This window comes from Aquila chrysaetos, chromosome 10 (assembly GCF_900496995.4).
Source record: "Aquila chrysaetos chrysaetos chromosome 10, bAquChr1.4, whole genome shotgun sequence".
Classification (NCBI taxonomy): Eukaryota; Metazoa; Chordata; class Aves; order Accipitriformes; family Accipitridae; genus Aquila; species Aquila chrysaetos.
The window spans coordinates 30,842,215-31,110,805 of NC_044013.1; the positions used below are offsets into that span (position 1 = coordinate 30,842,215).

Below are 268,591 nucleotides of genomic sequence, written 5' to 3' on the forward strand. Positions count from 1 at the left end.
GGGCATAATGCATGCAACAGGGGGCCTGAAAGCAGGCTGTGCAGGAGGAGGGAAGGAAGCCCAAAACTGCTGGCTGTTGGGCACCCACACCCTGCGCGGGCTCCAAGGGGACTCCATGCAGGCTGTGGCAGTGATGCTTCTGGAGCCCAGGCAGGCTTAACAGAGCTACATGAGGTTGGGTCAGTCTGTTAATCCTCTGCGGGCTATTTTTTCCTGAAAAGCCCTGAATTTGTGGGGACCTGACTTTGCCAACATAGAAATACACCATTTCCTTTTTACACTGCGGGATTGCTGTGCCTTTCTCATGGCACCCCAGGGACCTCCCTGTGCCTTTCTGTGCATCCCAGGGCCTCCCAGGACTGGCAGCAGGCAGCCAATGGCCTCTCCTTGGGCACTGCCAACCCTGAGGAGCAGCAGGGTCTCCCAATGGGCAGGGGAGGATCAGGCAACTTTGCGCATGCTGATTCCTGCCTGGGGGCTCCAAGCACCGACCTAGAAAGCATCTCTGCACCCACCTCTCCCATTGACATGGCCAGAAAAGCTCTTTCCCCTGGTCCCCCCACTGATGGGCCAGCAGGGCTGGGGAGAGGGTAGTTGGGCTGCAAGTAGAAAGAAAGGCTGGGTGAGAGGCCAAGCCCCTGCTGTGCCATGCCCCTTGCCACGTCCGATGCCCCAGTGCAGGGCTGAAGGCTGCACAGCCTCAGCACCGACTGTTGGTCTCTCCGAGATGAAGGAAGCTGCGGCACGGCCAGGAGCCAGCCCTCCGGTTCGCCAGGAGAAAGCCTGGTGCAGGAGACCAAGTGATGATCTCCGGTGGGCTGAGGTGAGCCTCAGGGTACAGCCCCACTGGTTAGGCCCAGCGGCACCAGGTCATGGCCTTTGGTTGTGGATGACACTAGCAAGGTGTAACTCCACAGGCCCAGGGGCCTTGCCACCCCCTCCCACCATCCACAGCATTCTATGGCAAGTAAATTAAAGGCATTACTTTAAAAAAGCAAGGCTGAGCAATCAAAGGCATTACTTTAAAAAAGCAATGCTGAGCAACTCGGCCCGCATTGCCCAGGAGCTACCCCCAGCAGTGCGTGTACCTCTCCACCAGCTATGTAGCTGCCTTTAATCTGCATCTGAAGCATCCCACCACCTGCCACATTGACACCACAGGTTGACTCCTATGGCATGGCTTACTTGAGGACAGTGCCCAGCCAGAGCTCTGTCACCTTCTGCAAACTGCAGAGAAACAGAATCACACCGCTGCTACAAGTCCTTGGGACAGGCAGGGCTGACTAAATACTTCTGCTCTGGGTGGGGAGTCACAGAGACAGGACAAAGCTTCATGGGGGAGGATTGCAACTGCAGAAGTTACAGCTTCCTCTCTCCTGTGAGAGAGGTGGCATCTTTGCCTTTGCTTTCTTTTTTCCTCTCTTAAGGGAAACAAAAGTCCTTCCAGTTGCTACATGTGGAAAAGGGGCATCTGCGCAGCAATGGTCCTGTGTTGCACCACCCTCAAGAAGCAGGCTGTGTGTGTAGGTGGGGCTGCAGCGTGGGATGTTCACAAGGGGAAACCCTGCTCAAACCTCTCCTCCCATTTCTCCCGAAGAGACCAGCTCCCTCTTTACCAACCAGGTACACTTGGAAATCTCAGAGCCTTTGCCATGCTCTGCGCCCAGTTGGGCCCAGGCCTAGCCTACAGTACACATGCACCCTCTCTTCATTGTACTGCAGCAGCTGTCCCAGATGTAGCAGTCACAAGGAGGTGAAGTTGGCAGAAAGCTTGCGCAGCCCTGGAGCTATCTTTTGGAGGCATTTTCTTCCCAATGGCTCGGGACTTAGTGAATGTGCTCTCCCTCAGAGACGGGTCATGTTAATGCCAAGCTGAGGGCACAGGTGGTGGGCGCAAGAGTTACACGGGAACTGCCAGTGAGGGTAAGTCAGGCTGTAGCCCTCATTCCTGCTGACGGTACACTGCTCTGCCTGCAGGGCCCACGCTCCTGCTGGACAGCTGACCTCAGGAAAGCCCAAACCTCTGGGATTATGTTTGCCTCTCAAGTTGCAAAGCATCTTCCTTGCAGAAGCAGAAGATATCAGGCTGATTCTTCTGCCTCCACCACTCCCAGATTGCCCCTTTCCCCTGCTGGTGCCTGCCTGCTGCTGTACTGATGCACCCAGCAACACCTGCAGCAGCTATAGGCAATGGTCACCATCTTCCTTTTGTTGAAGCTTGGCTTTCTGGTGACCAGTGTTTCTGTCTAACAGCTTAGGGTTTAGTTGGCTCCGTGCCCCCAGCAAATAACAAACCACCCAGAGAAGTCAGGAGTGTGGGCCTGCCCCTTGAACTAGACTGCCCTGGACATGACCAGGAGCTCTGCTGATGTCCAGGTAAGCAAGAAGACCCAGGAAGGCCATGGCCAAAGAGGTTCAAGCCCTGGCAGGATGTCCATTGTGAAGGGAACACTGGTTTCATGGTTGGGATGGTCTCTGTGCAGTCCAGGGTACTTTTGGGACGTCACCTCTGAGCTACTGTGGCTGCCCTGTCCTCACTGCAGCTCCCCTCAGCAGAGCCCAGCTCGCCCTAGGCTGCTACTGAGCAGGTGCGTAAGGCACAGAGGCTTGGCTGTGCTGTTGGCCTCTTTTGGGATCTTTCTTTTGGGGCTGGCAGCAACTTCGCATGCTAATTCCCAAAGGTACTTTATCTCTCCCATACTCCTGCCAGGCTCACTTGGCTGATGGGGATGCCATGGGTCTGTGGCCAGTGGGCTGGGTGCCCCATGGGGGTGCAGAGGTCTTTGGGAGCACCAAGACACCTTGCTGCCTCTTCCTCAGTGTCCTCCTGCAGCAGACGTGAGCTGTGCTTCAAAATGTCCTGCAGGCTGGGACCATGCAAGGGAGCAGTGGTTGGTTGGTGGGGTTTTGCGAACAGTCACGTCCCAAGCAGAAGAGGCGTGCGTTGAAAGTGGGTAAGGGGAAAGGCCCCTGAAAAGCTGAGGCTGGGTGACCAAGAATGGTAAGGATGCGATTTTTTCCCCAGGGGAGTATATCAGCTCCTGAGGTTTTGGGCAGGTCCCAGTTCATAAAGGAAGAGTTTCTCTGGGACTCAACTGAGTGCACGCTGCCCAGATGCCTGCGTGCAGCTGATGAGGCAGGGGTGGTACAAAGAAGGACATCTCCCTTTGCGAAAGGAAGCCATTTATTACAGAAAAGCAGAAAGCTGATACAATTGTACAAGAGTCACAGTGAAATAGCTTCTTTTTTTTTCTTTTTCTGGGCAAATACGACATTATCATATCACCATTTATTAAGCTTTTTAAAAGCTAGTATTAGAGTAAGCAGTAATAGGAACTATGTTACTAGACAAACATTGGCAAAGCTCTGGCAACAGTTGGCATCTGTGACAGAAAGAAAAGATGTAATTATGTGGTAGATTCTCAACAGGTTTTTGCACAATCAGAGTCTGAAGAACCATACTGCTTATGTCAAATTTGACACGACAGTAAGAATCGGGCTGTCAGCATGCACACTATATTGCAGCAGCTTGTTGACATCAGTACTTCAATAGTCCCAGTTAGAATGAGGAAATCTTGGTGACCCACTGCAGTTTCTAAACATCTTGAGTGGGTACAAATGTGAGCAGCTACCAAAAGAGAGGAGCACAAGGGAGAAGCCTCAGGTGAGGGACCTCAACAGGCTGGAGAAATGGGCCACCAGGAACATCATGAAGTTCAACAAGGAAAATTGCAAAGTCCTCCCCCTGGGGAGGAACAACCCCAGGCACCAGTATATGCTGGGGACTGACCGACTGGGAAGCAGCTCTGCAGAGAAGGCTGCTGAGGATACTGGTGGAGAACAAGTTGAACTTGAGCTAGCAATGTGCCCTTGCCGCAAAAAAGGACTACTGATGTCCTGGGGCGCATTAGGAGGACTGTTGCCAGCGGGTCGAGGGAGGTGATCCTTCCCCTCTGCTCAGTATTGGTGAGGCCACACCTGGAGCACTGTGCCTAGTTCTGGGCTCCCCAGCACGAGAGACACATGGACATACTGGAGAGGGTACAACAGACAGCCATGAAGATGATTAAGGGACTGGAGCATCTCTCCCATGAAGAAAGGCTGAGAGAGCTGGGACTGCTCAGCCTGGAGAAGGGGAGGCTCAGGCAGGACCTCATCAATGTGTATCAATAACCAAAGGGAGGGTGCAAAGAGGATGGAGACAGGCTCTTTCCAGTGGTTCCCAGTGCAGGACCAGAGGCAATGGGCACAATCTGAAACATGGTAGGTTCCCTCAGAGCATCAGAAAGCAGTTTTTTACTGTGAGGATGACAGAGTGCTGGCAGAGGCTGCCCAGGGAGGTTATGGAGTCTCCATCCATGGAGATATTCAAAAGCCATCTGGACATGGTCCTGGGCAGCCTAGGTGTCCCTGCTCGAGCAGGGAGTTGGATGACATGACCTCCAGAGGTCACTTCCAGCCTCAAGCTTACTGTGATCCTGCGCTGCCTCCTTCTCCAAGAAGCACATTCTTGCTACCCCCTCATGCCAGCACTCACACTTTGGTAGCTGCATGACAAGGTGAAGCTTACCTAAGCTAAAGACTAATTTGCCAAAAAAACCCCAAGTTTCCAACTGTTGCACACCTGAGCTTGCTTACGAGACGTTTCGGACTGTACTCCTGGGGACAGAACTGCCTCCATGGGCAGAAACCTGCATTTAAGATGATTCAATGTGTCCGCAAAAACACAGCCCCATTTGCAGCAGAGGTGAAGACAGTCACCACAACTCCCAAAAGCAAGCTGTGGTTCTACCTTTTTGGATGAGAAAAGAGATGATTTGGCTGAAAATTCACAAAAATCTCCCCACCATTGAAAAAAAGCAGTGTTTTGACCATTTGCACCAGCACCAGCAGGGATGTAAACAAGAATGGCCCCTGTTGTGTTTCCAACCAGTGGTTCCACTCTGGTAGTGCTGAAACAACTCAGAATATGCAATCAGCTTAAAGAGCAGAGGAATTGAAAGTACAAGTCTCCAAACTGTTCTATGATTTATCCAAGTAGTTTGTAATTGTTGACTTCCTTCTGCAATTGCCATTTTCAGCAATTTGTTCTCTCCAGGTGGTGATGTCCTTTAATTAAAATCAATTTTATGACATCCTACAGGTGTACACATGATGAAATATATATATATATGAAACTGCCTAATTTTTTTTTTTTTGGCATAGACTACAGAAAGGGCATAAAAAAAAATCTTAAGGCTGCCCTATAATATCACTGAACAAAAAATGAGCAAAGCATTCTAGTGTCCATAGGCCCAGGTAAGAGTAAACCATCATCTAAAGATGTCTCTCTTAAGAAGGTCTTTTCTCTGTGATACAGCAAATGGAGTTTGGTGTTGGTTCTGGACACCACACAGAGCAAAAGATTGAGAGATATCTCCTTTTGTGCAGGGACAGGGTGGATGCCAAACACAATTCTCCTTTCTAGGCCTGAGAAGCATCAGATGCTGTCAAGAACATCAATAAGATGTCAATGACATCTTCTAAAACGTTCTCTGCTAGCCCCAAGACGAACCTCACCCTGCATTTCCTTATTTGTCTTTTTAGCTCCAGTTCCAGTATCTGACTGAACACCCGGGCTGCATGCTGTGTACTGCACAGGATTGTGATATCTTTGATGGGATAGCCTTGCTGGATGTAGCTGTTGCACTGCCTGGTCACATACTCTGCCATTTCAAATGTTCCCATACTTTTTTTTATTATGTAGTCACCTGACAAAGAATGGGCATATTCAGCCTGTTTAAACAACTATTCCAGCACCTCATAGGGCATATCTGTGTTACGTTCTTGGAGGATTTCCTCCATGAGATTAAACATGACATTGTACATTTGCTTGGCATTACAGACCACTTTGGTCAACCATTCCTGAGGATATAGTTCTGAAAACTTAAGACCACAACCGTATGGGTGAGTAGACTGGAAGAAATCCAGGAAGACCCAGAAAATGCCACTTTTTTTCTTGACTAGCTCCTGGGCACATTGGTGCCAGTTTTCTTCAGGATGAAAATTCTGAGCTTCATCAACTACAATGTGTTTCACTTCTGGGAAGTCCCCATTTAAGAAGGCAACACGTGTCACAGACCGGCAGATGTCATTTCAAAAAAAAAAAAGAAACCAAAACTCCCCAAAACCATATGGTAAATAAAAAGAAGATGCAAGCAGACAAATCCATATTGACTGCCTCCATTTCTCAATGAGTTCTTGCTTGGAGGGCTATTGCTGCTCACTGTCTAAAAATGCAAATCTTCCTATTTATCTCAGCTGCAGCATGCTCTACCATTTTCCCAGTGGAAACATTTATTCCAGTGGATTGGCTGTGCGCAGGCATTGCTGCACAGCCTGCGCAGCCCCCACCAGCTGGCCTTGGCTCTACCCTAGGGGGAGGCTCGGGCCCACCCTTCCTCCATGGGGACCCCGTGGCAAGGCTCCCCAGGGGTGTCCCTCTGCCTTGCTCTCCCCAGCCCAGGGAAGGCAGTGTGGTGCCCGAGCTCCCGTGGGAAGGATGGGTACCCTTTTCTCCCCAGGATGAGCAGGGACTGGCAGCACTTCTGCCTGCCGGGGCCAGGACCTGCTGTTTGGGCACTGCTGGGCCTGAGCTGGGCTGCGACTCCCTGATGCAAGGTGCCTTGTCCAGCGTGGTGGCCTTGCTGACCTGTCCATGCTGACACAAGTGGAAACACAGCGAGAACAGGACTGGGGAACTGCTCTGCCTGAAATCCTCTACCAAAAGGGCAGCAGTTTCCGTTCTCCTTGCCTAGGTGGCCCAGGTCCAAGAGCCAGCTCCTAACACAGCTGCACAAGAGCTTGCATCAGGCCCAGCACAGGCAGTGTGGAGACAGAGAAAGGCAGGTGGGTAGTTTTGGTGTCAGCATCAGCTGTGATAGCCTGTGAAACTAAGGCCATCCTCTTTTGAAGGTCTAACACCATCCAGCAATCACTGAACACGAGATTCTCCCTGCAGTCAGTGAACGCTGGATCTGGGCCAGAGCTTGGCTCAATAATACTTCCAATATAAACACCTTTATTGGGATGATTATTGTGTGTTTGTGTCAGCCAAAGTTATATATTTGGCAAACAGATATAAAATCAGCATGGTTTGTGCTGTATGTACAGAAGATGGAATGAAAGAAAAAAGAGGAAATACACATTACTGCTTACCCCACAAACTTCTTCAAGGCTTGATTTTCACAAATGTAGAGTATCTCTTTTGTGGGACAGTGAAAAATGTTTCTTATTCTCTCAATGATCTTCAAAGCCACGATTGTTTTCCCTGTTCCAGGAAGACCAAGGACAAACTGCTCCTTGGCTTTGTGCAGGTTCTTGGAGAGCAGCTCATACTGTTTGAGAGTGAGAAGGTTGAAAATCTCACAGCCAAGATGGTCACTTAAGTAGGACTTAAAGCACAGCACAACAATCACAAGTGCATGCAGGAATGCGGGGGTGTCCCTGGAGGTGAGGATGTAATTCTCTGGGTACAAGCTGCCATAACCACATGGGTTTTTTTGGTTCTCTTGCTGGAAAATGTCATCCTCTGCAACTTCCATCTGGTTCTCTGTGCCATTCAGGTGCAGTATTTGGGGAATCACACACACTTTTGAAGCATTCTGCTTTAATGCATAAGCAGTTTCTCTTGAGTTTTCAGACTCAGCAGAAGAGGCGTCCTTGACTACGGTATACAATACTGGCTACACATTTTCAGCTACTAAGAGAGCATCACACACAACATCCTGTTTTCTCCACAATCCAATGTCAAGAGCCCAACTCCTTGAACATATCAGTACCCCCTTGTTAAGTGGATGGATTTGTTTTTTTCATTAAATCCTCTAATCCAGGATACTCTGAGAATAGGTCGGTGCAGATGGTTTCTGGCTTCCATTTGATTTCACTAGAACCCACTAGAAAAAAGAAAAAATGAGAAAAACAAAATACAGCAAATAATTTACTCAACACTCCAGTTACTGGAGGAATATATTATACCATGAGGTCATCAAAGTAAATGATTTAGTGTGAGTAAAAACTTCAGCATTCCCATGATACCTGGTGGTAAATCTGTAAGGATTTTTTAAATGAATAAAAGAGATATAAACTCCATGCTTCAGGCATGCCTGACTTTTAAATGGAATAAGAAAAAGTCTCTTTGGAGGGATCTGCCTCCTTTCTATCTCCCTTCTCATTATTTAGGTAAGTATTCCTCTGACCTCTGATATTGTGCCACAGTGAGAGACTGGTGGTGGAACCAGATGGAGCAGCCCACTTGCAGCATCTCCTACACTCCTGACTGGTTAAACACAATGCATAAAACAAGGAAAAAGGCACCTAGGAGCATCATCAGTCTCCTGATGTATAGATACACATTCCTATTAAACAGAGGGGAATACAAGAAGATACTTCTCATCCCAATGCTAAACTTGGTGCTCCTCCAAAATAACAAGTAACAGTGATTTTAAAAAATACTAACACAAATCATCTCTTAACTTTACAGGTTAAAATTACAGCTATGCACATTCATAACACACAGACAAACCTCAAGGGCAAGCATACATTTACACTGACTGTGTCACAGCCTTCCATTTAAAAAACACATTCTCATCAAGAAACAGTAAATGAATATCCTTGTACCAAAACACTATTAACCAATCAGGAAATCAATCATCTGAGAGTAATCCTGAAAACAGATGTGAAAAGATAGCAAAATTACAAAAATTAATCAGAAAAATTAGCAATTAATACATACATCCATAGGTCAGAATTTGGAAAAAAAAATAATCCACAGACTATGTTTAATGAGAAAGTATCTGTTTGCTAGTGATTGGAGCGGTTCTGATACTGCACAAGAACCTGGAATGCCAGGTCTCTCCCATGTGTCTCAGAGCTTGACCTAAAGCCATAGCCCTGCTCTGCAGGAACATTATAGGATTTACATTGCCCTTGGCTACTTCTATTCCCTTGTCTTTCAGGGCTTGGTATGTGGGAGTATCTGTTGCTCAGCAACCACCGCTGCTTTTATAGGTGAAGTGTTTCTGAAATAATCAGTCTTCACCTAAAAAATAAAAGCACAACAAGGTTCTCCACCCCTGCATGGTAAGAGCTAAGCTTTACTTCTTATGTGTCCCAGCCTGAAGTTCCCCTGTAGCAGTGAGTAGGGCAGCAGAATTAACTTATTGGGTGAGATAAATGTCTAAGCCGATCAGACACCTGACACCCAAATACTTGGTGCTTAGCCCTGCAGACCAGCAATACAGCACTGCTAGTACCAAGCCATAGGGAGTGTACTGAGTTTGCAAGGCCTCAGGTCTGGGGCTTGTCTGGTTGCTTTGTCTGAATTTTTGTTGACCTGTTTGGAGCTTTGTTTTTACTTGTTTGCCTGTAATAGCATTTTTTCTGATAACCAGGTGGCTGTGGATAACAACCATCAATTTATACAGGTATTCTGCACAGGATGAAATCCTTCTGCCTGTAACATGATGATGCAGAGTGCAGAAATACAGGTCTGGTAGGACAGCAGAGGTCTTGAGATGTGGGATACAGGATGCAGGGCTGAATTCAGGTGTTGGCCAGTGAGAGACAGAGCACAGGAGATCCCAAGGCCAGAAACAGCTCTCAGATGGTCAGATAAAGAAATGCAGCTCCAGAGCTGAGCAAAACTGGTTTTAAGGGTAACAGAGAACAAGCATCTAACTTCTGTGAAACACGCCATGTTTACTAAACTCCAATGAAGCAGTGAACTTGCAGACCAGTGAAGAAAGAACAAGGTGTAAAACTGCATTAGCAAACCTACAGCATGTGACCCCAAGTGGATCCAGAAGTAGGAGACAGAAACCATCAGCATCAACTACATACTCCTGATGAAAGAACTGGGGATGCTGACAACTCACCCTAACAACCCCTAGCAGACTGGAGCCATCAACAGCAGGATCCTGAGTGACGGTGGAAGGCTGAGTGTAATGCCAGGAACAGTGGTGGATACTAGGAAATGTGCAGGTAACTTTATTATTATTACTTTTTTCACAGTGGTATTCATTTATTGTCTTTTTCTTTCTTTATCTGTAATAACTAGACCTTCACTAATGATAATTCTTTGATTAGACTACTTAGATTTCAGCTATGCTAGAAATAAATTATTCTCTCTCTTTTTTGTCCATAACAAGACTTTTGAGCATAACAGAGGGAAGACAGTGCTCAAACCCCTGGGACACTAGGTATATTCTCAGCAGTTGTGTACATTAGGGATTATACTTGGTGACAAAAATGGGAGAAGAGATCAAAACACCTGAAAAATCAGAGAAATCAACATTCTTGGAGCAGCTGCATCTTTGAAATATCCTAACAGTTGTTTGCCTAAAAGCTTGTATTTATATCATGTTACCTTCCTAGAAGTTCTGTCAAATACAATCTTAAATTCAAAAAAATATCCAGAAAAAATGGCTTACCTGGGTAGAGGCATTCTCGGAGTTCAGATGCACACTGGAGACCAGCTTTTGAATAAACTGGCTTGATAAGAGGAGGACCATTTGCCAAGCTGAGCACATTCTCAAATTTATCAGCCAGATCTGAAAGATCTTGGAGGAAGAAAGAAGTATGTTATACCCATCAAAATCCTTCCATATGAACTTTTAAAACCCAGCACTAAAAAGTAAGTAAAATGATAAATTTAAAACCTCCCCTCTCAATCCTCCTCAAGAAAATGCTGCCTACGTAGTTAAGAATGGCAGTATTCTGTCAAATCAACAGGATCTTGATTTGCTATAGAAGAGGGAGGGCTCACAGCATAGATGGCTTTACAGTTCAAAGGTTAGATCTAGACCCCATGTGGGATGAGTTTGTTGGGACCCTGGTGCACAGGTGAAAGACACCTGATGTGCCAGTTCAGCACTCCAGCATGCTACAGGAACCACCTACGTGTACCACGAGCCACTTCAGTAGATGCACATCTCCAAAAGCCCTTGCTGTTGTTCCCTTCCTATCAACATCAAAATAAAGTTCCCCTCCTATCAACATCAGCCTCTCTGTCTTTTGTGTGACTGTGTCCTTTGAAGAGACCAGACATTCCAGCTCTAAGTGCAGACCAGGGCCACAGGAGAGGTTTCACACAAGGCCAGAGCCACCTGGCATGCCAGCGTTCCGCTGGTCCAGGAGGTCCCCTTCGACTAGTATATGCCTTGCTCATGCGGTCACTGCCATGGGTACACACTCGAGGGAAATCTGTGTTACAGGGAACCTGTAGGAAAGGAGGGTTAGTTTCACCTTAAGAGTGAAAAACTCTTATTCAAATCTGTGGTGAGAATAAACTCTCTAGGACTCTCTCAGACATGTCTCGTGGGGTGATGAAACAAAATGCAGGACATAGCTTTTTTAGGGGAAGGATTTCACAATGAAGAGGGACAACGTGCCTTAAAACAAGCAAAGCCTTGCACCCCTGCTCCTTTAAAACAGCCTTTAACAACGATGGAGCCACACCAGGTGTGCAAAGTGACGTTTCGGTAGATATCTGAAATGTGTGTGAGCCTTGGAAAGGGGAAGTGGTTAGCAGCCTGATGAATACTGAGCATTGCTTGCTGAGCTGCAGATTTGAAAGATTTTCCTCAACCTCAGGCTGATCTCTGAAGAGACGACTGACCAGGTTTTAGTAGCTATCCTAGTGTGGCTGACTTCATTACAGATGTTATTAGTACTTGATAAGGGGAAGGAGAGGAAAAGTTGCAGGTCAGTTTGACACCACCATTACAGCTAAAATGATTATTTTACTTTAGTGCTGGCATACAACTTGTGCCAGGATGCTGGATCTACGCAGATCAAACTCGGGCATGGAGGTTAAACGTTGCTAGTGCATCAAGTGCTGCAGATTTCACTCCATGGGGATCAGTACCAGTAAGGCCTTTTTTATTTTTCAAAATAAACCCCTTTTAGGCACCTAAAGGGGCCAGATTTCCACCAGGCCACCACTCCCTCCTAAGCATCTTAACAGACAAAGCCAGCTTCAAAAGTTTTCTGCAATTCTCATTAAGAGTAATAGAAGCTCCTGGGCGATTTTGAATGTTTCCACTTCATTTAGGGGCATATGGGATCCCTTGGAAGGCTTATTCTAGTTGGGAGTGCTTCAAAAAGTCCTCCTGAACCAGTTCAGAGAGTAATGATTCACAGAACAGTTCGCCGTTGGAGGCCAGTATGGCCAGACCATACCCCCAGTGCCTGTGACTGTGCCATGAGCCAAAGGCCCTCTTCTAGGTTTGGTGAGAGCACAGGGCAAAAGAAGTTGGTCTTTCCTCCTGAAAGTTTACTAACCAAAGCAGAAATGAAGTTGGTGCTAAGGTAAATGCAGATATTTACCTGGGTCTGCAGCTGTCATGAGCTCCGTCCATTTCCTGACGCTCAGTCTTTTGATCACGTCACCCGTCACCATCCAGGATTCAGGGTTATCATAGAAAACAGCTCAGCAAAATGGTTCAACTCACACAGCACATACATAGCCCTGCAAGCCTTCTGCTTTGTCATAAACGCTCAGGATGTAAGTCTTAAAATGCATGCCAGCCTGAGAGCCGCAGAAGTGATGGACGGGCATTGAGCCCATGGTATCAGCTACTGTTTTTTCTAAAGCTTTTTTCCCCACTTTACTATGGCTTCCAATGATTTTACTGCTGTCATTCACTCCAAAAAATAAATAACCACCCTGAGTGTTTGCAAAGGCAGAGACATAATTTGGAATGGTTTTTCAGATGTATTCCAAGATATTCTCTGTAGAGAAGTTCTCAAATTCAATATGTGTTGTCTCTGTGAAATCCAGGACCTCCCCAACAATCAGTTTGTCTCTCTTTAAAAACCTGGCAGTGGCATCTTGGATGTTGCGCTCCTCGGTGTTCAGAGGGGTCTCCTTTGCTCCCCCATCAAAATTCAGCAGAGCTTTCTCAGCGCTTGGCCCATTCTCATCATGGCGCTTGGCACAGCTTTCCTTCCTCCTCAGAAATCCAGCAGCATCACTTGAAGTCATAGGGACAACCGAAGTGAAAGACCTGCGGGACAAACCAGTGCTCAGGCTACAGATACGCGGCTTTGTGGCTGCACTTCTATGCTCTGGACCTCCACAGTTCCATGTTTTAACAAAAAGCAGCAAGTGACTCTGCTGCTGCATCCACGTGAAGTATTCGCAGGTCTCGGTGCTGTCCATGCACCCCCTGAGGCTCTGCTCAATGTCCAGACCAATGCCGTGCTCCTGAAAGCAGTAGTTCTTGTCTTCGCTCTCCATCCTCACTACTCCTCCTCCTGAATTCAGCAATGCACACACTGCTATAGAAAGCTCCTTTCGTTGCCTTTTCTGATTGTGAGAGGTCTTCTTTCTGGATCTCTCTCCTAAAACTATTTTCCCAATATCTACCACCACAACGGGATAGTTCGTTTTCAAGTTAATCAGCAGCTGCCCTTCTTGTCTGGCCATCCTGCTCCTGAAATGATAAATTATTAAAAACACCTCACGATTGATTATACACGGCAGTGTGACAAAGGAAACCATACGCCTTTGGCTTAGGCTTACACGCTAGATTTAATAAACTGGAAAATAAAAATCATTACTTGCAACACACAAGCAAATCAAAGACAGGCTATTGCAAAGACACCCACAGACGTCATGTTAAGTAAGCTAATTTATTGGGCTCTTTTGCATATCGGGCTCTAACAGTCACCCTGAAGCTACGTACAAGCCATACCCCAGATATCTCGGGCAGGCAGCCGCGGGCCGTTTACAGGAGCAGTTCCGACCGACCCCCCATCGCGGAGACGCCGCCGCCCTGGGTCCCCCCCGCCCGGGGCCGGCAGAGCCGAGGAGCCCGGCGAGACCCCGCGCTGCAGGCAGAGCGCTCCGGGGGGGGCTGGGACCGGCTGACCGCCCGCCGCCCGCAGGGCTGCAGAGCGGAGCATGCGCCCGCCCGGGAACTGCGCGGCCAGGCCGGGGAGTGCCCCGCTCGACAGGGCCGTCGCAAATGGCGGCGGGGCTATCCCCAGACTCCTCTGCCCACGCCGGGCTGGTCCCGCCGCCAGCAACCGGCCCCGGCAGCGGCCCCGCCGGGCTCGGGGCTCGGTGCCCGGTGCCGCGCTCCGCCTCCCCCCGCGCGTTCCCGGACAGCGCTGGGCACCGGCCGAGGGGACGGCGGGCCCGGGACGGTCGAGGCAGTGAGGTGTTGTGGAGAATGGGCCCGGGCCCGGGCCCGGGCCCGGGCTTGGCCCTGCGTTCCTGGCGGGGACGCGGGCGCCGGGCCGGGGGAGCCAGGGGAGGCGAGTCCCGGCGCCGCGCGGCTCTTCCCGCCGCTCCCGCCCGCTGCGAACCCCCCGCCAGCGGCCCGGCCCCGCCCCGCAGACACCGGGCGCTGTATTTCAAATAGTTTTAATTTTAAAAATATTCTATTCAGTGCTAAAATAACTTTCCACTTCCGCGCGCAGCCGCGCCTTCGGCTTCGCCAGGCTCGATCACAGACTCGGCGGGACATGCAGTGGCGGCGGGGGAGGCCGGGGGCTGGCGGCAGGAGAACGGGGCTGGAGGGGGCGGGGACTGCCTGGGAGGGGGAAGGAGATATGGGGGCACCCTGCCGCATCCTTCCCCGTCCCGGGGACGGGGGGGGGTACCTCGGCCGGGCGCAGGGGTTCTCCCGGCTCTCGGGGGGCCGGGGCAGCCGCGAGGGGAGCAGGCTGCAGACCCTGCCGGGATGGGGGTCTACCCCGCGGGGGCTTCGCCAGCACCCGGCGGCAGATCAGGGGCAGGCCGGCGGCACCTGCCCTCCACGGGGGGGGGGCGCTCCCGGCTCTCCGAACACCAATGGCTTGAACTAGCAGCTTATTGCACAGCGTCCCAGCGGATCCCTGCCGCGGCTGGGCAGGACTCGGCCTCTCCCCACCTCCCACCTCCTTGCCGGCGCTCTCAAGGGAAGGAGCGGACAGATCACTTCGCAGGTGGAAGGCGGCTCTCCCGGGAGGGCGGGCAGGCGGGCCCGAAGCAGGCAAACGGCCTCTGCCAGTGCCCCGGGGGCCAGGAAGAGCAGGGAGTCCCCGCAGACAACCCCCCCCCCCCGCGCAGGTAGACAGACGGCCCACCCGCCCGCCAGAGACCCCCATGCTACAGAACAGGTCAGCAGGGAGAGAGGGAGCCAATAAATAGAGGCAAAATTTGCAGGTTCTGGTGGCAGCCCCATCCGCCCCGGGGGAGCGCAGGCTACCTTGGCCGGGGCTGGCGGGAGGCTCCTGCCCCAGAGAGCAGGGCAGGGCAGGGCAGCTAGATGGCGAGTGGTGGGAGCGCCCGTCCCTGGGGAAGGGGTGGGCTGGAGGGAAGCACCCCGTCCTCCAGGGGAGGGCGGGCGGCTCTGCGAGGGGCTGGCGAAGGCGCTCTCCCTGGGGACGGGCAGGCTAGCTCTCCGAGGCCGTGTGGCACACAGAGTTCTGATCGGCACAAAATCTCTTCAGAGGCGGCGCACCAGAGTCCTCCTCCTCTTCAGTTACCTGCAAGAGCCGGAGGTAGAGGTCACAGGCAGTGACGGGAGCTCAGTGTGCCCACCAAGCCACGTGGACCTAGACAAGGCTATGTCACTGTGGGGACACCCCAGGCTTTCATCTGTGAGGAAGCCCCAGGGCACCAGGAGTGAGAATCCACTTCAGCCCTGGAGTTGACTAGAACTGCTGCTTTACTCCACCTCTACATCCTTTCTTCACACTTTTAACACCTGAACTGAACCAGGGGACAGCTCAGGAAGCCGGAAGGTTTGGGGAGCTCCTGGAGGGCACTTTGGGACTGCAGAGCAAGTCCATCTCTCCAGATGTTTCTGCTACAGGGGGCAGCAACGAGGGTGAAAGGGCCAAGCTGGCTCCATGCACGTTTAGTCATGGTTTCAATGCCCCTTCCCTTACCTGAGTCTCAAGGGGCACTGGCTCTTCCTTTGTGAGAGTGGGAGGCTCGTCTGCAACTTCTGAGGAAGGCAGGGAGGGCTCTGGGGAGAACACAAGGGTTAACAAAACTGCTCACCCGGGAGCACGGGGGTACCCAGCTCAGTGCTGAGCCAGGAGAAGAGACCTCCAGCGGAAGACAAGTCTCCGCTGCCCTGTCCACTTCCAGGAGTGCCTCAGTCACCCACCAAACAAGCAACGGCTCTGGCAGGGCCTTCCCCAGGCCCAGCCATCCACCTTCTCCCTTCCCAGCCCAGCACCCCAGCACCCACCTTCCAGTGTCTCCTGCCCCAGGGTGGGTGGCTGCGAGTCGTCCGTGCGGAAGTCAGACGTGTGGGCAGGACTCATGGACTCGCTCTGCTGGGGACTGGGGCTGGAGTTGGGGCTGCTGTCCACCTTGAGCTGGTAGACATCTGACAGGGAGCTCTGGTTGCTGTTCTCATCTGCAGAAACAGCACCTAGTGAAGAAGAGCACCTTGACCCAGGGGCACAGGCAGCCGAGGGCAGCACTGAGAGCCAGGGTCTTAGGGAGAAGGAAGAGCAGAGTCAGAGGCAGTCCAGGTAAAGGGGATTCACCGTCACTGATCAACTTAAGTGCTGCCAGGCATGGGACTCCCCGCCGGGACACAGCTGGCATCAGATACACCCCACAGGAGCAGGGGTGCTTCTGCCCAGGGAATGAGTCTGAGCAGACAGAGAGTGACCCTGGGCTATTCAGAAAGAATGAGCAGAACGCACAGGGGTAATACAAAGCGCTGTGCCACCAAATTGTATGTCTGCAGCTTGCGAGGGCCCCAGGCATTCAAGGGCAGGAGACCTCTTGCCTGTGTACCAGGCTTTTGTCCTCTTCCGTTTGCGGGGCAGCAATCTGACAGCAGCACCAACGCTCAGCACCTGCCTCTAGACAGGGAGGCAATCCCGGCACACATCTTTTCCCGGTAAAGTGGTCCCAAACTGCAGACCTGCAATGCTAACCTTCTCACCGCATCTACTGGAAGTGCCAACACAGTCCCCAATTTTCCTTGGCTGCACCAAGAGCTGAAAGGAGAGGCTGGGGACAGGCATATGCTCTGCTCCAGCAGCGAGCCCATGTGCTGCCTAAGCCTTGCTTGACTCCACAGAGCCCGGCCTGCCTGTGGCTGGCTGAGGTGCTCCGGGACCAAGAGCAAGGTCAAGGAGATCCTCTGCCCTTTCATCCTAAGGTCCATACAGATTACTGCTGGAAGCAGCAGGCTCAGCTGCAGGCAGCTACTGGCCTCTCCCCAGCAGGGACCACAAAGTGGGAATGGACCCCCCACTCCTCCAGTTCCCCATGAAGCTTGCTACAGGAGGATCCCAGAAACAGACAATTAAGATTCTTTCTGACAGCAAAAATGAACAGTTTCAGCAGGGACAGTCCAGAATTGGATCAGCACAACCCTGCACTGAAGAGGCATGCTGCTCTTCCCAATACACGCAGCATACATAAGCCAGCAACATCCCAGCTTCTATAAGGCCTTGAAGTCTTTCCCCAGCTTGAAGGGGGCTCAGCCAGACTCACCTTGGAACTCCAGGAGAAGAGAGGAGTTGGCAGAGGTGTCAGCTGGGAAGCCATTGGGTTCTCGGGCAGTGCTGCTACTTGATTTGGATTTCTCTTTCTTAAGAAGAAAAGGAAAAGCAGAAATACAAGGTTAGAGGAGCCCACCACTGGCAAGAGAATGCAGAGGTGCACAAACTGCTCCAGAGAAGCCACTCCCCTTTCTCTCTCCCAGCAGCCCAGAGGGGTGTGCTCATGCAGGCCTTTTCCCTTTCCTTATTGGGCACTTTTCTAACTGAGAGGCAAAACTTCAGCTGTGAAGGCCTTAGAATCAGGAGTAAAAGAGGAAATTGACCCCTGTCTAGGAGTACCACCAAATAAAAACAAGTCCTCCAGGGATTAAGGCAAAAAGGATCACAGGCAGCGAAAGGGGATCATCCAAGAGCGTGTGAGGTCAGGGTGCAAGGGAGAAAAACGGTACGGATCCACCAGCACGGCTGCATTGCTGCAGGGCAACAGCAGATGGAGGTCAGTGGGAGACGTTACAGTCCAGGCTGCACTGAAGCACAACCCCCGGGCAGAGGCCCGACCCCGCTGCAGAGGCCAGGGGAAGAAGCAGCAGGGAGCCCCAGGGCCTCTCCCCTGCAGAGCGACTGAGGCGAGCTGCTCAGCCGGGGCTGGGGGCGGCAGCTCCCGGCTCGGCTCCGGCCCCCCACTGCGGAGTAGCGGGCCGTAGCCGGGGCGGCCCTGAGGAGAAGGGCCCGGCCCCGCGCGGTACCCACCTCCTTGCTGTCCGCCACCGGCACCCACTTGAATATCCGCAGGGAAGTGTCGCCCACCGTCACCCACTTCTTCTCCCTGCGCGGACACAGCCGTTAACGGCGCCGGGCCTCTCTTCCCCCCCCCCCCCCCACACAACCCCACCCCCCCCCCCCCCCCCCCCCCCCCCCCCCAAGGAGCCGAGGCCGGGAGAAGCCGGGCCCGGGGCTACCCTGGCAACAAGCCCCGCCCGCAAGGCTCCGATTGGCCCGGGGTAACGCCAATCCAAAGCACCGCTGCAGCCCGCCCCTTCACCCTGCCATCCTCGCCGTGATTGGTCGGGCTGCCCGCCGATCACCGGCGCTTCCGGTCCCCTCCGCACCGCCAAGCAGACGGAGTGAGCTAATTGGCTGCTGCCTCGCTATCTCCGCCCACTACCCGACGCAGCACGCTGATTGGATACTCGCCACCGGAGCACCTCCACCGGCACCCGTGTGGTGCGGTGATTGGCTGTACGCCGGGCAGGCCCCACCCCCCCCCGCAGCCCCGCCTCTCACCATCTGCGGACACGCTCGATGGCCGCCATCACTTTTTTGATGTCATCCTTGGCGCGGCTGCGGGTCTCGGCGCGCACCGAGCGGCCCGACATGGCGCCCGCAGCCCCGGCAGCCGCGGCTCCGCAGCACCCGCCGCCTCTCTCCGCGCATGCGCGCGCCCCGCCCCGCCCCCGCCCTGCGCGTCCTGCGTCACCGCGCTCGCCACGCCCGGAGGAAGGACGCGGGGGGGGGGGGGGGGAGACAGAGAGTGACGGCACGTACTGCGCCTGCGCCGCTCGCCCCGCCCTCCTGCGGGTAAGGAAGTGGTGCAGAGCCGGCACCGCCATCTTATGTTGGGTCAAGTCCCGCCCAGCGCTGAGCACGACCCGGAGGTCTCTAGTCCGCGTCGTGCTCATGGCGGTCGTACATGACCTGAACTCCCCGACCCGGGCGGAAAGAGCCCTGCAAGCAGCAGCATTAAAGCGCTGCCTGCTTCCATGCACCAGAAAGCCCACCGTTTAGCATCGCAGATTGAGCTGGGGCAGCTCGTCTGCAAAAAAACCCAAACAAACCACACACCAAAACCCCCTTTTCTAAGCCCAGAAAAGCACACTGGCCCCATCTGAGCAATCACTCCCACGGGATAGCGATGAGACAGCAGGCGGGGACAAGCCCTTGGAAGAGAACGACACAACAGCATTACCCCTCCGTTGTCCCCCACCTTCCCCAAGCAGACACAGCGCCCAGCTCTCCGTTGCCACAGTCAGAAAGCAAGCAAGGAAGGCCCTGGGCATGCAGTCTGCATGCTCTTTTATTACAAGTTGTTCAGTGTTATTAAAAAAAATAATCCCCAAAGGCAGAACACAGCTGCCTGCGACCGCAGAGAGCCGGGACGTGCCACAGCGGGGGAAGGATTAGTGATTCTTGCCATAGATTGCAGCCAGCGCTTTGCGGGCACTGGAGATCTGCTGCTCCAGCCTCTCTCGGGTGGCTTTGCTCCCAGTTTTTTTCAGCATGGTCTCCATCTCCTCCACCACTGCCCGATGACCAGCAGTGTTGTGGAAGACGCGGATGGCCCGGTCCCCACACGACACCAGGTAGCGGCTGTTGGTGTCAAAAGCCAAGTCTGTTATGCACTGTCCGTGCACAGCGAGGAAGCGCTCCTCCTCCTCTCCTCTTCTCGTGTTGTACACAACAATGTCTGTGCCGCTAGAGATGGCGACGACACGAGCATCAGGGGACAGGGTGATTCGACAAGGCTCCATCACCTCACACTTCCCCGTCAGAAGCAGGTATGGATCCTGTTGCTTCTTATATTCCACATCTGTGTCCCAGAACTTCCATGTCCCATCCTTCGAAACAGTCGCCATCCTGCAGCCAGGAGACAGAGCACAGGCGAGTGCAAGGAAATCGGGCAGCACCTCTTCCCCTGCCACGCCTGTGAACGAGGAATCCTTTGTGGACAGAGAGCTCTTTTGGGAAGTACAAATCTGTACACACATACAGTCCTTGTCCTCTTTGCAGAGCAGGGATGGCAGTCACCCCCAGGAGGAAATCCATAGGGAATACGCAGGTGGCACAAGCCAGTCAGGGTTTTGCTGCCCTGGGCTCCCAGGAGAGCATGCATGGCAGTGTTCCCCACACTGCACAGGGGTGCAGCCCCCCTGCGCAGGCTGCTGGCATACACTGGAAGGCGCGAGCTCACGTGGCCTGAGGGCAAGCCAGAGTGTACTGCTTCAGGCAGCGGGTAACACCCACTTACCTCCTTGAGTCATTAGAGAAGGAGAAGGAATGTATGCCAGCGGTGTGACCTTTCAACTCAAAAGCCCTGGCCACCTCCCGGAAGTCTCCGTTCTTGCCAAAACACACCTCCCACACCTTCACATCAGGGGTAAAGCCACAGGATGCCACAAACCTGGGTGAACAAACAAGCAGAAACACAGGGCATCTGTTACAGAGAACCTACTCCAGCTGGGCCGCGGGGCCAGCCCTACAGAGCTCTCCTCTGGCCGCCCGAGCAAGGCAGAGGCCAGGGGCAGCCCTCCCGGGCAGAGCAGCACCTAAGACAGGGCTCTGTGAAGGCAAAGCCATCCAGACTCCTATGTTTGAATCTTTGCTTTGTCAGCTGAAGAAGTTTCCACTTTTCACTGAAGCCAGGCTGGTAAAGGGAAGGCCACCAAGGACCAGAACAACTTAGGAATGAGAAACTTGTAGGCCAAAGCAAAAAAAACTAAATGCTTTTCATCCCCAAACCCACTGAGCTTGGAGCATGGCAAGTCTTCCTGCAGCCACAAGTTAAGAGACAGAGTGGGGAACAAGATTTTCCTGATAAACCCAGTAACAAAGATTTTAATTTTATAATTAACCTTTAAAAGGTAACAAACAAGTTAGAAATGCTGTTTGCTTTTCATATGCTGCTTGTGTTGTCCCACCTCTGCAATCTGAGGCCAACGCTGTTCTCCTCAGCTCTTCAGGAGATGGTTAATAGGAACAGCAGTGCTGAGGCACAACGGCAACCCACTGAGTGTCTGAGACTACACAGGTGAGAGTCAGCGCTCCTGGAGGGGCTGCTCTCGGGGGCCGGAATCCCTTTTTAAAATGTGGAACCCTCAGAAGATTGCATTAAAATAACAGTTAATTACTGATGGTCTGAACTGATGACGTCCTCTGGGAAGGAGCAAGGTTCCTGTTGGCTCCTGTGGCTTCCCACTCTGCAGCAGGAGCAGCCTGGAATACCTCACGCCTCTCACCTCCCGCAGGGCGACACCGTGGCGTAGGCATTGTTCATCTGGTTAGTGTTAATGCTGGCCAGGACTTCACCCTTTGGGCTCCATATCAGGATGGTAGTGTCACTGGAAGCTGTCATAATAAACTTTCCTGGGGGAAAAAGACAAAGATCAGGAGACGTCCCAGGCCTAACGCTGCCACAGACTTATCAAAGGCCTAGGACAGTCCCTAAGCAGGGCAACCTCTCCCTGAACCCAGACAGTGAAGAAAACCAAATGCAGCACCAAAATTCAAGGAGTGTCAATCTCCCGGGACAAAGCAAAGAGCAGTATCAGAAGACTTGGCTCCTGGTTATGCCTTAATGCACCCTTGGCTTCAGCAGCCATCAGTGGGCGCTCAGAGACCAGGCATGCTTCTCACCCCAGCACCCTTCAGACCCCACTTGCAGAGCTCAGCACTAAGCTGGTACCACAGGAGTAACGCAGCAGACTCGGTCGTCCCCAGATGATTAAAACACAACTCGAGGTATCTGTAGCTTTCAAGTCTCAGATGGTGGCAGGTTGCTGACTACAAGTCACACTACTATTAACCATGATTACTGGTTGTGTCAGCATTTTGGACTCCTGCTTGTTTCCGCTTGCAATGCTTTCCCCTTTTCCATGTCAGCCCAGACAGGGAGTTCCCTGTTTACCTTTCAGCTACTTGTTACAGGTTTCAGTTTTCACTTTCACAGCTGAACAAAGGTCTCGGTTAACATTTTCTCTGCTCTCCTGTTAGAGAGGTGAACTCACATCCACCCACTTCCAACTGCCCACTGTCACACACCTGAAGCATTAATCCATCAAGCCCTCACCACTAACACATCCCCCCAGCCTCTGTTCTAGAAGACCCCAGAAGTCCAAGATAGACCACATTAACTCACTAGAGAGATTTTTGACTGGTTAAAGAGAGACGAGTGGGCCAGAGAACAGCGATCCTCTCAATATTGAGACCAGACCTCTTTGCAACAGCGTCCCTGAAAATGTAAATTGAGAGACTGTGCATATTGGGGAGCTAGTTCTGTGCTTACAAGAATATAATCTGTCTGAAAATGACATCTTTCAGTTCACTCAGCAGTAAACAAAGGCTAAAAAGTGACACCTAAGAGACTACAGAGAATCAAGTACCAGTGCAGAAATGGGCCTTGAGAATGCCCAAAACTCCAACACTTTCAACCCAGCAGCTCTTACTTTTCAAGAAAATCAAAGCCGATCTCAAGATTCAACAAGTGAGCAGCTCATTTCCATACCTGTCTCTGCAATTCCTATGTTAATGACAGGAGCCTTGTGCTTCTTTGGGAAGTCCCCTGAAGTTGCAGTGAAGGTGAAGCTGCCATCATCCTTCTTAGTCATTTTATAGACACGAATAGTCTCGCCATTCGCCAGCCAAACGATGAATGCCCTGTGGAAGAACAGACGCTCTGAACTGTTAAGAAACTGCCTACCTCAGCTTAGCCTAGCGACAACAGGTAAACTAATAGGTCATTCAGTGGCACCTGGGGAAAGGGATACACTGGCAGATCAACAGCTGTATGCTTTACAACAGCACTAGGTTCTCTCCCTGTGTTAGCTCAACTGCAGTGCTGAATGGAAAAGAACAGAATTTATTACTCCATATCTGGAAACGAGATCCCTTCCTCTCTCTTAAAAGAGGCCACTTCACAAAGTGCCAAGGCATGCTTTTCCACCAACCTTCCCAGCCAGCAAGAGCTCTCTCCCCAGTCCCCAGAGTGGCTCAGCAACTCAACCCTGCTGCAGGGCCTGCTGACAAAGACCTTAACAAGCACCCTCCACAGGCACAGCAAGCTGGGCACTGGGATATTTGCCCTGAGAACCACGTTAGTGGTACCATTAAGACCCCGTGAAGGATGTCGCCTCCGTGCAGCCCAGAGGACACATCACTGACCCCAACTGAGGCTTGTGCTGTGTGACCAGCAGCTCTGTCCACAGGACGTCCTGGTGCCTATACGACCCAACCAGTCCCTGGGCTGGGGGTGGGTGAGGTGTGGTGGGGCCTGGCCCTACCGTGAGTCGGGGCTGAGGCGGACAAGCTCGGCGTGGTCCAGCCCCACATTGGCACGCAGGCAGCGGTGCTCGCGCGCCGTGAAGTCCCGGGTGCTCCACAGTCGGATCGTGCGGTCGTCAGCGCACGACGCCAGGTACTTGCCGCTGCTGCTGAAGTCCAGGCAGGAGACGGAGCCGCTGTGGCCCTATGGAGAGAGCGCAGTCACAGCGGGGAGGAGGAGGCGGAGTAGGAGAAGGCGGGGGGGGGGCGGCCCTGGCGCGGCAGGAGGCGCCGGGCCCGGCGGCATTACCGGCACCGGGGCACACACGGTACCTTAAGAGCGGCGACCAGCAGCCGGTGGGCGAAGCTGTGCTGCTGCGGTTTGTCCCGCCGGGCCCGCGCCGGCAGCTTCGCCTTGCGGTGCTCCTCCGGCCTGGCGGCGGTGTCGCCGTTCGCCCTGGGGCCTGCGGGGAGCGGAGGCTCAGCTCAGCTCAGCTCGGCTCGGCTCGGCTCAGCTGCACGCCGCCCGGCCCGGCCGGCCCCAGTCCCCCCACCCCCGCCGTACCCGCGGTACTCACCGTCCGGTGGGGCGGCGGGCAGGCCCCGCGGGGCGGCGCGGCGCAGCGCGGCCGCCAGCAGCAGCAGGATGAGGAGGAGGGCGAGGGCGCCCGGCAGCACCGACCCGCCGAGCGCCGCCGCCTCCATCTTCCCGCCACCGCCACCTCAGCGGGGCGGCGCCGACCGCCTCCCCCTCCCCGCCCGGCGGGAACCCGGCGCGAACCCGGCGCGACCCGGCGCGCATGCGCGCCAGTGGGGGCACGCACCGCTCCACGCTGCTCCCCCTGCGAGCTCGGCGCAGGGCGGCCCCTGGCGGCGGGGGATGGCACTGCCCCGCTGCGGGCCTGCCCTCACCCTCACCCTGCCCTTACCCTGCCCTCACCCTGCGGCCTTCTGCCTCCCCCAGCCCTGCCCCAGAGGGACCCGTGGCAGGAAGAACTACGCTGTGGCCCGTAGGCAGAGTGAGTCCTTTATCAGGCAGCGGGGCTGGGCCCCACTGCCCAGCAGCTCCCCCAGCCCAGGCCTCCTGGCCGAGGGCGGACGGGGTCCGGCACTGTGCCAGACACTCCAGGGTCTGGCAGGTCCTGGGGCGCAGGACCGGGGGATGGCAGCGACCCCCGCCTCTGCACAGGCAGGGACTCCCCAAGCCGGTGCCCGTGGAAGCAGGACCCCCATGGCCCTGGGGCTGCCACCAGCCAGCACTGCCCCCTTGCTCGTGCAGCCTGGCCGTGGGTGGCCCTGCCGGGGCCTCCTCGCTGTCATTGGCGGGCGCTTGTCCGGCAGCAGCAAGGGTCGTGGCAGGGCTGGGAAAGCCCCTCCGGGGGCAGCTAGGAGGAGCCACCGCCGTGGCCCATCTCCGCCACTGCCCGCGTTGCCTGCTCGGGGATGCAGGCCGGGTCGCTGAGGATGGAGGTCGAAATGCTCAGCTGGCGGAGGGAGCTCAGGACGGCTGCGGGGAGACGTGGGACATGTCAGCTGCCCCCTGTGCCTTGGGGGCTGGAAGGAGCCTGGGTTAACCCATCCTGGGGAAGATGGCTCTTCCCTTCCCTGCTCCAGCCCCTGGAACAGCACGACAGCTCCCTGCCACAGCCCCCAGCAAAAGGGCGAAGGGAAGCCCACCCTGGGAGGGTCTGGGGAGGGTCGAGCCCTGCCCAGCCAGGGCACGGGATTTCGGTTTCGCGCAGCAGCAGCCAGCTCAGCTGGAGCGTGGGTGTGAAAGGAGTGTGGAAAAGGACCAAGCATGCAACCCCAGGACGTCCTGTGGGTGCTTCCCTCCTGTGTGGCAGAAGCGTGGTGCAGCACCAGCCCCACTGCCCCCCCAGGACGCCTCCGTCCTTTTCCCCTCTGCTTTTCCATCAGTCCATGCCAGTGGGCCAGCCTGGCTTCTTTAAGGTGCCACGGACAGGAGCAGGGCCACCTACTTGGCCGAAGCACTGGGAGGGAGCAGTGCTGGTCCAGCCATGCAAGAGATGTCTGGGTGAGGCTCTCCATGCTGGCTGTGGAGACCATGCCGTTGAAAGACTCGAAGAGGGGCCGGATGATGATACTGAACTGATGGGAGCAGAGGAGTTAAGGACCAGCCTTGCTAAGACCATGGTTTTCCACCTGCCAGGTGTGGACAGCACCCTCCTACAGGCAGCAGGACAAACCTCCCTGCCTGGCCATGGAACAAACCTGCTGGGTGCCTTCCTCAGCACAGCACCACACTGGGCACCAGCCCGTACTGCTGGGGTGATGGGGACCTGAGTGTCACCCAGGGCAGGCAGTGGGAGAGCTGCATAACCCCTGTCATGACTGGGCTGCCAGAAATGGTTGATTAGACACCGGACAACTCTTCCAGAGCAGATCAAGGAGCCAGCTAGTGAAGCGTCCTCTGAAGTGCCCAGGAGCAGCGCACGACACCAGTGTGTCCAGTGTGCTTCCCTGGTGCTCCCAGCCTGCAGAGACCACTGCTGGCGACTGGCGATTTTGTGCATATAGTAATCCACCGCAGGTACCTCCACCACGAGCATGTCCTGGAGCCCGTGTCGGCTTTAGTACACACAGTGTCCTGTGGAAGGAGCTCCACAGCGCTCCCCAACTCTGCATCAGGAGCCACCCTTGCCTTGCCTGGACTGCCTGCACTGGATTGGACTGTGGGCAGCAATGCCTGCCCATCCCTCTGCCACTTGGGGTTTTGTAGACCTCATAGTCTCTGCAAGCTTAATGGTCCCAGTGTGTTTAATCCCTGCTCACAGAGAAGCAGGTCCAGCGCTTTGACCTCCCGTTCCCTGGCCCTTGGTCCCCTCCATCCTTTCCACCATGTGGAGCCCAGACTTGTGTCTCAGGCATGGGCACACCTGGGTTTCCAGGTTGTGCCATGCGGCCACCAAGACCAAGCCATCATGTCACCAGCTTTGTGTCCAGACCTTTCCTAATCCCTAGTTGATGGCTGCTGCCTCTCAAGAGCCAGTTCCCATGTCACCAGGAGCTCGTCCCTGCATGAGCTCAGCTCCACCAGTGACTTCTTCTACCCAAAGACCAACCATTTACTCCTACTCTGTTTGCTCCCTTGTAACAGAAGCTTCTCCTAACCACAGCATCTTGGCGTGTTCTCACCATGTGCCCTTGGCTGGGAAACATCTCCCCATGGTCTCCAGAGCCTCTCGAGCTGGAGGGGCCCCACAGACCCAGGAGCAGTGGGTTAACCAGAGGACCCAGTGTTTGGTGGAGGGGTCAGAGCAAGCAGCGGGCACTGGCCCCAAAGGATACGATCCAGAACTTCCAGTTCTGCAGCGTGGAGGAGCGGACATACTCGTTGAACATGCTGCGCATCTGATCGAAGCGCTGGCGTGTGATGGGCACCCCCGTGGCTGGCAGCTGCTCCTGGCACAGGCTGTGTGGCACAAGCAGTGCTGTGGATCTGTGTTCAGGAGGCTGGGAGCCACTGGGGCCACCCCATGGGGAGAGGCTCTGGCAGGACCTCAACTCTCAGCAAGGGTGGGCAGGCAGTGTCCCCCTCCCAGGGCAGCTGTGAGGCATGGCCCCATGCTCTGGTCCCACACAGCATTGCCTTTTGAACATCATCCCTCCCCCAAACAGGGTTTGAGAGGGGACAGAGTCAGATGCAGGTCCTGGGAGGTGCTCAGGAGACCTGCTGTGTCCTGCTGCCTCCCCAGCGCTGCCACTTGCCCTGCCTGGCTACCCTGATGCAGGCAGTGGCTCCCTCCTGCCTCCCCCAGCCAAGCCCCCCTTACTTGATGGAGCTGTTCAGCTCCTCGATCTGCTCCCGCAGCCGCTGTGCCTCGTCCTGCAGGGCCGCCCGCTCCTGCTGCAGCTTGCAAATGTACTCAGCTGTCTTCTGCAAGGTGGTGGCCTTGCTGACCTGTGGGGCCGCAGGGTGAGACGGTGAAGGGAGCCCCTGGGTGGGCAGGGCGAGGGGCACCCGGCACTTTGTGCAGTGGGGCTGGCAGTGCGAGGTGCCATGTTCCCCACTGCCGAGCCTTGGCAGCTTCTGCCACAGGCTCCAGAGCCCAGACCACCCTGGCACAACTGCACTGCATGGGTCTCCATGTGCCTGGTGTGGGCTCGCAGCCTCGTGCCCCATAGACTGGGGCACAGGGCAGGAGCCCTGTGCGCTGGGGCAGACCAGGGACGCAGCGTCCCCAGGTGACACACCATGTCCCTGTGTGCCTGTGGCTGCCCGGTCCACACAGCCCTGGGCGCTCACCTTGATGCTGGGCTGGGCGCTCAGCGTGCTCACCAGGCTGTGCAGCGTGTTGAAGCCCAGCTTGATGTTGAAGCGTCTCTTCTGCTCGGCAGAGATGTGTGTGATGCGGCGGCTCTCCATCTGTGGGTAAGTGCTGTCAGGCACCTCCTGGCAGCAGGAACAGCCCTTCGCCACCAGCCCCATCAGGATGGGCTTGCCCAAAGGTTGCAGCTAGGTGGGGGGGAGTTTGGGGGGCAGCAGGAAGGGGGGGTGCATATGGAGATAGTGCCCCCCATAGCAAAGGCAGTGCTTGCTCCTGCTGTACCTTGCTGGACTCAGGCCTGCCCCGACAGGACACAGGGTGATGCAGGGAGATGCCAGTGCCCAGCCCTACAGTGGATCCTGGGGAAGCCTGGCCATGCTTGGGCCAGTCGCTGCCTGGAAAAGGAAAGGTGATGCTCTGGGGAGAGGGGCAGCAGCAGCAGCAGCCCCTCGTGATGGGCTGACACCAAGGTCCCAAGCTGGGACAGGCAGAGAGGAGCAGCCTGCAGCGCTACCTCAGCCCCAGGGCAGCCACCCTGCTCAGCTGACAGGGATGCTCCGGTCCAGCGTCCGACCACATCTTACCACTTTGTCTTATCCCAAATCCCACTCATTTTACAACTGCTCAGAAATGGGAGCATATGGGACGTGACATTTTAAATTCCCGGCGTTTCTTGGGGTGGAAATATCCAGGAGAGAGTCCCGAGGGCAGCAAGGCTGCGGTCTGCAGCACCAAAGTGAAACTGGGAACGACATCAGAGCCTGGTTTCCAGCTGCCACTCTGGTTTCTGCGGGTGAAAGCAAGGTGCTTCCCACTCGAAAACCAAGCTCCAGGTTTTCAAAACCACAGTTCAACATTTTGCTCCTTTTTGTCTTTTCCTGTTTCTACTTTTGCCCCTGTAGAAGGAGGCAGGTGAAGGGGCTGTGTCCTCCCCCGCGGAAGGAAATAATCCCTGCTCAGCTGGATATATGTAAATAGCTGGGATTGAAGTCGAAATGCAACATTCCCACAATGTTTGGTCCAAGCTACCTGCAGGAAATGTGGTATCCTGTGGAGCTCCTTGGGGTGCCCCAGACTCACTGCAAGCCGACGTGGGGGACAGCTGCTCCACCTTGGGGACTAGCAGTGGGCCCGGCTGGGTGCCCGCCTGTGGGACCGGCACCGGCACCGCTTGGGAAGGGCTGGAGCCAGCAGCCAGTCCTGGGCTCGCTTGGGCCATTCTGGAGAGGAAGGTGGCAGGGACTTCGGGGGCAGCGCTCTGCTGCTGGGAGAAGGCAGAGGGAAGTGGGAGGTTGGGGGGCCAGCCCCCCATGCACACCAGGGACCAGGCCTTCCCCTTTGGTCAGTCGGTGCCTGGGCACTGAGAGCCGAACACCCGCAAGGGGACCAGGGAGGGAGGATGTGCAGCCCCATCCCACCATCTGCAGGGGCAGCCCCAGCCCCATTCCCCCAGGGCACCATCGCCAGGAAAGAGGCCCTGCAGGTGGGATGTTTCCCACATCTGCCCTGTTTCTTTTACAGGAGAAAACACTCAGGTGACTCCTGCCTCCCTGGCACCCCAGCCACATGCCCCCTCCTTCTCCCCGTGCCTGTCCAGACCCATACTGCAAAAGGTGACCCCACAGAGCCCCATCTCCCCATCTCTACCCCTGCCCCAGCAACCAGGAGAGGGCAATTCCCAACCTGGGGAGTAGGTGAGTGCTTACCAGAGAGACAGGGGATGTGGGCATGAATGCTGCACCCATCGGGTATGGGGCATCCAGGGCCAGCTCCTGCTTGGCTGCAAGAGGGCAGGGAGCAGAAGGGCACTGCTGCATGAGGGTGTTGGGGCTCAGGTGACCTTTCCTGCCCCACGGGACAGCCAGCCCCAAGCACTGGCATTGGTGCAGCCCCTTCCCTGCCTGTCTACCCCACAGAAGGGTGAAGCAGCCCCTGGAGAGAGGTGCCTTTGCTCTCCACAGCAGGGGTGTCCTTGGGAGCCTTAGTGCAGGCAGGGACACCCAGCCCCTCCCCAGACAAGCACACGGCTGGACTTGACAGCCTCAGTGGGACCTGTCCCATCGTATGCACTGGCAGCAGGTCGGGCAGGACACTGGTGACCCCTCAGCCCATCCGTGCCAACAGGGCCACGGAGACCAGGCTGGGGACACAGGGAGTATGCAGCGGTGCCCGTGGCCAAGCCGTGGGGCCAGCTGGGCCCCATCTCCCTCCCAAGCTGTTGGAGCTGGGGGGAGCTCCCCGGGCATGGCTTCACCCCTGGGTTTGGTGCTGCCCTGCCATGGGGACAGCCAGGTGCCCTGCCCAGCATCCCCAGCGTCCCAGCTCCGGGGAGAAAGCAGGATTCCCCTTCTGATCCCCCCCACAGCATCCCCCCTACCACCGGCTTGCCCCTGCATCCCCCCCGCCACCCCCCAGCCCCATTACCTGTGGTCAGCAGCTGGCTCAGGCAGGGGCTGGGCACAGCCAGGTGGGACGGCGCGGGGGGTCCCGGCATCCTCTTTGCCTTTGTGCCACTGGGCTTTGCCTTCGGCCGCCCACCCCCGCCCTGGGGCAGCCCCTTGGGTGGGGCAAACCTGGGGTCGCCCAGCAGGGTGGGGGGCAGGACCTGGGGGGCGGACGGGCCGGGGTACCCCAGGGGCACCATGCCTGTGGCATAACCCAGCCCTGGGGCATGGGCGGCAAAGCAGGGTGCCGAGAGTGGGGAGGCGGGGTGGGCCAGGAACGAGGGGCCAGGAGAGCTGGTGTAGGGGAACTTGGAGCGGGGGGCTAAGGCGGGGGAGAATGGGGGGTCCGGGCCCAGCAGCGGCGCCCCGGGGGATGGGATGGGGGGGGGCGTAGTGGGGTCCTGGTGGCTCCAGGTCAAGGCACTTGCCAGGGAGGCCATACTGCAGCAGGGGCTTGTGTCGGAGCTGGGGGCTGAGGCTGCCGGGCGCCGTGGCGGGGGGCTCAGGAGGCAGGGGGGCCGAGGGGAGCTCGGGGCCCAGGAAGGCACCTTGGAGGCCAAGCTGGGAGGCACCACTGGGCTGCGGGAGACACAGGAGGGTCAGGGGGGATGCCTGGGGCACTGGCAGCCACAGGCCACAGGCCAGGATCCTGCTTACCTGGAGGAGGGTGCTGGGCAGGAGCGGGGCCTCGGGGCTTACAGGCAGCCCCCGAGCACCCATCAGGGACCCCCCGCCGCTGAACAGGGGCTCAGCCATGGGCACAAAGCAGGGCGGCTCCTGGTAGCCCGGTTGCGTCTGTGATGGCAGTGGCCGGTGGCTGGTGAAGATATCTGCAGGGCCAAGTGGAGACAGAATGATGGGCATAAGGGGACCTTCCCAGAGAGGGGATGACAAGCCCCCGGGCACACTGGGTGGAGCCGTACTCTGTTACTGGCACTGCTGGGGACTTGCCAGTCCCACCTTCACCTTGCTGGGCTGGGGCAGCTCTGGGCTCTGCCAGCAGATTTGGCCCCTGCGTTGTTAAACACTGGAGTATGGAGGGAAGAGGCAGCCCACACGCTGGGGGCCAGCCTTGCCACATGCGTGGGGACAGGAAAACCTGCCTGGGGTGCCACCCAAGGGTGGGGACACCATGCCCCACACCCAGCTGCGTGCCGCATGCTCCAGTGCCAGGGCTGCTCCCAGGGGTGTGCATGACTGTACTGCTCCTCCTGAACCAGCCCCAGGCTGGGGCAGGAACCACAACACCCAGGCTGTGGGCCAGCCACAGTGATGGGGCTTGGAGGAGCGTATCACAGCATCCCCAAGTCGTGGGGGACGGTCCCCTGGAGTTGTGGCGAGTGCTTGCCTCCCCACCCCAGCGCTGCCATGTGCACAGCCTGTGGCTAACCACATCCCATGGCCTTCCTGAAGCCGAGCCCCGTGACCCTGCCACGACTCCCTCTCGCTTCCTCTCCCTTTCCCACAGCCCTGCTCCTTCCACAGGCCCAGACGCCATGGCGCAAACGGCTGGCCTGACACTTTGGGCAGCCGCCTCCCCAGTGAAACAAGCTCCCTCAGCACATCAGCCCCACACACGCCTCTGCTCGGTGCTGGTGCTGCCGCTGCCTGTGCCTGTGCTGGCTTGGGCATCGCCACTGGGAGGGTTTTCCCTGGAGAGGATGACTGTGGGGTGGGGATGGGGCTGCTGGATGCTTCCCTGTAGAATGGAGCAGGAGCGCTGGCTAGGTTTGCAGGCAGCTGACCGACAGCCCCTGGCACAGGCTCTGTGCCCAAGCAGCCAGCCCAGGACACCGGTCCCCTCTGGGGAGCACCCAGCCATGCTCCTAACCCCTTGGCTCGTGAGCATCACTGCCTCCATGCCCCATGCTGCTGCCGGCAGAGCCTGGCTGCCCAGCGTGTGCAGCCATGCCCCAGGCACTGTCAGGGCTGCAATGACTGCTCTCCCTCCAGGCTGTGGCACAGGCTCCAGCACCTGGGGTGGCCTGGCTAGAACCTGCAAAGGCCTGAGACACTTCTGAGTCTACACCAGAGGAGCAAACATACTAGCAGAGTGGGATGCCATGGGGCTGATCATGGTGACGATTCCAGCAGTGCCATGTGCTGCCAGCCAAGAGTAACACCAGTGCAAGATGGGGCAGTGCCACTGCTCAGCTGCCCCACTCAGCCCTCAGACTGCCCCTTCCCCCTACCAAGGACACAGTGAATGCCTGGGAGCATGGCAGAGCCACCCCTGCCCCTCCATGGGCCGGCACTCAGTGTGGGCCACAGTGCTGCCAGGCAGGGTCTCAGCCTCCCCAGGGCACAGCACCCAGCTCCACGCTGCTCCCAGCCCTCCGCTGTACCCACACTAGGCTGTGCCCTGCCACCACACTGAAGCTCTGTGGGTATTTATAGGCATTTCTAGTGCCCAGCTCTGCAGATTCAATTCCTCTTGTGCCTCTCGCTGTGCTGCAGGGATGGAAGGTGGCTGGCTGCCTCTGGGAGCCCTGTACTCCCTTTCTCCTGCTCCTTCCCCACCCCACAGCTCTTGCCAATGCTTCTCTCCATCATCGCATCACCCTGACCTGCTCCCAGGCAGTGCAGCATGGCCAGGGCATGTCACTGTCCAAGGAAGAAGACCCCATGCGGTTAGCACACCACACCTTTGGCATCCCGTTCAAACCTGGGGCTGCTCTCCAATGGGATTGGAGCTACAGAGCCCATTCCCAAACCAAGGACCCTACAGCATTGGCCCCAGGCTCTGGGAAAGCCCTGCAGCACGGCAGGGCGATGTCACCCCATGGGACAGCCAGCCCAGCCCCCAGCGCCCCAGTGCCCGGCACAGGTCCTACCTGGAGCACGGTGCCAGCAGGGCATGGGGCCAGGCTGCTCCCTCGCCTCTGCCATCAGGACTTCTCCATCCACCCCACACCACGCTCTGGCACCCGCTGCGGACATGAGGTGCTTCCTCATTTGGGGATTGGTTTCCACGCAATGACTGACAGGCGCTGAGCTCTGCCACAGCCACCAGACACGGTGACAGCCCTGTGACCCTGCAGGAGCCCTGCGCCAACCATTGTGGTGCCCACCCCACACGCCTGCACTGCGGTGCTCTGCATGAGGCTCCTGGGGGGATCCCTGCTCCCGAGCCACGAAAAGCCATCGCATGCCCTGCTAGAAAAGTAGCCTTGGGGACACAATTGGCTTGGCTGGCACCCACAGCTCTGGCACCCAGCACCCAGCGTTCTCTCCCCATCTCCTCTCCCCAGTCCTCCCATGGCCCCATGGGCACACACCCCCAGTGCTGCCCATCGCATGGTATGTGCACACCTGTGCTGCTCCTACACCTGTGCCCCGCACACCCTCACGTGCACCTGCATCCCGCCAGCATACACATCACTCACACACAGTGCTTGGCTGTTGTGGGACTGTCACCTCTCGTCATCAGGGCTAACTGCTCGGCACAGCATCCCAGGAAATGCCACATCTGGGACAAAACTCCCACCCACAAGTCTCTGAGCACCCTGCAGGGTGCTGCCCTGCTCCAGGGCTCACAAGCCTCTCTCCAGCCGTGCTGAGCAGCCCACACCTGGGCAGACAACGAGCCACAGCTGGGATGCCATCCCTGACCCCAGCTGGCCTTGGGACCCTCCCCAGGCCCAGCAGTCCCCCCATGCAGAGCTGCTGGGCATGGGCAGAACAGGAAGGAATGCTTTCCTGGATGTAGCGGCTTGCAGTAAGACCCATCCCATTCCCAGGCAGCACCCTGGACCAAATGCAGGCCTTTTCCCCAGGAAAAAAAAGACAACTTGGCTGCCCATAGAAATATATTGGTACAGTTGGGCACTGCCGTGCCCTTTGCCATGTCCTGCTCAGCACGAGGCCATGGCATGAACAGCAGCTGGGCCCACAAAGAGAGGTGCTCAGGCTGCTGCTGTGACACCATTGTGGAGAGGTGCTCCTTGAAAGGGGTTGGTGCAGCTTTCCAGCACCATGTGGGACCTCTTGGTGGAAGGGACACTTGTCAAGTCTCAAATTTGACCCACTTGGAGCTGTCCCACCTCCCAGCGCCTGATGCCCACATGGGGCACCTGGGGACAGGAGGCAAAGGGCCAGCAGTGAGGACAGACACTCTTCCCAGCACATCTCACCCTGATGGGACCTCTGGAGGGAATGAGCCAAGAAGGGATGGCAAGAGACTTCCCACCCCATCCATCCCTGGGTCATGCCACCACTTGCCCTGGCACATCAGAGTGCCCCAGCCTGCTCCCCACCAGCATCTGGTCTTGCATCACCCTGCAGCCATATGGTGCAAGCACCCTTGTTTCCTCCTGCTGAAGGAAGTGGAGACCAGCTGTGGAGCTCACAGGGTGCTCACAGAAGCGCAGAGGAGTCTAGAGAAGCTGGTGCTGCCCAAGGCCACCAGCTACCAGGAGGGCTGCAGCCACCAACACACACCAGCTCCCACCCTGCAAAGTGTGCCCAGGCCACCGGCTCTGGCATGTTCAAGGGCAGAGCTGGTCCCTGGTGCAGTGTGCACCAGTGATGCCTTGCCCTGGAATATGGGGACAGTGCACAGCTGGGATCAGCACATGTCCCAGCTGACTCCACGGCACTCATGGACACTTATGGCTCAGATCCTGCATGGCAGTGCTGGTGGCAGCCCTATGGGAGGAGGCTGCCATTGCCCACTTCCCAGAGTTCTCCTCGGCCGCCCCCTTGCCCCACCTGGACGCCAGTGCCACATTTGTCTCTGGGCCAGCCTGGAAGGGACAGTGACTTGTCCCCAGGGGATGTAGCACAGCCCAGCACAGGGTCTCAGCTCCAAGCCAGCCCCATGGGCTACTCAGCCTGGGGCTGGCCAGGCAGTGGGGTGAGGAGAGGGATGCAGCAGCAGAGAACCTGCTCTGGAGGGTTCCTCTTTCTTGTGGGGGGACAATTGTCCTTCCTCTGTCTGCATCCAAAATGAGGTGGTTTGGCACTCCTGGAAAGACCCTATGTTTGTAGAAATCCCCTCCCACAGCTCCTGGCCAGGCCCTTCCTGACCTGCTGTGGCTCTGCCCTGGGTACAGGCAGGCATGCCAAGCCCCTGCCCCGCAGACTGCCACAACACCCTGGTCCATGCATGCTGCTTTTTCCATGCCAGTCAATGTCTGGTGCTTTCTGGCTGCCCCAGCAGTTCCTGCTGCTGCCTGGCCAGCCCTCTGAACCACCCATTTTGGGCTGCCATGGGGTGCAGACCATGCTGGGCTCTGTGGGATGTGGTACCACATCTCGGCTGGCTCTTACCTGAGATCTCCATATCATCCAGGCTGGGCTGCAGGGGTGCCAAGTCCGGCTGTATCATGTCAGCATTCCCAACATATGCTGGAAGAGGGCAGAGCTGCAACATCAGGCCCCAGCCACTGCAACCCCAAGACCCTCCCATGAGGCTTCCTCCCACCACTGCCCTCACACCTGCCTGGCTGCCACCCCTCCATGGCACCCTGCATTGCTGCCCACTGCGTCACTGCACCCTGCCCTGCAGCCATGCGTGGGCAGCAAAATGGGTGCCCACTCTGTGGAGACCCAGGGCCATCCTGTTCCACCACCCTGCCCGCCAGCACCTCTGGGACCTCATCCAGTGCCCAAGAACCCCAGGGAAATGCTGATCCTTGGCACAGGACTTGTCTGGTGCTGCAAGAGCTCCAGGGACCTGGCCAGGCAGGGACACCAAAGAGTGGCCATGGAAGGCAGGACCTGCCCACTGCTTACCCAGGACTGGCAGCCCTGCCCTGGGGTCTGGTGCAAGGTCCTTCACGGGGCTAGTGCTCCCTGGGCAGCTCAGCCCATCCCACCTGGGGCAGCCCAGGCTGGTCCGTAGGGAGCCACCAGAGGAGGGGTTGCTCCCGCCCTGCCCAAATGGAGTGAGAGCTCTGTTTGGGCAGGGAGGGAGCAGGGCCTCCTCCAGTGGCTCCCTGATCTGTTTGGGCAGGGCAGGAGCATCCTCTCCTTGTGCCCCAGCAGGATGGATGCCGGGGATCCTGTCTGCCCAAAGGACACAGGCAGCAGCTCTCAGGGGCTAAGCCAAGAGGCAGCAAGATGCTACAGTGCGTGCTGCCCACCTGGACCTCCTCCTCCACATCCTGCTAGAGCATGGTCTGAGGATGACACCTACCATCCTCGGGAAGTGCCTGGTGGGTGCTGGGTGTCTGTGTCATGGTGAAGAGGGTGTCAGAGATATCCGAGAGGAAGGTGTCCAAGTCGAAGTGCTGCCTACCCCCTGGCTCCTCTTCCTCATCCCCAAGCAGCATGGGCACCACGTTGCAGAAGAGCTGGTTGCACCATTTTTCTGTTGGCCTCCAGACATCCTCATCCTGTGTGAGATGGAGCAAAGGAGCCAGGGGGGGCACCTCTTTTGGGTAGGGTCCATGCCTGGCTCCCCAGCTGCTCTCCCTGGCAGCTCCCATGATCTCCACAGCGTTTATCACTCCAAAGCTTCACACCTGGCACATTGGTGCTTCCAGAAGGGTGAATCCGGCATCCCAAGTGCTTGGCATCCCATCCCATTGGGCTCATCACACCCTGGGTCTTTCATCCCCCCTTCTCCCAAGCTGCCCAGCACAGGGGTCCACACTGCATCCCCCTTCCCCCCCCTTGCCACTCTTCCCCAGCGAACTCACCCGCTTTGGACTGGAGAGCTCTCCCTCCCGGGTGGACTTTCGGAGCTGGAAGGAGAAGACAGCCTGTTGTCACCCCCCCCCCAGCCAGGGCGGGCATGGTGCAGGGCAGAGCCAAGGGCAGGGCAGAGGGGGGCAGTGCTCAGGAGGGGGTTCCGTGTGGCTGCCATGAGTTCACATCTGCCTTTACTCTACAGTGTCTGGGCTGAGCAGCTGCCGCAGCACTGGGACCAGTGGTGTGTGGAAGTGCGAGGCTGCCAGCACTCAGCCTGCCTGTGTCAACTCCGGCCTTTATCCGTCCCAAGCAAGTGGCCTGGGGAGCAGGCTGGACCATGCTCCACCCTGTGTGGTGGGCAGCCAAGGTCGTGGTGCCAGCATGCCTGAGAGTGGGCACTCAGAGCGACCCAGAGCCACCCGGCCTGCCTGGCAGCACGTGGTGCTGGGATGAGACATGGCCAGCAAATTCCAGCCCAGCTGGAGCACTGTGGGTGAGCCATGGCTCTGCTTGACCCATCCCAACACGTGTTGTGGGTATGCTGCCAAACCCAGCCCTGGATCATGCACCAGGCAGGGCACAGTCAGCCCAGCTCGGGCTGCCGGAGCACACTGCAGCACCAAGGGCAACTGGCGATGGGGGTCCCCACTGAGGTCCCCTGCACCAGCACCATGGCAGCAGCCAGCATCCCGCTGCCATGCTGGCAAGAGCGTGCCATATCGCGCTCCCAGTCAGCCACAGCTCCATGTTGGGCATGCTGATGTCCTGTCCCACTGCTGGCACCACTTCAGTACAGGGAACAGCATGGGCCAAGCCACTCACCCGCTTCTTGTAGTAGATCCTCCACTTGTGGTACTCCCTCATCACCACCTCAATGCGGCGTTTCCAGTAGTTGCCCTCCAGCACGACAGCCTGGAGGGGGGCAGGGCAGGGGGTCATGGCTGAGCCCCCCAGTCCCAGCACCCCACAGCCAGGGCTGGTTTCCTTGTGCCACATCAGAAATACCTTTCCCAGCTATGAAATACAACAAGCTCTGCCCTCTGCATGTCCCTAGCTCCCCCCTCTGCCACCCAGACCTGCTCCTGGCTGAGAGAGCTGCAAGGGACAATGCCCTACCTCTGGTTTTCGGTGCTCATCAGCCTCTGACCCCTCCAGCGGGGTGATGAAGCCACACACAGGGTTCTTCCTCCGCTCCACATCTGCACAGGGGAAAACACAGATGGCTTTACCCATGGCTCTATCCCTGTGTTCAGGAGGGTGCCCTTGCACCCATACATCACTGTCCCAGTGCCAGCCCCGTCCCACCCAGCATCACCTGGCACTCAGCAGACAGAGCGGGTTCTGGCCTCGTACTCACACTGGATGTACCACGCTCTCCAGATAGCGTTGTTGAGACGAATTTTGTCCCGGCAAAGCAGACGCAGCCCCTTGAAATTCTTCCACTTTGGAGACACCAGCTTCCCACTAAAACACCAAGCAAAGGAGAGGCTGAGAGGCACCGTCCCAGAGCCCTCCCAGTTCATGATCTCCCAGGGGGCCATCTCTCGAGAGATGCCTGGGGCCACCAGCCTTGTGGCAATTCTAGAGCAGGCACAGCCATGTGGGTCCGCTGGAGGCTGCTTGCCAAGCACCCATAGGAGCACCCTGAGCTCCTGTTCACCCTGAGAGCAGCACAGACCTAAACTGTGAGCTTCATAGACCCACACGAGGCTTCTTAAGCCCCTGGGATTAAAGCACAGCACATGGAGGAATTGATTCATTGAGGCTTGAACCCCAGTTCTGAGGAGGGACCCCGCTGCCCCCGACCAGGACAGCTGCATCCTGCCCTGGGGGATGGGAAGGGAAGTCTCCCACCCAGGTGAGACACATGTGTTGCTCATCGCAGCATTTGGGCAGCAATTTCTGACCCTCCTTTTAATGCCAGGCAAGGCTTGGAAACACTACCTTCAGCTGGGGCCAGACACAGGCAGCGGGGCAGGCAGGGGCAGCCATCTATGTGGGTCTGGGAAGGCAGGACAACAAGCTGGAGGACGTTAAGGGACGCTTGCCTGTGCCCCAAGACAGGCAGAGAGTGGGACCAGCCCTGCCCTCAGCCCAGCACTGCCCTGGGCTCTTCTCCGCACCCATCCCTGTAAACCTGCACCCTACGCCCCAGCCCCCAGCCTAAGCTGGGCTCCCTCCTTCCTGTTTCCCAGCTCCCAGCAGCAACCATGTTTGTACTGCAGCTCGTTGTGGTGGTGATGATGGCCCTAATGGGGCCTGCAGTGCGGGCAGCCACATTTCAGCAATTGTCTTGTTTCCTTCCAGCCAAGGGACATGACCCCCTTGCATGCACCAACCAGGAAGGTCCTGAGGGTCCTGCTGCCCCAGGAGCTCCATGGAGGAGGCTGGAGTGCCTCTGCCTTACTTTGGGGTCCTTTTCACCTCTCCCTGTGAGCGCAGCAGCTGCCCCGGCTCTCCCATCCACCAGGGCATGGCTTTGGGGCAATGCCGGCTGCACGGAGGGGCCCTTTGAGAGCAGGCTGGAGGCTGCATGGCATCCCTCCCTGGGAAGCCCATGGCCCTCCCCAGCCAAGAGTTTGTCCCTTAAAGTTCTTGGTGCTGCTTTGGGTCCCATTTATCCTCGGCACATGCAGGGAGGAGGAAAGGTAGCGGCTGGGCTGGGTGTAGGGATGCTGTATCCCCTCATTGCCAGCATCTCCTCAGGTACACCCCAAGGTGCCATCAGGCCATGTCCCTGAGGAGGCTGCTGGGGATGAGAGCAGTGCCCAGCTAATACTTTAAGAAGACACACACTTGTTCATTCAAGCTTGTGAAACCTTGGACAAAGACTCTGGCCAATTCTGCATTAACCTGCCTTGAAATCTACCTCCCGCTGCACAGCATAGCACAGCATGGCAAGTGGGGCTCCCTCCCTCAGTGGCTGTGCTGGCTCGGCTCAGAGTTTGGCTTGGAGCTCCGTGCAGCCCAGCGGGCAGGTGGCTTGTTGCAGACAGGGTGCTGTCCTCGACGTTAGAGCCAGGCAGCCCAACCAGTCAGCAGTGCAAGGCAGAGAGACCACGGTGCTGGTCCTGCAAGGCTCTGTGGCCAGAGAGAGCGTGCAGGGGCAGAGGGGAGAGAAGAGTGCTACTGTCCCATCTCACTGTGGGGGACAAGGATCAGCGACCCCTCCGACTCCAGAGCGTGATGCAGGGATGTGTCTGGGAGCGGGTGCTCCCACCTGCAGGGGTGGACAGGTATGGTCTCCCCAGGGAGTCCCAGCCCGACCCACTGCCCTAGGGACTGGGGAAGGACTCGTGTCCCCATGGCTCCAGCCCACAGAGAGTTAAGGACTTGGCTAAGCACTGGCCACTCTGCTATCACCAGGATTTTGAACTTTCCCCAGCGGCAAAAGGCAAACAGAGCAGTGGTGCCAACCAGAGGAGCCAATGGAAGGGATGGGTTTCCTGGGCACATGGCCAGATCCTGCTGGTCAAGGCTACCCAGCCGCAGTACTCACCGGTGCCCCCCACCCTGACAGCCAGCTTAAAGGAGCAGCCTGAGCCCGAGGGCCACAGCCCCAGACGGGCACCTCAGCCATGCACAAGGCTGGTGGGGCCGTGGCCTGGAGGCAGAGGCAACATGCCTTTGGGCTTTGACATTAACCGCTTTTTTCCTCCATTAACAATCCTGTCAGTTTGGGGGCTTATCAGGCTGATCTTTGTTCCCTTGTTTGCCTTGAAAATGACCCCACCCTTCCCTGAAATTATCTCCCCAGGGAGATGGATGCAAATCCCATGCTGAGCCGCGATAAAGGTTTGGGATGCCCCAAACTTGAGGTCCTGCTGCCCCATGCTGCTGGAGAAATGGTGACACAGACCCCAGAACTGGCTAAGGGGTTTCTGTGGGATGGGGTGAGGTGGGAGCAGGGCTCAGCCTGAGACCAAACCCAGTGTGGGTCAGCACCAACTCTGTTTCAGCCAGTTGCACCTCATTTGCTCTGTGATTCATTTAGTCCATCCAGAAGTTTAAGGTCTTGTGGTCCTTGCTTTCATGGCATAATGAATGTTTCGCTCTCCATCAACAGCAAGAGGAGGAGGGAGGAATGATCTGGTGAGATGCAGGGCTGCACAAAGAGAAGCAGGCAGCAGCAGGAGGGGAACAGCTAAGCTGAGGGTCCTCTGGCAGGTACAAGCCTGCTCGGTGTTTCGAAGTGTAGCAGGAGCAGGATCCCCTGTGGGGCTCTCAGAGCCCCCCTTGTGCTCCCTGGGCTGCTGGGACACAGCTTGGCCCTGGGCTGGCTGAAAGAGGACAGCCTTTCCTGGGAGACCTAAAAGCTCACGTCAGATTTCTTATAAATCTTGCTAGCAAAGTCATGTTTTTTCTTGAGGTTTTTTTTTTTTAAATCTAAAGTCTGACAAAGAAAGTTAATTATCTAACCACAATTTTCCTGCAAAGTGTCCCCAAGCAAAAAATGACTGTGTCCAAATCCGACTTCAAATCTCTACTATCTAAATGAGCTTTTTTCTTTACCACGTTGCACTGATGAAAAGGCTGCTGTGCCAGCTTGGCCGCTCACCGTGCTGCCTCCTGAGGGAGTGAGCTCTGCCCTGGACGGCACTGCAGCCTGCACGGGTGCATCTGGGGTAATTCGAGGGCTGTGTTGTTAATAGACTGTACTGGGGATTAGATAGGGACCTCCTCTGTGTGTTTACTCGCAGATAGGAATGCCTCTGCCCTTACAGCTCTGCCTCTCGGGCAGCCATTTTCCTCTGTGCAAAGGAAGCATGAAGTGCCCCAGATGAGAAAGGCAGGCATTTATATCTTTTTGCAAATAGTTGTCTGAGAAGCTGGACAGCTGCAAGCCAAGCTAGGTACATGTCCACAACCAGTTATTTTGGGGATCTCTGGAGGTATGACCCCACTGTGCATCAGTGTGGGAACAGGCTTGCACACCAGCCCAACTCCTCTGCACACTGCTTAGACAGGATCAGCCCCAAATCCTTGGGAAATGACAGAGAAAAGGCATGCAGCTCCCTGCCACTAATGACAGCACAACCACACTGCAATGTGGATGGGTTTAGCCCGAGCACGAGCCTTTCCCCTCACCAGACCCACTATTGCCCATCATGCAGATAACTTGTAGCAGAAGCTGCCCAGCCCACCACAAAGCCCCAATGGGATCTGCCAAGCCAGGACTGCTGTTGGCACCAAGCTCTGCTTCCCTCACCTCCCACTTCCTTCCAGCCAGGGCACAGGTAGTGCCCAGACCATCTTAGGTCTGGACGAGACCAAAGCCTCATCAAATGGTGGAGGTGGACCCAGCAATCGCAGGATGTTGCCACATCAGTGCAAGCCGCTTCCAGCCAGCCTGAGCTAGTGCACAGGGCTGCGGGCAAATGCTGTAGTGAGGAAACTGAGGTGAGCGATTTGCCAGGCGGGCAAAGCAAAGTGCAGGCTAATCCTCAGAGGAGGAAACAGGGAGAGGGCAGCTCAGCTTGTGCATCACTCGGGTCTCTGCCTGGTGCTTTCTGCCCTGTGCATGAGTGTTTAAGACACTGTGAATTAGAGAATCAATTAGAGAATACGGCAAAGATATAGCAGCAATTCCCCTTCTAGGAAAGCCTCAGGGCCTGCTATCAGCTTGCCATGAGGATGAATTAGTAGGGAATCAGGATGCAAGGATGTAATTGAAGCCTGCCTTTTTTTAAATCACAAGAAGGGCAGAGTTAATACTCCACATCACTTACCAGTCTGATGTCCCTACCTGCTAAATCTCCCCTCTTGGTATTTGCAAGCGAGAAGAGGAGGTTAATCTACATCGCACTCTGGGAACAGCTACAGGAGGCTTCTTCTGAAGCACAGGATAGACTTGTGCAAGATAAGATCACAAGTGGCTGCAGTTTGCAGTTCCTATCTGCACCCAGTTTTTCTCCCTTCAGGAGGACAGTCCCTCAGGTCAGTCACCCAATGATTCCCTGCAATGGGTCACAGAAAGGTGTGTGAGCCCAGGAGACCTGCAAGGCGGGACACTGGGGAGTCACACTGCGGTGATGAGGAGAAAGAGCTTGCTCAGCTGGGAAGATTGTGCTAAGGCCAAAGTGTGAACGGTTCCTGAAGGAGCTCAGCTCCACACATTCAGCTTTTTGGGGAAATGTGGAGGGGCCAAGTGTGTTGCAGGGAAGTCCACCTACAGGAGAAACAACAGTCTAAGGAAGGGATTCAATAAATGCAGCACATTGCAGGAGAATAAGGAGTGGAAGAGAATCATTAAGTCTTTGGCAGGAGAGCTGCTGCAAGTGTCCCTGAAAATGGGTACAAAGGGCCTGGGAACAGCTTCATCCCAGCACCAGGAGGAGGATGTCGGTGGGCAGAGTTGCCTCTCTTTGAGGGATCTGAAGAAAAAAGTTACTGCTAGAAGCAAGCCTTGATGTAGAGAGAGCACTTCTTTCCCAGTGAGGCACTGATGCACAGTCCAGCCCATTGGGGGGTAATAGGTCAGATCCTCCGGGCGATTGCTCAAGCTGAGGCAGGACTGCCATAAACACCTGTAAAATGCCACAGAGGAATGCTGGAGAGGGGAGGAATTACAGTACTCAAATGACTGTTCAGCTACAGCCATTGAAAAAATGATACTGTTTAGAGAGAGTTTAGTGCCTTTGAAATGGTGTAAGCCAGGACAGGGAGGGATGGGTGGCTGCAACACTCACAGCTCAGCCAGCAGGTCAGGAGAAGTGATAGTTCCCCTCTACCCAGCACTGCAAAGGCCAAGGCTGGATATTGTGTCCAGATTGGTTCCCCCGATAAAAGAGGGAGTTTCACAAACTGGAGTGGTCCTGGAGGAGGACGTTAAGGTGGTCGGGGACTAATGTACATGACAAAAGAGGAGGGTGAGTGATGGGTTTGTTCAGCTTGAAGAAGAGAAGGTGAAGGGAGGATCTACGTACTGCCTTCAACTACCCAAAGGAGGCTATAGAGGAGATGGAGCCAGACACTTCTCAGACATGCACCGAGAAAGGACAAGAGGCAACGGACACATGCTGGAACAAAGGAAACTCCAATTAAAGCCATGGACAGAACTCTTCCCTGTGAGAGTGGTGCAGCCCTGGGACAGGGTGGATAGGTGGTTGGCTCACCATCCTTGGTCTCCATCCATCAGAGTGATGGCCCTGAGCAACATGATCTGGCTTTGGAGTTAGCCCTGCCTTGCACAGGGGTTGGACTATGAACTCCAGAGGTGCCTCCCAACTGATACCTTTCTGCAGTTTCCACTTTGTTAGGGAGTTAGTCTACAACATAATTGTGGATGCACTCCTGAAGACTGGAGGACATTTGGCTGGCCACTCCAGCTGAGGCTGTGCTGCACCAACACCCCTTCTGAGGAAACTGGCTGGGAGGGAGGGTGTGAAATGGCAGATGATGCAGAGAAGTATCAAGTCAGATAAAAGTAAGAGTAGAGGTGTGCCAAGTATCTTTAAATTCCATTTCCCCCTCCAATACCTTCCTTCAACTATTGCTTACAAGTCTGTCAAAAATGTATTAACAAAGCTGCCATGGGTTTCCAAAGGGAGAAGAGAAATGCCTGAACAGAAGCTAGCCAGAGAGTGGTCAGCTCTAGAGCCAGAGTCCAATTCCCACCTGCGGAGAGTCATCTCCAGCACTGCATCACAGGTCCAGGTTCACCTGAACCCAATCTCTGATCAATGCTTATCATCCTGTTTGTAGGGTGCTGGCAAGCTGCAGAGCATGACAGCTGAGGGGTGGAGGGGGAGAGCATCTAAGGATGAAAGGAACTCCAAGAGAAAAGAACCAAGCATGAAGTTTGGAGAATATCCAATGTCAACGTTTTCCTGGTTGGGTCCCATGGCCTGCAGCTACCCTGGCCCTACAGCAGACCAAGAACTGCTCCCTATGTGTGCTGAGCAAGACCTAGTCTTGCACCAAGGCAGCCAGGAGACATCCAGGGTGGCCATCAGTAGTGGCACTAATGCTTTGTAGCTGATGTGGATCCTCCTCACTGAGGGCTGCTGTCCAACTGCAGTTAGGGTTTGCCATGGTGTTGGGCTTGGGGCTCATGTGTGCATTATCATGCTCAGTGCAGGAGGGAAACAAGGCCCTGAAAGAGTCCAAGGCGTAGAGAGATCTGGAGTGATGGAGCCCTGTCTCCAGCGTAATGACCAACCCTGGGTGACATAGAGCTGCTGTGCTCTGCTCCAACTGCCAAAGCGCTTGCACCCTTTCCCCACTGCCTGGGGAGCACCAGAGCTCAGGGGCACACAGAGGCTGTGGTGCATCTCAAGAGTCAAGAGCTTGAGCACGCTGGGGTGGAGCAGTGTCTGTTCCTCCAGCCCCAAGCTGCAAGGATCAGAGTATGGCAAGCATGGGGCTGGGACAGCAAAAGAGAGTGAGGCCATCAATGCCTCAGTGTCCCCTGTGCATGGCAGTCAGGGGTGACTTACTTGCCTGACCAGGAAGCATGACCCTCAGCTGGGTCACCCCACACTGAAGCTCAGTGTGGTCCTGCGGAGTGCCAGCTTCACCAGCACCTTGGAGGAGAACTGTGCCGCATCAGCTGTGAGGAAACCATGCGATCTGGGATGTGGCGATGGGCCAAATGTACACAGCTATGTGGCAACTAGTACCCTTGGAGTGCTGTCCCAGTCCCTGGTGTCACTGGGGGTGCTCTGGCAGTGACCACATATTCCATCACCTTGAGCACTCAAGGACTTTAAGGCATACCTGAGAGGTCAGCAACTGAATGAGACCTTGCGTGGAACAAGGCAATGGGCAATTCTTCATGGCTGTTTTGCTGAGGTTTTGTTTTCATGTGGCATCAGTAGGACATCGTCATTCCAGGTTTGCGCCTGGACACTTTGGAAAAGCTCTGCAAGCAGTTTTGTACTGATGCCAGTACAGCAAGTCACCCTGATACCATGCTTGAGAGAACTCAAAACCCTGGGGCCTTGGCAAAAGAGGAGAGTTGCCTCCAAGAATGTGGACCAAGGCACTAAGAGACATGCAGGCTCTCCTGTTCTCACCGAGGAGCTGTGGGTCTCTAGCGTCCTGGACTTGGGTGATTTGTGTGGCTGGGGGAACGATGCAGTTAGCCATCTGATTTTGCAGGAGAGAAGCAGGGAAGCTTTCAGGAGGCCCTGGACAAAGCCCCGTGCAGCCATCCAGCCCCTAGTGGTGCTGCATGTCCTGGAATAACCTCAGGACATGTGGGCAGAGTCAAGGACAGGAAAGCAGGACTCCTGCTCTGGCCTGGATTGCCAAAAACTGAGTGCTGGCTGCCCACAGGGTTATTACTGCTTTACAGATTGTTCAGGGTCTGGTCAAAAGCGTGCTACAGCTGGATGCAATGACTCCAGAACTCATGGGAAGATGGAGGAGGGTTAAGACACCTGTGAAGAGAGGAGGAACTTTTCATCTGGCTCTATGGCCAGCAACCAGCATCAGTTCTTTCTCCCTGAAACCTCCCAGGATGGCAGTTTTTGAGCATATTGCCCATCACAACCCAATGGAGAAGAGGAGGATGTCTGTTGGCAGCAAGTTCCTGGATGGGCAGTAGGGCTCAGACAGCCTCATACCTTCAAAGAGCTGGGGGGGGTTCTGAGACGCGTGCCAGGGAGAGGGCTCTGGGACTCACCTGTACTCCAGGCTCATGCACTCGAAGAGCCGGGTGAGGGTCGGGTCAATGCTCCAGGGATCAGCCAGCTCAGGCTCGGTGCGGTGGTGGCGCCGGCGGGGCAGTGAGTCGCTGTGTGGGGACGACACCATGAAGTGGCCACTGTGGATGACCTGGGAGGGGTTCTGCGCCCCAGCATCAGGTGCTGTGCCACCCACAGCCATGTCCTCGGAGTCCGAGTCGGAGTCGGAGACGGGGCATGGCCCAACCGGGGGCTCTGGGAAGGGACCCGGGAGCCCCCCCTGAGCTCCTGCCATCACCCAGCGCCTGCTGGGGAGCCCTTATCAGCCTGCCCCAGCGCTGTGGTTCACATCCTGGTTGTGCCAGAGCCCTATGGGTGCTGTGTTAGCGTCGAGCACATGCCATTGGGCTCCCCAGCACAGGACACCCACACCACACCTCCTCCTTGGCGCCACTTGCCCCACCCTGGACCACGCTGTCTCCTCCACGCTCCAAGGTTCAGCTTTCAGTTTGCCGGGGCAGCTCGCTGTCAGCCCTGTTTATATTGGTGGTGGCTGATCCCGCCCATGGTGCACCATCAGCCAGGCCACAGCACCCTGCCACCAGCCATGGGAGCTTCAGCTCCACTCCGCTGTCCTGCTCTTGCAACACACCTGACAGCCCTGGCTTTTATTTCCCCTGCAAACCCGGGGAGGAGCAGCTGTGGGTCCCCTGTCCTCCCCCTTCACCAGGGGCCACGGGTTTGCTGGCAGTCGGCTCTGTTTACCCCGGGTTAATCACTGCTCCCGGCATGCTGGCAGGGAGAGGAGCAGGCGGTATTTACCTAGTGCCTCTGGCCTAATGTATCTCCCTGCACTTCCAAGGAAACAAATACAGATTAAGGGACACAAACAGGCAAAATTATAGCAACGGGCACCCAGCTCAGCACAAAGCACACCAAGTCACTGAGCCATGCATCAAGCTGAGAAACAGCCCAGGCAAAAGCCTGCTCCGAGGTGTGACCCAGCAGGAGAGGCGATGCAAACGCCGAATGCAAGAGAGGACAACGATGAGCTCAGGCATGGTGGGATTTATACAACTTGCAGTCATGCAGTCCTTAAACTGGATTACATTCACCTTCGAGGTGTCCTGAGAGATGCAGGCAGGCAGGGCTTGATGCACCAGCCCCCTCCCCATCTCTTGCCAGGGCTTAGCATGTGCCATGCCAGCCAGACCTCTGTCACAAGCATCTCCTCACTAACCAGAGCCACAGAGGGACAAAGTGGATATAATTTCAGGCTTAAATCGCTTTTTTCTCTCTAGTTTCTGGCCTTTTTTTCCCCAGCTCCACAGCCTGGCACAAGCACACATGCCTGGAGAGCACCTAGGCGCAGCTTTTAGGCACCTCTGATGAAAACATGGGATAAACAGTGGCATAAAGCTAACATAGATGGCCGCAGGCATCTGAACTTTAATCCAGCTTGCAGGTGGAGCAGAGCACTCTCCGAAGCACACAGGTGGGTCCTGCAGGTGTTCCGGAGGAGTGAGCAGCCGTCCAGGGTATTTTTCAGACCTGGAGGAATATGCACAAATAGCTGTTTTGCATAGTTTTCACACCGATTGGTGCAAACCTCACTTAGGAACTATTTCTTCGTTTTTCAGCCACATTTGCATTGCTCTGTGGCTCTCTTTTCCTCCTCTGTGATTCATTATAACCATGTCAGCCTGTCCCAAGCTGCCCGTCAAGATGCTGAAGAGAGAAGCAATTTTAAAAGTACTGTCTGCAGACATTTTAAAGCAATAATGGGAATGTATGTCTCCTGGGAAACTAAGAATTAGGCAAGCCACAAGAGAAACAAAGATATTGGAGATAGGCAGGCTTTCTGGGAGTGCTCCTCTGTACAGGGCCACGCTGCACAAAAGGGAATTTCCAGGTTTTTGCCCAGGAGCATTTGCCATCTGTTCACCAGCTGCAGGCAGACTTCGGTCCTCTGGGACAACATATGTCTGAGGGAAGCAGAGAAATACACCAGTGAGGCTTTTAGGGACATCATAACTCCCTCATCTCCAGTCCAGCAGCTCTTGTGCTGCAGAGGAGGGAAATCTCATGGGCAAAGGGCACCCAGCCTGGGGGAAGTGGTGACAGATCCCACAGAGGAACCTTCCCCAGCAGACAGTGGACCGAGCAGGGGTCCCACACAGGAACAGGCAGGCTGCAGTGCTGAGGGATTTTGTAACTGTCTGCTTGGATCCTAAAGTGCGTGATGCCAGCTACAGCCATATGGATGCAACACAGTCTTGGAGAGAGTGCACCAAGGGAGTTTTGGTGCTGAGTGCAATGCAAGGTGGGTGTCCCAAAACATGCACTGTCACTTGGGAGGTTAGAGATCAATTCTCCAAAATGATCCCAGCACCGTGCACAGAGGCAGAGGGAAACAGCCCCTGTGTCTGGGAGGAGAATGGTGTTGGGACAGAGAGGTCAGATTTATTAGTAGCTGAAGAAACTGGGAGTCGATGGGAATCTGCACAAGCATGGGTATCTCCATTTGACCCAGACATAGCTGGTATACTAGTGTGTGCATTCACAACAGAGATGGATGGGGATGGGTTGGACTCAAACCTGAAGGGTATTCAACAGATGCAGAGGAGCACACAGCTCCCAGCTTAGTCCCTCAAGATAGGGATCCTTTCAAGTCCTAAAAATTCAAAATCCTAAAAAAAAAGAACTAGAACTGAAAGTGCTAGCATTGCTACCAGGAATAAGGTAGAGAGAAGAAATATGTTGTGAAAGCTTTATTATCAACCAAGCAGCAAAGTTGGTGCCCTGAATATGTCATGTTCAGAGAGACCAGAGAAACTGTATGGGTAGAAACAGTGGGAAACATCCACTTAGAACTTGTTAAAAGGAGGTCAAAAGGAGCAGGCAAAAGGGTAAAATGCAGGGAAGGCATTTACAGACACTGTGGTGAAGGTTTGGAATAAATATAATCAACTTAACCGCAGCCAGACATTGAGAGGGTCAAAAGAGCCAGCAGGGACACCAAACAGAGCAGATGAGACTTTTGATTGCCATTCAGAAGGTGGAAATCACATTCAAAGAACAAGAAAAATAGAAAGCATTATGAATTTCAGCAAGTGGAATGTAAAACCACAAAAGGCGGGCCAAAAGTAATTTTACTGTGCAATTTGAGAAAGCCAAAAACTAATATTAAAACCTCATTCACAGCTGTCAGAAGTGGAAAGTCTGCCAGAGCATCTGTAGGCTCTGTAGAAGATGCACCAGGGATGCTGAGGGCAAGGAGAGCAGAGGGAGGAGCACTGCATGAGTTCCCTGTGGTGCTGGTGGTGGGGACCCTGCTGTGCCACGGGAGCAATGGTGCAAAGCGTTTCCACCTCCAAGCCCTTGTGGGTTTGATGGCAGGAATTAAAATTGAGAAGTCAGCACAAAGAAGCCGCAGACCTCATCATCCATCAGATGAATAGTTCCAGACCTCCAGGACCAGAGACCGTCACCTGGGAGCCCTCGCCAAACTCCACCAGGATATTTCTGATCTGCTGACAGCATGCTGTGAGCTGTTACTTGCCTACCAAGGCAATGGAGGTGGCACAGATGGTGTCCATTTTTTAAAGGTTCAGTCACTCATCTAAGGATCTCCAGATTTAGAGGTCTCATTTCTGCACCTAGCAAAGTGGTAGAAATTGTAATAAACATGGAATTCATGGGAACTCATGGATAAATACAATAACTTGAGAAAGACTCAATACAGCTTTTTAGAGGAAAGTCATGGCTCAGAAATCTGTTGCAGTTGTTGGAAGGAGATGTGGACAACAGTGATCCGATTGATATAATGTAATCCAAAAGAAGCCTTTAAGATCTATCATAGAGTTTTCAAAGACACTGAGCTATAACTGATCAATAGCTTGCAAAGCTGGGAAGCAAAGATAAGACTAATTGGTAAATTTTCACAATCGCCTATTGGATGCTACAAGTATTGTACTGGGGCTGGATTTTTCAGCATATTCATAAGTGATGGAGAAAAGGCAGTAAATAGCACGGTGACAATGTTTTCTGGTGGAGAAAATAGTTCAGAACAGTCATATCTAAAGGTGGCTGCAGAAAGCAGCAGAAGGATGTCAGGCTGCAGAGTGAGTGGGTGATAAAGTGGCAAATGAAATTCAATGTTGATAAGTATAAAGTGAAGTACATCCCTAACTGTATGCAGTGGTGGACTCTAAATTAGCTATTACTGTTCAAGAGGCCAGTCTGAGGGTAACTGTAGGCAATTCAATTGAAAACATCAGCTAAAGGTTCAGGAGCAATCAAAAAGTAAAAAGGCTTTAGAAATGGCAAGGAAAGGAATGGGCTTTCAGCAGAAAACATCACTTGCCACTGTATAAACCAGAGGGTGCTCACGGCTGTGTACAGTTTTGGTGCCTGGCTTAGAAAAGATGTAGAAGAACTGGAAAAGTCACAGAGGTGAGGAAACTGGGTGATCAGAGGTGGGAATAGCATCCCTGCAGGAAAAGGCTGAATAGATCAAGACTGCCCATGTTAGAAAAGAGATGAAAGCAGATGAAATTCCTGTAGGTAGGTTCCATCCCAGACACCAAATGGCAGCCAACAGAGAGGACTGGATCAATGCTAAAGGATTGGACTGCAGGATGGTGGCACATGAAACATGGATGCATTCCAACCAGCAGTGCCTGCAGTGTTTCTTGCTTTGCAGGGGTGGGTGAAGGAGACTATACCATGCTGGTGGTCTTGCCAGATTTCCCATGGGGTCACTGGCTCTTCTTTATCATGGCAGTTGAAAAATGGAGGAAGAGACTGAAATCTCTTGTCATGGGCTCATGGTACCCACTTCTGTCTGGAACAGAGGCTCTTCTTCACCAGGAGCTGGCATGGCCATCTGTCGTGGCTTAACCCCAGCCAGCAAATAAGCACCATGCAGCCGCTCACTCACTTCCCCCCCCCACCCAGTGGGAATGGGGGAGAGAATTGGAAAAAAAAGTAAAACTTGTGGGTTGAGATAAGAAAAGTTTAATAGAACAGAAAAGAAGAAACTAATAATGATAATAATAACAATACTAAAATGCCACTAATAATACAAGGATAGGAATATACAAGTGATGCACAATGCAATTGCTCACCACCCACTGACCGATGCCCAGTTAGTTCCCGAGCAGCAATTCCCCCCAGCCTCACTCCTCCAGTTTATATACTAGGCATGACATCCCATGGTATGGAATACCCCTTTGGCCAGTTTGGGTCAGGTGTTCTGGCTGTGTCCCCTCCCAACTCCTTGTGCCCCTCCCTCCAGCCTTTTGCTGGCTGGGCATGGGAAGCTGAAAAATCCTTGACTTAGTGTAAACACTACTTAGCAACAACTGAAAACATCAGTGTGTTATCAACATTCTTCTCATACTGAATCCAAGACTTATCACTATACCAGCTACTAGAAAGAAAATTAACTCTATCCCACCTGAAACCAGGACACCGTCCCTTAATTTCTAGGGACACCCAAGCCCTCCTCAGTGCTGCTGCGTGAGGCCACAGGTGGTGGCAGGAGAGAAATACTAACAAAGGTGGTGTTGAGATGCAGCCGCACCTCGGAGGCTGAGGAGTCCTAAGTGATGGAAAGTTCCAGTGTCACGATGGTATGGTCATCTGCAGTCTTGCTGCAAAAACATTTGTTTGGGAAGGCTGGATCTTCAGACTGCTGCAGCAGAAACCACACACTCCCCAAACAGCTCAGAACCAGATACGGTGTACCTGTTGCTGCCTGTTTCTAAGGATTTCAGAGCTCAATTAGTAGATGTTGGAGGAGGTTGAAGAAGGAGGTACTGGTGCAGTTTTGCCACCCAGCCTGCAGCCTGTTCACTTGGTGCTGTGTTACAGGGGTCAGATTTAAGGCTTTAATCTTATGACACACTCCAAAGTCACTGAAGGGTCTAGGTGCCAAGGCAAGCTCTCCTCTGGCGTGGCCAAGTACCAGGTACATGAGAAGGTCACCTCACATGATCTTTGCACATCACCAGAAAGGGCTCCAGGGACAGCTTGGGAAACACATGGCTATAGGGTCCAGATAAAGCACAGCATTCCTCCTAGAAACATAGAGCTTGTAATTACGAGCAGTGGAAGTGAAATGTGGCCTTAATGAGAACTAGCAGGCAAAGGAGAACAGCTTTGTCAGCATCATGGTGGGTTTTGCTCTTAAAATGTGAAAATGCATGACTCACCATGGGGATCTGGCCCTGTTTCTGTCTCCAACTGCTGCTGGAAGTGCTCCCTCCTCTGCAAGCAAGGCCAGCTGGGGAGGACTGCCACTTGTCATAGTCTGTGGCAGTCCCATTTGTGGCAGTGCTGCCATATCATGCCTACAGTGCATCACTTCTCTGCTTCCTCTGCCTATAAGATGGGGCCAGCCTTTGCTTGCCCTGAGCATGTATGTGCCCATGGAGCTGTATTTATCGATCTGGGCAGGATTTGACTAGGCTGCTGTAAAATGAAGGAGAAAGACAACCCACAAAAGGAAAATTTAGGAACTGGAAACAGCTCTCTGTTCCACAGCAGGCAGGTGCAAAGAAATCCAAGCAGCCACTTCAGCCACTGCAGGAGGCTGGGTATTCCCACAAGCCCACGATGAGGAGACCCCAGGGATGGAGTCCTTGTGTGCAAGAGCACTATGGCAGATGCAGGCGGACACATGGCATGAGACATCTGCATCACATCGTGCTGTGCCTCCCTCTGCTCGGCCGGGTGCCAAGAGCCGATCTTCACACAGACATCACCTGATGTGGCCTTGGGAGGAACCAGGGCCAAGGGTGCACTTGCAGGGAGGGGAAGTACCGAGTGGAAGTGGGTCAGATCACAAGGTAATGGCTAAGGGAAAGTAGTAAAAGCTTTTGGGGGAAGGTAGAATATCAGTTTCTTCTCCAAAAGAGATGGTGGCATCCCATATAATTAAATCCTTCGGAAAAGGTTTGGAAACCCTGCTTCAGAGAGAGCTGACTGTATTCCCTCTGCCTGGAAAGAAATTTTCTGCTGTATATCCATGCAATGAGATTCTTGGTGCTTTCTTCCTCAGATGGCCTTGCTCACACTCTCCCGTGTGTACAGCCTGTGCTGATGGGCTCCCAGCACTCCTTGCAGCAGTAGGACAGAGCAATGAACATGGAAGAGAAAATTGCAGCCTGCAGCTAGACTCCTTAGGCAATATTTCTGGGCTCTCCTTCACACTGGAAGCTGCCTGGCAAACCCTGGGGTGACAGCACCCTCTGGAGACCAGGACAAATGAAAGCAATGAGACTCCACATTTCTCAAATCACTTCTTTTCACGTTGCCTTTGCATTTTAAGTGCATTTCATGATGGTGATCGGTGCTATCTTGCTTGCCCAGAAGGAGGACCCTGCTGAAGACGGCTAGCTTGCCACACCATGTCTCAGTTACTATGGGACAAGCTGGCTGGGCCTCTCCAGAGAGAGCAGAAGAGACCTTAGAATCATAGAATCATTTAGGTTGGAAAAGACCTTCAAGATCATCGAGTCCAACCGTCAACCATGCCCACTAAACCTTGTCCTTAAGTATCCCATCCACTCACTTTTTTAATACCTCCAGGGATGGTGACTCAACCACTTCCCTGGGCAGCCCATTCCAATGTTTGACAACCCTCTCAGTAAAAAAATTTTTTCTGATATCCAATCTAAACCTCCCTTGCCACAACTTGAGGCCATTTCCTCTTGTCCTATCTCCGACCACCTGACAGAAGAGACCAACACCTACCTCACTACAACCCCCTTTCAGATAGTTGTAGAGAGCTAGAAGGTCTCCCCTCAGCCTCCTCTTTTTCTAGACTAAACAGCCCCAGTTCCCTCAGCCGCTCCTCATAAGACTTGTGCTCCAGGCCCCTCACCAACTTGGTTGCCCTTCTCTGAACACGCTCCAGCAACTCAATGTCCTTCCTGTAGTGAGGGGCCCAAAACTGAACACAGTACTTGAGGTGCGGCATCACCAGTGCTGAATACAGGGCACACAGCAACCTAGAGTTTGTAGAAAAAGCAAGGTATCACTTGACAAAAGTCACACTGTTTAGAGATAACATGAGGACATGGCACAAAAAGGACTTTTCTGCATCTAGCTAAGGAGACTCACCACGAGGATGGAATACCCGGCGGTATTCTCCTTCCCGATGTGGAAGGGGATCCTGCTGATGGGAACACAGTGCAGGTGGATGTTGCTGCCTTTCTGCTACCTTCCACCATATCAGCGGTGCACAGCAGGTACACATCCATCGGGTCCTGGAGGGGAGGGCATTAGCAGAGGGGCATTTTAATCACACGTCTCCAAACCTCTCTTAAGGCAAGAGTGTTAGCCAGAAAAAGAATTCTAAATGCAACAAGAAATTCCCAAGTTTGACAGCTGAGAAGATTTTATTTAGTTATTATCATCTCCTACATTGAGTATAGTCTTCGTTCTGAGCTGGCAGCTGCCTCCTCTTGCCTGTCATGCACCTCATGACTCACTGCAAAGGGGGCTTGAACAGGAGGTGGTAGGAGGCAGGGAGAGAAATAAAAGGCAGACATGCAGATCCAGTAAAACCATAGTGTGAAAAAATCTTACAGAAACATAACAAGGTAATAAAAGATTTGTTTCCACCAATTTTTATTTGCTAGCCTATCTTTCTCCATTTATGAGGAAGGCAGCTCTCATCACACTGAGCCAAAGACACTCTCAAATTCACATGCCGTTGTAGGCATTTTTAGTACATTAGTACCACAGTGGCTGGAAGCTGAAATGGATGGCATCTGCTGACATGCTACGTCCCTCAAAGAAAGGAGCATATTGATCCTTTCAAGAAAAATGTAAAGCCATGATTTTTTGTGGGAAATGTTGTTTTGCATTGGTGGGCTGATGATCAATGACGGAATTGGTGTGTCCATAAGCTTGACCCTGGCAGAGATGATAGATCCTGCTTGAAGACTTCTGCATTTTCTGAGCTGTAATGTTGAGTCCTGATGTAAATCAATGCAAATGTTGGTCTGTTCACTTATCTGCTGATACCTCATACCAGAGCTCTTCTGAGCCCTTCCCATGCTCCCTCACTTTGCTCAGATCTGAGTCTATCCTTCACAAACGTGACCTCTCACGTACAGTCTTAAAATCCCTAAAGACATAAAATATCTCACATATATCACCTTTCCTGGGATGTGTTAGTTATACAGAAACTGTGCTAAGCCTGCAGCCTTTCTTTGTTAAGCCTGACTGTGTTAACCCTGCAGCTTTTTGTGTGCTTCAGCTCTTGGAAAGACCAGGCAGTGTTTTGGGTGTGCTGTTAGAAAGTCCAGGCACAGGAACAAGGGATCATGCAGACATTTTTGAGGGCAGGCTGCTTCCCTTGCTCACCTTGGGCTTGAGGACTTCCAGGTCACATCCTCCTGCCAGGGGAACATTAGGGCACCAATGGACTCATCCTGCTTCCCATCTCTGCAGGTCGTGAGCGTGGAATTGACCCTGTGATAGGCAAAGGGAGTGCAGCAGTGCCTGCCTGCAAACCATGACACTGGCTGATACGGCAGCAAAATCCCCTGCCTGTGAGGAGCAGTCCTGCAGATGCCAGAGGGATGGACTGAAGGAGCCAGGAGGTCTTTTCACAAGGCAATTTTATGGCACTTTGAAATCTCTTTAAAGTTTCAAAACAGCAAAGGCAGGATGGTGCCTTCCCTCCATGCTGTCATCTCTTGGAAGTCATCATGGCCCTGGCTCAGGAGATGGACTCCCCATGGCGCTTAGGGATGTGAGTTGCACGGACAACAAAACCTAAAACTCACTATTGCTGAGAAAAGTGAAAACGTTTTGACATTTCCTATGCTTACACAAAACTATTGTGAGGCAGAAGTCTGCATGCAGTGTTTCAAGTTTTATTTATGCATTGCTTTTGCCCTGCAGTCCCAAATGCCTGTCCCACAGGAAAGCTGAGCTTCAGTGGTGGAAACCTTCTAGCACATTAACCTCTGTGAGCACTTCAAAGATTTGAAATAGACTGTTACAATTAATACAGTTTTTTGAATACAGATTTATTTGAATATTTAACAACTATTAAGCCTGAAATGTAGAAGGTACAGAGTGGGAATTTAACTGTGCACATTAATATCTTGAGCAAGATCTTCAGCAAGTGAAAATTAGGTAGTTTGCCTGAAGTTAGGGATGTACACTAACTTACAAAGCCATACATGTCCACTGGGTTGGCTGTTTCACATTTTATATGAAGCACACTACAGATCTGGAAACTCCAGATTTTGCAAGAGACTGTTCTGATTATTAACATAATTAAAATGATCTGACTCTGAACAAAAGGATAAAGGCACAGTTGAGGAGTAGAGGGAATCTACAGGAGAGAGAAGAAGTGGGAAATGCCTTATTTTCTTCAGTAGGTAGGATATGGCCAACCTCAACAAAGACCCTCTAGGACACCGGGTTTGGCCGTGACATGTTTTGCCTTTTTCCACCTCTTTGCAGAGACAGAGTTAGCCTCAGGTTGGACAGAAAGGAAATGAAAATGCAACTAGCAGTAGGAAGCTGGTTTGATGAAGATGGCAGAAGCTTTGCAGTTCCCATTACACAGGCTGCCCCATGTTATGGCCCCCTTGACATTCAGCCGTACAGAGTACCACCACCCGCCACCGTAGCTGGAGGCACAGTTCCCACTGTAAGTGTCCTGATTCAGATCTTTAGCAGAGAACTTCATGTTGTCGTGCACAGTGGAAGCACTGTTTGTGGTCATGGCGTCCCCTGCCAACCCAGAGTACGTTCCCAGCCTCAGCCGGTAGCCGTGGGACTCATCTTCCAGGCTGAAGAGGTTGTAGTCTGCAAACTTGGTGTTGTTTGCAGCATCCCAGATGACAAACCTGACCTGGTAGAGCTTCTGTCTGGAGATCTGATGGATGTACTCAGTGCCCAGCCAGTACTTGGTGTGCAGTTTCCCAAAGCCATACTTGTAGGTGCTCCAGGACTCAGCCCAGGTGATCTCTGTGCTCTGCCGGTTCCTCTGGATGACCATCCAGCCCCTGCCCGTCACATTCATTTCACAGTACACCACGATGGGCTGCAGCCCTGTGGGCTGGATGATGTAGATGCCACTGGGGCTGCCAGCGGAGACCTCACTGCAGTCCTTGGGCCAACCTGGGGCAGGAGAGAGGGTGATTTAACAAGACCCTGTGCAACAAGTCCGAGGGGCAGCCCATAGTCCTCCCGTGGCTGGTTCTGCAAGACCAAGACATTAATGAGACCTGGATTGCCTGAGGAGCACAGATCATGCAAATGTCATCCTCACCTGAGCACACAATGCCTGCGTCCTCGCTGTTCCTGCAGTTGTGCTCTCCCCAAGCCTGCAGCGAGCACTCAGTGAAGAGCTTCTCCTCCCCATTGCAGTTAACGTTGTCCAGCCAGATAGTCCCAGATTCACTCCCAAAATAAGCATTGCCTGGGGCTGATACTGCCTTTCCGCAGCCAAGCTGCCTACACACCAGAGGCATCTCTCATGTCCTAGCTGTCATCACACACCGTTCCCCATTCATTGCGGTACCAAACCTCCACCCGTCCGGAGCAATTTTTGGAGCCATTCACTAGCTGGAGCTGACCTGGAATATGGGAAACAACAGTAGAGAGGAGATTTGGAAATGGGGGGACGACACCAAAGAAAGCTGGAGCCCAGATCAGGAGGTACTTTCTGGCTCAAGAAGTAGAGTCTAGGCAGTAAGATGTAAGGCCTTTACACCTCTGATCCTGCTCCTGGCCAGGGAAGGAGCCTTTGTCTTCTAAAGTCTCCATTTCCAACTATTTTTGGTGTGTTGTGGCCCCAGAGACTGGGCACAGGTTTGCCATGTGTTCCCTCAGCCATGTGGACATCAGCTGTCCTCTTCCACCACTGCAGGAGCTGTGTTTCACCCTCCTGGGATGGTGAGTACCCCAGGAGCAAGGCTGAGGGTGAGACAGGGAATGGTGCAGTCTGGTGAAGTACCCTCAGACAAGGGTATTTCAGAGGAGAAGAACACTTTTCTAGTTCTTAGCCATGGGACAAGTGAAATAGCTGGAGATGCTGGTGGCAGGAGAACCCTTCCTTTCTTCTGCATCCTTCTCACTGACTGTCCCTACCATCCTCCAGCGTGGCAGGGGATGTGTGGGGAGGGACAGCCTTGGCTTCAGGAGGGGATCAGAGCAAACCCTCTGCACTTCTCCACACCTACATGTGAGCAGAAAGGCCTGTGACTGCAAGGTCCTGTGTCTGCACCCACCTGATGTTTGAGGAAGGGCAGGCGACTTGTGCTGGGGCATGTATCTGTCTTGAGGGATGCTGGGGCTTTGCTGACACCTCGGGGGAGCACCAGGTTGGAAGATGCCCTGCCCGACAGCCTGCTCTGGTGTGGTCCTAGCTGTGTCCTGCTGGCACAGATGGAGACCTTCCATGTACCTACCATTCACTAATGTGTTCAGAGCAGACACGGTGTTACTTGAGACAGATTGATTGAAGAGGGACAGGCTTTGGATGCTCCTAGTGAGATGTGGGGCAGGCAGGGCCAACACACAGGCAAGGAGCAGGAGGGGAGCACCCTGGACAGCTGGAGGAGGAAGGGACAAGATGAGAGTCAAAGAGAGCATCACACGGTCAGAGTAAAACATGCAATGGGGAACGAGCTGCAGTGAGGTGAAACAGCTGCAAGTAACCCCAAACCTGCGAGGATGGCACAGTGTTGCCTTTCTGACAGAACTTTGTAGCCGGGCTCCTTCTTGTCCCCAAGCTTCATGCCAGAGACCAAGCTGCCCAGGAAATTTGGGGAGCAAAATCAAGCAATCACAAGAGACTTCTTTGCAGATCAGAAGAAACATGACCAAAGTGTTTATCTTTAAGCACAAATTTTAACAGAAACCTTGTGGAATATTTTCTGCCCCTCCAGCTCACTAAACAGCTAGATGGTATTTCTTCACTTTCTGCTACACTCTGGAAAATCCAAATAAAATACCAAAGTTGTACTAAAAAATAATAATATTATTCAACTTAATTATAATAATAGTTATCCTGAGATTAAAATCTGAACGTTCTTTTAAAGATGGCACCACAGCTGCACCTCTGGGGGGTTACAGCAGTGTTAGACTGGGAAACATATGGAAAGGACGACTTTTCCAATGGTGCCTCTGTTTTGGATACCCCACAATGATGGACCCTTGATAGCAGTTGGAAGCCTACGCTCTTCATACATCAGTAAATTCAATCTTACGTTTTTAACGCATTTACACTTAGATTTATGACTGCTGGGCTAGAACTAAAGCGCGGTCACTATCTGCTAGACATGAACCCATCCTGTCTTCTGAACCTGTCCCTGCTCTGCCGGGACAGAGGGGTACTCCAAGGAGATGAGTTGCTGTCATGTTTTAATTTGTTCAACACCTTCTCTGTCCCCACTGACCCATTTGCATGGGGAAAGGCCACTCTGACCTTCCCTCCATAGGTTTTGCCCTCCTGCTCCTAAGCACAGTTTTTATTTCAGCAGCCTGGGTGGACCCTGTTTGCAGACACGTGCCCTCACTCTGCCTGGATGCTGAGCCTCGCTGAAGCTCTTCCCGATGCGCTCGCAGCAATGCGAGTTGTGGAAAGCCCTTGTCCCTCCAGCCAGAGCAGTGCGGTCACTGGTTCTGCAGGACAGCCACCAGGTTTGCACCCCTTGAGTATGACCCAGGGCTGGCCTGACCCTCCTCTGCTCCCTGCTCTCAGGGACAGAGCAGCACGCAGGTTCCCTCTTCCCCCAGGTGACCCCTCCTGAGCTCTCCTCTGCCCTGACGCTGCCCAGGGGAGCTGCTGGGCTGAGGGCAGACCCAGGGACTCCCACGACCCTCTCAAGCCTTCTCCCTTGCCCTGGGAGAAGCAGCACGGACCTTGAGTCTGCCCTGCTTTGTGCCCTGTGTCATCTCCTGTCTCTGCAGTAAGTCCTCCATCCATGGAAGCAAATGGATGGCTCTGCCAGGGAGGAGGTTCTCAACAACCCCCTCCACCAGCACTGCTTCTGGAGGTCCAGGGGCCCAGGAACCCACCCTGCCCTGCTCCCCCATGCTCCCACTCACCCATGCCGACTCCATGAGGACACTTGCAAGTCCAGAAAGTTACTGTAGATATGCTTTGAGTCATGATATTTATAGCTGCGCTGTGCCAGGGGAGTAGTGGAGCTGATACTGCTGCTGCTAGTCCCATCCACTTCTTGTCCCAGGGTGTGTTAATGAGCTGTCAGCAATAGGGCTGTAACCCTATCCCCTCACCAGGGATGTTCATCTGCTCTGATAAGAGCCCTTATCAGAACCTGAATAAATAATGCCCAGGGGCGGAAAAGGCATTCATGCACTTCCCATGTGTCAAGCAGGGCTTTTCCTGGATATGCCACCAACCGGTGTTTGGAGACATTTGCTGAGCTCCTCACACAGCTGAGCAGGATCTGGTGTCCCTCCTGCTGGATCCCTGCCAAGGTGGACAGGAGCTGGATGCAGCAAACCAGCGCTGTGGAATACCCCAGGGATGTCCCTGCTTTCTTCTGGAGAAAACACACTGTGTGGATCAATAGCGGTCATAGGTGCAAAGCACAGTGGTGGCAACATCCAGCTTATCATGTCTGGGGCTCATGTCAGGAGCAGAGCTAAAGGGACTGGACCAGTTGAAACAAGAGACTATTTCTGTCTGAATCTCGGATGAAAGCAGGTATCACTCCAGGGAGCACCTGGTGCTGGGAAAATCTCCTGCCTCTTCCAACTGAAAGTGCAGAAGTTGTGTGGTTCACAGCATGTCCTCTGCACAGGGCAGACACATGCCGCCAGCCATCACCGTGCAAGGCCCCTGCTATCTACAGTACAACCTATGGTGACAAATGCCACCTTTTTCCCAAGTGAGCTTTGAGCTATGGTTGCAAAAAAATACTGAAAAAAACATTTTCCTAAGTCTCACATTTGAAAAATGACTGAATAATATCAGCAGCTGCAGAAATCTCATCCACTGAGAGAACTAGAGTTTCAGGACAGAAAGAGCTTTCCCCAGCAAGGCTGGGATGACTGTGAAGGTGAAACACAAGTTGCATTGCTTGCATGGAGAAGTGCAGGTTACCCCAAGATACTTCCAGAGTTACCCTTGGGCACTAACTTGCAGCTTATCCATTGGAATAGAGCAAACAGGGAGGTAAACAGGATTTCAAAAAAAAAAATTAGTAAGTGAATCAAGAAAGTAAGAGATTTTTTTCCCCATGTACTCTGCCTGTTACATGATGTTTCAAAAACATTTTCCCTCACAACTCATTTCTGCAGAGATGTGATGCTTGGGCCATTACCTTGGGAGGGATGGGATGTTACCCCATTCCCAGCATTTCTGTTCAATGACATATCCATGTAAATGCGACAAGTCAGCCAGAACTGCAGCCATTGGGATGGCCACAAAGCCATGCCAAGCTCAGAGGAGTCCTATCTGAGAAGTCGGGAGTTTCTACCTGTGAAGTTGGGTACCACCAAGCAGATGATGTTTTTTCACAGCTCTGAACAGATAGACACCATGGACCCAGGACCGTCAAACACTGCTGGGGTGGACCCGCACTTGCAGACCTCCCCTGCACCTCCTGACTGCAGAACCCGCCCAGATGAGGCTGAAGCAGTGTCGTGGCAGTGCGGAGCTGCCCTGATGCTGATAAAAAGCACCCCCAACAGCCACAGCCCCCCCCGACCCTCCCAGGGTACAGGCCTGGAGCAGGGGCAGCCTTGGGCAGCGAGCAGGCAAGAGGCAGCTCCCACCACTGCAGGGATGCCCTCATGTCAGCATGGGCTTATTAACAGCCGCTGCCTGCTACTAGCAAGCTGTTCTCCACCAGTTTTATGGACATTTGTTACTAAGCAGATATTTCTACCTCCCCCTCCTTAACTTTTTCCTTATTGGCCTCTGGAGCATCTGCAAGATGAGAAAAGTTTGTCTCGCAGCTGTGAGGTATGAATGGTGCTTTCTTTTCCCAGAATAAATTTCAAAGCACATCCTGAGTAAAGAAAACACTAATATCTATGCTGTCATGTACCTGTGCACACACATAAAATTTTACTGCAATGAATGTGTTACTTTCGGTGCCTATTTCCATCATTATAACCTAGAATTAAGTTTGTGTAAAGCAAATATTAATGTGTTGGGAGGGTTGAACTCAAAGATCTAATATGTGGATGAGGGAAAGGCTGTGGATGTTGTTTACCTGCACTTTAGTAAAGCCTTTGACACCACCTCCCACAGCATTCTCCTGGAGAAACTGGCTGCTCATGGCTTGGACAGGTGTACTGTTTACTGGGTAAAAAACTGGCTGGATGGCCGAGCCCAGAGAGTTGTGGTGAATGGAGTCAAGTCCAGTTGGTGGCGGGTCACAAGCAGTGCTCCCCAGGGCTCAGTATTGGGGCCAGTTCTGTTTTATATCTTTATCAATGATCTGGACTAGGGGATCGAGTGCACCCTCAGTAAGTTTGTGGATGACACCAAGTTGGACAGGAGTGTTGATCTGCTCGAGGGTAGGAAGGCTCTACAGAGGGATCTGGACAGGCTGGATCAATGGGCCGAGGCCAGTTGTATGAGGTTCAACAAGGCCAAGTGCCAGGTCCTGCCCTTCGGTCACAACAACCCCATGCAATGCTACAGGGTTGGAGGAGAGTGGCTGGAAAGCTGCCTGGTGGAAAAGGACCTAGGGGTGCTGGTCAACAGCCAGCTGAATATGAGCCAGCAGTGTGCCCAGCCGGCAACTAAGCATCATGCAACCACTGACTCACTTCCCCCCCACCCAGTGGGATGGGGGAGAGAATCAGGAAAAAAAAGTAAAACTTGTGCGCTGAGATAAGAACAGAAAGGAAGAAACTAATAATGATAATGATAACAATAGAAGAAGAAGAAGAAGAATAAAATAAAAGAATTGGAAAATACAAAACAATGGATGCACAATGCAGTTGCTCACCACTCGCTGACCGATGCCCAGTTAGTTCCCAAGTAGAAATTCCCCTCAGCACCACTCCCCCTAGTTAATATACTAGGTGTGATGTCACATGGCATGGAATACCCCTTTGGCCAGTTTGGGTCAGGTGTTCTGGCTGTGTCCCCTCCCAACTCCTTGTGCCCCTCCAGCCTTCTTGCTGGCTGGGCATGAGAAACTGAAAAAATCCTTGACTTAGTATAAACACTACTTGGCAACAACAGAAAACGTCATTGTGTTATCAACATCCTTCTCATACTGAATCCAAAACATAACACTATACCAGCTACTAGACAGAAAATTAACTCTATCCCAGCTGAAACCAGGACAATGGCCAAGAAGGCCAATGGCATCCTGGCCTGTATCAGAAATAGTGTGGCCAGCAGGACTAGGGCAGTGACCGTCCCTCTGTACTCAGCACTGGTGAGGCTGCACCTCAAATACTGTGTTCAGTTTTGGGCCCCTTACTACAAGAAGGACATTGAGGTGCTGGAGCATGTCCAAAGAAGAGCAACGAAGCTGGTGAAGGGTCTAGAGCACAAGTCTTATGAGGACCGACTGCGGGAACTGGGGTTGTTTGGTCCAGAGAAAAGGAGGCTGAGGGGAGACCTTATCACTCTCTACAACTACCTGAAAGCAGGTTGTAGTGAGGTGGGGGGGTCAGTCTCTTCTCCCAAGTAACAAGTGATAGGACAAGAGGAAACGGCCTCAAGTTGTGCCAGGGAAGGTTTAGACTGGATATTAAGAAAAATTTCTTCACCAAAAGGGTTGTCAAGTGTTGGAATAGGCTGCCCAGGGAAGTGGTTGAGGCACCATCCGTGGAGGTATTTAAAAGACATGCACACATCTTTTAAGATGTGTGGCACTTAGGGACATGGCTTAGTGGAGGACTTGGCAGTGTTAGGTTAACAGTCAGAGTCAATGATCTTAAAGGTCTTTTCCAACCTAAATGATTCTATGATTCTATATCGTCCGAATATGGGCAAGAAAGAAATTCTTCTAACAACTGATACACTCTATCTCCATGTTCACTGGGGGAAAGGGGCCTTGGGTTCCCATCTCATTGATGGTTTAAGCCTCATCATGTGAACAAGGCTCCTGCAGCTCATCCCACCCCTCCTGGCTGTGACTGTGGTGCTCTGCAGGGAGGGAAGAGGCACCCAGAGATGATCAGGGTATGCCACGGGGATCAATGCTGACACCCACCTGGCAGAAAACCCCACCCTGCAGCCCCAGTGGCAGCTGGGGACAGGAGTGGGCAGAGAGACCTTGTGCGAGGTGCTCCTGCTCTGAAAGAGACAGAAACATCTCACGGTTGTCAGCAGGCAGAGCCCCTTCCCCATGGCTGTCTGTGGCCAGGGGACCTCCAGGGCTGGTGTCTCATTCCCCTGGGAACCCAGCATGGCACCTTCCCGTGTCTGGGTAGCTCCTCTCTCCCCTTCAGAGCATGTCTTCTGCTTCCCTGTGAGCCCAAAGGACAACATGAGACACAGCAGGTACAATATAACTACGTCACCTACCTGCAACATCCCGATTTCATCCTAAATTCTCTCAAGACACAATGTGACCACTGACTGGCACAGGAGTGAAAACAGATATGCATAAGCACTGGACCGGTGTGTAAACTTGTCATTGAGGAAGAAATTACTTAAAAAGGAGGGATTTAATGGCTAGCAAGCATGGACCAAGAAATATAATCCTCTGAATGGCTTCATGGCTGCTGGCCAGCAGCAGACGTGTTGTACAGCGATGCCATCTGCTGACTCCAGCCACCGGCAAGCTGAAACCTGGGAGCCCGCCCTGCAAACAGCTGCAGCGGGTTCAGGGATGGAGAGGCATGCTGCTCATTACGTTTTATCTTCCAAAACCTGGACTTTATTGCCACAGATGAACTGATTAGCAAGCTAAGAATGAAATTAAGTGCTTTTATGGTGGTACCTCTGCACTGTTAATTTAAACCACTGTGATGATTTAACACTTGATCTTCCCTCACGGGGAAGGAGATTCCCTGATCTGTCACGTGGACTCTGCATCCATGAAGTTTCAGCTGAGGGAATGGCTGGGATTGTCAGGAGCCACCTTGCAGGTAGGGCAGGTCATTGCTGATCTCATCACCACTTTGTGCACTGCAAGTACTGCAAGTCCTCAGAGAAAACGGGCTTGAGGAGTTCACAGTGTGTAGACACAGATATCATGGACAGTCTTTAGCAGAGACAAGTTTGAACATGGCTTTTGAAACATAGCATTGGCACTGGACTGAGTGTGACAAGAGCTGTTCAGGGGAATTTTATTGGAGTTAAAATTTAAAATGTTAGTCAAATTCTCTAATAATAACCCTTTTTCTCCCTTATTCATATCCATATGTAACAGCTGTGCTGAGCTTTGGTACCTTCCCGGTGTCCTCAACACCTGCACATCAGCCGTGCTCTCCCCACACGGGGACAAGCCATCCCCTTGGCCAGGTTCGTGAGCTTTGCCCCTCGGCACAGCATGCACAAGGTCGCTACAGGGAGACAGGTTCACAGGGACGAAACACAAGGACATTTGAGTTTGCCAGCATTATTGGTAAAATCCAGCTCTCCAGACGAATCCTTCGTATTCCAAACCCAAGGATGGAAGAAATAAGATGATACAGATGTCTTCATATCATCCCAGGGCCATCCTCCAAAGAGGCACTTCTAACACCCTTTTACTTTCAAGCCAGTGAATTTTCAGATGCACTCACAGTATGTGTAGCCCCTCAGCTATGTGGATGCCAGGTTTTATCAGTTCAGCAGAACATCATTTGCTTTACAGTGCTACAACACTATTACAGCATCCTCTTCCCTCTGCCCGTGGATATGAAATATTTTGAGGTCAAGGCTACTTGTCTCATGAAATACCTTCCCAGGTGTTAGGCAGCAAAGCAAGTTTTCTTTCTATCCTGTCCTAATAATTTGGCTATGGCTACAGGCTTGGCTGGGCTCGGCCAAGGAATTACTGCCCTGTCCTGGTTCCCGCATGTCAGGAGCCTGCAGGTCCCCTCCGAGCCAGCCCTTGCCTCAGGATGGTTTCAGCAGCACCATGGTCCAACCCCATGGTCCTGCAGTGGCGAGAGGTGGTGGGTGGGCAGGACACCATGCCAGAAGGAGGCACGGTGTCCATTGTCTGGGGTCACCAAGCCTCCCCAAAAGGGAAAACTGATTAAACACCAGCTTGACATTGTCTCCTCTTGGCCAATGCTGAGTGCTACAATGAGAGCTGTGTGACTTGGCCCTAGGATGGGTGTCTCCTCGCTCCTCTCAATTCCCTGGTCATGGAAACACAGTGCATATGGAGGAGCTTCTCTGCCCACTCCCCAGCCTATAAAAAATACTTCTTTTAGGCCAGAGCAATTTCTTACCAAGTAGGGATCAGCAGAGAGAGGGGAGAAGACCCTTATCTCAGAGACCCTTGGGTGCCAAAGGAAAGGTGCTATGGTCAGGTGCAAAGGCCACCTCCAGGAGCAGAGGTGGCCACAGCTCCCTACTTCTTGTCCACATGAGTACAAAAGAGGCCCCAGCACCTGCAGGATGCCCCACAGCTGTGACTGACCCGAAGACAGCATTTCCCCTTGGCAACACCCAGCTGTGAGCAGATATTTCCTGGCCAGGAATTTGGGAGGGCTGGGGGTTGAACTGTTGAGCAGGGTTTGGCTGTTGCACGCTTCTGCGGTGCGGCTGCCTGTGCTGTGGTGCCAGCCCTGAGCCCTTGGCTCAGGTGCTACTGAAGTCTCGTAATGGGGCTGGCATTATTGGCTCTGATAGTGAAACAGCGACTGAAGATATGTTAAGTATGTATATTTGTGTCTGGGATGGCCATCTACCTCAGTGTCCCTCAAAACAGTACCTGAGGACTGGCACTTTGGTGTACCAGGGACAGTGCTACCCGCAGCGCACACCTGTTCAGAGGGAAGGCTGCTGACAGCCCCTCCTGTGTGAGCAAGACCTCCAGCCCAAAAACATGCTCCAGGCTCGCAGGTATGGAGTAAAGCCGGAGCCTTTTGGTCCAGTTCAACAGCTTGCTGATGTTGGAAAGAAACTGGAGTCCAGCTGGTTTAACTTCAGGCTGGAGCCAGAAATGGAGGGGTGACACTGGCACGCCTTGGGGATGCCTTGCCGCTAGCAGCAAAGAGAAAGAGTATCTGTAGGTGTCTCCGTGGGATCTGCTATGAGCCAGGAGCCAGGCAGCGCTCAGTGCCACACTGGGAGAGGGTCAGTGATGCTGATGCTGTTTGGGGACATCCCCTGACAGCCCTGTGTGAAATGTGGCACATGATGGGGTTGGGGTTTTCCCACAGTTGGACCCCTGTGAGCTTATCAGGTGCTGCTCTGCCCACACCACCAGGATCCTGCCTGCCCGGCAGGGACATGGACATCATCTCACCACCAGGCAGGTGGCTGTCTCCATTGGAAGTGATTGACTGAAATCAGTCAGGGAATACTGTGACAGAAAGTTTAGCACAGTCTCCTTGGAATATATCAAAGCAGTGTCAGTCATCTAATGGGATAAGTAACGTAAGCTGTGTTGCACAAAGAGGAGCGCTAATGGGATATCACTTTATGCAGGAGACAGTTTGATGTATCTGGGCCACTGCTAACTAAATCCTCCCTGAAGTCCCCTCTTTGTGGCTCTTCTAGCTTCAGGATTAATCAGCTCTCTCCTTTTTATCTGAAAGACATGAGGCCATTGGCTGCCTGCAGCTCTGAATGCGAAGCACAGTGGGAGCCCATGTTACCCTCCAGGGAGCATTGGTGGGGACAGCACAGTAGCGGCCTCAGCCACCTGCCCAGGGGCTGTGTCCTGCTCACAGGTCCTGCTTTATTTATGGTGGCTCCTGCCTGCACGATGCCCAGGGAGCCGGTGCTGAGCCTGGCATTGTGTTGTCCAGTGGGCACTGGGGTGGAGGGCAAGTCCTGATTTTGGTTCCTGACAGCTACCTGGGGTGCAGGGGAGAAGCACATCATGACCAACACGGCCAAAGTCGCATTTAGGATGATAACTCAGGCTCGTCCTGACTTTGGAGCACTTGGGGCAGGGTTGACTTCTGCTAGTCCATGAATCCTCCCCAAAACCAGAAGTCTTCCTTGCAGAGAGTCACAGGGCAGGGGAAAGGAGGAGGAAAAAAAAGACTCACAGAAAAGGACTGAAATGCCCTTCTGAAGGAAACCCACAGCTGGGATAACAGGCCAAGTGGCCCCAGAAGTTCCCAAATGTCCTCTAATTTTGTGTAGATGAGGCATGAACCAGAGAAAGACACCCCTTTTTACACCAGTGCACAGTTAAGCAAAGCCCTGCACAGAGACAAGCTCTGAGAGCAGCTGCAGGACTTTTCAGCAGCAGAGCAGATTGGGTCCTTGCAATCCCCCTTACTCCTGGGCCTGCATCTCATTCCATCAAACCCCCATTTCAGCAAGGTGCAACACCCATTTGCAAGACCAAGACTCACTGTCCAGCAGGGGTTTCTGCTGCAGCCTGCACCTTTTGGTGCAAGCATTGAGGGCTCCAGTGTTCACAGGCTCCGAGCTGGGCCAGGGTCCTCAGGCCAAGCTGCAGTCACCCAGAAAAATGATGGCAGCAGAGCGAGCACCAGCCTTGCTGCCAGAGGGCCATGGTGCTGCCACCAGCCCGGAAGAGCAGGATGGGGTAACTGGGAGGTCTGAAGGGTCATGGGAGGGATGGGGAAGCTGACTGAGGAACATCATTGCTGAGGGTGTAGGAATACAAGAGGAAATAGTTTTCAAGCGCAGATCCCAAGAAGAGCCGATAGATCAGCAGGATGCTGTGTCCAGGGATCCTGTGTAACTAAAGGTCCATCAAGGGAGGGTGTCAGTGACCCAAAGAAGGACTTTGCAAACCAGCTGGTCAAATGTCTCCAAGTCAAAGCATGTGTTTGGAAGCTGCCGGGAACATCACCGGTGTGGCATCTCCCCAGGTACCCTCAGGCCAGGCAAGCCAGGGTGTGAGTCCCTGCTCTGCGCTGCCTGGCTGTGAGCCGGACCTGCGGCACGACCAGCCCGGCGAGACCCACGTGTTACCTTTCCCACTGCTTGCTGGCTCCTTGGTCCTCTGGGTCACCAGCTCCTCAAATTCACTCTCCAAACACGCATGTTCCAGACTTGTAAATCTTCTGCTTTTGTCTCTGAAGAGAGAAAATCTGATAACATCCCCAGAGACACAGCTTTATCTTCTCCCTGTATTCAACTCATTTTCTCAGATAAATCCCCTTAGTTCCACCAGGGTTTAACAGGAGTGGAAGGCTGTTTCAAAAGAGTCCAAACACTTCTGTTTTCTATACGTACATCTTTCAGCTTTAAACAGCCTTTTTAAGTGCCAGTGCTTCTTAAACAGCCTTCAGCCTGAGACAGCCATCAAAGGAAGAACTGGCTGGTCAGGAGAGCAGGCTGCCTTCTCCTCTGAAGTTTGCAAAAGAATCATGAGGTAACAAATTAATTCCCCAACTAATGTGAATCCTTCATGCTGAAAGGGTTTTCTACAGCATCCAGTCTGAGGAGGTTTTTGGGTGTGCATTTGTACATGGATTTATTTCCCTGTTCATACTGAGATGGCATCTGGCAGCTATGATGTAAAGGCACCGGTCTTCTACATTCACAAACATTTGAAAAGAAGCTCTTAGGGTTGCAAAAGTTTGAAGAACAACAAAGTTCTCCATCCTTAAGTAGAAAAGTGACCCAGAAATAACGGTATTATATAACCATAAACATTTGCAAAGTTTAAAGAATAAAGACTACAAAGCATCTACTAAAGAACAGAATTGCAATAGGGGGATTTTTAGAACTGCTTATGTGATTTTAAAGAGAAAAGGGATGAAGAGGCTTCATTTCCCAAAGGAGTTTATGGCTCTGCAACATGACTGGAACCATCATTTTTTGGAGTGCTGAGCAGAGCATTGTGAGAGCACTTTCCACTACAAAGTTCTGTTTCTACTCTAAAAATAACCCCAAGAAGTTTCCTTTCTTGCTTTGAAGGTCAGACCTTTCTCTAGCTGGCTTCTCATGCCCAGGAATCTTCTCATTGGAGAAGATGCACTTTTTGGTTGACTCTTCTTGGGCCCAGCTGTCTCAATATTTAGAAGCTCTATTTGCAGTGTATTTGTGATCTGAAGTCTCTTTGCAGGTGCTCCGTGCAGCACCACATCACTAACACCAACACTGATGACTGTCTTTCTAGGACAACAATAAAGGGAAGAAGAATTTTGAAGCTCCAGCCCAGGACGGGCACCTAGGAGGTGAGGCACATCAGGTTGTGCCCAAGGAGGTGGCTTTGACTGACGTGTTTGTTGTTTGTCCCTGGTTGAAAGAGAACTGAGACGGGTTCAGCGATGGATTTCCTTGACAGGTTCAACGTTTTGCTTAGCAAATAGATTATTTGCCATCATCCCAAGTGTAAAAGTAATTTTAAGTGCCTCCTGATCTGTAATGGCAAAGACAAATTTGCAGTAACCCAGAATTAGATCCCAAGTTGTTGCTGGTTATCTCCAGCAGCCTCTGTGAAGGACTATGCATCGACGATGGCTCCTAGCACCTCCCAGCAAGTGTGCCTGTTGCTCAGCTCTGCTGTTCCTCCTTTGAGCAGAAAAATGCCCCACTGAGAATGTCACCTCTCACAGACCAAAGGGCAAGAAAGGTGAACAAGTGCAGGACAGGAGATGGAGAGAGGGCACAGCCCCTGAGCTGCGCTGGAAAGGGGCTGGAGAGCCCCAGGCAGGACAAGTGTGACTCGGAGATGCTGGTGAAGGTGAGGGAAGATGAGGACTAAGAGGAAGGATGACAGCAGCTGAGAGCTGTGAGTGGGGAGCAGGGGGACAGATGGAGCTCCTGGTAGGGGCAGGGCTTGGCATTGATTATGGTTCCCATCACACATGCCCTGCTTGAATGCTAAAGGCACCAGCCATGGCTTCATGTGGGAAGAGGCAGCCAATGGCTGGGCTCCATTACAGTGAGCTCAATCCTTGCAAGGATGCTTTCATCTGACTGTGATTAAAGCCTTCAAACCTAGAAAAGCTGAAGCTGCAATGGACCCTGCATCTCCAGGTCATCTGTGGTGATAACTCCTTGACAGTGACACCATCCCATTGCTGAGGTTTGCACCATTAATAAGTACCCAGGAACACTTGCCTGCTGAGCACAGACTGTCCTCATTGCTCATGGCTCACCACCCCAGTTTTGGTATCTCACAGAATAGGACAGACCATCAGTCTCTGCAAATGTAGCCTTCTCCTTCCCCAACAGAGCCAAACGTACAGCTTATGACTTGGGTTTCCTTGCAAGCCTCAAAACAGCTCTTCAGGAAATCTCTAGTGCCGTCTGGGGACTGGTTGCACACATTGTCCAAATGCAGGACTGCCATCTCCTGGGCAGCTGGGAAACTTGGTATGCAACAGCCCCAAAAAAACATCCCAGAATAACTCGGAAACCACGTGTCTGAGAAGCCTCTGCAATGGCAGGTACTGCCAATGAAGTTAAACCCAACCTTTGGGTACTTCAAAAGCAGCTGGAGTACCAGCTCCAGGGTCAATTAACAAACAGCTTTGTGGCCAGCATGTATTTAACCCGTGCACTAAGCAGAGCACAATTCCCACCACTGAGTAATGCGGTTTTGCTCTAATGCAAAACTTAGCAGGCCATTGTGTACTGGAAGTCCCTGGAGAGCCACCTGGGCCTGAATAGACACCCTTCACCATCTCACAGCACCTTTGGTGCAGTTTCTTGCAAACCCTTTCCCAGCCTGAAAAACAAATGGGCGAAAACAGACCTTCACCAGATGGTCCTGCACCGATGCCAGAGGGTCACTGTGCCTTGGAGCCCAAAGGTTTGCCACAGAGGAACATGCACATGGCCCCACGCTGGACACAGGGGAGACAGGAGGCTCACCCTCCCATCCCTCCCCGTGAGTCCTGCCTCCCTCGGCCCCTGCCCTGCCTCCGGCTCCCCTGGGGCTGCTCTCTGCCCAAGCACTGGCCTCATGCCTGCTGGCCCCCCTGCCTGCATGCTGTCACTCCCCAGGGCTGGACCCCTCATGCAACCCCACAGGGTCTGAGCCTGCAGCGGGGCTGTGCTCGCTCACTGCTGCCTTTTGGCTAAGCACCTCCTCCCCAAACTATACTGCTCCCCAGATCTGTGCCTGCCCCCCAAAATCCCAAATCCCTCCTCTTTTCATTACACTCCAGTTTTCTCTCTCCTCCCCACCTTACCCTGCAGCTCAGAGAGGCAGGCATAAGCTATGGGAAATTTCAGCCCAAGCAGTTTAAGGTCTGACAAAATGACATGTAATGAAGCCAAGCTTTATGGGAAACACCACGCAATCCTTTTTCACTGGCTGTGAGCTGCCTGTGCTTTGAAAATAACTCCTATAGCACCTTACAGAAGTAATGGGAATCCTCAACAGCCATTCTTAAACTCACCACTAGATTTATGGCATTAAATCACCGTTCTGGTAGCAGCAGTAAATAAGAACAAGTGTGACATAATAAAGCTTTAGATACCTCAGCATTAATTTTATGGTCTATATATGTGTGAAGAAATTAGAGGAAGATGCTTACTTGGAATAGAAAAACTATGGAGCCATTGGCAGTGCTCCCAGGGAATCACTGCGGACAGCCAGGTGCTCCCCACCACACATGTTTGCTTGGTGTCGTAGGACGACAGCAGGAAGCTGGGTAGCCTGGTGGGTCCTGCCCCTGCCCACACACCAGGCAGGGTGGGCACGGGCATGTTTGGCAGCACCATGGCAGGATATAGGAACTGCCTGAGAAATGAGGGTCAAGGAAGGGCATTTGTTGCAATAAAGCCAAGCAGAGTATGCACTGTAAGAGCAGACAAGGAGGCTCTCATCATGTGGACGAACTTGGAGGTGACCAGGCTGAGACTAAGCCAAGCGCAGCAGAACACCGATGTGCCTTTTCATGTAGGAAGGGCAAGGCCAAATTTAGTTCAAACGTAGAAGCCAGGTTAAAGGTATCAAGTAGGAATGCAGTGGAAAGAGAGAGGAAGACTGTGTCTAGCAGCCGTCTACAGACTGTCAGAGAAGCCAGTTAAATACCCACACTGTGACTGCTTTTCTCCTATTAAGTGACCCTGTGAAGTCATTTCTTGCTGCACAACATGGCACTTGCACAGGAAAATAACATGAGATGAGCTTTGTGCTCCTCAGCACCCATGGCCAAGTGAAGTCCGGCAGTCATTCATACACCCTGGCTCTCTCCAGCACCTTGGAAGAATCATCCAGGGTGCAGCTGATTTCTGTTATCAGGAAAATATCTTCTCTCTCTGATTTCTGTTATTGGGAAAATATCTTCTCCCCTCTATAAGCATTCTGTTGGATCCATACAATGCACCATGTGGAGAGAGGGGTGCATTTGTAGCTGCATCCATTGGTAGGCACTCTTATTCTGTTAATTAACTTTATCCTTATGTTACAGTATTACCACTATCTCCTGCTTGTTAAACAATCATTTAAAATGCTGTAGAAAATACAGTTGATTTCTGTATGCCAACAGACACTGTTCTGTGCATTAACTGATGTGTTACAGGGATACTCAAAGCACAAACCTCTCTGTTCCCAAGATTACAAACACCTTAAACAAATAAATGCCCTGTGAAGTTAAATGCTTTTATTGCTCTGCCAGCAGAAATGATGTGATCCTTCTTCTATTAAAGAAATCTGGTAAATACATGATAATAATCTGGTAATTACATCTACAATCTGGCAAATATTAAATGCAAGATCCAGATACTCTCAAGTCTGCTACAGAAATGCATGACACCATTGGCTCTGTCATTCAGGAGCAGAGCTGGTTCCAGTTTATATGTCCACTCATGCCAAAACCCCCAGGGCAAACAGCACCCGGTGCAAGTGGGTAACGCAAGTGTACGTGTGGCTTGCAGACAGCAAGTGGAAAAGACCAAGGAGCAGAGGGACAGCAGCTGGAAGAGTGACATGGACAAGAAGTGGACTTCAGAGTGGATTGTAGCTCCCAGAGCTGGAGACAGGACAGAAACCTGAGCTTTGCCTTGGGACACCTCTTATGAGATGTTCTAACTTATATTGAAATAAATGATATTTCTTAATAAACTTCAACCACATTTTGGGACAGCTTCAGGATTTAAATTATATGTAATTTATACATAAAAGGGATCACTGAGGACCAAAAGTGACTGGAAAAGCCATGAAAATATCGAAATCAGCCAAGTCCTCTTCCTGTTTCTCAACAAGAGATATTTTCCACAGAGACATGAAGACTTGTCAAACACAAAAGCTGCATATTTATATTTAAGCAGTGATAAAGTTTTCGGTGTTATACATATTTGTAGGAACATAAAATTGCCATCTTCTGATATTTTGGGTTACAGCTGAGGCCTGGGGACACAGCATGAGAAAAGAGATGGGAAAACTAAATGAGGGAGTACCCACAGCAGTTTAAAACAGTAGTATGTCTGATTAATCATCTTCTGCATTACACCCAGGGCAGTTAGCAGTGAGTTGCATATACTCTAGGGTGCTTTCATAGTGTTAAAGTGATGGCAAAAGGCCTTTGTGTCCCTGAGAACAGGGCTATAAGTGAGCACCACGGAAGAGATCTCCATCAAACCGAAATGGGTTTTAGTTCATTCAGTCCAAAGGGAGAGTGCAAACTTTAATTAACTCAATAGCTGTCAAGAGCTTGGAGACCTGCAGATCAATAGCGCTGGCTGCAAAACTGCAGAGCACCAGCAGTACAAGCCAGCCCTGCCACGCTGAAGACTGGCGGGGAGCAAGAAGAGCTGGGTAAGAAATTACCCTGCCCTCCTGGTGATGTTTCAGGGGAGCTCCTCACCACATCCATGAAAAAATGCCAGAGCTCAGAAGAAGCACCAGCCCGAGCTGCCCAGTGTGTGATGGGTGCTAGCCACTTCCAGCCAGCACTGAGCTGCACCACGGAGTTTGGGAATAGGAAGGGAAATGCAGTGAGCTCGGGGGGGCTGTAGGGCATCTCTCCTGGGAAGTGATAGTACAAACGGCACAAACCCTGCCTTTTTCCACATGCACAGTCAAGCTTTAGCTATGGCAGGGTTGTAGCAAAGTGCAATTCCTGCCATGCAACAGTCAGTACCTCCCAAAGCCCTGAGCCTCTGGCAGCAGAAAACCAGCAATGCAGGGATGTTACTCAGGGAGGACAGCAGAACAAGCCTACTCAGGGTCCACAGGAGTGGAGAACCAGAATGCAAGTCACTGACAACCCTAAATATGCTTCTGCATATCAAGCCCTGCTACCTCTCCCTGCTAGCTTGTAGGTGACGTAGCTGAGCTGGTGTAAAGTTATCTCTGACCAAGGGAGGAGAACCCACATCACCCAGTAGGTACCACTTTCTACAGTAAGGCACACGGATTCTTAGCACACCAAAATGCGGGCCTTTTCAGGATATACCTTCACTATGGGCTTTGTGACCCTCAGATGACAAATCCTGTGTGGGTGCACAACATGTAATGCTCAACTGTCTTAACTCACAATCATTGTCCCAAATCCTGGATTCCCTTCCCTGTCCTCCTCGGGAGCAGGACTGTCGGGACTGCCAGTGGCCCACTGGCCTCCTTGCTGCCAAAGGACACATCTTGGATAGATCTTCCTTCCCTTCTTTCTAACACAACTTAGGGCACACCGAACAAAAAGTAAAGTAAAAATGCCATGACAGGCAGAGAAGTCCTCCCAGGTTAGATGATGCAAAAACTGAAGCAGTAACTGGAGATGTAGGTCTGTCTCTACATGCATAATGATCTGCTCTTGGATTTTGCAGGTGTTTAGGGGCACTTCTGCATGAAATATGAACCTGTCACAGTGCTTTGTTTCCCATGTGGCCCTCCTGCCCATGACCAAAAAGCAAAACGTTTGGCTTTTGTCAGGCCAAGAATGGCAATCTGGTGCCATTTCGATGGTACCAGTCCTCAGCAGACCATGCTGTTTCAAGCCCCCAGGCATAGCTGCTTCCCACCACAGACACCCAGGGCTGCACTGAGGACAAGATGACTTTTTCTTCACCTTCAGACTTCATGCCCTTCGTTTGCCTATGGGATCTTCTCAACTCTCATTTCCAAACCCATCTTCTTCCTGTGCCAAGCCTCTTGCCAGGACAGGCAGGCTGAGCCACGAGAGGTCTTGAAAGAAGTGAAGTATAGCCACAAAACTCCTGCTGCCCTGGAAGACATAATCATGCAGCCCGGAAGAGAGGCAGAAGCCTGGAGGCTAGTGCAGAGCCTGCTTCAGGGTGTCCTCTCTCAGCAGCCCTGGGAAAGGAGCAAAGAGAGTAGTGAGCAGGTCTTGCCAGAGAAGGTAGGTGTGAGGAAGGTGGATCTAGAGGTGGAGATCTTTGCTCCTGGCCAGCCTCAGGGGAAATTGGCCATCGTGAAAGCTGTGTGGCAAGTATTGGAAGTGCTAAAGCAGAAGCATCCAGGTGAGAAGGATAGGAAGGGTTGGAAGACCCCAATGCATCTAGGGGGTGCAGTGGAGTATGGGATCATGAGGGGGTAACTGGGGGAAGAGAAGGGAAGATGGGCACGAGAAGGCAGTCCAATACCACTCTATTGCTGGGTCTTTTGCGCAGCCTGAAGGCAGAGGGTGTATATATATTACTAATAAAGGGCACTTTCCTTCTCAACTCATTGCCTGGCCCCTTCAAACATAAAACCAGCTGAACTAAATCAGATCAAAGGTCTATTTAGCCCAGCATCATCTCTGTGATAGCGGCCCTGAGTCTCTAGAGAAGCACAAGAACAGGGCAATGAGATGTTATCGTTTCCATGAGAACTTTTGAGCCTCAGAATACCTTCAGCTGAGGGATTCTCTGGGCTGGATATGGTTTCTGTCCTCCCTTGCCAGCTATTAAACCAGTAGGAATGGTTTCTTGGCTATCACGGGCTTTCCTTTGTGCTGGGAAGCACACAACATCACTTATAGAAGCTCATAAATAGCAACGCATCTCCCAAGCCCCTGAGCTACTGACTCACTTTGAGATGCTGCCTTGGAGGGACAGGATTCAGGTGATAGGGTCCTTCTCCTTCCTTGAAGAGGCTGCCTGGATTCCATCATTACCAGGCTAGAGTGGGGGTGGCTGGCAAAGATCCTCTTGCTCTTCAGGGCTCCGTTTGACTAACTGCAAATTGCTGTCTGTAGCAGTACCGCAGCATGAGCAGCAGCACTGCACCAAAGATTTTGGGGCCGCAAAGGCAAGGGGGAAGGTGCAGCAGCAAAGTCTGCTGTTACCTGGGGACCTGGAACCTGTAGGGTGTGAACTTTCAGCTGCACCAGCTCCCATATCCCTGGGTTGATGCGGCAGGATTTCCCCTGAGCACCAGGCTCCTGGCTCTGGTATGCGAAAGGTTTTCTGCCACTACAGCTGATTTTAGAAGCAGCGGTGGAATTGCTGAGGTTATGGACAGGTAGGAGGCTCCTGATTCTCCCTGCTGTGAGAACAGGAGTGAGTCTTTGTCCGAAGAGTCACAGGTACCAAACATCATCCTAGAGGACAGTCTGAGTTTTGTATACTTGCAAACTGCTTCGGCTAGGCATGTGAAAGGACTTCAAATGGAAAAGGAAAATTCTTGATTACTAAGAATCATTTTACTAAGAAAAATTTTGAAAGAAATGGATGTTTCAGTAGGTAACTCAAATATGGAAAAAGAACAACGGCAAGCTCTGCTCGTGCCTTGGATTCAGGGACGTGAAGAAGTTGAAGAAGGTCACTTTGCAGAGTGCAAGAACAATACAGAAGAGTTGTCACTGTGATTTCATATGGGAATAAAATGCAATTTCAAAGCTTTTGGGAGTGTGTGAGGAGCTAAAACACCTGCTACGCATACCCTGCAGAGTACACACAGGAAACAGTGTATCTTCATTTTGGCTGAGGAAGTGGGGAGCTGGCACTGTGGGGATGAGGAGCAGTACAACTGTCTTACAGCTACAGAAACCAGGAAGGCCCTTTGCAATGCAGCAAGACAGCTGAGGGCACTCTTGCAGCTAGAAGGTTGCAAAAAACGTCACAGGCTCTTAGAGATGTGGTAACATCTACCAACACAAGGGTTTTGTAGCTTGTTTGAGGGGATATCAGTTCCTTGAACCCCGCACAGATGCCATCCACCACTTTAGGCATATTGTACAGTTCTGTACAAGGTGGTGTTGTCCTTGAAAAGGAGGGGATGTTTGGCCTGATGGCCTTATGAAAGTTGCAATTGCTCTCAGAAAGGAAATGGCGCCAGAACAAACTTTACTGCTTGAGCTGAGGGGCTGAGCACTGACAGACGCACACCCAGGAGATGTGTTTGTGAATCAGCAGGGCGCAGCCCTTCAGCACACTGCACTTCCTTTTCTACTTGAAAGTGTGTGTTGCAGGGCACAGTGTCATTTGTTCAGCACAGAGGAAGAAGCTCAGCCTCCAGCAGACGGTGCTCTAGAAGTCTGCAGTGCGGTTAGTCAAGGCCCCAGGCTGGGCCAGAGCGCAGAAGTCTACAGAGGGAAATGTCTGGAATAGATACGCATATTTATTAGGTTTTTTCTGCCAGCTGGAATGTGAAGTGTTGGAGATAAACATTCATCTACTGAAAAACTGGCTGAAATGGAAACCAGCTTCCAGTTAGAAACTAGGCTTTGCAGGCTGAGAGCATCATTCACCAGCGCTCTCACTCCCAGCAGTCTTGCAGGGTCACTACCAAACAAAACAGGAAAGCCAGAACCAAAGTCAGTCTTAGAGCAGGCGCTATGTAGAAACACCCTCCTAAATCCGTTCAGCCTGTGTGCTGCTGGAGTGAGATCACATTGGAGCGCTGGCTCACCATGTTACATAAACTGAAGAGATAAGGGTGCTGACGTTTTAAAACCAGTGTTAACTGCACCCCTCCAGCAGCATGGATGCACTGGCAAGCGGACATGCTCTTGTGTGGCCATGCTCTGTGTACACCTGACATAGGACTTCGACTGTCACTGAGTGATCGACCCCCTTTACACCAGAAGAGAGAGCATCTGCTCACAGCTGAGCCATGCGTTTGCCCTGTGTGTCACATCTGCTCACTCTTCCTGAGGAAAGAACTCGTCTTTCTAGTAACCTGCTGGGAAATGAAGACTTCAGAAGTGAAAATCATGCAAGAAGGGAATGCCTCTATTGGTCTGAAAGACAGGGATATGGAGTCTGTCCCTGGGTCATTTAGGATAAATGGAAAAGAGCAAGCTCTTTTTAGGTCTCGGGATTCACTTATTTTTCTCTCTGCTCAGCTTTAGCTTTTTTAAAGCAATTGGCAGTGTTAAGAAGCAGGTGCTTTGTCTCCAGGGAAATCCCTGAGAGCTACCAGGCTTCTGCCAGATCAGCCTAAAGGTCAGTAACACCTCACACTCTGCACAGAGCTGTCCTCAGGCAGAACACTTGTCAGCCCCTGTTCTACAGTCCAGGAGCAAGTCATAGAGAGAAAACACAGCACCCATCAGAGGCAAAACCACTTCTTGTGCACCGAGGGAGGAGGTGCGGCAGAGGCAGCCGTGGTGCAGCAGCTACAGCAGCAGGAAGGAAGCCAGCTGACAGCAGGACGAGGCAGAGATGATAGCCACGAGCCAGGGCTGCGGCACTGGCTGGCTGCACTTGGCAGGTGACTGCAGCAAGAAGAACCGCACAGAGACCCAGAAGGATGGTGTTGAATTATTTTGGCTGAAATATACAACTTATCTATGATTGGTGTTCAATGGTGTAAACTCTGGATTTAAGTGTGGATAGCTAGGGTCACCTAGGGAGGGATTTTCATATTCTCTGACCATACCTAAATGCTGCAACATTTGGCAAACTTCCAGCTCCCGTTTTAGTTTCCTCCTGTCAGGTTGGCTCCTTGCTCCTCTGAACCACCCTCTGCACCCAGCCCCGCCTGACCTCATCGCTCTTGGGCCTGGTGGCAAGAACAGGACTCGAGATGGGAACAGCAGTACCACATGTGCTGTCTTATGGAAACACTGCATCCAACACAACTCGTGCTTGTATTTGGCTTGTTAATGGCCACATCACATTAATGGCCCCTAGCTGTGCCGTCATCCCACAAAGGCACCCAGACTTTCTTCCTCCTGTTATTTCCAGCTAAGGAACTTTCAGCTTAGAAGTTCCTTCAGCACAGGAATTTGTACTCTGCACTGTTTTGTTTCTTCTGAATGAAATTCCCCCGATCGTCCTGTACCTGACCCTTCTCTGTACTTGCAGCCTCTCCCAACCTTGTACGCTGCCTGATAAATTAAGAGAATTAAGTTGTTCCCTAAAACCAATTCCTTGTGAACCTTTCTCCACCGTGATTCCCCTTCCATTGAACTGTCATCTTCTATTTAGTGAAGCCCTTACCTACCTCATCATTTGCACATACTGCTCTGAAAGTCAAGTAACTTTTCAAAACAGCCAGATTAACTTTCAACAAAGCAGCATCACACTTCACCGCATTTTTCATGCATTTTCCCTGTCCCTCCCATGTGCTTAGGAGAAAGGGGCTTGACTAGTCACCAAGCCAGTGAGACCAAGACTTTGTTGGCCAGAGGTGGAGAGGTTCCATGCTTCAGGGACTGGTAAAGCTCCAGCTGCTAGTGAATTTCCAGGGAGCAGGTACATCTCCCTGTGCTTTCATGGATGGCTGCCACTGGGGACACAGGCTCTCTTCAGTGCTGGATGAAGCCTTTGGGATAAGCCAGTAACTAACTCCTATGTTGATGTTTTATGCAGTTATTTTTTTTCAGTGGCAATTTGAAACGGGAGGATATAACGTTTATACTCTGGGTTGTACAAAGGCTGTACGCAGCTCTAACTAGTTTGCCAAAGCTGCTGCTTTTCATCCTTAAGCAGCCGCAGCACAGCTATACAAAACAGACCTATTCCTCAGCGCCATGAAGCAGCAGCGATCCAGGATCACTAGAATATACATCTTTAATGCACAAATCTGCTTTCCTAATCACCCAGAAAAGGGTCAGAGGGAGCACTGCTGGGCTTGTAGTTTTGCTGTGACTGCTTTTGGCAGGCAGTGCTTGAGCTGCTGCCTCTCTGATCCCTCATAAACACTGATGATAGAAAAACTCTACACACCCCGTTTCTTACAACCAAAAAAACCCCACAAAAAAACCTGAAAACCACAACTCTCAACTTTTTGTCTTTCCTCCTTTCACAGGAGCAGCACCCACGAGGTGCCCGCGCGCCTCTCCCCGGAGAGAGGTGCCCCGAACCGCCTCCACGCCGGTCCCTCGGAGCACCGGGGCCTTCCCCGGCCTGTCACCGCCGCCGCGGGGCCGCGACCCGGAGCCGAGCCAGCTGGCGCGGCGCCGCCGAGTGCCGGGGCCACGCAACGCCGGCTGCACAAACGAACCGGACCGGACCGGAGCGGACCGGCGACACCGGCCGCTCCGCCCTGAGGCCGCGGCCTCCCTCCTCACCCACACCAGGGCCAAGCCGCCGCTTCGCCGAGCCGCGGAGCGGAGGGACCGGCCCACCGGGGAAGCCCAAAGCTAAGGGGCTGATCCAGTGGAGCCCGAGCCGGGCCCGCGCTTCCCGAGGGGCCGCGGCCACCACACAGGCGCAGGACCCCCACGGTCCCATAATGCCCCACGCTCCCCTGTGCCTTTAAGAGGTGGTGGGCGGCACGAGCCGACGGCGGAGGACAAAGCCTAGCGCGCGGTACCGCCGCGGTACCCGGATGGGGGGGCGGGAGCGCGCTCCGATTGGCCGGTGCGGAGAGGGAGGCGGGCGGGCGGGCGGATAACGGGGACACAAAATGGAGTCGCGCTCTCTGCGACTTACATAACGCGACCTCTCACCTCGCGCGCGGTGCAAAGTAGCTTGCTGCGCCGGCAGGCGGGGCGAGGCGGCGCGACTGGCGGGCCACGCGGCCAATCCGAAGCCGGCAGCGCCGGCGACGCGCCAGTAGGCTCCCAGGGCCGCAGCGGCGGGGGCGGTCCCTGAGGGGCGGGAGGCAAGTTTGGGTGCACGCGGCGAGGCTCGGCCTGCCGCCCGCCCGGGAGGGGGAGGGGAATCTCCCGCCATTTTTCAATCGTCCCGCCCGGGTCCCGCTGCTGCCGCCGCGCGGATCCGCCGGCTCCGGCCGGGACCCCGCCTCGTCTCGCCATGGCGCCGCTGCTGGGCCGCAAGCCCTTCCCGCTGGCCAAGCCGCTGCCGCCGGGGGAGCCGGGGGAGCGGTTCGTCATCCCCCACACGCAGGAGGCCTTCCGCACCCGCGAGTATCCTCTTGGCCCGGGGGCGCGGGGGGGACGGGGACGGGGCGGCGGGGAGGGCTCCGGCGCCGCCGCTGTCACCAGCCGTGGCGGCCGCCCGCGGGCCTTGCGGTCTCGCCGCTGCTGGGCGCGGAACTGGCCTCCACGGCGGCCCCGGCCCTCCCGGGGGGTGGCCGGGGCCCGGCCCAGCGCGGGGCGGCGGCGGGGCAGAACAAAGCGGCAGCGGGGCGGGGAGCGGGGCCGTCCGGCTCCTCCGGCGGCGGTTCCTGGCGGGAAGGGCCCGGCCCGTGAGGGGAGCCCGGCCCGGCCGGCGGGCGGTCGTTCCCCGCCAAGTTTCTGATCCGGTGTTTGACGCAGTTCCAGGCGGATGGAAGGCGAGGCGGGGGGAGCGGGGACAGCAGCTCCGCGGGGCCGGAGCGCTCTGAGGCGGCGCGGCCGTGGAGAGAAACTAACGGGGAAAGGGAGCCGGGAGCTGGCTGCGTGTTCAACAGATACTGGTGGGTAGGGGTTGATGAATGTAATTAGCGCAGCGGCAGTTCTCGAGAGGGGTTTGCAGTACAAATTCGAGGTGTGTATCCCGGGCATGAGGGGTGGCATTGACACTAGAGACTCCCACAGGGAGGAGAATAAAATAGTGGCAGAAGCAGCTCACCTGCGGAGAACCCAGGTTTTCGTGCTGAATGTATCTTCTTCTGGGCTGCTTTAGCGTGAAAAACATTTTTTTTTTTTTTTTTAAAATGATTCCACGTGAGTCAGCGTGTGACAGTTCTTGAGCAGCTGGAAGTGGACATGGGCAAGGCAGCAAACTGTCACAGCCAATGTGCAGGCACGAAGGCAGAGTTACTGTTCAGGTCCCCAGCAGGACTGGAGGGGCAGGTCTTCTGCGCTGTAACCTGTGAACTGCTACTTCAGGAGGCTGGTTTGTTGTTTGTGTTATAAGGATCAAAATCTGAGGAATTGAGGAGTGAAGGAAGGACTGGAAGTGAGACAGAAATGCATGAATACAGGAACATATCTCAGAAATCTTGGTGATGCAGAAGACAAAGGGACTCCAGAACTTATACAGACCTGTGTAGTGGAGAGTGTCTTGTTACTTCAGTGTGAAGAACAGCCAATGAAAGCCCCTAGGAAGGATTAGGTAGCTTTTGAAGAGGAAATGCATATCTGGGTGCAGATAGGCATTGCTAATGCATTCAGCCCAATAAAATGAGACTGGGTAGAGTGTTAGATACTTACTTTTTAACAGTGTTTTCAATTAAAGCATTCAGTCTGTGACTCGAAAACCTGCTATTGTGGTGTGTGCAAACTGAAAGTAGCTCAGTCATCCATCTGACCAGGCAGAGACCTGTTCTTTCTCTTTCCCTGTGAGGAACGATCAGTGATCAAAAAGACAGAGTCTAAGCCTAATTACTGCTTTTGTAAAAGAAGATGTGGCTTTAAGGTTCATCTGCCTTTTAGGAACAGCACAGAGGAGTTATGGGGCACCTTCTGAGAGCACCAGTCTATCGGTATGGCTCTTGTGGATCTGTGAGTAGATGGAGGACATGTTTCTGCAGACACTTGGGTGGTATTAACATTAAGGAAAAAAAAGAGATGGTTTCTCATCCTCAGAGGGGATGGCATTAGCTGCAGGGTCAGAAGGAAAGAGGAAACCAATGCAAGCACTGAGGTTCTAGAGAGATGCTCTTCTCTTGAAGAAAGTACTTCATGGGGTGTCGTGGGAGTCAGCCTAGCACGTTCTAGAAAGTTCATCTTGGCAGATAGACGTCATGAAGCTAAAAAGAGAAACTAAGTCATGTTGGGTTTCTATCTTGCTTTGTTGACCATGTATAATATAAGCTAGGCAAAAAGTGGAACAGAAAATTGCAAATGAGTCAGTAAGTTGAAGGGAGGTGTTACCTAAGGAAGACTTGGAGGGGGCTTTTTTTGGTCACTTCTGTTTATCCTGGATAGCACAGAGGAATGGCTTTTGTGGATGGGAACAGCCTGCAGAGGGGCTGTGTCAAGAAGTACCTGAGTCCTCACCCAGAGCAGCGCTTGGTGTCATTTATGCTGAGGCCTGGCAGAACATGGTCTCCAGAACTTTTCTTTTTCCACCTTGAAAAGCTGTTGATCAGCTCTTCCCCTAAAGGGTGTACAGGTTCTTGTACTGCACAGCTACAAATGAGGTATTTGAAAGACATAAAAAGTTCTTAAGACTCTTCTGTTTTGGTGTTTTGTTTTTTTCTTTTTTGTTAGGGTTTGCAGCTGTAGATTGGGTTGAACAAAAAATGGAGATTGGGGTATTGTATATGAGGAGAGATGTCTGGCTTATGGACATGTGTTAAGAAAATGTCCAGCACCAGTGGACAGGTGGTCAGGGTGGTCATCAGAGCTCACTCAGGTGTTTATTTGGGTCTGATACTTCTTTGTAGCTTTATGTGGCTTCCTTTGGCTGCCAAATCCCCTGAAAACCTTTTAGGAGAAACCATGCTGTGTAGAGCCCATTGCTCCTGGCAAAGCCTTCGGCTTCTGGTGTCTGACGCAGGAGTGAGCCTTGCTAATTGTGGGGATGGGAGGGATGGCTGGGCAGTCGGAGAGAGACTCGTCCTTGCAGGAGCTCTGTAGGATCTGCTCTCAGATATGTGGGGTGTCAGGCAAATGCTTCACGTGTGGTATGGTCTTGTCTGGTTTATGTCACCTGTGCACCTGGTCTGTGGCACATGTACTGAGCATTTGATGTCTGCCAAACACTGAATTTGTTCCCTGGTGAGCAGGTCATCTCTTCTGTTAGCACGTGGGACTGCTGCAGTGTGTGTTCTGCTATACAGGCAGCTGTTCGGATAACCGCACTGCCAGCTCAAGAGAGATGCTTGGTTCAGAGAGCTAACCAGCCTGGACTGGTGAGGACTATTCCAGCCAAAGCTTTCCTTCAGCCATCAGTGTACAGTTTAGGGAAGTTATGTTGCTTTCCTCTCCAGAAAGCTTGCTCTCTGTCTTTAGTTAGTGTTTTTGTATGGTAAGCAGAACATAATTCTCATATGAACATGAGGAATTGGGCTGCGTTTGGCATGCAAGTTAAAGGCTGTCATTCACATCTTCACATGTGACATCAGCCAGTTAAACTGGCAGCAGTTAAAGATGGCAGCACCAAAGCAGGGTTGTGTCATGCTCTGCAGTTCTAGGAGAACTTTGCCACCCACCCAGGAAGTAAAGTCTTAAAAATGTACCGACCTTCCTGGTAAGTTTGCCTTCTTAGCTAATACAAGTAAAAACAATTAAGATATTCTAAAGCTATTTTGGAGTTGATAGTCATTTCTGGGAGAGCATCAATAACCCAGGAAGAAGTAGACTTTGTATCTGCTCAATAGTCGCCTTGCGCAGTGGTTAGCTTGTTTATTTTAAACATTTTTCTTTAAAAGCGTCCCTTGTTTTTACTGTGACTTTGTTTTCTGCCTTTCAATGTCAAGTGATCTTCAGTGTGATGCAAACAGATGTGATGTATTAACTGTTACACAGTGGGTAGTCAGTTAATTTAACATGTGTGTTATTCATGGCTTTGGGGGGAATGTTCACAAGTAGCTGGTGTCCAGGGTTTTTTATTTATTATTGTGTTGGGAATTTGTGGGAATGACAGCTCCAACTGTGTAGAGAGGTGTGTTTGTAATGACATACCAGTAAGCCCTCACTTGTAGTCCTAAATCAGACCTGCTGAACAGTCTGATATTTCTTGGGTTTGTTTCCAATCTGAGTGGAAAGGACAAATAGCATATGTGTAGTGGAAAGTTTGAGCTATAGTAAACTGCAAAAACATCCTCCTGCCTTTTGGCTTTGTGCTGGCCCCAGGATTTTAAAGCAGAACCTGGCTTTGGAGCTTATGGCAGAGCACAAAGGCAGTGTGGGCGTGAGTCTTGAGTGCTCGTTAAGGAATCTGTCCAGGGGTCAGTGTTAGATGAGCTGACCAGCTGTAGGTGGAATTAAATTGCATTTGAGAGGCAAGGCTGAGCTGGACAGGGAAATTGCTATACCTGCTGGTTTTAAATTCGGTGTTGATCTGAAAAATATGTGTCCTGTTATGGTACGATTAAGCCTGTTCTCATAGGTGTTTATAAGGAAGGGAAAATTCTTAGGGAAAATTCTCATGGATCTTCCTGTTAATATGGGAAATGGTGTTAGGAAAAAAACGTATCTTTAAATCATTTTTCAATGGAGATCAGCATTTATTTGCTATCCTTGCTGGAAGGAAAGGAATCTCCTCACAGGTCTAGAGAGAAGAAAGTTGATGAATGTAGGAGGGGAGTAGACCATAACTTTATTTCCCAGCCATATCTCAAATATTTGTTTATAGTTAGACTGCTGAAGGTTTATTAAGGCAATGTCCTGAACTCTTAAGAAGTGTGTCTTTCCTTTAGCACTCGTGTTATGGCAGCTGCGAATCCTTCATATCTAGGTGGTGTCCATGGATGCGCAGAAGGAAAGCCTAGGGGGAGAGTGAAGATGGGGTTGCTGAATGAAGCTAAGACCGCTGTTGCTTGTATGTTTAGGCTCCTGTCTACTGCAAGGATTTAATTTGCTTTTAACTGTTCTTTTTGTGGGAAAGACATAGGAAGGAGTAGTAGTATGGTTGCAATTTAGTCATTTTTAAAGTGGTTAATTGCTGTAAATACGAGGAGGACTCCTGATTTCTTGTTTGATTTTTTAAAATTATTTTATTTTCCTCCTAGCTCAGTATCACTACAAAAATTTGTTAAAATCACACTTCTGGTCTGGTTGGTGGTGCTGTGCAGATGAGTTCCTCTGTAAGCTGTGGTTACTCCTTGCCACTGCCCCACCGCAGGCATGACACTTCTTGCCCCTGCCCTGTAGCACCTCTCGTTTCTATGGAAACTTAAGCATCTTTGAAACCTCAGGGAGGGGTGTGAATTGGCCAAAGGGCTCAAAACTTAGTGGGGTGATGACTTGTCAGATCGCTGGTCATCCACTGAAGAGCAGGAGACTCCACAAGCAGGGAAAGGTGAGGAACCGCAGGATTTCTCCTTGGTTTTAAGACCTGCTCCAGGCAGCGGGAATACTGTCAGCAGTGGCAGCCTCCTCTGGAGGTGGCTCTGTTCCTGGCTTGTATTCTTGCATAGCACCAGTTGCTGTGGCTGCAAGATACCTGTATATCAACATCCACAGTGCAGCTTCTGTACCTTGTTGTGCTTTACCTTGGGGCTGTGAAGAAATGTCCAAGAAAATTGGCTTTGTTGGAGTTGTAATTTGGCTTATTAATAGGAATCTTTAAAAAAAAAAAAAAAAGTAATAACAATAAAACACAAATAGGTTAGTTGCACTAAAATTTTCTTGAAAGACAAAGTGTATGCAGGATATGATGGGCGATTTGCTGTGGCTGGTGGCTCTGCCTTCGCAGGAGCGTGGAGCAATCTGCTTGTTCCCACAGAGACTCTCATAATTAGCGCTTGTGCTGCAGCAGGCTGAGCCACTGTAGTTGTTACAAGTATGCTTTGTACTCTGTGCTTGCTTTTCTACTGGAGAGCATGCTGCAGGAGAAGGGAAGGATGCTTTTCTTGCCTCTCTTATAATTTCTCCACTTAAGTTACCATCGGTAAGTATATGGCAACTTAAGCAGGCTGCCACAGGGTAAATTGGTGTGGATTTACACTGTGCTAGCTTTTCTGATAATTGTGCCTGTACATGTTCTATCCATAGAAAGTATGAAGTAGCTTATATCTGTTTACACTGACAGTTAATTACCACTTAGGTGGGATGGGTAGAGCACAGCCACAGATGTTTACAACAGAGTAGCTAATGCTGTAATTCATAATGCTGTCTGCACCACGGTGACTTGCCTGTGCACCCGTTAATCCTAACAGCCAGAATAACTTAACCTTGAGGCTGGTTGTGGTACGGGAAGCAGGTGATGGTGGTGGTGAGGAAGATCCTCATGTTGTGCTGATGCAGGAGGGCTGCTTTTGTTGGAAGCCAGAGGAAAGGTGACCTTTCTAGTGATTTTTTGTTTCAAAGCTTTGGGGTTTTTTCCCCAAAAGATTGGGGGTACTGGGTAGACTGGTAATTTGCATCTAGATTTTGTAACACCACCCTAAGGCATTAGTAGTAGTAGTTCCCCAACAGTTACTGTCAGGCATTTAGTGGCAGTCCGTGCCATGTCTCCGGCACGTGCCTGTGATGATGTTTGTGCTGTTTTCTAGTGAATCAGACCGGAAAAGCTGAAAAGCAACTTAGCAATGCCAGAACTTAGCAATGCCACGAAACTCAGCTGTATGTATTCCCCCTGTGCAGTTCAGCTGAACTGATGGTGGTGTGGCACCTTCTGTATGCCAGTGCCAAACTGGATGGGCATTTCAGCTGCAGAAAGCTCCAGTGCATCCTGGTCTGAAAACCTATTGGATTTAATGCAGCATCTCCATGGTAGACATAGGGTCAAATTGTACTGTAGTGATCTTCAGCCTTTGTGCACTTCAACAGTAAGGGTTTAATTGAATTTGATTGTCTTGTGCTACTGTGATTATGCTCTCCACTGCATAAATCCTGTTTTCCTGAGCTGCCACTTCTACAGAGAGTATGAAGCACGTTTAGAGAGGTACAGCGAACGAATATGGACATGCAAAAGCACAGGAAGCAGCCAGCTGACGCACAAAGAGGCTTGGGAGGAGGAGCAGGAAGTTGCTGAGCTGTAAGTACCAGTGAAGAAATTGGTATGTGTCTATCTTTAGGCATTGGGGCAGAAGAGTGGACTTGGGAATGATATGTGATTGCTAGTTTCTGAGGTGAGGTAACCAGCTTTTTACTGGCTGTAAGCAGATCTGGGGATTCTGGAGTTGAAAGCAAATTAAATCCAAATTTGATGCCATCACTAATGGAGTTGAGTAATGTACTTATTTAGTGCTGTATCTTGGTATATTTGAACCAAAATAGTTCAGCATATGATACTTAGCTTATTTTGAAGTCCCTTGAGTAATGGGAGTTTTTCGGGGAGGGGGGGGGAATAAATCTTGGAGGAGCTAAAGTAAAAATACAGTAAAAGAGGTCATTGAAGTGTTTCACATCAGCCAGGTCCACAGCTGTAATTATTTTTTCCAGATCTGCATTAGAATCAGTCGTTGTACTACATAAAAAAATTACTTTGGAGTGAGATTTTAGGGATCTGCTCTACTTGAAACAATAAAGAACAAAGGGAAACCAGCAAGAGTCATTACTCTGTTCAGACCACCAGTGTTCCTCTGGGCTGCTATGTCCCTGACTCCCCCTCTAGCACACAGCACAGGCCCTGAATCCTTGGTTGAGGTTCAGCGTGATGCTTGCCATAGAAGTGAATTTTCTGTAAAGGTGCAAGTCCTTGGCTCAACCAACATATATGACTGACTTTGTGATTACCAAATTGTAGGATTTATGCCAAACAAATGGCATGTGTTTCCGTTCCGTGAATTGATGACTTGGACTTCTGTGACTTCTTTTTCCTGTGTTAACTGGGGAGATTGTCAGCAGTACTACCTAAGAGGTGAAATTTTCTGCTGCCCCTCTTTCACGAAGAATGCACATTTCTGATTCATTGGCAAAAGAGTTAATAGCCTTAGCCTAAGGAGAAATTCCCCATCGTTTGAGGTTAATCACATCCTTAAAGGCAACAAATAAGAAACCTATTTGGCAATAGTCCTGATTTCTGTGAGGGTTGAAGTACTGCTGTCTTCAGTCTTTCATCCCTAGTGTTCTTGTTTTGAGAGGAGGATGCAGAGCCAGCTTGATAAACTTATAATCCTGAGTCAAAAACCACTGGTCTAGTGTCACTTACTTTTGGTTAACAATGTTGGATTGGTTGGCCACTTCTGAAAACATTAAGAAATGTAAATGAAATGTAAATGGAAGCTTTCTCAATAACAAATTTAGCTATAGTCTCTTTAAATGTGGGGGAAAAAAGACTCTGTGAAATGAGATTTTGGGCTTGTCTCTTTGAAATGGGATTAAAAGCTTCCCAGGTGGTTTGCTGGCTGCTTTAATACCTGACACTAGTCTGAATAAAAAAAAAAGTTCATTTAGGCAGTTTGCTGAAGGGATAAATTTGTTCGTGGCAGCTGTAGAAGAGCAAACATGGCTGAAGATTGTCAGCAATGGGTCCCTGAGTCTGCGAAGCTAAAAGGGTTTTGGAAAAATGGAGTATTTTCTTCCTCCTTACAGTAACTTGAAACAGACTTTACTTTTTAGCCAGAAAGCTTTATGCAATATATTGCTTAGTACTCCTATCAGTTAACTGACCTGATCTTTTAGAAAGGAAATCGGTCAAGTAAATTTGTAACAGTCCTTCCTCTTCTTTGAATGAGAAAGTTTGAAGATCATGATGTGGTGGAACACATAAAATATTTTTCTCTGGAAAGATAATTTGATTGTGTAAGCCTGCCTCTATCTTCTTCACTGTGTTAGCAGTCTGTTTAGGAAGAAAGAAATGCTAAATGTTCATCAGCATTGAGTTATTGTTGGAAGCAAAAACTTTAAAGTAACAAGCCCCAGAATAATGGTATATATTTAACATCTAATAGAGAGGCAGTAATAACCAGCAAGAAAGGGTTCACGGTCAGTGCTGCTCTTCCAGAATGCTTTATGGTGCTCCTTCTGGGAAGGACAAGTACAATTTGTATTGTTATGCCAATTAATGCTTTGGGAGGGTGCTGGGGGAAGCGCACCAAAAAGCTCTTGGATGTTTGCATGCTAATGTGGCATCTGCCTCAAACGTTGTCCTGGCTGTTAGTGTTCCCGGAATTGTGAAATGGGAGGCTACTTTGCATTTTGGCTTTTATTCCCTGAATAATGAAAACTTCTTATGTTCTTGCTCAGCTTGAAGGAGGAGTTCCCCACCTGGTATGAGAAACTGGTACTGGAAATAGTCCACCACAACACTGTATCTTTGGAGAAGTTGGTGGATGCAGCTTGGCTGGAGATCATGACCAAATTTGCAGTGGGAGAAGAGTGTGACTTTGAGGTAAGGATCTGGTTTGCATTTTGTCCCAGAGCTAATTTTGGATATCTAAAGGCAGGAGATGAGAAGAATATGTTAGCCACTTACATTATCAGAAAGATGGTCAGAATTTCTTTTCTGTAGAATCCCAGTGGCAACACCTGCTTTTGAATGCAAAATGGTTCCATAAGCAGATGCATGTGGATGACCCATACTGATGGCAAGAGAAAAATGACTGATCGGGGAGGGGAGGGGGGAATACAGATATATTTGTTATACTGCTTAAATATATGATGGCCTGTGTGTATATTTAAGTATATATAAAAATACGTTTTAATTAAAATAAGTTAAAAATTACAATCTGCTGTAGTCTTTTCACCTACCACGTTCCCAGAAGGAGTAGTAGTCTTAAACTAATGTAGCTTGAAGTCAACTGCTTACAAATCTCTAACGATGCTCTAACGATTAGAAAATTCCCTTCAAAACTGGGAATAATGGGGAAAATTCAAACTTGTTAAAAATAACAGAAAGTTATAAAATGTTCTCTGTTAGCAACCTGTTTAGGACGTATTCTCTCAACTGGGGCTGCTGAGAGAAGAACATGCTTGTGCCTTGTACACACACTCTTTCCTTAGGCTGAGAAAGCAGCATTATTAAACACTGGAAAAACTTGTGGGTTGGCAGTTCTCTCTTAGCAATTTGTACAGAACTTCCAGGTAGGAGTAGTAGAAAGAAATCCTGTAATTGTTTCATGAGAGGGATCATGGGCTTCTCTCAAGGAGGATATCAATTAGGTGTTTTGCCAAATTATGGTTTGCCAAATTAGGTCATCTTAGCTGCTTTTTTTTCTTCCTTGTAATGTTAAAGCTCATTAGCTCATGTGTCTTGCTTAGGTTCAGTTTTCATCAATATTTCTGTGCAGGTTGGTAAGGAGAAAATGTTGCCTGTGAAAGTTGTGAAAATACATCCCCTGGAGAAGGTTGATGAAGAGGCTTCAGAAAAGAAATCGGATGGAGCCTGTGATTCCCCATCCAGTGACAAGGAGAACTCCAGCCAGGCAGCCCAGGACAACCAGAAGGAAGCTATCCTGAAGGAGGATGACAGCAGGAGGGAAAGTATGAGTAAGTAGTAAGACAGCATGCCAGTAGATAGCACCTGGAAGTGAGTATTTGAATTTATGTACATCTTGGGCCTGGGCTGTGAACGTTATATGTGATGTTTAAACAGTGTTATGTAATGAAAATCCTGAAACTGTTATTGTTAGTGGTGCAGCTTTGGTGACATCAGTGCTGTTGGCTTTCAACTGTTCTTGCCTGTTTTAAAGCAGAAAATGTGCTGTCATTCTAAGGTGTAATACTGAAAGCTATACATGAAATGTATAAGCTTTGAAAGTGTAACAAGTGTATTTAAAAAAAGGGGGGGTGGGGGAAGGGGAACAGAAAAGGTTTATGCAGAATCATAAAGTTCTGCTGTGATGTTCATCCTCAGAACGAACATCTCTAGTTTTAAAGCCTGTTCTGCAGTCATTCTCTCTCATGTCCCCAGCTGACATTAAAAATGAGGTTTTTTTTTTATTTTGGTTTATCCCCTTTACAATTTTCAAATGCTGAGACAAAATTCATGCAGAAAAATGCATATTAATTTTTTTCTAAGGTTTCAAAATAAAGCATGCTTTGAAACATTGTTTGCCTCTTTCATATCTGTTCCTCCTTGCTGCAGAACTAAACAGTGGATGTCCAAGGCTTTTCTTGACTGAGAAGGTACTGTTGAAAGAGGAAAAAAAAAAAAAAAATAGTTTCATGTCCTGTGTAACTTCTTAAAAATGGAATTATAAGATTCTTTAAAAGATATTTCAAAAAGTGTTTTAAAACAAAAAACCAAAAACAAACAACCCCACAGCATAGCTCTAATCTGGATAGCTTAATTTTAAATGCACATAAATGTAGTAAAATTCACATTTGTAAATAGCCACTCCAAAACCTGGGGAAGGTGTATATAACCTCCTCTAATACGGAGAAGAGGAAACTCAGAAAACAGCCCACTAACAGCAAAGTCAGGAGTGGAAAGCAAGTTCTACCAAGCTGTAGTCCCAAGCTTAATAATTGTGAATTGTTTCTGATTGGTACCGGAAAAAGTTATGAGCTGTTTTGATTTCATTGCAGTGCTCTGTATAACCAGAAAGGGGAAAAAAAAAAAAAAAAGTGTTGCAGAAACAGTCTGGCCTTATACTCATCCTTTGAAACAGTAATAGTGCTTGGAGAGGGACTAATGGATGCTTTTTTTAAAAATTTTTTTTTTTTTTGAGTGGTAGTTCTCTCAAGCTACCTCGTAAAAAGCATAGGAAGTAGCTTTTACTTTAAAAATGCTCATTGCCCAAATTTACAGCAGTATTTTGGGGCTTGGGTGTTTAGAAAAGTCTACCATGATATTTTGTTCAGTGGTGTGCAGTATCCTAACCAGCTGTGTTCAGCTGTGCTCTTACTGACACTGCCAGTATAGTGCTCAGAGATTGGAAGAATACTGCAGGAATGGGGATTCCTGAGTCTTTTTCAGTCTCTGACTCGGCTGATTATCTGGCTTTTGTTTAGTTGCCTCTATAAACTGGGACTGTCCTACCCTTTCTGTAAAAGATGAACTTCAACATGTTCAAATCAGGGATGCTAGCAGAGTCATAACGTAATCAGTAAAAGCAGTAAGCACTCATTCTTTTTAACTCTTCTCCTTGTGCATATGCATTTATTAAAAGGATATTTTATTGCTAATGATTTTATATTCTGCGTTATAATAGAACATGAGTTCACAGTAAACTCATTACTGAATCTATATTCCAGAGTCCATTAAAAGAACTACATACCATTTGTTACATTTATACAACATACTACAGAAGTAGTAAAGACTTGCTTTCATTTAGTGGGTTCAGGCCCTGAATTGCACCTGCAGGAGGCTGTGTGCAGTAACGGGAGGTATCTAGCCACAGTTACTTTGACTTTTTCATTCTAATAATTTGCATACTTGACCACTAGTAAGATGGGTTGAGGTCACTACACAAGAGTGGGCATTTAGAAGCAATAACAGGCTCTGCATAACTGTGTGATGTAAGAGCTGTATCTTTCTGTGCACACACGAGGGGGCAGAGTTAACCTTAGCATTTTTACTAATACTTAGGTCAAACTTGCTGATTTTGCTGAAGGAAAAAAGGGGCAGAGAAAGAGAGCTTCAGTCTCTGTTTAGGAGTCTACTGTGCTTCAGAAGCTATAAATAAGGCTTTATACCAGCTTTATTGCATCATATGTGCAGTCTGAAGTGGCTTTGTATTTTTAGTTGCTTACAGAGTGAACTCTGGAAAGTCTGCAGAAGTGAGAGGAAAGGCTAGTTTTTCCTGAAAATGGATGGTGGACTAAAGGCAGGTTCTGCAGCTTGAGCTGTACTTGGACCTGATAATGCTTTGGAAAATCCAAAATAAGTGGTGAATACAAGGAGACAACAGCATATGGATCCTTTAAGAGGTTCCAGTAGTGTAGTGAATGTAAGTTTTATTACAGTACAGTACAACAACAAATGAAGTATGCTTTTTGTAAAATAACTTTAGGCAGGAATGTACAGTGATTTCTTCTTCCCCATCCCCAGCATCCAGGTGCTGTTAGATGGAATCCAATGTAGTCATTCCTGGTTTTAGAATCTAGAAAGTAAATCGCAAAAGGAGAGGTCACTTACAGGCCTCTTGCAGAAGCAGCAACGTAACAGAGTCCTTCAAAGTCAGAGCCAGGACTAAGCAACACATTGTTCTTTCTTTATATATAAACTTGCTATGTGTGTTATGCACATCCAGCAAAGATAACGTTCAGCCGCTTAAAATACACTGATCTCTGAAAGCAGATCTTTTACAGAGCTTGAAGTGTCTTGTATGCGACTTCCATTGTGCTGTTGAGCAGAAAAACATAGTTCAGTATTTGTGAACTTACCAAGATTTTTTTTAATACAAATGTTGAACCAAAGCAGGCAAAAGTTATGTCTCAGCCTGACTTGTGGTGAGAGGATTAGTCTGCTTTCACACGTACTACCACTGTTACGAAATTCAGGGGGTTTTATTTTTAAGGAAAACTTCTATAATGAGTGATGCTTGGAGCAGAGGATTCTACATTGCATTATCTGAAATGTAGCACTAATGTGGGAAGTAGCTGCACATTTATGTATATGGTGCAGTGAGCCTGTAGCATCTGTGATCTGTTCCCTAACCAAGGTGACTGATTTGGAAGGCAGGGGGGCAGAACTTGGCTTTATGCCATGTAAGGTATAATGCTGCTGAAGCTTAAATGCTATAGGGCTTACAATGTGACAATGATATATATCTATATTTAAAAGTCTGACTTAGGTCTAGTATCTACTTGTATTCTGCATATACTTAGTAGATAATTATTCTCATCTATCATGCTTGCTTTAGTGCTTTCTTTGAGTCATAGCCACAGACATAAAAACATTTGGGGATCGCTTTCTTCAGTAAGCTTGGATTTTGTCTTAGATGATTAACATTTGCATCCTGAATATAGAAATAATAGATTCAACACCAGCTGGCAAGAAGATGTGATGCCTTTGTACTCTTTCAGTTACATCTCTTTTGAGAGTAAAAAGACTGGTTGTATAAGTATGCTTAAAATCTCCAGCTAAACTAGCCCATAGACATAGGGCTTGTAACTATAAAACGCTTAATGGCCACCAAAGTTAAATTATTTAAAAAGTTACTTTAAATTAAAGTCAGTAATTCCTGCAGTAGAATTATTTCAAATATGGCATGGCAGAGACAGCTAGGGCTCTTGGCAGGAGCTCCCTAAGCAGGTTACTGGCTAGGTTATGAAACCTGTCCCCCCTTCATGAATTTTACAGACATTTTCTCCCTTTGCACAGGTAGTTGCAGCTTACCATCTGTAGAGAAATGGGTTTAAGTACTGCAAGTGGTCCTTTATACTCCTTGAAGATAGGTGTTACCTCCTACTTCAGAGCTATTTAGGCACTCCATTCCCAACCTGCATCTTCAGGATATTTCTAAAACCTGATTTGGGATTTTATCCTGATGTTCTAGTTTAACCAAACACCATATAGATAGCAAGGCGTGGGGTGCCCAGTCCAGCAATGACCTGGATTCTTTAACTTTTTTTTTTTTTTTTTTTTGGACTCTTAATACTAAGACACTTAATGTCTTACCTTGTTTTATTAGACGATCGAGCACGTAGGTCTCCTCGGAAGCTTCCCACTTCTTTGAAGAAGGAAGAAAGGAAGTGGGTTCCACCTAAATTCCTGCCACACAAATATGATGTCAAGCTGAAAGATGAAGATAAGGTGAGTTGTCCATTTGAATTCTTTCTATTATAACATGAATATGCAAGTTTAATTAAATAATCACTATTGGTGTGTCTATACAGCCCAATGTAGTACTTTATGCCGGGGTCATGGTATTGGAAGCAGGATGGCTGTAGCTGTCTGTGAGGCTGGCTAGCCTGGCTGTTATATAATTGGGTTTTGTGCATGGAGACACCTGACAATTCCCTGGTACCACACGCTGAGTCACAGTGCTATGGTAGCTTTAGAGTGGTTGCTGTTAACTGGTTAATCTCAGGTCAGGCAGTTAATGAAACTTGGTCAGAGGTAGACTAGTTAAATCATGAGCGGCAGTTTCTGCTTTTGTTCTAACTGAGCTTCTCTGATAGTCGTAGGTAGCTATGCTTCGAGAAGCTCTGTGTAGCTGCAGCTGCTGCGTGCTTTTTGTCATCTCTTTGCTAATTTGATGAGAGAGGCAGTGCTGACCTCAATTTAATGACTACCCCTTGCAGAGTTACTCCTCTGGTCTCAGGAAAAAAAACAAAATAAACATTAATATGTAAAAGCTTTTAAGTTGGTAGTAAGCAAAAGCTGGAGGAAGGTCAGAGATGAAGTAGTGGGCTTTGGCAAGAAATCTGCAACATAAACTAACCTTTTTTACTTTTTTGGCTAACTGAATCTCCTGCCAATCTCTATTGTGCATCTTGGGTCTGCAAGTTCTGTTTGGTTTGTTTTGAGTCTTTGCAAGAGAGCTTTGAAAGAGTGAAGAGTTTGTGGGCATGAAGCAGTACAATTGTCCTTGCTCCTTTTAGCCATATGGTATGTATTTATAATGTGGTTAGAAGTTAAATGTTAACAGTTTGTCTGTTTGTTATCTCCAAGATCATCAGCAACGTACCAGCAGATAGCTTAGTCCGTACAGAGCGTCCTCCCAACAAGGAGATCCTGAGGTACTTCATCCGTCACAACGCGCTACGGGCCGGCACATGTGAGAATGCCCCGTGGGTAGTGGAGGATGAGTTAGTGAAGAAATACTCTCTCCCCAGTAAATTTAGTGACTTCTTGCTTGACCCACATAAGGTAAGAATTCCTAAAAGTACCTCCTTTGCTTTCTCACCCATTCCCCACCCTTAAACAGTCTTGGTAGAGACTTCAGTGTGCCAGTTGGATTTTGGTGCTCCCAAGCTTACATCAACTTAGAGAGATGCAGAGCAGGAAGGCCCACTCTTTTGAAGATTGACGCTTTGAGAGGTGACACAGCTTGAATGTCTGAAACAGTGGTCTGCTTTGAAAATTTGAGGCGTAACTGCCTTTTCTTGATTTTTCCAATAGTTTGTATTACTTGTCTACAAGTAGAGACATGATTTCCTGGTGTAAGACAAATGGAAGAGCTATAGTCCTTGCCTGGTAACATCAGTTATTGGGCCTTTTTCATGGTTACAATGCAAGAGTTGGATGTTGTATTGGCTTTGTGTGGCAAGGTTTTGGTAGTGGGGGGGTTACAGGGGTGGCTTCTGTAAGAAGTTGCTGGAAGCTTTCCCTGTGTCCGACAGAGCCAATACCAGCCGGCTCTGAGACGGACCCGCCGCCGGCCAAGGCCGAGCCAATCAGCGATACCGGTAACGCCTCTGTGATAACATTTTTAAGATGGAAAAAGGTTGGGACAGACAGAAACGGCAGCTGGAGAGAGGAGTGAGAACATGTAAGAGAAACAACCCTGCAGACACCAAGGTCAGTGAAGAAGGAGGGGGAGGAGATGCTCCAGGCGCCGGAGCAGAGATTCCCCTGCAGCCCGTGATGAAGACCATGGTGAGGCAGGCTGTCCCCCTGCAGTCCATGGAGGTCCACGGTGGAGCAGATATCCACCTGCAGCCCATGGAGGACCCCACACCGGAGCAGGTGGGTGCCCGAAGGAGGCTGTGACCCTGTGGGAAGCCTGCGCTGGAGCAGGCTCCTGGCAGGACCTGCGGATCTGTGGAGAGGAGCCCACGGAGCAGGTTTTCTGGCAGGACTTGTGACCCCGTGGGGGACCCACACTGGAGCAGTGTGCTCCTGAAGGACTGCACGCCGTGGAAAGGGCCCATGCTGGAGCAGTTCGTGAAGAACTGCAGCCCGTGGGAAGGACCCATGTTGGAGAAGTTCGTGGAGGACTGTCTCCCGTGGGAGGGACGCAACGCTGGAGCAGGGGAAGAGTGTGATGAGTCCTGCCCCTGAGGAGGATGAAGTGGCAGAAAATAACATGTGATGAACTGACCGTAAACCTCATTCCCCGTCCCCCTGTGCCGCTGGGGGGGGTTGGTAGAGAATCCAGGAGTGAAGTTGTGCCCGGGAAGAAGGGAGGGGTGGAGGGAAGGTGTTCTGAGATTTGGTTTTATTTCTCATTACCCTACTCTGGTTGATTTGTAATAAATTGAGTTAATTTTCCCCAAGCTGAGTCTGTTTTGCCCGTGATGGTAATTGGTGAGTGATCTCTCCTGTCCTTACCTTGACCCACAAGCTCTTTGTTATATTTTCTTTCTCCTGTCCAGCTGAGGAGGGGGAGTGATAGAATGGCTTTGGTGGGCACTTGGCGTCCAGCCAGGGTCAACCCACCACAGATGTGTTTGACTTCATGATTCTTGGTTCTTGTATGGTGCTTGATTGAGTGATGGCAGATACCACAAATTTTGTACTGAATACTCTGAGTAGCAGGGATGGGGTTTTTTTTTTTCCCAGCCCTTTGTAATGACCAGCCAAATATACTGGTAACTGAGTAAATGTCATATCATGAAATCTGCTGGTTTAAAATTCATCTTTGGATGTAGAAAGCACTATTTTGTTCATTTAATAAACTCGCTTTTTTCATGGACTCCGTCTTTGTCAAGCATTGTTCTAAAACTAGAAGAGAAATATTTGCTATATCCCTTTTTCCTCAATAGGAGGAGAACACCTCATTCTAGCAAGCTTCTATGGACTTTTCTGAACACTTTTAAATTTGCTTAAAGGGAAAAATAAATTCTTCATATTTGAGCTGTGTTTATCCTTGCTGTAGTATTTGGGATCACTGCCTTAAGAGAAATTAAAGTATTTGCTGGTGGTGTACAAACTCTTTTATTCAGCGGATTGATGGATGGAGATGTACCCTTAGTATAAGAAAAAATACAAAACTGTAAAATCTTCGGTTTGACTTACAGAAGTCCTTAGCTTTATGTTTAGGGGTGACACTTTCCGTAGCGTGTTTCCCACTTGGCATAGAGATTGAATTTATATTGAGTTTTTTTTTTAATTTTGAGAAGTGCATGCAGAATTTATTAATCCAGAATTAGTGTTCTGACAAAATAATTTTGTATAAGTGACAGTTGGACATACAGTATAAGTTGTAGATCTAATATTTGTGAATTTGTAATTATCATGATTTGTATCTTTGCTGGATGCTTTTGGCTTAGGTAATTCTCTTCAGCAAATATTTCAACACAATTTTTGTAGAATAAAGTTATGCAGGCACTGGATTTGGTGTTTGTGCAATCTTCAGTAAAAATTTCTCTAATGGGCTAATGAGGGCTCTTTAAACTAAAGTCTTCAAGAGTGAACATCCATGAGCCGGAAAATCTGAATATTCCTATGGTAGTCTTAAATTGATCACATTTGTGTATGTCTGTTCTTAAATAAATGCTTCTTAGATGCTTGCACCTTTTGCTGTGCTTACCACTGTGGAATTTTTTATTGCTAAGGAATCTCAAATTTTCAGCCCCTGTTTTCTGGTCATTTTATCCATAACCTAAAGGTTATATCCTTGTATTTTATTTTTCACTTCTTGAAATATATCAATATTCTGGGTGCATCCTGAAACTGAATTTGAGATGCTGACGTAATCCTGAAATCAGTCTCTCTTTGGCTCTGGGTTAAACTGTTCTGTGCTTAAAGTATGCTGTCATGTAGGTTATTTCAGCAGGTTAAAAACAGTCAGATATTCAGTCATGTTACTTCAGAATTGAATCCTGTCTCACGTTCATTCTAGATACTTTCAGGCAATTCAGAAACCAGTCTCTAAACTCCTGTCACCCATCACTTCTGTGCTCCTTCAGTTTTCCTCTGGGTGGTGTGCTGGGTGGGGTCCAGGACTGAACCCTACATGACTCAGTAAGAAATCTCTGAGCAGAGGAATAGTTTTTGAAATTAATGTCAATATTTTGCAGGCAAACCACCTTCCCACAACCTTTTAAGTAGAAACAAAATGGTTTTATGTAATGTATGAAACATTTAAAATTCGTAGTGTTTCATTTTATAAAGTTAAATGTGAACTTTCTGGAATGAGCTAATGACTTCATAACCAACACAGTGACTGTAGTGCAGAATATTGAAAGCTGTTGCAGAAGCCTGTCACCCTTAACATATTGAGTACTCCTTGTTCACTGGAAAAAATACATTAAAAATAAACATAGGCAAAAATAATTGACAGAAAAGGATCTATATAACCTTTATTTACTTTTAAATATTAATATAAAATCATTCTTTCTTTAATTTCAGTATATGACTCTCAACCCCTCAACCAAGAGGAAGAGCTCTCAATCACCTGACAGAAAGCCTTCTAAGAAATCCAAAGCTGATGGATCATCCCTGGGCCAGCCGCTGAGCCCTACTCTGTGGTGCCATGTGCATTTAGAGAAATCTATTATTGGCTCTCCACTGAAGGTGAAAAACTCTAAGAATTCAAAATGTCCTAAAGAGGAGCTGGAAGAGGTAATGAAAATCGTGTCACCTGCTAAACTTGGTTCTAACTTTCACATTCCAAAGAGGAGCCGACTGGGAAAGGGCAGCAACAAATCCTTAGACAAAAAGCAGAGAGGCAAAAGGGTTCTGAACGGGCAGAAATCATCAGGGAAATCAAAGTCTCCTAGGAAAGGCTTGAAGACCCCCAAGATGAAAATGAAACAAATGACACTACTGGACATGGCTAAAGGTACCACTAAGGTGTCCAGGGCTCCCAGGAATTCTGGAGGCACCCCTAGGTCTTCCAGCAAACCCCAGAAACATCTGCCTCCTGCAGCACTCCATCTCATTGCTTATTACAAAGAAAACAAAGACCGGGAAGACAAAAAAAGTGCTCTTTCCTGTATCATCTCCAAAACAGCTAGGTTACTCTCAAATGAGGATCGTGCCCGTCTCCCTGAGGATTTGCGAGGGTTAGTACAGAAACGCTATGAGCTTCTAGAGCACAGGAAGAAATGGGCCACCATGACAGAGGAGCAGCGAAAGGAGTACATGAAGAAGAAAAGGGAGAAGCTGAAAGAGAAACTGAAGGAGAAAGCAAAGGAGCGGAAGGAGAAGGAGATGAAGGAAAAACTGGAAAAACAGAAAAGATATGAGGACCAAGATCTTAAAGGGAAAACCTTGCCTACTTTTAAACTGGTTGATACTCCAGAAGGACTTCCTAATACACTCTTTGGGGATGTTGCTATGGTGGTGGAGTTCCTGAGCTGTTACTCAGGGTTATTGATGCCAGATGCTCAATATCCCATTACGGCAGTTTCCCTGATGGAAGCACTTTGCGCAGAAAAGGGAGGCTTCCTTTATTTGAACCGAGTACTGGTCATTCTCTTGCAGACCCTGCTGCAAGATGAAATTGCTGAAGATTATGCTGAGCTAGGAATGAAGCTTTCTGAAATACCACTTACTTTGCATTCTGCTTCTGAGTTGGTTCGCCTATGCCTACGCAAGTCAGATGTGCAGGAGGAAAGTGAGGTCTCGGATAATGTAGATGAAGGCAAGGATTTGGCAGCTTTTGAGGATAATGAAGTACAAGATGAGTTTTTGGAGAAACTGGAGACATCGGAGTTCTTTGAGTTGACTCCCGAAGAGAAATTACAGATACTTGGAGCACTGTGCCACCGGATTCTAATGACGTACTCGGTGCAGGACCATGTGGAGGCAAAGCAGCAGACGTCGGCTGAGCTCTGGAAGGAGCGCCTAGCTATCTTGAAGGAAGAAAATGACAAGAAAAGAGCAGAGAAACAGAAGCGAAAAGAAATGGTGGCCAAAAACAAGGAGAATGGGAAAGATGAGAATATGATGGGAAGAAATGAAAAGAAAAAAAACGAGATGATGAAAATAGAGCACCGGGTAGAAATAGAAGCTGATGATATGATAAGTGCTGTGAAGAGCAGGCGCCTTCTTGCCATCCAAGCCAAGAAAGAGAGGGAGCAACAAGAAATACAAATGAGAGGTAAGAAAAATACAAGGAGGGTAGAACATTTGTGTGTTGTGGAGTAGAGGGGAATAAGTTACTGGCAAAATTGACAGCCTGTTTTCAAAAGCATTACTTGGTTTTAAGGGATTTACTCACTGGAGAAGTGTAATTCAGCTGCTATGGTTCCTATGGCAGCTCAAAATCTGGAATGTTAAGAAAAAGCAATAAATGCTTCTGGATTTTTATCTGTGGGCATCTTTTGTTCAGTACCTTTCTAATCCTGTCAGGCCCAGGAAGGTTGGAGAACAGAAAATCTGTTTTGGGGACAGAAAACAAACAAAAAACCTTGTCTGCCTTCAAACATCTTCTGGCTCTTAGGTACAGAGGAGATATTTCCCGCCTAAAAGCTAGTTCCTACAGCTGCTGCTGGCCTTGCTGCCATGTGCATTGTCAGGTTGATGCTAGGAGCCCTTCTCCCAGATAAGGACTTAGGCAATAAATTTCAGTTTACAGTTTCTCACTCTAAAGAATTAGTTATGGAGTTGTATAAATATAAACTGCTCAAACCTTTATAAGTCACGAGTTACAGTAACAAACTTTGTATGCCTCTGTGTAGGTAGTGCATTTTGCGAAGGAGTATGGAATATGAAGAGCAAAATACTTTGGAATTGCACTTCAGGGATTTTTTTGGTTGTAAATGTGGGTACTGGGCAGGTGGAAGTGGACAGCATAGCTCATCTAGGTTGTTATTTCCTGTCTGAAACAGTTGAGGGACAAGCATCCCGCATGGAGCCTGGCTTACGTGCCATAGCTGGAATCTGGGATTATCTGTTCTAGGAGACCAAGAATAGGTAAATAACATGGAATACCCTGAGGCTCCTAAGGAAGTAGACTGGATACAACCATGCCTCCTATTGAAAGTAAATAGACTTTTCAGATCTTCTGTTAACAACTGTGAGTCTCAGAAGTATCAATAAACTGCTGAAGATCTGGAGTGCTGTCCTAATTCTCCAGAAAAACAAAATACCAAATATCTAACATGCTGTAGCTGAATGGCCTCTTGGCCCCAATTCTTGTAGCATTCCAGTTGTTTGACAGCAACTTCACGTTCATGATAAAATTTTACTGCAAAAGTAAATACAGTTTGGACACTGCTCCTTGGGATACTTCTTCTTGTTCTCACTTTATAGTTTGTACTAGTTATATATGAAGAAGAGCAATATTACATTGATGAGAATAATTTGGCTTGCGTGTTGAGGAAGTTTGATTCATTCTTTTGGACTTCACAAGGAAAACTAGGTCTCTGGCAGGGAAGGAAGGATTAAGCCTTACTGCTCAAAGTAAGGTTTGAATTCGTATTGCTTCCTTTCCACATAACAAACCCCAACATTTCAGGCATCCAGGGCTTCTTTTACCTGTTAAGCAGTTGCTACCAGACAAAAAGGTACCCTCAACATACCAAAGATCTTGGTTAATGTTGATGGTGCAGTAGTTAGGGCTGTAGGGTTAGCAGCTCGGACCTAATCTGTTCTGGACTTCAGACTTGGAGGCTGGTGTGGTTTAGTATGTGAAAAATAGTTCTGGATGACCACAATGAGAACTGCATCAGTGTGTTCCTGCCATCACATAGGCCTTCTGGGGGCTTTTTCAGCCTACTGGCTTTCACACCACTTCAGTTGCATATGCTTTTAATAATGTTAGTATCTCTGGGGGAAGTAAAAGAGTAGTTGCTGACAAAACACCTATTGTACAGTGATTCAATATTCATATATATGAACCACTGCGCAATAGGTGTTTTGTCAGCAACTATTCTTTTACATATATATAGATAAAGATCTCAGTCAGAGGTTTCTTTTTTGCTGCTCTGGTAACATCTGTAACACTGGGAGCACTAACCTTTTTCAAGTTAAACCTATCAAGGTTGCAGCCAGTGCTACCAAGCTAGTCTCAGCTCAAAAAAGAACCCAGTGTAAGAAAGCATAAATGTATTTTTCTGTTCTTTCTTGACTTCAAAAGAAGTCAATACAGAACTCCCCGTTGAGAGAACATGATTAATATCTGTATTTTCTTGATAGTAAGAGTCAAGTCATTTCATTTCCATGTTACTGCAGCGCTTACTAATTGTTCTTTGCCTGATCCCTCCATGAAGCAATAGCTCCCACACAGTCTGTTGGAGGAGAATGGGGAGCTGGAAGCTTATACAGCTAACAAAGCCTGCTAGAGAGGAAAGTACTAACTGAGACTAGCATGCCATCACAATTGAAGATGAGATGGGGGGAGGAACCCTTTAGTATGGTGTCTTCGTTCTCATTTTGTTTGAACAGTTTCAGCATATGACTAAATTTAAGTTTCTGTTCTTTCCTTGCCTCTTCCTTAGTCTGGCACTTGATGGTACCTGCTGCACCTGGTCTTTACAGTTGCACAGAAAAAAATACCTGTCTCATGAGTGCCCACAATATCCCATGTCGTAAGCATTGAAGAGTGTGCTGGCAGTGTGGCTTGTTTTGGTTGGAGTCTTGGCTTTTGAGGGGAGGGTACTGAGGAGGAGAGTGAAGTGTGCCTTGTGCTAGCATCAGGTGACAGCAGCAAGTCTTGAGAAGGTGTTAGGGAGAGAAATTCTGGGGGAATCGTATCACCTCTGTCTCCTTCTAGTGGAAGGTGAGAACAGTACTTCCTGTAATATGGGTCTCCTGATGTGGTTTGCAAGATTCGTATTTAGGTCATGTGAAGCATTTGGTGCTGTGAGAGTGGCTATTGCTAGTTGTTCTGATTTCAATACTTTGACAGAGGGAGAGGTCATAAGGTTTAGGGAGGAGTTGGTATTTACAGATATATGGGTGCAGGTGCTTGTGTCTGGCAGGTATGGATTAACAGGACAATTTTGCCATGCTGCAATGAATGTAAATTGGTATGCTGTTACTATATTATTATATAAAAGCTGGTATATCGAGTTGGTGTAACAAATGCAAAGGTATGTTTTTCAGTATGTCTCCTCTAATCAGTCAGGATTGATTACATTTGGCAGGACTTCAGAGACTTACCAGGTATTTACTAATCAACTGTTATCAAACCTATCTTTATACAGAAGACAGCTGCAAGATGAAGAATAGGTTAGTAGCCCTGGGAAAAGTCCTAGCAAAAAGTTAGCTTTCTCCCTGGGACAGCAGCCAACATATGATATCTATATGCTCACTTTTACCTGCCCCAGTCCACCTCACCCCTTCCATATGGTCTCATTACATCTGCTTCAAACCCTGCTTTGTGATGTAAAGATAAGTCTTCATTTCTTCATCCTTTTTATTTTTTTCCTCAAGTTTTCTCCGGACACAAAAGAATGTTGCCCATAGCCTTTTGTGAAAGTCATGAAGGGGTGATGTTTTTGTTAGACTGAGGTCAGTCTCTGAAGAGTCAGTGTGACTCATTTTCATGTTTTGTTCCTTTTTGTTCAGGCAGTTCTTGGTGGAAGTACACCTATTCTTCAGAGATGGGCAAAAGTGTAGAGACTCTTGAACCATCATGAGGAGCATAAATCCTGTTGACCTTAATGTTTGGTCTTGTGGCAGAAGCTGCCTTCCTTCTTGCTCCTTACCTAGACATGTGAAATGACATGTTTTGTTCTGTAAGGCTCTTGCCAGGGACCCTGTGATGCCAGGATTTAGGCCACTACATATTTTTCTTCCCTTCTTTTTTTGTCAACAGCAATGGATATTGAGAGCTACTGAAATTCCAATACTTCTGTCATGAGTGGGAAACCTGAGGGTTCTATTTTAATGCTTTTCCACATCATAGCATATATGGGAAAGCATGAGGTGTTACGAGATGTGACTTGGTCACTGTTGTGAGACAGTTGTGCCTGGAAGAGGTCTCTGTTGTGCCAGATCTGGTTTTTTGGTAGGTAAGGTTGTGGGGAGAGTGTTCCTCACAGCTGCAGTTGTGGAAATGCAGGTGTCTATTAGCCACGCTGACCTCTGTAGTGTCACAGCTGGACCGCTCCCAACACTTGAGCTGGCCATAGCAGAAGTCCTTGTCATATACTGTGCTGTAGCTAAAGATCTTTGACCCTGTTGTTATATGGGACTGCACAGCAATGGATATCACTTTGTTGGTCTAGAATGAGAAATAATAATGAGGACTAATTCCTCCAGACAATTTTTATCCAGACTTTCCTCTTACCTCAGCCCAGTTCATCCTTATGCCTTGACTTAATTCTTGAGTTTTTTCTAGAATAGTGGGTGTAAAGTAAGTTGAAGGGTGGGTGGCTGTGCTAAAAGAATATTAACCAAAGTCACCAATAAATATTTTTTTTTTACCCCCATGATGTAGTAAAATAAAAGAGAATGTTGATGCCTGGATACAATAAAAGAAATCTAATACTTCTCTGTGCTAATTCCAACAGTGAGAATGGAGAAAGAAGCAGAGGAAGAAAGAATCCGAAAGCATAAAGCTGCAGCTGAGAAAACTTTCCAGGATGGAATTGCCAAAGCAAAGCTGGTGATGCGCAGGACCCCAGTCGGCACCGATCGTAATCATAACAGGTAGGAAAGGAAATGATCCTGAGCTGCTAGCTCTCCCCTCTTGAGAGGAGCTTTATCAGATAGCGGTCCCCAAGAAATGATTGATATGGAGGATGTTGAGAGGACTTCCTGTCAACTGAACTGTGGAGGAGTGCCGAAGTGAGTTTTTTGTGTATATAGAGTGTAATGGCCTTCACTGGTTTACATGGCCAGCTTTTTGAGGCCTTCTTGTGGAGGTCAGGATCCACTAGCCTGTAGAGCTTCAAGTGCTTGCATCAGTGCTCAAGAACCTAATTACCAGCTGCTTTTTTTTTTTTTTTTTATGTTTGTTGCACAGGAATGCGCTTAGAATGGATTCTAATAAAAGCTTTTCATGTTTCTCAGCTGTGCCAATTTAAAGATATACATGCATTCAGTTTTTATTGAGTCAAGCACACAGCTGCTTCTTCCCTCTATGCAAATAGAAGTGGATGTGTGTAACTAGCCAAAAAGAGGAGACAGGTACCTGTTAACATACATGTTTTCTACAGGTATTGGCTGTTTTCGGATGAGGTTCCTGGCTTGTTCATTGAGAAAGGCTGGGTACATGATAGTATAGACTACAGATTCATCCTTCCCCATCAGAAAAAAGAAGATTTTAAAAAGGACTACAGCTCAGGAGGTATGATTAGCCTGCTTCTCTGTGGGTATTTCCTTTGTTGCTGTCTGACTGTTAGAATGGATTTGTGAATGTGAGGGAGAACTGTCTAGTCGGAGTGTTTTCATGGGGTACTCTGATTTAAGCCGCCTTTAAACTCCAGAAGCCTGCACACAGGAGAGTCCGATGCTCATGATGATCTTCCTGCTGCTGCAGGTCTTGAGACTGCCTGCAATGTGCCACATAAGGACTGTGGGACACAATCACCTCTCTCTTAAAAGCAGTGAGGTTGATGTCAATTGTGGACTAATCCCTCTGGTTTACTCTGAACGTGCTCAGTTGCAGTGTGCTAGACTTCTTGGACAAGTAGTCAGTTGTGTGTTGCAGAGAGTGAGGGTATCCATCACAATGCTAACGTTCCACCAGTGGCAAGACTCCCAGATTAACCTGTGAAATAGTATCAAGCAGAACAGTCTTATAGATACCTATAGCTTTGCTGATTGAGGCCATTTTGGCAAGCAGCCCTCTTACTGAACGTGCAGGTGAGGTCCAAGGACTAGCTGAAGTTCTAGTGCTTCCTCTGTAATTTTGCCTGGCTGACAAGGAGCCTTGCAAGCAGAACTTGGACATGCACAAAAACCCGTCTGTGGGGAGGGAAACTTAACACTTCTGTGTGGAAATAGGTCTTGGTACAGAAGAGTGTGTTATGATCTGACTCCAGTTGCAGTTTCAGTCCTGATCATTTCTTGCTTTTGAAACATCATAGGCTGGCATTGAGTCCATCTACAGCAATACTGCATGTGAGGGGCTATATTGAGTTAAATCAGAGAGCCCTCACTTGGTGGTATTTTGTCTTGGACAATGGGCAGAGTAGACATCTGTAGAAGAATGAAACGGGGCAAACCTACAATGAGATACTTCATCCAGCATGTAACTTTCCAGCCATCTGTGTCTTGGTGTCTTGTTGAGCTGCAGGTAGTATCATTAGTGGCCCTCGATGGGTATATTTTCTTATGTGAACTTTTTCAAATATTGACCAGCCATGTTCCTGTACACCAGCTTGCTTCCAGCTGCATTAATTTCTCAACAGCTGCCTGTGTATTTGCCCAGCTAGTGTGCAAGATTTCAGCACGTTCCTTTTGAAACTTAAGAAGCAAAGGCTTAAATAAGGAAAGGTTTAAATTCATGTCAGAGTGTCTGAGATGCTCAGAAATACAAATACATCTTATTTATAACCCATTCAGTTCTAAAAGTACTTTTTCAGTATGTAGCTAAAAAGTGAAACTAGTTTTATGTATTTGAAATAGTAGGAGTGCTTTTCTTAATTTTATGTATGTGCTTTATGATGCAGTAATTTCTTTAAAAATCTGTTATCTTTTTTCGTATTTCTATAAATGCATATACTGTGAGCTTTAGCAAACTAATGCTGGATTAGTTTTCCCTGACAAATGTATTGCTGGCCTAGATGCTGAATATAAACACTTACCTGGAGATAGGTTAGTTTTTGCAAAATAAAAATGCTTACTGAGGAAGATGAAGGAGAATACACTTGAGCTTGTGCTTTTCTTTTACAGACAAGCGGAGGAGCACTGGCACCGATGGCAGAGTGAGCAAGCTTCACCGGTCTGTGCATGCTGCAGACCTTCCCACAGAGACCACTGCACCGAAGCAGGGACAGAACTTATGGTAACACATGCTTTTATAGCTGTGAAGTACTCAAAGCATAGAGGTCAAGGAAACTAGACAGATTTCTTTTGATGGACCCTACTATATACCTATTACTCTTTCAGTACTTAACAGTTGGATTAGCTTAGCAGCTCTCCAGGCCTCTCTTACTGATACTATTACTAGTAGTGAATGGCTAATAGGGCAGCCAGTCCAAGAGCCAGTGGAACCATTATGATCAACCTAATCAATCAGTCTTCAAGCCAGTATAAATTAGGCTGGTAAATGCTACTTCGATGTATTGCTTTTTAAATATTTTATATTCAGAAGAATTGTTATTTTAAAAGAATTGCTGTGTGCTTTTTTCAGTACTCGTAAGCATTACTGTAAAAAAAAAAAAAAGGGGGGGGGGGGAGGAGGAGGGGAGCAGTGACCTAGCTATTCATGGTTCATCTCAGCAGACCTAAACTGTGGCACATGAGGTCCTTGAGCACACAAAATTAAAGTCCGCATTGAGATCTTTGGAGACAGGCCTATATCCTGCGTCTTCTTGTACTGTGTAAGACATGCAGAGCCATCCTACAGCTCCTTGTCAGTGTCTTCTTCCTAGGCTTCACAGCAGACTATGGTGGTGTCCATTTGTTCTCCTATAGCACCATATCATGGAGTTGATTTTTGTTGCTACTGATAATTATAGCTTAGCAAAATTATTCTTCCCTTGTTATCCCTTTAATGCTTCCCAATGCCAAGCAGTAGCCACTAGCCTGTCTTTTAAGTGAATCAAATTTGAACAATACCTTTTGGCATGTTTGATTGGGACTTGCTCCAGTACTTGGCCCTACCAATGTCTTTTATCTTTAAAGAAAATCTCCTATGTCAGCTGTTGCCCTGTGTGGTAAGGAGCAATCAGCAGTGTCCCTGTGCCAGAAACTACTGGCTACAGCTTTACCTACTAAACTACCTATGAAGGACTCTGCATTTTTTTTTTTCTAGATAAGACTGAGAAGTTACTGTCACAAAGTACTTGCTTCTGCAGGTCCCCTATTAGCAGTAGCTTTTCCCCAGAGTTTTCCACTGCTGACACACAAAGTGGAGTTACTTGGTCTTTGATAAATATCACAAGTTGTGAGCTTAGCTCCAAAGCATAGTTCCACTGCTGCAAATTAGAACTACTTTACTAAAGATGTTCCTGCTCCCCCACCAGGAACTGTCAGAGAGACTGAAATTTATCGATGTCTTGATTCATCTAAACCATCAGCATTGAGTGCTGACTCCTTTGTATTGCTCTACCCCTTCTCTTTCATTGCTAGCAGATCATAGGAGATAGCAGAGTTTCTTCTGCATGCCTTCACTCTGTCCAATATTGCCATGCCAAATCTCCACCCCTTTTTCAGTCTAGTCCTTTGCACATCTTGTCACATGGCCAAAATTCAAGCAATTGGGCTTTCCTAGGGAATGGGTGCTAAACAGGAGGTTGCAGAGGACAGTACGATCCACAGGGAAGTCCTCTCTGCTCTTTCTAACTGTGTGTTCTAATACTTGATCTTCATTCAGCAGAGGTGGCAAGATGTGTTCCAGTAGCAAAACAAATTATATAAGGAAAACAGTAGCTTAAATTAATAGCACATATTGGTATAAGCTGAAGATGAACATAGAGGCAAATCGGATGAGTTAAGTTAACGCAGAATCCCTGCGATTTGTAACTCCAGGCTGAACTTGAAAAAGCATAGTATTTGATGTTACAGTGTTGAATTGCTCTATCAGGTGGCAACTCTGTGACATGCTGAGAGTGATCGGAGTGGTTACAAAGGTAGGAATGCTTTATGAAGTAACTAGTCATACAGCCCAGGAGAAGCAGCTCTTTGAACCATGTCCTGTGTACTCTTGGGACTGAATTATATTCTGTTACTGAGAGCTGATTTGTATGAAGTGGCCATAATATATGTGGTATTCTGCTCTTTTTTTGAAAAGAGAACAACAAAAAGAATTAAGAAGTTTGTTGGGGGGGAAGCTTAAAGTGGCAGCCAAAAGCCTAAAATGCTTTCAGAGAGATTGTCTTAAAGTTTCCATACTAGATGGTCAAAGCAAGTGCTGCCTCCTACCTTTGAAAAAAGGTTTGAGGAAACTTGGGAACAAAACAGCAGCAACAATAACAAAACATTCTCAGTATGGTTCACATCAGGATAAGGAAGCTATTAAAAATAAGAAGACCTACTTAAAAGCCATGATTGAGTCTAAATGAAGGAAATAAAAAAGGATGATAAACCAAAGTACAGACTAAGGGCAAAACAATTCCCCCCCCCCCCCCCCCCCCCTCTTGGGGAACAGTCTTGCTTCACAAGATCTGTTGTTACAGGGCCTGCCTTAGGATAAGAGGGAAGCTCTTCTCATGAGTGAATAATTGGCTAAGAAATACAAAAAAAGTTACAGAAATACTCTAATTTGTATCTCAGCAGGGAGATGGAGAGTAATGCTAGAGGAGAATGGGGAAGTCTCCTAAAGAAAGAGGATTTTCTTTTGATGCAGAAAAAAGGGATCAGGAAATCAAACTAGCAAATGGCAGTTTTGAAATAGGAAAGTACTACTTCAGATCATACAGCTGATGCATACAACTCACTGCTACCAGCTGCTGTGGATCTTCAAATTTGTTACCTGTTCAAAGTACCAGTTGGACAAATTGCTGAAAGGAGTTCACTGAGGAGTATTAAGCACAAAGGTTCTTGTCCTGGCACACAAGGAAGTCCTCAAACCAGCAGATGCTAAAATCTGTGGGGGCAGGGTGAAGAATTGTCACTGCATGTCTGCTCTGCCTTTTTGCCACTCAGAAATAAGATGCTGAGCTGGCTGGGATTTTTTTTTGGCCTGGCTGTTAAGCCACAGTGTCTTTGATTTCTGTCCTTTTTGGTACCTGCTAGGAAAGACTGCTAGCAATCACAGCACTTGCTGTTTTTTTTACTGAGAGTATCATGCCTGTGTGCATTGCCTGCCAAGCAGGTTGCTGGTGTCAGGATGTTGAGGTGAGGTCTTCCAATGAAAATGGAAGATCTGAGCCAGGTGTAGGCCTTCATGCCCTTAAAGTGAGCAGGGGGCACAATGGCAGGTTTTCAAAGCAAAGGTAACTACTTCTAACTTAGCATTCTTCTGTGCTGGTCTGCATGACTTTCTCCTAACTGACAGGGCCACCTAAAGCCATTTCCACAGATAAGCAGTAAGCTTCCTCAGCTGAGAGACTTTTCTTTAAAGCTCTAGAACTGCAAAGAGCCTGTTTGCTAAGTATCTATCTGACAGCTGTCACCATTTACAGGTAAGCTTCCACAAAAAGACAAGTGACAACCTGAGAGATGCTATTTCAGGGGATAGCCAGTAACTAGAACTTCCCTCTGAGGAAATCTGTATTCCTATTACTGTATTTCCCTCTGTGGCCATTGCCATTGATCTCTCCAATCTCATGGACTCACATGAGCATAGATGGTTATGGAAGGGTCTCCTCCTTGGCTGCTTTTTGCACGTTGTCCTTGCACACCCTGAGAAGCCCTGAGACCACAGTGAAGTCCTTGGATATCTACACCCCTTGTTGTTGGGATACAAGGACTTGTTCAGCTGTAACTCATAATGTTAGCATGTGGTGCATAGGAAGTTTCATTTCTTTGTGTTCTGCTTTAACTCCTGCCATCTTGTCTTTTTTTCCCAGTAGTACATCTAATGTGGGATTGAGAGTAGCCTCACAGTGCACATAGAGCATCTTTAGCTTTACCCTTTTGTACTCTAGAGTGATGAGACTTTGAAATGAACACTAAATTAACTCCATGAATGGTTGTATTTCGGGGTCCTGCCCCTTTTCTCCTTAATGGGAACTGGTAGGACATTGATAAAGGGAGAAATAGATTCCATACTTCTGCCAAGAGCTCCAGAAACAGTATTTCGAGTGGTTTCTGCTTTCAGTACTTTGTCCCCAAAAAGAAGAGGGCCCAGTGTTCTGTCCTAAAAGCGCAGAGGCTGAATCATTGTTCTCATTCAGAATCATAAATGCTTGGTTACTTCTGTCTTCTCCAGACAGATGGACCAGTCCCCTTTCTAACATTGTGCACCACTTTCACTGATATTGATGCTTATTAAAAAATCTCTCCATTTAAAGCTTCTGGGCACATGGTCCCTGAAAAAGTCTTTTGTCCATACCATAGTGCTTTGTGAGCTGTGTACGTACTGGTCTTCCCTGCAAGAACCACGGGTTAATCACAACCTTCGCAGTATATTACTATGCAGGAAACTTCTTGCTCATCCTGGTCAGAAAGCAGATGAATTTTGGAAAGAGTGGCATCTCTGCAGAGTAACTCCCGTTGTTCTTCATCTATTAGGAATACACCATGATATGGCGGGTCCCCTCAGCAGACAATTTGAGTTAACCATGAGTGGGTGCTGACAGACTCCATTCTCACGCCTATATTCTACAGATGGAGTTCCCCTGTTTCCACCAGCCCTCCAGAGCAGGTACTGATCCTGGGCTCCTCTAGATGTTGTCCTCTTGATTTCTTCATTCCCTAGTCTGAAGTCCAGGTTTTATACCTTCCTCTGTCCCTTGCAGCCTGTAGCCTGAGAACAGGTAGGAATATTCAGCCTCAGTGAATACTGAGAGCTCCTTTTGACTTGGTGTTTGTGCCATTTGTCCCTTCTGTTTTGATTGCTGACCAGTCTACTGGCTTGTGCTGCCAGAAATGTAAGAAAAGAATCTAGACTGTTATTTAGGGGTGTGGAAAGCCCTTACCCCAGTCAGGATTTCCCCCTTTCAGATCAGTTTGAAGACGTCCATCTGGTCTTGACTCTCCCAAAGGCATCTTTCCCATCACTCTGGATTATGTTACTAAGCTCTGTGTCAGGGCACATGAAGGGCACCTGTTGCCTTCCCCACACTCTTACCAAGACCCACAAGCTCATAGCCTTATTGCCTCCCCTGTTTAAAATGCCAGCCCTGTCTTATCATATCCATGCTCCCAGCCTCATGCTGGTTGAGCCCTAGTTGGAGATGCAGGTGGTTCTTTCATGTAGTAGGGAGCATATGGAGCTAGGTTGAGAACTAGGAACTGTGGCTGCACAGAGCAGCAAGGTGTCACCAATCAAATTAACACAGGTACTTCTTTGATATGTTTATATTATGCACATTTGAGTTCAAGCTAATGTAGAACAGTTCCCTCTCCCAGAAATCCCAGTTCTTACTCTCAGGGTGAATTGGGAAGACTCCAGTACCTGTTGCAGATCTTCTCCCTTCCCTGTCCCATTTCTTTTTCAGCAGGAACAAAGTTGTGCCAGGGCTTAACACTAGCTTTCATAAAAGGATATCCTCACACTGGCCAGCAACTTGCATTGTCTTTCCCCAAACAACATAACACTGGCGAATCCAAGTGCCATATGTTGTTTTCAGTGCCCTTTCATTTTTACAGTAAGATAAAACTGTGGAGGATGTTCCCCCATTAGATTTGCAGCCATGGGGGAAAGCTGAGAAAGCTCAGGCATGGTCTTATCAGATATTTTTCCAACTGGATTCTGTGGTGTATCACCAGCAGTGACTGATGTTGTTTCATCATGACCTAGGCAACCTTCTCAGCGTGCCTGAGAAATAGTCCTCTGCTGGGTATCTGCAGGGCAACTGTTTTGAAGCTTCGTTTACGCCATTCCCATATTGTGACAGATTATTCATATTGAAATATTGCTTAGGACCAATCCCAAGATTTGCCCTGAGGGTTTGGAAGCAATTTGATACCAAATATTCTAGAGAAATTTCTCTTTATTTAGCAGAAGTCCAGTAGACTTAAAAAAGTTAGTTCTTGCAGTGGTCTGTCTGTAGACCTTCCAGTGAATGTAGGAATGCTAGTCGCCATAAGTGGCATCTATAAGAAAAAGACACAAGTTATATTGTTAGAGGCTTATGTGAATGCCTGTTGGATTCTATGACTAGTCCTTAATCGCTGCTACTTTTGAAGTGCCTGTGCTAGGCTCTAGTGGGTGAAAGATATTTGGAACTGCTCTGTCCTGTTTCTCGCAGGGAGGGTGTGCAGAGAATAGTGGTGGCCAAAAGATTTTACCTCAGTGTGCAAAGTGAGGATGCTTTGCAGGGTTGGAGTATACTGAAGCGGGTGACTGGCAAGAAACTATTTTTCTTCCATTTTTAAACAGTTAATCATATGTTTTATTAGAGTAATTTACTAACTGAATGCAAATTGTGAGGCCATTGCCCTAATATGAGCATACTAGAACTCTGAAATATTTTCTTTTCAGATATGATATTTAGTAAGTATTTCTGCCAGAAAAATAAGCATTGCGGATACTGTTATTCCAAGAGGAGCCAGAACAGCATCTTTCTCTAGTTCTTGCTTGGCTCATCTGAGCTTGTGCCCAAGAAGAAAAATTAGATCTGGAGTCTTCTCTGTGGCTGGTAAGGATCACATAGTGGTCCTTTGCAGTTGTTTCCATATCAGGTTGATTTTGCTATTCCCTCACTTCCCTCTTCTAAAGACCAATCCTTTTCTAGAAGATATGTAATTAGTCTTATTTTCTGTAAATGAGCTCTGAAACTCAGATTGAATCCCCGCCCCCATCAGGTGAGGAGGCTCCCTGGCATCCTAGAATAGAGTTGGAAAAAAAAAAAAAAAGAGGCAAAAGAGCAGAATTTCAGGCTGTCTTAAAGCTAGTTTAATCTGCAACCCAGCATTAGAACTTGATTGTACTCCGGAATTGCAGAGAGAATTCTCTCTTGTGTAGAGAATTCTGCAAAAGTTTTCCCCTTTTAGATTCAGCTAACTGCCAATTACCATTGCTGTCCTGAAAGACTTTCTGAGCAGAAAGGTTTAAAGCTAATGAATATGGTTTTCACATACTGCATTTGAACTTTCAAGTTAAGATGAGCTTCTGAAAAAAGGAGGACTTCTGCACTTGCGGAGGGCATAACCTTCAGTCACAAATCTACATCATCAGCAATTGTGGTATAAGCTAGGACATACCCTTTGTTAATATAGGAACTTCTTGGGTTAATGAAAGAAGTTGAAGGCACTGCAGAAAGAATGATTAAATTGCTATGCTATGCAGCGTATAGCACGTTAATGTTTTCTAGTGCATCTAAAATGACATTCAGATTACTTAAACTGACTGCGACTTAGTGAATGTAATCCCTGGGGTAGATGACTAAATTCAAATGCCAATGTTTTAATAAACTTAATGGGGAAAAATCTATAAATCAGCTCTGTGTTTATTTTGTTTTTATTTTTCTTACCCTGGAATTGGCTACATTTGGGGACCTTGAAATGAGGCCAGTCTGAGTCAGAATGCTTATGCCAGCATTACTGAAGTGTTTCACCTTGCTCTGTGGGGTTGGGATATAGGTTACTTGTCATCCCTGCCTAACACTTGTGAATTATTTAAAAAAAGGAATTGCCTTGCTGCAGAGATAGGTTAGCTGATGTTGGTGCATGTTATATCTTTCAGGTTTCTCTGTGACAGTCAGAAGGATTTGGATGAGCTGCTGGATTGCCTGCACCCACAAGGAGTAAGAGAGAGCCAGCTAAAGGAGCGTTTGGAGAAAAGGTGAGCCTGCTATTTTTTTTCTCTGTGTGCCTTCTCAAAGTCAATGCGTATCCTCATCACAGCAAGCCTTTCCATTCCTGGGGCAGCATTCTGTGCTTTGCTTTGATTGTGCCTGTGCTGAAGAGGGGAGGATATTGAAGATGAGAAATGGCTGTTTTTCTTGGGCAGTACCTGCAAGTTCTTGATAAGTAATGTTCTCAGCTGTGAAGAGGTTCTGTCAGTCTTTAAATTGCTCCTTGCTGCTGGAAACAATGGCAGTGCTGTTTCACTCACAGAGTCAGAACTACCATGTGCTTTCAAGTGTCTTTCAAAGAACGTTCTGCACTGGTGGAGCATGTAGATCATGATGGACACCATTGTTGCCCCAGTGCCTGCACAGCACACAGGGCAGTGGTCTGCATGTATTCAAAGATTGATTTTGATTTTCCAGGTATCAGGACATCACGCATTCTATCCATTTGGCTCGGAAACAGAACTTGGGCCTCAAATCCTGTGATGGCAACCAGGAACTACTGAACTACCTCCGAAGTGATCTCATTGAGGTTGCAACTCGGCTGCAAAAAGGAGGCTTGGGATATGTTGATGTGACACCAGAATATGAAGCAAGAGTGAGTGAACAGGCAAAGTAGTACTGAGCAAGACAAGCATGAGCTGATACTTTCTGTGGAAGGTCTTGAGTCTTTTGTTCTCCTCAGACAAGAGGATCAGGAAAATCAGTGTTCTCATGTGTCCTCTTTTTCTAAACTATTATTTCAAGATTACACAGCTGCTGGCTTGAGGTCCTTTTGGTGTAGGTAGGTTATAATGTTGGAGCTAGGTGTCCTGCACAGCTGTTAAATTGTCCTATTTCCTTCATCTGGTGGCAGACTTTTTTATGGAGCATTAACAGAACTCTTTGCAGGTAGCTGATTTTTAGCTTCTCCGTCAAAGCCAGCATGTCTTGTTGAGACAGCAGTTTTCCATTTTTGAGGTTTGGGGTTTTTGTTGTTTGGGGTGTTTGTTTTTTTCATAAATTCAGACCACTTTAGGCTTGGAATAATGATTGTGTCCCAGTTCCAGGACCTAAAGGATGTTCTGTTCATGGATATGTCAGCACAAGGAAGTTACTGTGCAGTGAACTGAAGTATGACTTTTTAGTGCTCTGGCTAGTTCAGCTAACTCACATGAGCATTACTGGTGCATTGAGTGTCTTTAGGAGGGGATAAGGCTGCCTCATGTGGGTAGAGTACACACTTCTGTGACTTGTGCATGCTCCTCCTACCAAAGGATGACATTGTCTGGCTTGGAATGATTAAAGCTCTGTTTAAGCGGCATCCTGAGTCACTGCAGAGACTTCTCTGTGTAGATGAGACCATAAGTGTTAAGAGGAGGGGAAAAGTGAAGTCACTAAAGGAGTGGAAGAATGGCTTAGTGCTTAGTCGTCATGGTCATCATGGATTTGGGTTGGGGGGGTGGTTTGGTTTTGGGTGTGAGGTGGGTGTTTTGGGTTTGGGTTTTTTGGGGGGTTTTTTTGTTTGTTTTTAAGGCATGATGCTTTTTTCTCAACAGTGCTATGCATGATCATCAGCTATGTGTGAATTCTAGCAGAAGCAGCAGTAATATGCCGATTCCATAACCAAGTATGGTAGATAACAATACTGCATTAAGTGTCACATGTATCCATTTGCAGAACAGACCCACCTAAAACAGCACAGAGTAATGTCCAACTGTTACATGATCATATGCTCTCCCTAACAGGTATACTCACTAGAGAGCTTGAAGGATTTTGGAGAGTGTGTGATTGCACTCCAAGCTGGTGTTGTTAAGAAGTTTCTGCAAGGTTTCATGGCCCCCAAGCAGAAGAGAAGGAAACATCAAGGAGAGGACTACATTGCCAAGGCTGAGGAGATAGATGAAGACAAGAAAATGGCAGAAGAAGCTAAGGTATTGTTCATGTCAGGGCTCTCTTTTGGTCTTGTACTATAACTCTTTGAGCAGGGACAATACATTTCATCAAGTACTAAATCCTAAGCAGCTTCTCCTCATTCCAAGTTTGGAGTGCAGTGGGTTTGTCATTTATGGGGCCAGGTGTTCCCTGTTTATTTTGAAGAGTAAAGGTATTGGCAAAATGAAAATCATACTGAGGAATTATAGTTAACTTTGTCTGTGAACAGGAAATGGGTCAAGTCAAATATTTGACTTCTTTGTGCAGTTCCTCACACAAGTTGGGTACTGTAATAAAAGCGTATTATGGAGCATTTTTACAGAACTTAACAGGAGTTGTATCCATCAGAGAGGACTGATGGTGGTTTATTGCCTTTGATCCATAAAGAAAAGGAGGGACACGTTGAGGTTTCGGTGACTGCAAGGGAGTTAGGTTCAGGTAAATACCAGCGTTATGCAAGAAGAGGCACAAGTCAGTGTATGTGTGGAGACACCCACAGAAGATGCCAAGCTGTGGGTTGCACTCAGCTTGTCTGGACATCTGGACAAACAAACTGTATGTGCCTGCAGTAGAAAAGTGGTCTTGTGGAGCTAAATACATAGCTTTCCAAATCAAAGCTCAGAAGGGATGGAGAAGAGCTGCAGAGGATTTGGTAGGGTCCTGCAGGCAGTTGAGCTGTACCAGTGTTTCATCCTAAGAAAGATACTAGTGCTCAGGGGTAGTTTCTGTGCACTCAGTTGAATGGGACATTAGTGTCCAATGGCAAAACTTACCCCACTGCCCCCTTCAAAGTGCTCTGCCCTGATTGATCACTGACTTCAGCAGAAGTAGCAAGATCAGAGTTGGATCAACAGAAGCATTTGAAATTCCTAGCTTAAAAAGGAAGTATTAGATGCTTGACGGGTGCTGGGGTGTGGGAGTTTTTGTGGCTCGTTTTTTTTGGGTTTTTTTTGTTTTTTTTTTTTAAAGCTCCTGTCAGTGTATGCTGAACCCTTGTTGTCTGAACATCCAGTCTTTGCTATGCTGTGTCATTGCCACGTTAGCAGGATATTTGGATAGGCAGTAGAAGTTCTCACATTCTTCAGTTGTCCTGAAGTATTTACACTTTGCTAACTTTGAGTCTTTCAGTCCTTAGTGCAAAGGGAATGGAAGGCTACCTTATCCTAAAAGCTATCAGCAGAATACAGAGCTGTAAAAAACAGTTATGTCTGAGACAGAAAGGGCCTGAATCATCACATTTCCTGTATCTACAGCAACACCATATCATGCCTTACTCCAATGTGTCTTATAGCTATAACCATAAGGGTTATACCTGTAGGGCATACTTAAAGGATAACATCAGATTTACTACAATATCTAAATGGATAGTAATTTAGCAGTTTAAGCTCTGTATTTGAGTCCTGGTCACTTCCCTGCTATTGCTAAAGCCGTGTCAGATTTCAAACTTAAGCTTTTATTTGCCTGAAAATTGAGCCATTTTGATCATGAATGTTTGGTTAGATTCTCCATTCTACCTTAGAGCACTGCTCTCTTACTTAATGATATGGTTACGGAGCATTGTTTGTTACAGCAAGGCCAGGCTTCTGTAACGTGCTTCATTCTAGCAATTGAAGAACTTTCGGCTACAGCAGCCTAGTTAGACAAAGTGCTTTGTGTGACTGAAACATCCCGATTTGTACTTTCTCTTCTGTAAACCAGCTGGAACAGTAGGATTTCTGACTATTGCTGGACTTGTAATCGTATGTTACTTTTTTTTTTTTTTTTTTTCCTTTTCCTAGTATTACCCAATTTGTCTAATGTGACTGTATACTTAGCTATACAGCTCAGCCTTATAGGTCTATGGGTGCAGATTTAAGTATTGCCAGTCTGAGTGTGTGGTTGTGCAGGTCTCCGGAGCACTGGCTTTTGTGTTGTGCTGATGTCTCTGGAGCATTTATTTATGCAGTACAGTGCTTTCTTTATCTGGCTCAGAGATTTCTAGACATCTGTAGAGCTACAAGTAATGTTCAACATTTTTGTTGGGGTTTTGGGTTTGTTTGTTGGTTTGTTTGGTTTTTGGTTTTGGGTTTTGTTTGGGGTTTTTTTTTGCCTCAGTTTATCTAGAACAAGCTTTCTTTTTGCCAAAGCAGAAAACCTTTATAAATGACCTTGAAAGAGCAGCCCAGATCTTAGATATAGTTATCTGATGAAAAAACCCGACTGTTAGGCTTTTAAAGACAAATCTCCTGCATAGGCCAAGAATTATGAAGTCTTTTAGAGCCAGAACTGCACTGAGAGTACGTAGCAGGTAAAATACAGCATAGCCCTACTGGAAAAACACACTTAATGTATTTACAGACTATATGAGCGAAATTGCAGTCCTGCGGTATGGTTATGTCTCATTTTCCCTGTGAGAAACAAGTTATGGCTTAATAGGCACCCATTTGCTGACATAATTGTCTATACTAAGGGTTCCTGCTGGCTCAGCTACATAGCTAGAGATCATACTGCTGAGTGGCAAAAGATTGCAGTGTAGACCTGGCTTATGGCTGTTTCTGAAAATCAGTCTTGTGCCTCTGTTTGTGCAAACATTCCCATTTTCCAGTGGCAGCAGCACTCTGGACTATCCCAGAATAGGACAGGGAATATGTGACCTCTTTGCAGTGTGAAATTGCAGCACAACTGCCTGAGCATAGTCAAGAGCATGGGTAGGTTATCTACCCCAGCTACTTCCCATCAGTGGTGTTTGCAAGGGAAAAGTCATGGGGGGGTCAGTCTTCACCTGCAGACAATACCTCAAAGAGCAGCTTCACAACCAAGTAATTACCATTTCAGCTGTTCAGAGAGATTTCTGTCATTTTAGGATACCAGACAAGAGCCCTTCTAGCTGGAGGTTTGTCCACCTGTACCAAAGCAGGAGTTTTCTGTCACTCTAAAGTTGAAATGGGACTGAGAACTTCTCCTTTGGTATTTTTGTGGGGTTTTTTTTCTTTTCCCTGCTAGATTTCTCCTCTCCAGTCAAAATGGTATTGAAGTAACTTCTTTCAGTCTCCTGTTTTGCCTAGTTGGCGGTCTGAACACCCTTGATAGTGGTTCTGCTAAAATGCCATAGTCTCATGATGCTTGGGAAGCAAGGCTAAAAATCTGTTAAATTCCACAGGCTTGGGGAGAAAAATCTAAGCAAAACTTGCCAACAGCTTTTGCAGATTTATCTTGGCCCAGCAGTTACCCAGTATGTTAACAGCAAAACCCATGGAACAGTTACTTGGAAAATCAATTACACAGTATGTGAAGCACCTCAACAATGTTCTGCAAAGAAATAGCACAGCACTGTGTAATCTGCCACAGTAGGCTGTGCAGGTTTCTGTTTGTCTTGAATGTCTCAGGCTCCAGGTTCCATACTAGCAATGGCAGCAAGGATGTTGGCATTTTAGAACAGTTTGTGTGTTTTTCCAAGCATCTAATATATGGTGTGCTTCCTCAAATTCAGTCAGAGGAGAATGTGCAACTCTGCAAAAATCCTGGGTTTTGTTTGGCTCCCAAATTGCTGTCAGCTGCAGAGTTTAGATTTTCCCATCTGACACTTTACTGTTTGTTTTTTCATTCTCCTGGGGTAGAAGAACATTAACTTGAGTCCTCTTATGTCCCTGTCATGTCTAGGCCATCACCTCATTGTTGTAAAGCAAAGGATTAATGTTGGAGTTGAACACGTGGTGGGTCTGGATTGCTTCTCTGTTCTGGTGCATTTCCGATTTACCACAACGTTGTTTCTAAACCTCTAGGGCTGAGTTTTGAGATTTTGCATGTGGCTTGCTATGTGCAGACTCCAGCAGTTGCCCTGGTGCAAATCTCAGGTTTAATGCTTTCATCCTCACTTACAGCTAACTCTGGGATTTGACATGCTCTGAGGTCATCTTGTCTCAGGAAAGCAGCTGGTTTCGTATTTGGGGCTCCAAATGCTTTGCCTGTCAAATCTGATTGTAGCTGATGTCACAGTCCCCTTTGCCAGCTGAGCAGCTCGGAGGACCAGGAGGACCAAGCGTGTGGCAGGCCTTGCTGATGGTCTCAAGTGTCTCTGCAGTACCCACTGGAGGGCAGCACAGGCTGCTCGAATCTGCCATGCTCAAGTGGTGTTGCCAGCTGCCTCCTAACTTTCATCCCGCATTTTACAGTGCTAGATTTCTGCCTTTTATTTTCTTAGCCTGATGATTATTTGGGTTAGACTTCCAGAGCAAGAATTTAGTGGAGTTCACATAGGTTGTTTCAGCCTGGCCATGAAATGCAAAAGGGCTCTACTGTTATGAACAAACTGTCTGATCCAGTGAGGCTGGTTATGGATGAACCACAAATAGGATTGCTGAGGCTATATGGAAGGAAAGAAATACAGAGTTGAGCTTTGATTATTAAGGGCCCCAGCTAAAGGATATAAAAACTTCTTCAGACTGTAGCGAGCTGTGTCTGTGTGCTTCGTTGTAAGCTGTTAGGTCTGTCTGCAGGTTGCTTCAGCCATGGAGAAGTGGAAGACAGCAATCCGTGAGGCCCAGACCTTCTCCCGTATGCACGTGCTGCTCGGGATGCTGGATGCCTGTATCAAGTGGGATATGTCGGCAGAGAATGCCAGATGCAAAGTGTGTCGCAAGAAAGGTATGCGTTCCTGCCCCACGCCTGCGTAACAGTCGGACGCTGTCACCTCTCCATGCCCTGCTTAGGCAACATGCCCTTGTAGTCTGTCACTCTCTTTGGCTGTATTTTGAGTTTTGAATGTCAGGATTTACAGTCAGAAGCATTGATATCACAGAAGCATTTGACCCTGACTCCAGTAAACCATTCTTACGAAACCAGTATACAGTCTTGCAGAACATTGCAGAGCTGCTATCCCCTGGATATTTAGGGTACTTGGACATAAGTCATCTACAGATCCTTCTGGGAACACTTTGTGTCCCTGTCCATTCCCTGGCTTCATTTTTGAGTCGGAATGGTCTTTGGGTCTCTAAGCCTTGTCAGTTAATCTCATCTTTTACAGAAGGAAGAAGCAAGGATAGGTTGGGAAGGTTATTACCCTTTGTAGCCAAATGGGAGAGGGCAAGGTGGGTTGATGCTACTTTGAGGCTAGAGTGGGAGTAGAACTGCTTGATGAGCTGGAAGCCTTACCAGCTGGTAAGGCTGCGGAAGTAACCAAATAGGTTACAAGGGGCTACCTTCTCTGTATCCACTATAGGATGAAGGGCTTTAGAGTCTTGCAGATGGAGGGGGAAGTAGAAGGGGTGTCACCAGTGATGGAATGCTAGTATTTGTTCTGCCATAACCTCTCCTTTTGGATGGAAGCCTGGAGGAAAGAGTTTGGTAGTACATTCTGCCTCATCGTGTGCTTTTTGTCTCACTTTCTAGTTGCTGAAACACTAGTGGGAAGTGAGGGCAGACAGATCTCGGGGGGAATGCTGGGCCACTTTTCTTTACCAAAAGGCTATGCCATCCACCTCTTCAAAGAAAGAAGGGCTGGATTGGTGCAACATTATTCTTCACTGTGAAGCCTCAGGGAAATTCCAACCTTATGCAAAAACTGTCCAATCTGCTGTTGAGAAGGGGATTCTAGGCAGATGTAAGAGGGCGCTTACCTGAGACTAACAGATCATAGTTTCACAGAATTTAAGAACTGGGATGTTAGAGAAAGAGACATGCTGGCAAGCTCTCTGCGCTTTCTTTTTTCCTCTTCAGTAAATGAAATAGCTGGCTCAGGACTGTCTCCCCACTTCCCTGTATCAGTGAGAAGCACAGACAGACTAGTTCTGCTGCATGCTGATTTTCTATGTAGGCTTGCTACTTTAAGTAGAAAGAAGATGCTGTGCAGGTTGACCAGATTGAGGCTAGAATAAAAATAGCTGCATTTATAGCTTCTTGCTAGGCACTCGGGCATCTTTGCAGCAAATTTCTCTTCCCTGTGTTTGGCTTGAGATTTAGCCTGAGTGGAACCTATTTGGCAGGTTTCTACCTTTGCCTCAAATGAAATCTTTGCTGGGCAAGGGACTTTGCATTGTTTTGTTTGGCTTTTTTTTAAATGCTGCTGGTTTCCACCCCAGTGGTGGAACCAAGAAGGAAGGGTTCCTGCTGTCAGAGGGTACTTTGCATCTTTCTCTTGCTTCGCGCTGACCTCCAGTGCTGCAGCAGCTTCTACTTCTTGGGTTGAGCAAGGCTGCGGCACTCATTACAAGTAAGTTGCACTTTCCTAGGTGAGGATGACAAGCTGATCCTGTGTGATGAGTGTAACAAAGCCTTCCACCTGTTTTGTCTGAGACCGGCGCTCTATGAGATACCAGATGGTGAATGGCAGTGCCCAGCGTGTCAGCCTTCTACTGCCAGGCGCAGCTCACGAGGCAGGTGAGTGACCCTCCTTTCCTTTGTGTTGCCACTGATGCACGGTTCTAGCCTGCTTTCACAAGATGACCAAACCAGCCTGAAACAGAGCACCTTTAAAAGGCTTGAAATAGCCTACTTAACTCAATGGCACTGGAACAATAGAAAAGTAATTTTTTCAGCCTGTAACTTTACCACACCTGTGTTGTACTGACCCATGACAGCTTCAGGAGTTTTAATAAATAACTTAGGTTTGGCAGTGTAAACATGCATCAACCAAAATCAGATGTGCTAAGGGCTGTTTTCTTTGAGCACCTAGTTGGGTTGCTTTTTTATGGGAGTGTAGTTGGTAGCGCTGCAGGTCTGTAGTCCACTGTTGTGTTCTGGTCAAATTGGAGCAGACATTACTCCAGGCTGCAGCTCAGCCCCTACTGTGCTACTAAAAATTAGGCTACAAAATGCCACTCTGCTGGTTTTCTGGACTTGATAAACCTTAACAAGGCAGGAGTCCTTATAGGGCTACAGAGGGAACATGATTTGAGGACAAATCAAAGTTGTTCTGTGCAGCAGAAATTAGTAGTTGCCTCCTGACAGCAGGGGGTTGAGTTGTTTTTTGAATTGCAAGCTGGAAGTTAAATGTATGTGAGATGTATTTTTCTGTTTGCAATATATGTTCTCTGCTGATTTTGACTCTGTGCTGCATCTACCTGCTTGTCAGTGAGGTGAGGCTATGAAATAGCATCTGAAGCATAAGTAGTCAATAGATCCTCCCTTCCAGAGTGGCAGCACAATAAGAGGTGTACTAGCTTGTAATGTGCAGGTGGTGTGTGGCCTAAAAAGTATTACTTACTCCCTGGGCACCATTTAAGAGTTCATCAGGCTTGTACAAAAATGACAGGGCTTCAGTGCAGCTGTTCTAGCCTGAGATCATAGTTACTTTGATGTGGCAGAGTCACCTGCAAGCTGCTTGGCTCCTGGATGAGAGCCATCAGGTGGGGTAACACCTGTCTTATCTGCTTTCTGCTCTTGTCTTCCTAGCAAAGCAGAAAAAAAATGTTGGCCTGGGAGCACTTTTTTTCCCCTCTTGTACTGTGGGAACTTATTCTTATTCCTTTTACTGCTCAAGATCCTCTTTCTCCAGAGGATTGAGACTCCTGCAACAGCTCTGCCTTTGTCCCCTTTTGCCTCTACATGCTGTTTTGTTTTCCTGTTTTGTAATGCTTGGAATGCTTTAACAGACACATGCAAGAAGTCAGAACTGTCCTGGGCAGGGAGTCTCTGTGGCTTCTGACATCAGCCTAATGCCCTGCTCACTAACAAATACAAGCTTAGCTGTGAATAATACTAAATGAGGTCTGTTTTCTGTAGTGCACATGCAAGTGGCATGACAGTGGAAGGAGATAATGGGAAAATATTCCAGCAGAAACAAAAAAGCTTCCGTTTTTGAAACTGCTTAGGCCAGGTCTGCAGACCTGGGTAAAACAGCAGCACATCCTCTTGGGGAGGAGTAATTGCACAGCAATCACAGTCTTAAAATCTGTTACCACATGGTCAAGGTGCCTAGAACAGCAAAAAATATACAGATTCAGCTGTTGGGGATTTTCAGCACAGATGTTCAGACGACAGCCTGGGAAGTGCCCTTTTAGCTGTAGCTACAACTTGATACTCTCTGAAATACAGTAGAGTGCATCAGTCTGAGACTGGGTGTTTATTTTACATTGAGGTGGTCATCAAGTCTCTGCCTGTGAACAAACAGTACAGAGGGCCCAGGGCCTCTGATGCCCAGGCTCTCATACAATAAATGTGTTTACCTGCCTTACTCTAGGAACTATGCAGAGGATTCTGCTGAAGATGAAGGTGAAGAAAGTGAGGAAGCTTCTGATGAACCAGATGCTGAGGAGGAAGATGAGGAGGAAGAAGATTATGAAGTTGCTGGACTGAAATGTAAGGCTCTGACAATGCAGGAAAGTAACAGAAAATACTAAGACTCTGTCTTCAGTGTCCAAAATACTGATCCTATCTGGGACTTGTGCTCTTCCTCACACAAAACAGGTTCTTACTTGGTAGCAGTGGGAGGTGTCATAGGGGAAGGCTGTGGTTGTGCTGTACATTACCTGGGGAGTTGGAGTGAACTCTTGTCCCTTTGCTATAGGGTCAGTGCTAGCAAAGATTGAAACTGCAGTGAGCTCTTGCTCACTACCCAGTCATTCCCCTGGGGACACTGGTGAGACCATTAAGAGTGCTGTGAGGTGGTCAGCAGAGGCTGCAGCAGGGCAGGGTGAGGCAGCAGCATTATCAGTTACTGGTATTGGCAGTCTCTGGGCTTACAAGGTTTGTTGGTGAACTGGATGCTGTTAATAGATGCTTATGGAGCTTTAAGCACAACCCCCTCTCCTTGCTTTTTCCCTTCCCACCAGCTCATAACCTCTGAAGTGCAGGATTTCTAGTGATTTGGCAAGGAGGCATTTTCAGATAGTAGAACTAGCACTTCCTCCGCCCATTCCTGTGGGAAGGCACAGTATTTCAGGTGTCGTGTGGCCTGGACCGCCAGCACCCTTTGGTTACATACGGAGACCACTCAGGATGCATAACTGGCTCATTCCTGGGCAGCTAAGTGAATAAAAGAGTGTTTTCTAGACTCCTCAATGACTGCTTCTCCACTTAACCACTTTTTAGTATGTGTATCCACTTTGTTTTTAGGAGAATTTGACTCAGTCTCATTTGGGCAACCTGATGCACTAAAAAGATCAGTCTTGGAATGGCACGCTGCCAGTATTTGCTTTCTGTCAAACTGCCCTTGACTGACATAAAACTAACTTCAGAGTATTTTAACTGGGGCAGATGGTGGAATCTGGAGACTGGCACCCAAAGGATTATCCCATGCTCTTTCAAGGGTTTCCATCCAGGTCCGTCAGTCTTGATTCCCTTGCTTTATTCTGGTTTCAGGGATATTCACTGCTACCCTGGCTATGTACACTGCTTGTTGTTCTGCATGTATCCATGTCTACACTTGGAGTGTGTTCAGCCTATGTTGCGTGGCCAAGTCAGGAGCTGAGCCAAGGTTTCCAAACAATAGCAAAAGAGGGTTACAGTCACTAAAAATAAAGCGCTAAATGCAACCCCTGGTTTTAAAGAGCATTGACATGGAAAGGTCACTGTGGAAAACTTTTGTTTTAATAGACAAGTCCCATTAATCCTCATGGTTCATCCTGAGGGATATAACCCAGAATGTTGGATTGTCAGACATTTAACACGTGCCGCACGCTTGACACACAAGCAGAGTGACAGCAGGCAGACATCCCCCTACCCCGACACATGCTCCTCATGCAGGGGCCCCAGCAAGATGATTTATTGGACAGGGCTGGATTAGAGGCTGCAGATGAAGTGCTACAGCATGCTGGGTACAGCTTGCTCAAGCACTTGTGACCAGGTGGAAGGAGCTTGGCTGGGGAAGAAGACCAGCACATTCTCCTGATACAGAGGGGTCATGGGAGAAACTTAAGACAAGGGAGTGCATCAGCATGCTTGCATTTCCATTAGTGTGAAGCTCTGATAGGCAGACTAACAAACAGGCAAGTGCCTTTCTATGGGATATAATACAGCAGCCCTGGTCTTGGGGAATAAAATCCCATTGTTTCCCACTTGCAGCACGTGGAGCAGCTCCTGGCTGCAGTAACTCGACACTCCCTTTGCACACAGTTCACTTTTGAGGGGGGCTTAGCAACTGGCTTATCCCACTGTGTGGACCACTTGTAAATGCTTGGAAAAGCACTCATCCCCAAACTGGTGAGGAGCAAGGGGGCAGCAGAAAACTGGGGAAACTGCAGGTTTCTGCTCCTGGTGCTTTCAGAAGGGATGTTGCAGTTATATTTGAGACAACTGTCTGTCCTTGCATTACTTCCCCTGCCCGCCCTCACGTTGGGATGCGTCAGGGCCTTGGCACTTGGTTCTGCAGGCAGAGGGGCTTGCTGTTACAGCTGTGGGCAAGCCTTACCTGCAGCAAAGGAGCTGGAATCTCCCAGGTCTTCCTCAGAGCTCAACAGTCTGCCAGTGCTGTTGGCTGGTGTGTGTGACCACCCTTTTAGCAGAAGGCTGTTGCCAGACAGCAGTGGCCTCTTTCTGGACAGGAGGTGATTACCCACATATCTCATCTGGAGAGGGTATCAAGAGCACAGCTCACAGGAGCGTATGCCAAGTGAGGATGGGCTGACAAGAGGCTGGGTTGTTGCAGTCATCTGTGGGTTCAGTAGCTTCTCTGTGCTGTGAGTGAGGCACTGCCTGGTGTGTATGGCTGGGCAAAAGGCTTGTGATCTCTGCGTCCAGGTTAACCCATTCCTCTAAGCCCATGGCTTATATGTTTCAGTGAGACCCAGAAAGGCAGCTCGGGGCAAGCAGAGCACAGCCATGTACTCCTCGAGGCAGGGAAGGCACCAAAGGAAGAAGCAGTCGCTGCACCCTGCCAGGGGACCCCGGCAGCGGGCTGCACCTGTCAACGGCGCAGACATTGATGAGCTGGTAAGAGCCAAATTGCTCCCTGGAGGCTGCTCACATCACGAGTTATAAACGAAACAGGTGTCATGCTTCCTCCCCTTCCCAAAGAAATAGCCTGAATCATATTGTGAAACCTGGGCTGGGCTGGGGGCGGGTTAACAAAGGAGGCATATCCTTAAGGGCCCAGTACAAATGGAGGACAGATATGCCAGGCATCTTTCCCCAGCCGCTTTCACACATTGTCCCGCTTGAGTAGCAGGCAGCCTGCAGCTTGTTAAAGAGTTTTAAATAGTATCCATATGGCTCTGCAGAGAGGTGGGGAGACTGAGGGGGTCCTGGATGGTCAGAGAATGCTAGCAATGTTGGACCCTTGCTCCCCAGCCGTGGTCATTTTCTGACAGTTGTTGTCCGTATGGTCACTCCCCAACCTTTAGGACATAATTTGGCTGGTTTAGGTTTCACTTGACATTTAAAGAATAAAACTGTATGCTCCTGAACAGAGCAATCTTATGTGTGCGTGCATACTAGGCAGGGTGGGGCTGCAGTGTGCTGTGCTGTTTGTCCTGGGGAGGGACACGCCGCAGGGGATACGTGAGGATACTCTAGCCCCATGGGCCACGTCACAAGCCTGTGCTAGATCTGCCTGCTGTCTGTTCACTGACCAGCACTAGTACTGCTGCTGTATCCTGTCACTCTTCTTGAGTGGTCTTGATCGTGGTCTTAGGGCTCACTGCTTCTTATGCTGGGTGTGAGTGGGCTGGCTAGTGGATCTGCAGTGTCCTTTTAGTTGGTCTGTGTTACAGACTGGAGGGCAACTAAACCAGCAAGCCCAGCATGGGCTGCCACAGCCAGCTTAGAGGGATGTTTAAGTGGGGAAAATCTTACTGGAACAGCTGGGTCAGGGTCTCTGACAAAACACTGACTTAGGGAAAAGGACTCTGCTAGGGCTCTTTCACTTACCGTTTGTCTTGGGAACAGACCGAAGCTGGCTCAGGAATAGCACCCTGTGTCATGGAGCCTTCCCATCATCTGACATACCCTACACAGCAATGCCTCGTGAGCTGTGCACTCAGAGCCGAGGGGATGTCCCTGTGCTGGTGGCTGACCTGCTGTGGATCCCTGGGCAAATGGCTGACCTTGTGTTCAGCCTGTGTACGGGACAGCAGTGCTCAAGGCATCAGCTGTTCTTTGGTATTTAAAATGGCATGGTCAGCTCTGCAATGTCAGTACAGCAGCACAAGTGCTTTCACCCTCTCGCTCTTGCGTGATGTCTGCTGGGGCTCAGAGAAAGCAGGGAGAGGGAATTTACACTCTCTATTTGCTGTCATTTATTCTTTGGCTGCTTGTTTTGACCATGTTGTCTTTGAACCTATCTTGAAAAATCTTGCTGCCCCTGGAGAAAAGACAGGCTGCTTGTGAGCTATTCCCACTAGAGCTTCTGGATGGGGCTCCCATTCTGTAACTCAGGCTGCCACTGCATGTCTTGGCTGTTACCATCAAAGGTCCTGCAGCAGAGCAGTTTGCCTCTTGATTATTGTGGAAGATGGCTGCATTTGAAAGACTTGAACTTTGTTTCTGCAACAGTCCTACATATCCCCAACCACTGGGACACTAGCTCGTAGGTGAGAGGATTGAAAAGAAAAGTTCTGCTAAGAGCCAGCTTCTTTGGCCTAAAAACTGTTTGCTGAATGCTGAAGCCCATAGTGGTTCCCTCCTTTTAACAGCATCCTCTGTGTGGGCAGGTCCTTCAAACAAAGAAGACAGCACGTCGCCAAAACCTCGAGTTGCAGAAGTGTGAGGAAATCCTCAGCAAGCTGATCAAGTACCGCTTTAGCTGGCCCTTCAGGTGAGGGCAGGTGGCTTTCTTCTCCATGGGCACAGGACTGTGCGCAGGCAGTGTGTAGGTGTGGGCTGGCCATGCTGCAGTCCTGCCAGATGCACTTTCTGGCTGTGAGACCAGGGTTTCAAAAGCAAGTTACGGATGGGAAGGGAGTGAAGCTGCTCCAGAAGAAAACACCACGCACTTCCAGTCCTCTACTGTACTGAAGATGTGGGGCCCTTCTGAGGTGGTGTAACAGAGGGTGGTAGGCTGTGGGCTGAAGGGGGGAGGCTGGGGTGGGTGCTTTCTGCAGCCCCTAGGATTTGCAGGGCACTCTGTAGGCAGTGTGACTGAGAGAAGGTAGCCATACCTGCTACGTGCCAGTCCCCATGCCTGGACCAGCTCTCTGGGCAGAAGGACAAGCTGCTGTCCTTCCCATCATTGTGCTGTGGACGCCATGTAGTGCTGTTGAGGTGCCGCTGGGGCTTGTTACAGTGCTGTGGGGGTGCGGATCGGGGCTGCTGCTCGAGCAAAGTGGGTGGGGGTGATTCTCGCTCCTCTACAGCTCTGCACTGCCTGTGGCCAGGGCTGTCATTTTCCTCCTCTCTTTGTGGCTCTTTGTTCGGCAGGGAGCCAGTGACCACGGAGGAAGCTGAAGATTACTTTGAGGTCATCAGCAACCCTATGGACTTCCAGACTATGCAGAGCAAGTGCTCTTGTGGCAATTACCGCTCAGTGCAAGAGTTCCTCTCTGATATCAAGCAGGTGTTCTCCAATGCTGAGCGCTACAACCAGAACGGGAGTCACGTACTGTCCTGCCTGGAGAAGACGGAACAGTGTTTGATTGACATGGTGCACAAACACCTGCCTGGCCACACATACGCACGCAGGAAACGCAAGAAGCTCTCTGCCAGGTGCCAGGGACTGGAGGAGCAGGAAGGGGACAGTGAGTCAGAGCCCCTTGAACATTCCCGGGGGCGGAAAAGGAAGAAATGAGGGATGGGGAGACTAGGGGGAGAGCCAGAGCTGGAGCAGGCCTTCTGGTGCTGCTGGGCAGCAGGATGGGTTGTCTGGAGGGAGCTGGGAAGCAGCGGGCGTCTCTCTGTTAATCCAGCCTTCCCTTTGGCCCATCCTAGTTTTAATTTTTCTGCAATTTCCTCAAGTATTTTGTCATCCATTGAGTGAGCAGAGATGACTTGCTGCTTCCTGCAAAATCCACAAAGCTCCTGCTAGGAGGGGAAGGTGGAGGGCAAGGGGAAGGCCTGGCCAAAGCCTGGCTGGGCAGGGGAGCATGAAGCCTACTCCAGCTCAGGCGCTGTCAGCTTCCTTGGGATGAACCGCTTCCTCCCCTCCACGAGCAGCCAGGGCTGGAGTGCGGTGGGACCTCTGGCATCTGCTGCCCATGATGTGAAACCAGCCTTGAGCTGATGCAGGGAGGGATCATGTTGCTTCATGGAAGGACTGGGTGCGATCAGGCCAATGGGCTGCTAGTTCTCGTATGTATATATTTATATGGTGTTAATTTTGAGCCCCCAATGAAGGGCTGCATAGGGCAAGCAAGCACTTACATTTATGGAAATACGGCTTTCACCAGCATCCTAACACAATTGGCTTTGAGGTGCTCTTGCTTTTCCCCTCTCTCCCTTCTCGGGGAGCGATCTCTGGAGGTTGCGCTCCAACAAGCGTTCTTCTGAGCTCAGCTCTTCACACATACATGGCAAAGAGGATGCAGTTGGCTTCCCTGCTCACCTTGAAACTGCACACAATCATGTAGCCCTTTGGGTGAACCGAGTGCCAGCAGCATACTGGAGAGCATGGTTTTCTGCATGCCCTGTAGGGAGCTCCAGGGCAAGGGGAACAGCAGAAACATGTTCTGTGTAACTTTTTAAATTAATTTTCTAGTTAAAAGTGGCTTGTTTCTAGCTGTGATCTTGTACAAAGAACACCTGTAAGATACCGTTGTCTTGCTTTGGCACATGTACAGTTTATATGAAATTGTGTTTGCTTTATATTTTCCCCCTCTTTAAAACTCATTTTCCTACCAGTAGCTGGAGTTACACCGGGGGACTTGTTGGCAGGGGGGTCTCCCAGTCCTCTTCTAGCCATGCTCTCACCGTGTTTTATAGTAACACCTTCCCTAGCTCGCCTCCCTCGGACTCCCCCAGTGCAGTGAGGACTGTCCCACACTGGCTGACCAGCCTGATCCTGCTGGGAGGCTGCTCTGCTGCAGCCCCAGCAAGTGGGTCCTGCCGCCTGAGATACTGACTTTTCCCTAAGGAAAGGGTGTGGTTTTGCATCACCTCTCCCTCTCCATCATGACAGGTTTTGATCATACAATCAGGGCTTGAACTTTTTATTATATAAGTCTTCAATTTTGAACAAACCAGCCACAGGGCTGCTCTATACTGGTTTCATAATAGAAAAGCAAAAGCAGCTGTTGCAGCTATGATTTGACAAGAAAAGAATCATTGATTAAAAATTGCAGCCTAGTTTTGTGAACTTTTTACGTTTGTTTTTTTTTTTTTTTTTAACAGGTATTCGTTTCAGTTCTGGACTGTCGATGGCTGCAGAGACTAGGCAGGTTTCCAGCCACTTCCCTCTTCCCCTCTGCCCAGCCTCAGCTCCCTGCCCCACAGAATAGCACTGACATTTGTATTTCGCACGTCCCCTTCAGAGGCTTTGTTTTGTCCTGTTCATAGAGAACATTTTCTGCAGGTCCTACACGGTGAAACCTTTGGAACTGTATGTTTTTTAAAAATAAATGTCATTGGGGGGAGGGGGTTTCTGCTAAGGGCTGTACTTGTAATAAATTGGAAACTTAAAAATAAACATTATGTACTTGTGTTTGTAAAACTGGCTTGCAGTGAGTCCTTTGCAGGTGCCCTGTGTTTGTGTGGGACTGTCTGGGATGTCTCGCCTCTGCCTTCCCCAGAGCTCCCATCAGGCATGATATCACTGCCTGCCAGAGGTAAAATGGAGCTGTGGAGCAAGGGATCAAGGGAACAGCGAGTCTGGGTCAGGTCAGCTTACAACTCTGAAAAACCATCTTCTAGGCCTCCTGCTCAGGTTTGGTTATACCATACCCTGAGCTGTGCCGGGGTTCCTGGTATCGCAGTCGGGTTGTGCCATGCCCTCTGCGGCCCAGCTGATGTCACACGCCACGCTTCTTCCCAAGCTGTTCTGGGCAGAAGGTAATGTGCTGGTGTGGACATGTGTGTTCTGAGCTGGCCCTGTTTATCATCATCCCCAGAGACAAGGGGAGGCTGTGCTCTTCCCACCCCTGGACAGGGGGAGGTCACCAAGAGATGCAGGAGCAGTCCTTGGGCTGGCTGCCCCTTTTGGTCCCTTGTCTCCTGCAGGCTGCCAGCGTGACACTTGTCCTCCTGCCACAGCATGCAGGGTGGCACTGGGTAGCTCTCCTGCAGGGAATGCGAGGGGGTGATGGGGGAGCTGAAACATCTCTGCTCTTTCACCCCAGCGTTGCCTGGCTGGATGGCCATCAAAACTGCTTCCCTTGTTTTGCTCGTGTGTGTTTTGCAGCCCCAGCCTTGTTGGCTGCAGCTCAGAGATCAGCAAGGACCATTCCCACTGTGGCTCTAAAAGCATGACTGGTCCCTAGCTGCCTAAAGGGAACATGCTGGGCATAGTGAGCTTCAAAGGCAGTAGAGGCTGGGGAGGTGATGAACTAATGCTGATGTACAACCCGTTTGTTATCTGTTGGCTAAAGTTTTGCCTGCGTTTCTGCCAGTGCTGCACTGCCAGGAGGGTGATGGTTTCCTGGGTGTCTTCATTGTCCTCCTTGCTCAGGAGCTGAGCTGGGAGTGCTCCAGCCAGGTTTGGCTCTGCTGGGCAGAGGAAACCCCCTGATGGGTTTGAGGGCTTGAAAGGCTCTCAGTGATGGACAGATGCTGCTTTCCCCAGAGAAGCCTCAGCCCCTCTCCACAAGAGGTGGTTTGGCTTGCTGGGCATGCAACAGGACCTGGGTGAATCAGAGTGTGACTCAAGCTGGGATGTTTCCAGGCCTCAGTGTGGAGACTTCAGGCCAGCATCTGCTCTGAGACCTTTTCGGAGACTTGCTTTTTATAGCAGCCCCCGCATGGCATTAGTGTCCTGTGCAGGGGCTATAAATAGCTGTCCCTGTGCCCTGGCAGGCAAGCATGCAAGGCTGGTGGGCAGCCATGGCCCTGCTGCCCACTGGCATGATGAGCTGGCGGATGGTCACTAGCCTGGCAACACCTGCCATCTCACCGGGGCTGGTCTGTGACAAACCCTGATGGGGCATCTGTGTTTGCTGAAGTTATAGCATGGCCTCAGGAGGAGGCCGGGGGGGGGGGGGGGGGGGGGCACAGCTTGGCTTCCTCATGTCTTCATCATTAATATTAACCAATTAGTAGTCTGGGTAACTTGGGATTTTTAGCACATTCCCAGAGCACAGTGCCTTTCCTTCTGCTACTCAAAACCTGGAGGGAGTGTTCTGCCTTGTGAGGGGGGATAATGTTCACAGCTCAGTGAGTGCTGGGGGGCACTAGGCTCGACTGCTCCATGTTTAGCTGGACCAGGACCTTGGGCTGTCTGGAGCCTGCTCTCACCCAGTGGCAGCCCCAGCTCAGCTTCTGCGGCCCTCCCTCCCACTGACACCAGGGACGGGCAACCATGGCAGCAATGCCCAATCTGGAGGGCTGCTCCTGCAGGGATGGGGCAGTGCTGAGCCCTGCTTGCCTCTTGTAGAGGGGCTTCTGCAGCAGCCCCAACCCTGCTGGAGCCAGGTGTTTGGCTGCCTTTGGGGCTACTCAAGTAGGTTGGCGGGGATGACCTTGGGGGTGGGGGATATGAAGGAAAGCTGAGCCACCACCCACCCTCCCCCAGCACAGGGTTGAAAGCGTCTGGGGCAAGGGGACAGCTGGTGGCCTCAGCACAGAGCCCTTCCAACGGGAAACTCCAATTCAGGGCAGGCTCTGTGGAAAAGCTCTGTCTCCCCAGCAGGGCCAGTTGTGCCTAGCACCTCAGCGCTGGCTTCCTCCAGTGTAGCCGGCTGGGCTGCCAGGGCTGATAGTATGTGGTGGTCGGGCGCCAGTGGCCCCACTGCTGCCTGATAGCTGGGGCCTGGTGGGACCAGTTATCTGGGGAGCACCTCGAGAGGCAGCAAGTTACTTGGCAAGTGCCAGGACATGTGCATGCCCCAGCACCATCGCTGGGCCGTGTGTCTGGGTGTGCAAGCCAAAGGTGCACCGAGCTGGCTCAGGGCTCAGTGCCACGGGGCTGCCTGCCTGCAGCCCAGGGCGAGGGGGTCCGGCACACAGGCTGTATGCCTGGAACAGGGACACGGTCCTGCACCACCACCACCCCCCCCCTCCCCGGGCACCCCCTGCCCTGAGCTGTGCCCGGCTCCACTGGCTGGACTTTGGAGCCTGTCCTGCAGCCAATATTGACTCTCCTGCCCCAGTTCATGGCCCTTTTATCTGCCCAAACAAACCCTCCCGTGGCAGCCAGGGGAGCCCATGAGGCTGTGACACCCCCCCCCCAGCAGTGGGGACCAGGTGGGGTCCCTGCCTTGCCACCACCACCAGCCCGGGGAAGGGGCTGGGTGCCCACCAGCCCAGCCAAAGGCACATGTGCCTCCCAGCATCCCAAATCAATATCAGGCTTGAGTCCCTCAGTATGTCCTCCCCCGCAACCGCCAGCACCACACAGGCAGTAGGAACTCCTTCGCACCTCAGCTGCCGCGCTGGCTTCCAGGGGAGGCAAAGGGTTTTCTCAGATCAGTCGCTTGATCCCACCACCATCCCGGCACCCCCAGGGGTGGTGGGGCGGGGCGGGGGGGCGGAGATGGACAGATGAAAGGCACTTCACCGCATCAATCACGGCAGCACAAAGCCCTGGCACAGCACAGCAGTGGGCAAGAGGCCACCGAACCCAGCCCCTGCTGCCACCTCCGGCACAGGGCAGGGGGGTCTTGCACCTCTCCTTTGGCTGCAGCCCTGACATGTGGCTCTGAGCTACAAGGGCTTTGCTGGAGTGGGGGCTGAGGGGTGTTGGTGTAGGCAGGCAGCGGGTGCTCATTTGGGTGCTGAAAGGAGGGTCCCTCAACTGGCTTGTTGCTTCCTGGGCAAGAGCGATGGGAGACCCTCATTGAGGCCCAGCACTGCCCCAGCCTGCATGCTGGCTAGTTAATGAGCAATTACATGATGGACAAGGCTGAGCATCACCAGGGCTGCCTGTGTCCTGCCCACAGCCCCCTTGCCCACCATGGCACCAAAGCAGAGCCCATGACTCCCCCCCCCCCCCCAGCACTGGGAACCCACTGCACATCCCCAGAAGCCAGACAAACCAGCCCCACAAACCCTCTGCAAAGATGAGCTGCCCCCCCCGCCCCCCGCAAGGTGTCTCGGGGCAGGGTGGGCAGCAGCCCCCACTGCTGAGCTCCTGGCAGAGCCACCCTGCCCAGGAGGACGGTGGCAGCTGCCACCGCTGCTGGCCTCGTGCCCTGGCCAGCCCGCAGTGAGGACAGCCCCGGCTCCCCCTGCCAGCCCCAGCGACACCAGCTGAGGCTTGAATTTCCCTCCGGACAATGGGGAAGGCAAGCTGGGATTGTAACTGGAGCGGGGGATAAATAAATCTGCCCAGAAGTTTCCATTACCCGCACCTCGGGCTTCTGTGTGGGACATCAAAGCGGAGCCCTCTCTGCCCCAAGGTCCTGCGCCCCCAGCTCATCACCCCAGCTCCCGGCCTGCTGTGCTGGGGGTGCCAGAGCACCGAGCCCCCTCGCCTGGCACCGAGGCCCCAGCAGCCGATGGCACCAATGCAAATCACCTACAGAGCACAGAGTGGAAAAGATGATTCGTTAGCGTGACAGCACAGGAAAACCCTCCTCCTCGGCTGGGAGGCAGCAGGCGCCAGCACCGGCCCCGGGGAAGCCGCGGGGAGAGCTGGATGCAGGGACCCCCCAGTACCACGCTCCTGCTGCAGCCGGCAGCACCCTGGCACAGCACTCTCCCCCTCTTTCCACCAACAAGAGAGCCCCCCTGGGCCCAGCACGCACCCGCCATGGGGACCATGGCCCCAACCCACTGAGCTGGGGGTGCTCCTGTGGGGCTGCTCTCGACCCCCTCAAATTCCTCCAAACAGCACCAGGCTTGGTTGAAATAACACATCCAGGGTTTATTGTTTTTTCCATTCCTTGCAGCTAATGATTAAAAAAAAAAAAAAAAAAAAAAATCTAAAATAAATTACAGAATTAAATAAACACAGACTGGATTATTCTCCTCCCTGCCCTGTCCCCGCCACCCCCCCAAAGAAAGCGTTAGAAGAGTCACTGGATTTGGCAACAGCAACAACAACAAAACAACCTCTAGGAAAAAGCAGCTACTTGTCAGGGTCGAGCAGAGCCGGGGGGGGGTCCCACGGGCCTCCCCATCCCAAGCCAGTGTGTGTCGCCACTGCCACTCAGCCTCTGCCCTCGCCCCCAGCAGCATCCCCTCGTCCCTTACCCATGAGGCTGGCTTCCCCCGGCGTGCCATCCCCAGGGAGGGGGCAGCCCCCACTCTAGACGTGCGTCGGGTTGTCCAGATACGGGTCTGTCTTGGTCATGTGCAGCATGACCGTGGGGGCTTTGTAGTGGCAGTGCACCCCGCCACAGCTCACCCCGCTGCAGGGCTTGCCCCTCGTCCTCATGCTCAGCTTTCTGTTGCACAGGCTCTGCCAGGTCTGCAGCGTCTTGGAGCTCCACACCCACACCCCGCTGGTGATGCCCACCACCAGCGACATGAAAATCTTTAGCATAAAGATGGCCACGGTGGGCACCGAGGCCTCCAAGGAACAGTTGGCAGCACGCCGGCCAGGGAGGTGCAGGCAGCCACGCTCCAGGGCTCTGAGGTTCCAGTAATCCACGTTCAGCCGCTCGTAGAAGTAGCAGACGATGACACAGGTGGCTGGGACGGTGTAGAGGATAGAGAAGACCCCGATCTTCACCATCAGCTTCTCCAGCTTCTCTGTGTTAGTGCCGCCCGTCTTCATGATCTTCCGGATGTGGAAGAGGGCGACGAAGCCCGTGAGGATGAAGGAGGTGCCGATGACCAAGTAGCAGGAGAGCGGGATGAGGACAAAGGCAGTCAGGGCACTGACATCCATGCTCCCCACGTAGCACAGCCCTGTGAGCTCATCCCCTGCCACCTTCCGCATGGTGAGGATGACGATAGTCTTCATGGCCGGGATGCCCCAGGCAGCCATGTGGAAGTAGCTGCTGTGGGCCTCAATGGCCTCGTGTCCCCACTTCTTCCCAGCAGCTAGGAACCAGGTGAGGGTGAGGATGACCCACCAGAGCGAGCTGGCCATGCCAAAGTAGTAGAGGATGAGGAAGACGATGGTGCAGCCCGTGCTCTCCAGCCCCTCCTGGATGATGTAGAGCTCCCCATTCTCCCGGTCGCAGGCAATGTTCTCGGCCCCTGCCACCGAGCGGATGATGAAGGCCACAGAGTAGACATTGTAGCACATGGAGAGGAAGATGATGGGCCTCTCGGGGTACTGGAAGCGGTGGGGGTCGAGCAGGAAGGTGAGGACGGTGAAGGCGGTGGAGACGAAGCAGAGGGTGGACCAGACAGCCATCCAGATGAAGGCAAAGTCCTTGTCCTCCCGGGACCAGTACACGTCCACCCCGGGAGAGCACCTGGGTGCGCAGGAGAGGCTCTTCTCCACGTACTGGAACTTCTCAGGGTTGTCGCAGGCCCCCAGGCCATTGGGTCCCCGGCCCTCAGCGGTGCCCGGTGGCCAGGGCCGGGGGGCCACGGGCAGCATGCCCTGGCCCTTGTGGGGCTCAGCAGCTGAGGCGTTCTCGGGGGCCTCCATGCAGAGGGCGTTGGGGTCGTTCTTGGTGGGCAGCTTGCCGCAGTCGAGAGACTCGGGCCAGCCGAAATTGAACTGCTCCATGATGGGGACACACTTGTGGCGGGCCTGCTCGCACATGGGGCGGCAGGCGGGGATGCTGGCGCTCACCTGGTCAGTGCACATGGGCGCGTAGAGGGAGCAGAGGAAGAAGCGCAGGTGGACGTGGCAGCCGTACTCCACCAGCGGGGCGAACTCGTGCAGCTTCAGGGCGGCCTCGCGCTGGCTCTCGTGGCCCAGCAGGTTGGGCATGCGGGTCAGGTTGTACCCGATGCCCCGGCACATGGGGATGTCGACGGGCTGGCACCGCGCCGCCCGCCCCCGCGGCCCCTCCAGCCCCCCCAGCTCCAGCCCGCGCCCGGCCGCCGCCAGCTGCCACAGCACCGACAGGGCCAGCCGCAGCCGCAGCGCCGCCATCGCCCGGCCCCGGCCCCGGCCCCGGCCCCGGCGGCTACAGCGCCGCCATCGCCCGGCCCCACCGCCCCCGCGCCCCCGGGACGGCCGCTCGCTCCTGTGGCTGCTGCTGCTGCTGCTGCGGCGGCGGCGGCGGCGGCGGCGGCGGCGCGCCGGGGCAGCTCCCCCCGCCCGCGACCCCGGCCCCGGCCCGCGCCGCCCCGCGCGCCATGCGGCGGCGGCCCCGCCGAGCGCCCCGCGCCGCCCCGCGCCCGCCGAGCCCCGGCAGCGCCGCGCCGCGGAGCGCCCGCCGGCCGGGACGGCCCCGTCCCGCCCCGCCCGCGGGGACACGCCCCTGGGGCGGGGCCGGACGGAGACACGCCTCTCTGGAGGGAGGGAGGGGTGGGGCGGCAGCGGGACCGGGAGCGGGACCCGGCAGCGGCGGGTAGACCTGCACCGGCAGCCGCAGCCGCACCCCGATCCGGGACCCGCACCGGGACTGCGACCGGGACCGCGGCCACCTCGGGGCGGCAGCGTCGGGGTCACCCGGCCCACGCCCCCGCGGGCGGCTCCCCTCCCCCCCAGGCGCGGGGCACCCACGGGCAAACACCCCAACAGAGCCCCCAAGGGGTTACCTCCCGCCCAGCCCCCACGGCTGTGGGGCACACGCACAGACACCCCCCATCGCAGCCCACACCTACCCCTGACCCCCCCGCCCTCAGCCCCGACAACCCCGCACACACCCGTATCCGCACCCGCACCCCTCCACACTCCCCCCCCCAGCCCCCGCCCTGCTGGCACACACCCAGCGGGCACACGCAAATGCACATGCACGCGCCCATGTGCACACGCGTGCACACGTACATGCACACACACGCAGACGCACACCCCCCAGCCAGGCACAGCACACCCTGTAGCCTTGCACACCCATGGGGCCAGCCGTGTGCAGTGGCAGACGTGTACACACACACCCCCCCAACACCTGGGCACAGGAACACACGTGGCCTCGCTGGTGCCCCAAACCCACCGGGGGTGCTGCCAGGGCCCGAACCCTCTCCCCAGGGGCACCTGCAGCATGGCGGCGTTCAGGGGACGAGTGGCTGTGCACATGCGGGTGATGGTGCACAGGGCACAGGCGGCCGCGGGGTGCACAAACCAGGGCTCGCTGACACACAATAACTGCTGGGCTGGCACTGCCGTGGCAGGTCGGATCAGCCCCTTGGGAATCCCCTTTCCCGCAGGCTGGCAGAGTGATGTGCCTCATCTTGGGGACAGAAAGTGCCACTTTGGTCCTGTTGCTGAGAACTGGGAAACTCACATCATTGCCGCGGTGCACCCATGGCCCGTATGGAGCAGAGAGTGTGCCTGCACCCATGGGGTTTGGGCGCTGTGGGGGTACAGTGGGGACCATGGGAGGTGGCTCAGCCCCAGCACCCACAGTATGGGCTGGGAGACCCGTGTCCCTGCCCAGCACCGTCTGTCCCAGGGCGTCACCCAGGGCGGGTGGCAGGGCAGGGTGCCCCGTGCCCATGGGCAGGGCATGGCAATGCCACCCAGCACTGGTGATGTGCAAGGCCAGGGCAGCTCCCGGGTGGTGACACAAGTCAGCGTGGCTGAGCTGGGGCTGCCAGACACCAAAATCCACTGTCCCACTCGCAGCGTGACAGATGACCTGTGCCGGGTGCAAGGGGAGGCAGAGGGTGCCTGGCTGGAGGAGACAAGAGTGCCCAGGGCAGCATTAAAAACATGCTGGGGGTGGCAGCAACCCTGGGGACAGGCTTTGCTGCCTATGCCACTGTCACAGGATGCCACCAGCTGCCCCCAATTCTGGGAGCTGCCGATCCAACATTTGGCCCTTGGGTGCTGGCGCAGCGTGCTCCATGCCATCCCCAGCACCCATTTGTGACAGGGGGTACCAGTGGCTTAGTGGTCCCATGGGCAATTGAGGCAGGGTCCCCGGGATGCCCTGCCAGGAGACCTGGCACCCAGTGTCTGTCCGTGCCGGCGGCAGGTGCAGGCACTGGCTGGCGCCTGGGGGTCCAGGCGCCGCACCATTCCCAGGCATTCACACAGCCCTGTGACTTCTTCAGTAACAACATAACAACCTGTCAACACAGCTTCTAATCGCCAGCCGCATACTGACACCCCAGCCATACATTATTTAAACATCCCTGATTCGGCGCTATAAGAAAATTCCATGGGAGACACTTATCGGTTATTCTAACGGTGCAGGAGATAAGCTGTCGCCCTGGAATTTCCCTCCAGCATGGGGTGACTGCTCACCCAGTTCCAGGGCCCTGGGAAAAGGGTTATTTGGGGTGCTGGAGGGGCCTTTGTCCCCTTGGCCACCAGCTCTGCGTGGGGGGGGGGGGGGGGGGGGGGGGCTGTCCCAGAGAACACCGTCCTATGTGCCCAGGTGACATGGAGCAGTGGCCAGCTTCAGCGGACTTCGCGCCCTGGGTTAAGGCCACGATCCTCCTCGTGTACTCTAAGAAATGGGTGTTTGGGAGTATTTTGTGCTGTGGTGCAGGTTTGGGGGCAAATTGTCACCCACGGATGAGCTGGCAGCCACAGCTCTGTCTGCTGCGGCTGGGATGGAGGTGGAACCCGTGGGGTGCGGGGACCTGCCCCTGGGATCCCTCATCCCATCCATCTCCCAGCCCCAGGGTGTGTGTCCTGCATGGGGTGAGGGACCCAAGGGTGGCACTGCCGCTGCTCCAGGGCACTCTAAAGCCCAGCTCCTGCCACCAAGGCTTCCCTTTAGGGCACCATTTGCTAAGGAAATCCTGGAAACATCACCTGGAAACACCCAACTGCCTCAGAACGCAGGTCTGGCTGCCCAGCGAGGGCTCTGGGCAGGCAGCAGGCATGGCAGGGCCCATGGGCAGGGGCTGGATAGGAGCCCAGGGTGCCAGCCCCACCATCCCAGCTCACCCCCATGGGTACCCTCATACTTACCAACCCTGCTGCCTGGGCTACGAAGGGTTAAAGAGGGGGACGGGGGGATGACACAACGACAAACGCACAAATAAATGCCTTTTAATTTAATTTTGCTTTAATATGTAAAACTGTTGCTCTTGGCAGGAGGCGCCGCAACCCAGCCAAGAACAACACATGGATTTTCAGAGTCAAGGGGCTCCTTTTAACATAGAGAGCAGCAGCCGCCCCTCATTTCTGCCCCGCACCCTGGGGTGCTCCTCCGCCCACCCCGACACCCTCCTTGGGTGCTCCATGGGATGCCCAAGCCCTACCCAAGCCTCAGGCACCTGCAGTGGGGACAGCAAAGGACCCAGGGAGCCCTTCCCAGAGCTTCATCCCACCTGCAGCAGTGGGCAGGGGGGGGTGCCACCAGCATCCCAACCCTTGGCCAAGTGTTGCCCTTTCATTGCACCATTGCCTGTGCCAGCAACCTGCCCACCCGTGCCCACACCCCTGGGGAATGCCAGGGCAGCTGGGGAGGGGACAGCACGATGCTTGCCACTGGGCTGGGGACATCACGGCCATGCACAGAAGCCGAGATCTCCAGCAGGTCTGGAAGCCTCGCAGTGAAAACAAGAACACCAGGTAGAGCAACACAGCAGATTTACAGCCTTGGAAGTGGCCCTGGCCTGGGAATCCAATATCAATAGCTGGAAGAAAGAGCTCACAGAGACTGCACAGAAATCCTGCCCGGGAGGCGTCCAGGCTGGCGGAGTGGGGCTGTATCGCAGGAGCCTGTGGTTCCTGGCAGCAGCTTTGCCCCATTTCCTTTCTTCCCGTCAACAGTGCTTGCAAACCTGTGCAAGAGCCTCAGCGAGGGGAGGGGGGAAGGAGAGCAGGAAGGGCCATGGGTGGAGAAAAAATCCCATGCTGCTGCCCCGGGGGAAGAGAGGCTGCAGCAATGCCCCTCTTGCCCAGCCATGGATGGGTTCTCCCTGGGTGGCAGGGTTTGGGGGATCGCCCGTGGCACCAGCCAGGGAGGGGGCAATGGAGCTGGGGGGGAGGGGGCAATGGAGCTGGGGGGAGGATGCTGGAGCAGAGGAGAGAACGATGGAGCAGGGGAGGGGGTGATCGAGCAGGAGAGGGGGCAATCGAGCAGGAGAGGGGGCGATGGTGGTGGGGAGGGAGCAGTCTAGTAGAGGAGGTGGTGATGGAGCTGGGGAGGGGGGCAATGGAGCCAGGGAGGGGGTGATGGAGCTGGGCAGGGGGTGATGGCTCCAGGAAGGAGGTGATGAAGCTGGGGAGGGGCTATGGAGCTGAGGAGAGGGCAATGGAGGTGGGGAGGGGGCAATAGGTCAGGGGATGGGGCAATGGAGGCAGGGAGGGGGTGATGGATTTGGGGATGGGGTGATGGAGCTGTGGAGGGAACTGTAGGTGCTGTCCTGTTGAGCCTTGGCCAGGGCAGGCAGGACTTGCTGCAGGGTGGTGAGGGGCCCCATGGCAGCTGTGCTGGCCTCACCCCTGCCCCTCCCAGCGGGGTCTGCCCTGCCGAGCCCATGGACCCTTGGTGGTCCCAGCTCCCCCCAGCTCCAGGTTCGCAGGCAGGGGCTGGAGCACAGAGGGAAAACCCAAATAACAAGGCCAGGCCACCAGCCGTGCCCAGGGGCAGACCTGGGCTCCGTGGCACCCTGTGCTCTCCCTGCCAGCTGGGAGGGAGGGCGATGGCACATCCCTACAGGGATCCGGGGGGATAATTTTCCCTTCCTGAAGAATTTCACAGGAATAGCTGGCGCAAAAGGCCAGTGGCTTCGATTTCAAAGGGATGCCGGTGCTGGGGCCGGATGGGCTGGCAAGCAGTTGGAGGGTCCATCCTGGCAGCACCCCATGCCAGGCACCCTGCGGGGCCACAGGCTGGCACCCACCCAGCTAGAGGGGCAGCTGCCCCCTGCCCTGGCCACCATCTCCCTGGGGACACCCTCCCGTGCACCAGCAGGAGTGATCCTCAAGCCCAAACCCTTCCTACCCCTGGGCAGGGTCCTGTGTGATGCAGATGCACACACGTGTGCACCAGACTGTGCACGCCACACAGGCAGGCAGCAGCAGGGTGGGAATATGGGGATTTTGGGGGACAGTCCCCAAACAAATGGGTGGAGGATCCTGACACTGGTGGGAAGAGATGGGTGAACATGCGGCACGGATCCTGCCCAGCCCCAGTCAGTGCCAACAGAAGGGAAAAGACATTTCTTCCCTGATTCTGGCATTAACTACAGCACTGAGAACGCCAGTGGGGGGGGGATAACCAGCCCCACTTGCCATATACCCAACTGCAGCTATTTTGGTGGCTTCACAGTGTGTGCCACTGGGCAGGCAACCCACTCCTGGAAGGGCGCCGTGGGTACGGCAGCACCAGTGGGAACAGGCAAGGCAGGGAGCACTGAGCACCCCAGCCTCACATCCTGGGGGGTTCCGCTGGCCCCCAGCCAGATGCTGACACCCTGTTACTTGCTGCTGAGACACCTGGACCCTGGCATGTGTCCCCTGAAGGACAGGGCTGTCCCCTCCTTCTCTCACCCTGCTGCCATCTGTGCTCCCGGTGTCCTGGCTGGACAGCACAGGCTGGCACACTCCCCAGCCATGCCAAAGGCTCCGCAGGGTCCCCAAGGGGCTGCGGACCCCCCACCCTGTCCTCCTATCGAGGTCAGGGCCTGACCTGATCCCCTCATCCTGGGGAAGGAAACCTCTTCCCAATCACCGCGGTGCCCCTCAGAGCAGTGGGATGACATCCCTGCCCACTTGGCTGTCCCTGGCACAACCTGCCCGCTCATGGGCAGCAGTGACCACGCCTCTGCACCACCGCTGAGGGGGCTGCAGAGACATTTCCTGCAGGAGCCAGGAGTTTTTTACCCCCTTTCCCCTGGGCGTGCGGTTTCTGTAACTTGAGGAGCCATGAGAGCTGCTGCCTGTGTCTGCCTTCTCTGCCTGCACAGGCAACTGTGTGGCTACGGGCAGTGGAAGGTGCTGCAGGCCTGGGGGATGAGGTGATGGGGCCGCAGTGTGGGCGATGATGTGCTCAACACCCCCGCCCCCCCTGCTAGCCCATCGTCACCCCCTGGGACCTCCACCCACCCAGTGAGGTCCCCCCGCCAGCCTCGGGCAGTGGCAGGCAGCTGGGTGACACCAGCATCCCTGGGCAACACTGTGCCCTGAGCTCCCTGGTCACCTCCTGGCCTTGGGTCCCCTGCGTGAGGGGACACTGTGGCCAGGGCTCAGGGACATAGAGTGACACAAATTCCCCAGGGATGTTCACTGCAACCTGGTCACCCCGTCACTCCACGGCTGGGGAGCTGTGGGCACCCTGCAGCCACTGCAAACCAGGGGTGGGCATGGAGGGACAGTCCTGTTGCCAGCCAGCCCACCTCCCTGGCCATGGCCACTGGGTCCCTGGGCTCCGACACCCCCATCATCGCAGTGCTGATGTGAAGCAGGCAGGAGACACAAAGCACAGGGCATGTGTGGCATGTGTGGCACCGCCCCAGGAACCCTGGGAGCCTGAGGGACCAGCACACGGATGGGGACCACGAGCAGCCATGGGCCTCTGGGGACAGGGCAGCAGGGTGCCCCAGGGCAGCCCTGGGTGGGAGCATGGTGGGGAGCTGGCTAGCAAGGGGACAAGAGGGGACACTGGACAGTCCCCCACCACCTCTCCTGCAGTATTTTAGCTGGTGAGCGCAGCTGGCAACACAGCTGGCAGCACAGCAGGCTGCTTACAGCCCTCTTGGGGGGCTGGGATGCACATCCCTGGCCGTGGGGACCCCCTCCCCATCAAAGGGGAAGCTAGACTGAGCCATGTCCTTCCCCCAGCTACCTTGCTCACCCCTACAGACCCCTCTGGAGGGAAGACAGGACCCAGGTGAACCTCGGCAGCAGGCATTCACTCTGAACCCTACTGATGGCAGCATCTGCAGCAGCTGCCTGATGAAGGCAGGTGAAGGGCTGGAGCTCGCTCTCAGCTGCCACAGCCCTGGGAAGAGCAGGTTGTACAGCCACCAGACTGGGCCATGGGGCGACTGTCTGCCCCCCAGCTGACCTTCAGTGCCCACCTCTGTTTCCTGGCAGCCCAAGAACGGGCAGAGGAGGCACCTTGTGCTGGGAGCAGGCTCTGTGGTGCTCCCAGACAACATCCCAAGCCAGCACAGGAACCTTTCATCCCCAGCCCCGCTTGCCCCCTGAAGTGAAGCTTCTTCCCCAGGACACCCCATCCCGCGGTGCCGCCAAGCTGCCCGCTGCTGGCAGGCGGGTGTCGGCACTGGGTCCTGGTGCAGGCACAGACACACACAGCCCTTTCTTTGCCCCTCGGCTCCGCACGCAGCTCAGCACTGGCAGGCAGGTCTGTGCCGCACAATGCGCCTCCTTGTTCGCCCCAGCCCAGGGCCGGCTTGCGGGGAATGGCAGGGAATTGCCTCCGTTTCCTGCTGGAGTTTTATTACATTCACCGTATAAATAAATAAATATGATCCAGAGGAGAAGGGGAGAACCACGGGGCAGCCTGGAGCCAGGCAGGACGTGGGCTGGGGCTGAGCGCCCTGGCACCTGGGCTGGGAGCACCCTGGGACAGGGGAGGGGGGTTGCAGGATGCCCCACAGCAGCTGTGCCCCCCGGGATGTCCATGCTCCCCGGGTCTGCGCCAAGTCCCTTGTGTGTCTCCAAGGAGCAGCCAAAATCCCAGCAAATGCAATCCAGGAGGCAGCTCCGCAGTCCTGGGACCACTGCAAGCGCCCAGTAAGGAGCTCGCTGTGCCGGGAATGGACCCTGGCCACCAGCTACTTGGCTGGAAGAGAAACCTTCTACCAGGCAATTTGGGAAGCATGGGAGTGCCCTCGAGCCGTGCCACCCCCAAGGCCAGCGCTGCACATGCTCATGGCCTGGCAGAAAGCCCCTGTATCCCCAGCCCGCTCTTGTGCACGGCTCATGTGTTGCTCTGCCACCTCTGAATGGTGCTATGGGCTAGGAACATCTGCACTGGTTCAAGCTGGTGTGGGGTCGCAGGCTGGACCTCAGTAGGGACATGGACAAAGCACCCCCTGGGAAGCAGGAGCACCCCTGCAGAGCCAAGCCCAAGCCCATGCCATGCTGCCCCAGGAGCAGGGACAGCTGCAAGGTGTGGAACTTGCTGGAAATGGTTTTAATGTACTATTGAATGGGCCAAGCTGCCCATTTGGTTGCTGAGTCAAACCAAAGGTCTCCAGTGCAACCTCAAGGCACTGTCACCCTGCAACCTCCCTTGGGTGCCCCATAGCCATGGGTGGCCTTTCGCCGGCCCCCACTTGCTGGCAAAGCTGTCGGTGCTGTGGTCAAAGTCCTCCTTGTGCTCGCTGCAAGCTTCAGCATAGCCATGGTACCTGGATGCAGATGCCTTCTTCTAAGCTGCACGGACTCACCACGGTGGTCCAGGGAGAATTTCAGCACTTCCAGTGCTTTTGGGTTGGGTTGGTTTCAACTCCTCAAGCAAGGTTCGGACCAAGAGTAGTGAGCAGCCCAGACTGAAGCTCTCCTGTCTTTGCAGCCTCTGGTCGAGTATTTGCATATACCTGAGATCTCGCTGTCCTCTTCCCTGTTACTGGACAGAGTTCATCAGTGCTGGGTAACACCATGTTGCATTTCTTCTTCTCCTCCTCCCAGGCCCCAAATCAGTCCATGTTCAGGTCACAGCCCTCTTTCTGATGGTTCCTACCCAGGGTTGGGTCACTCTTGCTCGTGACAAACTGTGTGGTACCAGCATCTTCCTCCCTGACCTGGTTCCTCCTTGAGTACCTCCCTCATCTCCTCTCCATATGGAGCATGCTATGAGACCATCATGTCTAACCTGGCCAGAGGAGCAGCTTCAGGGGGAAGTTCTTCAGCCGTGTCTCTAATCTGCTTACCAGGGTGCTGCCGTTGTGCAACAATTTCCATTGCAACCTCCACTTGGCCCTCTCTAGAGAAGAGTTACCGCAGACAAGCTGCTACAATAAAGACCCAAACTACCCCAGTGCCTTATTTCTACAAGGGACAGATGCTGATGTCCCGGCAGTCAGCTCAAGGAATGCTGAATTTTGATGACTTTGGGGCAACAGATTTTCTGCTCTGCTTGAGGTAAACCAGGAGCCCTTCTGCCCCACTGCCTCCCACTGCCTGTGGGCTTTGGACTTCATGTCCAAACAGGTGTTTCCTGATCAGTTGCTCTGCTCCTCATCACGCCCAGCTGGTCAGAGGGGCTCTTACATCCCTGAGTGACCCGCAAACGCCCCTCACCTGCCTGGTGCCCATCCGCAGCCTCACACCCCACCTGCAAACACTCCACTGGGAAGTCTGGACCTGATCCCAGTGGGGATCCCTGGGGGAGATGAGGTTCGGGCATGGGGAATCCAAAACAGCGAAGAATTAAACCCAGGATGACCCAAGTGTGTTCCAGACAAGCCAGGTGATCTTCTCGCCATCTGCTGCAGCCGTGCTTGGACCAGCCAAGGACCATCCCAACCCCCATAACTGCCTGGGCACCCTGTCCCTCCAGGGCAGCACTGGTGGGTGTAGGCAGGCAGGCAGGGAGCCCAGGGGTCTGCATCCCACTGGGGAAGGAATTTGCTACTGGAGTGGCACCAGCATGACCTACTTCTAGCTTAAAAACATCCTAATATGCAAACATTTATGAAAATACTCAAGAACGCAAAGTTTAACCAAAAAAAAGCAGCGCCATAGTGGGTAAGCCAGCTGCCTCCTTTTCTTTTCCAAAAAATATTTTCACAAGATGGGGCAGTGCCACTTTAGGTCCATCATCATCATCACGGCATCAAGAGCTCAAGACAGCAACTTCGAATGGAAACCCTCAGGTATGTCAAACAAAAATACTATTTACCATTCACTTACTAATCCTGTTCTCCTCTGGGGGAAAAAAACACAAAGCTCCCATATTTATTTAGCAGAACTCAGCACTTTTGGTTTTTGCTGATGGTGCCTAAATATAGTTCGTGAGAAACAAATAATCTTTCAGGGATTTCTGCTCCCTCCATCTCTCCAACCACCCTTTAAAAGTCAGGTGACCTGGTGAAGGCTCTTGTCCCAGCTGGCAACCCCTGCCATTTGGCCATGAGTCCTGAGCCAAGAAAAGGTGCTTTTTTGATGTGTCACCAAGACTGTGAGGTGGGTCACCCACCCCGCCGGGCTCCTCCAACAGTGGCAGGGGTGGGCTGTGCGATGGCTCGGCTCTCTCCCCGTCCCCAGCCCCAGGTGGTCCCTCTCCTGTCCCTGCAAATGGCACCAACCCTTCGGCCACATGCCGGGTCGCTGGAGGAGATGGGGAAGGGTGAAGGCTCACTCACTGTTATTGGGGAGATCAACATCTGGACATGACATCACGTCCCAGAGCAGTGCCAGACCGCAGGTCCCAGCTCCCTGGGTGCTGGTGGGTCTCCCCATGCTGGTGTGAAATGCTCGCTTCTGCCAGACACAGTAAAGGCAGAAGAGCTGCTGCCCAGCCGGGACCACAGGTCCGCAGAAGGGAAGAGATGGAGACGGCTGCAGGGACAGGACAGGAGAGAAAGGGAAAGAACGAAAGGGTTAAAGACAGGGCAATCCCTCGTGCTGCTGAAAGATCATGGCAAGAGGAGTCCATCTAAGTATTTCCAGAGGATAAAAACTGACCTGAGTCTTTTCCCCTGATGTTCAACCTGTGTGTTCCTGCCCTCTGCCTCATCCCAGGACAGCCCTGAGTTATCTTTTTCCCCCCTCTCCATCCCTAAGCCTTTTGTCCTGTCCAATGGGCAAAGAACCAAGGACAGGGAGCTGGTGATGGCAGGCAGAGCCAGCAGGCCCCATCAGCCCTTGATACTTCCAAAAACCAGGACTAGAAAACAAACATGCCTCCAGGAACGCAGCAGGGACTGGCCTGAGGAAACGCCACATCCCATTGCACCACCATGGCTGCCTGCAAGTGGTGCCAGCAGCACCGAGTGCAGAAGCCAGGTACTCTCTCAGATGTGCTCAAGCCACTCTGCACCCAGATCATGGCTCCTAGTGAAGGCAGGTCTGCTGCAAACCCCCCAGGAGCAGCAATGAGGTGCCCAAGCAGGATTTTGGATGTCTGCATGTCAAGACGGATGGCCTCAGGTGGCAAAAGGGCTGCTGCCCTGGCTTGTCCTCGCTGAGGTGCATGGCAAGGAGCTGTGGCACAGCAGCAAACCTGAGCCCAGCCCTGTGCTGCCTGGCCTGGCAGGTCCTCCGGCACCCTCTGAGCATCCCCAGCCCATGTGAGCCCGGGGATCACTCTGCCTGTGATGCTGCCCTGCCTCCCACCAGATCCCCATCCCTGATCCACCCAGGCAGGGAACATTCCCCAAAACCATGGTTTTGGTGTGGACCATGTCCGCAGCCCCCCACCACCGTCCGGCAGAGCACGGACTCTGCCCTGGCAGGCACATGACATCCCAAACACCCTGGCAAAGGAAACCCTTCCCCGCCAGCCCTGCTAGCCTCCCCTCCCTCCCTCTTTCCCCTCCTGGCTGCTGCATTTTCCACCCTTACTGCAAACTCTCCAGCACAGGAAAGTGTGAGGCCATGGAAAACCAAGCTGGTCCCCAGCAGCTGGGCCACCTTCCTTCTCCTCAGCCCCTCCATCTCGCAGACCACAGGTTGCCCAGCTCCTGGCATCTCCAGCGCCCCAGTCAGGCTGCCTGCTCCCCCCGTGCTGCAGCTCACCACTCCCCCAGCAGGACCCTGGGCCCCCCGAGCTGCAGAGAGCCAGTTTTGGGGTTCACTGAGTGTTTTGTGGAGCAGAGCTCCAAGGGCAAGAGCACTCAGGAACGAAGGCTCGGCACTGTTGGCGAAGGCCCTGTGCTTTCCCCATCCACCCTTCCCCATGTTGCTCTAAGCCCGTGTCCTACATAGATACATGGGCTCCTGCCTTCATCACCTCCATAGTCAGGACCGGCCCTGCCAGCATGCAGCATCCCTGGTGCACACAAGGCCAGGGAAGCAGCAGCACCTCTCCCCTTCGGCCTCGCTGTGGGGAGCAGAGCTGGGAATCGCCCTTTCCCCACCACACTGGGCAGCACACCCAGCACTTACTCCCCAGCTGGGTCAGGATCCCACCCTCAGCTTTCAGTCCTATTTCAAAGCAAATGTGGAATCTCTTTTTGCCCACATCCCTCCGTAACCTTCTCTACTGCCTTCTCCAGATGCCCCCCCCAGTCTGCCAGGCATGGTTCCCGTCTGGCTTTATGCAAGAGGATGCTCCTTACTGGGGGAGAAACAGGGGAGACACTGGGGTACACTGGACACGAGGTGCATGTGGGAAGCAGGGGGACAGACCAGCAAGACTCTGGAAAACAGCTCAAGTCTGATTTACCTTTTCCCAAAAGCTGGAAAAAAGAAGTCCAAGAACATCAGGGAGCTCCCACTTCCCTGCTGGTGCCGGGGAGAGTGAGGGCAGCCCCACTCTGTGGTAGGGGAACAGACTCCCAGCCATTCGGGGTGCCGGGCTGGGCGGCTGCCCCACAGACAGTGGCACAGGTCGACGACCAGGGTATGAGCTCCTCATGGCCCAAAGTGCTCTCTCCCACCGTTGTGGCCCCCCAGTAAGGGACTGGTCCTCAGCATCTCATTGACTCAGAGCACCCTGTATGGCTTAAACTCCCACACGGCAGAGCTGTAACGGGAACTTGGGTGGGAGGAGAGGTGCCAAGGGTCCAGTACAGCATCAGCCGGGTCCGGCTCCAGCAGCACTTCCGTGGCCTCTCTCCACAGCCTGACCTGAGCAAGCCATGGAGCAGGGACCTGCTCGCATCTACAGCAGGGATGGCCACCATGCTGGAGACAGACAAGCCAGGCTGGTTGAGGGGTTGGGAATGCTCAGTCTTGCACAAGCTGGACTCCTCCCAAGAGCATCTTTAACTGAGAGCTGCATCATCCATAGGGACCTCCCCTGACTGTGGTCCCTACTCTGGATAGGGATGCTTGTGTCAGCTGTCAGACAGTGCTCGGCCCCAGGAGCCACAGCAAACAGACGTACATTTGCCAAAACAAATGCTAATTGTTCCCAATTAGGGCCAGGTCTTGAATACTCATCAGCACATGGCACCAGCTCTAATGCCTTTTGCAGGATGGTGAGGAATGGTGGCAGTGGAGCAGGGAGAAGGCGTCCCACTGCCGGCACCTGCCCTGCCAAGGAGGGGATTTGTATTTACGCTGCTTTCAGGGAAAAGGAAAATGTGCTCTGGGCTCTTCTGGGCTTTCACAGCAGCTCCTCAAGGGATGGAGCAGGGATCTGGGGGTCCTGAGGGATCCCAGTACACCTCAGCAGCAATGCAAGTACCAGCCCAGGGGTCCCTTCTGCCCCAGCCCATCATCCCCCCCCTGCTGTGACAGCTGCCTTTGGGCCACCCTAAAAGCCAGCAGCTCCTCGAGCCAGGGCTGCAGGAACAGCACAAGCCCAAGGGCAGCACCAGCCTGACCCAGCCACAGGATCTCCCCAGATGGGCCGAGGACATCCAAGCAAGGGCACCGGGGGCTGCACAGCTGCTTGCTGCCGCCCCACGCCCCTGCATGGCTCAGGGGCTGCGGCCATGCTAAAACACCCGAATGTGTCCAACAAACCAAAATAAAGAGCTTGCCTGGGCTGTGGCTGCCCTTTGAGGAGCTCAGGCAAGAGGGAAGCAGAGCCATTTCCCCAGGATCACGAAGGCTGAGCCAGGCTGCTCTGCATGTGATACCATTCCCAGGAGCAGCTCTCTCCTGCAGCTCACAGAGTTTTTCCCAAAGCTGGAGACAAAACCTTATGGATTTTGCAAAGCCCAGAGGACCAGCAGCACAGTGAGATGATGACATGGAGGTCCAGCTGCACCCAATGCCCCAAAACCCACCCAACAAACAAGCTCCCAAAACCTTGCAGATTCTGGAAACACCTTCACCACTGAGAGCTGAGAAGCCAGCACAGCATACACGGGGTTCTCTGGACAGGTTTGAGTCTGGAAACACTAGCCCAGCGCCAGGAGCCCCTGGGGAGCCTCTACGCTGCTGGGGGTGGGGGGTGGGCAGGCAGGAAACCCCTTAGTGACCATACTGCAAAGGAGGGGGAAGGCGAGCATACCCTCAACTGCCCCGTAAGCAATGGACACCTCCTCCGTCACCTGCAGCTGCTTGCACTGGGCACTGCTGGGCTGCCGCAGCCTGCGCCGCCAGCACGCTGGGGAAGAAAGGAATTTCTGTGTAAATCCCATTTACTGTTGGGTTTCTCACTTCCCTCCAGCAGACAATCCTGGCCCTCAGTGCAGCGCTGCATGAAGGGGCTGTTTAATATATTTTTGGAAAAAGGGCGGGGGGAAAAAAAACCCTCTCTGAAAAGAGCCTCTTTCAGCTAATAATGAAGTGAATATTATATTAAGAGTGAAAACATATTCAGGGTAACTTACAGAGGGAGACAGAAAACCTTTTCATAACACCCTGGCCACAAACACAACTGCCAATTAAACGGGCTACATTCACCGGCCTGTGCCAACACAAACGAGGGGGCAGGGGAATGCAGCACGCTGGACCCGGCGCGTTCAGTGCCCAGTTGGGCTCAGCCATGGCTCATGGCACCAAGGGGTTTCCGCTCCGATGACTTTCACAGCCAGCCATCAAAATAAAAAGGCACAAGTCCCCTGTCCCCATCCCAGGCTATGCCTGTGTGGGAATAGGAGGTGCCTGGTGCTGATGAGGGGCTCCAGCACCATGGGGGTCCTCTGTCCCTGCCTACAGCAACCAGTTCTGCCTCTCCTCTGGTCTGCACCTGGGCATTGCCACCAGCAGAGGGGACATGGTGGGTGGCAGGAGCACCCAAGCACCCGGCCCAAGGGACCAGCAGGATTGCTCCTGGCCACGGTGGAGGATGCTGAGCCACCAACCCAGGCTGAGCTGATGGGACCAGCCCCAGCTTGGCTGCCCCATGTATTGCATGAAGGTTCAGAGGGGCAGAAGCTGCATCTCCCACCCTAACAGCCGGTGCTGGCGGAGACCTGTGACCAGCCCACAGGGCTGAGCTCAGACTGTAACAGAAGGTGCCAAAACCTGGAGCACCTTCCAGCAACCCCATCCCTGCCAAGGGGGTCCCATGTGCCCTGGATGTCTCACCTCATCTTTCGCTCTGCCATCCCACGTGTTTTGGTTACCTGCTGGTGATCTCAGCCTACCCTCACCCCTGGCAGAGCACAGCCCACAACATGGTGGGGACATCATCACACATCAATGCTCTCCAAGGTTTCTGCATCAGCTGCCACCAGAGGAGACAGGCACCAAGTAGGGTCTCATTGCCCTTGCCGTGTCCCTTGGGGGCTCACCAGCATGGAAGAGGGCTGCAAGGGGGGACAACAAGGTGGGAGACCTGACCCACAAGTGACACACAGGGGTTGTGATTCACACTGGCTTTATCTTTGTTTTGCAGACCAAGAAGCTGAATCGAGGGGTTGAAGGTACATAACATCTCAGGTTTTGGTTAAACACCCACACCAGAAAAACATCATATGATATCAGATAATATTTTCATTGAGTAAACACTCAGCAAAGCTCAGGAGCTGCAAATTGACATTTGATAAACCCAAACTGGAAATACAAGACCACTTTTGAGCTGTAACCAACCTTTGGAACAGTTTCTTCAGGGAACATGCTAAAGATGTTTGTCAAACTACTTAATGGGGGGAGAGAAGCATTTTGGCCAAAAATAAAAAATCTAGTAGTAAACTTCTCAAAAGCCCCTATTTTTTAGTTAACAATCAGAAAGTATGGTTGGCTGTAGAGCTTTTTGTCTGTTTTGCTCAAGGACTTGTAGTTTTGTTTGAATGCCAAGTCAAGATCCAAACACATCTTTGATTTTGCCCAGAGGCTGAAAGTTTGTATTCCTTTCTTCAATTAAAAAAAAAAAAAAAAAAAAATCAGGAAACTAATTTTGGGCCATTATTTGGTAAAGAAAAAATGAAAAAATGCACTTCGGCAAAGTCTAGTTAATCATGGGAAGCCTCTCATACAGTAGTAAAATGGCCATCAACCTGGAGCCAGACTCTAGGTCAAATACAAGTTCCTGGCCTGGGCTGGGCAAGAGCTCAGGGAAGGGCAGTTACCATTCCTGCAACATGCACCACTGGCAGCAGGCAGCTGACAAGGGGAGCAGACCTTCCAGAGACTTGCAGAGCTCCTTACCGTGCCACAGTGAACCACCCCACCGACATATTTCTACATTTCAGATTTAGCAGGCGCGATGCCTTCCACAATGAGTTTTGTCCCTACGGTTTGGAGGGCAGAAGATCCTGCCTTTGCAAGGTCATTGATGGACACAGGTGTGCCAAGTTTCCATTTGCAGATCCAGCCACCCATGCTCACTCAACCCAAGCACCCAGAGGCTGTCAGAGAAATGCCAGCACATCCCACATCAGAGCAGAGGCTGAGGAAGCTCCATGAAAGGCACAGCTGTCACACAGCTGTCTCCTGCTGGAAAATTTGGCCACGTTTATGTCTTGAGACCTATCTTATCCCAACAGGCAGGAAGCACAAAGTTCTCTGCTTCTTGTAAGGAAGTTATCCTAACAATTTGTACAGAAGGAGACCGATATCCAGATTTAAATCCCATCTGAAACGAACTCCTGAACCACTTGCCTTTGGCAAAGCATTACAAGGGAGGCATTGCCATCTAGTGTCGACCAAGGAAAAAGGACACGGCAAGACACCCACCTCCCCTTACTGCCAGCCCAAGGGGGACTGATGGGGGGACAGGTTTAATACCCTCCTAGAAAAGAGCAACGCCAGGCAGACAGGACAAGGCTGCCTGTGACAGGACGACAGCTGGGAAGCCCTAGCCACAATGGCTGTGGAAACCCAAACCCAAGAAGCCAGCCATTGGACAAGTGAGAGCCCAGGCTTGTGATCTTTTAATCAGAGCAAGCAATTTCAGCAGCCAGCCCAGCTCAGTTAAAAGTCTCACCAACAGCCTTCCACACAACACTTGCTTTTCAGGTGTGTATTATTACTACATGCTATTCATCAGGACAAAGCATCACAGTGTATGATTAAGAAAATTCATATCATGTAACTCCATTTCTTCCTTTCTGACCATCAGGAAAGCTCTGGAAAAAAGCAGATCTGGGAAAAAAACTAATCACTGGATTGGTCTTACAGGACACATGACAAAATCCAAACCCTGCACTCCATTTAGGTCGCTCTTCTTCAAACTAAGCAGCACAGCAGGGTTTGACCTCCTCTCAGAGACCAAGCCATTCTTTCTCCAAAAGCACAGAGGACCAGAACAAGTAGACAAGCAGCAGGGTCCAGAAGTGTGCTTGCAAGGTGCTGCCAACCCAAAGCTTTCCTAACCCCCCCCCCCCCCCCCCTCTTCTTTGGAACATCCTACCAATAGAGCATTTTATTTTAAGACACCAACAGAGCATGGTGGTAAGGAATCCAAAAGCCATAAAGATGCTGGCAGAACAAGAACACTTCAGATATTTCTCTCCTGGCAAGAGGCCACCTTGGATCGCACAGTGACCACAGGCAACCCTCCCTGCCCAGCAAGTCAACAACAAGGCACTGAATCATGTTTAGAAGACATTATCCAACCTAGTCAAACACAGGTTTGACACAAATACCATGAAAAAATTGTTTCATGTCACCAGGTTCCTCCTCCTCCATGGCTTCTTACTAGTTTTGCATTTACCTGCCACCGTAGAAACATTTGATTTTGCATCTATTAAATCTCAGCCACACCACAAATGCATAGGTTCAGAGAGACACAGGGAGTACACAGCGGATTTTGCTCCAAAAGGAAACAGACTTGATCAAAGCTAGAGGAGTCAGCAATATTTGTAGGGGATAAAGCTGGTATTTTCAAGTAATTTGAAATTTAGTATCAACATTCACAGGAACATTCAGCCAAAACAAAGAGCATAACATGCCGTTGCCCAAGAAGGGAACTAGCTATACAGCAACAAACCAGACCCTATTTCCAAATTCCAGTTTCTTACACTGAAAGAGACATTAATCACTCTTGCCAGTTTATTGTGCAAAAGTCCTGCCAGCATTAGTTCTCAGGTTGGTTTATTTTCTCAGAACAAAAATATCAAACAATTTTTTAAAGAACAACCTGTATAAACAATACAAAACTTCATGGCATCCTACTCCCATTTACAGATTCCCTAAAAGCAGCCCAACACCTGCAAGAGGTAGGATGTCAGGCAAGTTTTCTTCAAAGACTGTGTAGGAGAAGAGAGGGAACGCCTTTCTCTCTCCTACAGCAGGACTTGGTTCTTCTGGAAATAGCCTCGGAATATGGCAAACAAAACCAACTTCAGGAAAATCAGGTTGTGTATAAACACAGAACCTCCACTTCACACTCTCAAAACAAGACAGTGCTCTTGCCCCTTTTCCCAAAACACAGATGCGATGCTGAGACCTCCATGTGCCCAGAGGCAGGTCTCCTTCCTGTCCAAGGAACAGCTCTTTTTGTCAGCTGGCGAGGTCCTAGGATAACAAAATACCACAGTCAGTGTCCCACAGGGATTATCTGTACATTTTGTTCCATTTTAGTATTAAATGGTCAATTGTTACTAGCACACATCTGCAGTGGCCCTGAAAGAAACACCCAGAATTTATGGATTAGCACAAGTGAAACAAGCACAGTGAAATCCCCATAAAATTCATTCAATTTCCTCACATAGGACTTGTCACTTAATACTCAGTTTCCTCCAAGAACTCAAAACTAGCAAGTCCACCTCAGAGAAACCCTGAGAACACCCTACACACCACCTCCCTTCCTGTACAGGGTCATCCATGCCACCCATCACTTGTGCTTTTCCAACCCTGTTCTGGGAAACCCAGTGCCTGGATACTTACTCTTTGCCTTTGGCAGATAGTCCCGTGCCTCCTAGAAGATCCACCATTCTCCTCATCTGAGATTTCTATTGCTTCTCACCATATTTACCTGCTCCCATCTTCCCCCCTTGCCCACACCCCCTTCCCATTTGTAGGGCACAACCACCAAGAGGCCTGGCCGCACCACTGTGGCACCAGCAATGGATCACAAAGTACTCCCAGCCCCAGCATTTTGTTCTTTCTTAGCTCCTACTGCCCCATCACCCTCACTTGCGGTAGGGTCCTCTTGGAGTCCTGGCACACACCGAGAAGGTGACACCAAAGCCTCCTTCTCCCCTCTGCAGCCCCCATCTCTCCTGTTCTTTAGGGTCATGAGAGCTTCACTAGAAGGAAACCAGTATCTAGGCATAGGGTCAGTTTTGTCTGGATATAAACCAGAACTGTTTCTAAGCTGTGATTATTTCCCAACCCCCCTCTATTTCAAAGGGGAACCTCTTGGGTCACTGATCAGGACTTGGATCACCTGCCTCACCTTCTACATGGCTACACTGACCTTGCTGCCAAAAGCTTACCTGCTCCTTCAGCACCTCTCCCAGCCATGCTTTCCCTCTGCCTTTCCACCTGCAGACAGAGCCAGCACCTTCTCCTCCCTGACCCTTGCAAGCCATTTGAGCTAGATTTCAAGTGCTGGTCTAACACTGCAAGATCTGTGGTGGAGCTGTGGTGCACACAAGCATGATGTAGAGTTCCCTCTTGGCCCCAAAGCCATTAAGCACCTGGGATAAAATACACTCAGCACACATATTTACGCTGCTTTCTGATGTGCCTGTATTTCAACATCCATGAACAGCTCATGGTGTTGCTGCTTAGAGGTGGCACCTCTGAGATACGGAGGAATATTGATAGAGAGGATATTTCCCTGATTTGTCAGGGTGCAGATGGTACCAAAATGCTGCTGAAAAGTCAGCCTTCTCCCTGTCATCCGTAGGATGAATAGCAGAAGGAAAAAAGTTACAGAAAAATCCTTGGAAACCTTTCTAGAAGATAACCCATTATCTGTCTCCTACAGAAGTTCTGAGGATCAAAGGAGGTACATTCAAAAGATGCACTACCTTCTCCCAGCTCAAGAACACCAGGAGCTCAAACCAATTTTTCATACTCCTTCAGCAGCCGTAGCCACGATGGCTTGCTCAGCTGGCTCAGCTGCAGTGGCAATCTCTGCAAATGTAAATCAAATTACTAGTAGCAAAATGGGGAAGCCTGCTCCTTAGAGGGTATCGACTTACAGACTGCTAACCAGAAGGCAAAAACCAGCAGTAATTGTGAGGAAAACAGATGCTTTGCAGACTAAAGGATGAGAAGATGAAGCATCACATGATGCTCAAAATCCACACCTCATTCATTATATATATAGCCTTGAAAGGATCACAGGATAATTAGGGCTGCAAGGAACATCAGTAGGTCTCTAGTCCAACACCCTGCTCAGAGCAGGGTTAGCTATGAGGTTGACCAGATTACTCATCTTCCTCCGATGACCTTGAAGAAGCTGAGTTTTAGTCAGTCTGTATGCTCAGAGACACACAAAACCCATGACTCAAATGCCACCCTGCCAGAAAACTATGAGTCTGAAACAGGACAATGTGCCTCTCTCAAGGGCTGCCCCCCATTTCAAGTTTGGGATACGAAAAGCACAAAACAGTTGAGCAACTCTCAAGATTGCCAGAAACACAAGAGTAAAGACTTCTGGCCTAGCACAAACTAGGATTCACAGTAACAAGTCAGTGCAGAGTCCCTGTCCCAGTTCACCCAGACTCACAAAATCCCATGTTACAGTCTCATTTAACAGGCCACCTTCTATTGTCAAACCTTCCAAAACCAGGCATCAGTGAGGTTCACTGTAACACAAGATATTTAGTCAGCTTCAGGCTGGCAGAGCTTTCTAGTATCTCCCTTGACCAGGAGAAGGGGGAGAAGTTTCTAGAGAAGGAAAACTACTGGAGGACACTTCAGCTGATGTGTTATCTTTGAAAATGAATCAGAGATAGAAATGCTTAAATCATTTCTCCAGTTGACAGTACAAAATTCTAGCAACTAGGACAATGAAAGAAAGGTTTCTGTAGTGGAAAAAAATCATTATACTTGATGTGCTATAGTGTTCTGCATGTTATTAGAGAAAAAGCATCTTTGCTCCTGCTAGAATGCAACTGACTTCTACTCTGTCAGTCTAATCCTATCTCCACACAGCACTTCATTTAAGTATGCCTATCAGGGACATGTAAAAAGATAATCACTTGATGTTTCCACTGGCTGTTGTGGTTTGGAGCGCCTAGCTGGGTATAAAACCGACAGCTACCGAGACTTCTTGTGCACCATAAAAACAAAGGATCAAACTGTGAGTCTTCTGGTTTCATGGCTGTTATTTGAAGTACTAAAGTCTTTACATTGAGCTAATTAAAAAAATATTCAAACTGAAACCCTAAAGCCATTTCAAGAAGTGTTTGATCAGTTCACCTCTTTCATTTCTACCTAATGGCTACACAACCAAAAGAGAAGTAGAGGGGAAACACACGGCCCTGAAGATGCAGAGAGTTGGATCACATTCAAAGCATTTGCTGCTCCTGCACATAGAACAGTGGCCTCCAACCAGGACTCTGCTCCAATATTTGTTTCCTTCACTTAACAGCAGGTTGGCAGCAACTCTGCCACAAAAACCAGCACAGCACATGCTCACTTTGAAGTTCAGATAGAAATCTGTTGGTACCAGCTATTTTAATTCATGCTTCAGAAAGACAAGGCAGTCGATCATCAATTTACAGTAAGCAACATGCCAGGTCACAGGTCATTTATAATTCACAGTCACCTTTACTCTGCATTAAAGCCATAATTAACAGTTAATGTTTAACTAAGGCTTTAAAATTTAAGCTGCTTTCTTGCATAAAGAACTGTTCCTGCCTTTTCCCTAGCTCCGCCTTTCCTACCTCCAGCTCTAGCAGGGCTGCAGGGAAGTGTCATGTAGGCATGAAATACAGCAGGTAAAATTTTTGTCAAAGCACGACAAAACTGGAAAGTAAGAAGCATGCACTTAAACCGTAGCTATTGCCAGTTCAGCCCTCATTACACCCATACTTTGAAGCAGCATCTCCCAACAGCATTGCACTGAGATAACCCTCAGCGAGAAGAGTGCTCCTCAAGAGAAGTAATCAAGTCATCAGCTTTCTGGAGGGCAGCCTGGAAGGCTGGCCTGGCTTTTACATCCCAGAGAAGTGCCTTTAATGGATGTTCAGAGAAATGTAGCCTCCACTTGTCTGTTATGGGAGACAGAATGCCTTCTTTTCAACACTTCTGTTCAAATCTAAATAGGATTCTCACTGACCATGGAGAAGAAAGGAAGGAAAGTTTTGACTTGGTAGTCAGAAGGATACAGTACATCTTACACCACAGCTCCACATGAGCACGCTGGAAAAATAGATGTTAATGTGCACACATTTGGAGCACAGATCAGCAAAGGAGCTAAAACCTTCTTGAACGGCAATTGCCTGAAGAGTGCTCTTCACTCAAACCCCAACAAGCACAAAAGAAACTGCTACTCTGGAATATCAGCCTGCAGAAAACCACTGCTACTGGCATGTGAAAAAGCTCCTCCTGAAATGCACCACGTGGACCCCATGAGAGGTTACTGACAGGCTGCAGCTCTCCTGAATGGCAAGAAGAAAGCCCAGCAACAGCTAGGGTGCTATCAGCTAGCCGATAACAAGATGTGCTGGGCAATCCACCCTGATACAAGGAGAAGAAATAGCAATTTACAATGCCAGGCTAGTGTGGTTTTATCTGGACAATTATTAGAGAGAACACGACGTATCGCCATCCCAGGGAGCCTGTCTCTGAGCATGCAACATGCCTTCAGAAAATTACCTAATTAGGGTACCACATATCTGCTATCTACAGAAGTGATTCTGCAGTCAGCCATACCCTCGTTTCTCTCTCTAATGTGTTGTTTGGGGATGTCCAGCTGTTAGTGCTTCAAGTGGACTCACTTTTATGGCCAAGATGGCTGTGAAGCCTACCTTCAGAGTGTGGCAGCACACAAGCATGCAGATGCTCAGAGACTCCCCACATCTGAAGGCTTGAGCAGGCTCTGACCACCCCATCACAGGTGCACCAAATGTCCAAATTCACAGATGAAGGTGCAAGGAGCAGATGCGCTACTCCTCATTTATATAACCAAGCTATGTGAACTTCCATTGCCATCTGAAGATCCGTGTTTATACACTTTTCTCAGGATTTTTTTTTTTTTTTGCAAGTCAATCTGTCATGATACTCAGCTCTGCAAAGGATCCACAGCCAGTTTCAAGCACTGCCTGTATGCTAGACAGACAGCTCAGTGGCAGGATGAATTCTCCAGAGATCTTTAACAAGTCTCGACTCCAAAGACCCTGAATGCTGATGACATGCACTACCATCCTGAACCTGAGATGATGGAAGAAGAATCTGTCAAGTCTGCTCAGATCTGTGATAGGACAAGGATACCTAAAGCAAAAAGGAAAAACAGAAAGCGGAGCTCTTTCCCAACCATTTCTAAAAAAAGCCCCTTACAACAGCACCCAAACAAAGCAACAAAACAACTGTTCAGAGAGCAAGAGGTCTCACAAGAGGGACAATTATGGGAAGGTGAAAGAAGGGATGAACTCTTCAACACACACTTCTGACTCACAAAGGACTTCATCCAGCAAGTCTGGGCTGAAACTGATCCTTATAACAGCTCCCAGTCCTTCAAGAGCTCAGATAAGTTTCATGTCCGTAATACTCAGCATTCTGTCAAATCAACAGGTCCCTGATAAAGCAGGGTGGGTAGTGGGAGAGACACATGAAGGTCATGTCTACCCTTACTGGAAATAACTCTGCAGTTCTGCAAACCAACTCACTGCAGTGCCAAGACACCCCCTGCATCTTAAGCAAAAAGGCTTTCTGAAAACAGCATTCCCAAAATCTGAGGCCCTTGTTAGTATTTCCTGCCTCTTGGTGCTAACAACCATAAACATTGTCTTTTTGCAAAGTGCTGTTGCCACCGTGTCAGACACATCAATCCCTGCCCTGGTGCTGTTCAGGTAGTGATGTAGCCCCCGATCCCATCAGCCACTCTGTGTTGCTGCTGATGGAAACGACACCCCATTATGGGGCTGCACTTGGTAAACAATGCTTGACAGCTCACAAGCAGAGGAGTATTTCCCAAAGCCACAATGAACACTTTTGAGGGCACTTAGCACTTACTTTGTTAACCTCAGCTGTCTCTGTATCATCACAGCTACTACAATGCCCAGTTAGAGTATTTTAAACTATTCTAAAGTCTGTCAGTGTTTCACTGCTCACTCTGCTGGAACAGAAAGCTGGCAGGCCTCACAAGACCCTGACCAGCATCCTCTCATAATCAGAAGAGCATCTCACCTGAAGCCTTGGGTATCAGGTCATTAAAAGTTTGCAGTTTCATTTGAACAAAGTGGAGACTGTGGAATAAGCAAAAAAAAAAACAAAAACAAAAACCAAAAACACCAAACCCATGGGAGGCCCCCCAGAACATCAGCCACCAGGGCATGGTTTGTACCACCATCATCAAGGGTTTTTTTCTTCCCAATTGTGTGTTGAAGATATCTTCTGCTGTTCTCTAGCTGCCCTCTGCTCTGAGTGCTGCTACAGGCTCTGATGCCTTGTCTCGGTAGCAGAGTCCTCAGTGCAGTGCCATGCCCAAGCAGTGAGACACAGGGACACCCACATTTAGCGACACTGACCCCAGTGCAGGTAGGATACATGGGCACAGCCAGGCCACAGCTGGCCCATGTCCATGTGCACCAATTCACATCATTGAACATGTCTGCTCAGGATGAGATGTCACTGAAATAATCAGGCAGTGAAAAACATCCTTTGCTCTTTAGAGGTGGCAACATCCTCCAAGTCCAAGAGGATACATGATTCTTCATATGGGCACAGTTACAGCTCTCTACACTCAGCACTCCTCCAATAAACTGGACTAGAAGAACAAGCACACAACAGTAAAGCATGGAAAAGGGCCCTTTGTTTTGCTGTGTAAGGCATGATCTTTTAAAATCCCCAGATTTAAGACTAAGAGAAATAGATAGGATAAAGACACTTCTTCCACCAGTTCAGAGGCAAAGTCCGGAGCACCCCAGTTCAGCAGGACTGGTGGTCAGGCATGCCAGTTCTGCCTGGGTTAGCAAGAGTCTTGGGAGAGCTGCTTACCACTGTCTGCAATGCCACAAGGACCAAAAGCAGCACTGGGGACTTCTGTGCCTCAGCTACCGGCACAACTAAGCTGTAACCGCATCCCAAGCCTATGAGCCACAGGCACCTGCAGCAGGCTCCCATCCAAAATCGGTTTGGTCACTACCTACTTCGGTGTAGGTTTATCCAATTTGCCTTTTTACCAATCAAGGTTAACAAAATATTTTTACTTATACTTCATATAGCTTATCACAACTGAAACACAAGGGGTGGAGAAAGGAGACTTTAAAAATAATACTTCAGAGAAAACCTTAAAATAACCATGAGTCTCCTTGCTGCTGGAACTGAAGGCCAATAACTCTGAATGCTCTGCAAACCTAAAACTTTCTTCATAAAGAAATTCACATCTTACACATAGACCATTCTCTTTAAACTCTACCTGCATGATAAACCAAGTATTATCACAGGAATAAGAAGAGCCCAGCATCTTTTTCACTCTCTACTTATTTGTAACAGCAGCATATTTTATCTTCCAGCTGCTGACAAAAGCTCTGAGAAATAAAAGCCCGCACAGGGGTATTAACTGGGGGCTTAGCCTGTCCTTTCCAGGGCAAGTGTGCTGGGTGGCCTCAGGCAGGCAGACAGGAGCTTGAGAAGAAACGCAGCCAGGAACCTGCTCCTACCTCACGTGGGAGCTTCATGTTTGAGTACACAAAGGGGAACCCTGGGCTTTAGACACCTGCAAAGTCTTAGAGAGGATGGCCCTGGGCTGGGCCCCAAGGCAGTCCTCTGATGAGGCTGGAGAACCATCACTTCACCAATGCCTTGGAGGACAGGCACCGAGATATTGCATGGGTCTCCCTCCTTTCCATTTCATATCATCTTTTCACTTCTAAGCCCAGGCCAGATCTCCCAATCTGAGGAAAGCCACCCCTAGAGCATTCAAACCAGGGACCCATGTCCAGTACACCTGACCGGGAAGCATGCATGTCATCTCTCCACTGACAGAGCCCACCAATCTTCCAGAGAGGTATTATTACAGGTACTACCGCAGGCATGAACTGCACAACTCCTCTGAAAAAGAAAAAGATGCTAGAAAAGGAAAGAGCTGGAGGGGAAAACAAAAAAAACCAAAACAAACCCAACCCAAGAACCTTATTAAAGCTTTTCTCCTTCCTCTGCTTAGCAAGGAGAATGCTTAATTAAGTCATCCTTCAAGCCTTCCCACTCGCTCCAGCAATGCTCAGCATAAAGCAGATACCTAATTTCCTTCGCAGAACAGGACATCTCAGTAGTACCATAATTTGCATATCCTAAAGAAGTGAAATTGCCAGTTCTCTGTTGTTCAGCTTTATGCAGTGGGTAGGGACAGTATCAGCAGGAGGCACATTTTAGATCTGCTCAGTCATAAGGGAGAGCAGGAGGGGAAGGAGCAAGCTGCTGCTTACTCAAGGTCTGGAGCCTTCCCAAGGCAGGAGTTTTGACTGTGTTATGCACATACTTCTCAGTTTATTTGCAAGTCTCTTCAGCTTACTAGGTCAGTTTAACTGGCAAATGCTGCTTATTTTAAGCCCAATTATAGTCACTTCTACCTGGTGACTACCAGGTAGTCTACCACTGGGTGACACAGCCCCAGTTCTGCAGCCAATTCTCACCAATTAATGGCTTCAGGACTGCTATACTCTGCTATTTGTAGCAATCTCAAGTTTGACCTCAGAGTCATAGTTTCCTGCCATAATTTCAGCATTGTTTGTTTTCACTGGAATACTTCCCTGTGTGCTCTCAACTACTGAGACCACTTCCCCTGTGTACTGAGCTGAGATACACATTAGAGGCAAGCTTTCAACTTTGGCCCACCTACAATATTTTTTTAAATTTTAAAAATTTAAATTTTATATTTTTTTTTTTTAAAGCTCAGAGACTTATATTTCTGGGATGAAACTATCACCAAGGACCCTCTACTAGAATCCAGACATTTCTAGGCAATTTGTCCCCACACCTGATGATTAACTTATCATGAAAGACCACAGCAATACAACAATAAGAAATTACTTTTTTCCCTGCTGGGTCTTTCAAACAAGGAAGAACAAAAAGCTCCAATAAGCTAGCTGTCCTCATCCCATCCATCCTGCAATTTAGGGGACACTGAGGACGACTTTGAGCTACACACATCCCAGGTAACCTGGCTCAACACGTCTGCACCACACAAAGTGTACAGAGGCAGGAAAATAACCCAAACCCAAAGAGGGGCAAGCATGAGACCCAAGCCACTGCGTTTGGAAGGAACTGCAGCAGGATGGATTTAAGAAAGTGTTTGTGCTTCTATTTCTCCCTCTGAGTATTTCTGAATTCCTCCAGGAAGTATCACAAGTGGCCTTGCATTTCACCAACGAGAAGATTTATTCTGACCTGAAACACTGTTAAAAAGGCAGAAAATGTGCTCTGAGCAAGATGTTTGTGGCAATTAAAGGAACTGGACTCTATAGTCAGAGAGATACAGAAATACCAGGCAGAATGAAGATACTCAAGTATGTCTGGGTTTGACATACAACACAGCCCTGGATTATTCAGTACAGAAAAGTGAAGCATTTGTCCCTGTAACAGGGCAACCACTGCAGAACTCACCAAAATGTATAGCAAACCCACCTGGGAAGGAACTCTGAAGCAGAGGAATGGATGTAGTGGTGTTTCAGGAGGGAGAAAATGCCACAACTACAGCTCTGAGTCATTTAGCTGGTAAGCTAGACAACGGGTCAGGTCAACACTTAACAAGCACCTGCCAGCTGGTATATAGGAAAGTTTTCCATAGCTGTTACGATTCCACTGGATCGTTAAACATGAGCTACAGGCAGCATTCACAGGCCATCTACTCACTCAATGCCTAAGAGAGAAAGGATGAAGCAGGCCTGCCAGACTCACAGAGTACAGCTTGTACCCTAAACTGAACTTGTACAAAGTTGTCAGAAAACACCAAAGAATGTTCTGCCTCAAGCCTGACTAATTAGCAGTGCCTCTGATAGAGAGCAGGAGCTCCAGTTGGAACTGCTTTGAATAAGTAATGAAGTTTTTAAGCAAGATGCAGCAGCAAACCAACCTCCAGCTAGCACAAGGCCCTGCCCTGCAAGAACCTCCTCCAGCAAGGGATTTTTCTTGCAATGAATTAACAGTAGATTCTTGTGTAGGTCTCAGTCATTTATGTTTGTCTGGAAGACTTAGTATATTCTTAATACTGTAACTAAAAATCAACTTCAAAGAAGGCTAGAAGTCTTTTTATCTGACAGCTGTCCATCAGCTGTGTAAGGCAGGAGAACTCCAGGAAAGTGCTGTACATGTGCATCAGTAGGAGTCAGTGGAGAAACTGGCTGATGAAGAGTTCAGCCCAATCCTTAAGCTTGCCTCCAGCAGAGGTTTCTCTTTTTCCCTTCCCCTTTGCACTTCTCAGTCTCCACTAACTAAAGACACTGTTTTACTTAGAACAATAGCGATGCGCCATTACACCAACTGTGTGGAAATCAGTTATCTTTGCAAGCTGCTTTCTGGGAAACAAGAGGCCACACCACCTTACCCATGGAGGACCTGTCTGGTGACCCAGCAGACCACCACATTCATTCAGAGTTTCCACCATGAAGCAGGGCCAGCTGATGCACAGATCGACACAAGAAGCTTCCCAGGTCAGGCACTGCTTCATATTACCGTCAGATACGAGACCCAAGTCCTACAGGCTTCTAAACTGCAAGTCTCTGAAATTCAGCAAGTGGAGAATCAGAGCCTCCTTGCCAAGTCCAGAGCCACAGATGTCCTGCACAGGCTGGCAAGACTGCTAGTCAGTCTTAAATCCCCTTTCACAGCTACTTGCCTGGGTGTAGGTACCTGCTAACAGATGCTATCAGTCTCATCCTGAACCCAAGGCAGAAGAATTCATGCTCCGAGGCAGTTTAGCAACATGCCCAGCTCAGACCTGGGCTCAGGGGTGGCAGGAGGCGTGAAGACTACAGTAGGGAGGCACATACAGCCAGAAGAGGGTTGTGTTGCTTTAGGAAGCAGACATTCAGTCAAACCTCTTCCTCAAATACCAAGCTTCCTCACAAGCACAGACAAAAGAGCCAACCTTAAAATACCAGACCTGCACCCTGCACTTGCACTGCTACTGATGGAAAGGCTGCCAATACTCATTTTCTACAAGTAAAAGAGGTACTGCCTGTATTGCATGAGAGAATGGCAGCAAACTCTGACAGCCCTGAGCTGCTGATGCTTTCTGACAGAAGGCTGCTGTCATTTTCCGCAACTCTCTCCCTAGGGTTTACCCCGAGGCAAGAGGCCAGTGAAGATTTCCACTCCCCCTTGCACCCCCCCAAAGGTTTTTCACAAAAAAAGAATGATCAAAGAGCCTTTGTGCATTTATAAACCTGTCAATTTTGCTAGAAGATTTAAGGCTTTAAAGAGTCCAAAACAACTATCTGAAATTTTCTATACAAACAGGTTTTTTAATATTTAAAAAAAACAGAAATAAAATATTTAGATTTTTCTGAAGTAAGGCATTCCAACAGCTCCAGACAGGAGTGCTGGAGAGGAGGAGGAAATCCAATTCTTAAGTTTGACAGGAACAATTTTTTTTGTTTCTTTTAATTGGCAGAGAAACAAGACTACACAGCTATTTCTCCCCCTGGCTCTGACAAGGAATAGCTGGAATGAGCAGCACAGGAAACAACAAAACCAAACTTACTCAAGTGCTGCTAGTTTCAGGTTCCTGTCCCATGCCAGCTTGCCTCAGAAGAGAGATTCCCCAACCCGAATATGTAGCAGTGTTTCACCTCAACATCCTGCCCTTCCTCCTCCACACAGTCCCATTACCTTACATTTTGCCTCCAGAATGCTCCCACGCAGAAGAGAAGCAGGTTCCCCACCTGAAAATGGTTCAGACACAACAGAGGTTTTGGGAGACCTCACCCTTTTTCACAACTTAATTACCTTTATTTCTGGTCAGCCAGAAGAAGAGTTGAGAGGGGCAAACATTCGGCAGCACATTTCTTTCTCCTTTTCCATGTAGTCCTTATAGCAGCTGCAAAGTAGAGCACAGCATGGCATCATGGGCTGTGGACTGCCTACCCAACTGTCAGTGCCACAACCAGAAAATATGGGTTTTTTTTCTATATAAATAAATTAGCCTAATATAAGAGTGTGCTGGTAGCAAAGACAGAGCTCCTCCAAGCCCTTCTTTCTGCCATGTCAGGGAAGGAGAGCTGGAAACATCCCCAGACCTTGGGTCTCTGCTTTGCTGGTGACTATTAGCTAAGTAGATCATTTGACTTTTGGTGGCCAGATGCTTTCTACACCAGCTTGGCAAGGATGTGACAATGCAGAGGAACCCCCACCTGTGTCCTGTGGTCTAGTTTCATGTCTCCTCATTTGTGCCACTCTTTGTGCGAGCTCCTTCAGCACCTAGCAGGAGACATCATCCAAGCACCCTACTCCAGGGTATCTACCATTGACACTGAATCTGGGCAGAGGATGGGTAGGAGACAGCAGGGATTTGTGTCCGGACTAAGCGGATGACAGGGCAGATGCTTCCTCCTCCATTCTCACTTCCCTGCCAGCACCACATTAGCATGGCAAAAGCTTCCCAGACTGCTCCATTCTAATCACTGCTTCTCCAAGAACAGTGTCCTCTGTACCCTGTGCTCTCACCTCACCAGCAACAAGGTCTCACTGGTGAGGAATCCCTGAGCCAGAGGGTGACTCAGTTTGGGCACCATCCCAGGGATCAATGGCTGCCCACATGGTCAGCCTTCCTGCATCTGCTGCCATATAAGGTCAAAAGCAAAGGTTTTTGTTGCAACACACCAGCAACAGCACAAGTGTGACATTGGCTAATGTTCTCTCAGCCCCCTACCATCAGCACCTGTGTCCAAAATCTCCAAGTGTTTCATTCAATGAAATCCCAGCACAGCAAGTCTCTTCTGTTAAGTCTCAGACAGATGTTGCCACAACTGTCCACACTGAGTAGATGAGGGATGCCCACATAGACTGTGGATGGCACGCTCACATGCCTGCCACAGCAGGAAATCCAAGAGCCCCTCATTCGGAGGCATAGATTCATGGCAGGTATCAGAACAACCCCATTTTGTTCTGGATTTGATGCAATGCAAGCCTTCCAATAGAACTGCCAAATCCAGCAGCAGAATTTGCATCATCAAGACCACTGCAGCTGGTACCAGTCACACATTCCACAAAACCTTCACCCTTTTTTTCTCCAGTGAAGTGAATTTTGCCAAGAACCTGGTTCAGCTGTTAAACAGATGCTTTTCAAAGTTTTGTTTTCGACAGCAAAAGGTAGCTGTTGATTAACACACAATATTCCTTTTTGCAAAGTGTAAATGTACTCGGTAAGGAAGTGAAAAGCCTCCAAGAACAAGATTTTGATTCATATTCCATTTCTGAAGCATTTGCCAGATCACATTATGAGTTCTCAGGCAAGGCAGTTTGGCAATGTTACAGGATCTAGACTGAGGTATGGCATAATTAACAACACCTGATAACATTGTCTTCATCTATTTTATACTAATTCCACTCTTTGTCATAGTAAAAGCAAAAAATACACCAATTTTAGCTGGCACTGAAGCATTAACTCCCCAGACAACACAGCTCTGAGTGGTTTAACGCATACTCAGCTTACTGACGCAAGCATTAGCTGTATGTGCTGCTATCTCCAGTCAGAGCCGACAAGCCTGCCCACTGCTTCCCTGAAGGTAGAATGCCTTGTTGCTTCCTGGCAGCACAACTTCAACATTATTAGCAAGATTGCTCTTTTACCTGCCAACTTATTTCGAACAAATCTAAGGGAACACATGAGGCTTCTAGAATCAGGACTTCTAGCACTGTACCACAGGTCTTTGACACTACTCACATACCAAGCCTCCAAGAGTAGCTAGCCAGCCATCCAGATCTATTTTATAACTGCTTGCGCTCACCTAGCAATTTGGTAGCTACATACCCAGAGGCAGATCAGGATGAATAGCAGTGGTTTATTTCAGATTTCCAGACCAGCAGTTAATACTACCTTCAAGTTCTTTGTACTTCAGAAGCAACAGAACAAGTTTGAAGACTTGGTGTTATCACAGACTATTGAAGATGATGTGGATACATAGGACACTGATCTGCAAGGACAGCCCTCTACCAAAACATTACCTGGTGAAGGCACTCAGCCCACAAGACTGGCTTTTCCAGCTGCACCAACCACTCTAATAGAAGATGTTACTGCTGCCTACAAACCTTTTTGCAAATGCCTAGCAGCAACACACAAAAGAGGGTTTGTATTCAAGGGCTGCTTTGTGATCTCTGAAGCTGGGGACTGCATCACCTCCTGCATCTGTGAACAGTGCCAGAAGTACAGCACACACTTTTGGGAACCAGCTAGTGCTTTTGCCAGTTTCAAAGGGAGGAACAGAATGAGGGGAGAGACTAGCGTTAGTCATGTTTTGGTGGGGCTAGGGCATGACTAAAGCTGGCAGGATTGTGCTATACTCAGCCTGTGGGCGAAGGGAAAGTTTTCCTTCAGGATTGCTCACTTACTACCTCCAAGACAGCAAGAAATTAACTTTTAACAAACATTATATTTGTAACATTGTACACTGAAGCACTTGCAGTGCAAAAGAGCTGCTGTAACTAACCAACACATCTTAAAGGGGATGAAAAATCATACTTACTAATCCAGAACAATATCAGCTTGAGCACTAGCCTACTGCATTTCATTGGTTTTGAGGCATCTCAGCAGCCCCCATCTCCCTGTCATCACCCGGACCTACCTACTCACAAGAAGCGTAACACACACATCCCCCCAGAGAAACTGTGCAGAAAGAGCGGGTGCTCTCAGCTTCTTACCCATTACCTGTAACCGCTGTGTCTGCAAAATGTTTGCATCAGCTGTCTCCACACTAAGAGAAACCTTCTGCATTTTCCCAAGTCACTTACTAACCCAATAGTTCTGTGCTGTTTTTTTTTTTTTTTTTTAAACACTTTAAATATCTTTGAGTGGGTGTTCCAGCCTGTCTAAGCACTCTCTCTTCCACAGGGATGGAAAGGAGTTCTCTCACCTCGCCAACTTTTTCAGCTCATTGTTAATATCGTGGTTAAACGGCTGTATATGCTGAGCTCTGACCAGGAAATCCCGGGCTTTTTCGTATTCTGTCATGCAGAGACAAGCCTGCCATTGAAAGAAGACAGAGGCATCACAGGATAAATATAGACTCACTGCCATTCTTCAGGACTCAAACATGTGCAACCACAAACACTTCTGAGACAGATCCAGGTAGCTCAGGAATCCCCCATGAAAAGATCTGCATGACAGATTTACAGGGCCAGATTTTCTAAGAGGTCAGATGCAGACAAACCACCTCAACTGCTGCAGCAGCTTAGGAGGCCTGGCCCAGAATTTAGTGGTTCTCCTCGGTTCATTCAAGGTTCTCTCAGTCAGTCAGGCCAGGGTATTCCTTGATGTAGCTACCAGAGGAATTTATTTTTGCCCACCTGGCCACACCTGAACAGCGCTTTGGCATTTCTTTGGTCAATCTCCAAGGCCTTCTCCCCATATGCCAAAGCTTGGGCAGGACGTTCCAGTTTCAGGTAAGTGAGAGAGAGATTCAGGAGCACCAGCAACTTGGAAGCATTGATCTGACACTGCTCTGCCTCACTGGAAGGGCTGCGACCAAGGATGGAGACCGCCTGAGGAGACAGGGAAAAAGAACTAGTGCACAACAAATCTGTTACGGCAAGTGAGAAATTCATCTCATCAGACAGCTACAACCATGTTTCTGCTTACTTAGGTCAGTTAAAAAATAGTAATAATCAAAACTCTAAATATACTGCATGGCATTATCAGTACGACTAGCCAGCTCAGCCATAAGACTACAGGTTTAGGAACCTATCGAAGAACTTGAAAGTGGCAGAATAAGAAAAATTTACACACAGGACTCAGATTTTAAGGACAAAGATGGAAGAGAAATCTTACGGGGAGAAAGGCAATTTAAATTATTTTTGTTACAAAAATACCAAGAAAAAGCAACTGAATGGAGGGAAGAAAAAAATATCACAAAACCTCACTATCTCTGGAACAAAGGCACATCATTCCAGTTTGGGAATAACTGAGTATTTCCCTGCCTGGAGAGGTTGTGGAATCTCCATCCTTGGAGATGTTCAAAACCTGAATTGACACAGTCCAGGGCAACCTCCTGCAGCAGGGGGCTGGACTAGACAACCTCCAGAGGTTCCCACCAACCTCAACTACTCTGTGATTCCCAGCTGGAAGGCTAAAAATGTTAGAGTGCCCAGTGTGCCAGTGATACCTGTTTCCAGACCAAAGGGATTCTAAATTCCTTCTCAAAGCATTAATCAGCACACTGCTGCAATACAAGGCCATGCTATATTATAACATCACCCAGCAAAAACTGACCTGAAAGGCTCTGGTTCAGCAGTCAGCCACGCAAACTGCTCAGGGCTCACACAGCTGCTGAGATGTACTCTTCTGTCTCGGCTAGAGCCCACAGAGAGCAAGCCTGAAGGAAAAGCATTCTGCCTATTTCTGCCAACCCTCTCCTTCGTTTACCACTGTTGCTCACACAAAAGCAGGTGTCTAAGATCTGTTCTTAAATAACAAACTATGCCTGGAAAATATAACGAAGTTATTTGATCTCTAAATTGTACTTGGTATGGTGAGCTAAATAATCACTGCTTTCACAGCTTTTACACAATGGAAGACATTTTTTCTGGTGTCATACCCTTTTGTATCTGTCTTTGGCACCCTCGAAGTGCCGCTTACGGTAGAGGTAGTTGCCAAACTCTCTCTCCGTGTCTGCCACTTTCAACACCTTTTGTAGCGGAAATGTATCCTGCTGTTCCTGTATAAAGAAATACCTGAATTTCAGCTCAAACAAAAGAAAACAAGCAGACAGCTCAGACAGGAGAGTCCTGCACAGTCAGTCCCCTTCTATTCACAGAGCAGGAGCCAGGCCGTTGTCAAGGCCCCTGCAGCGTCCAGCCAGGACACCACCATGCAGCATTTCCCTTTGCCAGGCTGAAACATGCCACTGTTCTTGTGCTGGTAACTCCTGGTGAAGAGTGCTACCAACCAGGTTAGGAAGCTCACCAGGACCAAGAGGACTCCAGAGGAGGGAAAAAAAAGCAGGAATTTGTTCTTAAATCCTGCCCAACTCTCTCATCTGCTTAGCACAGAGCAGAGAGTTAACACAAATGCTATTGCTGGCACAAAAGGTGAAGCTGATCAAAAGGCTTCATTGCTCTAATGGCTCAGCATCACCCAGCATGGCTGCCTCAGGCCAGCTCCGGGGCCAGCCCGACACCCACACAAGACACCAACCAGCAAAACAAAAAACCCCAACAATAATAAAAAAAGATTTAAAAAAAACCAAAAAAACGAGGGACAGGTTTTCTCCTGGGTTTGCTAGTTTGAACCAGCTCACAGAGAGAGGTCAGTTAGTCAGAAAGGGTAGGCAACTAGCAAGGGGAGTAAGCTCTTGCAACAAGTGTGGTTTGCTCACAGGGCTATGTGTGGGAAAAAATGGCCTGTGCAGCAGCAGGAGGGAATGAGGAGGGCCTCCCCTAGCAGTGCTGCTGCCTGTGCCCCACTTGCTGACCCACAACCACAGTCCAAAGCCCTTTACATGAAAAGGGGGAATTAACAATAACACTGTAACTCACCAGGGAGGAAAGCCAACAGTGAAAGAGCACTTGGGAGAGCAGCCAAGAAGCAGAGACAAAGGGTGGGGGCTGGGGGAGGCACTTGGACACTGCAGCCTGAACAGCATTTTTACAGACAGCTCATTACTGTTCCTTCAGAAAAATTCCTGGAAGCTGGTGCCCTCTAGTGAAACCATGAGGTTTCTTATAAAGCTAAAAATAAATGGAAGTCATTCCACTGACTCCAGCACACAGGAGCAAACAAAGGCAGCTCCCAGCTTCTCCCTCTGCATGGGACTGCAAACAGAGCAAGGCATGCAGGGGCAGCATTAAAGGGCATGTGTTTGTATCAGAGCAGAGCTAGCAGCCCAGGGTCTGGATAACTGCACCTGCATTAAGCTAAACATATGTAATGCATGAGCCACAGCAACTGGAAGGAAAGACAACAGAGGTTTAGCCTCCAGATTTAGGTCTCAAACCTTATTAAGGCAACTCACAGCAGTCAACTGAAAGAATGTGTCAGATTCATCCGAGTCTAGGAAGTCCAGCACCTCCACTTCGAACATGACCGTGGCATTCGGGGGAATGAGAGGAGGACAGCCCTGACGCCCATAGGCATAATCCGGTGTGAAGACAAATCTTGCCACCTCTCCCTTCTTCATTGTCAGCAGGCCAATTTCCAGGCCCCCCAGCGTAATGTCTGTCACAACAAGATTTGGAAGGTCATAAGAATCACACATACGGAAACCCCCTTAGACACCAAACAACAATCTGTCCTAAAGCCTGGAGGAAAAAATCCTTGGTAGTTCATATCTCAGCAGCTACAATGGTCAGCTGCCCCCTGTTATGGATTATCAAGGCAGTCTACTGTGGGACCAAGCACACAGTGAACAGCAACATCTCCTCTCTGGTGATCTAAAAACACCAAGACAAGCACCCCCACTGCCACTAACAGTCAAGAGGGGCAGAGAGTGGTCAGTTCCAGACTGACCATCCCCCGTGTGAAGCAGAAGGATTTTGGACTCCATTAACAAGTTTTAAAGGTTTCAAATAACCTAAAGATACTAAACAGCATTTAAATTGACATGTCCTAATGGGCTGGTCTTTACAACCCTGAGTCCCAGGACAAACTTTTTGGCTCAAACTTACCTTTTCCAAGTTTCATCAGCCCAGGAAACTTGCTGTAGTAGTTTGTGCAGAAGGGCTCATCCCAGTGTTCCAGGTATCCAGAGTACTTCACTGTGGGGTCCAAAGCAAGGAGTCAGAAGAAAAAAGCAAGAGTTTGATATCATATCCAGTAACAGTACCATCAGGAGCACACTGGGAGTTGGTTTTGCAATGTCACCCTTTTATCCTGCTTTTCTTCTTTCCTTCTGCTGTAGAACAGCAGAAGCAGCACAAACCACCCTGTGTTTTGTACCAAAAACCTGATCACATCCCAGCAGCCAAGTGGTGTTGACTGTGTTTTAACATCATCACCAGAAAATGCAGCTGCTTCACAGTCCTGATCCCTATCTAATTAAGGGATGTGATTTCATGTTTTTAAGAATTGGAAACTTCAGCTGTAGCAATTACAATGCCCCAATTGTCTGCAGAAATATGTAACAAAGCCTTTCCTAACCAAAGCTGGAGCCCTGCAAAGAGAAACAAAGAGGAAAATGAATCCTTCCAAGCTCTGCCACTCTCCTGGGCACTGTATGCGTAACTCCAGTTCTCACTTAGTTAGAAAACTCAGTATAATGGGCTTCCCTTGACACGGAACCAGGCCCTTGCACTTCAGGAACCACTTTCAGCTTCAAACTTCTTCTCTGTACTGTGAGCACAGGTGGGACCTGGAAAGCCTGCTTTTCTCAAGGTCAAGATGCCCTTTCATTTAATCTGTCAGCCACAAGAAGTTAAACAGAGTATTCCAAGTGCTAAAATACTGATAAGGAGAGCAGACAGTCTCTGAAACAGAAAGACATACTACTGTATAAGCACTTTTAAGTTCTTGTTCTGATCTCATGCTAAAGTCCAAAGCACTCAGATCTGCCACCCACAAGCACCTCAACATTAGAGGCTCAGGGGATCTTTTACAACAGGTTCTGCCCTCTCCACTTCCTCCAGCACATGCTTCAGGCCCAGCCACACAGATCAAAGCAAGGACCTTGCACCGAGATGTGAATGACATAGATGAGCACGAGACCCTGACTTCACTCTATGCTTCCAGGGATTTTTGGTTTTCTTAGTTCTGCTAACAACAGATTAAATTTAACAATTGCCATTTACAAAGAAAGCTGCTCCGGAGATGGTCAGTGGACCCTGCAGGTTTGTACCCACGAAGAAGGGCACAATGTTACCACAAAGTGCGCCAAAACCTCTAGGGAGCCAGGCTGCCAGGTCACACAGCACTTGTTGCAGGATGCCTGGCTGGCAGCATGGAGCAGAGGACACACAGCCCGGGAGAAGGCGTGAGAACTGGGCCGGGCCCCATGACAGGGGGTTGCCCAGCCGCTGCCACACGGCCTCCCGCGGCCCACGGGAGGAGCACGGGCACCTTGGCCTGCTCAGCACCTCAGGCCCTGGAGCCCCGGCAGTACCTGCCACGGAGGCGGCCGGGGGCACGGCCTGCCCACTGCCGGGGCGCAGCTCCTCCTTGAGCACGCCTCCATCGCCGCTGAGGTCCCGCAGGCCCCGGGTCTGCGCCAGGCACCAGAAGGAGGACGCAGCCGGGGCCTGCCCCGCCGGGTGCGACCTCCCCTGGGGCCCGAGCCTCGCCTCGCTCGCAGCCCCGCGGCGGCCCACCATCACCCGCAGCGTCTCGTCTCGCTTCGCCCCCGCCCTCTTCACCAATCACCGCCCACCACACCCTGCGCCTTCAGCCAATCACGCTCCGAGGAACGACCTCATCCCGACGCGCTGCTTAAGAGCCATGCGCCGGCGCCTCTCGGGGAGGGACACGCCTCTGCGCAGCTATCGGCTAATGGGCGAGGGAGGGGTCACGGGGCGCCGCGGTGCACCCAGGGGGATGTAGTCCGCCCTCGCCCGTCGGGGCCTTGGGGCCTGCGCAGCCGCCTCGTTCCCTGCCCACGGGCACGGGTGCCTCTGCAGCTGCCTTGCGCCGGCTCCCCGCTGTTCCTACCGGGCCTGCGGGGGAAAGCAGCCTCTTCCGAGCATTGTTTCCCTCAGGGAAACCCGGATGGTCCCGCTGGGCCGTGTCTGCTCGCAGTCCGGGGCTGCGCTGCCCCCGCCCCGGGGCGCCCGCAGCAGCCCTAGTGCTGCAGCCACGGGCCCCAGGCCCGCTCCCCTGAGCTGGGCCTGTCGACTGGGGTACCTTGGCTTGGGTGCTGCTGTGGCTGCAGGAAAGGCCCCTTCGAAGGAGGGAGGGACATCCCCACGGCCTGTCCTCACCTGCCAGCCCCCCTCAGGGAGCGGGTACTGCACCCTCCTGGTTTACTGCAGCCCAAAGACCCAATACCTTCAGCATGAGGCTGAGGTGGGAGCCCCGGGCTAATCCCTTAGCCTCTGTTTCCGCTTCCCCCACCCCACGGCCTCTGGAGGGTTGCCCAAAGCTGGACCCTCTGGCTGAGAAGCCTCCCTCATCCGCAGCTTCTCCTGGGCAATGCCAAGAGGGAAGCCACCAGGGTGGCCATAAGCCAAACGCATCTGTGAACCAAGGATAATTATACGAGAAACCATTTTTTGCATAGTCAGGCAAAAACACACGTGCCTCACCCCACACTGAAGGAGTGACACTTTCGGTTCCTTCTGGTCTTTTCCAAAAGAATGAAAGGTTTTCAAACAACAAAAAAATACTGTTTCAACCAAAAAAGAGTTTTAGTTGGTAAGGAAGTCTTCTGGTGAAAATGTTTCCAATGTCCCAAGCAGCGCGGATGAGTGAAACCCCAGCAGGACTCAGGGAGACTGGCTGCTCAGGGAAGCAAACACCACCGGCTCTTATCAAGGCTCCTGCCCACACAGTCATATGATGTGTGTGCCAGTACCTGTGTGGTGGGGTGGTGGGCAGCCCTTCACAGGGGTGTGACGCTGTCCTCGGAGCAGGAGAGGGGGACAAGAGGCTGCCTGGCCTCTCCCTGGTGAGCAGAGACATCCCTGGCAGGGCTGAGGCTGCAGGAGGGGAGCGGCTCAGCTCCCTGTCCCGCCGAGGGGCTGCCGGTCCCACCACCTGCCTCGTCTGCCCCTCTGACCAGGTCAAAATCTTCAGTTCAATCAGGAGAAGCCGAGTGACGTCCGTCGGGCTCGGTGCACTGGGATGAGCGGAGGAGCCTGAGCCGGGGCCGGGAGGAAGCTGTGCAGGGTGCGTGAGTGCTGTGGTAAGCGGGAGGCTGTTATTCGGATCCCCGGGAGGTGTTTCTGTGTGAGCAGAGGGAGCAGCTGAAGCTGGTTCCCCCATATGGGGTCCTGTGGTGTCTGATGGGTCACAGGCTGACAGTCGAGCTTTCCTTGATTCACTAAGCTCCTATAGCAACGTATGATAAAAGTTGAGCTCAAGGTCACAGCTTCCCCTTTCCCCGGGGAAATTACCAAGTCTTTGACCTCAGGTTTATTTTCTTCAACTTCAGGTCGTGTCTTTGACTTGCCCAGGATCTTGGTTATATCCCCCAGTGCTGGGAACAGCATGGGAGGCAATGCTGCATGAACCTTATAGCTGTTAAATAGGCTGGCCACCTGCAGCCCCAGGACTGGCGGGAGAGGCTGGGATTTGGGCTCGTGTCTCTTGGGCGTGCTGGCCCAGAGCATGGAGTGCTGCAGGGACCAGAGACTGCACTGTGTTTCAAGGGGGTGAGCTGCACTCGCAGCCCTGCACACTGTGCCTCAACTTCCCCACTGTCTTATCGGTCAAGTAGGGCCTCACAGGTGTTTACCGTGTGGTGGTTGTCCCTGTCTCCTAGATAAATGTGCTTTTTATGATTTCTTTCTGCTTTTGCTTAGATGCATCAATTGAGTTAATGCCAATCTTTCTGAGGATGTCCATGACTAAGACAATAAGCCCAAAGAGATCTGTAGGAATTCATACAGGCCAGGGTCAATAATGGAATTTTCAGCTGAAAATCCCTCTTGGCTCTGACTCCAGCCCTGGCACATAGGCAGGTCTCCTCTGAGGTGGGCTGCAGTCTGACACCCCTGCCAGGCAAAGGCCCCAGATGGGAACAGCTTGGTGGTCACTTCTGACACCTTAGGCAGATCCATGGCCAGGTGTGGTCTCCCGTCTCCAGAGCCCAAACCCATTGCAGGTTAAAATAACCATCTCAGATTTTGCGTGGAGCCTAATGATGAGTTTGCAACTGTCTGCACTGCTGCCGGGGAGTGGAGGTGTTTCTCCGTTTCACCCCCTCTCCGTCTTCGCTCATCTCTATCTTGCTCTTGGAACAGGACTGATCTCCCACCTGTGTGTCCCAGGCCAGGTCTGTGCTGCTGTGTGGGAAGCTGGCAGGATGGCTCGGAGGATGAGCATCGACGAGCTGGAGGACCAGCTCCTCTGTCCCATCTGCTTGGAGGTCTTCAAGGATCCCCTGATGCTGCAGTGTGGGCATTCGTACTGCAAGTCCTGTGTGGTGTCACTCTCCGGAGAGCTGGATGGGCAGTTCCTGTGCCCCGTGTGCCGACAAACCGTGGACTGCAGCGCCTCGCCACCCAACGTCACACTAGCCCGCGTCATCGAGGCACTGCAGAGCCGGGGCGAGGCAGAGCCCACCCCGGAGTCCTGCCCAATGCACCACAACCCCCTCAGCCTCTTCTGTGAGGCCGACCAAGAGGTGATCTGCGGGCTGTGCGGCACCATTGGCAACCACCGCCAGCACAAGATAACCCCCATCTCTACCGCATACTGCCGGATGAAGGTTGGCAGGCAGAGCCAGGCGGGGCTCCTGGGGTGGGCGTTAGGCCACCTGCAGTGCTTGCTGGCCAAATGTCCCCTTTCCTTCAAGGGACAGGCTGAAAATGATGCCAGGGTGGGAAGCACAGTCCCATGGCACAGCCAGATGTGGGGCAAGGTCCCTGGAGCTGGGGGGCAGCTGTTTCTCAGGCTGAGTGTGTCCCTGGCTGAGAGGACTCACAGTTTCGCTGGCTGCACCACGATGGGGAGAGCCGGGGGTCAGGGAGTGTCGGCGTGGCCTTTCAAGACTATTTCCAAATACCATCAAAAAGAGTCTGGAGATAAGGCTGAGGTGAGGTGCCGCAAGAGAGCAGGGAGGCAGGGAAACAGGAGCCCCAGCCAGGGAGAGTAAACAGCTGGCATCCCCTGCCCAGCATCACATGAAAGCCCCAGGAATGGAAAAGCACAGGGCGGCCCGGCCCCTCTGCTCCTGGCACCGGGGAGATAAAAGCAGGAGGCACCAGAAGTGCTCCTGCCCCAGCAAGGCTCCCGGCACTGGTGCTAGGAGGGTGCCGCTGGCCTGGTGCTGGCTTGCCACCTGCTTGCCACCTGCTTGCCTGGTGCAGAGCCATCACGGGGTGTGAGATATCGAGGTCAGGAATGGGAGCAGAGTCCTGATGCTCCTGGCAAGAGTACTTGGTCAGCAGCATCCAGATCAGGGCCATGCTCTGAGTGCTCTCCTGCCTCTGGCAACCCCAAATCCTCTAGATCAAGACAGTGAAGATCAGCAGGATGTGCAGGGCCCGAGAAAGCTTAGGAGAACATGGCTCCTGAGGGCCATTTGTTCCTCAGGGGGCTGACAAGCACTGCCTGTGATCAAGGAGGCTGCCAGAGAGGTCCCTCCCACAGAGGTGCTGTCTTTTCAGGAGGAGCTGTCTGTACTGCTGACCGATGTCCACCAGTACAAGAAGAACGTGGATGAACACTTCAACAAGCTCATCAACAACAAAAGTCGCATCGCGGTGAGTGCCATGTGCCAAGGGAGCCTCTGTCCCTGAGTCCTTTGTGTCCCAAGCAGCCCCTGGAGCAACCTCTGCTCCTGGGTCTCCCCAGCTCACCTCCTCTACTGCTCTCCTCTTCCCCCTTCCCTGGGATAGCAGACAGGGCTTATCTTCCACCCTGTTCCCTGAAGTGCGTGTTCTCTCGGATTAAACATAGACCTGGTTTTGGGAAGGGTGATGTAGCCCTCTCTGGTGGCACAGCCCTGTTTTCAGAAGGGGTGACGTAACCCTCACCGAGCGTCCTGGCAGGATCAGCAGTCAGAGCTGGTTTGACCAAATGTCCTTGGAGGTGGGGAGATAACAGGTGAAAAGGACCCCCCCTTGGAGCAGGCTTCCTAGTCAGAGCAATGCCATTGGTTTCACAATGGGTTTATGCCTGGTTTAGCTGCGTGTCCTTTTCCCACACAGTAGATGTCTCCAAGGGACCTCCTGGCATTCCTTCTGAGGCTAAAGCTTCCCAGTGGGGCTCCTCAGAAAGGCTCAACCCAAATGAAAGTGGAGCTGTACTCTTCTCCCACTTAGCCCAGGACACAGTTTGTTCCCTGGGAGCGGAGGGAGCCAAGAGCTCTTTCAAGGCTCTGATGAAGCTGCTTGTGACATCAGGAAACCAAAATCTGGGGGAGAAGAGGCGTAAGGCAGGGGTGCCATGGTGGTGAGCAGCTGAGAACAGCAGGATGAAACAACATCTAGCCTGCTGTGAAGAGCTGGTCTTTATTTGGAAAGCCAGTGGACGGCGGCTTGGTGGGACATGTTGACATTGCTGTTGGCATCTCTGAAACAAAAAAGCAGGTGAAGGGGATGGAGCATGGCAGCCCTGCAGAGCTGCTTGCTGTCTCCCTGCAGAACGAGGCAGATGTCTTCAAGTGGGTGATCCGGAAGGAGTTCCAGGAGCTGCACAGGTACATTGATGAGGAGAAGGCCACCTTCCTGGAGAGCATTGAGGGGAAGGCAGCCCAGCTCATCACTTCCATTGAGTCCCAGGTCAAGCAGACATCAGACGCCCTGCAGAGGCTTAAGGAGATGCAAAGCTCTCTGGAGGTGCTCAGCAACGAAAGCCAGCTTGATTTCATCCGGGTGAGCGTGCTCGCTAGTGAAGGCAGTGACAGTCAGGCAGGCTTTCCAGCCTTCAGCCCACTGCTCATAGCCCTGAGCCCTGCTCTGGGCAGTGGGTACCTCACCAAGCATAGCTGGGACACCACAAGAAGTGAGATGTAGGTGCCCTCTGTCCAGCCAGGGCTTTGCCCGATGGGAGAGCCCTGCCCTCCATGAGGGGCAATGCCCTTAGCTCTCCCAGGAGAGGAGAGCTCTGGCCTCTCCAGCCCAGGGCATAGATGTGTACAGCTGTGACCACGCAGAGGAGCTGCCGTTCCATCAGTCTCCCACCACTGACTTTCTCTTTCTCTTGTTTTCCAGAAATACGGCTCCTCCCAGTTCAGGTGAGTGGTGGGACCCAGCAGCAAACAGCATCAATGGGGATGGCAGTGCCTCCGCACCAGGGCTAGAGGTCCCAGGCCAGTGGGCATCTCAGCATCGCTGGTGCAGCCTCACATGGACACTGCTGTTGTGATGGATAGCCATGGCCAGAGCCACGCTTGCAGCCCTAGAAGAGGGCAAGAGCAGCTGGTGAGACACTGGTGGCTCCATCATACATGGCAGCCAGGTAAGAACAGGTCACACACCGTCCCCGTCAGCTGTGTCACAGCTGCCCACATCTTTCCAGGTCAGAGCTCCCCAGCCTGCACCCCAGTGATGGCATCTTTAGCCCTGTGTCCTTCAAGCCGTGTTTCCACCAAGACGACATCAAGATGACTGTGTGGAAGCGCCTGCACCGCCGCGTCCTGCCAGGTATTGACCTGCCCTGCTGGCAGCATGCCAGGTGCCCTGGCTCACTGGCGCGTGGGACAGGCTGCCCAGCCAGCATCACACTGCCCCAGTCTCTGTCTTGCTCTCTGCTTGTGCGCTCCTCATCCCCAGGAGAGCTCCTGGAGCAGTGGCTGGCTGTGTCTCGTGCTGGTAGCAGCCTGCTCTGGCATAACAGTCCAGCTGCTTGAAGTTAAGCAGTGCCAGCCCTCAGGGCTGAGCTGGGGTCTGCCAGACTGCTGCCTGCTAGCGTGCCTGGAGCATGCATGCTTTCCTTCTAGCTCCGGAGACGCTGAAACTGGACCCGGTGACAGCGCATCCCCTCCTGGAGCTCTTCAAGGGCGACACGGTGGTGCAGTGTGGGCTCTACCAGCGCCGGGACAGCAACCCCAAGCGTTTCAACTCCAGCAACTGCATCCTCACCTGCAAGGGCTTCTCCTGCGGCCAGCACTACTGGGAGGTGATTGTGGGCACCAGGAACCACTGGCGTGTGGGCATCATCAAGGGCACAGTCAGCCGCAAAGGAAAGCTGAGCAAGTCTCCTGAGAACGGCGTGTGGCTCATCGGCCTGAAGGAAGGGAAGGTCTACGAGGCCTTCAGCACCCCGCGGGCCACCCTGCCGCTGACCACCCGGCCCCAGCGCGTTGGCATCTACCTGCACTACGAGAAGGGCGAGCTGACCTTCTACAATGCTGACAACCCTGATGAACTCAGCCCCATCTACACCTTCCAGGCGGAGTTCCAGGGCCAGCTCTACCCCATTGTGGACCTGTGCTGGCCGGAGCGAGGGCCCTACTCCCCTCCCATCATCCTGCCTGCACCTGCCATGAGGCAGCACTCCCGGGCACCGTACAACTATCCTGCCCCGGAGGAACCCATGAAGCCATAGCCTGGCCAGCGGGATGAGGCTGTGGCCAGGGAGGGCTGTGGCCAAGTCCCAGTGGCCCGCAGCAGAGGGGAGTCACGCTGCTTGCAGGGTTGTCCTGAGGCGGAAGCTGTGGTACTGCAGAGTAAGCTTCAGCAGCAGAGCAGGGTCCTTCCCCTCTCCTCTTAAGAGCATAAAATGCCAGCTTTGATCTCTGAATCCCCATCCCCAGTCTGGCAGGCTGACCCAAAAGCCTAAAACACATCTGGCCTGTGAAGATCTCTCTATGGAAAGGAGCGCCTGCCTGAAAAGCGTGAGCCGTGAGCGTCCGGGGTCTTTGTTGGCATGTCCTTCTTCTGAATAAATAGAGTTTGTGTTAGGTGAGCTGGTTGCTGGCTAACACTGGTACTGTGTCTGAGGAACCAACCGTAGCTGGAGCTGAGCGGGCAGCCGCAGTGCTCTGCGGAGGCATGAGGGGCTGCTGGGAGGGGAAAACAGGAGCTGAAGAAGCAGCTGCAGAGAGCCCTTTGCCAGGCAGCAGAGGTCAGTCCCTGGCGGGAGGACGGCAGCCTGCCTGGGGCAGTGCCTCTTCCAGCTCCTCCGGGATGTGAGCTGGCATGGGGAACCACATGCAGAGCCTGCCCGGGTGGGACACTGTGCCTGGGGCCGTGGGCTGAGACAGTGTGAGGAGAGCAGGGCTGGACATCTGGACACAGCCAGGAGCTTGGCCTGACCAGCTCGGCCACCCTGCACACAGCCCGACAGCAGCTCTCCAGCCGCTCCTTGGCGAGTTGTTCTGGCTAACCACAAAGAGTCACCCGGGACCCGTTCCTCAGGCTCGTCACCAAAATTCACAACCAGCCCATGCCGACTGAGAGAGGCCAGGACACAGAATATACTGTTACTGGGGCAAATATTTATCCCCATGCATGAGGTGTCCAGAGCAAATTGGGGCACCCGAATGTGCCTTTACACGGGGTTCTCGTACCCCTCAATCCTTCAGGTCTGAGACGACTTGACTACCACCAGCACCCATGCCACTGATTACTAATCGTGGCCCAACTGTGCAACACAACTTCAGTTTTGCAGCATTCTCGCTGCGGGTCGGTGGATCCGGGCGTCCCTGGAGTGAGTCTTGCCCACGTTACTGGTCTATGATGCCAGGCGAGGCTGGGAGGGTTTTGAAGACGTGTCGGGGGGGCCGGGACGTGGTGTTACCAGGGTCGCCCCTGCTATCCTTTATCCTTCCCAGAAGCACAATCCTTCTCTCCAGGGCCGGGCTGTCCCTTCGTGTATCTTACTCCAGCACCCCGTCCCGCCGCAGGGCCTCACCGGGGCCCACACGCGCTAACGACGGTCAGTGCGCCAGAGAGACCCACCGGTGGGACGGCACGTCTCTCCACAGCAGGCCACCCGCGCTGCCCTCACAGCCGCTGCCCGTCCACGGCCTCCTCCCGCCGGCCGTGCGGCCCAGGGGGCCCGGGCCCGGGCCCGCCCCCTTCCCCGGCGGCTGCCGAGGGGCCCCGCCAGGCCCCGGCTCCGCCGCTCGCCCCCTACCGGCCGGGAGGTCATACCGCCGGAAGTGGCGGCGGTCGCACGCGGCCCGGCGGGGACATGGCGCTCTACAGCGCGGCCGCCGCCGTCCTGGAGGGGCTGGAGCGCGGCGACGGCGGGATTAAGACCCTGGTGTACAACAGCCGCTTCCCGGTGCGGGGCGGGGGGCGGCCCGGGGGGGGTTAGGCCGGAAGCGGTAGGCCCGGTGGGGATTAGGCCCGAGGCGGGGAGGCTCGGTGAGAGTTAGGCCCGGGGCGGGGGTTTAGGCCCGAGGTGGGGAGGCCCGGTGGGAGTTAGGCTCGGGGGGGACTAGACCCGGGGGGGGGTGGTGGGTCTAGGCGCGAGGCGGGGAGGCCAGGAGGGGTCGGCGGCGGGCTCGGGCCCCGTCCCCGGGCAGCCCCTGACCGCCCCACAGCACGTCCGGCAGCTGTACGCCCTGGTGTCCGAGACACTCCGCTACTCCTCGGTGCTTGAGAAGCTGCTGGCCGGCGCCGCGCTGCTGCGGGCCGAGAAGAAGCTGCCGCTGCCGCTGGCGAAGGTAAGGGGGTCCGGAGGGGCGGCCCCTTGGCGGCGGGGCCCGGGCTGGTGGGGCCGGGCTCACCCACGTCCCCGCAGGTGCTGGTGTACGACCTGCTCTTCGGCAAGGGCCTGAAGTGCGGGGGCCGCTGGAAGGCACTGGCTCGGCGGCACCGGGCCCGGCTGGAGGCTGAGCTGGCCCGCCTGAAGGTGCAGCAGAAGGTGAGCCGCAACGAGGACCTCCTGGCCCCGGTGCAGGCAGCGTGTCCCGGAGGTGAGTGGGCCTTGGGGTAGGGTGGTCTCCCTGTGCTGGTGGCAGTGGTGGGTTGTGTCTGACCCGGCCAGCTCCCCCAGCCTGCCAGGTGCCACGCTATGTCCGAGTCAACACCCTGAAGACTTGTGTCGACGATGCGATTGACTTCTTCAAGCGCCAGGGCTACTCCTACCTGGGCAAGGCAGCCAGGTGAGCGTTTCTTTCTGCCATCCCACCTTATCTGGGACATGAGTGAGCGGCAGGGGCTTGGGACGAGGTCCTGTGGGCTGAAGGGTTGCTGGTCTTGGTGCTCACGGTGTCCAGATTGGGGTCTCTGTCACTCCCCGCTCTTACTGTCTGCCCCTCTGGGTGCTGCCTGGTGCCAAAGTGGAGAGGAGGTGTGGGGCGAAGGGGGTTCTCAGCCTGGGCTCTAGCGTGGGCATGGTGAAGTGCGACTGTGTGTTCATCCTCCCTGTGCCTCGTGGGCAGTGTGGAGGAACTGAGGGCCCTCTCCGGGAAGAAATTTTTGTTGGATCTTCATCTCCCGGAGCTGCTGGTTTTCCCTCCGGAGACGGACTTCCATGACAACCTCCTGTACACTTCAGGACACATAATTCTGCAGGACAAGGTGGGGGAGCTGGAGAGCAGGAGGCTGCAGTGGGCGGGGGGGAAACCACTGACATGGGTGGAGGGTCGGCCCCTTCCTCCATGCCAAGGGCTGGGTTTGGGCCAGCTTTGCTGCAGCACTTGAAGTCTGAGTGGAAACTGTGAATGCAGCCTGCAGCTATGGGGTTCCCCAGCGGTTTTGCTTCTGTAGCCTGTAGGTACAGGATGAATTGCTCTGAACTGGGCTGTAAAAACGCCCCATAGGGAACTGGGGACCAGCAGCTGGGAGGAGTGCGGGGCTGGGAGCCGGGCAGAGGCTTCCAGCAGTGGATGGTAGTGGTGGACTTGGCCTGGTGTTGTCTGTGGTTGTCTGTGACCCCGCAGCATCAGCCATGCCCTGAGGAGGGGCCAGGGGTGCTTGCTGCCTGTACCTCTCACGGGGCTTTGCCCTCTTGCAGGCCAGCTGCCTCCCTGCCTTCCTCCTCAGCCCTGCTGCTGGCTCCCACATCATTGATGCCTGCGCTGCTCCTGGGAACAAGACCAGCCACCTGGCTGCCATCCTGAAGAACAAGGGGTGAGGGCAGGTTTGTGTGCTGGCACGGAGGGAAGGGATGCAGGTGGCCCTGGTCCCCCCGAACCCACAGAGAGCACAGGGAGAAGGTGGCAGGAAGAGCTGCAACCTGTCACCCTGCAATGCTGACTCGGGCAGATGCCCACTTCTCCCTAGGTGGGCTGGAGGCTCTGATAGTGCTGGGCCACTGGAAGGGCCTGAAGGGATGTGAAGTCATGGAGGGGTTCACTTCCCAGCCCCTGCCTGACCCCGGCCCTGCTCAGTATTCCTGCCTGGGGGAGCAGCTCCTGAGCTCTGCCCGCCCGGCTGATGGCTAGTGTTTGGGGCTGCTGGGGCAGCCTGTCGCTGTCAGTGCGGTTCCTGGGGCCGGGTGGGATGTTCATGCCTCTTTTGGGTGCCGGGCTCTACCTTCAGCCAGATCTTTGCCTTTGACGTGGACACCAAGCGCCTGGCCACCATGAACACCATGCTGATGCGGGCTGGGGTCACCGGCTTCCAGCTGGCCCAGCAGGACTTCCTGACTGTGGATCCCGGAGACGCCAAGTACAGCAAGGTGACCTATATCCTCCTTGACCCATCCTGCAGTGGCTCAGGTAACACACAGGTCTCCAGCTGCCCCACCTGGAGCTGGGCTCTGGGTGTGAGGACCCGTGGGTGACAGTTGCTGTCCCCACAGGGATGGTGAACCGGGTGCCAAGGGAGGAGGCTGCCCCGAGTGCTGAGCGGCTGCAGGCACTGGCCGGCTTCCAGCGCAAGGTTTTGAGCCATGCCCTGAGCTTCCCGGCTCTCCAGCGGTTGGTCTATTCCACCTGTTCGCTGCACCGGGAGGAGAACGAGGATGTGGTGCAGGCTGTGCTACAGGAGTGGGGCTCAACCTTCAGGTGTGTCTGCCTTGGTGGGGGCGGGGACAGCACAGGGTGCTGCAGGGCTTGGCCCTGACCCTTTTCCCATGATACAGGCTGGTGAACGCCTTCCCTTCCTGGCCCTGGCGAGGACTCGCTGCCTTCTCCGGGGCAGAGAGCTGCCTCCGCGCCTCTCCTGCAGATACACTCACCCATGGCTTCTTTGTGGCTGTCCTGGAGCGGCACGGGGAAGGGACTGCTGCCCCCAGGTGAGAGGAGGGCCTGGGGGGCTCTGCCTGCCTCCAGCAGCTTCTGGGGGGGACACCATGGTTCAGGAGGAGAGAAGATGGAGGGGCCTGGCTGTAGCAGGTGTGGGAGGTGAGGGTAGGAGCAATGGCACTGTGGTGAGCGGGGCCTGGTGTGCATGGTTCAGGCTGTTTGCTCTTGTCTGCAGCTCCCTGCCTGCGGCAGCTGAGGACAACCCACAGCATGGAGAGGGAACGGAGCCAAGAGCAGCTCCTAAGAAGAGGAAGAGGAAAAAGCAGTGGGTGAAGGAGTGAAACAACATTTTTAGGACTGCACAGTGCCCAGCTGGGGCTGGCAGGGAACACGCTGCCACTGCTGCCTGAACAACAGTGGGGCCACTGAACACAAGTAAAGCTTTGTGTCAGCTGCAGCTCTGGTGGCATTCTGTAAGGCCCTGCTCCCCTGGGACCAAGTGCCAACCCCCAGGGCCACCCTATTGCCAGGGAGGGGGAACTGGACCTGGCCCTTGGCACCAGCCCCCAGCAGAAGGTTTGCCCCCAAAGCCAGACCAGGGCTGGGACAGCCTTGGGAAGTCTGCAGGCAGTACCAGTGTCCAGCAACACCCCCATTTCTGCACCCTGCAGGGCTGGAGTGCTCCAGCTGGTGTGTTAGTTTACCATGTTCCCCCCTCCTAAAAATACCCCAGCCTGATGGAGGGTTTCAGAAAAGCCTTTAACTGTAGGGATGAAATAGATTAAAGTTTCTCTCTCCTCATTGTGTTTCCCAGCATGTTTGTGCAGTCTTGCCCTGAAATTGCCACTGCTCAGAATGGAGGCAAAGTGGGGGGAAAAAAGTGAAATGGTAATGATCACAAGCAATGCCTGGCCCTGCTCAGGCCCAGGAATCAAACACAGGCAAGGCAGATGTGAACACAGTCTTTTTATTTTAAACCAGGGACATAAGAAGCAAGGAAAAAAATTGCACATTCACACTAAAATCCTCATCAGCCACACCAGGAATGATCCAAGTCTTCAGTTTGAGTTAAAACCCAGCCTCCACCTGGCCACATACAGCAGCCCAGTCACATGGGTCTCTCCCAGCAGCGTCTGTGCGGTGGGGAAGGGACACAGCCTGGCTCCTTGCCTGGCTGGGCTCTTGGGACCTAAATAGGGCAGCTACTTGGGGGGCAGCACCAACAGCCAGTGCTACCCAGGGTGCCCTCACCTTGTACCCTGCTCATCCCACACCTCCCTCTGCCACACAGGTCTTGCTGGAGTTGATCTCAGCAAACCCCAGCCCCAGGCTCCCAGCTCCCTCACCCTGGAGCCACTGTCCTGCCTCAGGCCACTGCCAGCCCTGACGGCTGGGTAGCAAGCACCCTCCTGGCTCAGCACCCTGCCTGGGGCAGAGGGAGGAATCGCCAGGGGCAGCCCTCGTGCACTAACCCCTTTTCAACCCTTTTCTCAAACCCCAAGGACACGTTTGCCCAGGCTGGTTCCTTCACAGGTCTGCCCTGCTCTAACAGCCTGCTGCACCCCCTCAGCTGTGCTGGTAGGGGAAGGCTAGAAACACCCTGACAGCACTGGCAGCAGGTGCCTGCTGGCACATCCTCTGCCCCGACTCGCTAAGGGGCCATGTCCCCTCTGCACCGCACACAACCCAGTCACCTGCCCTCCTTCCACCTGCTGGGAGAGACACCTTGTTCCTGGCAGACAAGAAAACCACTCGTCACTGTAAGAGCTCCTGCTCCTCATCCTCCAAGAAATAACAAAAAAAAAAAAAAAAAGTTTAGTCACATCCACATACATCACATTTTAAAATTAAGGAGATGTTGTTACAGGCCAGGAGGAGCGCACAGCGGCAGAGCCCACGGGATATAGCTGCCTTTCCCCGGCACAGCTAGCTCCTGTGGGCAGAGCCAGGGCATGGGCCAGCTCCTCACCAGGCTGCGACGGCACAGCTAAACACTACCAACAGCACTGCGGGGGTCTGGCAACCTCACTGAACCAAGCTTGAAGGAATTCAAAGGCAATTCAGCTTAAATATAAAAATAAATTTTTATTTTGTTAAAAAACGTTTAAATATTTGTTTGCAATTTTTTTTTTTCTTTTTTCTTTTTTTAATTTAGACTTCAGCAGACACACACACTCACACGGCTCGGAGAGTAAAAAACCCGGCAGCAAAGTACTCCTGGAAGTGGTGCGGAGCCCATGGGCAGGGGTGCCCATCCCTCGCCCGGGATAGAGTGCGGGGCAGCTCTTGGGTGACCCCTGACTCTGGCAGTCTCTTCCCATAGGAGCTCCCAGGCAGGGGAAGGGCCCTGCTCCTGGCTTGATGGGAACAAGGGAGGCAGCACCGTAGCTCCTAGGAGCTGGTAAAACCCAAAAGGAGGGGTATGAGCTAAAAATGAAAAACAATTTGGATTTGGGGAGGGGGGTGGAAACCCATCTGCTCTGGACTCCTTCCATTAGCGGCTCCAGAGCACCCCAAGGTGGGGAAGGGGCACCAAGAGAGAGGGGAAGGGAGGGGAGAGACTGCCAGGGCTGGGGCCCCCATGCCTGGGGGTCCAGGCCCCATCCCGCCACCCCTGCTGCCTGCCTTTCAGTCACGACAACGAAGGGACAACTCCCCCAGCACGAGCAGCCACGCAGTGATGCTACTGTCAACACCCAATTAGCTAGGGCGTGTCCCCCACAAAGGGACAGGTGCCCCACAAAAAAAAGAAACTCCAAACAGCAAATCCGGCATAACCAACATGCCGCCACACACACGGTTCAGTTCTTCCTCCAAACTCGATTCAACGAGCGCCTTGAAACGGGAGCACGAATAAAGCAAAAGAGAGGGGGCTTTACACGAGCAGGGTGGGGGGAGTCCGCAGCCTGGTGGGGCTGCTTGGCAGCCGGGAGACAGGTGGAGGGACACCCATCCCCAACCCATGCCTCCAGCCGAGGTCCCAGGCTGATGGGAGATGTAAGTCACAGCAAGGGGGTCGTCACCCAGCTGCAGCCGGGTCAGTTGCCCGTGGCACTCAGACGCCCAGGCCTGGCTGGCACTAACCCCGGCTCGTGTTCTGCAGGGATGGCAATGCAGCCAGAGGGAGTGTGTTCACCAGTCCATGGGATGAAACAATGGGGAAAGATTTCAGGACCTGGTGAAGACGGCATCCCTCAGCAGCCTGGAACGGCAGCCAGCAGGAACGCAGCATGTCTCCAGCCAGGCTGCAAGCGGAGACATGCAGCTCTGCCGGCTGCTATGCCACAGGGGAGGGGGCTGACTGTCAGGGGGCTGGGGAGGAAAGCATGGGAACAGCTAGAAGAAGCAAATGGGGAAAAATTTACACGTTATGAAACATGGCAAAATAAAGTGAGGGAGGAAACGCTGCAGATATGTACAGAGGTTCATCCAGCCTTGGCTGTGAAACTGTTCAAGTAAGAAGAGTTTGGTTTATCCTGTCCCACCCCAGGCACAGCCACCCAGCATGGTCTCTGACTGGCATCAGAGATGGGGAGCCTGGCCCCATCGCCACTGGTCTCGCCACAGGGACCACTCTAGACCGGAGCCCCCCATGCAAGTGCAGGGGCTCCTCCTGCAGGCTGGCAGCGGGGGCCCAGCAGCACCAGAGGTTACTTTTTGCGGGTATGCTGTCTCCGTGCCTGCAGCCGCTGGCGAGCGCCTGTCTTGGATCCTGCTCCGATGGAAAAGGCTGGGGTGGATGAACCTGGAAGCAGAAAGGTTGCTCAGGTCTCTGCAGCCTCACTCAGAGCTGGCACGGGGTGTATCATAATCCCTGGCCCCGAGGGGAATGGAAGGTTTTGCAACCCCCAGAGCCCAGCAGGTACCACCCATGATGTCTCCCAGAGCACAGCCTGGCCCTTCCACCATCCCCAGCCCAAGGGGACAACATGACCCATCAGCTCTGCAAGGCCAAAGCACCAACTCCTTCCTTACCAAAGGAAGCGCCGACTCCCCCGAAGCCCGAGGCAGGAGCGCTGGGCGTCCCGAAGGAAAGGCTACTGCTTCCACTCCCCACTGCTCCTGGCACGGGCGTGCTTTGCCCGAAGGTGGGTGCAGGAGTTCCTGGAAAGCAATATGCCACTGTGAGCCGGGGTCGGCAAAGGAGGAAGAGCCTGGCCTTTGGAAGCTGGTAGCACCCACAGTAGGCACAGATCTCCCTCCAGGGGCTGAAGCACCACAGTTCCCCAGGACCAGCCTCTTCACCCGAGAAGCCCTTTTAATGCAAGAAGTTGTGCTCTCATGGTAATCCCTGGGCTCTCCTGCCAGCAGGGCAGCACAGGAGGATTTGCAGGCCAGGGAGGAACAAGGGCCTCTGTCTTTCTAGATCAAGTGGTTGCTCAGCCTGTGGGTTTCAGCTCTGTGGGAGGTGAGACAGCCCAGTGAGGGTGCAAAGCAGTAGGGAAAACCTCAGAGAGCAAGCAAGAAGCGATTGCAATCACTGGCTGGCAGCGTTTCTACTCGCCAAGAAGCTCCAGATTGTTTTTAAGCATTGGCGAGACCTTGGCTTCTGCCAGGCACCTGGCTGGGCTCAGCACTCAGGCGAAGCCAGGGTGCATTCAGAGGGGCCGAGGAGCAGAATTTAAGGATTCCCCTCCATCACCGAGGGCTGGGGACCTGGACGAGTGACAGAAGCGCCTTCCCTTCACATGGCAAGGCTCCGCACAGCAGGAGCACCAGCCCCTCTAGGGCTGCTGAGCCTGGGGAGCTCAGCAAGGTCCAAGCAGGAAAGCTGCTGCCTAAATCTAGCCCTGCCCTTCACCCCCGGAGAAAACCCATCTGCCCTGACTCACCTCCGAACACGGGCTTGTTGTTGGGCGTGCTGGGCACAGTGAAGGCGAAGGGCGTGCTCTGATTCTGCGCACCCAGCGCGCTCTGCGTCAGGGAAGAGCTGAACGGTGTTGCCACCGGGGCTGCCCCGCTCTGCCCAGCCCCGAAGCTGAACCCCACGGTGGGGGAGCCGCTGCTCAGGGTGGGCGTGCTGATCCCAAAGGCGCTGGCGGAGGGGCCCGGCTGGGCAGTCGCCCCAAAGGTGAAAGGAGAAGGGGTGGTGCCAAAGACGGCAGTGCCGGTGCTGCTGCTCGTGGTCTGTGTGGTGGAACCGAAGCTGGCGGTGGTGGAGGTGGCTGTTCCAAAAGAGAAGACCGACGTGGTGGCTCCAAACGCCACCTGAGTGCTGCTGGTGCCGAAGGAACCCTGGGCACTGGTTGTGCCAAAGGCTGGCTGAGCACCGCTGCCAAATGCCGGCTGAGCAGTGGACTGGGCCGCAGGGGTTCCAAAACTGAATGGGGGGCCAAAGGTGACGGGGCCAGCAGCAGGCTTGCTGGCAGGCGGCTGGCTCTCCGCAGCACCAGCACTGAAGGTGGGCTGACTCGCTGCGCCGGGATACAGTGGTGGCGGCTTCGCATTTGTGCTGAAGGAACTGCCAAAAGCTGAAACAGATGAGCCGAACGTCAACGTTGCTTGATCTGTGGTGGCTGGGGTAGAAGAGGTCAGCGTGGTGCCCCCAAATATGCTAAAGCCCACAGTGGTGGTAGGAGCTGTTGAGTTTGAAGGTGCTTGGCCAAAGGCAGGGCCTCCTGGGACACTGGTGGTGGCAGTGACCGTGGCTGGAGGTGGCTTTCCGAACTGGAACACAGGCCCTGGGGTGGCAAAGCTGGTTTCTGTGCCGGGAGCTGAGCTGGCCAGGCCCCCGAACAGGAAGGGCTGAGATGTGCTGGTGGATGTGGCAGCGGAGACGGTCAGGCTGGCAGTGGGGCCGGTGGAGGCAGGGGGGTTGAGTCCAAAGCTGAAGACAGGTTTAATAGTGGCATCTGTGGAGGAACTCTGCATAGTGGCAGTCGTAGCTGCGGTGGTGAAGATGACGTTAGGGAGACCTGTGAATCCTGCCACGGTAGTCATGGAGGCTGCTGGCAGATCTGCGGCCGAGGCCGGCTGTGACGTTGGTTTGAAGGCAAAGGGAGAGGCCTGCGCTGGAGATGAAGCTGTGGTGACACTGCCGAAGATAGGCTTGAACATGGTGGTGGTGGAGGATGTTGAGGAAGGGCCTGAGTTCGCAGACACGGTGACTGTGGTGGAGATAACAGCCGTACAGGGTGCTGTGCTCTCGCTTTTTGGCAAAGTGCCAAAGATGGGTTTGAAGACAGGGGTCGTGGTGGGCACAGCAGTGGTCGTGGTGGGCACAGCAGCAGCTGCAGTCATTGCTGCCTGGCTGGCAGGTGGGGTGTACAGCATCCCAAAAAGGATGCTTGGCTTCGGGAAAGAAGGAGGTTTGCTGGGGGTCTGGCCCAGCTCTGTCAACGCAGGAGGTGCCAGACTGCTGGGGGCCTGCACCCCTAAGGCAGCGGGGGCAGTAGGGGCAGGCGTGCTCAACACGGGCACAGGCTTGGTGTCAGCAGAGGTGGCAGGCAGAGAACTCGACTCCAGCGATACAGCAGGAGCAGGCAGCTGTGCAGCTGATGAAGGCGGCTGGGATGCTACCGCAGCTCCAGTGGAGTCTGGAAAGGGGGAGAGTGCTTATTTAGCAACAGGGGGTCACTTACAGCTAGACAGCCCTTCTGCCAGGCACCCACCCCACTGCTGCAAAGGCTTGTGGAGCAGCACCTGCCCTACCAGACAGACCCAGCCCTCCACACTTACTGCAGCTCCCAACAGGACCACAGGCTCAGCATCCCCAAACTTGCCACCCCCTCCACCCCAAGACATGCCTGCCAGCTCCGCTGCCAGCAGAGCATTTGAACAGGGAGTTTTGCCACCTGCCTCCCACAGAGGCAACATAGAACTCCCTCCATGCCTGCCTTGCTCTGCCGAAGTCCCACTCTGCCAGCCCTCCTCCTCACCTGCTGGCGAGGGCGCAGCCTGGCTGCTCTGCATCTTCTTCAGGCTGTCCAGGAGTGAGTTGGTGCTGGCCGGGGCAGGAGCTGTTGAGGCAGGCGCAGGCCCCGGGGACGTCATGGTGAACGCCAGTGGCCTGGACACAGGCGTAGTCTCTGCAGTGGTGCTGGGGTCCACATCTACTGGGAAGGAGCAAGAAATCAGGACCCACAACTCACTGTAGGGGACTACTCCTTAGCAGAGCTTTCCCAGTGGGTAGGGAAACTGCATGAACATCCCGCAGCTCTGGCCCTGGGGAACCTCACCCATCACTCTGGGGACTCTAGGGCACAAGCTCTCCTGAGTCTGAAGGCACCAAGAGCATTCCCAGACCCGAGTACCAGGCAGGACTGGCCCAGGAGCTTCCCCAGGCTGTGCTATGCAGACACCCCACTGCCCTGCCAGCCCTGGCCCTGGGTTTCTTCTCCTTGCTGTCCCCTCCATGTTCCCAGGCTGTCCTTACCAGCCTTATCCTCCAAGACTTTGTTGAACCACTGCAACGCTGCCGCCTTCTCCGCATCCAGGTCCTCCGACGTGATGGAGTAGCCCAGCTGAGGTGGTGGGGGCTGCCAAGAGAGAGCAGCAGCTTAGCTCCTTCTCAGGGAAGCCAGCAGAGCCTCTCTGAATGTGTGGTGAAGGCTGGCCGTCGCAAGACCCGTGAAGCAGGTAGTTCTGCCACAGCACGCTACCGCGGAGCTCCGATCCCCATTCATTTTGGCCCCCGGCTTGGCGCTGAGGGCACGGCAGGCCTTCCCCAGGCCATTACCTGGTCCGGCAGCAGGCAGCACAATCACGCACAGCCCACCAGACACTGGGGCTGGGGATAGCGTCACTTCCCACTCGGCCAAGGACGGGGCCTCCTTCCTGAGGGCAGGCAGGTCAGTCTCCCCCCAGCCCTGCAGAAATTGCAGTGAGCACATTCTATCGCCAGAGGAGGGCAAAAGGGGCTGTGAGACAGCGACGTACCAGCGCCAGCTGGTCTCCCCGGCGAGACGACAGCAACTGGATCTTTCGCTTGCGCTTCCCGCTGCTCCCCGACATGGATGGTGGGCTCAGGGAATTCTGCTTCTTCCGCACTGGCGTCTCTACCACTACAGAAGGAGACAAGTCAGGACCAGCTCCAGGCAGAGGAGGCGTTTGGCTTGTACCAACAGGGCTGTCCCTTCTGACTCCTCTCTGGATGACCCATCTCAGAGGGCAGAGACAGGGGCACGGCTTCAAGCTGAGAACAATGCTGCGATGCCCTGGAAAAGCAGCTGGCTGCAACACATCCCAGGGCAGTCTGTTACAAGAGCCCGCTGGGGCAGTGGCCCCTTCCCACCTCCACAGATGGTCCCTGGCACACTGCCTACCCAAACTACAAACCACGCAAATTGCATGAGCCACATCTAGCGCTATGCCACAGGACCCTATCTGAGATGGGCACAAAGGATTTCCTCTCCATTTTAGCTGAGGAAGCATTGGAATAAGCTCAGCCTGGAATTTGATCAGGGTGCTACTTGTACCACAGCAGATCTTGCCCCAAGGCTGACACCTGGACCCATGCTGGCTTGGGGGCTGGTGTTCCCCCTTGCAAGCCAGCTCCCAGGCATCTGCTAGCACACCAACACTGTCAGCACCCCTTGCTTATCACCTGGAAATCCTTTAAGGCAGTTGCTGAGGCCAGCAGAAGTGCCACCGCCTTGGGACCAGCATGTTCCTAGTCTCCAGGTGACAGCTCAAGCCAATCCCACCTGCAGACCTCAGCTACCTCCTGTCCTGCTGCTTGCTCGCACTGGTGGCCCATCCAACCCGGGCACAGAGCTGGGGCCCACCTACGCTCACCTTTCTCTGTCTGCAGCTCCTTGTCCGATTTCACTGGAGTGGAAGTGTTGGAGCGATGCAACTCCTCTTCCCTGCACAAGTGGGAGAGTGCCAGTTAGGGTTAACCCCAGGCTTGGCCCTGTCCCCAGGGAGCAGGACAAGACCAAAGGCACTAAGGACTCCCAGCAGCACCCCTGGTGTGTTTCTTTGCCTCCGCCAAACAACAGACGTCAGGACAACAGCCTTGCCCTCACCACACCAGCCTGAAAGCAGCTCCAGTCAGAGGAGCTGCTCCCCTCTCCAGCACCCCAGGTTGGTTGGCTGCTGAGCCTGCGCACCCTCCACAGGACAAGTCAGCCTCAGGGTGGCAGCTGGGGGTCCCAGATGGAAGCTGCTGCCCCTTGCAAGTCCCTGGCTTGGACCCACCCTATCGCCAGGGCAGGTGGTTATGTCAGTTTTAGTTCTGACATAAGCTCAGGTCCTTCTCTGAGCCAGGAGAGAGGAGAACAAGGGCCTGTGCTCCAAGGCAGGCGCTAAAATACAACCCCTACTGCAGCTCCCGTTAATTGATTTTGAGGAGATGGCAAAAATCAAGGCCTGTCTCTTCCCAACATTTTGGCAAACAGCAACCCAGGCCATGCCAATGCCACAAGGCAATGTCACCTCTGCAGCAACCTGAGCCCTTAAATCTCTAACCTGGCCTGGGAGCAGGGCAGGGATGGTGCAGCTCAGCGCTGCTGCCAGGACCACAGTGTAACAAGGCGGCAGGGATGCCAATTGACATGAGGGGGTTTCCACACCGGTAGGTGACGCAGCAGCCACGTCTCAGAAAGGGGCCTGGACTGTCCTGGCTCCAGTGGAAGCAACTGCTCTCTTCCTGGCTGGCATCGACGAGCAGGTGCTCGCTGAGTGAGTGGCTAGTTACCTGGCTTTCTTGAGAGGCCACTCTGGTGTCTGGGAGCGGGAGGACGCTGGGCTGGACAGTGGGGACACGCTCATACCACTTCTCTTCCACAGCTGGAACACAGAGACCAGCAGTAACTCAATACGGGGGCTGGCAGGGAGCACAGCCTCCAGTCCTCCTGCTTGCCCACAGATTAAATTCCATCTCCCAGGGCCGTGGCTAACGAGTCCAGAACCTCTTTTGCTTCAACACCGCTTAACTCCCTTCCACGTTCCGTGGAATGCAGTCTGGCCAGCCCAAACCGAATCTGCTCTGGGAGCAAGCAGCCTCCAGGCTTGTTACAGCCTGGTTGAGAGGATGGGGAAGGAGGACGCTGATGGTCAGATGCCAGCTCTAACCTTTGTACAGCACAGGCAGAGGCTGCCTGGCTGCTGCAAACACCCTCACATGCGCGGCGCTGCTCTGGCAGGTACAGGCCACCTCCTCACCAGGAGCTCAGAGCGGATGGATCCCACCTCAAGGATTTTAGACTAGCCCCAGCTGGAGGAAACCTTTCCCTACCAATATATCCTGCAGGAAACCTTTCCCCACCCAGACCGCAGAGTTCTGTTAGGCATGGCTACGGCCCACCGTCACATCTGCAAGCCTGACTCAGGATGTAAGCAGTGTTTTATTAAAGGTCAGCAGTGGCTGGGGGGACCTGGGTCAAAGTGGGAGTGCACAGCTCCAATACATCCTGACCACAGCTGAAAAGGTGGCAGCAAAGTGACTTTTTTTTTTTTCCTTTCACCTGGATCTATCTACCCTAGCAGACTGGCTAAGGCTGAGTAGGGAGGGGAAAAAAAGCCTCCTTCTTGCGTTGATGTAGAACAAGCACTAAAGCAGGACAGCTCAGCCTGGGGACTCCCCCAGCTTTGTGCACTGAAGGACAAGTAACATCGCTGCCTGCTGCTGCCAGCCTGCCTAACCCATGAGGAGGTGAAACTGCCTGGCTGAGCTGCGCTGGAGACTCCCTGCAGTGCTTACTGCCAGGCACCCAGCAACACTGCTCTCTTCTTATGAGCCCAGGGTGTGAGTTACATGGGGCGATCCCAGAGGAGGGTTGAGCCACTGCACTGGGCTCTGGCGCTGCCTTCGGCACGCTGTTTCCTACCTGTGAGAGGCCCCGGCTGGAGCTGTAGGAGCTGGCGATGGCATTGCGGATGGAGCTGGGGATCCCGCCAGCATATGTATTGTTGAGGGAACTCATGGAAGAGGTGCGTGACCTCTTGTTTGAGCAGTCATCCAGGCAGTACGAGACAAGGCCCCTCTTCAGAGAGCCAGGCCTAAAGGAGGTTAAAGATTTTGTGAGCTCCACACCACTCTGTCTACAGGTACTTTAAATGCAGGGTGGGTGGAGGAAAGCAACCCCGCTCTCTCACAGTGCAGGGCTTGGAAAGAGGCCTCAACAGCAGCACTGCCCTTATGGCCACTGGCCTGTGCTCAGGGTGACAGACTGAAGGCACGGCCACAGCCTCTCTTGCTCTCCCGCGAAGCAAAAGTCAAGCACCTCTTCCAGAGCCCACAGGCTTTCAGACCCCCCCCTCCCAGCTCACAGCAGGTGCTTTAGGCCCGCTGGACACTTACTTGGGTATGAGAGAGGCAGGGGCACCGTTGGCTACCAGTGGCTCAAACGCTGACTGTCCACTTCCACTGCTATCGTGGCGCCTGCAGGAGAGAGGGCAGAAGCCTGAGGTAGTGTGGAGGCAACAGAGAGGGGGCTGCCCTCCCAGCTTTGGGAAAAGACCCCTTCCAGGCAGGCTCGGCACTGCGAAAGCACAAACCTTGCTTTTTTCTTGTCACCCAACACCTAAGGACAGAGGTTTTCCCTATCCTGCTGCAGATTTTCTCTCCACCTGGTCCTGTCCTCACTGACCCTCACCTCGAGCTGCCTCCTCCCAAGCACCAGCAGCTCCTCTAGATGCCTGCTGGGCAGAGTAGTTTTGATGTAATGAAATCTTTGCTCAAATCCATTATTCTAAGCCAATACATTTCAGAGAGTCTCAGCAGGTCGTTTCTGGAATGGATCCGAGCTCCAAAACTCAGATCTCCTACCTCTTCCTAGTCAGTGCCCCAGACTGTTTGAGTCAGAAACTGAATACCCCTTCCCACAATGATATGGTGAAGACCCGAAGTCTAAAAGTCTTAAAGCAAACCCTGCTGTGAAGCAGAGCTGGAGGTGTACGATCAGCCCTGTCACTTAGCCCAAGCGCTTCCCCCGAGCTCAAGCACGCTGACCCCGTTGCACAGGCGATCCAGCGCTCTCCAGCTGACACAGGCTCCTTTCTGCCCTCAAAGGTCACGTGATTTTCTGCCTACAAGCATTCTTCGTGCTTGCCAGGATTTAATGCCCTCAAAATTGGCTGTCACGGCAGAGCTGGGTATTGGCATGTTAAAAAAAACAGAATTAAGAAAAAAACCAAGCCGATCCTGTCTGTGCACCCATCCTGTTGTCATCCTGCTCAGCTAGTGGGGCTCAGACTCACCAAGCTGAGGTAAAAGTTGAAGGGTAGAGGGAAATCCAGTGATGGAGGAGAGGAGGGCATGCCCTGCTGCAGCAGGAAGGCAGCTGGTGGCTTCCTGCAAACTGCCACTCATCCCGCTGCACTCTCAGAGCCACTCTAGCAGCAGCCTCAGCACAGCACACAGGACAATGCGCCTGGGCACTGCCCAAGCCGCTCTTCTGTTGTCTCTCAGCTCCCCTGCTTAAGCCCAGGCAGGCAGCCCGGGCATGCGAGGGGCAGAGGGGCACGAGGCAAATGGCCTCCACATACACAAGTGGAAGGATGAAAAAGAGGAGGAGAAAGAAGAACAGCGAGGCAGTGCTGTGCCCAGGTAGTTAGAAAGGTTCTGGCAGACCTTGGCACCCAGGATTTATGCCTTGTCCTTCTCAGAGCACTGGCAAAGACACCGCACCCTCATTTCTTGGAGCTGGAAATCGCTGACCTTGACTAACAAAAGCAGAAGATAGTCTCTCGTTTACCCTTGTGTTTTTACCTCCTTTTGCTAGCTAGAGTGCACAACGGAAGCATGCAGATCTTTTAAAGCGCAATGCTTCCAGTTGGGGCTGTACAACTTGGGGATCCTGTCTCTCCTGTGAGCCTGGGGCTGACTGAAGAATAGAGATGATAAGCCTATGGCAGATACCAGCATTTCACACCAAGTTTCCCTGGTCTGCAAACCCCTGTGATGACAGAGGCCACCCTCCCTGCCAGGGAGCCCTGCCAGGCTTCCCCAATCCACACCCCAGCCTCTAACAACACCAGCAATGCCGGGGAACATGCTTGACCCACAAGCTTGCCCAGACAAAAACCTAAACCACATCCCTTTGATCTCAAGGACAAAAAGAACTCTCGGAGGACTTTCCAACACAGCCCAGAAGGCTGGATGATGGGGTGTGCTTCCTCTCCGCGGTTCAATTCCCACAGGACTTTTCCAACCCAGACTCCTGGTCACACCAGGCCCAGCACGCTCTGGGACACATCCCATTGTCACCACTGAAGCGCCAGTGTCACTTACAACCTTCCCAACACGTGGGCAGTGACCTGGACTGCTGGCTTATTACCTTCTCTTGCTCTCCTGATCGTTCCCAAAAGCCTGGTCCTCCTCCTCCTCCTGCTCCACAGCCCTCTTCCTGCTCTCCTTGATGGCATTCAGCACAGTCTCTTTTGCACATGGGTCCAGGCTGCTGTTGGCCGGGAAGGCCATGCGTGAGACCAGCTGCTCCAGGCTGTGAGGCAAAGCAAGGCAAGGTGTTAGGCAAGCTGGGATCCCCAGAGTGGGATCCCCCCACCCGGTGCCCTGGCTGCTTCCACGGAAGTGGGGAGAGGGCTCTCCTGCACAGCCTCTCCCGAAGGTTCGGATCACCCAATCCTCCCCACAAGGCAGCAAGGCTTGGGATGGGGATGGAGCCAGGCCGGGAGCAGTGTGCTGTCCCCAGGGGACTGCTCTGGGCAGCGGGACCAGCTGAGGGCCAGGTAACCGGTTTCCCCCGGGTCAGCCCGGTCAAGGGTTAGTTCCTCGGGCGCTGCCCGCCCGTGAGGCAAGGCCGAAGCGGGGCCCGGTCCCCACTGCCGTACTCACGCTGGGGAGCGGGTCAGGCCGGCATCCGGCCGGGCAATCCTCACGGTGACGGGGCTGCGGAGCGGGCCGGCCCGACGAGCCCAGGGCGCGCTCCTGGGCGAGCAGCCCTCCCAGCGGGCGGCGGGCAGGCCGACCGGTACGGCGCTTCGGGTCTGCGGCAGCGGGTACCGGCGGCGCGGAGCCTGCGGCGGGCAGTGCGGGGCGGCCGGCGGGGCCCTGGGGGGACAGAAGGGTCAGCGCCGCCGGGGCTTCGCCCGGCCGGCCCTCCACCCCCACTCCCACGCCCCGCTTACCCGAGGCGGCGCGGCGGGGCCCTCGCGGGCCGGCCCGAGGGGGCGGCCGGGCCCCCATTGGCGGCAGCTTTGCCGGGCGGGCGCGGCGCGGGCGGGCCGGGCCGCATCGCGCACCAGGCCCCCGCCGCGCCCAGCGCCGCCGCGCCCAGCAGCGCGCCCCGGAGCAGCAGCAGGCAGGCCATGGCCATGGCCAGGGCCAGGGCCAGCGCCAGCGCCAGCGCCGGGGCCAGCGCCGTCGCCGCGCCCCGCCGCCCCCAGCGCGCCGCGCCCGGCCCGCCCCCCGCCATCGCCGCCGAGCCGAGCCGCGCCGCGCCGAGCCGCCCGCCAGCCGCGGCCGCCCGGCATGCACTGCGCGGGGCGGGGCGGGCGCTGGGGCGGGTTTTGCCCGGGGCGGGCGGGGCCAGACCCTCTCGGCGCCCCGCCCCCAGGTCCCTGTCCCCGCCGCGGTGGCCCCTCCCCCTTCCCGCTCCCGACCCGCGTGTGACCCCGTCCGGACCCCCGTGTCCTCCCATCCCCCCAGCCCGACCGCTGTGTCCCCCACCTCCGCCCCCATAGCCCCCGTCCCAGCCCGCGTGCCCGCCCCCCACCCTGACCCTCGTGGCCCCGACCACCGTGTCCTCCTGTCCACAGTCCCCCCGGTCCCACCCTGACGACCATGTCTCCCCCCACCCAGATTCCCCTTTCCCCATCCCCACTCCAAAACCAGCGTCCTCGTTGCCATCCAGATCCCCGCGTCCCCCCCCCCATCTCCATATCCCCGTCTTGTCCCCTACAGCCCCCCTGCACCGTTCCAGCCTCTGTGTCCCCCTTGTCCCAGCCCCTACAGTCACCCGCGTGTCCCTGCACGTCCCCATCCCTGACCCAACGCCGCAGGCACTCGTGGGCCCGGGGCCTCAGTCCAGCACCTGCCTGTCCCCGGTCCCCAGCGGGTGCAGGGGCAGCTCCCTGCGTGGCCAGCCCCTGTCCCCCCCGCCTCGGCTGAAGGGTGCCACCACCAGCAGCCTGCTCTGCAAGGCAAGGGCTGAGGATGAGCCACCCCACGCCGTGCTGGGGATCGTGGGAAGGACATTCTGGCTGGCTGCGCCACTGGGTCCCCAGGGGACACGGCTATCCAGGGGAGTGCTGCCCACCCTGCTGCCTGCCAGCTGCCTGCAGCTTCTGCAGCCCTGCTGTGTCCTGCAGAGCAGGGGACCATGGCAGGGACCCTGCAGAACATGGCTGTGGGGACAGACCACAGCTGCAGGGACAGGCTGTCACAGGGCCTCCTGCAGCCCAGGGTGGGAGGGCACCCAGGGAGCATGACGTCCTGCTGCAGTGTCACACCTGAGAGGGGACATTCCCCTGAGCATCTCCCTGTCCGTGGCCCCCATGGGCCATCCAGCAGCAGGACCCCCATGAGATGGCCCTGCCAGGGTGACCCTGCAGCACAGCTGGGAAGGGCAGGGTGCTCTACACACCACCCCCCCCCAAACCCCCCCACTGCAGCGTCACCAAAGGGACCGGGGTGGTGGGGAGGCTAAAGCCACCCCTGCTCCTCAGGGCTGAGCAGGGACCAGGTCCTGCTCCCCTCCCAAGGAGCAACAGATGATGTGCAGGGTGGCCCTGGGGACAGAGCCAGGAAGGGGACATCATCACCAGTACATCACCTGGGTCACCTCAACAGCACCTCCCCAAGCTATTTTTTGCAGGGGGCTGAGCACAGCCATGGGACACCCACGGTGACTCAGCCCAGCTGCCAACCACCCTGGAGCCGGCAGGGCTGGGCTGAAGGCTTTATTGAAAAATCGAAAACACACAATGTAGTAATTATTATCATACAATGAAAAAAAACAACCAACCCAACCTGCAGTGGAGGGAAACCCCTGCCATCCCCATTGCCAGCCGCCAGCACCGGGGATGGTGTGGGGGACACTTGCCCCCTGCCAGCACCCGACCGAGATACAAAAAGAAGTGGTTTCAGCTGAGAGCGGTGCCGCTGTCCCCGAGCCCCTGCCGCCACCGCGACACCCTTGCTGCCCCCTGGCATTGACCCAGCCTGGAGGCCTGAGGTAGTTGGGGGTACCCCGCACAGGTGAGACCACCCCCACCCAAAAGAGCAGGGTGGGTTTGGGGGTTCCTCATGTCCTGCAGGAACGGGATGGTTCGTATTGCATCCAGAGGGGAGCTGGTGCAGGTCAGGGTACGGCCATGGCAGGGTGTGGGGAGTCAGGGGGAGCCCCAAGGTCCCCAAGGGGCGCGCAGCAGGCTGGGGGCACAGAGTGGGTGTGTTGGCAGCAGGGCTGGCTGGGGGATGCGGGGACACCAGGTCCCTGCATGGTGGATGGTTGCGCTCTCCTGCGCATAGCGGGTGGCAGCCCTGAGGCCATGGTGATGGCATGGGAGTGCAGGAGGGTCCCACTGCTCCGACTGCCAGCCAAAGGCTGACGGATATCACTGGGAAAGCACGCAGTGATAGCCCAGCCACTCTGGGCAATGCCATCACTTCCTAAAGGGAGAAAGGCCAAATCCTGCACCCCCAGCACCGTGACGGGGGTGGTCTGGCTGTCTCCCCGCTCAGGAATCGGCACCTGCCTGAAGGCAGGGTGCAGGCAGCGATGCTGCCAGGCTGGCAAGGACACCCTGGCCCTGCAAGGGGCACCAGCAGGACCATGGGAGTGGCCATGGGGGATGGGGACATTGCTGCGCAGGCTGATGTCACTGTCCCCGCTGCAGCAAGATGAGGTGGGGGGCCGGAGCTGGCAGACACCCCCCTGCCCTCCCAGCCCCCTGCTCCAAGGCACAAAGGTTCCCCGGCCAGAGCCAGCCCCACAGCTGCCCCTGCCCATGGCACCGCCAGCACCGATCCCCCATGCAACAAAGAGGGTGGCGAGGACACAGGAGTGGCACCAGCCCAGAGCGAGCGGGCATGGGGAGCTGCTCGCTCTGGCTTCAGCATGCTCTGGTGTTGGGGCACCCCAACTGCCCCCCAAAGACTCTGTGCTGCTGCCCTAGAGCCACCCCCCATCCCCAGGAGCTGGTGGCTTGTGTGGTGGCACCACAGTTGCCCAAACCCGTGCCCAGCACCTTGCGGAGGGTTTATTGCTGGCATGAACACAGTGATCTGTCGGGGCAGGGCAGCCCAGCTCCAGGGCTAGGGGGGCATTTTTGGGACCCAGGATGGTGGGACAGGACCTCAAGGCAGCACCCCTCCCACTGTCCGACCCACTCCCTCCTCACCGCTGGCTGCTCTCAGTTCTGCTGCCGGCACCCTGGTCTCACCAGCCGGGCTGTCCCATGGGAACACTCCCCCCCACCCTGAAGTGGCCAAAGGCACACGGTGCCCCTGCCGGAGGGGGGAGCACACCTAGCACCAAGCCCAGCAGCACCCCAAAAGCTGGCTCCGACCCAGCAGCACCCCTGGGGCCCCTGGCACCATGGCAGGCTCCTTTGCAGGGGGGGATGTTTGCACCGAGCCAGGGACCGGGTTAAGGCTGGAGAAGCAGCGAGAGGCAAAAGAAACCTGAATGCTCTCGCTCAGCCAGAGCCGGCTCAAAGAGTTCAAAAAATCTGTGCAAAAACAAAATTAAAGGGTTAAAGACCCCCCTGGAGACACCCCCCCCCCCCAATCCCAAGCAGCTCTAATAAATACACGTGCGGTTTGCAGCTGGCGTCAGGCCGGCGAGCCCTTGCTCCCGGCCCCGGGGTCTCGCCAGGTGGCTCTTGGTGCTCCGGCGCTGGAGGCGGCTCTTGGCAGAGGGGACGTGGAGGACGTGTGCTTCGGGGTGGCTTTTGCACCGGTTTATTGTGGATCTTCCCAAAAGGCTGCACCAAGCTGGGTTGCAGCCCGCCATGGGGGTGTCCCGCCATGGGGCTGCCTCCACCACGGGTGTTAATCTGCAGCTGGAGGAGGGAGAGAGGGTAAGGAGGTGTGGAGCAACACGGTGCCCCCCCCAGCATCCCTCTGCCCCATCCCTTTGGCATCCCAGAGCTTTGCAGGGCAGCAGAGCCCCAGTAGCACCCGAGCACACTGCCCAGGGGCGATGCGGGTCCCACAGGCTCCTGCACAGATCAGGGGCCCTGTGGCTTTGCCCACATGTGCCAACTATCCCTGGGTTCCACTTACGCCAGCCGGAGCAGAACCCACGCCTGCTCACTGCCTGGATTGCAGGCAGGGTTTCCCCATCCTGCCCCACTCCTTCCTGGTGCAGCTTCCCAGCGGGAGCAGGACTGGGATCCACTCACCATCCTCCTCCCAGCCCTCTGCCACTCCTGCCAGCTCATAGTGCTTCTTGCGCAGCTCCCCCAGCTTCTGCCGCTCCTTCTGCAGCTGGTTTTCCAGCTCCAGCACCCGCACCTGAATGACATCATGCACACCATGGTCACCCTGCGCCCTGGCACAGCACCCAGGTTCTCCAGCTGGCACAGAGCCATGCTGGGCTGGCCACCCCCCTCTCAAACCCGCTATCTCCCTGCTATCGAGCTCAAAGACCACCAAGGTACATCCCACAAGTGCTCTGATGGCAAGTGATCCTGTGGAGGGGATCAAGCTCAGGTGGGCGCTGCCTGTGCAGGCAGGTGAAGACAGAGCGACCCATGTGGACACCCAGGGAAGAGGAATTCCCCGGGGATGCCCCGTGCCAGCTGGAGGTGGGTGCTGTGGGGCAGCCCGGCAGACACGCAGGAGCAGGGGGAGGTCATGGGCTGTTGTGCTGTGATGGGGACAGTGTCAGGGAAGGCTCGAGGACCAACTGCAACGCAGCTCCTGGGCAAACCCATCTGTTGCCTTCATATCTTGGGCTTTCCCCACGAGCTGGTGCTGCCTGGGGTCGGGCAGCCAGGCAGGGTGCCCCCACCCATCTCTCCCCCAGCCTAGGCAGCCTCTCGTTAGCCCAAGCGAGGCACCAGCAGATGTGTTTCCCAAAACATGGAAGAATCTCCTACCTGTGAGTCCATCTCCTGCCGCTTGATCTGGGTGAGTGTCATGCTGGAGAAGTCCATGCTGTCTGTGGAGAAAGACACCACCAGCCCCCCTCCAGCTCCACTCCCCTGCTCAGAACCCTGGCAGCTCCCATGCCGCTGGCAGGGTCTGCCACCGTGGGATACGCAGACAGCGAGCAAGGGGCAGCCACAGGCAGAGACCACCGGGGCACAGCCAACTGAAGACAGCGAGCGTGAAGAGCAGAGGTTTCAGGGCAGGTCTATGCTCCTGCAGCCCCACGCTTACCTTTCTCCTCCACCTGCGACTTCCCAGCCTTGGTGGAGGCCACCACGCCAGCCGTGGCCTGGTTGACGCTCCGGGAGGCTTGTTGGAGCTTGCAAAGGTTAGCACTGTCTTTGTCTGCCTTCACCTGCCGGGGCAGCGAGGAGGGGTGCGCTTAGGCCCTGCTGGGCGAGCAGACCACCCCTATGGTTTGGGGTGACCACGTGGTGCGCCAGGGTCACCCCAAACCACGGCCAGGGGAGCAGCCCTGCTGCTTCCTGCTCGGGGACAGAGCATCTCTCCCAGAGCCAAGTGCAGGCAGTGGTGGGGGGAGCTGCCAGGTGATGCAGGCAGCGGCAGAGGAGCCTCCCAAGGTGCCACGCTCCTACCTTGGAGGCTGCTACCAGCTGGGCAGTGCTAGCCGCGATCTCCCGGGAACAGACCATCAGCTCCTCGAATGTCCCCTTGCCTTGCACCACCAGGTCAGCAGCATCGCTGTGGGAGGGCAGAGAGGGGCTGGGGCATCCTCCCACCACCCCCGTCCCCTCCCTGTGGGGACAGCAGGACCCTGCCATCCTCTCCCCCCTCCAGTGACAGTGGCACTTACACCATGACAGTGGCACCCCAGCCCACAGCCTTGGAGGCAGAGATGAGACCCTCGGTCCAGCGGGAATTCTTAGCGTAAAACTCCTTGGGGGATGCAGCACCCTGCCGTTGAGAAAGGCATGGTCACATGTTGGGGACAGCGGGGTGGCAGGGCCTGGGACCCCAAAACCCTGGCTCTCGGGGGAACTAAGTAAGTCAGGGTTTCATTTAGGATGTGTGTGGGAGCTGGGGAGACACTGAACTTGGGGGGGTGAAGGAGTGCCCAACGTGGGAAGGGAGATCAGGGACCTCCGTGACACCCTGGGGACTGCAGCGGGGGTGAGACGCTGGGACTGGGGCAGGAGCTCCCAGCAGCTGGCGTTGATGCCCCAACAGGCCAAGGCTCGGAGCAGCACGTCCCCAGCAAGTGTGTGGTGACCCTTAGCTGGCCAAGCACCTGCTGCCCTATGCCCTGCCCGCACCCCTGCCTGCATCCCAGTTCCAGGCTCACCCGTCCACTCTCCACGATCTCTCTCTGGAGGTCCTTGGAGGCCAGGACCAGGACGTGGATGGCCTGCATGAGGCCCGTGCAGGAGCCCAGGATCCTGCGAGACAAACCCCACTGAGCCTCACTTGTGGGGGAGGGAGACCCCAGGGCCGTGGTGCAGCCGCTCTGTCTGCGTCAGCAGGCCCCATCCTGCCTGCCCATCTCTCTCCAGCACGCCAGCCACCACGCACCTCTCATTCACTTCCAGTTTGACCCCAGTGTCACCAGCCCGTGCCTTGCTCAGCATCTCCTGGTAGAGGCGGGAGAGGCAGCACTGAACCCCATGCGCTGTCCTGGCCTTGTGCCGGTGGTCCCGGCAGGCACAGCGCCCATGGGTGTCTCTCAGCAAGTGGCAACCCTCACCTCTATGCGGGCAGCCGCTGTTTCGATGGCCGCCGCTGTTGCTGCCATCTCCTTGTCCACCAGGTCACCCAGCTCCTCCTGCTTAACGTCCAGCCCTCTGGGCCGCAGCTCCTAGGGATGTGATGGGACAAAAGGGACCGTCCAGGGGTGGCACAGCCCCTGCGGCAGTGCCTGCCACGGCCTGACCCCATCCCACCAGCCCTCCTGGGGCACCCACCTCCCCAATGGCGCTGATCCGGCCCAGGCAAGTTGTCACGAGGCTGCAGTCGGCGCCTTCCACTGTCCCTGGGTCTTGCAGGGCGCTGAGGTAGCTCACGGCCTCGGTGCCACACTGCTTGCACATCTCCAGCAGACCTGCATGGGCAGCACGACAGGCTGAGGGTACCGCATGTAGCGACTGAGATCCCCAGCCCCTGCCTGCCCCAGAATTCTGCCCAGCCCAGCCCCTGCCTGCCCCAGCATCCTGCCCACCCCAGCCCCTGCCTGCCCCAGAATCCTGCCCAGCTCAGCATCCCACTTGCCCCAGCTTCCTGCCCACCCAGTCCCCTGCCTGCTGTGGCCCCTGCCCACCCTAGTCCGTGTCCAACCCAGCACCCTGCCCACCCCAGCCCCTGCCCGCCCCGTCGGTCGCGCAGCACTCACGGTCGGCAGGCTCCATGGGGGCCACGTGGGAGGTAGCGCTGCCCTGCAGGAGGGTGTCGCTGACGAGGTGGGCAAAGAGGGCCAGGCAGGGCAGCAGGGAGCCCAAGGCTGCGGTGGGAGAGCGGGCACACGCCTCAGCCCCAGTGGGCACTGCCCGCCCAGCCCATGAGTGCCGGAGCTGCCCCTCTCCCCTAGTCCAGCCCCTGCCCGGGGCTGCCGGCTCTCACCTGCGTGATTGCAAAGGTATTTGCTGTGTGCATCCTGCAGCTGCTCCACACACTCGGAGGCTGCCAGCGTTCTGGACAGGAGGTAATCTGCAGGCAGACAACAGGCAGGGCTCAAATGCTGGGTGTCCCTGTGTGTGGCACGGCTGCTCTCTGCCGCTGGCACGGCCCAGAGGACAGCAGGGAGGGGGGCTTTGCGCTCTGGCTTGGGATAACGCCTGGTTTGGCGAGCACCAGGGAACTCACCTGCCGAGCCGGTGCAGCCGATGTGAGCGGGATCCTCCAGGCGACCGAGGGCATCCTGCACCATCCGCTCCGCCTCCCGCGCGGTGCCCTGCAGCAGGGCAAACTGCTCCTCGGCCAGGCACCACTGCAGTGCCTGCTCCCTGCTCTCCTGCCGAGCCGGCGTGGGTGTCACGGCTCCCGCCGCACCGGCTGGGAATCACCCTCACACCCCACCACTGCCTCCAGCACTGCCGAACTCCTGCAGCTCGGCATGGAGGGGGATGCCCCGTGCCCGCAGTGCCCCTGGGGTACCTTGTCTCTCAGCTGGGTCTGCAATGTCTCCAGCTCCATCTTGCTGCTCTCCTGCTCGCGGCTGAGTGTGTCCCGCAGCTGCTGCAGCTCAGCCCGCAAGGCGGCCATCTCCTCCCCGTGCTGCTCCGCTGCCCAGCTCAGGCTGTCCCTCTCCTGCTCCAGGCTGGCGATCCGGGTGCTCTGTTCCGCTCCCGCCTGGGTGGGCATGAAACAGCGGTCGGGGCTGTGCCGAGAGCGACCCTCTGATTTGGGGACTTGTTCATGGTCCAGGCTTGGGCCACCTCGATCATCCCTGCATCACCTGCTGCCTGGCAGCACCCTTGCAGCACTGATGGCCTCGCCTGGGGCTGGCTGAGGCTCCCTGGGGAGCCCTTTCACTTCTATCAGTGAAAATTCACTTTTATTATGACTAGTCAGCATCCTGATGGAGGAGCAGATGAAGGGTGCTGGCTGCTAGCCCTGGAGCTTGTTCTGCCCTATCCCCGTCCTGCTGCAGTGTATCTGCCCACCCTGGAGATGGGCAGCTCCATTTTCCTGCCAGCTTCTGCCTTCTACAATGAGCCTGGAAACCCCTGCTGTCCTCCACAGCTCCATAGGCATGAAATACCCTCTGGCATGGCAGCAAGCCCGTGGAAACGCTTGCGATGTGACAGCAAGCTCCCTGCCTGGGTTTTACAGTGGGCAGAGCCGCCCTGCCTGACCCTGCTCTTACAGGGATTTTGTTCAATGATCCCTGCTGCTGGAGGCCGTCGCTCGGCACACTCTTGCACCCAGGAGTGTTAAACCCCCTGGTACAATCGCTGAACCCATTTAGATGTGGGGAGGAAGAAGACAGGGAGCTGGTTATCAGGCCAACAGTGGGTAATGCCTGGATGGGTAACATCTCACCCAAGCACCGCAACAGCAGGCAGACCTCCCCTTCACCCGGAATGCCTCTCCTGGGGTAGCAGGGGCCACCCATGGGCTCTCACCTGTGTGCTGGACTCCAGGGTGCCCTGGAGGACCTGCAGCTCCTGTCTGCTGGCTGCCAGCTCCCGCTTCAGTGTGTCCAGCACCTCTGCCTGCTCCTGAGACTGCGGGCAAGAAGAGAAATTGCTGGCGCCGGTGCCCAATGGGGGAGTCCCCCCTGACACCCTGGCATGTCCCCTCGTCCCCACTCACCTTCCTCTGAGCCTGCTCGCTCACCCGCTGGAAGGAGTCCTCCAGCTCCTTCTTCTCCCGCTCCACGTCCCCCTGGGCCTGCCTGGCTGCCGTCACCTGCTTGGTCACCTCTGCGTTCTGGTGATGGAAGAGAGGGAGCTCAGCAATCCCTGGAGTTGGGGGGGCATGGCTAGGAAAGGGGATGCCCAGAGGGGTTTCAGGGAGCCCACCTTCCGCAGCAGGTCAGCGTGGTTCTGCACCAGCTCGCTGTACTTCTCCTTCAGCTTGCTGTAGCGCTGCTCGTTGGCCTGTGCCCGCCCTGCCACACATGCAGGGACGCCAAGGTGAGCACCGTGGACCCCCGCCCCGTGGCTCACCTCCACCCCAAGCCAGGTGCTGGCTCTCCCTGCTCACTTTCGATCTCTGTCAGGCTCCTCTGCGCCTTCTCGGTGTCTTCCCGCTGCTTCTTCAGCTCCTCCAGCTCTGCACGCAGGAACTCGCTCTCGTCCTGTGCCTGCTGCTTCAGGTGCTGCTGCTCGGCCAGCTCGGCCTCCAGCTCGCTGGCACGACCACGCAGCTGCACCGCGCCCCGTGCGCTCTGCGGGGACAGCAGGTGGGCAGCTCCCAGCACCATTCGGTGGCTGCCGGCACTGTCCGATGCCCACCGGTACCATCCGGTGGCCACCCCCTGGGTAGCATCCCGTAGAGTCCCAAAGGTAGCAGGGTGAAGCATTGAGGATGCTGGGCGGTGGGGGTGAGCCTGGCCCCCCCGGCAGGGACGCAGCCCCTCCCGGCACGCCTGGGGACCCCCATATGGGCAGTGAAGGCTGTGCCGAGGATGCAGAAGCCATCGTGGACAGGGCAGGACAGACAGACAGGGTCACCGCCTTGCCCACCCAGGGACACAGCCACCACCCCACCAGCCCCATTCCCAGTGTGAGCTGCTGGGTCTCATCCTGCCACAGGACTGCCACATAGGTGCTCACTACGTGACACCACCGGATGGTTGTCACCCACCTCAGCCTTGAAGTTCTCCAGCTCCTCCTTCAGGGCTGCGATCTCTCCATAAAGCTGCTCGATTAACCGGTCCCTGGGAAGGAGAGACACCGGGTACGTCCTCAGTGCCACCAGCCGCACCAGTACCATGGGGATGCATCCTGGGAGGGGAGGCATCCCCTGTGCCACTGCAGCTGCTGTGTTGCAGCAGCCTGGCAGGCGGCTACAGTGCCATGATGGAAAGGGAGCTCTCAGTCCAATCCTGGCCACCTCCATGGCATCACTGGGACTGCTCACTTGTCATCCTTGTTCATCCCGTTCTGGCTGTTGAAGTTGAAGGGGTCGCTGCTGAAAGAGCTGCCGAAGATGTCGTCAAACTTGTTGTCAAAAAGGCTCTGCGGGGAGAAGAGCAGCATGGACCTGGAGCGAACCCACCACCACTCTGGAGCCCTCGTCCCCTCCACGTCCCTGGTGGCATCGCTGAGCCAGCCCACATGCCGGCAGGCCTGCTGCCTGCTTGTGCTGCCTGTACACCAGGGCTGGATCCGCCCTGCTGCTCCCAGGGCGTTGAACACGTTGAACCCATTGAACATGGAGCATCTCTGGTCTGTCCCCACCTGACTCCTGGGGAGGGAGAAGATCCCCAAAGCCATGTTGCTGCAAGCCCCTTCCCCTCCCAAAACGCTCAGCGCCTGGGGACAACGCTTGGTGGAGAGGGATGTGAAGACCTAATGCAAGCACACAGAGCTGAGGAGCGATGTTGGGAAGCCAAACACCTCCAGCCAGCCATCACTGGAGGGCACCAAGCCTCTAAGAGAAGCACCACAAGATGAACTCAGCCTGGCTCAGACCTAGCAGCACACACACGCGACACCCAGCACCCACACGGCCCCCTGCAGTGATGCTCCCCAGTGCTTGAGGCCATCCCCACTGTCTCAGCCCCAACCATGGCATGGTTTTGGAGAAATAACCCTGGTCTCAGAGCTGAAGGACACCCACTCTCCTCTCTGCAGCTCAAGGGGCATGGGCAGCACAGTGGCAGCAGTGGCTCACCTGTGAGGCCGTGTCCATCTCCACCAGGTCTGTGATGGGCTCACTGTCAGGTGAGGATGCCTCAGCGGGGATGACCACCACGGGGCTAATGTGCTCCGACAGCGCTGAGGCACGCAGGAAATTGGGAGGGTTCTGGGGAAGGAGCAGAGTGTGGCTGGGTGGGGGAGGACTGGCACTGCCGCAGGGCTTTGGGCACAGTTGGTTGAAATCTTGCCCCAGTGCTGAGCTGGCCGTGCCCAGACCCACGGGAACAGAGCCAGGACCCGTAGGGATGGAGCCAGGACCCATGGCGACAGATCCTGACAAGGGCTGAGGGTCGGTGCGAGAGGGTATCCCAGCCCCTGGACAGAGGGGCAGCTCCATCCCGCAGGATCCCACCCAGGGAGGGATGCAAGGATGAGCCTCAGGTCCCACAACCCCCACATTGCCACCGGCCCCAGGGAAGCCAGGCAAGGCAGCAGGCAACCCTTTTTGGGCACTCTTCCAGTGCCACTGGACCCATTGCTGCTCCTGGCCATGGGGACAGCGAGTGTGGGGACCCGGGACCATGGGGTCTCACCTCTGGCAGCTGCGGGATCTGAATCAGCCGCTTGAAGTACTGCAGGTTGCTGGAGCGGTAGAAGAGCTCCTTCAGCCTGCAAGGGGCAGGGAATTGTTAGGGATGGCTCTTGCCCAACCCAGACTCCCCACCCCAAACGTGGGTAGCTCCAACCCCTCGCCTGGCTCCAGGAAGGTGTCACCGGGCCACCGCACTGCGCTGGAAGGGACAGTGGTGTGTGCTGCCACCAAACCCACGGCAGGTCCTGGGAAGACCCCATCGCCAGCCTCCCACCTGTGGCAAAAACTGACTGCTGGAGGCTTTCTCCCATAAACCCAGGACCTGAGAGAGAAGGACCTGAAACTCGAGCAACCTGATCTACTGGGAGATGTCCCTGCCAATGGCAGGGTGGCTGGACTGGATGATCTTTGAAGGTCCCTTCCAACTCAAACCACTCTGTGAGTCTGTGAAACCATGAACCGCAGCAGAATGGTTGCACCAGGTCACCCTGAGGTACAGCCACCTCTCTGTGCTGTCCTCACTATGGCCAAAGCTTGAAGGGACAGCTGAGAAACATCACCATTGCTCCCACTATGCCCCCAGCCATGAACAGTTTGGGGGCTTCCTGCCTGGAGGCCACATCTGCACCATCACCTTCAGGTCCCTGCAGGAGCATCTCCCCCAGGAGCAGGGCTACCTCCCTGCAGGATTTCCAATTTTGGGGAGGAGCAGCAGTGCCCGGCCGTGCCACTCATGACTCCCTTCCCTTCCAGCCTCCCCAGTTTCCCAGTCAGTACTTCAGCACTGTTGATACCCACCCCAAGGTCTCTGCCCTGGGTGGTCAGAGCCCATGGACAGCCCCGCTATCTGCTGATGTCCGTGCCTGGTGTTCTTCCCATGGGTGCTGGTTTGCAGTTTGTGATCTTGAATTGAGCTGTCCCTCAGCATGATGACATCCTCCCCCTGCTCTCAGCAGCCAGTTTTTGTTTTGACTACCCTATAATAATCAGATACTAGAGGCCATGGCACTTCACTGCTCACTCTTTTTCGATCTCATTTAAAATACAGCAAGAGGACTGGTTCCAGCACTGTCACTGGGGATCACCCTGAGACACTTCCTGGTATAAAACCTGACCATTTGTCTCCTCTCCCTTGTGCAGTTATTAGTCCAGGGGGGACCTGTCCTCACATCTCATAGGATCATGGACTCACAGAGTGGTTTGGGTTGGAAGGGACCTTCAAAGATGATCCAGTCCAACCCCCCTGCCATGGGCAGGGACATCTGCCAGTAGATCAAGTTGCTCAAAGCCCCATCCAACCTGACCTCAAATACTTCCAGGGATGGGGCAGCCACAGCTTCTCAGGACAACCTCTGCCAGTGTCTCACCACCTTCATCATACAACATTTCTTCCCTATGTCCAAGCTAACCCCACCCTTGTTCAGTTTAAAATCATTGCCCCTTGTCCTGTTGGTGCAGGCCCTGTTCAAAAGTCTCTCTTCCTCTTTCCTATAAGCCCCCTTTAAGTACTGAGCGGCCGCAGTAAGGTCTCCCCGGAGCCGTCTCTTCTCCAGACTGCACAGCCCCAACTCCCTCAGCCTTTCTCCATAGCAGAGGTGTCCCATCCCTTGGACCATTTTGGTGACCTCCTCTGGACCCGCTCTAGCAGGTCCATGTGTGTCTTGTGCTGGGGACCCCAGAGCTGGTCGCAGTGCTCCAGGGGGATCTGAGGAGAGCGGAGCAGAGGGGGAGCATCCCCTCCCTCGACCTGCTTGCCATGCTGCTGGTGATGCAGCTCAGGAGCCACTTGGCTTTCTGGGCTGCAAGCCCACATTGCCAGCTCATGTCCCATTTTCCGCCCACCAGTATCCCTCAGTCCTTTTCCACAGGGTGCTCTCCATCCACCCATCCATCCATCTCCCAGTCTGTGGATTGCCCTGACCCAGGTGCAGGACCTTGCACTTGGCCTGGTTGAACTTCATGAGGTTTACATGGACCCACTCCTCCAGCCTGTCCAGGTCCCTCTGGATGCCACCCCTTCCCTCCAGCGTATCGACTGCACCACTCAGCTGTGTGTCATCTGCATTTCTCATGGTAGATCCATTTTTTCCCAGAACTTTTGGAAATAAATATGTTCGCTCCCACTGCACATCACCCTGCAGCAGCTCATGGTCTCTCACGAACCCAACACCCACCTCCTGCACGCAGCAGCACCCACCCCATCCTATGCTGTCTTTTTCATGAAGACCCTCCCCCACTCCTTGTTTCCCTGCTGTGCCAAGCGCTGGGTCAGCCCCTCTGCTTGCCTCCCTCCCCTTTCCCTGGAGCCCTTTTTATCAACCAGCACCATAACACTTCTCAGCCCCTGGGCAATACTCCAGCAGCACCACAGCCACCCTCATGTCCTAGGTCTCGGGTAATTGGGTGACCATGACTTGGTTCTGGTTCTCTCCTCCTACACCTTTTATCCGCTGCTCTGACAGGTGCCACGAGCTTTATCCTTTCTTTTTCTATCTGTGTCCCTGCAGGGATGGCTTTTCCCACCCAAAAGCTCCACTGCAGCACCCAGCAGCATCCCTGGCACCCAGGCTCTCTGCAAGGCTCTTCATGGACTCCTCCTCAGCTTTGCAACACCCAAAGGTTTCATCTTTTGGCTGCCCCTTTCAACAAGCTCCCTCAGATTTGTGCAACTGGCATTTTTTTTGAAATTCAACAGAATTGGAGGGAAAATCTCTTTTCCCTGTCCCATGCCCCCAGCACCATGACTGCGATTCCCCCCCCGCCAGGGCTTGTGCAGACCCTTCTGCGGCAGCATCTCAAACTGCCTCCACACGCTGCTCAAATGCTCCTACCCCAAGGCTCCTACCAACGCATCCCTCTCCCGACAGAGCTGATGGACCCATCGCAAGCAGAAAACGCTGCTAAGGGTGCTGAGCACCCTGCTCATCCAATACCCAGCCCAAGGCATCCCTGGGGTGTCTTCACCAGCAACCCCCCCTGCTTGGCTTCTTGGCCTGAGCCCAGACTTTCATCTCAGCACGCCAACTGCAAATTGCATTTAAAACTGCAATTAAAGGGTTTGAGGGTTTTAAATCATCGGACATGCCGTCAGCAGCTGAACACCTCATTAGAATTAATAATGCTGTTATCTGGTAATTCAGTAGCTGTGGATTAGCCAAGTGGAGCGTTTGTCCTGGAGTAAGCTCCAGGGAAAGCCGAGAGGTCAAAGCGGGCTGGATTTCAGAGCCCGAAGCAAGACCCACTCCTGCCCTTCCTCCATATCCATCGCTCAGCTGCTGAGCCCTGGCATAGGGGCTCCGGCATCTCTCTGCCCTGGGAACACCCTGGAGCATTGCTGGCAGCGGGGAGAGCCAGCACCCTGGGTCTGGGCACTTACTTTCTGAACTGCTCCAGGAAGCGATCCCGGTGGCCCTGCAGTGTATCTGCCGGCAGACCTGGAAGAAGCAGCAAGCAGAAATGTCACCGGGCGTCCCCATGCTGGGAAGGAGCATGGATCAGGGGACAACACATCGGCACAGCCATGTGGGGATGGGTCTTTCCCAGAGATGGTCACCCTCCTCCCAGGGTCTGAATGCTCTGGGCTCAGCATCCCGCTGCAGGAGGGGATCACATCCCCCTGCCAGACACTCCCAGGGCAAGGAAAGGCAGCAAGCTGGTGTTCAGGCAGCTGCCACCACAATTCGAGGTCCTGGGGGATGTGGGTTTTGCACCAGTGCCTGCCCAAACCTGGGACAGCTCCTGGTGGGCACTGTCCCAATGGCTGAGGGGTGTCCAGCAGGGCAGGCTCCTGGGGCAGCTTGGTCCCCTAGCGCTTGCACCCCCTTGTCCCTTGCCCTGGTGACTCCCTTCACCCTCTGAAAAAGGCTGGGAAGGAGATGGGGGGGCAAAGAGCCCAGCCTGAGCAGGGTGGTGACCCCCGGTGTCCCCCTCTGTGTCCTCCCTCTGCCCAAGGCGCTGCCGCTGGGGACACTCACAGGAGTGGAGCTTGAAGAGCAGCTTGACGGTGTAGTCGTAGAGGTGGCTGCAGTCCAGGATCACCTGGATGAGTGGGGCCAGGCGGCACTGCCCTGTGGCCGTCACTGACACCGAGCGTGACATGTCCAGGGAACTGAACACTGCGGGGAAGAAGCACGGGATCAGGCTCCAGCAGGTGCCACACCGCGTTGGCCGCATCCACAAACATCACCTGGAGCAAGAGACCATCACCCACAGCAAGACACCTGCTGGCCCTTGGGGACCCAGCCCACCACTCTGGAGCTGTTTGCAAGCTCAGCGGGAGTGGAAATTCCCACCCAGGACTCTCATGCAGGCCTGGGAACACTTCAGCCTGGCACCGTGGGCTGGAGGTGCCCAGTCGTGAGCCCCAGTCGGGTCCCCAGGCAGACCTCCCAGCCCCCCGAGGACATGCAGCCCCTGTGCTCTGCCCATCAGTGCCATCCCACTGGCATTCCAGTGTGCCATGCATGCCGGTGAGGAGATTCTCCAAAACCACCTGTGAGCAGCTGGCAGCACCTCATGTCCACAATCCTCTGTCCACGTCGCATCAAATTGCATCTTGTGCCAGGGTTGCAGGATGTACCCCCCAACACCAGGGCACGAAGGTATTTCTGGCAGGGCTGGGACCAGCCTGGGGCACGGGGTGCGAGGCTGCTGGAAATGTGTCCAGTGACCATCTTCATGGTCCAGCCTTGCAGGTCTCCCATGAGTTGTGGGACACCTGCCCTCAAAGCGTGCTGGTGCAGCAGGCAGGCTAGCAGGGTGGTTGGAGAAGGTGGCAGCTTCATCTCCCTCCATGCAGCAACTCCCCTCCAAGGGGCAGAGCAGCAAGAACTCCTGGGAGTGCTCCGGGGATGGGGCTGCGCTGCACATATGAGGGCTCTGGCACTGACCCACTGTGCCAGCGTGTGGCCAGGAGACGAGGGTGTTGCTCCAGTTCCATTGAAACACAGCCCTGTCCCGCCAGCACTCACAGCCTGGTGCATGCAGTAGATGAAGGTTTGCCCCACAATTGCTTTAATTTACCCCAAACCTGATCCTGCGTGAGCGTGCAGAGGTGCATGACAGTCCTGAGGGTTGAGACTGGCTTGTTTTTACCCCTCTGCTTGCTTGCGCGGGAGGGCAGGAGAAAGGCAGGGTGCACCCACGCCTCCCCCAGCTCCAGCACTGCCGCAAACACCCACGGCAGCTTGTGTTCACCACTAATAAAAACCAAAACCTGTTGCAAGCCCATGAATAAGACAAGAAGAAATTCAGCCCAAGGAGGCTGCCAAAGTGGGAGAGCCCAAAGTCTGGGCAGTGGAAGTGATGCATGTGGTGAGGAGAGGGGTGGGGTGATGCAGCCAGCCCCATGGCACTGCCGCAGGGCTGCCACAAGGCAGCACAGCATGCAGAGACTTCAACTAATAATAATTTGGGTGAAGTGCCCAGAAAAGAGATGAGCTGCGATGCTCTCAGACAGCATCATTCCCAGAGCCTCCCCCAAATGCAGCTCAGCCCCTCCAGACCCCTCACCCTAACCTTTGGCAGGACAGCACAGGGGCTTACCCGTCTGGAAGAGGTTCAGCTCACACTCCAGGTAGTCAAACATCTCCACCGTCAGCTGAAAACTAAGAAAAAAGGATGCGAATGGTTGGGGAGCATCCCTGCAGCCACCCATGGGCCTCAACCCATTGCCAGATGCCACCCCACAGGGACGAGCAGGTGCTCCGGTGTGGATGCACCAGCCTTGCCCAGGGGCTCTGCCCACGCCCAGCACCCGTGGCAGGGCTGGGGAGAAGGTGCAAGGTCCAGCCCCTGGCTCGGTTGTGCTGCCGGTGAGGCTGGGCAGCGCCGTGCCACCTTGCCTGCATCCACCCCCCTCCCTTGCTTCCTGCCCCTGCCCCATGCTCACAAATTATTGACGTCATTCTCCCCTGCCTCGTCAAGCTGCCGGTCAGACATCTGGAGATTGCCAGGGAAGCGGGGATTCTGCATGGGGAAACAGGAGTCAGGAAAGGGTTTTGATGATTTCCTGCTCTGGCCACAGCTCTGGGTCACCAACCCGGCCGGCAGCCTCAGTGCAAGAGACTGGGACAGCTCTTCGGGTGCTCCAAGGGAGTGATGCAGGGGTGAAAGGGGGCTGACATGAAGTCTGCTGAGCCCCAGGTGACTGCAGCATCCCCAATCCATGGTGCCCATATTCATTCCAGCAAGAAAAACCAGTTCTCCCTGGGCTTAGAAACCTGCTGAGTACGGAGGAGATGGGACTGCCAGCTCGTGCACTGCACCGCCGAGAGCTGGAGGGGAAGGAGCTATTATCTGCTCTGGGGGGCAAAGCCTCTTCATGCTGCCCAGGTGTTTCAGGGAAGGCCACATCACAGCTCCAAACCAAATCGGGGGGATGGGTACAGCCTGGCTTCAGAAAACACCTCTTTCCAGCAGAGCTCGGAAAGGAAGGAAACATCATGGGTACCAAACCTACCACAGATGGTTACTGTAAGGATGAGGGCGCTTGAAGCCACACAGGGATGTACTTTGTGCACAAGCCCACCATGACGTTCCATCCTGCTCTTGACAGCATGCTGTTATTTTAACACCACAAGCATATTCTAGTTTATTCTATAAGAAAGCATCTGCCTAAATAATAAGGTCCATCGATGTGAGCGTGGCTTCCTGAGGTGTGACGGGGCATGCTGCATCCCTTGCTATAAACACATTCCCCATCACCCCTGGCAGCCGGCATGGCAGGTGTGGAACAGACCCGGACCTGGTGCATCCTCTCTGAAGTCCAGCCCAAAGAAGGAACCTGCCCAGCAGCGCTGCTTCAGAGGCTGGAAACAAACTCCTGATGATGGAGAAAAAACCCATCTGGGATGATCCCCTGGGATTCCCCCGGGATGCTTCTGTGCCCAGGAACACACATGGCCCAAAAGCCCAAAGGGGAGAGAGAAAAAATGGGTTTTGGTAACTGGCACTGATTATTTCAAGCTGAGGACAGCACTGGGTGGGACAGGATGGGACACCACGCTGACTCTGGCTGGGACCGATCCTGCAGCATCCCATGTGTAGTGCTGTTTACCAGGTGGGGCAGGCAATGGAGGGCAGAAGCTGTGGGAGCACCGAGGCTGCTGGGGACCGAGAGGTTTGTTCTGTGCTACCTTGTCCTTATTTCCTCATTTTCCTGATACATCTGTGGTGAGATTTATGGTCTGCAATGAACTGGGTGCTCATAAAGAAACCTTAAACCTGTGACTCTGTTGAAGTTCTGCTGAGAAGAACTAAGTTGTGCACGCTCAGTGGTGCTCAGATTAAGTTAATCATTATTTCTCAATTATTTTTGAATTTCCAGGCTGTCTTGTTGCTCCCATTCCACTTTTCCTGCCCATATAAAAACCCTATTTTAGAAAACACTAGAGTGCCTTACATGCAAACTTTGGTCCCAAGCAAAGGGAGGTTTCTATACACATCTATTTAATTTCTCCTTTGCTGACTGTGGCAAATAATCCTCCATGCTCGCACACCAGTCGGAGCAGGCACTGCTGCTCATTCTCCTTCATGCACCAACAGGGACACCTGACTAGCCAAAATCCCTGGCATCCTTCTCTGCATTTGCGGTGATGCAGAAAAGCCAGGCTCCGTCACAGGGTTTTCCAGGGGATTTACACCTCGGCACTGGCCCCTGCCCTGCCTGTGCTGCCTCCTGCCTGTTCCTGCTGCCTGGGCTTGCTTTAGCCCTTGCAGATCTTGCCAGGGCAGTGCTCGGGATGGTTAGGAGCTGCTCCTACAGTGTGGCATGGCATGGTGTGGCACAGCCCAGCCCCCACAAGCCCTCCCCACTCCAGAATCCCATGGCCTCTTCCACCTCTGCCCATCAGGGATACCTGGGAGGGGACATGCACCCCAAAACCAGGGGTCTCTTACTGTTTCTTGTAGCCCCCCAACTCCCAGCCCAGGTGCCTCCAAGGAGCCCTGATCCAGCATGAAACTGTCTATCCCTGACGCATTGCTCCTTGGGCCACTTCTTATTCAGGCTAAGGATGGACCCTAGCGGCCTGGGACATGTTTCATGGAGGCAGCACAACAGCCATGACAGAGGAGAGGACCCTCAGGGGTGACATCACCAGGACGGCTCTTCCAGCCCCTGTCCTGCACCATAGTGTTGCCACCACTTTTGCCCCAGCATCCCATCACCCACCCCTTGCTGTGGCTGTGGGGATGGGACGATGCTCACCTTGGTGTGAAACTCCATCTTGGTTCTCAGCAGTTTGAGGTAGATGCTGCAGAGCTGTCCGTAGCCCTCGCTCAGGTGGCCCTGGGGACACCAAAAAGCTGTTGAGACCTGGGGCAGGCTGTGAAAAAGCCTTCTCCCCTTGCAGCACAAGTGACCCCTCCCTTATCTCCCCCAAAATCACAGCCAAAACCCTCCTCGCTGACACATGGGCTGCAGGCTGGCTTGCAGCAAACGTGCCAAAAGGATTTGGTCAGGACCTTCTCGTCACCTTCTCTGCAGGTTTCAACGCTCTGTTTCACCACCAGAGCTGAGTTTTACTGGGTTTTGCCATAAAACAGGAAGAAGCCATTTGATTTTGGTGGAAGGGGATATCGAGCACATCCAGCAAACCCAGGCCAGGGAGGTCATGTAGCCGTGGGTCAGCCATGGCTGAGCATCTGCTCAGACCTCAGAGCCTGGCTCCTCCTGGGCGAGACCACTATCCAAGCCAACACCACTCCCTAGGCTGGCTGGGGAGTCGGGTTCTGCCGAGGGACCCCCGGGGTGTCCCCACCATGGCAGCTGCAGGATTGGTCACTTACCCACATTCTACTCATGTCGCTCAGCTCGTTCTTGTATCTCACGGAGTCTTTCAGGACCTGGAGGAATAACGATGAAAATAAGCAGGCAGCGCGGGCAGCAGGCAGAGCACCAGGGCAAGGCATGCCATACTTGGAGCTGGCAACTGGGGTACGGAATGGGAGGTCTTGATGTGTTTCCGACCCTGCAGCTTGCCGGTGGTGTCACTACCGCCAGCCCCAGGGTGCCTCTGTTTCCCCATCCGCACACGGGGCAGGAGGATCCTTGCTGATGGCTCCTGCACCGATGCCGATGCCCCATGCCGAGTGGTTTCCTCCAGCACCAGCGCTGTGGTCAGCACTGGGGTCTGTAGCGCGGGGGGATGTGGGCAGAGCAGCGCTGGGAAGGCTCTGGCAAAGAGAGCAGGGAGGGGTCCCTGCACCGGTCCCCACCCAGGACTGATCCCCCGGGAGGGCATCAACCCACCAGCATCTCCCACTGCCCCGTGCAGCCCCGCGGGGGAAAGGATTTGGCCCCGGGACAGCTGCTGAGCCGAGCTTGTGGCACTCACATTTGAGTGGCCATCTCGGAGGAGTTTGTGGAAGACATGGCAGAACTTCCAGCAGAGCACAGCGTTGCCTGACAGCGGCAGCCGGTTCACCACCGACCAGAAGGTCTGCGCCCCCTTCTCATGATGCGTGCCCAGGATGCATGGTGGCGGCCGGTCAAGGAAACGCTTCTCTCCCCTTCGGCAGTGATGGAGGGCAGCCACCCCAAGGCCGGCTGGTACCCGCAGAGCCGAGGAGAGCCAGGCCACCACGGGGAGCTGAGAAGTTGCCAAGCCCAGACACACGCTGTCTCCAAGGGTGGCACACACCATCCCCTCTTCTCCAGCCCCTCACCACCGCTCCAGGAGCACCGTGGCACACTCGAGGCTGGGGCTGTGCCTCTGCCAAGCCTTCCCAGCTGCCCTGCCGGGATGCTGGGGATCCACTTTTAGTGGCAGCACGCTCACAAGCACCTTTGGGATTAAGCATCCTTGCCCCAGGCAGACATCCTGCTGTGGGCATCTGCCCCTCCTGCCCTCCCATGGGCTGGCAGTGCCAGGAGCACAAGGCTGGGCACCCACTGACAAGCAAGGCTGCAGCAGCAGGAGCAGGGACCCCATGCTGTGCCGGAAAAACCCCAACCATCACTGAGAGCCCCCCAGGGTCCCATTCAGCCACCCTCAGCACCCCAGCAGCCAGCTTGCGGCGCTGGCCTGGCTGCACCGGCACCTCTCCCCACGTGCCACCTTGCTGCTGCCCCTTTTCTGGGTGGCCCCGGCCCCGCTCCCATGCTCACTTGTCCCACGGCCAACTTTGGGAAGGATATTTCTGGCGTGTTTCTCCTTGACAGCCACTTCCTGCGCATTAATAGCCTTATTGATGCTGACAGTCTGAAAAAGAGAAGCAGGGTGGGAGGGGGGTGAGATGGGAAGGGTTCAGGCTCCCCCCCGCCAAGTCTTCCCTCACCCGCTGATGATCCCCCAGCTGCCGGCACCTGTCGGTGGCTGGGTCCCATCCAGGTCCCCGGCCCCTGCTCGTGCCAGCTGGATGCTGCCCGTTGCCGGATGCCTTTCTGGGATGTGGTTGGCATCCACCAGGTTCAGCTGCTCCCAGGACTCATTTACTCAGCATAATAACGATGCAATTAAAACAGCGACCACAAAGGACCCTGTCCTGCCCTCGGGGCGCAGAGGGAAGGCAAATCCCTCCCCTGCCCTTGGACCAGGGCAGCTGCCTGCAGTTCCTACTCCACTTTTGGGGGGGGGGGGGGGGGGCTGAGTGGAGAGGGCGTTTTGGGGAGGCATGGGGAATCTGGCAGCAGGACAGCGAGATCACCATGCACTGCAGAGTGGAGCAGGAGCGGGGCTGCCTGCACTGTCTGGCAGCAAAGGACACGGCCCTGGCTGTGGGATTTGAGGGGCAAGAGACAGACCTGCTGCCCACAGTGCAGGCAGCTGCCGTGGCTGGCACCCACTGCCACCTCCTCACCCCATCGCCAACAGGCGCATCCAGACATGGCACAACTGGTCCCCATCGCCCGGAACTCCCCAGTCAGGAGCCGGCACAAGCCTCCCTTGGGGCAGGCAGCGCTGCAGGCAGCCTCTCCCTAGCACAACCCTGCCCACAAGCTGCCCTTTTACCCTCTACCAGGAAAAGCAAGACTTGCAATGCAGATGTCAGGGACCTCGGGAAGCCCACGCTGAGGAGCCTGGGCAGAGCCAGAGCTCCATTTAGCCTCTGGAGAGGCAGCGGCAGCCGCTGGAAGTGTTTGCCGGGCAGGATTTTTAACCCTACCCCATTTCTGCCCCGCGGGGAGCTGTGCCAGCAGTGGGGGGACACTGCGGCTGATCCTACCTACCGGCACGGGACCGCCCTCTCCCCAAGCTCCTGTGGTGCTGGCGGCAGCACTGAGCGCTTGCCTGGCACCTGCTCTGTGAGGATCCCGCTGCTGAGGGAAGAAACCATCTGGCTCAGCACTGCCAGAAGTAGCTAATTACTGATACAAACCAATTAAAGCAGCGGGATTAATCCCAGCGCCTTGCTCATTGCAATCCTTCTTGCATCCCTGCTTGCTCACCCTCTTCGAGGCGGCACCGCTACGGCTTCATCACGACCGACCCCGGTGACTATGTGCTGAGCTGGGCTGGGGGGGGCCCACAGGCACCAGCCATGGGCACCCACGAATGGCTGGGTACAGCCCAAACCCCCGAGAAAGTCCCTCTGCCACCAAAGCATCCACCAGCTGGTGAGGGCACAACATCCTGAAGGGCTGAGACAGCTTCTGATCTCACCCACAGCTGCCAACTGCACCCCCATCCCAGGGCCGAGCACCCCTGTAGCTGAAACACGGAGTCTGGGTCCTGATGTCCCAATATGAACCAGTTCTGCTGTGGGGACGGTGCTGCTCGCTCCAGCTGCACTGGCTGTTCTCGAGCAGGGCCAGTCCATGCAGCTCTGTGGTGCTTGCAGCCCCATCCCTACGGCACTGGCTCTGCCAGGGACCACAGCGGGTCTCCAGCTGCACCGAGCTGCTCACCGTGCTCACCACCACATCCCTGCTTACTGGTGACCATGGAGGTCATGGAGGTGACCAGTAAGGACCATGGAGGTCATCACTAAGATGCAGGAGGCTCATTTCGGGGTGGCAGGGGACCTGGATCGCCAGCTGCAAGGCACGAGCATCCCGGTCCAGCAGCAGGCTGGACACGGACCAGAACCTGCATCTTGGTTTTAAGGAGAGCTGAAAGAAACACCGTGGGTGGAGAAACCTGACCCCATCAGACATCCCTTCCTGAGGGGCTGGATGGAGGCGAGCAGGTTCCCAACACAGGAGGACCAAGGGTGGGAGCCACCTCTGCAGCTCTGCCCAGCCCTGCGGCCGCAGCCCCTTGTCATTTAAGAAAAACATAAAATAAAATTCAACATTACAAAAATCCCAACAAAATCCTCAGGAAGCCACCCCTCTGCCAGCGGTGGCAGCCTGGAGGGTGATGCCCTTGTCCCAACAGCCATCGGTGACACATGCCATGGATCTGGCTCCAGGTGCAGCTTGTCCGTGTCCAAAATCCCAGTCTGCAGCCACGAAGGCTCAGGCAGGCAGGACGGTCACGACAAGCAACCTGGCACAGTGAGGAGCACCAGGACAGGCGTTTAAAAACACATCCTGCCTTGAAATGGGAGTCCTGGATCACAAATAACAAAGCCAGAGCTGGCAAGTGGAAGCTCGTAGCCGGAGGCAAGATGGGGGTACCACTCTCCCCAAGCCAGTGGCTTCACTGTGGCACGTGTGCGCTCCCCTGTCCTTGAAAGACCGGACGGGGTGGTCTCCGGAGGGAAGTAGTGCTGGGGGCTGCTGCATCCCCAGGAAAGCTGGAAATGGAGCTCCCAGTTTAAGTGCTGTTTCCTGCCAGCTTTTCCTGGTAAAGCAAGGACATGTTTTTCCAACGGAAGAGGCCCCCAGTGACCCCCCCCCACCCCGGAGTGGGGAGACACGGTTGGGGTCAGAGAGGGTGACGGCGGCATACGCTCCTGTCCATGAGTTTTGGCTGCAAAACTGGGTCAAGAAGGAGGTAAATTTGGGGCTGCCTAGAAAAAAAGCTCAGACGACTTTGCCACAGAGAGGGTCTTTCACCCCGACCCACAGGTGCTGCTTCCCAACACCATCTGGCACCTACAGCTGATGGTATTTTAATTTTAATTTAATTATGAGCTTCTACACCACAAGGACTGTTTCTAACCTGCCAGGCCATTAGCACGTCCTTGGCAGCGTTGCCAGCCCAGCTCCGGTTTCTTTCTTGCCAATGGAGGGACATCAGCCCCTGGTCCCTGTACCCAGGCAGGTGCCAAAAGGGCTCCTCTCCCACTGCTGCCCCCCGCCAGTGCTGGGAGTGGGGCAGGGGACTGTGGCGGGTGTGGGGCAGCCGGGCCCTTCCTCCAGCCCCACGCTGCCAGGAAAGGAAACCCTGGTGTTTCCTCTTGTGCAACACTGCAGAGGCAGCGGGGCCGGGAGGGAAGCAAGAGGAGAGGCCGGCGGGGCCCCGTTTGCACAACGAGAGCTGCAAGGGGGTGACACTACCACTCTGGCCTCCCCCTGGCAGGGCCATGGGGCTGGGGTGTGGGGCAGACCGCAGCGGAGCAGCACCCGGGGTAGGGCTAGGCCGTGGGTGTTCTTCCAAGGCTGGGCGAGCAGCACCGTTACCCCTGCAAGCACTGGGAATGATGCAAGCACCGTCAGCCTTTCAAGCGCCTCTTGAGTGGGGCAAGGAAACCCCACAGCCATGAGCACTGAAAGGCTCAGGCCGTTTCGGGGAGAAGCAGAGTCAGGTAATACAGACTAGGGACTATCCTCCCCTGGAGCAGTGGAACCTGCCCAAGCACCTTTTCCTCCCTCTGCAGCACCCAGGCGGTCCCCAGCAACCCGAGCAAGGTCTCTTGCCCATGGCTTGATACGCTACCATGGCCCTGCCCCGGCGGAATTTAGCGCTGTTCCTGCGGAACTCCAGGAATCCCACTGCTGGCCCTTGGGGTGAGCTGGACCACGTCCTGTGGGACCCCCATGACCCTGACTCAGCCCAGCTCCTCTCACAAGGAGATGCCACAGCAGAACAGAGCAACTGACAGCTCCGCACCAGGGTGACCTCCTCCTCCGGACCGTGGCTCATGTCAGCTACAACAGTTCTCCAGGCGTGCAACCGCAGGCTCCAGACAGGGACAGAGGAGCCCAGAACTGCACAGAGGGACCCAGGACAGTGACAGAGGCTTTCTGAACACTGAGAAACACTTCTCTCTTTCACATGCACACCCTCATTCCCCTGTGAGATATCCCCAAATTACACTCCATCTCCTCTGAATTGCAAATCTCCCATTCAGCAGCAAAGAGCCGAGCTCTGCACAGGAGGCGCCTCCCTGCTTCTCCTTTCATTTCCAAAAGGAAATGAGCGTTGATTAAAGAATGCAATGCTATTGCAAATTATTTGGAGAAACTGAGTAAGTCGCAGTGCAAATCCTCTTAGTAATGCTCCCTCATTTCTCCTTAATGCCTTTCTATAAATGGAGAGCTGGGACAGAGCATACCTCCGGAAAACTGCTCACAAGCAAGCCCTGCAGATGCACGGACTCTGGGGGAAGTGAGCAAGCAGGGAGACCTGACTACAATGAGCCTGGAAAAAAAAACGTGAGCTTAATTAAAACGCAAATCCCAGTGTAGCAAAGCTTTACTCTGGCCCTGGAGGTGTGCAGGACATGGGTGTGAGGGTAAGCTTTTCAGAGGGCACACATCTGTCTAAACATCACTCACCACCAGCAGCTAAAGGCAAATCACAGCCTTGCCGGGGCTCAGAAAAGGTTTTTCTCTGGCAAAATCCCAAAGCAAAGCCAGCTGGATAACGCTGGGGGGTGCTCAATGCCCTGCTGGGGACTGGAGAGAGCTCCTGGGGAGAACTGGGGTGGCCGCGGTCCCCCCTCCACCGGGCACCCATGGCCTTTGACAGCAGTGGCAGGAGCAGGGAACAAGCCCGGCTTTGTGGCCGCCGGCAGCCGGAGGGAAAGGGAGGCAGAAAGGCAGTGCCGGCAGGGTTGGCTGGCCGCGCGGGGCCAGGTGCCGCGTGCCTCGTACATGCATGGATGTATGTCTACATATAGGATAAGAGGATGCTCAGCACAAACCAGTCTTCCCGCTCAGTCCTAAATGCTTCCTTTGAGCAGGGAGTGAGAGGAGACATCAGACATACCATCCCAGCATTTAATCCAGGCTATTTGGCTGCATCCACTGCTGGATCCATGACTTTAAAAAAAAAAGGGCTCCTTGCCCAGTCAGCTACACGCCAGAGCCACTCCAGGGACGACGCACCTTGACCAGGGCTGTGTGAGCATCTTCCCGAAGGTGCTGCTGCCCTTCTCGCCTCCTGCTTCCACCAGATGAGAAATAATCCCCAAAATGACTCAAGTCTCAGATTTCCCTTTGCTTGGGCCATAAAAACAACCACATTTTCCCCAAAGCAATGTTGGCCTTCGGTGTTAGAGACCCCAAAACCTCACTGCATCCACCGGGGTTTGCTCCCAGTGGTGGTGGCTCAAGATGTTCCTCTCTAGGAGGAGATGCTGACACCACCAGCTCGGACGTCAGCAGGAGAAGGAGGACCAAGGTGTACCAGAGACAGCCCTGAACCCCAAGGGACACCACCATGGGGGCTTCAGGGGGGTGTTTGGGGACACCTTGCCCTGCACCCTGCCCTGCCACAAGGGACACCCCAAACTGGAGTCACCAGGAAGACAGCCACAGGCTCTGCGAGCCATGTTGGAAGCCGATGGCATTGCCACGAGGCTTTTCTTGGCAGAGACCTGCCCTGGCATCGCCACCTCCAGGTCCGCTCTCCCGAGATTGGGAGGATGATGACTTCAGATGGATGTCACACTTGGTCTACCCACCATCAGCACTCTCCAGCGCACGGTGAAGCCCGATATGAGTGTTATGGGGAAACTCTTCCAGCATGGGTGGTGCTTCCAGGGGAGAAACCACCTGGGCCAGGCCAGGGAGGGCTGATGTGATGTTCAGAGGTCTCTGCACCACAAGGAGACACAAGAGGATGGCAGCTGCTGTCCGATCCCCACCAAGGCCTTTGCCTTGGTGAGCTGTAGTACCATTATCATGGTAGAAAAATGAAAATAAGTTGAAGGATGCACATTTTGAGCGTACCTGAACAGACCACCCCAGTAGCTCCCAGCTCCTTCCAAGGGCAGCAAGTTGGCATCAAGGCAGAGGTTGGGATCCACAGGGTGATGTGCCCATGAGCTGCATGTGCAAGAACTTAACCCACTGCTCCTCCCGGCCTTTCCAGAGCCTCCAGCAAAAATAACAAGTTCAAAACCATCACGAGAGCTGGGGCAGGATGAGACAGTGCAATCCAATCGCTCCTCCACCTTTGAGGCAAGCAAAGGGTAAGAATGAAGACAACCACCCAGCTGACTTGTGGTGGGTCCCAAGGACTCAAGTGAGACCTCCGATGCCAGGAAGGGAGAGCTGGGCTGATCACCACTGGCTGGAAGGGTTTGGTTCCACCAACGCCAGGGATGAGAGCTTGCTACGTTGAACACATCACTGCCCACCATCAGGGGACCAGCACCCAAAGAGTTGGGCCACTGAATTTTTCCAGTGCCATAAACAATTTATGCAGATTAATTACTTGGACATGTGCTTTTTAAGTCCAGTTTAAGGAATACAGACTTTTCCAATACACAGATAAACCTTTGGAAAAAAACCAAGACAGGGAGAAAACTGATTTTGGGCAGAACAGCTGGCAAAAAGTGAGGTTACAGAAGAAGCCAAACCTCACCAACAACCATCAGGGAAGTTGACACTGTAAAACTCAGATCCCTTTGAAGCCTCCAGCTGAAATAACAGTCAAAACAGAAGTCAACCTAGGCTGCAGAAGAGCTTGGGGAGTGCTTTGGTCACCTCCAGCACAGGTCCTGGCTCCCGCTGCCAGGCACTTCTGATCCACCACGCAGCCGGAGACCCCACAGCACAACCAGACCCCATCATGGGTGGCTGGATCCGAGCAGAGGTAGAAAACCAGGAGGCTCCCCAGGACCCCTGCACCCCTCCGCAGCTGCTCCCCATGAAAAACACTCGTTACTCTTTTCGCTTAATTACTGATATGGGCACTCCATCACTCGTGCCCCCCATTGCCCAGCTGGCTTGGTCACGGCCCAGAGCCCTGTTAGCCAGGCTTTTAATTTTATGTGGGGATTTTACACAAAGATAATCTCTTCCAGCAGCAGTGACTTCCATCTGGGGAGGGAGGACAGCGTGTTCTCCAGGGTCAGTGGTTCAGGACGGTCCTCCACCACTTTCAAGTATTCCTAAAACGTCCCCAGTGGTCCCGACTGCAGTCTTTTGCTTCCCAGTAAATGCAAATATTTGGGCATTTTTTGGAACAGGAGGAAATAAAGGAGCGAGGCTGGAGGATGCAGAGAACAGACACCAGGTGCTCATTTCTGGACACGCATTTCAGTGATCAGCTGCCATCCCAGGACCGACCTTCCTTGGGAAGTTTTACCCCAGCAGGAATACCCGGGGTGCGTATCACCCAAGCGGGATGCTCCCGAATTCTGTGGAGCTGGGAAGCCCCAGGGATGTGGAGCCCCATGGTGCCAAGGTAGCTTTCGTGGAAATCCTTCCAAGCAACGCCTACCGCTGAGCGAGCAGCAGCTCCCGCGAGCAGGACGGGGCGTCCTTCGCCCATTATCCCTCCAGGAGGTCTGGATCCTGCAACGGAGCTGAGAACAGCCAGCACCACATGGGCTCTCCGCTGCACCCAAGGGTCCTTCCCTGTCCCTAACCCAGCTCTGCTGGAACACTGTGAAAAGCAAAATCCCTCTTCCCAGGTGAGAAGTGCAGGGGATGACCATGCCTGCCTGTGGGAATGGACCCTAAAACCCCACTTTTCACCCCAAACTTGTTTCCATCCCTAACGTCCGGGTGAGGGGCTGCTCCCATGGACCGAAGGGGCTGTGACAGCAGCACCGTGTGTGGGGACGCAGGGACATGGGGATGCGGGTGCTCGTGGCACCACCAGCCGAGTCGAGGACCCGGGGGGAAAGCAAGTTAAAGGTGTGGGTGGGAGCGACCCCCGGCCCAGGCTGCAGCAGCACGGCGGGGGGGTGGGTGTCAGCTTTAACCGCGAGGACGAGCCCCCTGATAACCGAAGGAGGGGGCGCGCGGCTCCCGCTGCCACCCCAAACCCACCCTCGGGTTCCCCCGGGTTTTACACCCGGAGGCACCAATACCTGGGGGCTTACAAACTTCCCCGGGAAGGAGTTTCGCTGGATGCAAACCCTTATTCCAGGAATAAACCTGGATGCCATGCCCTGCCGAGGTGCTGGGGGGGACGACGAACGGCTGCGGGGGTCTCCCGGAGGAGGGGTCCCCGGGGTGTGGGGGGGAGGCGGTACGGGGGTCCCCGAGGCTGCGTACTTACCACCTTGCCCAGCTCCATGGCGGAGGGGCGGCCGCGGCCGGGGCTCCGGCCCCCGTGGGCGCTGGGTGCAGACTCAGCGCGGCGCGGCGGCGCCCATGGCGGCGGCCCCGCGGGGCGGCGGCGCTGGAAGGTTCTGCCGGGCGGCGGCGGCGGCGGCGGCGGCGCGGATTGGGGGGGGAGGGGGGCGCGCGCACCCGCGTACGGCCGCGCTCCCGCCAGGGGCGGGGGAGTGGGCGGGGGGCGGCCGCGGCGCTCCGCCGGAGTAACAAAGGAGCCCCGCGGAGGCGCGCGCGGGGCTGGGCGCGCGCGTGAGGGGAGGCGGGGGGGCCGGCACGCCACCGCCCACCCGGGAGCGCCCCGCCGCGGCGCCCGCCCGCAGCCCGCCGGGTGCTTTCGGGGCAGCGGCGAGGCGGAGGCGGAGAGGATGCCCGGAGGCAGGGCGGGAGGTGGGCGCCGCACCCCCCCGGGGCAGCCTGCCCGACCCCTTGCCCGAATGCCCTGCCCCACCTGCACCCCTCTGCCCCATCCCCTGCCCGCCCCCCCTCCTGCACCATCTCTGTGCCTGGGGGTGGAAGCGACACCCGAGGGTCTGGCCGCTGATCCGCACAGGGTTTCCCTCGCCCAGGAGCCCGCTCGGCTGCCGCAATCTCGGTTCTAACAACAAAAGCAATTAAACTGGCATGGTTAAACGAGTCGCTCGGCCTCAGCCCACCACCCTCGGGCAGGCACGGCACGCTGACAGCCCGCATCCATCCCACCGTGGGACAGGCAAACACCCAGGCAAGGAGTATTTTGTTTTTTCCCCAGCTCCTACCAGTGCTCAAGAAGCACTTTAGCATCTTCCCATGGGAGGTATGAAAGAAACCCAAACAATTCTTCTGTTCTCCTGGGATCCCTTTAAAGCAAACCCAAACCAGGGAGGAGGAAAAGCATCGCAGCTGCCCCTCAGCTGAAGGAAGAGGAGAAGCTTCACGGCCCTAAGAAAAAAATGCTCCTGTGGTGCTGGCCCTGGCTGCACACGCTAATCCCCCAGGATTACTACAGTCTAGTCACGGCTCAGCCACTTACTGTGGGATGGTGACTTGGCCGCTCTTAATAAGATAACGGGATCCCCCATCCCTGTGGCGACAGAGCACCACCACCCCGGTGACCTGCCAGCACCCAGCTCTGCACCCACCCATCCCACCCAATTCATCCCAGCCCTGGTGAGGGGGGGGGGGGGGGCAGCTTTTAGGGTCAAGACTCAGGTCGTGTTTTCCTCAGGTGGCTGTTAAAGCCTCCGCTGCCATTCCTGGGACAGACGGACAGATGGATGCACCGCTCAGCAGCACTGTAGGTACACAGCTTGTTGGTTTTTTGCTGGACTAAATGTGTTTTCCTGCATCGGATGGTTTCAAGCAGCAGTCAAATTCCTCTGGGAGCAGAGTCTGGTCCCTGCTCTGAGCCTGGGGGTGAGCAGGAGGCAGCACTCCGGGGGTGGGTACCTGCCCCGATCGCAGGTGCCTGCCCCCATCACGGATACCTGCCCCTATCATGACAGGCATGACAGCACATGTGCGTGGCAGGAATGGTCTCTGCCACGCCGGCCACAAGAGGCATGGCACCAGCCCCGGCATCCCTGGGACAGGGCGCCCAGGCCCCGAAAGCAGAGGGGACAAACCCAGAATTGAGCACTGTGGCTGGGAAGGGGCAACGGGGTTTGTGTCCTCCCCACAGTGAAGCCCCTTGGTGAGCAATTCCCAGCTGTGCTCTCTGCATGGGAAGTGGGAGCTTGGGTCCTTGCTGTGCAGCCCAGCCCCCAGCCTGGTGTTCTCCCTGGCTTAATGGGATTCTGGAATTAATTAATTCACCCTTAGTTGGGTTTAGCATTGCTCTGAAACCAACGTTGCAACCGCTGCTGCCTTGCTGTCCCTGGATGTCCTGCAGATGCTGTCCACGCTTCCCAGAGCACCGTCTCCAGAGGCACCAAGAAGCCACAGCCTCCAGAGGCCGCAGCCCTGCAATTAGCACTTGGCCATCAGGTTTTAATGCCTCATTTCCATGAAGAGACCTTAAGGCAGGTATGCAAAGAGCACACCCTGCAAGGCACAGCCAAAACCAAAGAGCATCCTCAGGAGCAAAACCGAATCCCCCCAAGCACATGCATTGGAGGGATGTGACTTTTCCTACGATGCCACCATAGCTTGAAAAATAATATGCAGGATCCATCCTTTAGCCATATTTACTCGCAACACCCTGTAATATCATCGAAACTCATGTGCAGCCAGGCCAAGCTGCCCAGCTCCCACATACAGGCTTTGTGCTCCCAACATCTGTCCTTAATCCCATAAATTGAGTCAGCTCATCATCATTAGCCTTATTTTTCAAAATCAAGCTTTCACGCAAGCTCACCCCTAAACCAAACATCTCAGCTAGTGCTAAAGCCAGTTCAGAGAGAAGATGGTTATTGCTGTTACCGATGGTCTCCAATGGATGCTGCAGAGCTGGGACATGCAAGTGTCTGGCATGGCCACAGCTGCTGCGTGGTTCCTCATAGCTGAGCCACTCCAGCTGGCAAAGCCCAGATTCTGGAGGCCACCAGGAAGCCCTTGGGGAAAAGGGAGAGAGCTCCAAGTCCAGCCGGCTTCACAGCAAGGGGCGGTCATCAGCTAGAGGGCAAAACTAAGAGCCAAGGCAGCTCCAGAAGAAAACCTGAAAATTAATTTAAAGGTGATTTCGGGAGGGTCCCTGGAGCAAAGGGAAACCCAAATTCCCCAGTGGCAAGCAAAGCTGTGTTCCCCAAGCTGAAAGTACCAAGCAGGGAGTGCGGACGGCAGTGCACACAACCACGCCGGGGCTCAGGAGGGGCCAGTGTGACTTGTGTGGACAAATCCCACTGCTACAGGGATGCATTGGAGCAAAAGGAATTTCCTTCTTGCTTTACCAAGTCCAGGGGAGTTCCCTGCTGTGGTTCACGGCACCGCTGTGGAGAAACGCTGGTGCTGGCACGAGAGCTGCTCCTGCCCCACATGGTGCTCCTGGGTTATTCCCAGGGGCTCCTGTAAAGATGCCAGGGCGCTGACCTGCTGCTCTCTGCAGCTGCAGGAGCATCAGCTCTGCTTCCAGTTTCCTTCAACTGCTATAGATACAAATATATACATATTATACTTAACTCACTTGCACAAATCCACCAAAGGCTGTGCAAGAAGTGAACTTGCTCTCAATCTCCGTGCCACTGCAGCAGGAGCTGGATGGGATATATTGAGCATCCCCGTCGGGTGTGCAAACCCACAAACTTCATTCCAGGGTCCTGCATCCCATCCCAGCAATTCAGGGTGAGCTTGCAGAGGACCAGCCCTAGCAAGCCTCTCCGGAGCAGATGCACTCCAGTTGGGATGAAGGGAATTACCTTGCGAATGAAGGCCGTGGTGGGGGAATGCTGGGGATGAGCTGAAGATGCTGCTGAAAAACCCCAGGGCATCAAGGGCACTGCCTCCTCCAACCCCTCTAGCTCAGGGTGTAGGAAGGGGCCTTTCCCAGCAGGGAACAGGGAAGGCAAAGCAAGGGCTGCTTCCCTGGAGAACCGGGGGGAGGCAGCCCCTCACTTCACCCTGTCTCCCGAGTGCCTTCATCATCTTCCTGATGATGCAGCTGATCCAGAGAGGTGGAGAGCCCCCTCCTTTGCCCCCAGCTCTATTTAACCTTCTTCAGTGCTGCGCTCTGAGATTCTTTACACCATCCTGGAAACACCATCCATCCTCCTGCAGCTCCATTATTCTCCTGTGAGCTGCCGGGATGGTACGTGCGGTTCATACTGTGATGGATGAAGGAGGAAGAGACATTCAGCATCTTCCCCGAGCCCACTGGAGGCTCCATAAGCAGCTTTTAAATTCAATTTCAGCAACCGACTCCCATTAAAATGAAGGGAATTAGGGCTAAAATGTCTCGGCAAATGTGGCCTTTTGTCATTACAGCCAGCTTGACGAGGTTCGTTGGGTAATGAACTAGAAGGAATTTTCTTGTATTGGTTTTAAACACCCTACTTCTGTTTGAGAAAAATCTCTGCCTGAGCTGATGCTTGGGACAGGGGACGGGATGGAGTGGAAAGCCCGGGCCACTCTGCTCCATGAAGCATTTACCTCTCTCAAAGGTCTCCTTCTCTCTCCCCCCCCCCCCCCCCCCCTTACTGTTCATTTTACTGGGTCTAAAAATACTCCAAAGCCTTTTAAACCCTCTTCCCCTGCAGCCGCCTCCCTCCTGGATGACTAATAATATCTATTGCTCCTTCTTGATCTCTCTGTGTTTTCCAAGTCTTCCCCGAGGGAAGGAACCAAACAGGAGCCTCGATCTCAAACCACCCCTCGGATTCATAGTCTCTTAAGTTCGTTTTCCTCAGGGAACAGCATTTTTTTCCAGCTGCTCCAGTATAGGAGCAGTTTAAATCCACCTCCCCAGAGCAGCTCTCTTAGCTCATAGTAAACTAGTCCTGCCCCATGGCTTAACCATGCAAGAGGCTGCTGGGGCATCTTTCTGATAAGGGATCTCCAGCATCCCAGGATTTCAGAGCTCTAGGTATAAAGCAGAGTAGCAGGTTCATTGGGAAAACCACTGAGCACTTGGAAAACTATTTATTTCCTATCTTACAGGTTTCAGCTCTTTTCAGCATCTCTCCAGATCTGGAGCACTTGCTTGGGGGATGCGCCTTCAAGGACTTGTTAGGCTGGGGTTCATTTCTGGTTCACAGAGCTGGGTGAGCATTGCTGGCTGTGCACTGAATTTTGCTTTTTACGAGAAGGGAGCGAATGCCGGGCAACGGGGTGTATTTGTAATGGTGTGATTGAGAGGAAAAACCCACCTCACTATTCCTGTTTGTGGCAATGGCTTTTTTTTTTTCCACTGACCTGGGAGGTTAGAGTGTTGTAACACAGAACAGCTTTCCTGACCGATCCACTGCGCTGCTCCACGACCTTCCGAGACAGAGCCGAGACCTGCCCCAGGCACCTCGCGCAGCAGCACAGCCAGCCTCACACCATGGGTTATGTGGGATACAGCAATAGAGCAGTTGTGCTGGTGGAAGCTGAAGGTGTGATGAGTTTCTCTGGACTCAGACACGACAATATAGCCAAAGCCCTCCGGGCTGATCCAACACCACTGTGATTTTCAGAAGGAGTCCAGCAACCAACAACCTTCAGAAACCCCTTACACTAACAATGCTGAAGTAAAAAAAAAAATCCCCCAATTGTCACAGTCTTGGTGAACCAGCTGCTTTTCATTACCAAATCTGCACTCGCAGAGGAGGCAGATTTAAAGGGTCTTTGGGTGCTCCGATACTTCTGGAAATCCCCCTGGCCAACTAATGCCCAAATACCTTTGCAAATCTTGATTTAGGAAAAATATCCGCTCCGGAGCAGTGCTTAAAAAGCTCAAGGCCATTTTCAAATCCCTGTAATGCCACAGTTTCCTGGGCATATGAAAGCGAGAGGAAAAAGCAGATCAGTCTGAAGTGGGCACGGGTCCAGGGGTGACGGCCGCACTGAAGGCTTGCACAGGCACGGAGCAGGCAGCATGGGCAGGAGCGGGCAGCCCAGGGCTGCCGGCGAGGGGGTTATTTCAGTGGGTACCGAGCTCCCACAGCTCCTCACCATGGGCTGGACCAGCACAGGGAGTTGGGGAGGAGTGCTGCCCTTCCACATCACCCCAAGCAGAAGATAAATGCAGGGCTCTCAGGGTGCAGAAACACACAATCCCTGTAGGACCAATGGGCATGGGCGAAGCTGGGACTGACGGGCGCGGGGGAAGCTGGCGCTGCTGTCAGCCTCAGGCCCGGGTGCGGGCAGGGAGCCCGGCTCCATTATCCCTCCTGCCTTTACAGGAAGCTGCTTTGTTGTGTTGTCAATATACAGATTTTCTTAAAAAAAAAAAAAAGCCAGGGTTCATGCTGCCATTATTGATCGTTTGTTATTTTTAGCTCCTTTTTCAATCTATAGCCATTGGTGTTACAGCAACTGCATAAGCCTCATGTAACATTGCTCAGACAGTGCCTGTGGATGGGGCCAGTCCAAGGTTAGCAGGAGCTCAGTGAGCAGCTCTTTAAAGCCAACAGACTTAAAAATGCAAGAGGGAAAGGCAGACATGGGATAAAGCAGCATCCTCCCCACTCGCTGCTTCACCCTCCTGCTGATATTGCATGGAGCCAGGCAGATCCTCCCATCCAAACCTGGAGCAGAAGAAACTCCAGTTCCCCATCTGGCGTGGAGGGCTAGGAAGCCATAGAAAGGATGACACACAGCTGAGTGGTGCAGTCGATACGCTGGAGGGAAGGGGTGGCATCCAGAGGGACCTGGACAGGCTGGAGGAGTGGGTCCATGTAAACCTCATGAAGTTCAACCAGGCCAAGTGCAAGGTCCTGCACCTGGGTCAGGGCAATCCACAGACTGGGAGATGGATGGATGGGTGGATGGAGAGCACCCTGTGGAAAAGGACTGAGGGATACTGGTGGGCGGAAAATGGGACATGAGCTGGCAATGTGGGCTTGCAGCCCAGAAAGCCAAGCGGCTCCTGAGCTGCATCACCAGCAGCATGGCAAGCAGGTCGAGGGAGGGGATGCTCCCCCTCTGCTCCGCTCTCCTCAGATCCCCCTGGAGCACTGCGACCAGCTCTGGGGTCCCCAGCACAAGACACACATGGACCTGCTAGAGCGGGTCCAGAGGAGGTCACCAAAATGGTCCAAGGGATGGGACACCTCTGCTATGGAGAAAGGCTGAGGGATTTGGGGCTGTGCAGTCTGGAGAAGAGACGGCTCCGGGGAGACCTTACTGCGGCCGCTCAGTACTTAAAGGGGGCTTATAGGAAAGAGGAAGAGAGACTTTTGAACAGGGCCTGCACCAACAGGACAAGGGGCAATGGTTTTAAACTGAACAAGGGTGGGGTTAGCTTGGACATAGGGAAGAAATGTTGTACGATGAGGGTGGTGAGACACTGGCAGAGGTTGTCCTGAGAAGCTGTGGCTGCCCCATCCCTGGAAGTATTTGAGGTCAGGTTGGACGGGTCTTTGAGCAACCTGATCTACTGGCAGATGTCCCTGCCCATGGCAGGGGGGTTGGACTGGATCATCTTTGAAGGTCCCTTCCAACCCAAACCACTCTGTGAGTCCATGATCCTGTGATGGACAGGGAAGGCACCACCTGAAGTCTTCGATATGAAAGGACAGCCTTCAGCAGCCACAATAACAATCGTGGCAATGGGATGTAAAACTGCACACTTAACTTCAGCTAGTGTGTACGTGACCACTTCCTCATCACTCGCAGATCTCTTCTGTCCCCCCTGCGGCCCCATCTGTACATTCAGGTTATCGGGAAACCCTTCTCGACTTCAGCCGAGGTCTTCCTTTACACATGCACAATGCACCACTGTAGTTAGTTGCTTACTTCTTGTCAGCCTAATGCTGACACCATCGAGATAAGCAAAATGCCCAGAAGAAGGAAACAGGGTTAGCAAAGGTCACAACTGCACTACCAAACCGTCAGTGCTGTGCTCACCACTCCCATGTTTGCCACCTCGCTGCTCCTTGGGCTGCCAGCACCCAGAGCTCCTCTGTCACCCACCTCTTTGCAAGCCCCAGAGGTCTACGGGGGGATAAATGCTCCCAGCATCTGTCCCCATCAATGGGGCCATTTACCCCCATCAACAGCCCCCAACTTTGTCTGCACTTCTCCACTTTGCAGCCCCTCCGTATCTGGATCAGTGTCAATGATTCAGAAGATGGTCGATAAAACACAGCTCTCACCCATTTCCTTTTGAAGCCCCCAAGTTCTGGCCTGGAAGCTTCATGTATGGGGACCTGGAAGTTCACGTGGAGCACAGCTGGTGCCCGTGGGGCTGGAGACGAAGCCGTGCCAAAATACCTTCAGCATCTGCCCACGGGTGCCTTCCTCCCTCTCCCAAAGCGCAGGGAGGCCCATCCTTTTGGTAGTCTCCAAATGTCTACCTTAGGCGGTCTTCAAATTGAATCATTTTAATTATCTGCTTTTGTTTGTCCCTTGAATTGAGACCTGCAGACCCGGTAGCAATGCCACATGCGTGATGCTTCAGCTCAATGCCCAGCCAAGATTTGCACACCCACCACCCAGGACCTTCTCACACCTTCTCCTGAGCTTTATTTCCACGTGAACCCAAAAGACAGGGAAGAATAGGGCTGAGCGGACGCTCCTGGCAGCTTTGCAATCTGTACGCACACCTCAGCACCTACAAGCCCTAAATGTTAACAGCTTCAGCACACCCGCATAACGAACAAGGAACGAACTCCTCTGAAATGAAACCACCTGATGCAATAGGCTGGGAAATGCCACAGCAAATGTTTTCCCTGTGTCCGGACCCCACCCTATGGGGCCAGATGCTGCCAGACCCCTGCCAGGCCCTGGCAGTCTGCAAAGCAGTGCTGAAAGGACGCAGAGGGCTGCAGACACTGAGCCTGCCTCTAGCTAACGGGCAGCAGCAAAAGTATTTATAGGAAATAGGCAACATGTTTACAGCCCCGGGAAAGTTTCCAGCTCTGAGTATATTCATATTTAAGTGCCACGCAGTTGCAGAGAGAGGTCGGAGCAAAGCGGGTGATGCCGGCGCCGTCACAGCATCACCACCTCCTTCTCTGAGTGCTCCCGGAGGTTTCTCTGCTTTCTTTGGTGTCGCAGGTCACTTTCCAGCTCTCTCAACCCCCAACTCAGCCGCCAAGATCTCTGTCCACCTTCCTGTCTCCCAGAGAGTCACTTCCCAGAAGTGTCAGCATGCCACGGGCTCTGAAGAGCTGCGGGTTTGCAGCCTGTGGTCTTGCAAAGGGGCAGTGGGCTCATCTCCCTCCCACCGGACCCAGTGGGATCAAGGTGCCCATTTCAGTTCAGGGAGAAAATGGTGGAGCAAATGAACTGATGTCCAAATGACAGATAAAACCAGCATTCACTGCTCAGCATCTCCTCACATGCAGTGGGTGACCAGTGCCAGGATTTCACCCCATGGCTGAACCTGCTCCCCTCTCCCCCAGCAAGGAAATAGCTCACTCCCAGCGTCTCCAAATCTCTGCCGCTGGGAAGGTTTGACCTTTATAATTAATAAATACTGGTTTAATAAATACATACAATCTAAGCTTACATATACTTAATAAATACATAGGACCTAAACCAAAGGTGACAGAGGGCTGTGGGCACTGGAGCAGGACAGAGCTCTGCATGCATCCCCCTAGGATCTCCCAGGAGTTCAGAAACAAGCATCCGGCTTCATTAAGCTATGACTGTGGTCCCCAAGCGCCAGTCCCCAGCAGCGCTCCCCAGCACCCAGGCAACCACGCGCTGCTGGTGCGCTGTATGTGCCGCTGCTGGCTGTAACCAGAGCTCAGTGCCCAGTGATGGGCTGTCCACTCCTCGTGCAGAGGAGCAGGATGGGACAGAGGAGGTACAAGGGATGTTCTCTGATGGATGTGTAACTGGAAAATAAGCCAGTTCCATTCCGGTACATGAGTGCAAGCTTTTCTTGTGCTCTTTTAAGAGTACCAGCGGTACACGCTCCCTGTGTTCAACACCTCTCCTGTGTCTGCGGATGCTCCTCACCGCAGGTGATGCTCCCCGCATGCAGCTCCGTGACTTTGCCAGGCTGTGATCATCTGGCATGCCGCCTGCTCGCTGGGTGTGGAAAGCGCCTGGGGAGCCTGCAGAGCCTGAGCAGGGATCTCTGCTGGGACACAGGATGGAGCCCAAGGTGGAAAAAAAAAAAACGGTGTATAAAGGAAACTGTGTTTCATGTGTTACTGCTGCCTGATGCTTACCTATGGGGGAATTGCAGGCACAATTCTGTGCAAAAGGCTGCAAAATCTCATCCCGAGATCTAGATATTAGTTCTTACTCATTTTCCTTGTTCAAAAACAAACACTGCTGGCTGGAGTGCGTGCCAGTATGCCCTTCAGGTTACCCGCCCAAGAACGAAGGGTTGCACTGTCCTGCTCCTGTCAGTCCCAGCACTGCGGCTGGAGAGGAACTGAGAGTGTAAAACCCAGTGCAGGGTGTGGAGAACACGCCTGTGCCTCCTGGCAGGACGGGGAAAATGGATGAGAGGCACTTGGACTGGGCGCAGACTGCAAGAAGCAGCTCCATTGGGAGCCTCTCCAGCGGCAGGAGGAGATGCCCCCATGCTGGGAGCCACAGGTGCCCCACGGCTCACCCACGCGTGATTCCACAGGGACACAGGCTGGGCTTGGGGTGGCTGCACCCACCACCCCGCTCTCTGCCTCCTCCGGCCCGGGAGTGGGATGATGCGTCCTCCATAGTAGGATGGAGTTAGGAGGGATGCAGTGCTTGTTCCCATGGCTACAGGGGGCAGGGAGCCCTGGACACAGCCCTGCCTGCACACCGCCACCCTGTAGTGTCCTACACTGCAGCTGCAGGCAGCAACACAGCCCCAGCCCAGTGCAGGACAGGGAGGCAGGGCAGCTGAAGGGCTCTGCACCCCGAGGATGACCCTGCCAGAGCTAAATAGGACAGAGGGAAGGGCAGCCCCAGTATCTCCATGTTGTTTCAGGAAATCAGAAGGTATAATCTTAGAGGGAGATCTCTGCTCTCAAAAGCAAATCACAGCATCTGGAGCATGTGCAATGTTATCGCTGCCAAGCGCCTCCTGCCCGCTCGACGCTGAGCATGCATCGCTGGCAGAGGTGCATACAGGACACCAGAATAATGAGGTATCAGCTTGACAGACAAATGTGTGCTCCTGGCTACGTATAGACAGCTGAGCTGGAACTGAAGTGCAAGCAGGCACCGCTTCCCAAACCATCAGCCACCCCCATCTGTGATACAGGACTCACGTCAGCACACAAGCCACATGCACCAACTCAATCCCACTCTCCCAGAGACAGCAACAAGGGGTCCCACTGGTGCAGCAAAGCCCTGAAGTTTTCCAAGTACTTAAAATCAAACACCCTACTAAACACACCCAATTTCATTCTTTTTCAGCAATTCAGCAGTTGTCAGACACTGGCAGACCAGCCCAGCACAGGGCACTGGGTCCTCACCGCCCCCACGATATCCTGCTGCTGGAAGGTGACAGGGCTGGCCGGCATGACACGGGCACAAGGGTTCCCATGAAAGCCCGCGGGTGACAGCCAGCCTCTTGGACACAAAAGCCCCAGGGATCAGACTTGTCTGGGCGAAGGCGGATGATGGCTGAGCGAGGCACCAGCCGAAGGGCCGCAGGAGCTGCACCCAGCACTTCTGCAGAGAAGAACCTCCGTGTTCCTACGGCATTCGGGGAATCAGGACTTTTTTTACATTTTTTGATAAATAAAGAAGATTGTGCTAGAAATCTACTGACTTGATATTATCAGAAACAACCCAGAGAGCCCTGAACACAGCCCAGCTGCCATGGCCAGTCCCCCATGCCATACGCAGGTGCTCACTGGTGAGGCAGAGAAACAGAAACCCGGATGGTGAGAATTGGTGAGAATTTGCACCATGCTGCTACATGTGAGAAAAGCATATTGCAGCTAAACACCAGCACCAGGAAAAATGCAGGTGAGAAGCAGACATCTACATACAGGAGCACCCAGGCTGCTGGGACCGCCCAGGCATCACTGCTGCGGTGCTGCAGTCGTTATGTGGGGCAGCCACGTGGAAGGAGCTGAGCACTGGTCCTTCTTACCCTCTAGGACTGGAAAAGATGGAAATACCTAGGGTAAGAATAAGAAGCTCTCGCCAAGGCTAGCACACTGCTCACAGGATGTTGGTTATTCCACCGAGCAGTAAACACCGCCTCTTGTTGCAGGCTGGAGAGAAATAGTCTCTTGCAGGTGCTGGGATCAGATACCTAAAATTTGCTCATCATCAGAAGAAAGGAGCTGGCAGACTTCATCCCCCCGATACGAAATCTGCAGTTCTTAGCACTTCCACAATGTGCCAAATCTCTTTTTCCTGCTGATGGGAAGAGAAGCTGGAGAACTAGAGAGCAATTGCTCCCAGAGCTAGCGAATGTGGCAGAAAGGCAGGAAAAAGGGTTAAAATCATAAAAGATGTAACAGGGACAGTCTGGCTAATTGCCATTTCCACACGATGGCTGATTAAAAGAAAGAATTGGTTCAGATTTGATCTCAGATGAATTTTTTCCAGGTATGTCCCATTCCCAGCAGGCATTGGTGTCACATCAGCGCATCCTGGACAACGCAGCCCTGCTGCCTGAACGATGCTTGCACACACACAGAACTGTGGGCGCCAGCAGACAACTGGCAGCAGGGACCCAAAACAGTTCCCATATGATAAAAACTCTCAGAGGGGGAGATTGTAGCCATGGCATGCCCATAAATGGTATCTAAATATTAAGGGATTAACAGAGAAGTCTAGAGGTTATATAGTTAATTATACCCCTCTCGGGTGGGAGAGAGGAGCAGATCTGCTGGGATGCCCAGGGAAGCCTGTGCCAGCCCTCAGGCAGCAGCAGGGCAGCTCTGCCCGCGCCCCTGCCCTGGCTTTGCACTGCAGCCAAAATACCAGCTAATTTTAAGGGGCTGAAAACCATAGGTTTTGTCAAACTGTCCTCTCCTTTTTGCTCCCATTTATTTGTGGCCATGGAGCAGACGAAGCTTCGCTTCCCTCCCAGTGGGCAGAAATTGCTGAATCTTTTGTCTGAGCCCTACGCTCACCACCCAGCAGCTTTAGCAAATACCTGATCATTTATCCACCCCCCAGACATTATTAATTTCTGCAGCTTCAGCCAACACCGCCAGCACACACGGAGCTATTCTGCCAAACCAGCCACGCCGAGGTGTGAAATCTGGGGGTTGTGGAAAACACAGGCAGGGGTGAAAGACCTCATTCCCTGGGAAAGCCATCTTGCAGAGGCTCAACGGCTGGTGTGAGGGCACTGGGAATAAGGCAAAGGAGAAAGAAGACCCAGTCCGAGTGGAAAAATGCAGGACATGGTTCCCAGCTCAGCACTTGCGGCAGTGGGACTCTTCAAACTTGGATATCTCAGCTAAAAAAATAATAAAACTGGAATGTATAAGCAGAGAGCAGCCCTATTTCTAGCTGCAACTCCTCCCTGTGTGCTTGGCCTCTCAGACAACTCAGAAACTCAAGGCACTTCTTTCCGAGCTATAAAAAGAGCTGGAACAGGACTGCAATAGCTGGGAAGACAAACAAGAGGGCAGCGTGTCCTCCCATCGAGGCCAAGAGCATCACACCAGGAGAGAAGTGAAGCCAGGAGATGGTCCTGCTCAACCCAACTCCTCGCTAACATCACCTTTCAAGGTGCTCACAAGGAGGGAGGGCTGTGGGGCACGGCAGAAACTCCAGGCTGGATCCCACCCACCGAAACGTTGGCTGTGTCATGTCCCAGGTCATCGCACCACCTCTCACCCCGCCTGCACAAGGAGCAGTGAAGGTCCAGCTTCATGCCATGCTGCGTGTGACCCTCCCACCCGTCACGCCAACATAAGCCTGGGTCACCGCTGAAATGAGATGCTCTGTGCTTGGGGGAGGCACAGGTACATCCATGGACAACTGTGGCAGGTACCATGCTTAGAAGAGCTAGGACACAAAGCCCTTCCTGGGACCATGGGGAGGAATGAGCCACACCAAAATGCAGCTCCCTGCTCCCCAGTTAGAAACCTTGCCTGACACCCACTCCACATGTCCCAGCAGAACAGTACGGACCATCCAAGTTCCAGGTAACAGAATGAGACCATAAAATTCAGCAAACTCAGAAATACCTACCTTTGCCCTCTGCAGACAAGTATTTACTGCCACAGACGCAGTCAAACCTTGCTGACGCTGTCGGAACATTTCCTTCCCATTTGTGAAGTGTGCAAAACATTTCTGGCTGGGAAAACACAAGGTCTCCACCAGGTCACAGACTGGGAATGGCTCCACCAGAAGAGATGACTTCTTCAATGACTTCATTGACTTATTCAATGCAGAAGTCATCATCTCTTCTGGTGGAGCCATTCCTAGTCTACACTGACTTCTTCAACACAGAAGAAGTCAAAGTCTTCTGCTGCCTCTGCTTCGTATTGCCTTAAGACCCTGGAAAATCTTCACACACCACTAACTGGTGGTGTGGGACTTTCCTTGTGAGTAGTTCTGAGGGGTTGTAGAGCTGGACTGGGTGGCCCACAAGGAGCAACCTGAAGCTGGCATGCTTGGTGCACGCTGTCACCATGGCTCAGGAGGAAAGGGACAACAACCATGATGCCGACGGACCAGCAAGGGCACGGGCCAGCACCAGTGTGACCTGCTGCCAAGCCCACTGAGATGCAGGAGTGCTGATCAGTGCTTGATTCAGTGGATTGCAGAGATTGCATTTAGTCCACATCTGGATGAACAGTGACCTTCACCAGCAGTTGGGGACCTGAGGGCCACATCTCACTTGTGCAGAAGATGCAAATTGCTCTTTGCAACCGTACCCAGAGCCTTCCTGCGCCCAGATGCCCAATACTGGGGAAGCACTGCTTGGTGGGAGCTGTAATCTCAGGACATGCATCACTAGGTTGGTTAAGTCTACTGCTGAGGTCTCAGCACTCATGCCATCACATCTTTTCTGAGCTCTCAGGAGGAGGGACAATTCCTGGGTGTCCCTTATGTCCCGGTGCTTACGAAACCCTGTATTCTTGTTCACTTCCATGTGAACACAATGACTGGAAAACACTATTTTCCAGCCAGCATCTACTAAATAAAATAAGTGACGCCATGCACTCTCTAGAGAGTGCCGAGCTGCTCGCATGGACTAAAACAGACAAATGGTAACAATAAATAGCAAGTCTCCAGGCTGGCCCTGGCAAGAGAAATCTCTTCTCCCAAAGGGTCCCTTTGTTTGCTGCAACTTGCCTCTTTTCTGCATGGTAAATATTTAATGTGCCCTCCTCTGTGGCAGCGCTTCAGCTGCCAGCCCAGCTCTGGCAGCACAGTGGTGCTGACCGAGGGACTGCACCATCCCATGCAGGAATCAGGTCACTTGGCAAAGTGGTGGATGTGGTGGAAAGCCGGGCAGTGAACACCAGACCACAGGAGACCCCCAAGGAACAGAAACCCAGATGCCAACAGCCTCTGATGGAGCATTTGGGGCAGTAGGACCAAAAACCCACCTGGGAAGGACACAGGCTGATGCTGTTAAGTTGGGATTTATTGCAATCACATCAAGCTGGCTACCAGTCAGACTAGGTAAAAATAGCACGTAAAATTACGGAAGTCCTGGAACACAGTAAATAGCTTCAGCAATCTCATCTGCGAGCATGCTTAGCAGAGTTTTGTTAGTTTACTCAACAGCCAAGACACAAAGAATCTTCATCTCAGGACTCAAAGAATGGCAGATCTGGACAACTCAAGTCAACCTCACAACCTGAGTTTCATGACAAAGCCATAAAAAAAGCCTGGTAACCTCACTATGAGCTCCATAAAGCTGAACGAGCTCTGGTGCTACCTGATTTTCAGTAACACAGCTTTTGCAGCCACCACGCTGATGCTTTTTGTGTTGGTGGGAACAGAGAATGCAATGGTGTCTGCCTGTCCGAGCACCAGACCAGCATGGCTAGCTAAAGGCAGGGCAAGAAGGGATCAGCAAGCATGCGCCAAGCCCTGTGGGAGGGCACAGGCTCCAAGACACAGCTGATGGACATACCCACCTCAAAGCCTGCGGTGGGGACTGGGACCATCTGGGAGCATCGCTGTGCTGGACTGAAGATGTTGTTGGAAGCCCTGGCCAGGGCCATACCTAAAGTAGCCACAAGGCTAAGCCTGTCCTTGTGGTACAACACCAACCATGGCCACAACCAACATACACCACGTGCTCTCCATTGGCAGGAGACTTGTCAAGCTGCCAAAACGCAGGGACCAAAATTCTGCGGTTAAAAAAGGAAGCTCCGTGTGCTAAGACACAGTTTTAATCTGAACAAGGGTAGGGTTAGCTTGGACATAGGGAAGAAATGTTGTACGATGAGAGTGGTGAGACACTGGCAGAGGTTTCCCCAAGAAGATGTGGCTGCCCCATCCCTGGAAGTGTTTGAGGTCAGGTTGGACGGGGCTTTGAGCAACCTGATCTACTAGGAGATGTCCCTGCCCATGGCAGGGGGGTTGGACTGGATCATCTTTGAAGGTCCCTTCCAACCCAAACCACTCTGTGAGTCCGTGATAAAATATTAAATGTCTGCAAACGCTGTTGAGCAAGTAACTTCACCTTTTGCATGTAGACCAGGGATCATTTACCTTCTACTGTGATTAGCCCGGAACAGCACACAATGTATAATTAGTCCAGCCGTGGGCTGGGACTTGCACATACGGGCTAAAATACTGGCTGTGCTGCTGGTTTCTGCTGTCACCCAGGGAACAGTCTGTCCCCAGGAAGTTTTCTTATTTGGTGACTGTGCAAAATGAATCAGCCAAGCTGGTGGCAGAAATTAGGGCCAGGATACAGCCCTTCCTCCAGCCCTTGTGCTGCTGTGTGACCCCCCAGTTGCTGGCCCTGTGTCCCCACTGCCCCAGCGTGAGTCAGCTGTGGGGGAAAGCAGAGAAGGACTGAATCCCTTTAGGACAGAGGGGTTTTAAGTTGATTCTCTGCAGCCCACAGCAGCACCTGGCCCACCAGGGCTGAGTCACAGGGCTGCCCGCGAAGCCTCTTCTCCTGCCTGCACCAGGGTGTCCCTGGGGCGGTCCTCACCAGCCCTCCCACCATTGCTTGCTGTGTGCCAATTATGTTTTTTGAAACATAATTATCAATATTCTTCATTAAAAAAATACATTTTTAATAAAAAAGAATTTTTTTAAAGTTTAAGCATCAGGTTTGCATAAGAACATGCCTGCAAAGATGCAGCAACCTCTGGCTCTAGCCACTGCCCCTGTTCTTGCTTGCTTTGAGTTATGAATATATCCAGTTTTCCAGCTCAGAAACACACATGTCCAAGGACCTGGGTGTCTGTCAAGTTCTGGATCTGTGCAAAGGCTGGGGCAGCCATTTTAGTCCGCCAGCCACAACAGCGAATGAGTTACACAGTCAGAGGCCGGCAATGGGATGAGCACGGTCACAGCATGAGGGTGCCGGGGCTCATTCCTCAGTGCCTGTCTGCCAGACGGTGCCAGAGCGGGCGATGCTCAGCCTGGCCCCATGTCGCACCCACGGGACAATGCGCTGGGATCTGCAACAGGCATCTTCTGACCACCGTTGGTTTCCAAAATTTCCAAAATTGTCCCTCCTGCAGCTTCAGCCCCTTCACTTTGGTCTGTCCAGAGGTTTTTTCCCCTGGAAGAGCAAAGCTGGGAAGAGCCACCCCCTCCTCGTGACAGGCACCCACATCCCACCTGCCCTTCCCCACCATTTTCCCTGGGCTCAAGGGTCGCTGTCAGTGCCAGTGGAGGGGACCACACTCAGTCCAGAGCCCTCTGATGGGGAATTTGGTAAAAATAATCTGCCTGGCTGGCTGCTTCTCCCCAGCTTTGCAGGAGGATGGAGTTAAACAGGCTGAATTTCAGAGGGCAAGAGCCCTCACACTCTTTAGTGCAGGACACCCTCGGCGGGGAGCCCTCTCCTAACTGCAGAGCCACTGAATTACAACCACCTCGGCTTGCATCATTCACGCTGATCTGTATTTCAAAGATCAGAGTTTAAAGAGCCTCTTGACACCATCAGGGCAGCACGTGCTGAGTGAGGGGCAAAGGGTTTTGGGGGCAGTAACATCCCACAGCATCCCTGCCTTCCTGCTCAGCCTCTGGCATGATTTGGGGCAAGGTCCCCCCTTGTCACTTGGAGGTCCAAAAACATCATGTTCCCATCTGGAGCAGCCCCCTGGACTCAGTGGCAGAAGTCCCCCCACTTTCAGCACCAGACCTATTTATCCCCCTGAGGCTCGGCTGCTTCTGGAGTCCATCACCACATTAAAAAACTCAGTTATTTCTGCATATATTTCAAAAAAACCCAAACCCCTCCATCCCAGATTGCATCGAAGAGAAAAGCAGCCCCTAATCTGGTAAAAGACAAACTATTTTCTTTCCCCGGGGATGGAAATAAATTCCTAAGAGGGACTTGCTGAAAAGAGATGAGATGACTCATTTCTTCACTGCTGAAGCTGTATTCAATTCCAAGCACCTCTAATTCCAATTAAAAGACAGGAGACCGAAAGCATGGGGGTTCACACAGCACAAAGCACAGGAGCTCATTTTCCTGGAGATGAAAGAGCCATGAATTCATCCCCTGTATCACCTACTCCCCCAGGATGGGCTCAGCTGCCTTCAGCCCTCGCTCCCCGCAGCCAGGAACTATTTTTTCCTGTTCTTGCTAGTGTCAATATGTTTCTTTAAATATCTTTTCAGAGAGGCTATATATATAGCCCCACTCTGGTGCTTTGAAAGGAGCCTCATTTCCTGTGTAAGAACTGAAGTTCTTGGCAAAGCTGCCGGCGGCAGCAGCATCTGAACCACAAAAATTGTTTTTTTCAGTAGCAAAATGGTATTTCCTCCACGACTGCGAGTCATACTGAGCTGGGTCTGGTCTGAAACCAACAGGCCTGCTATGGATGGGACATATGGTGTCATGTTCCCAATTATGTAAATGATGGGGGAAATGGATTAATTGCATTAATAGCAGTGGTCAGGCTGTAACAGTGCCTGAAGGTGGCACAGTCCATCGCAGGGACCAGAATGGGCACAAAGCTGCTTTCAACCTGCATTTGGCTGTGAAAAATTTTGGTTCCCACATCAAAAGGATTTACTAACTAACACTGGGGGAGGAAAAAAAAGCCAATTTCATTTGACATCACTTTGTGCCCGATATGTTTTCTCCTTCTTCCGCATGGTTTTTGAGAGGGCTCCTCCAGCAGCAGAGCAGGAAAGAAAACAGCTTTCCTGCCCCCGTGAACTGGTGATGGGATGGCTCACAGATGCTCAGGACCTTAAAAACCTTTCTGAGATGTGGCATCAGCTGCGTTCAGTGTGCTGCATCTCCCTGCCCTGAGCTGCAGAGTTTGACAACCCTCTGCACCACATCAGGGACCTCTTATGATAGGAGCAGTGATGCAGACAGATCAGCAATCACCTTCTGCTGCAAATATGTCTTTCCAGGGTAATTTCTGCATCATAAATTGTTTTTATTGCTGGTCCAGCAGCAACACACAGTCCTAAGGACCCAGCATGCAAACGTGCAAGAGAAGGTGGTGGCCGTGGGCAACCCAAGTGGTCCATGTTTCTCTTTGCTACTCAGTGGCTTTCTCAGAAAAAAACTGCAGTTAAAGAGATAAAGTGCAAGTTTTTTAGATTTAGCTGGAGGAATTTTAAACAAGTGTCTTCTCCCAACACTCACCACTATCAGGACGGATCACCCTTAGGATTGTCCCCAGTGGACAAGCGCAGAGTGACCCCAATGGGCACATAACCTTGGTACAAGTCAGCACCACGTCTCCTGGCACAAAGCCCCAGCAGACACAAGCTCTGGGGGACAAGCAAAAAACTTTTTCCCCCCCCTCCACAACCCCAGGCACTGTCTCCATCAGCACTGCATGGATGTTCTCATCACTGGGACCCAGCACTGCCTCCAGACCAGGCAGCCCATGTTCACGATGAAGCATGGCTGGGACATCAGAGCAACAATCAGGGCAGGGGGAAATATAGGAGAGTTATGTTGTTGTCTTTGCAGCCCAGAAGACAACACGCGATCACAATATACTGCTTTCCTTCTGCCCAGAAGCCACGGGGGCAGGAACAAGGACCAGAGCTCAGTGTATGTCCTGCTGGGACTCCAAGGACACTTCCCACATCTTCGCTTTCTGAGCACATTTGCCCTTCTCCAGTGCTTGGTTTCCCAAAAGAGGGAAGGGGCTGGTGTAGGAGCAGCTGAGCAGAATCACGCTGGGTCAGGAAGGCGACCTTCCCACACCTTCAGCTTTCCAGGGACCAGCTGGCACCACCTCCATGAGTCTGCAATTCTGCCTGCACTGATGCTGAGCAGCGCTTGGCCTCACTGGCCATGTCCCTGCTGGGAATGAAGGGAAATTCCCCATGGCAGTCTGAAACACAAGTGAAGAAGCAGCACAGCCTGGCATTTCACCCTGGTGTGCGTCCTCCACACCCCACAGAAATCCTGTGTCCTTCTGACTGTTTTCACCCTCAAGACGTTGGCTCATCCATCTGTTGTTGGTCTTTGCCAAACCAGCCAAGCGAGTTGGTGCAGAACAAGATTTGCTCCTTGGCACCATCATGGCACAATGACATTCACTGAGGACCACTGCAGTGAGGAGACAGGGAGGGAGACCCAAGGAGGGAAGATCCTAATGCACCATCCTAAATGAGGAGGTCTTCAGACCTTCCCTGCAGAGCTCTGACACCAGAACATGCTCCTCAATACAACCAGGAGAACTTGCAGGGGATGCGAACATCAGACTCGGGTATCATGTGAGATACAAATATTTATCTCAACATACAGCAAAATTTTCACTTTTGGTGGTTTTTCTCCTCCCTTGGTTACCTTTGCTCTGTCCAAAGATTTATTCTACCGAGGTTGAGGCAATGAGCAGTGCTCCCTCCTTGTGAGCACCTGTACAGCTGTGCATCTGCAGGACAGCAGAACTGCAGGATTTGGTGTCCCTGTTGCTCAATTTACCATGAAAACTATCAGTGTTGATGGCAAAAGAAAAGAGGAGCCCTTGGGCGTGTGTCCAAACCAGACGGCCGGATCTCTGTGGTTCTCACTGAGCAGCTCTTGCCCAGCAGGCAGCAAGGACACATGTAGCAGCACAATGGCAGGGACACAGTGTTTCAGCATGTCCTCAGGTTTCTCACATTTGCATCACCAGAAAAAATGAGACACCTGACCAACCATGGGAAAAGAAAAGAGGCCACCAGGAAATTTACTCCCATTTGTCCCCAAGCCAACTGACGGATGTTGTCAGGGCAGAGCCTTTGTGCAACATGATGACCACCGTGAAAGCATCTCACCACCAGAGCTTCCCACCACCATGTGAGTGTCCCACCACCAGAACGTCCCCCACCATAAGAGCATCCACCCACCTGAATGTCCCACCACCACAAGAGCTTCCCACCACCAGACCTTCCTACTACTAGGACGTCCCACCACCCCCAGAGCTTCATAGGGTGCTCTCATTTTTCCAAACTGAGTCTCAGACCACATAAATTGAGCGGTGCCAAACCGAAGCAAGTGTTATTCAGGCTCACCCAAAGGCCCATTTTGACATACTTTCTGCCTGTTCAGGTGCTTTTAGCTCAGAATAGTCTTCTTGGGGAGTGCGCTGCTGTCGTGAGACAGGCAGGTTTGGAGGCAAGGAGGGAATGAGCCTGTACATGCAGAAATGCGGGTAAAATCTTAATTTTAAAAGCCACTTAACAGATTACACTGTTCTTAAGAAAAGTCACTTTCAAAAAAAAAAATAACAACCCAAAAAACCCCAAACCCACAAAGGTTTTATAAAAAAACCTCAGAAAGGAGAAGTTTGACAAAAACTGGATGACCGAAGTGTGGAAGTTCTGAGGGGTGCCTGGCAAGTTCCCTAAACTGGAGAGAAAGAGAGAATTATGCAAAAAAAAAGGGGGGGAAAAAAAATGAGTGAGAAAGGAAATTGCACAGAGCTGAACACACAGAAGATCGAAAAGCTAGGCAGGGACTGAGCTCCTAAAAACACAACCTGTGTCATTTGTCTGCAAATCGGACAAGGAAAATTAAATCCATCTAGTACGGATGTGGCAGGTGGCATGAGGGCTCATGGTGCTGCCAGCATGGTGTTGGGTGCCTCATGTGCTGCTCCTCCAGCCAAGCCTGCCACCCTCTCTGGGTCTGCCCTTCCCAGGGGAGCAGCGGCTCTCGGGGAGCACATGGGAGCTCTGGGGATCCCATGGGGTCGTTTGCTGACACAAAGGAGCAGGCAGGCAATTTCATGTGCAAACTAGTCCTGGTTTCACCTTTGGTGCTATAAATAATTGATTTTTGAGGAACTTGAACAAGGAAGGTAAGAAGACTCTCTGTGCATAATCTTGCATCCAACCTTAAATGCTGATGTTTTTCTTTCTGAAAAAAACCCAACCCTCAGAGCTGATCCTTGATTTTTATTTTCATTACTGAGCCATCACCCACGTGCCGCTCCCACCCTGGTCTCATCCAGGTCCTGCTCCTCCCCCGCACTGCTCCCAGAGCAGCCAATCCCACTGGCTGCCACCTCTGCCCCTCTCCTGCCTCAGTTTCCCTTCCTCTCCCACAGTGGGTCAGGACGGCACCGTTCTGCCTTTACTTTCCAACCTGGACACAGAGCAGGGGCGAGTTGTCCCCAGCAACTCCCACTGCCATCCATCCCTCTTCACCCTTCCCGTGGCTTTTCTAGGCATCTTCCCAGCTGATTCCAAGCACGTCCTTTCCTGAACTTGCCGTTTTTTTCCCCAAAGCACCCCTGCTGCCTGCCCAGCTCTGTCCCCACCTTGCCCTCTGTGCAGGACATCAAGCCATCACTTAAAACACAGGTGAAGGGCAGAAAGGGCCCATCCAGGCACTCTGGATGCTGCCAAGGAGCACACTACCTCTGTTTTTCAACACATTGGTGCCTCTTCCCAACAGCCGCCTGCAGGGGCAGTCCCTGTTCCCTCCCTGCCCATGCCAGGTGTCCCTAAGCGGCATGGGAGGTCTCTGGGGGTAGCACCCAAGGGGGTGACCGACCCCACTCGCCATGGAGCCGCACCGCGTCCCCTCCAGCTGACAGAGGCAGAGGCTGTCGTGTCCTGAGGGCGCCTCTGAGGAGAGGATGCAAGATGGAGCCCAGGGATGGAGAGGGCACTGGCCTGGGCATGACACTCAGCTCCAGCTGGGCTTGGAAGCCGAACCCCACCAGCAACGCAAGCCAGCCACCGCGTGCCCTCTGGCCAGAGCTGGGTTTGTCCCCCGCCGCACGGCCAAGGCCAGAGGTGAGCCCCCCGGCCCCCCGCCAGCAGCCCCAGCTAGGACAGCCACTGGCACGAAGGGACCAGGCTGAGCAGCCTGCTGCCGGGCCCAGGCCGCCCGGGTGCCACCGCACTCCTCTGCCCCCAGGCACGCTGCTCGCAGGGGAAAGGCTCAGCCGGAGGGCCGGCCCCAGGGGGACCTCATCCCCTGCCCTCCATGGCGACCCACAGCCCTCCTGGGCGAGGCTCGCCTGGCCTCACCCACCCAGGACAGCCCCGCCCACTCAAGCCATCTCCACCTACCTGGAGCAGCCCCGACCACTGGAGCCAACCCAGCTCACCTGGGCTGTCCCCACCCACTCAGGCCAGCCCCGCCCACCCACTCAAGCCCCGCCCACCAGCGCAAGCTCCGCCTAGTTGTGCCAACACAACTCGAGCTAGCCCCACCCACCCAGGACAGCCCCGCCCCCGCTCCTCACCTGGGCTTGCCCCGCCGACTCGAATAAGCCCCGCCCACGTGCATTAACCCCGCCCACGCGGGCCAGCCCCGGCTGAACCAACTCCAGCTACCTGGCGGTCCCCACCGCCCCCTGCCGACCCCGCCCCCTCGGGCGGCACTCCCCCCCCGGTCGGCATCACCCGCCGGCCCCGGCCCGGCCCCGCCCTGCGGCCCCGCCCCGTACCTGGGCACGCTCGAAGCTCTCCCGCTCCGCCTCCAGGCCGCCGCCGCCCGCCCGCCGGCTCAGCACCTTGGGCAGCGGGTTGGACACCTGCTTCATGGAGCTGCTCACGCGGTCCATGGCCCCGCCGCGCCCGCCGCCACTCCGGCCTCGCGGCGCCGCGCCTTCGCCACCGCTCCGCTCGGCGCCGCCGCTGGTTGGACCCCGCGCCATTGGCCCGCCCACCTGTCAGTCACGCGTGGGCACGCCCCACCGGCACCGCCTCCACCCCGCCGGCTCCGCCCTCCGTCCCGCCCCTTCGCTCTCATTGGCCGCCCCCACTGCCACTCGGGAGGAGTCCCCGGGACGGGTGGCCCCGAGCCGGCTCATGCGGCCTGCTCACGTGACCGCCGCCAAGCTCTCTGGTCCGGCCGGACGCCACTCAACGGTAGCTCCCGCCCCTCCGCGGGAGCTCCGCCCTCTCTCCCGCCTTCAGGGACCGCCCTCTTAGCACCACCTACTTCAGCCCTGCGGTCACGCCTCCGTATCATCGCCCTGTGATGATTGGCCTCCGCGCCCGCCGCTCACACCCCGCTGCCCCTCCCTGCGCCTCGCCCGTGTGCGGAGTGGGCGCCCCCTGGCGGCGATGGGCGGGGCCGCTGAGGGCCGGGGGCGGAGCGGGGGTCGGGCAGGGCTGGGCTGTGAGGCCGCTCGGGCCCCGGCACCGGCCGGGAAGGGCTCTGCGGTGCCCGGCCCGGCCCCGCGGCCAAGCGAGATCCCGGGGCTCGGGCGACCCGGTGCCGAAGGGCTCTGAGCTGCGGCCGGAGCCGGCCCGGGTGGGCAGGCCTGGAGGGGTCCCACGGGCCCGGGCTTGCGGCCTGCACGTCTCCTGCTGCGCTGAGTCCTGCCCCGGCCTCCCGGCCTGGCCCAGCCCCACGGCAGGATACGACGTCTGCTCTGCCGCCCGCAGCTTGGCCCAAAATACAAACAGGCCGTGGGGGAGCATGGAGGCCTGCGGCCCTGCCGGCTCCCCGGGGAGGGGCTTATGGGGAGCCCCGGGCGTGTGGGTCTCCTGCGCATCGTCTCCCTCTCCTCCTCTCGGTAACTGGCTCAGGTGAGCCCCGCTGAGCAGTGTGCGGTGGCGGAGCTGAGCTGCACTCCCGGTATCCACTGAGCAGCATTTGTCAGGCATTGCTTAGCATGTGGGATGGTTTCAGAGCTTCACAGTCCTGCTTGTGGCCAGGGAGGAGGGTGGGGAGGAGGCATCCCTGGACTGCCAGTGTGGACAGGGTGACCAGCAGCCTGCAGGAAGGTTGTGTGGGCCTTTGCCTTTTGTGTCATCCAAGCTGTGGATGGCAAGCTCTGGAGAGGTGTGCGCTTGGGCAGGAGGCTGCTGCAGGCACAACTGGCAGAGCAGAGCAAGGAGGATAGGTCATTTCTCTGGTAACACTGGCAGAGGGGCAAAAAAATGGTTACAGATGTCTGAAAAACATGGAAAGAGAAGTGGGAGAAGGTTTTCACTTCCCCTGAACAGCTCGCAGATTGATGGCTGAGATGCTCTTTTGTATAACCTGATCAGGGCTCATGTCTCTGGTCCCTTCATTCATCAGAGACTTATGCTGGGGCCTGATCTTTGCCCTGTCTCAACCCAGAGAACTGCTGGACTGTGGCCGGCTCCTGTGGTTTTTGACCAGGAATCCCCCCACACTCTGGAGGTGAATTTCCCACTGGGACCTTTGCCAGAACTTGGAACATTTCTGCAAAATTTGGACAAATGAGTATTTTTGCAAAGAGACTGAAAACTCTCTAAGACTGCTCCCATCGTTAATCCCCAATGATGGCAAAGGGGGCTGTGCTGGGTCATGCCAGCTGGATCCTTAAAAGCAGGTCACGCAAAATCAGTGTCTTTGCTTCAAGTGGGGAGGAGCTGTGCAAGACCATCCTGTCTGCTGCTGCCAGGGTTGATGGGGCAATCTGGGAACAACTGTTTAGGATGTGGGTTGTCAGGAGTTCTTCTGCAAGCAATTCTCCCTGCATAACTCACTTGTGTGGCTTATTTTTCAGCTGAAACAATTGCCACACAAGCACCCTTCTGTAGCTGCCCAGTCTGTTTGCGTGACAGACCTTACCCTGTCTCTGTGCCTTGGATATCAGATTCACAGCTGATGGGAAATGGCTTACACTGTACAGCAAGGCCACCTCCTCTCACCCTAGCTTGTCTCAACTCTCTGTCTGCCTTCTCTCTAATGTACTTTCTGGAAACCTGCCTCCTTCCTTGGGGCTGGTCCCAGAGGAGGTCTAATGGGTTTAATTCAGCCACTATTGCAGCAAGGTCATTAATAATTGAAGAAATGAAGTCATTGCCAAATGGAGATGAAGGAAAGAAAGAACAGAGGAGGGCATTTGACAAAGGACAGCAAGGTCCTTGTGATCTGCCTGCCTCTCTCACCCCTATACCTGGCTAAAAGCATCCTGCTCCTGCATGACCTCTCCAGCATGCAGGCCTGGATCTAGAAGGGCTGGACCTCAACCCCAAGGTGAGGGACCACGAGGCTTGTGTTATCTGCTCCCTCTTAATGAAGAGCAGAGTCACATCCTCTTCTTCCACAACCAGGGCTGAGTGCCCATTTGAGGACCTGGGCTGGCCAACTGGGACACTCATCCTGCCTGGGCTGGAGCAGAGGAAGGCGGCTGGATGAGGGCCAGAACGGGCTGTTTCTACTGGCTGCTCCTGCCTTCTCCAAGACAGGGGCTGTAACAGGATGGAGCTGGAATCCAGCCCATGGGCAGCTGGTCAGACCACCCTGGGCTGGCCCAATCCACCCAGTGGCTCTGCTGGCTTGTGCTTTGGGGCTCTGGCCCTGGCTCAGCTGCTCTGCAGGAATTTGAGAGGCTTGCTTCTGGTGGGACCATGTGCTTCGTTTTTAGGCTGCTCTGCAGGGATTTGGGGGGCTGCTTTCTGGTGGGAGAGGGTGCCTTGCTTTTAGGCAGGTTGAATGATGCTCTGGAAGTGGGGAAGGCACAGGGCTGTTCCTGTGTGGGGTGTGTTCCTGTGCCTCAGGTTCCACGGGGAGATGATGGAGAAGGGCTGGTGTGCAGGGCAGAGGAAAATTGGGTTGGGCACCACTCCTCTCACCCAGCAGGTCCTTTTCGGAAGCCATGGCTGGGTTTCATCTGCTTGGTTGCTCTGTGCTCCTCTTGCTCCTGTCTAAAAGGCTGGACTGCAGCCTGGAGGCAAAGGGTGATGGGAGAGCCTGTTATGGGTTGTCTGGCCTGTGTGGAGACAGAAACTGGCTTCCCCAGTGCCACCCACCCCAGTTCAGCTGCTTTCCCATTTCTGGGACAGGAGACCTTGGGCTTGGGCTGTGGAGCATGGTCACCTTCCTTGCTTTCAGTAGCTACCTGGGTTGTCTGCACCCAAGTATCTTCTGCAGGATGGAGACCATGGGTCTGGTGTCTGCTGGGACATGGAGAGGATGGTGTGTCCCCTCTCTTCTTCCCATCGGGCAGCCTAGTGCTCAGCAGCATGTGACACCCATCAAATGCTGGCTCAGGCTTGGCAGGGGGGACCGGAGCCCTTGCAGGGCTCTGTAGGGCAGCCTCCCCTTGCTACTCACATGTTCTAGGGCTCCCACCCATAACTAAAAGGGGCTGCTCACTCTCTGCCAGGACATTGCTTCTCAGCTTGGTCTCAACCCAAAGGACCTGCAAGCAAAGGGGAAGAAGAAGTGGCAGAAGAGGGGCCAGAAGGGACTGCAGGGGCTGTGGGCCCTGACTGGGGCTGAGGGATGCTCTTTTCCTGGGCGCTGGGAGCTAGAGGCTCCCTTTCCAATCCCCTTCCCCAGCCAGACCTGGGAGAGTCCCAGGGTGCTGCTGCAACACTCCTCACCCTCCCATGGCCTGGCCCAGGCTCAGGGAGAGCACAGATCCCCCTTGTTTCAGCAAGAAAATAGAGGCACAGAGAGTGCCACAGTCCTTCCTCTGTTATCCAGCTGGCTGTGCTGGAGCAGGCAGGCACAGGGCTCTGTGCAAAGATCCTGCTCTCTTTTCCTGCCTGGAGGTGAGCTCCCAAATGGACCCTCTTCAGTCGCCCCTTTAGACACCCCAAGACACAATCTCCCGAGCCCGTCCGAGCAGATGAGCCACTCCTGGAGGGCACATCTTCTGGAAAGCCATGCAGTGGGGAGGGCAGTGGCCATGACAAGCCTTCCACAAATGCAATCCTGCAACTACAAACACAACCCTGCCCTGCCGACAGGGCTATTTGCTCAGACCCTGGGACAAAAACATCTTATGAGCCAAAGTGCCCACCTGTTGCAGGGAGAGGGCAGGGTCTTTGGTGCGGGGTGGTGGTCCAGACACAGCAGGAGGGTCCCTGGTAGAGCAAAGAGCACTTGGGGCAGCACAGTGCACCGGAAGGAGCCTGCTGGTGGTGGCTGCGTGTGTGTGTGTTCATCTTTTGATCCCATTTTTTGAATGTTTTGGGCAAACCAGATGCTGCTGCTGAGTCCTTGTCTCCTCATGCTGTCAAAGAGCCCCTGGGCTGCTACATGGGGCAGTGAGTGGCAAAGGGAAGGGACAGTCCTTGTGCAATCCCACCTGGGAGGATGGCTGAGGCAGAGCAGCCACTTGAAAGGGCCAGGGAGAGGGTCCTGGAGAGGACTGCTTAGCTGAGGAGCGTGAGGGTCCATGGGGCCCTCACCTCTGTCCTGGGCAAGGTTTGCTTGCCCAGCTTTTACAAGGAGGGATGTAACCCCAAAACATCACCAGGTGTGTCCTCTGCACTAAAGCAACTACTTCTGCTTGTCCAAGAATTCAAAAGCAAGGCTGAGCATGGTTTCCAGCTGGATCTACAGGAGAGGACCCGAACCTAACCTTGGGCTGCAGTTCTGAAGGGTGGCTACCTAGGTGAAAAACTTGGTCTGGAGCAGGGCCTGGAGGTGGGAAGTGTTTGCCATCTGCTGGAGAGCTTCCCCATTGCATGGGCAGCAGGTCCAACTGGAGCATTGCACCAAGCCCAACACGCAACACTGGGGATGACCACCTTGCACTGGCGGCTTGTGCCAGGAGCAGGTGGTGGGAAAGGCTGGTCTCTCCTAAGGTGGGACATGGCAAGTTTGCTTTGCTTCTGTGTTATGAGGTTATGAGGCAGCCTTTGGCTGCCAGAACGTGATCACTGAGAAAAGGTTTTCTGTGTATGACTTGGGGTGTGCAGGGTTGTGTGTAGGACCCCTGTGCTTGCTGCATAACCCAACATTCACTAGTACTCTTGTGGAGCATTGTCTTTGTTTTCTAGATTCCTGAAATCCTGCGGTCTGACTTGCAGACGTCACAGGTATCTCCAGCTGAAGACAACAGGAGGCAGACTTTGCAAGTACAAAGTACCACATAATGCCAAGTGCTCAGAAATGTCAGATCCTGCGTGTCTCAAAGCTAACACCCAAATATTTTTCTCTTAGTTTCTCAGAACCTCAGCTGCCGTAGCTAAAACAGTCACGCAGTGCTATAGCTGCTGAGCACACCCTGCTCAGCTCCAGGCAGGTTGGTGCTCGGTGCTGAGAGCATCTTCAGTGAAACAAAGGTTTATATGCGTGGCTGTAATTTGGCAAAGGCAGCCTGCATCTGTCATTGGAAGTACTACCAAATTTCTGTGAGGGCCACATCCTGACACGGCAGCTGGCCACCTCCCACTCTTCAGGCTCTTGGTCCAAAAGTGAGGCTTTTCTAGGTGCCCCAAATTTGTCTTGGAAAATTGCACAAACTGCAGCAATGTATTTCTGCCTTGCTGTGTGCTTAGAAACTGTTGGTGTCTTTCTGCTGACATTTACCAAAAATATTATTCATCTGGAGGCATATCCTGATATAAAATTTCAGTCCTGGGATTTCAGTGCAATTCACAAGCTACTCTATAGACCTTACAGCACAGTCCCAGATGATGTAGACTAAGGGTCCATCTAGCCTAGCCTTAATATCTCCAGATGTGGCCACAGCAGACCCCTTGAAGAGAAAGGCAAATACTTGTGCTGCCTCCCTCGAGTGCACTCCCAGCCTCCAACCATTCTCATTTTACAAATCTTCTCGAGCTTACTGCTTTGAAATCAAAGCCCTTGACTTGGACACATGGACATTTCCTTGTGATCACCATGTCCCTTGGCAAGGAGCTCCTCGTTTGAAGAGCTGCATCCTTCTGTTCATTTTGAACCTGTCTCTTGCCAGCTTCTTTTGATGGTTTATGGGTCTTTCTCTGGGAGAGACAGTGAATAATCGCTATTTGTCCCTCTTTCTAGGCCACTCGTCATTTTGCAGACTTCAATTCCCATGCTGGAAAGTCTTGATCCCTCTTGAAAATATCTCTTCACATCTGAGATCTTGCTTGTCTTTCTTGAAGCCATACCACCCTGTGATCGCTGACTTCCCCCAGTCATTCTTGTTCCAGCTGATTTGCTCCCAGTTAAAACCAGTTTCCCACATTAGTGATCTGGCAGCTCCCAGGGGCACTGTGATAATGTGATCCCCCAGATATGACTCCAACCTACAAGTCGATGTGGTGGAGTAGGCTGCCTTCAGGGCTAAGAAAAGACTTCCTACTGCATCCCAAATCTGTTCTGGTGATGGATCCAAAGATACCATGTGTGGTTTCTATCAAAGGCTGAAACACACCATAAGGCAGAGGTTTTACAGACTCCATAAATAAATACTATTTAGGATGTATGATATGGAGGAGGTTTTAGAAATCAAAATATTTAGAGATTTGCATTATTTGTCTTGGCAGGAAGGAGCAGTCAAGACTGAAATACGAAATCTTCCTTCAAGGAAGGAAGAGAGTTGAGGAAAACAGTGAATAAGGGGAATAACAGAGGTGTCAAAACCTCCAAGAATTCCTTTTGCAATGAATGGAAGCAGGAAACACAGGCCGGTATGTCTGAAAGGAGAGAGAATTCATTGAAAATGTCTAGGCACATTTATATTCCTGATAGAAAATATTGATTTTTCAAAATGAATCTCGACATTTCCATCAAATCCATATTTGAATATTGCAAGAACATCCAGAACATTCAGCTAAAAGCAGCTCCAAGCTGGGCTGTGTTGGTGTGAGCTGCATCAGCGAGGATGCCTCCAGCTCACTCCCCAGTCTGTTCTCCTCCTCTCAGTTTTATTCTAGTCCCTGTGTGGAGATGTGTAACAGGAAAGTTAAGATTGGTCTGAACAGGGAATGTGTGCAAATGTTGGGTCTGAACGCACTTGTAGAAATGGCAGGAGCCACAGATGAAAGTGGTAGGCGTTGGTGGCACCTAGGTTAGCAGGTCATCAATGCATCATGATCATCTCACCTCATCTCAGTCTGATCTCAAACTCATCTCTCCATGTGGTTTCCCAGTCTGGCACTCGGTTGGATCTGTCTCCAAGCCTGTTTCTAGCACCCGCAGCCTCAATCTCCCGTCTGTTGCCTCAGGCAGGGGTGTCAGTCTTGGTCTGTTATCTTGGGTATGTCAAGCTGTCATGTCTCTTGTCTCAGGCAGCACATCCGTCAGTGATGCATGGCCAGCCCCTTGGGGACAGAGGTGTGCAAGGGGGCCTGCACGGTCCAGGCAGCTGCTGCCCATACACCCTCTCCCTGCCCAGGAGCCCAGCTTCACCTCCCCCTTCCCCAGCAACCCTGAGCAGCAACTGGGTAAAAAGGGTGCCAAGAGCTCCCAGAGGTGGGGGAGGCATGGAAGCAGGATGAGGGGAGTCACTTATGGCTAGGCTGGAGGTGCAGCATGGCTGAATTGGGCATGGGGATGGAGGGTAGCTGCTAATTCTCTGCCTCAGATGTCCTAGGAGCACAGATGGACATGTTGCAGGAAGAGCTGGAACAGGGAGGCAGAGGGAGTGCAGAGGTGTTGTGGATTTGGGATCGTGGCTCGGCACACACCTTCCTTCCAGGTTGGCCGTGCTGCTGCCAGTGCTAACATCTCATGCAGGGTGCCTGCAGCCTGCCTGGCCCTTTCCTGGCAGCTGCCCAGGACAGCCGCTCTCCTAAGGCTCCCTGCTAGATTAAATTAGATACTTCAGGCAAGATGAGCAACTCCTGACCGCTCAAGGGATGGACCAGCAGCAAGCTGACATCTTCCCAGCCCCACTCTGTGCCGTGTGGGGGTGAGTGGATTCAGCCCAGGACATTGGTGGTGGGACCTCATGCCCCTGGAGGTGCAAGGTTTCATCTTAGCATCTGAATGGGCTCTGGAGCACAGGACAAGAGGGATTATAGAGCAGGCAGGATCCCAGATGAATTCTGAGATCCTCAGCTGTTCAGAGCCGGGTACCATGAGTCCTTCTCTGCCACAGGTGAGTAAAGCCTCAGCCTTGATTTGTGCTGTCTTGATTCACTCTCGCTCTGGGAGTTTAACCCCTCAGCATGATCTGGGATGGCAGCAATCCCGTCAATGGGGAAAGAGAGATGGAGAGAAGTAAATGGATATGCCAGTGCTCTCACTGCTGGAAAAGCAAAGCTGAGGACTGAGCTACTCTGGCTGCAGAGGAACTGTGGGTTGTGGGCTGAATGGGGGCTGCATTCTTGCTGTGTGATGGGGGATGCCTGTCCCTGCTAAGGAAGTGTCTTTCCAAAAGCCCCACTGGCAGCATGTGCCCTGGGGTCCCAGGGCTCTGCAGGCAGACCCTCCCTGGCTGCCTGCCCTCCAGGCTTGTAGAGGCTCCCTGCCTCCATAGCAGCAAGGCACCCATGTGTGGTCTCACCCTGGCTCAGTTTTGCTCATACTTAGTAAGTTTTTTACTAAAACAAAAGGCTCTGTGTAAAACAAATCCTGTAATGCCACCTAGCCCATACTTTCTAACAAGTCTGGCTCACTTTTTCAAAGAGTTCAGTCTACTGAGATGTGACGATGGTCTGCGTCATGCCCTGGAGCACTTGGGAGCCCCAGGCCTGGAATCAGCTCTCCTTCAGCCGGTGGAGGAAATCTCCTCATTTCCCTTCTAGTTCCTCCTTTGGGTTCCTACAAGGCCACCACTTTGGGCCGTGGTGTCTTTTTTTTGTAATCATCCTCCTCCGTAGAGGAGCTAGATCCCTTTCTTCATTGGACCATCATGAAAGGCAGCCTGCTCGTGTGGCTTTCCCACTGCGGCTGTGGTTGTCCAGCACCTGGATGCGTTCATTAGCACCATGAAGACCTCAGTCTTCCTTTGCTCTCCTGAGGTTTCATCCACAAGCCTTTGCCTGGAAGTCAGCAGAGCCATTCTGTAGGGATGTAACATTTCCAACAGGGGTTTCTCTGCCAGCACAGTGACACCATTTCTGTCCCAAACAATATGAGGTAAACCAGCAAATCTCCTCTGTATGTGTCTGTGGCTGCTGGGACAATGACAAAGCAATGTCAGGAGGGTGTCGATTCTACACTGCTGGAACCAAATAATCATCTAAACCAACTCTGCTGTGCCAACACAGTCATGAGCTTCTAAAGCTCTTTGTAAACGTTAATGGCTGATTCTCATGCCCATGGATAAAGTAATGCTATTTTAGCTGTCACTGGTGTTTGTGAAATGGCAATGTAGTGACAGAACGAGTTTCCTAATGACTCGCTGCAAGTGATGGTCAAGGACAGAAGAGGAGCCCACACCTGTGATGGCACCGCG

General features: G+C 52.9%; 11 protein-coding genes and 1 pseudogene across 31 annotated transcripts; 3 read left to right on the plus strand and 9 right to left on the minus strand.

Annotated features, from left to right (window-relative positions):
* Positions 1-5,001: 5,001 nt before the first annotated feature.
* Positions 5,002-13,813, minus strand: LOC115347386 (annotated as a pseudogene).
* Positions 13,814-14,394: 581 nt separating this feature from the next.
* On the minus strand, positions 14,395-18,961 carry BCL7B (BAF chromatin remodeling complex subunit BCL7B). 2 transcript variants are annotated; one of them, XM_030028755.2, is made up of 6 exons: positions 18,790-18,961; positions 18,256-18,331; positions 17,498-17,594; positions 16,230-16,400; positions 15,922-16,001; positions 14,395-15,516 (listed from the first exon to the last, which is right to left on the minus strand). In XM_030028755.2, exons 1-6 carry the CDS (start codon positions 18,879-18,881, stop codon positions 15,424-15,426), a joined length of 609 nt encoding a protein of 202 aa, XP_029884615.1. In that variant the 5' UTR covers positions 18,882-18,961; the 3' UTR covers positions 14,395-15,423. The 2 variants fall into 2 exon arrangements, with proteins under 2 accessions (XP_029884615.1, XP_029884614.1); XM_030028754.2 differs by having other exon boundaries at positions 16,230-16,415.
* A 600-nt stretch (positions 18,962-19,561) lies between these two features.
* Positions 19,562-24,309, minus strand: TBL2 (transducin beta like 2). Of its 6 annotated transcripts, XM_041126940.1 has the most exons (8): positions 24,117-24,309; positions 23,872-24,002; positions 23,559-23,743; positions 23,075-23,116; positions 22,784-22,935; positions 21,519-21,645; positions 20,531-20,683; positions 19,562-20,139 (listed from the first exon to the last, which is right to left on the minus strand). In XM_041126940.1, the coding sequence occupies exons 1-8, from the start codon at positions 24,241-24,243 to the stop codon at positions 19,683-19,685; spliced, it is 1,374 nt and encodes a 457-aa protein (XP_040982874.1). In that variant the 5' UTR covers positions 24,244-24,309; the 3' UTR covers positions 19,562-19,682. The 6 variants fall into 6 exon arrangements, with proteins under 6 accessions (XP_040982874.1, XP_029884612.1, XP_040982871.1 ...); XM_030028752.2 differs by lacking the exon at positions 23,075-23,116 and having other exon boundaries at positions 24,117-24,307; XM_041126937.1 differs by lacking the exons at positions 23,872-24,002; positions 24,117-24,309 and having other exon boundaries at positions 22,784-23,116; positions 23,383-23,565.
* Positions 24,310-24,474: 165 nt separating this feature from the next.
* On the minus strand, positions 24,475-47,151 carry MLXIPL (MLX interacting protein like). Its single transcript, XM_030028751.2, is given in 18 exon segments — positions 24,475-25,045; positions 25,518-25,647; positions 26,848-26,971; positions 27,333-27,460; positions 27,806-27,925; positions 28,110-28,222; positions 28,908-29,091; positions 29,534-29,607; positions 30,252-30,657; positions 30,659-30,850; positions 30,929-31,101; positions 35,543-35,620; positions 36,411-36,609; positions 36,916-36,960; positions 37,730-37,819; positions 38,024-38,106; positions 38,265-38,371; positions 46,536-47,151. Coding segments are annotated over 18 exon segments (2,664 nt in total). The 5' UTR covers positions 46,832-47,151; the 3' UTR covers positions 24,475-24,923.
* A 9,601-nt stretch (positions 47,152-56,752) lies between these two features.
* Positions 56,753-58,046, minus strand: LOC115347766 (fibrinogen-like protein 1-like protein). Its single transcript, XM_030029452.2, has 2 exons — positions 57,845-58,046; positions 56,753-57,693 (listed from the first exon to the last, which is right to left on the minus strand). Exons 1-2 carry the CDS (start codon positions 58,044-58,046, stop codon positions 57,077-57,079), a joined length of 819 nt encoding a protein of 272 aa, XP_029885312.1. The 3' UTR covers positions 56,753-57,076.
* Positions 58,047-82,549: 24,503 nt separating this feature from the next.
* Positions 82,550-135,001, plus strand: BAZ1B (bromodomain adjacent to zinc finger domain 1B). Of its 9 annotated transcripts, none has more exons than XM_030028744.2 (20): positions 82,550-82,776; positions 89,327-89,443; positions 91,597-91,741; positions 92,640-92,838; positions 96,930-97,051; positions 97,913-98,110; positions 101,537-103,232; positions 107,593-107,731; positions 108,241-108,371; positions 109,922-110,033; positions 117,486-117,584; positions 118,015-118,192; positions 119,322-119,507; positions 123,984-124,131; positions 125,715-125,862; positions 127,664-127,782; positions 130,181-130,353; positions 132,054-132,175; positions 132,778-133,094; positions 134,683-135,001. In XM_030028744.2, exons 1-20 carry the CDS (start codon positions 82,664-82,666, stop codon positions 134,787-134,789), a joined length of 4,569 nt encoding a protein of 1,522 aa, XP_029884604.1. In that variant the 5' UTR covers positions 82,550-82,663; the 3' UTR covers positions 134,790-135,001. The 9 variants fall into 9 exon arrangements, with proteins under 9 accessions (XP_029884604.1, XP_040982869.1, XP_029884605.1 ...); XM_030028745.2 differs by having other exon boundaries at positions 82,551-82,776; positions 132,072-132,175; XM_030028746.2 differs by having other exon boundaries at positions 82,551-82,776; positions 130,202-130,353.
* A 4,284-nt stretch (positions 135,002-139,285) lies between these two features.
* On the minus strand, positions 139,286-141,457 carry FZD9 (frizzled class receptor 9). The gene has a single exon (XM_030029145.1). The coding sequence runs from the start codon at positions 141,440-141,442 to the stop codon at positions 139,691-139,693; it is 1,752 nt and encodes a 583-aa protein (XP_029885005.1). The 5' UTR covers positions 141,443-141,457; the 3' UTR covers positions 139,286-139,690.
* A 2,994-nt stretch (positions 141,458-144,451) lies between these two features.
* FKBP6 (FKBP prolyl isomerase family member 6 (inactive)) lies at positions 144,452-179,994 on the minus strand. Of its 4 annotated transcripts, none has more exons than XM_030028589.1 (8): positions 179,704-179,950; positions 178,274-178,363; positions 177,622-177,824; positions 176,206-176,325; positions 174,959-175,153; positions 174,526-174,635; positions 171,404-171,494; positions 144,452-151,888 (listed from the first exon to the last, which is right to left on the minus strand). In XM_030028589.1, exons 1-7 carry the CDS (start codon positions 179,909-179,911, stop codon positions 171,416-171,418), a joined length of 1,005 nt encoding a protein of 334 aa, XP_029884449.1. In that variant the 5' UTR covers positions 179,912-179,950; the 3' UTR covers positions 144,452-151,888; positions 171,404-171,415. The 4 variants fall into 4 exon arrangements, with proteins under 4 accessions (XP_029884449.1, XP_040982835.1, XP_029884448.1 ...); XM_041126901.1 differs by lacking the exons at positions 144,452-151,888; positions 179,704-179,950 and adding exons at positions 159,372-159,850; positions 179,973-179,994; XM_030028588.2 differs by lacking the exon at positions 144,452-151,888 and adding an exon at positions 159,372-159,850.
* A 1,345-nt stretch (positions 179,995-181,339) lies between these two features.
* TRIM50 (tripartite motif containing 50) lies at positions 181,340-187,106 on the plus strand. 2 transcript variants are annotated; one of them, XM_030029496.2, is made up of 7 exons: positions 181,340-181,421; positions 182,525-182,964; positions 183,866-183,961; positions 184,844-185,074; positions 185,414-185,436; positions 185,721-185,845; positions 186,142-187,106. In XM_030029496.2, the coding sequence occupies exons 2-7, from the start codon at positions 182,560-182,562 to the stop codon at positions 186,747-186,749; spliced, it is 1,488 nt and encodes a 495-aa protein (XP_029885356.1). In that variant the 5' UTR covers positions 181,340-181,421; positions 182,525-182,559; the 3' UTR covers positions 186,750-187,106. The 2 variants fall into 2 exon arrangements, with proteins under 2 accessions (XP_029885356.1, XP_029885357.1); XM_030029497.2 differs by lacking the exon at positions 184,844-185,074.
* A 1,182-nt stretch (positions 187,107-188,288) lies between these two features.
* NSUN5 (NOP2/Sun RNA methyltransferase 5) lies at positions 188,289-192,087 on the plus strand. Its single transcript, XM_030029498.2, has 10 exons — positions 188,289-188,432; positions 188,695-188,817; positions 188,895-189,069; positions 189,150-189,258; positions 189,538-189,676; positions 190,113-190,228; positions 190,640-190,818; positions 190,902-191,106; positions 191,184-191,336; positions 191,522-192,087. Exons 1-10 carry the CDS (start codon positions 188,340-188,342, stop codon positions 191,625-191,627), a joined length of 1,398 nt encoding a protein of 465 aa, XP_029885358.1. The 5' UTR covers positions 188,289-188,339; the 3' UTR covers positions 191,628-192,087.
* Positions 192,088-192,239: 152 nt separating this feature from the next.
* POM121 (POM121 transmembrane nucleoporin) lies at positions 192,240-205,607 on the minus strand. Its single transcript, XM_030029492.2, has 13 exons — positions 205,321-205,607; positions 205,028-205,243; positions 204,510-204,674; positions 202,532-202,612; positions 202,059-202,230; positions 200,927-201,018; positions 200,023-200,093; positions 199,165-199,289; positions 198,662-198,764; positions 198,165-198,338; positions 196,119-197,822; positions 195,262-195,390; positions 192,240-195,031 (listed from the first exon to the last, which is right to left on the minus strand). Exons 1-13 carry the CDS (start codon positions 205,605-205,607, stop codon positions 194,937-194,939), a joined length of 3,414 nt encoding a protein of 1,137 aa, XP_029885352.1. The 3' UTR covers positions 192,240-194,936.
* Positions 205,608-207,038: 1,431 nt separating this feature from the next.
* On the minus strand, positions 207,039-259,186 carry HIP1 (huntingtin interacting protein 1). Of its 3 annotated transcripts, none has more exons than XM_030029493.2 (31): positions 258,986-259,186; positions 227,286-227,349; positions 226,483-226,625; positions 225,935-225,991; positions 225,354-225,434; positions 223,035-223,111; positions 222,689-222,750; positions 221,119-221,259; positions 220,521-220,578; positions 217,146-217,221; positions 216,587-216,718; positions 215,831-215,928; positions 215,555-215,627; positions 214,952-215,135; positions 214,768-214,856; positions 214,559-214,675; positions 214,369-214,470; positions 213,398-213,592; positions 213,107-213,254; positions 212,864-212,950; positions 212,637-212,744; positions 212,212-212,348; positions 211,995-212,105; positions 211,823-211,881; positions 211,596-211,689; positions 211,107-211,207; positions 210,889-210,994; positions 210,524-210,647; positions 210,241-210,302; positions 209,542-209,653; positions 207,039-209,199 (listed from the first exon to the last, which is right to left on the minus strand). In XM_030029493.2, the coding sequence occupies exons 1-31, from the start codon at positions 259,100-259,102 to the stop codon at positions 209,189-209,191; spliced, it is 3,126 nt and encodes a 1,041-aa protein (XP_029885353.1). In that variant the 5' UTR covers positions 259,103-259,186; the 3' UTR covers positions 207,039-209,188. The 3 variants fall into 3 exon arrangements, with proteins under 3 accessions (XP_029885353.1, XP_029885354.1, XP_029885355.1); XM_030029494.2 differs by lacking the exon at positions 258,986-259,186 and adding an exon at positions 235,438-235,580; XM_030029495.2 differs by lacking the exons at positions 223,035-223,111; positions 225,935-225,991; positions 226,483-226,625; positions 227,286-227,349; positions 258,986-259,186 and having other exon boundaries at positions 225,354-225,425.
* Between the last annotated feature and the right edge of the window lie 9,405 nt (positions 259,187-268,591).

Coding starts and splice junctions, on each gene's coding strand:
- BCL7B (XM_030028754.2), bottom strand. CDS start 18,881: ATGTCGGGCCGCTCGGTGCGCGCCGAGACCCGCAGCCGCGCCAAGGAT. Junction 17,595..18,255: donor CGGTGGCGGACAGCAAGGAG/GTGGGTACCGCG, acceptor TTTCTTCTTAAG/AAAGAGAAATCCAAATCAAG. Junction 15,517..15,921: donor CAGTGCCCCTTGAGACTCAG/GTAAGGGAAGGG, acceptor CGGCTCTTGCAG/GTAACTGAAGAGGAGGAGGA.
- BAZ1B (XM_030028744.2), top strand. CDS start 82,664: ATGGCGCCGCTGCTGGGCCGCAAGCCCTTCCCGCTGGCCAAGCCGCTG. Junction 91,742..92,639: donor GAGAAGAGTGTGACTTTGAG/GTAAGGATCTGG, acceptor ATTTCTGTGCAG/GTTGGTAAGGAGAAAATGTT. Junction 98,111..101,536: donor TCTTGCTTGACCCACATAAG/GTAAGAATTCCT, acceptor CTTTAATTTCAG/TATATGACTCTCAACCCCTC.
- HIP1 (XM_030029493.2), bottom strand. CDS start 259,102: ATGGACCGCGTGAGCAGCTCCATGAAGCAGGTGTCCAACCCGCTGCCC. Junction 215,136..215,554: donor TGGAGAACTTCAAGGCTGAG/GTGGGTGACAAC, acceptor CTGTCCCCGCAG/AGCGCACGGGGCGCGGTGCA. Junction 214,676..214,767: donor ACGCTGACCTGCTGCGGAAG/GTGGGCTCCCTG, acceptor TTCCATCACCAG/AACGCAGAGGTGACCAAGCA.
- POM121 (XM_030029492.2), bottom strand. CDS start 205,607: ATGGCGGGGGGCGGGCCGGGCGCGGCGCGCTGGGGGCGGCGGGGCGCG. Junction 204,675..205,027: donor GGCCTGACCCGCTCCCCAGC/GTGAGTACGGCA, acceptor TTTGCCTCACAG/CCTGGAGCAGCTGGTCTCAC. Junction 202,613..204,509: donor GATCAGGAGAGCAAGAGAAG/GTAATAAGCCAG, acceptor TCTCTCCTGCAG/GCGCCACGATAGCAGTGGAA.
- FKBP6 (XM_030028589.1), bottom strand. CDS start 179,911: ATGGTGGGCCGCCGCGGGGCTGCGAGCGAGGCGAGGCTCGGGCCCCAG. Junction 176,326..177,621: donor CATTCTTTCAGTTGACTGCT/GTGAGTTGCCTT, acceptor TTCTTTATACAG/GAACAGCAGGATACATTTCC. Junction 174,636..174,958: donor CGCTGTTCAGGTGTGGCCAG/GTGGGCAAAAAT, acceptor TTTCAATGGCAG/GCTTGTCTCTGCATGACAGA.
- FZD9 (XM_030029145.1), bottom strand. CDS start 141,442: ATGGCGGCGCTGCGGCTGCGGCTGGCCCTGTCGGTGCTGTGGCAGCTG.
- NSUN5 (XM_030029498.2), top strand. CDS start 188,340: ATGGCGCTCTACAGCGCGGCCGCCGCCGTCCTGGAGGGGCTGGAGCGC. Junction 190,229..190,639: donor GCCATCCTGAAGAACAAGGG/GTGAGGGCAGGT, acceptor CTCTACCTTCAG/CCAGATCTTTGCCTTTGACG. Junction 190,819..190,901: donor CCCATCCTGCAGTGGCTCAG/GTAACACACAGG, acceptor CTGTCCCCACAG/GGATGGTGAACCGGGTGCCA.
- TRIM50 (XM_030029496.2), top strand. CDS start 182,560: ATGGCTCGGAGGATGAGCATCGACGAGCTGGAGGACCAGCTCCTCTGT. Junction 185,075..185,413: donor GCCAGCTTGATTTCATCCGG/GTGAGCGTGCTC, acceptor CTTGTTTTCCAG/AAATACGGCTCCTCCCAGTT. Junction 185,437..185,720: donor TACGGCTCCTCCCAGTTCAG/GTGAGTGGTGGG, acceptor ACATCTTTCCAG/GTCAGAGCTCCCCAGCCTGC.
- TBL2 (XM_041126940.1), bottom strand. CDS start 24,243: ATGGAGGCGGCGGCGCTCGGCGGGTCGGTGCTGCCGGGCGCCCTCGCC. Junction 24,003..24,116: donor GCCCGCCGCCCCACCGGACG/GTGAGTACCGCG, acceptor CGCTCCCCGCAG/GCCCCAGGGCGAACGGCGAC. Junction 20,684..21,518: donor ACGGTGTCGCCCTGCGGGAG/GTGAGAGGCGTG, acceptor TTGTTCACCCAG/GTTTGTGGCATCCTGTGGCT.
- LOC115347766 (XM_030029452.2), bottom strand. CDS start 58,046: ATGCCTCTGGTGTGTAGGCAGCTTGGCTGCGGAAAGGCAGTATCAGCC. Junction 57,694..57,844: donor CGCAGGCATTGTGTGCTCAG/GTGAGGATGACA, acceptor CTCCTGCCCCAG/GTTGGCCCAAGGACTGCAGT.